Source organism: Tubulanus polymorphus, chromosome 11 (genome assembly GCF_964204645.1).
Source record: "Tubulanus polymorphus chromosome 11, tnTubPoly1.2, whole genome shotgun sequence".
NCBI lineage: Eukaryota > Metazoa > Nemertea > Palaeonemertea > Tubulaniformes > Tubulanidae > Tubulanus > Tubulanus polymorphus.
The window spans coordinates 2317859-2547485 of record NC_134035.1 but is presented as its reverse complement, the minus strand read 5'-3'; the positions used below and the strand labels follow the sequence as shown (position 1 = coordinate 2547485).

The 229627-nt window shown below is 39.4% G+C and overlaps 16 protein-coding genes and 2 long non-coding RNA genes across 34 annotated transcripts; 13 read left to right on the top strand and 5 right to left on the bottom strand.

The window, feature by feature from the left end:
- Positions 1-7348: 7348 nt before the first annotated feature.
- LOC141912893 (uncharacterized) lies at positions 7349-13434 on the bottom strand. The gene is made up of 4 exons (XM_074804315.1): positions 13420-13434; positions 12435-13326; positions 11399-11982; positions 7349-9893 (listed from the first exon to the last, which is right to left on the bottom strand). The coding sequence occupies exons 1-4, from the start codon at positions 13432-13434 to the stop codon at positions 8337-8339; spliced, it is 3048 nt and encodes a 1015-aa protein (XP_074660416.1). The 3' UTR covers positions 7349-8336.
- Positions 13435-15216: 1782 nt separating this feature from the next.
- LOC141912535 (serine/threonine-protein kinase PLK1-like) lies at positions 15217-22330 on the bottom strand. Its single transcript, XM_074803790.1, has 12 exons — positions 22159-22330; positions 21671-21778; positions 21484-21600; positions 20915-21132; positions 20531-20626; positions 19893-20092; positions 19276-19503; positions 19061-19156; positions 18485-18638; positions 17960-18089; positions 17520-17636; positions 15217-17033 (listed from the first exon to the last, which is right to left on the bottom strand). Exons 1-12 carry the CDS (start codon positions 22258-22260, stop codon positions 16770-16772), a joined length of 1830 nt encoding a protein of 609 aa, XP_074659891.1. The 5' UTR covers positions 22261-22330; the 3' UTR covers positions 15217-16769.
- A 645-nt stretch (positions 22331-22975) lies between these two features.
- LOC141912638 (uncharacterized) lies at positions 22976-26644 on the top strand. Its single transcript, XM_074803951.1, has 5 exons — positions 22976-23048; positions 23392-23514; positions 23794-23974; positions 24212-24311; positions 24395-26644. Exons 1-5 carry the CDS (start codon positions 22976-22978, stop codon positions 25610-25612), a joined length of 1695 nt encoding a protein of 564 aa, XP_074660052.1. The 3' UTR covers positions 25613-26644.
- A 430-nt stretch (positions 26645-27074) lies between these two features.
- Positions 27075-28233, top strand: LOC141913118 (DNA-directed RNA polymerases I, II, and III subunit RPABC5). Its single transcript, XM_074804574.1, has 3 exons — positions 27075-27171; positions 27445-27545; positions 28053-28233. Exons 2-3 carry the CDS (start codon positions 27451-27453, stop codon positions 28159-28161), a joined length of 204 nt encoding a protein of 67 aa, XP_074660675.1. The 5' UTR covers positions 27075-27171; positions 27445-27450; the 3' UTR covers positions 28162-28233.
- A 511-nt stretch (positions 28234-28744) lies between these two features.
- LOC141912534 (general transcription factor IIH subunit 1-like) lies at positions 28745-37412 on the top strand. The gene is made up of 14 exons (XM_074803789.1): positions 28745-28872; positions 29481-29641; positions 30238-30439; positions 30802-30898; positions 31149-31199; positions 31438-31531; positions 31891-32040; positions 32236-32318; positions 32767-32979; positions 33234-33440; positions 34044-34134; positions 34452-34567; positions 34776-34868; positions 35343-37412. Exons 2-14 carry the CDS (start codon positions 29491-29493, stop codon positions 35430-35432), a joined length of 1638 nt encoding a protein of 545 aa, XP_074659890.1. The 5' UTR covers positions 28745-28872; positions 29481-29490; the 3' UTR covers positions 35433-37412.
- A 62-nt stretch (positions 37413-37474) lies between these two features.
- LOC141913206 (uncharacterized) lies at positions 37475-39507 on the top strand. The gene is made up of 5 exons (XR_012620243.1): positions 37475-37597; positions 37956-38045; positions 38145-38333; positions 38452-38561; positions 38683-39507. It is a non-coding gene; the product is annotated as an uncharacterized LOC141913206 (long non-coding RNA).
- Positions 39508-51956: 12449 nt separating this feature from the next.
- On the top strand, positions 51957-55466 carry LOC141912857 (cornifelin-like). The gene is made up of 4 exons (XM_074804273.1): positions 51957-52055; positions 54208-54311; positions 54470-54609; positions 54844-55466. The coding sequence occupies exons 1-4, from the start codon at positions 52036-52038 to the stop codon at positions 54937-54939; spliced, it is 360 nt and encodes a 119-aa protein (XP_074660374.1). The 5' UTR covers positions 51957-52035; the 3' UTR covers positions 54940-55466.
- Positions 55467-57189: 1723 nt separating this feature from the next.
- Positions 57190-59675, top strand: LOC141913252 (cornifelin-like). The gene is made up of 4 exons (XM_074804727.1): positions 57190-57312; positions 58007-58110; positions 58297-58436; positions 58790-59675. The coding sequence occupies exons 1-4, from the start codon at positions 57290-57292 to the stop codon at positions 58883-58885; spliced, it is 363 nt and encodes a 120-aa protein (XP_074660828.1). The 5' UTR covers positions 57190-57289; the 3' UTR covers positions 58886-59675.
- A 959-nt stretch (positions 59676-60634) lies between these two features.
- Positions 60635-65566, top strand: LOC141913251 (cornifelin-like). Of its 2 annotated transcripts, none has more exons than XM_074804725.1 (4): positions 60635-60789; positions 62335-62450; positions 63592-63731; positions 64006-65566. In XM_074804725.1, the coding sequence occupies exons 1-4, from the start codon at positions 60767-60769 to the stop codon at positions 64099-64101; spliced, it is 375 nt and encodes a 124-aa protein (XP_074660826.1). In that variant the 5' UTR covers positions 60635-60766; the 3' UTR covers positions 64102-65566. The 2 variants fall into 2 exon arrangements, with proteins under 2 accessions (XP_074660826.1, XP_074660827.1); XM_074804726.1 differs by lacking the exon at positions 60635-60789 and adding an exon at positions 61353-61504 and having other exon boundaries at positions 64006-65565.
- A 4361-nt stretch (positions 65567-69927) lies between these two features.
- LOC141912891 (putative G-protein coupled receptor 19) lies at positions 69928-74498 on the top strand. The gene is made up of 2 exons (XM_074804313.1): positions 69928-70912; positions 74413-74498. Exons 1-2 carry the CDS (start codon positions 69928-69930, stop codon positions 74496-74498), a joined length of 1071 nt encoding a protein of 356 aa, XP_074660414.1.
- Positions 74499-75822: 1324 nt separating this feature from the next.
- On the bottom strand, positions 75823-81291 carry LOC141913250 (2-amino-3-ketobutyrate coenzyme A ligase, mitochondrial-like). Its single transcript, XM_074804724.1, has 11 exons — positions 81275-81291; positions 80257-80519; positions 79591-79680; positions 79048-79267; positions 78579-78672; positions 78155-78241; positions 77935-78017; positions 77471-77682; positions 77028-77106; positions 76893-76940; positions 75823-76242 (listed from the first exon to the last, which is right to left on the bottom strand). The coding sequence occupies exons 1-11, from the start codon at positions 81288-81290 to the stop codon at positions 76133-76135; spliced, it is 1302 nt and encodes a 433-aa protein (XP_074660825.1). The 5' UTR covers position 81291; the 3' UTR covers positions 75823-76132.
- Positions 81292-96594: 15303 nt separating this feature from the next.
- On the bottom strand, positions 96595-170905 carry LOC141913317 (oxysterol-binding protein-related protein 8-like). Of its 10 annotated transcripts, none has more exons than XM_074804814.1 (21): positions 170776-170804; positions 169257-169306; positions 169013-169103; positions 168827-168923; positions 151577-152023; positions 145289-145353; positions 145067-145168; positions 116287-116475; positions 112432-112554; positions 109776-109860; positions 109237-109434; positions 108099-108319; positions 107300-107412; positions 105891-105920; positions 104103-104283; positions 103341-103634; positions 102695-102820; positions 102475-102575; positions 101673-101858; positions 101043-101332; positions 96595-100927 (listed from the first exon to the last, which is right to left on the bottom strand). In XM_074804814.1, exons 3-21 carry the CDS (start codon positions 169046-169048, stop codon positions 100671-100673), a joined length of 3141 nt encoding a protein of 1046 aa, XP_074660915.1. In that variant the 5' UTR covers positions 169049-169103; positions 169257-169306; positions 170776-170804; the 3' UTR covers positions 96595-100670. The 10 variants fall into 10 exon arrangements, with proteins under 10 accessions (XP_074660915.1, XP_074660913.1, XP_074660912.1 ...); XM_074804812.1 differs by having other exon boundaries at positions 169013-169099; positions 170776-170786; XM_074804811.1 differs by lacking the exon at positions 169013-169103 and having other exon boundaries at positions 170776-170905.
- Positions 170906-171475: 570 nt separating this feature from the next.
- On the top strand, positions 171476-175251 carry LOC141912878 (bifunctional peptidase and (3S)-lysyl hydroxylase Jmjd7-like). The gene is made up of 8 exons (XM_074804298.1): positions 171476-171682; positions 172178-172331; positions 172919-173172; positions 173344-173400; positions 173688-173783; positions 174129-174208; positions 174693-174852; positions 175019-175251. Exons 1-8 carry the CDS (start codon positions 171625-171627, stop codon positions 175120-175122), a joined length of 963 nt encoding a protein of 320 aa, XP_074660399.1. The 5' UTR covers positions 171476-171624; the 3' UTR covers positions 175123-175251.
- Positions 175252-175863: 612 nt separating this feature from the next.
- LOC141913187 (inactive hydroxysteroid dehydrogenase-like protein 1) lies at positions 175864-184223 on the top strand. Of its 2 annotated transcripts, XM_074804660.1 has the most exons (10): positions 175864-176074; positions 176502-176627; positions 178029-178151; positions 179856-179966; positions 180261-180319; positions 180785-180829; positions 180949-180983; positions 181385-181466; positions 181851-182078; positions 182565-184223. In XM_074804660.1, exons 1-10 carry the CDS (start codon positions 175864-175866, stop codon positions 182814-182816), a joined length of 1272 nt encoding a protein of 423 aa, XP_074660761.1. In that variant the 3' UTR covers positions 182817-184223. The 2 variants fall into 2 exon arrangements, with proteins under 2 accessions (XP_074660761.1, XP_074660762.1); XM_074804661.1 differs by lacking the exon at positions 178029-178151.
- A 310-nt stretch (positions 184224-184533) lies between these two features.
- LOC141913186 (uncharacterized) lies at positions 184534-209559 on the top strand. Of its 3 annotated transcripts, XM_074804656.1 has the most exons (11): positions 184534-184953; positions 191232-191469; positions 193252-193480; positions 194243-194430; positions 194870-195005; positions 196511-196528; positions 197473-197511; positions 199713-199904; positions 200941-201023; positions 201692-201874; positions 202464-209559. In XM_074804656.1, exons 2-11 carry the CDS (start codon positions 191293-191295, stop codon positions 203028-203030), a joined length of 1812 nt encoding a protein of 603 aa, XP_074660757.1. In that variant the 5' UTR covers positions 184534-184953; positions 191232-191292; the 3' UTR covers positions 203031-209559. The 3 variants fall into 3 exon arrangements, with proteins under 3 accessions (XP_074660757.1, XP_074660758.1, XP_074660759.1); XM_074804657.1 differs by lacking the exon at positions 197473-197511; XM_074804658.1 differs by lacking the exons at positions 196511-196528; positions 197473-197511.
- A 534-nt stretch (positions 209560-210093) lies between these two features.
- LOC141912466 (succinate dehydrogenase assembly factor 2, mitochondrial-like) lies at positions 210094-212565 on the top strand. 3 transcript variants are annotated; one of them, XR_012620175.1, is made up of 5 exons: positions 210094-210172; positions 210540-210793; positions 211105-211214; positions 211738-212002; positions 212493-212565. XR_012620175.1 is itself a non-coding variant. In XM_074803682.1 (4 exons), the coding sequence occupies exons 1-4, from the start codon at positions 210161-210163 to the stop codon at positions 211851-211853; spliced, it is 492 nt and encodes a 163-aa protein (XP_074659783.1). In that variant the 5' UTR covers positions 210094-210160; the 3' UTR covers positions 211854-212367. The 3 variants fall into 3 exon arrangements, 2 of the variants coding, with proteins under 2 accessions (XP_074659783.1, XP_074659784.1); XM_074803682.1 differs by lacking the exon at positions 212493-212565 and having other exon boundaries at positions 211738-212367; XM_074803683.1 differs by lacking the exon at positions 212493-212565 and having other exon boundaries at positions 210116-210168; positions 210539-210793; positions 211738-212368.
- A 2510-nt stretch (positions 212566-215075) lies between these two features.
- Positions 215076-218754, top strand: LOC141913114 (E3 ubiquitin-protein ligase TRAF7-like). The gene is made up of 2 exons (XM_074804569.1): positions 215076-215145; positions 215304-218754. Exon 2 carries the CDS (start codon positions 215569-215571, stop codon positions 217348-217350), a length of 1782 nt encoding a protein of 593 aa, XP_074660670.1. The 5' UTR covers positions 215076-215145; positions 215304-215568; the 3' UTR covers positions 217351-218754.
- Positions 218755-224555: 5801 nt separating this feature from the next.
- Positions 224556-227876, bottom strand: LOC141913101 (uncharacterized). 2 transcript variants are annotated; one of them, XR_012620223.1, is made up of 3 exons: positions 226903-227876; positions 226166-226503; positions 224556-225146 (listed from the first exon to the last, which is right to left on the bottom strand). It is a non-coding gene; the product is annotated as an uncharacterized LOC141913101 (long non-coding RNA). The 2 variants fall into 2 exon arrangements; XR_012620222.1 differs by having other exon boundaries at positions 226174-226503.
- Between the last annotated feature and the right edge of the window lie 1751 nt (positions 227877-229627).

Here is a 229627-nt window from a genome sequence, read left to right as displayed (position 1 = left end):
TGTGTTGATACTAATAGCTACAGATCGTGTACTTTCATTCGAATCGGGTTTTGCTGATTTGTACGATCACGCACTTACCCGGCACTACTCATTCTCTCCCTATCGGAATCATGTCGTTAAATTTACGTCGTTCTGGCATCGTCTTTACTCATAGAATGTACTGCAGTACAGTTGTTTACTCCCGTTACAACCTTGAAGCTTTGACACCGCGAAATAGTCTTTCTTGTGCTGATATCGTCGCTGATATTTGCTCGAGTTCGTACTTGGAATGGCTTCGACTTGATCGGAATGCGTTTCCGTGTGTTTTTGCGGCGTTTCACGGCGATCGTATCTCGAAATCATCGCGAACTTTCGTTATTTGCGTAAATACGGCGGAGTTGCTCAACGCGCTCCTGGAACGGAACTCTCTCTCTCGATCGAATCGTCGTACGCCCCTGGTGTCAATGACGGTTCGAATTTCGTTATTAAATGATATGCAAAAAGATTGACGCGGTGGAAGAAGGTAGCTGACTGTGACCGCGCCCGCGCAGCCGCTATTACCGTTACCTAACGCGCTTCGACGATATCGCCGCTCTTTTATCTGGTGCTTTTATCGCTAAATGGTTTATCGTCCCGTTCTTACCCATGACATTTGTAGTAGATTATTATAATTGTTCGTCGTATGAAAATGAAACGTTGGCAGCATTCGACTTCGAGTTTCTCGAAGATGAAAATGACACTGCCGTTTTGTTTGTTTGTATTAGTTTCGTCGTAAAAACGCTTTAAACGCTCAACAGCTTTTCCTAGCCTTGCGAAATCGGTTTTTTTTTATATCACGTCGATGTATGCAATACAGAGTTCAACGTTTATCGATTTAGGAACTATTTTCACAAAATTTATATTCGACAATATTATATTCAACAATTCCGGTGTGCTAATGTCTATTTTAACTTCGCTTCAGAGGACATCAGGTGACCTCTAGCTCAGTTTTTGAGATCCTTCAATACAATTTTAGTTGAACTGCCGGTCCATTCTGGTCCTTTTAAGACCTGCATCAAAACTGACTCGGCTAGGCCACCGGATGTCCTCTCAAGTAAAGTTGAAGCAAATATTAGTATACGCAATCTGATATGCAGACCAGACCACGACCACTATTTGAGAGTAGTTTCTACTGTTTTTTGAAGGCTCCCAAAAATATCAAAACTCGCTCAATATCGGAATGATTTCTAGTTCATTATTAAACTATTAAACTGCTAATATTGATGTTAAAGTTGTCATTTTTGGTGAAAACTACTATAATTAGAGTAATCGGGTTGTCTGTATGGGATATCATATTGCGATTCCAAAAAATCTATTCGAAAATACTTTCCGGATTAAGGTAGTATTTGTGTAGTTAAATTTCTATAAAACTGTTTTATAAAACCAAATGTTATGTGGGTTTAGGTTTAGGTTTTAAGAGTTAAGTAGACCCGATTGTCAAAATGTTTTAACTTTTCAACTCCAATTTATGCAACAACGTAACCGCTACGCTTGCGACCGCCCAATAATTTGCTTTCACCCGAGAGTATATATCGGTCCCGCGAGATCCGATACGAGCGGGTCTACGGTACGTTCGACCTTACCCGCTATGCAAATAACGAAACCAAAATGACGCCAAACTTATCGCATCACTTCTTGCTCGCTTGAATTGTATTGTTTTAACGATGAAATAACCGGTAATCGAAAAAACCAGAGTGAATTTAATTATGTGCAATTTTTCTATCGTTTTTCAGTTTTTTCTTAACGAACGAATTAGTAAAAAATAGTATACTATCAATTCGTTGTACATGTACATTGTCGAATAGTATACAGTTACGGATTCTTCCTACTGGAAGAAGGCGACAACACGATATATATATATATATATATATAAATATATATATTGTACATTTTAGAATATATATACGGAAAGTCCCTATTTTTAATACCGCACGCGTGTTGTTAGTAATTGATGTAAAAATGTAATATTATTATTAATATTATTATTATTTTTTCTAAATTGAAATGTGAAAAACGCTTGTGCGCGTAGTAGTCTTTTAGTACCGGTATCGTATTGTAGTTATCACTTGTATGTATTAACCATTGTAGCTGTGCGTTATAAGGGCCTTTGATCTGGTCGCTGAAATGCTTTGTATATCGGCAGATAGTTCTCATCGTTGCGCGATGATAGTTTTAATAGCATTAATAGCAGTGCTTTGATAAGGGTCTGGTGGGATTCGAGGGAACGAGCTCGTAGTTTGCTTTCCGATCGGCTAGTCCGCGTTACTGAGTGAAAATTGTGGGGGGGGTGGGGGGTTAGGGTCACTGAAATATCTTCGAAAACTTGCACGGTCGGTTTGTGTGTTTGTTGAAAATCCTGTCTTCGTGAAATAGATTGCTTGCTTCTGTAGAAGGCAAACAGTTGTGGGTTAGTTTCTAATCAATAAAGTGAACCTCGCCTTACTCGTACACGGCCAAGTCGGACATTCGACCGTCTCAGACAAAACAAAATTTGTGATTTCCTTACTTATCTTTCCTATCTTTAAATCGGATTTCGATATCCTCTGACCAATTTTACCGGTCCCAGTTTGTCCCGAGTAAGGCAAGGTTTGCAGCGTTGAAGCGGTTATTGATAAAAAAAAGTCTCTGGCCCAACGGTAGAAGAAACTTCGTTTGGTCTGTTCTATAGTTTTGGGAGGTCGAATCTTTCTTTGTCTTCGTAAGACTAGTAAAAATGACGCGCTACGGTAAATGATTGCTAAGAAATTTTCGCGGAAAATCATTCGGCGAAAGATGGAAAAATTGAATATGGCATTTTGATAACTGTATCTCGGATATTGGTTAAAACTTCAGGAAACACTGGTGAAATTTACGATCCAGTTCCGTGGCTCTAGCTTAGAATTTGATTCCTGGCTTAAGACATCGGAAATGGACCCAAGTTTACATCAACTGTTAAACTAAATTGTACAACTTTGGAGCTGGATTACAGAATTACTGAAATTTGATATTAAAAAAATTGAAATTCGAAAAAAAATGTTTATCGTTTATAGCCATCTTGAACGCTTTTCCAACTTCCAGTTTCGCATTTGTGAGGCTAAACTTTAAAGCCCGAGTTAATCCACAACTGCTACAAGTCATTTGAATATTCAAATTTTGACTTAAGTTTTTGCTGATTTTTGAGATTCAGATTATGATTTGAGGTTTTGTCCATGTGTCATATATCTAACTTCCGTTAGCCGCTCGCGATCGACGGTCGATATGGCGCCCGTTTGCACAACCTCTAATTCATACGTAAAGATTATCGTACGCCGCCATTTTTAACAGTTTTACCGCATCGAGAACATTGTAAATGTAATAAATGATAAACGAATATGTTATATTTATCATAGTATCGAACGTGCAAACGTTGGAATAACCGTGTAAATAGTCAAAAAATTGTAAATAGTTCAGATATATTAACTACCGGTAATATAGATATATTATATGTGTGGGTATATATGTAAGTAATTTGCTGAAAATAGTTCTTAGAAGTTGTTTTACAAACAAAAAAACAGGGGCTGAAGTTGCTGAAAACTTAGTTAAAGATAACCGGCGGATAAATACCATAGTATCGATGAACTTTTAAATGTTACTATGTTAACTATCCACTGGTTAACTCTAAACAACTTTTCAGCGACTGCAGCCTCTGATCTATTACTGTGTAAAACCAGACGCGTATAATTACATGACTTGTTGATATTCAAATGCAATTCAAAGTCGGGAACATAATTTTGTCGGTAATTTTCTTGTGCGTGGAATTTTTCGATCTTTGATAATTTATGAGTACCGCCCGCGCGCGTTCCCCTACAACCTTCGATCGTCGCGTTCGATGTAAAATCGTGAATTTGTGCGCGATAGATTTTTTTTCTGTCTTCCTTCATTTCGAGTCGTGTTTTCATCGTGTCTCGCGCGACGCACGTTAGTCGCGTCGCGCGAGTCGGCAAATTTTCGGGGAGCGTATCGGACTCGGTCGGTCTACACGCGTGGGACTCGTCGAACCGGCGTCCAGTCGTGACTTGAGTCCAAAAGTAGTCTTTAGTTATGAGACTGGTCTTTTCTTGCCACGTGCAAGTTGCGTACAGTTGACTCTACTTTCTTATATACGCGTTGTGCATAAAACGTGCAGGTGCGAGGGCTTGAGACGTACAAAAATCAAGTTACTCCATTATTGTCTAAGTACTAGAAACATACGCGGACGGTCGGAATTTTTACCGACCTGAAATCAGATTTTTAATCCATTTTTCACGACTTAAAACAGCGTGACAGCGTTGAAAATGAAAGTTGAGATAATCGAATACGATTTTTGATGGATCAAATCCATTTCTATTCGTCTTGTTGTACATTCGATGAAACTATGTACTACTATATACATGTATATGTGTATACTATATACAGTAGACTGGCTTGCCTCGAGATGACATCATGCGCGCTGAGTTTTCCGCATTTGCTCTCTCTCTCTCTCTATATCCATATCTATATGATCTTCAAATTCGATGACATGTGCTAAATGAAATTGTTTGTAAATGTGAAGTTTAAAGCGATGTGTGAAATGTTTATTTTACCAAAAAGTTGTTGTTGAAATAGTGGAAAAGTCGAATCGTCGGTCGCGTTATTGCTGACATTGTGGTCTGAGTATTTTGTAATTTTAAAGACAATTTTCAATAGATATCATGAATAATCGGGTGGATGACGATTTAACTTCTCTATTTGTACGAAACATTGTTTCCGCAAGAAGAGGTTTTTTAACGAGACAAACTTATCCTACGTTTTGCTGATGATGAAAACTTTCTTTTTGCTATTTGAACAATTGAAATCGACGCAGCCTGTACCCACGCCCTTCAGACGCTTAATCGCCATTCTTCCATTTGCTTCATGTGCGTCGTAGATTTTTAATTAAAATTGAATTAAGTTTTAACGAATGAATTATCATATGGACGCCAGACATTAGACTATTTATTATCGCCGCCTTAGTGATCCCTCCAGAGGTGAATGTCTGCAGCCCAACGCACACAACACAGGGAAACATGGAAATATTGAATCAAACGTGTTCAATCTCGGGGGTACATTGTTTCCCGAAAGCATGTTTCTTGTGGACGTACACGATGTTCGATGTCGGAAACATCGTTTCCTGGAACCATGTTTCTCATTTCTGGGAAATGAATACGACACAGAAAAACGCTCGGAAACATGTTTCCCTACCTGTTTCCATGTTTCCCTGCGTCTTGCGCTTTGGGCTTAAGGGTAGTTCCCCAGGCTGCCGATTGATAACTGCATAATCTCAATCGAAGATACATTGTAATCAGTGCTTCTCTTGCCAATACACGGTAGTGCCCGTTTACTAGCCTTCTAGGATCGGGGTCAAACCTCAGGCTTTAGTTAAAATTAGTCAGACGTGTAGTTGAAGTGAATGTCACGTGTTTTAATCTGGGAATCGGGGAAGGATATTGTTTTACGAAGGAAACCGGCGCGCGAATGTGAAATGCTGTAGTAATTATAAGTTGTATTATGTGGGAAAATGATTGATTTCGTTTTTATAAATATCGATATTAAGTAGTATAAAGTATTCCTTCTTTTTTTAAGTTGTACATTTTTGTAATATATATATTATATTATATATATATATGATATGATATGATATGATTCTTGTCGGTGGGTTTTAAATGCTGGGTGATGTGTCTGCAGTAGATTTAACTTATGGAAAAAAATACAACACTTTACTACAAACGATAAATATATATATATGTATTAATGATATTAATGATGATGAAAATATGACGGATTTTCTTTTTATTTATAAATAGTCTCTCACTTTTGCCAACCAAATAAAAACGAATAAGGCCGGCTAGGACGTCGCCGCTGTCGCTGCCGTTCTAGTTCGGTTTACTATTAAAAAAAAAGAATCTAAGTGTCGTTTCTTCGTTGGTTGCTGCGCTTGTTTTTGCTCGTTGTCTGAAAGTAACGGTATTCGTACCATGAATCCTGTTCGAGTATATCGCTTGAGTCGCGTCGATCTACCCCTCCTTGCAGCCCAAATCACAGCGGTTTTAGCTATTTCCTAAGGAACTGCGGAGGATGACCACTGACCTGGTAAAAATCTGGTGGACGGAATCGGGAAAAATCTAGAACAATTCTGGGAAGCTCGCCACGTTATTTTATTGACCACGTGTTTCTTTATCGGTACGTGATTCGTAGAAAAATGAATGAATTTGAGCATTTTAAACCTCGAAATTTCTCTTGATTCACTCGGGGTGATTTTGTGTACGTAATCACACGGAAAAATCGCGGCAAAAGCTTGTATTTCATATACTATGATTTTCTCCTTTATTTGCAAAAATGAATTGTTTTTCGGGTGCCCTATTTAATTTATATGATATGCCCTAATTTTGGGTGGTGCAGCTGTCCCTGAATAAGATCCTAGATCCGCCCCAGTCCTACTTCTATATATGATAAGGAAAGCTTGTGGACATTTTGAAAGGAAATGAGGTCATTGGTTTTGCTCTGCAGAAGGAGCTATACCACTCCCGCGCCACGTCTTCATAAGTTTACCGAAGACGCACGAAGCGAATATCGCAATACGTCCACGACACCGGAGGTTTATACCATTAGACAGTATCTGATCACCGCACCGGACTCTTTGAATGTGTCCGCAACTATTCAGTTCGTTCAAGAGTTACCGCATTATCCGTTAAAAACTCAAAACTTCAGCTCTCTTCGACCACCAGCGTCCCTACTCACAAGGTGTATATCTGGCGTCATACTTGGCAAAAATGCAGGACCTATTTGACTTACGGTGACTATAGGAATCTCATTGCATTGGCAGCATCTCCACCCGGACGTCCCATGCGAGGATTGGACTTGTTAGCCATCTTCGAAAACATATCATTCAGCAGAGATGAAACTCTATGGTCATCTTCGATTTCGAAAGACGAACTATTATCATTATATCGCAGGAATCTCGACGACATCGCGAAACTCAAGGTAAGTCAATTGTTATTATGTCGTTAGTGTGTTAGTGTTGTTGCACAAATCTTGTTTGCGTTGCTCTATCCAGTGGTCATCCCATAATCTCGATACAAAAACGCCAAAGTTCGAACACGTTGCCAAGGGGTGCTGTGCTGCCGAAACAGCATAACATCCCCTAACAGATAGTTCCCCTTTCAAAAATTCATAAGGACTTTCCTCGCTTTCATTTAAGCCAACAAAAACTTCGAAATAGAGTTCGATACTGGAATGGACGACTGAGTTCCCCCGATTCCTATATATTGCATTTGACACCGGCTTTTAGTTCGATAATTCTCGACACAAGTGCGTCACAGATGGCAAAATCAAAATCAGGTTAAAAGAAATAGATCTAGAATAAAAATGAAATCAATGTTCTAAACTAAAACTAACGCATATATCATGTTGGATATGACATTTTTGGATGATTTTTATTCCCACTAAATATGATACAAACCTAATTCATTTGTACGCGACAGCTGGGTGATAATAATTCGGCTAGACGATCAGATAGATTTATTTTCACTAATCTTATATATAATATTGGAGCGAATGCGACCAACAACTTGGAGTCTGTAACATCTTTATTTGCAGTCTGTCAGTCGACGTTTTAGAAGTCGAATTTTTGTCTATTTACGTTTTTTTAAGTAAGGAAGTCGACTATTCCAACTTACGTGAAATATAGTTAGCCGCAATCGTGAGGTGCGAAATGAATATAGAATTAGTGTTGATAAAATATTTCATCTCTACTGATGACGGTCGTTAGTTTTGACCAGTCGAAACGTTGTGGCATGAACAAATATAAGAAATACTATAAGTTTATTTTAGAGAAGGATTTCGGGGAACAAAATATGGAATTGAAATTCTCTGTGATAAAAAGCTAGCTATAAGTCTAATGGAGGTGACACAAATAATAATGATAATAATAATGATTAGAAAAAATTAATTTGTACCAAACTAACGGGATCTTCTCGCGGGAACCTTTATCCCAACCAAAACCTGGTGAGGCTCGCAATATATTGGATGGTTTGATGAAAAATCTAGATGGGAAATTTGAGATATTAGGTTAATTTCGTTTTTTTTGTCTACTGTAAACTTGGGAAATTAGAGTAATGACTTGTATCGTAGAAAACTTTATCCCAGCGAGAACCTTGTTAGGTCAGGCCCACAGAATGAGTCAGAGAGAAAACATAGGGTCTAAAATATGGTTTTTGCTTAGATTAATGTACATTCAAGGACCTCAGTTTAGAGGTTAAATTCCGCTCTCGTTTGTCTAATGCAAACTTGAGTAATTATATTAATTAAGCGGCTTTAGTTTTGGGTTGTCTTATACCATAACACTTTCGGTAGCAAATTCTTAAACAGACGCATGTAACGATGACAAAAACTGCAGCGATCAAAACAAAGAACGCGATAACATCGAGAAGCAGCAATTGAAAGAGGTATAAATCTTTCGCCGGCGGTTGAATATGTTCGGAACCGTGTTTCAGAATATTGTCGACGATTTTACCGGCGCGTTCCGACGCGAACTTCTTATCGCGATAGATCGCAGACGACTTCTGCATATTGCGACGGTATACCGGGTTGTTGATCACCTCTTCGATCGCCGCGATCAAATCCCGATCGGTAGCGCTGACGAGCCGTATATCCACGCCGTAACCGCGGTGTTTCATTTTCTGGGCGTTGGTCGGCTGGTCGCCGTAGAACGGGATCGCGACTACGGGCACACCGGCGTACAGGGTTTCGTGTATGGCCGCGTTACCGCAATGCGTAACGAACAACCGCGTATTTTTATGCGCTAGAATATCTCTTTGCGGTAACCAATCGACTATCTTCACGTTCTTCGGCGCGTTGTCGATTTTCTGTTTGAATTTGAAAATGAACGTGTATCGCGGTAGAGCTCGCATGGCTTCGATTATCTTGTTCAGGTAAACGTCGGCCAAGTACGAAACGGTGCCGCCGAAAGACACCAAAACCAGCGAATCTACGGCGTTGTCGGCGATCGTTTTTATATCACCGGTCAACGATTTAGTTGGACGCACCGACAGTCCGCCGACGTTGAAAACATGCGGCATCGAAGGCGCGGGCACGTGGAACAGTTCGTCGTCGTCGATCAGCCATATTTTCGAATCGGCCTGCAAACGTTGAAAGCTCGGACACGGTTTCGTCCGGCAGTGCCGTTCGTAAAACGAGCTCGGGTCGCTGACCCACCAAAACAACCCGTACCCTATCATAGATACTAACGTATTCACGACGCGACCTTTGAAATCTAACTTTTCGACAACATCGTCCATGATTTTGAGTGAGGGAATGCTGAGAGAGGAGATGATTTGATCCGGCGCCGTCAAGGTCACCACCGTCGCGTACGGTATTTCCAAATTGTCGAACAATATATAGAAACATTGCGTGAAGAATATACCGTCGATCAAACCGAAGTCGAACTGGCGATCGCGTAATTTCTCGAACAGAACGCGATCGCTGAGAACCGTTTCGCAGACATTCCGCATAAATTCGAAAGCAAATCTGAACACTGCCACCGGATTCGACGTCTCCAACGAAAGCGTTAGGAAATATTGTTGCGCCGTTTTATTGTCGCCGAAACTGACGGGGCCCTCGTACCAAATCAGATCGACGCTGGTTTCAGCGAGGATCGGCGAATTACGGACGGTGGTCGGCGCGATGAACGACACCTCGTGTCCGTGTTGTCGGACGAGCGCGTCGCCGATGACGATCAGTTGCTGCATGTGACTGTTTTCTGGCGGTGAGATCATCAACACTTTAGCGCCGGCGGTGATTTCCACAACCGTCGCGGCGACGACGAGCAGGCCGAACATGATAACGTGCGCTGTCTTCATTATCTGAAATTTGCGACGAGGAACTTTCTGACATTTTTTCACGTCATTTTTAAGCGCCCCTTTAACTCTCACTTTCAGCGCAGCTTTCTACACCAGTGAGTGAAATTTAAGATTTGACATTCACGATTTGCATGTAGGCCTATCAAAAACTTTGGGCGAATTTTCTAAATTTTGTTTGTTGCATTTACTCCTTCGGCTGACCAAGGCAATGGAAATATGAAGAATATTTGTATACAACCAACGATTTAACAGTCGAGCCAGTAATCGACTGAATGATTTTTTTTCTTTCTATACTATGTTTTTTACGAAATTGAAGTGAATTCGCCGCGGTAATGTTGGAACTTGTAAAAAAACGGCAATTAGCCGCGGCAATCAAAAATTTCTTCGAACGTGCCTGCGAGACGATTATGGATATTTCTGTTCTCGCGACCTGTAAAGCTCAGGTATATTTAATGTTACCCATGATTAGATTACTCAAAGCGTTACAAGGTACGATGTTATCGCGCTGCTGATTGACGTGAAATGGACGAACTGTATCCATCGATAAATAAATCGCCTCAAAATTCATGATCTTACCTCACTGTGCTGATTCGAGCGGGGACTGATTTATAACTTGAATCGTTTTTGAGCCCCTCGGACGCGTTGAATATAATACAATTAGTGAATATGCACCGATATGAGACCCATGCAAAGTATTGTACAATAGACATATTCTATAAAACCTATTCATACATATTCCTGTCAATAATTAGCGAACCCTTCGTTCGTCGAGCATTGCAGAGGTGTCTTTGGTATTGAGAGAATAGATCTTGGTATTGAGAGTCGTTTGAAGGAGAATACCCACGAAGATTTTCTGAAATATTCCTTTTTGTGTTCGTCTACCAATAAAAAACCGATGCGCCAATTAGACTTATAAAAATGCGAAAAAAAACTTGTGTCTTATTGCGAACTTTCTCCATTTGTTGACTATAGCCTCCAAAGCGTAGTCATTTCACTAAATTCTGTGGGAAATTTTGGACCGAAACCCTCGGGTCCAGTTCCACAGTTCTGAGTTAAGATTTGACTCAAAACATTGAAAGTGAACTAACTTTAACTCTAACTCACAACTGTGGAACTGGGTCTCAGACTTATATCCACCAGTGCAAGGAAAGAATCGCCCCTCCCCCCCGTTATTAGAAAATCCTGCTTAAAACTTGGATAGAATAGAAAATGTGATTTGTGTAAGGCATGCACGCTATATAATATGTACGACACTTGGCCTTTTTTTTCGATGTAAAACCTGAATCAGTTCAAGTGCTGATCAGTTCAATATTGATTCGGTGTTTGATAAAAAGAAAATAGACGCACAGTATAGGGAATAACATTATCAGATAACTGTCATGCACATTGTAATGTGCGCCAAGGAAATTATCTCGACAATAAAGACTGTTTCAATAGGTCGCAGAGATATTCGTTTTATTTTCGGGCTATATTTCGGGTAAACCGACTGATTTCAAGACTCTACTCACTTTCGGGATTAGCGCGTCCTTATATTTCAACATAACCGGCGAACGCTGCAACGAACGTCTGCCCTCTTCGCACAACCCCTTCTTCTTGTAGTACGAATCGAAATGACAGTCTTTGTAATGGTGGTTCAAGCCGAGTTCCGCTTCCGGCGAGACGACGTTATTTTTACCGTCGAATTTCGCCGCGAAAAATAAACAGTAATGGCTGTGCGTTAACAAGCACGACCGTGGATCGAGGATACTTTTGACCGAGTAGCCGGGCAGGCTCGGCGGAAGACGGTTCAGTACGCGTAACGTTGCCAGTTGTTTCGGCTGGTGTTCGTCGTCCGGCGAGAAGTTGGTCCAGTAATAAGCGTTTCTGAACATGAACGACGGAGCCGGCGAATTCGGAGAACGATGTTTGGCTATTAGATATCCGATCAATTGTTCGTATGTGCGATGTTCAGGTTTTTGTGGAATTATGATTTCGTCGGTATCGACTACTGTTATATAGTCGAATGAGTACATGTTTCTCAAAAGACAGTTGTTGAAGCTGGTCTTTTCGCCGAGTAGCACTGACGATGTTTTGTTGTCGCCCAGTGGGGTTCCTTGAAAATGACACAAAAATAATATAGTCAAAACCTACAGTTGAAAAAATTAAGATAATTAAATTCGGTAATTTTTTGGTTTCTCTGATGATGGAGTTAGTAACATAAACTCCGAAATTGTCAGAAAATAAATTTTTAAATCATCAACTGTGGGTTTTAACTTGTTAAGTCTGAATATTGAGATTAATATCAGTCAGTACTGCAGTCACACCTGAAAATAATGTTTCTGATTGCTGGCATGACATTAAGCAAAGCGGTAATACTCGTGTCGCCAAAGCGGGGCGTATTTGAGAATCTCATCTCGCTTCTTTTTCAAAAGACCGATGATTTAGAGACTTTTGGCGTGAAGTTCTTCTGAATTATGGGGTCTTCGTTCCCGTCCGCCGTCAAAACGGGCCTGTAGCTTTTATATCCCAACATTGGCGTAGTAGTAAATCTATAGTAACACTCACCCATGGTGCGGTAGTCGACTAGTCCCGATTTTTGGTAGAATCTAAAAACCTTGTCGGATAAACTATCCACTCCATTAGCGTATATACCGACCAGTCTTACACCGAGTATGTATTGCAGTTCCATCCACTCGATCAGTCTGTACGCGTCCAAATGACCGTATCTGGTCGCCACGCAAGTCGCGAAGCCCTGTCGCTTACCGGGCTTCTCGGGCTTTTCGACGGCCAGTAAAGTCGTCGGTTGTTCGCCTTTTCTGGTTATGATCGACACGTGGCTGGGAATCCGCGATGAATTCGTCACCGGGCAGGCTAGCACGTAGTGGTCGTAGTTGATACCGTAACTGAAAGCGCCCCACGGCCCGACGTAATTCACTTGCATCGATACAGTGTCGTTCTCGGCGAAGAAGTCTCCGTCGAACCACAAGACGCAGTACATCTTCTGCTCGGTGATTTTCATCGAGGCGACGCTCGTTATTCGTATCAGCGGATCAGAGACCAGTTCGGGCCGATCGTCTAGAAAAGCGGTATGAAGGCGCACGTCGATTCGACCGTCGACTACTTGCCAACCGCCGATCTGCAGCGTAGGGAAAAGGCCGCCGGCGGATACTTTCCATTCGACGCCTTCGAAATTCTTTTTCCGAGGAATTGGCCGCATAGTCGTAGCAGTCATTCTCGGGGAGCTGGTCGTCGACGGCACCGGCACGGAATGGTACCACGACGAAAAACGGTTTCGAGTCTGTCTATTTCCAGCGTCTTTAGCCGAATACTTTTCTTTCCGATCGCCGCGGATTTTAAGGGCGACTGTCTTCACGACGCCGTCGATCCTGGTCGAGGAATCGTTGAAGAAAGTTACGACGAAGACGGCAGCGATAAATACGAAAAGTATGAAATATCTCTGAAAATGAAGCTCAGGAATTATTTCGAAACTCCGTTATCGTAAAATATGGCGAAATCCGTCAAATCAAAAAATACGATTTCGTTTCTTTACCGGTTTTCCTTGCATGTTGGCAATTTGAGTCCTCTAAAATTAGTTTTTCCTATCCTATAGACACTATTTGCACATGTATTCAGTCCCGTTGCATTCTGCATTCTGCACTGCCTCGTGTATAGAGCCATCTGGGAAATCTGTGGCGCATCAGCGGGCGAATATCGGACTAACCATTGAGTATTTTTTGCATATACGGGTAAAGATAACATATACATTTTTGCATATCTAAAAATCAGGTCGGAATAGTCAAGGCATTTTCTTCTTTTCTTTAAAAAGTCAATAGTCAGGTTATATATTAAAAAGCTAAAAATCAGGGAATTTTCGTAAATAGCTAAAAATCGGGGAGATTTGTTGAGATACCATAGACAGATACTTAATCACTCAGTTCCATCTACTTCTAAACGTATTTCTACCGTGATACTTGATTGTATTCGTATCAGCTTAATGTCACGAAAAAACCGTTCAAGCCGTGACCCCCTGCTCAGCTACCAAAGGCATTCGAAATCGTTTTCTTGAAGGAACGGGTGGACAGTACCACATAATCGGTACAAATCAAATATGTATGTACAGTGAAAGTGTGTACCGTTATGTAGTCATGAAGTCACGTACATGTACTTGTCTCGTATAGTATTGAGTTTTCTCGGCGCTCAGGCTGGAACGCAAGCTGAAACATTTCTGTGTCTGTCACCTGTTCGCCTGACACAGCAGGCATGAAAATTTGTCATGACGGGTATGAAATCCACCTGATGCCTTTCATATTTCTATATGAAAACGTATTAGGCTGCAATTCAAGCATTTCTTCTCAATCACACAGTTGACAAATGCACCCCAAGATGGGCCCCTCACAGACGTGTATTTTCAAAACTTTTCGCTGATAAACCATCTTTGAACTATCTTAAAACATCAGAAATATCTTTTAGAATTAATGATAGGTTCGTAGTATGACACTGTTTATCAGAATTTGGCGCTAAAGTGGTCGGTATATTGTACGTTATAAGATAATTTATAATCCGGCGCCTAAAATACGCGCTTATTTTAGTTCACAAAAATCCCGCTATCGTTATTCATTGGGGCAGCACTGAACGGTTTAGATTTATGACAGCTCGCTATTATACTGTGGCATGCGAGGAATTAAAGTATTTTTTTTAGTCGAATTTGATGTATCATTCAATGCCAGTGTATTTCAAATATACAATTTATTGTCATAAGACTTTTATTTGGGAAATATAAGCATTTGAATTAAAGTTTCAAGCCACTGTTAAAAGAGCTATTTGCTCCGCGATTGAAATAAGCTTGCGGTAAAGCGGCAGCGGAGCAATGACTCACATGCCACAGGAAGATTCATCAGCAAATTAAATTTTATTCCTAGACATCTTTAGACCATGATATGATCAATAAATATTTTCCTTTATTCCTTGAATTCAGTCCATATAATAAGATATAATTGATCTACAAGTATTTGACTTCACTATTGATACGCGAGAATTGTTCATTTTGACTGAAAGGCGCAAATTGTAGGCTTTAGCTCACTAAGATTAAGAAAGGAGGCCGGATTCTTGAGCACCAACTCTCAATTATCCAAATCAGTTCGCACCACCAGTATCTTGTTAACAAATCAGCACCCTCAGAGGTAGATCAAGGCTGGTAGGTAGCAAGACAAGATTTTCCTCAAGAATGAATGAACTGTTTTAAATCAAGAATACAATGTTCGGGTAGAAAGGTGGCTTACAATCGAGGGTTGACTTCACTGAAACAACAAAAAAAAGACAAGACTGTTTTAAAGGAATGATTGACTAATATTCTTTATTATTTCACCGATGGAAATCTACATGATTTTCTATTTTCGTTTCGTTCGTCACATAGATTCAAACGATTTAAAGTTTTTACACTATTTCTGCAACACGAGATATTAAAATATAGAAATGTTTAAATGCGAATAAGTGCTGTACAATCATGAAACATAGCCCTGCTTTCCTCGGCTATCGTCATATTTTCGCATTTATATAAATGCTAGTTTTTTACTTCATATTCGATAAAAAACTCGAGAGGTTTTCTTGGTTTTTTTTTAAATGCGAGTTAAATAAATGTACATGGAATGAACATACGAGCTCTTATATTCACAGACGGTCCTGTTCATTTTATCAGTCTGCCAGTCAGGCACGGGATACAATTCCAGAATTTAGACATCGACCCTTAATTAAAATCAGCGTTTGTTAATTAGATAAATACAAGTTGGTTATAGAGAAACAGGAATGTCAGGATGCCCTGTATTATATAAGTTAACGTAAGGGACCTTCAGACAATTACTCTAAGGGGCCATTCATGAATTCAAGCACACAGAATTAAGCTTATCCCTATGCTTCATGCATGCAGTATCAAGTCCTATTATAGGGTGCTGTCAATTTTTCGAGACTCTCCTCTTAATGTATTGGGAGCCCTAAAATAACGCACACATTAAATAAACTAAAATATCGACGACCCTAATTTTGCCTCCGCCTCGGAGATGAACGTCTATCAGATGAGTGATAACATTCATTAAGTACATACGCTCAGGTTTATCGATGTTCAACCCGGGAGTCTTACCCGAAACTCATTATAAGCATTGTGTACACATAGTGGAGTGACAAAGCCAAATTCGCCCTCTCATCGGACCAGACTACCTGCTATCTCCTCGGTAAAACCTTGTTATAACAAACTTGGATAGAACCAACTTTTCTCGAAATAAGATAATTCACATAAGTTCATACTGAATACAACAAACTTAAAATGAACAGATTTACTAGTCTAGAACCTCAGAGCCGAGCGTTGTAACACGTTTCACTTAAATTGTTGTAATTGTAGTAGTTTTATCAAGCATCATGTAATAGTTGAATTCAAAATTATTGTTATTTTTGGTACTTCAGAGCTCTAGAAAACTACTCTGAAGTAGTAGTTCCCGTCGAGCCTGTACCGTGGAGCAAGAGGCGTATATACTCTCTATGAAGAGGAATCGACAAATAACGAATACCAACCAGAAAACGACAACAACTTTCATCATACATTCCAACAATCATAGAAAACCATTCAAATAATCACATCATTCGCTAGAGTACTGAATATCCCATGTGTCCGCTCCATCTGCAGGCACCCGACCTGAAGGGAGCCAGCTATTTTCTTTACAAAGTCTAGTGAATTCACGACAATAGTAGGCTATTTACTGGCAGCAGACGACCCGCGAACGATCATAGCATCACAGTTTAAATTAGCGTCATTCGTCGAGTCGAGACTGGCCGTCGATTTCAAGTGAATTCACCGGTAATTTACCGCTTTATTTCTTCATTGTCTTTAAACGCGATTTAGCGAGCGTCGTCTTAAGTCGCTTTCACCCGTTGAGCCGCGCTGGACGCCGCGCTCGTACCCGTGCCGCCGCCGGTGCCGCTCTTCGTTAAACTCGTCACGAGTCGTTCGATCATCGCCTTCGCGTAGCGCAGCCGACTGGCGAGCTCCTTCGAACAGCCGAACTTGTCGATCAACGCCAGACGGAACGTTCGGAAGTCGCGTTTTTCGTCGATGTACGATATAGCACCCATCAACGGACAGAGAATGATCTTCGTGTGATCTTGGAAGAAGTTGATCTGCGAAATTAAACAGAGAAAAATGTATTATTCAACGCGTTCACTGCCGTACCCGCAAGTCATATACAGCCCCCAAAGGGTCCCTATAAATCAGACATTCTTGCATATAAGTTTTCCAATTCAAGGACTTTTTAAGGAAAAATTTTCATATTCGAGGAAACGTCTGCATCACTTTTATATCCCAATTACTGTAGACTCCTCCTAAATCGGTACTGTTTATATCTCAGTAAATGAATTAATGGTTTTGTAAGCAAATTTCCATCCTTAAGACAACCTAAATTCGGTTTTGAGTTTGGCAACCGCCTAATTGACCAAAATTTCTAGTTGCCTATTTCCCAAAATTGAAATCCCAATTTTGGGCATTTTGTACATATCAAAGGAGTTTCTCACACCTTTGAAATCATTTTTCATTTAGGAGTATTCGAGGAATCAAGGAGTTGTACAGACCCTACCCCTATACTAAACTATACCAGCACATGTTCTCACCTGTAAAGTTCCGTTACTGAGATGAAGAATGATAGCGCTACGAGTTCGAAACCACGTTCGCAAGAACGGCAATCGAGCTAAATCATCTCCGTCTCGCGGCTGCATGTTACCACCAGCCTACGTACACCAGAAAAATAATCATCATTTTTAGACACATTTTGAAAGTAAATCGACGTCAAAAATTGTACTTTTATTGAAAATGAACCACCGGATATCTGTCTTATTTTGATACTTCTTAGGATATTTTTCAGAGTTATCTTATATTAGAAACTGCTCTCAAATAGTAGTCAAGAGTCAAAAGTTGAGGGACAAAATTAAAATAATTCAGAAAATAACTAAATATAAGTAGACCCCCCTCTTCTTATAAACAGCAAATTATTTTTATAAACTTATCGAATATTCGAGTGAAGTAGGCTCTTATTACACAGATTACACGTTACCTTGAGTAGATGTTCGGACATGTAATTACGGAAGTATTTCAGCAGAGTTACTTTCTTCATCAGCGTTTCGGGGAACACTTTCAACGTGTGCAAATGTTCGGTGAGGTCGCGTTCGATGTATTGTATATTTCTGAAATCAAGCGTAAAAATTTAACTCAACTTATCGAAATCCTCGATTCGAGAAATCATGAACCTTGAAAACAGTAGATAAATGATAAGAAGTAGATTTTATAACCAAATATTCTGGGGCCAGTTGCTCAAAAGTTTGTTAGATATCATAACCAGTGGATAGCTGACAGTGACAATTGGTAGGTTCATTGTTAGGTAGGTATTTATCCGTCTGTTATCTTTAGCCAACAATTGAACAACTGGCCCCTGATGTTTGGAATTTAGGTGGATGACTGAACAGGAATTGAGTAATTTAGACTGAAGATAATATTTTCTTCCCTTCATTTTTTACCATATTAGTTCAAACGCTTAATTCAACTTTTAAATTGCTCGAGGTACTAGCGTTCTTCTACTTACTCTCCGTTTGTCGTCAGTAAAAGTCTCGTGGAGTCGTTGAACAGGACGCCAACGCTGTTATCGCTCAGCTGATAACCGAGTCCGTATTTATCCGAATAATCGACCCATTTATCGACCCAGTAGATCGGTACGCCGGCCGGGTCTTCAGCATCCTCTACAATATCGTTGAAATATTATTTATTAATTCAAACAGCGATGATGAATAACGATGGAGCCTAGCTCCGTGCACGACTAGAAAATACGGCGTAATTAAAAACGTCAATTGAAACGGTTGGATTTAAAAATCAGACAATGATCGTAATACTAACAGTGGACTCGTGGGACCGAAAGGTGGACGACTCCATTTCATGCCATGTCGCTCCAACAGTTGGAACGACACAGCATGAACTGCAGTCGGTAAGTTTTAAACATTTCATCCGCAAAACCTGGATAAACCGAGTCTACTGTAAGCACAATTACACTATATAATACAATTATTCGGATCATTTGGGTCCAACAAAATTCACCTGGTTTAAGGGTCAAATCAGGTAATCGTCGTAAACTGCACATGGCATGTAATAAACCGATCGATCGTACCTTCGAATATTTTGGCGCGTTCCGACGGTTTCGAGGCGACGACTTTAGAAACGAGCGTGTACAGTTCGTTCAAGTGGTAATCATCAGGTTCATCATCTACGAATTAAACGCAATACAACAATAACACCAGCGCCTTTGGACGGAAAACTTAACGTCGTATCCCTAGAAGATATTCTCAAGAATCGTATAAACCAAGCGCCCTTGTAAATACTCACTCTCTCGTTTCACGGCGGCTTCCAATTTTTCTCCATCCGTCGGTCCGGGTATTTTGGCGATGTCGCCGTTGACGAGCGGCGCGCAGCAGCCGTCCGTGCCACCGCGAGTGTTTAACTCGTGTAACGGTTTACGCGCTAACGCACCACTGGACGGATGACTCTTCATTAAACTGTCAAAACGAGGCGCGACCGTTAGACAACTCGTCGGTAATGCTGCCGGCATGTAACCTGAAAATAACATCAACGATGATTACAAAACTAAATTCAAAACATCTTCGTCCAGAAATGAGAGTACTTTAACATAAAATAGTAGTTTAATTGAAAGTGAATTAAGAAATTATTCTGATTTTTGGAGTACATGAATTTCGACATTTTTGACAGTATTTGTGCTTTTTAAACTACCATAGTTGTAGTCAGGCCTTCACAAATATCTCAAATCTCAATCTTTTACGAATCACCCCGAGTTTTTCAATGAATCATTTACTGATTGATAAAGAAACTCATGGCATTATCCGAATTCCCCGAGTTTAACAGGTATGACCACCCTGACCCTTTAAATCTAACCGTTTTAAGTTTTAAAAACGTTTTTGTTAAAAATTCAATATCTCGTTGAGTACCTGACGTGAAGAATTCGTCTTGTAGTATATCGCGAACGCTCGGGCGTTCACCCGGTTCGGAACGTAACATTTTCTGTATGAGATTCTTGGCGACTAGAGACACGCGAGACGGTACGTGATACTCGTTGCGTTTGATACGCGTGTACGTGTCCTTCAGACACGACGTCTCGAACGGCGGTTTACCCACTAACAACGTATACCTACAAATAAACAGAGTGCAACATATATTTTTTTTAAATTTCAATTTGTCGCAAATTCACCGCTATTTGACATGAAAATGATCATAGCTTTATTGGGAAAATAAACTCGAAATTGTTTCGATGTTTTTATGAGCTCATTCTTGAAAACTTGAGAATAGAATCTTTCACAGGGTAATGATACGCAAGTTCTCCATTCGGAGCCCAATATTTCCTGGAAATCTTTTGTAGGGAATGTTCTTTTTTAGAAGATGTTCTTGCAGATTCTTACAGATTTACCAGAATGTCAAGCGCATCTGTATAAAACCAAGCATTGGTCGGTCTTGAGACTGACAACGACATTATTCGCTGACAATCGCATCCAAGTCGACAAACAGATTGCATCGTGTTGTCGAAACATACACTCGCCTGTTAGGAAAATCTTAATATCTGTCTACTTACAATATACATCCAAGCGACCAAACATCGACTTCGTAACTGTGTCCCTTTTTGCCGAGAACTTCGGGCGCAATGTAATTGGGAGTTCCGCACAACGTCCTGCAAACAAACATAACAGTATTATCAATAAATAATTCTATTGTCGCGATCAAATAATAGATGAATCATTGATTCTTATCGGACAATGTTACAAAACTCAATCAACATTTTTTTAAAATTTATTCAAATAACTTAAATCACTGATGCTAGTCAGTCAGTCAGTCCCATCAATCAATATCTCAATCTTTGTGAATCTTTAAGCTAAATTTTTTTTAAACAAATTTCTGATATTGTCTTTTCCAAAAAATGTGCAATATTTAGACCCCAATTATAGTCATCGCTGCTTACTTTTTGCGTTCACCGAGAAAGTCGACGCGCGTCGCCAGACCGAAATCACCGATTTTTACTTCAAGATTCTCGTTCAAGAACAGATTGCCCAACTTCAAGTCGCGGTGGATGATTTTATTCCGGTGCAAGTAACAACACGCCAGCAGCATCTGTTTGACGAAGTATCTCGTTTCTGGTTCGGTGACCGCTTTCCGACGTTTATGCAATTCCATCATGGACTGAAAATAAATCATGACTAAATAATTTTTAAAAATCTTCTTTTTTTTTAGTTCAGGACCAAGCCAAACATTTTTCAGGGTGACCACTTTCCACCAATTAACAAATTCACTGATTGTTCCATGTTCGAACACTAGATTCTATGAGTGAATCAGAGAAATTAATTGATTGAAAATGTTACTATTTATTTATTTTTTATGAAACACGTATTGATAAAGAAACATGTGATAAACAGCAATACCCAAATTCCCTCCGAGTTCGGAGTACTTTTTGCCAAATTAATTGAGCTTTCAAGGTTGTCCAGGTCATTGGTCACCCCGATTCATTCAACGTGTGCAAATAAAAATATTTACCCGTCTCGGACAAAGTTCCAATAAAATATAAATATTCTCGGCGTCTTCGAAATGTCCGTGGAATCCGACGATATGTTTGTGACAAACCTGACGATGGATGCTTATTTCTTGCGCCATCTGAAAACAGAAATAATAACGGTACAACCCATTGTCAAATTACTAACAGCGATCGCGGAGAGTTTCGTACTTTTTCCTTCTGATGTTGTTTCGTCAGCAAACTCTTCGAGACGATTTTTCCGGCGAATATTTTTTTCGTCTCCATATCGGTCAATTCATAACATTTTGCAAATCCGCCCTGAAATAGTTATCAACGAAATTGAATTAGGGCCTTTAACGTAAAAACATAAATATTAGATAGATTAAATGACGTGAATAAAGCATAATCATACACAGGTTAGAAATCAGAGAACTGGCCCCAACAATTAATCATGTGATCAGATGGAGGGAAAGATCAATTGGAGCGGAGGGGGTCAGTCAGGTAGACGTCACTCGTCAGAGGAACTTAAAAAATTTATCAAGAAAATTGCCAATTAGAGCAAGAAATCATTGCAGGATCTTCGTAAAATATGACGTATGTTCTCAATAAATAATTATCCTGTTTACAAATAGCAGGAGAAATTAGATCCTTAAGTGTTAAACATGATTTTTTAGGGTCAACTTCACACCATCACACACCTTTCCAAGAAATTTGCCTCGTTGGTATCTTTTCTTCGCCTTTTCGTCGACGATTATCTCGGCGATTTCCTTCGCGCGTAAGTCCTCTCGACGCGTAGCCATCCCCGCAAATAGATTCAGTGATCCGATCGAATAAAAATTGTCGAAAATCCGAGAGATAAGCGATTAGATCGAGTTGGGTAAGTCAGTTTTTCCGTACTTTACGCGATTCAAATTTCCAGCCCGCTGCGATATGTTATCTCGATTTCTATTGGTCGTCGTCGTATGTGTTCCGTGCGTCGATTGGTCGAACGCCATTAACGTGTCGCCATCTACTGGCCAAAAACGTTGTTAGAAACTTTCTCGCACCTCGACTGCCAGCGTCAGCTACTCAGCGTGCATTTTCGCGTGATTGGTGGCAGCACCATACGATACCCTATGGGATATCGGCTCACGGCGGCCGGGGGTTCGGCACAGGTTTCGGGAAACCCGCTCAAATTGACGCTGCCTAAAGGCCAGTATCCTCGGGGTTGAAAAATCCGAAATTCATCCATAACACTTATTTCTGCAAAGGCAAAAAACCTCATCGTCCGACGAGTGAGAGTGGCCGGCCGACCTCCAATTTGCCCACCCGGGACCCCGGGCCAACCACAGGACGATACTTGCGGAGTGACAGCCCCCAGAATAGAATAGAAAGGCCCCCTCTAAACTCTTTGCTCAGCGATTGCATCCTATCGGTAGAGTGGCGGCGTAGTGATAACTCACATGCCGGAGACGAATTAAAATGAATTCTTTCCTTGTAAATAAAGCTTTCGATTGAATTGTATTAGTTGGCAGCATGGCGATGTTAGCTGGGATAAAGAAGCAGAAGAAGTATTCGGTCAATCCTAACGGGTTAGACTGGACAAACGGTAAGATTTACTCGTCAGATTCGTCGAATATTGGTCATTCCTTCATTTCGAACCGTTGTCATTTCTTTCCTGGACTTAACTCGGACATAAAATTATGATAACGCTGAAGTGAAAAGGATTTTAAGGAATACTCTGTCCAAATTGCGTTGAGACTGAGAGTGCGAGATCTTTAAGGCCTTTTTTTCTCTGTTTCAAACATGAGCATATTTTAAGCATAGCATTTCGACAAGTTAAATAATGTTTGTGGTAATTTCGGATTTCGAGCCTGCGCCCGAAAACTGTTGTTGCCTATGGCTTGTATTATTGGTTGCACTGTTTTAAATGAATAGTATTATCTTTTCAGATGAATCCAAACTCGGGCATCGGTTACTTGAGAAAATGGGTTGGGAAAAAGGAAAAGGTTTAGGACGTGAATTAACCGGCATATCGGAACCAGTTCTATTGAGAAAAAAAGACAACAATTTCGGTAAGATACTAAACTACCTTCCAGAGAGGCAATTCCTTAAACCTACAGGTCTGTAGAAGTCTTCTGAGATTTTTGGTTGGAGAATTCTGGTCAAAAATAACAAATGTCTAGAAAAGTCTTAATGATACAAAAAACAATTTCGCGACAAAACTCTTGTGGGTAATTTTCGAATAAACTCATTTCAGGGAAGGTGGGAAAAAATGCAAATAAAGGGTAGATATAATTAGATCAAAATATTATGAGATTAAATTCATGTTTTCAATGCACTCTCCGCTCTAGGGGTCGGATGTACGGCTAAACACGCTGATAACTGGATCGCACATCAAGATGATTTCAACTCTTTGCTGTCGTCGTTACAAGACAACCATTCTGGCAGCGGATCGAACACGCCGAATAATAACGAGGAGTCTGCGGTCGCCAGTCTCGAGGAGAAATCGAAAACATCGAAAGGCAGAGTGCAGTAAGTACCCGATACAGTTTCAAACATATTTAGATCCGACCAGAAAAGTAGTAAAGGAAACCCATGATTTTAAAATGAAATCCACGATAATTATAAAGAAGAAAAATCTGGATTTTCCAATTGATTATTCGAGGAGCCTTCGATTTTCGTGATTTTTGTTAGTATTGCAATCATTGAAGGATCTGCGCGAAAAACTGAATGAAGTGTTGTTACCGAGTCCTATATATTTTCATTCAGCTATCACAAGTTCACCAGAGGAAAAGATCTGTCGGCGTACAAGGGTCAAGATCTCAACTGCATCCTCGGAAAACGAAAGCGCGCTTCTCAACAACTCGAGGTACGGGAATTCTTGATAATTATCCCTTCCCCTCTCCCTCTCTGAATGATAGTCAACGATCGTTTCGTTTGATCCAATTCCAGGAAACCGAAAAACCAGAAGACATCGAGCCAAAAAAGCCGTCGGTTGAAAACGGTAGTAACACGACGGTCAGCGCTCACAGCGTGCAGGAATATTTCGCGATGAAGATGGCCGCTTTGAAAAAATTACGCGATAAGAAGAATGACGTCGTCGATAGTGATTGCACGTCGCAATCGAACGTGAATATCGGCGCCGACGATAACGGGATAAATGGCGAGGTCGAAACGCCGGAAATATCGAAGAAACGTAAAAGGGAATCTCGGGATGAAAGTGAAGACGCGGATTCAGTGAAATCGAAGAAAAAACGTAAAAAGGAAAAGAAGGACAAGAAAATGAAAACGCCCGATGAACCGCCGTCTAGCGAAACTGTCGCTGATGTTGATGAAGATTCTTCTAAATCGAAAAAGCATAAAAAGAAGAAAAAGTCGGCAGATAAGGAAGAAGATTTGTCTCCGGACGAGAAGAAGTCTAAGAAGAAGAAAAAGAAAAGTAAATCGAATGGTGATAATGATGATGATGATGAAAAGTTGGAAGCTGCCACAAAAATAGAAGACGGATCTCGGGATGATGACGATGTGCAGAGCGTTGATGTTACGGTAAAAGTGAAAAAGTCGAAAAAAAAGAAAAAATCTCGGGACAACGAAACTACCTCTGTTGATCTGGAGAAAACTTCGGCAAAAGTTGACGAGCCCGCTCCCGTCGCGGATGAAACTTCGAGCGAGGCAAAAAAATCGAAAAAGTCGAAACGTAAAGACGTGGAAAGCGACGCAGTGACGAGTAACGTTTCCGTTTCGAATTCCTCGGACGTTTCTAGCAAAAAGATGAAAAAATCTAAAAAGTCTAAACGCAAAACAACGGAAAATAATGCGATGACACATAATGATTCCGTTTCGAATTCGTCTTTGGAAAGCGTTTCCGCGGACGTTTCTAGCAAAAAGGCGAAAAAATCTAAAAAGTCACGAAAAAACAGAAGCGACGATGACTCGAAATCGGAAAGCGATGCGCGTACGACAACAAACAGTTCAGAAATAGCATCCGCAGTGGCGCCACCGGTGCATTTAAAGAAAGACGTGTTGTTTCAGTCGAAACGTATGCCGAAAAGCGTCAAAGTAAACGACGTGGAGAAAAATAGTTTTCGCGGAATCGACTTGTCGAACCTGGTTACCGGATACGGTGGTGACGCCTACTCTTCAACTTTGTGTAAATTGCCGTATTTATGATGATAGTGATAATAGTGTAATGGAACATCGAGTTGTTACAGTTGAACTCGTGTTAAGTTGTTGTAGTTATGGTTTCATAATGCTACTCATGAGTAAATAGCTGTATACTATATTCATCCTCGCTTGCCAGGGTTTGGTTGCCGAAGCTCATGCCCACAAGAACCCTGGCAGACCCCTTCATTGGTCTATTACACTGTCCAAGATGTCTTTGGTGTGCAGTCTATGTATTGAGCCAATCAGATGAGTTGTTTTTCACTCTATTGATACAATGCTTCTGATTGGCTAGATCTATAGACCGGTGACCACTGAGTGGCAACCTGTCTGTCCAATAAATCTTGGGCAGTGTAATAGACCAATGAAGGGTCTGTACTAGTTAGACCAATGAAGGGTCTGTACTAGTTAGACCAATGAAGGGTCTGTACTAGTTAGGAAGGAGGCAATCAAACCCTGGCAAGTGAAGATACTGTCTTATTGTACATTATACGGCTGACTAAATGTACCCGGTACAGTAAACCTCATCTAACTTATAAATGACCGTCGTAGACTTTGGGCTCACTTGGACTGAAATTAAATAATTTACTATTTAATGTATTTTCCGATCTGTGATTCACACCAAATGTTCCAGTTCCTTAGCTTGGAGAGGGGTTAACTGTGTATAACTTTGAGAAATAACACTTGAAAAAAGAAGTTCATGAAAAAAGTTAATTGATCGTAGATTTCTGTTTGTATCTAAATGTTGATATGTGTGATTTTATTTCCACAGGAATAAATGCATTTACAAAAGAATTGAAATATTGTTTTACAATGCTACTGAGTAAGGCCTATCTGTACATTATAACACTGAATGAAAGAATGTGTACAAACTACAACTAATACCTGGCCATCACGGACTTACTTCGAATGAAATGAAATAATTCTCCATTTAGTGTATTTCTGATCTGTGTTTCGGACCAAATGTCCCGTCTATTCAGGGAGGGGTCAAGTTAACTGTATAACCTATTGTTTTATAACATGCTGGTGTTATTTATTTCTTCTGAGAATAAATGCTAGTTTAAATGCTAGTAATTTTACCTCTAGCCCATTCTCTGTTTATTTCATATGGTTAGTGACTTATCAATAAATCTGTATTTTTTTCCAAGTAACACGGGCCGATTTGAAGAAGCTTGCTGAGGTAGTTATTTTAACCATTAACAAATTTTAGAAACCTTTAGTTCCAATGCCCCTGGCCTTTTCTGTTGGTGAAATGCCATTGAAGATGGTTAAGAAAATCGAAGTTGCATTAATTCCCAGCTTCGATGGAGGACAGTAAACTTATTAGGTGGAGGCTGGTTGTCTATTTTTCTCTCGCTTCTTATGTTCACTTTATTAGAATTGTCGATAATGTAATTCTTTTCACCGAAAGGACCAATATAGTTAATTTGAATTTGCTGTAATTACTCTGGCTCGCGCGACATCTGGATCTGGTGGAAACGACCGAAACTCAACATCAACCAAATTTCCAACGATATTTTACAGCGACGAAATAAAACAACGACTGCATTCAATTTCTGAACTCTAAGGTGAGGAATAAATGGGTGAATGTAGATGTTGAGGATCAGGACATTTAGTTTATTGATATAGATTTATCAATTTGACGCGACATTAAAACGATAGTTTACGACTGTTCAGCGACTGAGCTGATATGTATCGTCGCACTCACTAATTACCGCCGAGTACCCTTAAAATATAATGCACAATGCCACCACTCATTCAAAATCATAGTAAACGGAAGCTTGAGTTGTTTTAAATGGAATGATATTTAATTATGATCTTGAATTACTTGTGTTTCACAGATAAAGATGATTATTCCTATTCGCTGTTTCACCTGTGGAAAAGTAGTCGGCAACAAATGGGAAGCGTATCTCGGTTTACTGCAAGCGGAATACACTGAAGGGTAGGTAGAAAATTGTCGATATTGATGCTGGCGTGTAAACATGTGTGTCCGATGACTTTTTGAGTACATTAACCGGAAGTAGTTTTTATAATGACCAGTAGAAATGTCTAGCTACCAACCTGAGTTATTTACGAATCATCAAGATCATAGATAGTAGGTTTATGGGTACATATTGTTTAATCTGTTCATTTCAAATAATGAAGCTCATTTTCTTTATCGTAAAAGAATACTTATTTTGGGCAATCCTTCATTAAGATTGACGTCAAAGCGATTGTCTAAATATAAATAAACTGCACAATATTTTACTTGTCATTTAAATGCCTATTTTGAGGTATGTCCTCAAAATATTAAGCGAAATATCAAAAACAACAGGTTTCTTAAAATATTAGAGAATATACATTAGTAGTATAGACTTTGTAAATGTCAATAAATAGTCAAGTAATTGGACAAAACCGTTTTATTGAATTGAAAATTTCTAAGTTGTCTAATTATTGATTACAATTTCAGCGATGCTCTCGATACTCTGGGATTGAAGCGATATTGTTGTCGCCGGATGTTACTGTCTCACGTCGATCTCATCGAAAAACTGTTGAATTACGCGCCGCTCGAGAAATAGAACTCCGTCAGCGAAAAGCTGTATAAGATTGATTGTAAATATGTGAATTTTTATAGTGGACATCCACGGAAATAAATGCATTTAGAAAAATTTAGAATTGTTTTTACTTTCTAATCATGGAATTTTGTCGGAGAACTGCGTTTTTGCTCTGGTTTATTGTAATCAGTTACACGTCAAAGGTTTAGTGTCGCGACTTGAATATTCTTACAAACGTATTGGTTAAATTGGTATAGGCCCATCAAATTATGACAGCTTATCACCAAAGATTAGGTAACTAGGTTACTCGAGGAATTTGGACACATCTCAAAATTGTATGGATGCTTTAATGAATGATTCTTAATGTTTTTCTCAATATGAGCTGACATACATCTGCTTTCCATGGTCACTTAGATTTACTATGCTTTAGAGTCAATTGTCTATCTATAAAGGGCCGGTTTTTCCAGGGATCTTTTACGCATTCTGACTGGATTAAAAAATAGATCACCAACAGGATCTTTGGTCCGTCAGTTTAATTGTTCAGTCCACAGACCGTTATTTAGCGTATCCGTAGCGCGCGATGACAATTCGATGTGTGGAGTACCAGGAAGTAGGAAGTAAAATTTCCAGATTCGCCGCTTACTTTGCTTTGCAGCCGAATAATTTTGGATTTTAGCATCCTATCGTCCATAAAAACATTGAACATCAAGTAGTTTATGCTGTCAACAGTAATTAGTGAGTAGACAGAAATAATGATTCATCCTGATTAGAGAGGACCAAGAATAACATCTCTCACTCTCCTCTTCTCGACCGCATCATCACTGCTTGCTTGCTTGCTTGTCATCTGAAGAAGAAACCCAGTCTCAGCTGCTTCTACCACAGAATACAAATTCCATTTTGATTCAATTCATAGAAAGTTAAAGCTGATATAGATATAGGACTTAATTCTTTACTTAAATGTTTATGGCACTGACTGATGGAAGAAGGCAGTATGGGGGGGGGATGATTGAAGCGTATTTCACTTTAAGCAATTACAACAGAGACCAGTCTGAGTAACTGGCCCCCAGAGACCTTCGTTCAGTTCCAAGAACCCATTCGCATATTCCACACATTATTTTGGAACCAATGCACCTAACGTCTAAATATAATCATCTATCCATTTGCATGCAGCGACGTGTCGTACAATAGGCCTACAGAAACAACAGGAACCCCCTCCCCACTTTCATTCCTGGATTTGTGCCTCTGTACTGTTTACATTCGTAACTATCCACTGACCAACACCTTACAACACTGGTCATCGTGTTATATTCCGTTCATTATAAGCAACTCGGTGAACTCTTCAGATTTTCAGAAATGTCGATATCGGAAGATGTCCTCTCTATTACGAAGAATGTCAAGCAGAAGAAAGTGGAAGGATCTTTGTATTTGATGAGTGAACGATTGGCTTGGATGCCTGGACACCTGAACACATTCAGAGTTTCTCATAATTATGCCGACATCAAAGGTAATTCGAGACGAGGACCGATCTATTCGCACAAACCATTAGAATAGAGGTTTTCACCATAGAATTTTTGAAAATATAGATATTTAGATTAAAAAAATTTGTTGATGGATGGATTGGATGTTTTATGTAGATCAGACTAACTTCAGTGAATACAAAAATGCTAGTTATAACGATTAACCCTTTCACTGTCAGCTAATTGATTCCTGAAAGTGCTGGAGATAATTTGAAAATCTTAAAAGATTCCACCCCAGTGTGTTGAATTACTGCTTACCGGTTTAGGGCATTTATACTGCGGTGTGGTGTATCATAAGTTATTGATATTTCCCTATGTTTGACAGGTGCCAGAGATAAAAACTAATTACATCGATAAATTGCAATACAGTGTATTACCAAAGTCCATCACCAATTTGATACGCTGCACTGTGGTGTAGATGCACTCAAACATTTAATGAAACACTCTTCTCATTTTGGGATTCTCTATATTGGAAATGCCAACTTTATTGAAATCGAAAAAAAACCTGTTTTTTTTTCCTTAATGCAAATTTATTACCTACAGCAGCTCATTCCGTTCAATGTTTCCATTATTTTGTTCGCAGTACAAAAGATTTCGCCCGACTCGAAGGAAAAAGTTCAACTGCAAATCATTTTGCACGACAACGGCGCGAACACGTTCCAGTTTAATAATCCGGCCGGCCGAGCGGCGCAGATCAAAGATCGCGACGCCGTCAAAGAGTTACTGCAGAAATTGTTGCCGAACTTCAGGCGTAAAGTGAACAGCGAACTGGAAGAGAAAAATCGGTAATTCCAAGGGATTTTCAAGGGGTTTTACTTTTTCAAGGGTTTTGTAGGGAGTCTGGAAAAATCTGAAAAGTGCTTACTTTTAGGAAAAATAAGTATATGAATGTGCTCGATTTTCAGGCAAAGTACTTTAAAATGTCGATGTTTTCTATTGAATCTTAGGACGAATTAAACTAGGGAGATAATGATCAAAATATTATTTTGCTACCAGAAAAGCTCGAAAATTGCATTGAGAATATAAATTGAAAAAAGTTTCCAGGGGAAGTTCTTGTGCTAGGACACCGATACCGCTACTAATTGAAATAAACGAAAAGCATGTCATATAATCGGTTATTTAATGAAAATAATTTCTTTCCGCGCAGAATGTTACAAGAAGATCCGGAGTTGTTTCAGTTGTACAAAGACTTAGTCGTCAGCGGCGTTATAACGGCTGAAGAATTCTGGGCCGAAAGAACAAAAGTAAGAATCTGTCCTGATTATTATTATTCTACTGGGGCTGGTTACTCAATAGTTAGTTAGAGTTAACCAGTGGATAGTTGACATAGTGTACACCGCAGCCTGCAGGGTAAACGGAACATATACCGCACAAGTACTGAAAGGGTTTAACTCAGATGTTTCTTGACCCTATAGGCCTTTATGAATTATAAACTGTCTAACTCGAATCAAATCACGTTAACTTAATAATAATTGCTAGATCTTTTGTTTTTAGAAAAACAAGAAAGCAAACAATCAATCAGTTGGTGTATCTGCTGCATTTTTGGTGAGTATTTCAATGCATTTAGAAAATGGACAATCAGCCCCCCCCCATGATTTTACTAATTGGCCCCTAAGATAAGTCTAGTCAGCGCATTATTGATATAATGCATATCTAAGTGCCTGTTCATCAGGGGTATTTCTTCTTCATCATCGAATTATGGCATCTGTTGGCTGTTCTGTTTTATTACAATGTATTATCATTATTCGTAATGACTACCGGGTATTTTGTTTTGTTTTCGCAGTCAGAAATCAAACCGCAGGCAGACGGCTGCAACGGTCTACGATACAATCTTACTGCTGATATTATACAATCCATCTTTAGAACGTATCCAGCAGGTACGCCTTATGTTTGCCGTCCTCCCGCCGCAGGGATTCGAACCTGATGGCTTCGAGACCCTGCCACACTAGCCTGAATGCTGAACAAAGCGCACAGCTTAGATGATGTCATTATTAGCCAAAAATCTAGTTTTATTTGAGCCCGGTTATACAACAAGCGATCTGATTAGGCGAACTTGAACCTGGCGAACTTGCACATGAACCTGGCACTCGGTCTAGGTTTCGTGCCGTGGAATTATTGCGATTCTATCAGGTTTCAAATCCTTGTCGTGGGAGGATGTACATTTCAGTCTGCACGATTGAAACATCGTCGTCGTCTAAACTAAACCAGCTCAATCGGTTATAAATTTCCATTTCAGTCAAACAGCTACACGCCGAATATGTGCCCGATAAGCTCAACGAGTCGGACTTCTGGACGAAGTTCTTTCAGTCGCATTATTTCCATCGCGATCGCATCAATTTGAACAACAAAGACTTATTCGCTCAATGTGCCAAAGCAGACGAACAGGGTAATTAAATAAATGAATAAATGAGTAGGCTACTAAATTTACGGCTTTGAAATCTTGAAATTGAGGAAAGTAGTTGAATCCTACCAACTCTGATATTTGTTGAGATATTCTTGATATTTTTTTGATTGTGGATGTTTTATAAACGCTATGTAGAATGCTAATAGTCTTATGAATTTGATGAATATCTCTTTGTAGATATCCAAGAAGAAATCAGTCGAAGCGTCAACGACCCGTTTATAGATCTCACACATTTAACGGATACACATCTCAACGATGAAGTAAGTACAGGGTTCCCGACAACTCTTCTAATTGGAAAATGCTTTATTTGAGCAAAATTCAATTTTGAGGAATAAGCAATTACCGGGTAGAAATAATTTATACAGTAAACTATGCCTTAATCGGTACAGTTGTTGGGGCCAGGATTTTTTTTTACTCAATTAGGAAGTTGCTAAATTAGAAATTAGAGTTTAGGAAGTGTATAGGATAAGAATATGCTTACAAAACCACCAAATTAATGGTTTTACCAAGATGAAGGATGAGTCTACTGTAATTGACATCGAAAGTGAAGCAGACGCTTCCCTGACTTTATTTTCTCCTTTAAAACTCCTTGAAAATCCTTATATCCAAGAATGACCGATCAGTAGCGACCCTGGCTGTATGTATGAATTAAAAGTCAACAAATAGTAAAACCAAATACAGTAATGTAATCGCTTGTTCTCTTCACAGGGATACGGCGTGTTGAAAGAAGAAGCTCGTCACAAGATAACGCCGGCGAATCTGTCGCTGATTCGTCGATTCAATCACCACTCGACGATGGTATTGAAGTCGTTGGAATCGGCGGGTGAATCTACGTCGGTCGGAGGCGATTCGTCGGTGAAAAACAACGGCGAAATGAACGCAGCGAATAAGGAATCGAATAAAGAACCGCCGTGTAAAAAGGTGAGGGAAGAATAATCAATTGAAAAGCCTTACCATATACATGGTCCCTATGCATCTCGGGTCAAAAAACATTTTAAATGGAAAATGCTTTTAAAGGTGTTTGAAAACTCCTTAATTTGAGCAAAATGTCTAAATAACTCCTTCAATTTCGAGAAATGGCTCAGGGTTAAGAGACGGGAAAATATCAAGGAATTTTATAATCGACCTGTACTTTGAACTCATCGACTTTGTTTTTGTTTTTCCATTTTCAACAGAAAAAACTGAAAGAGAAAATCGAATACGACGATCTGCAGGGCAACGACGAGCAGACGATGTCCGGTTTGAAATTAGCGAAACTCGAACGATATCTACACGGCCCGACGCCGATCACCGCGACGAGTTACACAACCAACGACGACATGATACGAGCTTCCAACGGCGTCACCCAAGAAATCGAAGCTTACCGTCCTGATCTTACCCGGGTATGTAGTTTTGTTTTGTCTTTATTTCCCAAAACCTCTGTGGAGGCAACATTTGCCTGTGTAGGTATATTTTTCACGGTTCAAGAATCGAGATGTACAGGCAGGGTCCCTACTACAACTCCTTGATTCCTTAAAACTCCTTCTAAACAACAGAAATAGCTTCAATTTTGAGAAATAGGCGATTGAAAATGCTTGTAGCTAGTCTTATGGTAAACTATGCCTAAATTGAGACAGTTGGTACCAGGATTATTTGCCCAATTAGGCGGTTACCGAATAAGAAACTGAATTTAGGTAGTGTTTAGGATAAATATTTGCTCACAAAACAACTGAATTACCGGTTTACCGAGATAAACTGTACCGATGTAGGATGAGTCTACTGTAATTGATATTGAAAGTGATGCTGATGCTTCCTTGAAATTTGAATGTTTCTCCTTGAAAACTCCTTATATCCAGGAATGACTGATCTTTAGGGAACCTAACAGGATGAAACAAGATAAAGTTGTCTCGATGAGAGACATTTACACTGCCTTTAACACCAATTAGTTTGTACATAGAACTCCGTACTGTAACTGTGTGTAACTGGTTGTGTTGCTTTATTTATAGTTGTTGTCCAGTCAACAGGCGATCAGCGTATCAGGGGAATTATCACCAGGTGGCGCTCTTATGCACGGTACTACGCAGCAGCAATTAGCACGTAAGTTTTTGCATAATTCTCATATCAGATGCATGAACAATTTCAGGGTTTTTGTTATGAGTGTGATGAAGTTTTTTGCCGCGTAGGCTGTCTTTGTTAGTGCCTGCTTTCCGAAGCAAATCCTGAGAGTGCTTAAAACTTTCTGAACTAAATATTTTCTCATAGATTTAGGGTGGGCTATAATGATGAACATAGATAACACCACTTTTAGAAAAAGGTTCCTGGACCCAGTTGAACAGTTTTGAGATATGAATTTGAGTATTTGAGTTCAAATAGACAGATTTCTAGTTGATCTTGATATTTCGATTCAATTCCAGAAATGGTACCTACAAATATGCTTCAGGAAATACGGCAGGTCTATTCGGCTCTTTGCGAGTTACTGAGACATTTTTGGCTCTGTTTTCCGACCACGTCACCGGCGTTGGAAGAGAAGGTGAGTTGAGAGTGGTACTGGGCAATTTCTCGATAAGGGAACATATCGGGACAAGCAAACATCTTTCAGGTGTTCTAGTTTGCAGTAGGAATGGTAATGATATGACTACTACGACTAATTGAGTACATGTAGTTTCTAGTCTTTTTCGAGAGCTCAAGAGTATGCTGCAAATATCAATAATGCATATCAAAAATATATTAATTTTCAGGTCGTCAGAATGAAAGCAAATCTAGAACGATTTCAATTAGCTAAAATGCAACCGCTTAGGGATAAACTGGATGAATATCATTACACTATAAACGTAAGTAGGAAATTCCAGCAATCTGGGAAGCCTTTCTGAATTAGTCACCAACTTCGGACGAAGCGCATGTGGAACATATTTCCGTAACTAAACTTTTCATCCGTCCAGATGTTAGGATCTATCAGCAGCTGTTTCAAAGGTCACCAGCATCTTCTATGGGAAGGCAGTGTTCAGCATCCCCCGATACCACGCCCTTAATCTGCTCCAGCTGGAACCATTATTCAGCGGCCAGTTCATCAAAATTTGATGAGAGTCAATCGGTGGATAGTTGCCATAAAGTTCATTGTTACTATAGGATTTATCTACTGTTGTGAAGAGCTTTGAAATGGATGTTAATGTAAAGCCCTTTTAAGAAATGAATTATTATCATTATCTGCCGGTACCTTAAATCAACTTTTGATCACCTGCAGCCCCTGGTATCGAGCGCGCGGCTTTGTAGACCATGTATACATAACATGTAATTTCCACTTTCAGTTCACCGGTCATCTCAACGAACTTCTAAATGCAGCTTTCATCAAATACGACACGTGGCAATCGAAACGAGCGGGCAAGGCGAAACGGTGACGTCTTCGAAACCATCAACTGTTCGTTACCGCGATGTGCCTCTTATCGAAATACACTCTAAAAACTAGACGCATAATATCGTCGAGCGACTGGAAGAGATGATGAATAACTATGCCTCAACTACGGATGCAGATACGATGTTGTGTTGTAAAACGCTCTCAAAATCATCTCGCGTTAGAAAACTGTTCGCATAATCAGTATCTTCGGCATTGAACCATCTATCATTACTATACAGGGTCCACAGTTCTGAGTCAACATTTGTCTCTGAGTTAACTCATTGAAAATGAACTAACTTTATCTCAGAATTAAATCTAACTCACAACTGTGGAACCTGTATAGTAATAATCAGTATCATCGGCATTGAACCATCTATTGTTACTATACAGGATCCAGTTCCACAGTTGTGAGTTAAGATTTAACTCTGAGTTAACTCATTGAAAATGAACTAACTTTAACTCATAGTGAAATCTAACTCACAACTGTGACACTGGGTGCAGACTGTTATTCCCGCCTAAAGCCTAACGCGCACGAGGCAGGAAAACACAAAAACACGAAACATGAACTGAAACATGTTTGATCTCGCAAACCTTGTTTCCCGATCTGTGTTTCTCATTTCGTAAATGCTGTGCATACCAACATAGGAAAAAGTTCGGAACTGTGTTTCTATTTGCATGCGTCGTGAGTGTTAGCCTTAGGTGGCATCAGTTCATGGTTGTTCTAGATTTGATATAATCCGGACATTACGTGAATATTAGTGTTCAGCATTACGCGTAGCGTTCGTAAGATAGCGACGTTTATTAAGAACGAATGATCTGGATTAGGTTTTTCGTTCATCGCTATATTCAGTTTTGCCTCCAAAACTGTGTCGGACTTAATCGAAACGAAAGTCTTCTGACTTGGTTTAAGGTCTACGGTTTCCTAAGGAAATCCCTAATTTTTCTGATGTATCGATGAATTATGTAATCATTACTGTACAACCACTACTGCTGCTGCTGCTGCCTTTCAGAGAGAAATGTCATTGAAACAAAGAGTCCTTGAATTAACTGATATTTTCAACAGTGTATCGCAGAATTCATCGATCTGCTGCCTGTTGACTGGAGAAATTGGATTCATTGTCGCTATCCTTCCAATTTTAGATCATGCTCACTTTCCTACTGCGTTCATAAATTCGCCGGACTGTACATGAAATATTCGCAGTCCTAATGCCACTGAGTAAGGTGTAGTTAACTAGCAGACAACACCTTACTCGGCAAACTGCTCAAGAATTTAACAAGAATTTTTCGTTATAAATGTTCTATTTGCCCGGGGTCAGTTGATCGAAAGTGGATAAATGCCGTAGTAACAATTATGAAGTTCAAATTGGCATTGTGTCAACTATCCACTGGTTAACCATGTTTTCAGCAACTGCAGCCCCTGATCGTCAATTGGGTATCCGGTTCCAGTTCCACAGTTCAGAGTTAAATTTGACTCAGGAGTTGAAACATTGAAAATGAACTGGACCCAGTTCCACAGTTGTAAACTCGAACTTAGAGAACTTGTTCATTTTCAATGAGTTTTCTCAGAGTTAAATCTTAATTCATAACCGCGTAACTGTGTTCTGATTTTAACTCTTGAGTTAACTCGAACTTACAACTGCGGAACTGGACCCCGACTCAACTGGACAGTTACAGCTCGACAACAATGTTACTGTGGATGAGAAGGGCAGTAACATTCGACCCATTGTTGATGTGCTGCCAATATTTTGCATTTAAAAAACTTCAACTGAAAAAAATCAGCAAGTTTAAATCTATAGTCAATAAACCACGACATTTATATATATATATGTTATGTAATCATTGCTTTCTTTATTTCTGTTTACTTAAAAATGTCTCGTGAGGATCGGATTATCAAATGAGGACTGGAGTCCACCTTCCGTAGGTTCAAACCAGAGTGTTTAGAGTGGGTAAAACTACGTTCAGTCTACGCGAATATCACATGAAGAGTCTTTCGATTTGATACAAGAATTATAGTTGTTATTGCGGGTTCACCGATATAGTGCCAGACTTTTAAAGCTTCAAGGGGCTTCACCAAGAACGTTACTGCCCGATGCCCCATGACAGGGGGGGGGGTGCACTAGGATTGTAGAGTGACAAAGACCACTGCGGAAACGTATGCCCTGATGAAAAGTAATTAGAAAGTATAGTTTTTAGTAGAGTAAAAAATAGGCCTTATCTGACACCAAAGAAATTTATAGCCTTGGAATGAAGTCTCCAGTAACTAGATTATTGACTTTTTCGCGGGGTTAATGCAAGCTTGTCTGTAAAGTGCTATTGTAAAGTACAATTGTCTGTAAAGTATTTTGTCAATAATTCAAGGAAATGAATTTAGAATGCATGAAAAAGGAGAAAAAAACGTATTTCGAATGATTGAATTCGAGTTTATAATACAAATAGGCATACGCGGCTGTCCAATAGCAGTAACGACGTACAAATCTTACTCAACTTGTTGTTGGACACTCTTGATATTATTTCCTTATGTTTCTAGTTCATATGTTTCCTCGAATTCTCCTCATCACGATGAGGACCTGATTGTTACCAAAACCGCGAAATGATTCGACCAATCGAATCTGTTGAGGTAAAAACACACAAAGAAAAAAACTGTACACTGAAAACTGTGAATGAGCATTCAGTCGAAATGTCAAATTCTTATTAAAACTTTTCTTTCTATTGCTAGTTTTAACTTCAAATAGTATTAGCCAGTTTCTCTTGTGTATGGGAACGAAAAACATCTGCCATTCCTCACTATCTCATCACCGCCACCTGATTGATTTCAATACGGCGAGGCTATTAACTGAACCAACACCACTGATGCGCTGGAATCGGCTGTGAGTACTGGATTATGAAATGTAGAACCGGGTTACAGGTAAAAATCCGTAGTTTTGTTTTGGTAATTTCTATGAAGAAATAGCTCAGAATGATATCGTAAAATATCTATGGATCCTAAATATTATTGTTAAAAAGTATTATCTGTTTTCATTTAGGTTATACACTTATGTTCGATAGAAAATGAACATGGGGATTTTTACCGCGTGGGATTTTCACCTACATTCAAAACCGACTTGATATGATGTGGGCATCGAAATTTAAACGGGTATATCTGTAAAATTGATCGTTTTCAGCAACTGCATGAAACCAAACCCGTGTATTGTATTAGAAATACGCAGCAGAATTGTTTGATTTTATTTCAACCGATATTGTTTCATATTTTTCAGTTCAGAAGTTTACAAGTCGCATGATTAGATCAATGACAAGCGTCGCGCACTATTAACTTAACCGTGACCGTGACCGGGACGTGACCAGATATACATTCTGTACAATGGCTGTCATACTTCACACGTATCACGGTTTAGTCGTAGAGATCCTGGAATATTTCGTCTCAGGAGCTGCTACGAAGGAATATGGAATTCCTTTTACGATACGAATCGAAACTATCAACTTCGTTCATATCTGGATTTAAAACTGCAACGATCAGTGCAAACTCTTATCGTAGAATAATCGCCGAATGAAGGCTGGATTTCGCTGAAGATTGTGACGCTAAGAAATCTGTAAGGACGCAATTTCGGGATATACTGATTTGATAGTGTATCGGACAATGCGCGTGTTCATCGGATTAATAATCAAACGCGATCGCTACGAAGTGAAGCAAAGACTTATGTGACATTGCGTGCGAGATTGAGAAGATATCGTTTATTTTAAAACCGCGGTTGTAAAAGTTGTAAAGTTGGATTCCTGTTAGTAAACTGATTCCTGTATTCAGAAATATGTTTATTATGACTTGGATTACAGGGTCCGATCTAAGCACTTGTCCGATTGCCCGGGACAAGTGTATTATCATAAGGGCAAGTAAGTTATCATTAACACTTGTCCTCCGGGCTAGTGCAATTTTATGTCTCAAAGCTTTTTGCCAATCGATACAGCAGTTGGACTGTTTGTGTAGGGTAAGTAGATTTTTGAGGGGCACGTAAAATTTCAGATATGCTTGCCCCCGGGCAAGTGGTTCCTTAGATCGGACCCTGTATTAACTTGTACTCAAACTCATTGATGATGTAAACCTGTGTAATATCGGGATATAATAAGCTGATACTCAGTGATTGAAATAATTATCAAGTGTAATCGCTAATCATTAAAATCGATAATGAGATATTGTGTATTTTCATTAGTTGTTCAATTGTTTAGCGTTGATAAAGATCGATTTATTTTATGACATTGAAACTGAGAAATTCCTGTTTATTCTTCTTTAATTCATTCATTTCTGACCATTTTGAAAATAAACAATCGTAATTAATATTTTGTATTAGTATTTCGTTGTCTTTATTGTTCTATTCATTTCTTATTGTGAGAATTGATCGAAACATCGGCCCATTCCCCTTATCGCAGGAGCCGGCCACCACTTCTCCAGGGCGGGCACGGACAACAGCCTAGACGCGAGACCGGACCCATACTCACTTGCCAGGAGCCAAAGAGGCCACTTCCCCCTGCAGAGGCAGGCATTTTACGGAAGCGGACCTATAATATGCGTGACCGGACCGATACTCGCTTGCCAGGGCACAAAGGAGTCATTTTTACGGAAGCGGACCTATAATGTGCGTGACCGGACCGATACTCGCTTGCCAGGGCAAAAAGGAGCCAAAGAGGCCACTTCCCTAGGAGAGGCAGGTATTTTACGGATGCGGACCTATTTTTTGCGGGACCGGACCGATACTCACTTGCCAGGGCATAAAGGAGTCATTTTACGGAAGCGGACCTATTTTTTGCGTGACCGGACCGATACTCGCTTGCCAGGGCAAAAAGGAGCCAAAGAGGCCACTTCCCTAGGAGAGGCAGGCATTTTACGGATGCGGACCTATTTTTTGCGGGACCGGACCGATACTCACTTGCCAGGGCATAAAGGAGTCATTTTACGGAAGCGGACCTATTTTTTGCGTGACCGGACCGATACTCGCTTGCCAGGGCAAAAAGGAGCCAAAGAGGCCACTTCCCTAGGAGAGGCAGGCATTTTACGGATGCGGACCTATTTTTTGCGGGACCGGACCGATACTCACTTGCCAGGGCATAAAGGAGTCATTTTACGGAAGCGGACCTATTTTTTGCGTGACCGGACCGATACTCGCTTGCCAGGGCAAAAAGGAGCCAAAGAGGCCACTTCCCCAGGAGAGGCAGGCATTTTACGGATGCGGACCTATTTTTTGCGGGACCGGACCGATACTCACTTGCCAGGGCATAAAGGAGTCATTTTACGGAAGCGGACCTATTTTTTGCGTGACCGGACCGATACTCGCTTGCCAGGGCAAAAAGGAGTCATTTTACGGAAGCGGACCTATTTTTTGCGTGACCGGACCGATACTCGCTTGCCAGGGCAAAAAGGAGCCAAAGAGGCCACTTCCCCAGGAGAGGCAGGCATTTTACGGATGCGGACCTATATTTTGCGGGACCGGACCGATACTCACTTGCCAGGGCATAAAGGAGTCATTTTACGAAAGCGGACCTATTTTTTGCGTGACCGGACCGATACTCGCTTGCCAGGGCATAAAGGAGTCATTTTACGGAAGCGGACCTATTTTTTGCGGGACCGGACCGATACTCGCTTGCCAGGGCAAAAAGGAGCCTTTTTCCTAAGCTGCCAGGGCAATGTGTAGCCTTTTCTTCGTCGCCTGCCAGGGTCTTACAGAGCCTCTCTCCTCGAACCTACGATTGAATCCTCCTGGTCACCCAGTACCATAGACCATTAATTCTCACAATGAGAGTTGAATGAATAAACAATGACAACCAATATAAAACACTAATCATTATTCATTTGTTTATTTTTGCATAATACAGGAATGAATTAAAAAAGAACAAACAGGAATCCGACATAACTTGAAGTCAGAAAGAATTCATTAAATAAACCTCACGAAATGTCTCAGGTTTTATCAATTAGAGATCACGTCATTGTACGATACACTGATTAACAGCTTATTGTATCCTGATATTAGAAGAAGTTTATATTTCTTGCAGTTACTCCAAATCGAACATATATTATCATCAGCTTTTGAAATGCAGGTTTATCCAGATGTGAACAATGAGTTTGAATGTACGACAAACAGGAATTCAGCTTACCCCCAAGTTTGAAAATAGATTGATTCTAATTAACCTGGAATCATAAGCCTCACTTATCATAGTTGAAACGGTTTTATCGATTAGCGATCACAATTGATTGTCGATCCGATGATCATTGTCCAATGCGCTGATTATCAGTTTATTATATCCTGATATTACACAAGTTTATTCCGAACAGATTTCTTAGCGTCACAATCCTCAACGAAATCGAGAATCCATTCGACGATATCATCATCTCTAACACTGATCGCTGCAGATTATTTATCCAGATGCGAACGATGAATTCCAATTTGTTTTAGTCGAGTAGCGAATTCCAGTTCCAAAAAACCTACGTACGCATTTTCGTGCAGCTCCGGAGTCAATATATTTTATCTCCGCACATATATACTGATCGTGCAGCATACAGATACGAACGGTGGTATTTGAATTTGAGAGTCCAAAAAAGCGTATTTCCGTTCTAAAAATCCAATATCCTAAACCCACACAAAACTGTACGTGTGTCTCGTATGACAGCCGATATATCTCTAACTGACTCATGTACAAAATGTATATAGGCTAATCACGTCCCGGTCACGGTCACGGTTCCAGTTAGTCGAGCGCGACAGGACATTGTTTAAATATGCAACTTGCGCCTCCAACCTGAATGATATGATAGAATCTGTCGTCAAAATAAATGAACAAATTTTGTGCATATCTTATACAATATGGATTGATCTCAGTTAATGAGGCGATGACCGACTGTATTTTTAGCTTAAAGCTAAAGATACCTTGTTTCTCAATCGGCCGGGTCAATTTCGTAAAGTACACACGCGGACGATTTATTCTAAACAAGTTCATTTCTCTGGCTGTCGGGTCTGTTGCGTTATGGTTATAGCTTCTTTATTTTTCTAAAAGGCACAGGGTCGGGTCAAATTTTAAGCTCAACAGATGTTGGACCTGGATTGTATTTAGTCCTCGTGGACATAAAGTTCACTATAACTGAAGTCAAGTTTTCCCAATATGTGTTCGTTTGTTTGTTTATCCTCTCGGTGAGTTCTAACGCTGCCAACACATATTTATCCAGTTCATCTGATGTTGTCCTGATCATCAAACACCTCAATGGTTCCATCCTAATGATGACAATCCTAAAAAATATACATGGAACTTAATAGATTTGAGGCAACCAATCAAACATACAGAGTTAAGTCTAGTAACTGGTGTATCAGAGAAATGGCAATCTAAGGTAGGCTACTCCACAAAATGAATGTCAGGGGTCAAATATTTTTTGTCTCTGATTTCGATTAAACTTAGTGTAGAGATGTATTCCTGGGTGCTGATCACAAATCTGAAAGAATTTTTGAGATCGGAGGCCCCGAAAATGAGAAATTCGAATTTTTGGGGGACCCCCTAAATTTTCAAAAGGCCTTGGACCCCAGAGTTTTTGAGATATTAAAAATCTGATTACAGATTTGGAATCAGCACCCCTGAAAATATAGAGGACTAAAATTTAGGGCAAATCGAAGCGATTCGATTTTTTGGCCAAAAATGGCAAAAATCTAAGGTGTTAGTCCAGGAGTTTTTTTTCGGCGAAAATTTTTTTTTCTCTGATTCCTACGAAATTTGGTAGGAATATGTATTCTGAGGTGTAGATTCCGGATCCGCAATCAGATTTTGAATCGGAATTCATCTTCATGAGCAAATAAGGGTTTTAATGCCCAAAATATGCACCCCAAAAATGGGGTACAGAGTCAAAATTTTTTTTGGCCCAATTTTGATAAAATTCAGTGCACACATGTTTTTTGGGGTGCTGATTACAAATATGAGGTTAGATTTTGGATTCGAGGCTCCTAAAATGAGATATTCAGGATTTCGTGTTTTGACCCCCTCAATTTCGTCACAAATTTTGATGAAATTCGCCCGCGAAATTCGGTCCAATTTATATCAATCCATTTATAGTCCGGTTAGTTGACTAAATAGTCCAGTAAGTTCACATATAGTCTGGTTAGTTCACAAATAGTCCAGTTAGTTCACTAGTAGTCTGGAAGAAGTTGACTGAAGAAGTAAAACTGTGATAAATTTCAGTTGAAGTCCACCACGTCCAGTATTCGTGATGAAGTTTATACCACAGCCCAACAGAGGAAAACCTGAAATACTAAAATTGAAATCACATTAACAGGAAGACTGACTGAGAGGTTGAGGGAGGATGGGATGAGAGGTTGGGGACAATGGGGTGATGAGGTTGGGGGAGGATGAGGTGAGAGGTTGGGGTGAGGTTGAGGGAGGAAGGGGTGAGAGGTTGGAGTGAGGAAGGGGTGAGAGGTTGAGGGAGGATGGGGTGAGAGGTTGAGGGAGGAAGGGGTGAGAGGTTGGAGTGAGGAAGGGGTGAGAGGTTGAGGGAGGATGGGGTGAGAGGTTGAGGAGGGATGGGGTGATGAGGTTGGGGGAGGATGAGGTGAGAGGTTGGGGTGAGAGGTTGAGTAAGGATGGGGTTAGAAGTTGAGGGAGGATGGGTGAAAAGGGAGCAAAACAGTACAATTACTCTGACATAGTAAAGGCTTAAGCAAAAGTTTTCAGCAGTTTTCAGTACGGCACTGGATTAACAGATTCTCGTTTTTCACAAGAGCCCAGCCTGTGGCAGTGGGAGAAGAAAGCCATTGTAACTAACTGGTCGAGTCAGGGCCGGGCCGGTCTCACTGTGTCGTGACATGTCTGCTAAGTCAAATGGAGTGAGGTCCCCCTGTGCGTCCCTGAGGACATGAAATATCTTGAATTCTTATCTTTTTACCAAATATCAAAATTCGTACATTTAAAATCATCGTGGCTTTAAAGTCTTTATCAATTGAGGGAATAGTTCACTGTAAATAAAGAATTAGCGATTGAATTGAGCCTGCTCCACAGTAAAAATAGCGCGATCAATTCAATCTCGACCGTCTAGTGCTGCCCCTATGTATAACGATAGCGTGGAAAACGTGAACTAACATAATACTCGCTTGCCAGAGTCTTCGAACGGCCATAGTGGACGAACTAATTACCGATTTGCGGGCCGGATTCCGAGGATAATTCTCAAACTCTGAAAACTGCTCTGAAACGTTTGAACCAAACAATTTTTCTATAAAAGAATAAGCCTTGAAAGAGTAAATTTGAATCGGGGTATTTCTAGTATGGTCTGGGAGAGAGCGACAGGTGTTTGTATGTTCCCTGATTATTTGCGCGAAATTAGAATATATCGAAGAAAAAATATGGACATTTTGTCAATTCAAAAGATAAATTATCATTCACAAATGTAAATGAATAAGTTATTCTGTATATAAATACTATATTAATTGATAAGTAAGTGAATTTTAGCTAAAAAGAATTAAATATGTTTCCTAAAAATAAGGCAATATCATACAAAATTCAGAACGTGTTCATAGTATCATATTCAATCAGAATTAGGCGCCACACTGGTCCGTATTGTACGTAATAGGGAAATTTAAATTTCGGCGGTAAATGTGCGCCACTATTTTAGTTCACAAAAATTCCGCTATCGTAATTCATAGGGGCAGCACTGTACGGTAGATATCTAACTCAGCCTCGCTATCATACTGTGGCATGCGAGTAATAAAGATATTTTTCTTAGCCGAATTTCGTTCAATGTTCAATACGATTCCATTGTATATGAATAATTCTACTATCGTTTAAGGTTTTTCGAAGGGGAACATTTTTTTAAAACGAATTTCAAAACATTTTTGATAGAACTCTTTTTTCAGCGGTATGTATTAGCATCCGGTAAAGCGATAGGCTCACGTGCCAAAGGAAGTTTTCAAGCAAATTAAATTTTATTCTCTAAAATAGTGCTTTCAATTAGCAATAATAGAAACCAGAAAAAAATGCTTTGAAAATATTAAAGAAACAATTTTCTATGAAAGAATAAAGCTTAAGAGTAAATTTGAATCGGGGATATTCCTAGTTTCGTCTGGGAGAGAACGACAGGTTCTAGATGCCACGAGCAGTTTTTTTCATTTGCCCCGTTTTTAGTTCAAACACAGCCAATCGGTAGTGTCACATATTTAGTCCTCGTGGATAAAAGTTCACTATAACTGAAGTCAAGTTCTCCCAATATGTGTTCGTTTGTTTGTTTATCCTCTCGGTGAGTTCTAACACTGCCAACACATATTTATCCAGTTCATCTGATGTAATCCTGATCAACAAACAAAAACGTCAATACATGCATGTTGTTCCTAATGATGACAAACATCCTAAAAATATACATGAAACTTAATAGATTTGAGGCCACCAATCAAACATACAGAGTTAGAGTAAAGTCTAGTTACCGGTGCATCAGAGAAATGGCAATCTAAGGTAGGATACTCCATAAAATGAGTGTCAGGGATGAAATATTTTTTGTCTCAGATTTCGATGAAATTCAGTATAGACATGCATTCTTGGGTGCTGATCACAAATCTGAAAGAATTTTTGAGATCGGAGGCCCCGAAAATGAGAAATTCGAATTTTTGGGGGACCCCCTAAATTTTCAAAAGGCCTTGGACCCCAGAGTTTTTGAGATATTAAAAATCTGATTACAGATTTGGAATCAGCACCCCTGAAAATATAGAGGACTAAAATTTTGGGCAAATCGAAGCGATTCGATTTTTTGGCCAAAAATGGCAAAAATCTAAGGTGTTAGTCCAGGAGTTTTTTTTCGGCGAAAAATTTTTTTTCTCTGATTCCTTCGAAAATTAGTAGGAATATGTATTCTGAGGTGTAGATTCCGGATCCGCAATCAGATTTTGAATCGGAATTCATCTTCATGATCAAATAAGGGTTTTAATGCCCAAAATATGCACCCCAAAAATGGGGTACAAAGTCAAAATTTTTTTTTGGCCCAATTTTGATAAAATCCAGTGCAGACATGTTTTTTGGGGTGCTGATTACAAATATGAGGTTAGATTTTGGATCCGATGCTCCTAAAATGAGATATTCAGGATTTCGTGTTTTGACCCCCTCGATTTCGTCACAGATTTTTATGAAATTCGCCCGCGAAATTCGGTCCTTTAACGATTTTTATTCAATGATGTCAAATATTCAATTAATTTTTAAGGTAGAAATTGATGCTCTTACTAAAACCCTGTATTATAATTCCTGCAACACAATTACAGGCTGCTACAAATAACCCCATTGACAATTATTATGAAATGCAGTGTAAACAGTGTTTACAGATAAACTGCTTTCTCATAATTGTTTGGAAACTTATAAGAAATTCTACTCACACACTCACCAGCCCTTGTCTAGCAGTAATGGTAGTCCACCGAGTTCCACAAATCCACATACAGAGTTCCACACCTCCTGGAGTCCACCACTGACTGTTATTTAATGAGTATCAATCCACTTATGGTCCGGTTAGTTGACTAAATAGTCCAGTTAGTTCACATATAGTCTGGTTAGTTCACTAGTAGTCCGGAAGAAGTTGACTGAAGAAGTAAAACTGTGGTAAATTTCAGTTGAAGTCCACCACGTCCAGTATTCGTGATGAAGTTTACACCACAGCCCGACAGAGGAAAACCTGAAATACTAAAATGAAATCACATTAACAGGGAGACTGACTGAGAGGTTGGGGGAGGATGGGATGAGAGGTTGGGGACAATGGGGTGATGAGGTTGGGGGAGGATGAGGTGAGAGGTTGGAGTGAGGTTGAGGGAGGAAGGGGTGAGAGGTTGAGGGAGGATGGGTGAAAAGGGAGCAAAACAGTACAATTACTCTGACATAGTAAAGGCTTAAGCAAAAGTTTTCAGTCACACTGGATTAACAGATTCTCGTTTTACACAAGAGCCCAGCCTGTGGCAGTGGGAGGAGAAAGCCGTTGATTACTAACTGGTCGAGTCAGGGCCGGGGCCCCGCTCTGTCGTGACATGTCTGCAAAGTCAACTGGGGACATGAAATATCATTAATTCTTATCTTTTTACCCAATATCAAAATTCGTACATTAAAAATCATCGGGGCTTTAAAGTCTTTATCAATTGAGGGGATAGTTCACTGTAAGTAAAGAATTAGCGATTGAATACGGGATATCGACAAATTCAAGTTCTTGAATTACTCGTTTGATGGCGCTAGTCAGAACCGGAAATTTGAACCTAAATCCGCCATGTTCTAGTTAATTTGCAATAAAAATCTCTCGCTTCAAGTTTTTAGTTAGCGATATTTAACTTACTATACAACGGCACGCATAATCCTTTGAGTATGATAACCTTACAATGTGTTGAATTCGATAAAACCCCACTTCGAATGCTAAAGATTACTAGAAACGTAAAAAATAACCACCAAAAATAAATTTAGCGATGACGCTCGAAGCAGCTAACGGAAGTAATGACTGGTGCCGGGGTCATCGCTTTGTTTTTGAGTTCAAGACTCTTAAGGTAAATTTATTGCAGGCTACACTGATAGATATAAAATAATATAATGAAATAAAATTGATTTTAGAAGGACTAAACTCGTAGATTCATAATAAAAATATGAAAAGTACCAGGACTCGAACCAACAATCAAAATTGGGCCGTCAAGTGCTGCCACCATGTGACACCTGGCAACCATAGTCTTTGTATCGTCAGCAGCTGCAAAATGTTTTTTGATAATTTTAGGACATTCATAGTGATTTCTAGCCTTTTCAGTGAGGTTTTATCATATCCAACGTAGCGGTAGGATATCATATTTAAAGGATTATGTGTGACGATATATAGTAAGTAAAATATCGCTCATTGAAAACTTGAAGCGAGAGATTTTCATTGCAAATGAACTAGAGCATGGCGGATTTAGGTTCCAATTTCCGGTTCTGACTAGCGCCATCAAACGAGTCATTCAAGAACTTGAATTTGTCGATCCCGCTCCACAGTAAAAATAGCGCGATCAATTCAATCTCGACCGTCTAGTGCTGCCCCTATGTATTACGATAGCGTGGAAAACGTGAACTAACATAATACTCGCTTGCCAGAGTCTTCGAACGGCCGTAGTGGACGAACTAATTACCGATTTGCGGGCCGGATTCCGAGAAATATTCTCAAACTCTGAAAACTGCTCTGAAACGTTTGAACCAAACAGTTTTTCTATAAGAGAATGAGCCTTAAAAGAGTTAATTTGAATCGGGGTATTTCTAGTATGGTCTGGGAGAGAGCGACAGGTGTTTGTATGTTCCCTGATTATTTGCGCGCAATTAGAATATATCGAAGAAAAAATATGGACATTTTGTCAATTCAGATGATGAATTATCATTCAAAAATATAAATGAATAAGTTATTCTGTATATAAATACGATATTAATTGATAAGTAAGTGAATTTTAGCTAAAAAGAATTAAATATGTTACCTAAAAAATAAGGCAATATCATACAAAATTCAGAACGTATTCATAGTATCATATTCAATCAGAATTAGGCGCCACACTGGTCCGTATTGTACGTAATAAGGAAATTTAAATTTCGGCGGTAAATGTGCGCCACTATTTTAGTTCACAAAAATTCCGCTATCGTAATTCATAGTGGCAGCACTGTACGGTAGATATCTAACTCAGCCTTGCTATCATACTGTGGCATGCGAGTAATAAAGATATTTTTCGTTGCCGAATTTCGTTCAATGTTTAATACGATTCCCTTTTATATGAATAATTCTACTATCGTTTAAGGTTTTTCGAAGGGGATCATCTTTTTAAAACGAATTTCAAACCATTTTTGATAGAACTCTTTTGTCAGCGGAATGTATTACCATCCGGTAAAGCGATAGGCTCACATGCCAAAGGAAGAATTTCAAGCACAATAAATTTTATTCTCAAAAATAGTGCATTCAACTACCACTAATTCACTGTAACCAGAAAAAAATGCTCTGAAACTATTAAAGAAACAATTTTCTATGAAAGAATAAAGCTTAAGAGTAAATTTGAATCGGGGATATTCCTAGTTTCGTCTGGGAGCGAACGACGGGTTCAAGATGCCACGAGCAGTTTTTTTCAGTTGCCCCGTTTTTAGTTCAAACATAGCCAATCGGTAGTGTCACATATTTAGTCCTCGTAGACATAAAGTTCACTATAACTGAAGTCAAGTTCCCCAATATGTGTTCGTTTGTTTGTTTATCCTCTCGGTGAGTTCTAATGCTGCCAACACATATTTATCCAGTTCATCTGATGTAGTCCTGATCAACAAACAAACAACTTCGCTTTAATATATTCTACGTGTTTACTGATTTTATACAAGTGTGACTGAGCAAAAATCTTTGTAATGATAAAACTCTGGGCCCGGTTTTTAGATTGGTATTATCTTAAACCATTATTATTATAAACTTATTTAACTCTATTGAAAATGAATTAAGTTAGCCCCGGGTTAAAATTAATACCAGTCTATAAAACCGGCCCCTGATTTACGCTCTTGTCGCAGATTTGACACAGAACAAAATGGTTTCCACGTGAATTTTGTTCGGAATCTGTGAAAAAAATGATTTTCAGAATCGGTATCTTAGCTATTAATCCCCCCTTAGCTATTAATCTTCTTACTCACTGGATATCGGACAGAATAATTTGATTTCATTTATTCAGTTGAGAAAGTAGATTCAACCTCACTTAATTAGACAAAAACCCACTATGTACAAATCAAAAGAATTTCAAAATCGGGAAGTTATTTATTCAAAAAATCTAAGACACGATTTATATTTACCGAAATAAATATCGAGCGATCCAGACGTACTATTTCACGAAGAATCCCGATGATATCAGTCTAGGCTGCAGGCCTGTAGTCAGGGGGTGCGTCGGGTGCGCGCAATTCATTGTACCAATGAAAAATTGCGACTGCAAAGTGTTTTATAGTAAAGCGCAACAAATATGTCATTGTCATATTTCATAATCAGTATTTTGATGTTTTTTGACAGGACTACCAGATATTGAAACCAAATGAGAGCTGACTTGGCATCAAAACTTCGAGCCTTCGCTGCTTGGCTTTACCGAGACGTGGTTAGGTCCACAATTCATCTGAAATAGGCAGTTAAAAGTTGCTTATCTTTTTCGGAATCAGCACCACGCGTCGGATTTAAATTTCTCTAAATCGGAGCTTTCCAAAAAAGTCCCCCCTAGCCGGATTTGTTCATATGTAGTCAGTTATATTTATTTTTCCGACTTACGCGCGTTTTATTGTGTATGAACGTTTGAAAAAAACTGCCTTCAGATCAGGTCGGGGCCCGTTACTATTTGAAGATGAATAATTTGAATATAGTCGAAATGTTGAATGAACTACGAGCTCGAGGAAACATTTTTGGACTTGATACTATTATTTCGTTATTATTGTGGGATTCTGAGTTTCATCGTCATACAACCGAAGACCTAAGGAGTTGACCGTGCAGGATTTAATACATGGATGGACGGACGGACGCCTGGGCGGACAAGCTGATTCCAGTGTACTCCAGTATCGTTGTCAGGTATAATGATAACTTGTAAATGAATTCGTTTGGCCGCGATTGAACTTATACAGAAACGACTGTATTTTTTCTCATCGCAGAAAATTGCACCGACTTTAGAAAATATGCAGTCGTTTCTTTGAAAAGAGTTCAAACTCGTAAGACAATTCATAAGCGCTTACCTGGTGTTCAATACCACGCCGAACAGATTTCTGCCAACTAACCGCAAATAAAGAAGATGTATCATGCATATTTCTGAATGAAAGAGATGATGGATTGATTCCCATATCGAAATACTTCATTCCAAGCCTTCAATTTTTCTAAAAACTGAAAAAAAAGATTTTCTCGATAAATGCTTTACGCCCTTTTGATAGTGCGTAGTGTATTTCATCTCTATGATGACCTAAAGAAACTGAAATAGGCGAAACATTTACGCGTGAAATGAACTAAAAAATGAGCGAAACTAAATTATTCTCCATTCCTGTATGTTCAATGTATCGTGTGCGAATATCCTGAAACTCTGCATGCACGAGTCGGAGGCGATGGAACGACTATACCTTTTTCTTATTTCACCAGCTGGAAAACATATGGAAAAACAACAGCCGTTAAACAAAGTTTAAAATCGCAAGACGAGTGCTTACCTGGAGGTTACATCCAGCTCGGCGAATTGCTAATATTGAATCCTCAAAACGCTGAAATAATGGAAATCAAATTTTGTAAGTCAAACGTTTGTTATTCATTTATACGGCGCATTCCCCGTACACTAAAATACAGGGGCATATGGGTATTGAACATATGATGAAATCTATTTATCCAAAATAGTAAAATTTGCTTATTAATTTCCCAATCAGACATTATACTGCGGATTTCAATTTCTTTAAATCTGAATTTCCCAAACAAGTCCCTAGAACCGATTCATTTACAGCCGAATTCTTTTCATAGTTTATAGTTTTATTGCTTGAACGTTAAAAAGTTTCGAACGCGTCGGGTCCCGTAACCTACGCGTCATTCGAGGTATTCAATAACAACACGGCGGCTCATCACCTGATATAGAAACAGCGGGCGATTACTACTTCTACGTTACATTATGGATCCAAATGCTCAAAGGTGGGCTTTTAAATCACTAAATTTAACTAAAGTCGTATTCGTAAAACAAATATAAAAGACAACATTCGTTACAGCGGAACGATTTAAAAAAGGCAAATTTTCATTTATATTGCATCAAAATCGAAAGTAATTTTTTTTCTCAAAAGAAATGATAGAAAAATTATAAGAAAATTAAGTTAACTGAAAAAATTGATTCGTAGCTCAATAGATTTTTGTTTTTGTTTCGCAGATTTCGTTTTTACGGATTTTATCGCGCGGTAGGGGACGAAAACGAATTTTCTATTACGCCTATTTCAAAAAAAAATAACTCGAAACACTAACAGTGGATTCGTTTTTCAGATTCCATTTCTTTCGATAACATATTTGTCTAGATGTGTGTATTTGTAAACCAAACGAAAATTGTAAGATTGAGACTTTGACGACGGCGTTAGTTAATAATGTGTGTTTACAATCAATCTTATGCGGTCTTTCTTGTAAAATACTGTTTTTTTAATTTTCTAATTTTTTTCAAATTCTTGATGTTTTTTTCTTTCTTGGGTGCTAGCGCTCAGAGGCCAGTGAGTTTTGTTAGGTCCGCGTAGATTTTATTTTCTCTTTTTGTTACTTATATGAACTGAATGGAATTGAATTGATATATCTTCACGAATAATCAGTAAAATAATATACAAGCCGATCACACAACTATATCTGTACTTCGATTTCCGATTTGAAAATCAAATAAATAACAGGAACACGTATATGACAATAAAACTAATTTGAGAGTTTATTATAAAAAAAAACATAATATATACTCAGATTCAGAATTGAACGGCAACCAGTCCAGCCCAAATATTGATGACGTAATGCACATCCATCCGCGCAATGTTTTAATTCATTACAACAATGCATGAAAATTGATCTTATGATAGAAAACAAAAAGTCGTAAAATTCAATTAACTAATAAAGGCTAAAATTTCACTTCATTGTGATTGTTATTTTGTAACGTCGATATTTATGACGTAGTGCACATCGATTCGTACACAGTACCCATTGAATAACGCATAATAGTTGTCAAGACATAAAAACATCATCGGGGCCGTTTGACAGCCCAAAGAAACCGACAATATACGAGGCGAATAAGTTGAAATTGTAATGCGTAGCCTTAAAACAAGACGTTTCGTAGGGAAGTCATTTCGTCGTGTATTTATTAGGTAATAATTGAATATATAAATCATGAATAACGATTAGCGAGGCGTGAAGCGAAGTCGTCTATCACACAATAAATAGTTTAAAGAGGAAAAAGAACCTGTTTTCGTACAACTTTGATTCGATCATGAAATGATTTGTTATCAAAATCTAATGTCATGGTGACCGGTTATTCAGAACTGAATACGGTACGCTGCCTAGGACTGGTTAGGACTGGTTTCGACTGGTTTCCCCTCTATTGCATAATTTGCATAATCCGCAGAAAGAAAAGAATGGAATATCTTTCATAAAAACATTGCATTACTGACTTGAAAATATCTGTATTTTTCTAAATTCCGCTATGAATTTTTCGCAGTCCTGGGGTCGGTCAGTTACACAGTCGAGACTTCAGTCCAAAAGTGGTCTCAAATCTTAATATTTGTCTTAGGTTTATAGATTGGCTATAGAACTGAATTGGATTTAGACTGGTCTTAAGTCTAGACCATGACTATAGAATCGGCACAGGCTTCAGAATACTGCAATTAGTTCGGCTTCATGTTGTTAAGTAGATAAGCCATATTCAGAGAATAAGCGGCAAAGAAAATGTATAATCAGTTCTACCAAGGCGTATAGGGATCATTAAGTCGTTTCCCGCCTATTTCACTTCCGTGATTTTGAAGCAGATAATAAGGAATTTTAGGTGATTTACACTTTCGGAATAGGTCTTACCAAAGTGTAATATAGTGACAATGTGAAATCTGTACTTATCATTAGAACTCTATTCAACCGCATCTTACTGTCTGCATCCACATTGACCTTGCTTGTCGAAACATCTACAACACTAAGAGACATTTGGACGTTGGATTTGGCGTTGTGTAGACTTGCATAATATTTGATCAAAGACCTACTAGTCTTAAAATGATTCATTTTTTCCATAACCTTAATAATATCTTCTATATTTTTCTTTGAATATTTCTTTCATCTTTAGAACAGTCGTGGTTATGAATCAACCGACTAGCGCGCAAAAAGTGCACCAGGGACTCAATGAATGGTCGACTGGTTTATGTGACTGCTTTGCCGATTGCCAAGTCTGTAAGTGTCCATCGTAACGTAAAAAAACCCTTTTTCAATCAAACATATTAAAATAAATAGTCAATTAAGAATCATGTATGCAAATTTGGAAAAATATTTCTATACTGCGTAAGTTTTAGTGAGTTCTGGTATAATCATGATTAACTATTATTTCACAGGCCTTTGCGGTTATTTCTTCTATGCGTGCACTTTATGTCGAATCAGTTCTGCAATGCGCGAAAATGCATGTGCCCCACTATGTTGCCCGGGCGGTTTACTGGCGTTGAGGACAAAACTAAGAGTGGAACATGACATTCGGGTACGAAACATAGGACTGTTGCACACAATCTACGGCCTCTAATTGATATCGGCCCATTTGCTTGTAAAGCAAATTATGCCGTATACGACCAGTTTTGAATATAAATATTTTTTCAATCTCAAGTCACGACAGTGCAATTGGGTCATACTATTTTGTAAATAGTTTCAATAGCGAATACATTTCTTTTGTATCGTTGACTGTGTTTTCGAAATCTTACGTATACTTTCCTTTCAGGGAGGTGTCTGCAACGATGCGTGCGTTCTACAATTCTGCGGTGTTTGCGCTGTTTGTCAAATGGAAAGAGAAATGAAAATGGCCGGGCGGATGTAAAAAGATCCCGTGTTCGACTTCAGTTCACGTTTAGATATACTCCTGTACTTAATATCAAGCAGCCATTGCTTACCTAGCGAATACAACGTCTTTACAAATATAACGCGGACAATACTGATATGTTGAATACATTGGGAATAACCCAAATCATCAGCCACTTTAGAAAATATATATTTATGTATATTTATGTTTTATGCACATCGTCGTATCGAACTTCACATCTAGATACAGATATAACGATAATTTTCATTCATAGATACAGCAACAGCAGCATCCAGTTATCAAAGTTGATTCATAGCCTATCTTGCTCTAAAGTCCATCCCAAAAAGGTTAATTCAACGACACCATATTGACGAATTGATACAGTAAATAATTTGTAGGATAGGTTCTAAAGTTTCTACATGACTTTATTACGTAAACGCCAATTTCAAATCTAGAATGAACTAAAAACAAATGACATAAGCTTTGCTGTGATTTTATATACCGTAAGTGATATGCTTATTTTTACAATTTTTTCTCAGGAGGACTGTGATAATAATATATAAAGTAATAATTCCAATATATTACAGTTTCAGCTTAGTTTATATTACAGTTTTAGCTTTGATGCGTGACTTTCAAGATAATCTTCTCTCGAAAAAGCGTCGCGGACCGCGCTGATGTATATACGTGTTTCGAAGGCGACGAAATATTTTGTCTGATACTCACTGAACTTATATAGGACGATTGCATCCGTCAGTTCGAAAACATGAATATATAGAAAAAAACCGTCGTTGCTCGATAAAGTTCAAAATCGTTAGACAAAGCGCTTATCAGGTTCACAGACATCTGGAATAATTTTCAATATCACATCTCCAAAATTCGAAAGGAAATTAAATTTTCTTATTCGAACGTACACACAAATACAGAGTCGAGTATCGAACGTATTCGAAGATCAATTTATCCAAAATAGGCAGGTAAATTTGCTTATTAATTTGCTAATTTGATAAATCAGACTCCACGCTTCGAATTTTTCTGACAATTCCGACTTGAATGCGGCGAAACTCAGAGTAGAACACGACATTCGGGTAAGCAGTGTGAGCTCGGGGCTGGGGCACATAGTCAATAACATGAAATTCCTGTTTAAGCCCGTTTGGTTACGACGACTAGTTTTAAAACGTTAAAAATGCTATGCCAATTTTCTTCCAGGGAAGTGTCTGCGAAGATGTGTGCGTACTTTGGCACTTAACCATCTACGCCGTTCGTCAAATGGAAAGAGAATTGAAAAATGCCGGACGGATGTAAAAGATTTCGTGTTCGTCTTCGCCTCGACGCCGTTTAGATACACTCCTATACTTAATATCAAGCTTATGTTGCTTTACTTTGCGAATAAAAAGTATAACACGGACATTGCGAATAAACCAAATCACCAGCCACTCGAACACCATATCTAGATACAGATATAACTATTATTTTCTATAGGTTTTGAGATAAATTGACAACTTTCATTCATAGATACAGCAACGCCAGCATCCAGTTATACAAATTAATCCATAGCCTATCTTGCTCTTAATTCCATCTCCGTTCTTAAAGAGGTTAATTCAACGACACCATATTGACGATTAGATATACAGCAAATAATGTACACCACGGACGGACGCCTGGGACGGACAAGTTGATATCGGTACACGCCATATAGAAACGACTGCAATGTTTTCTAATCGCAGAAAATAAACAACGCAGTCGTTTCTTTAAAGGTTCGAACTCGTAAGACAATTCATAAGCGCTTGCCTGGTGTTCAACGCCCCTCCGAAGGGATTCTGCGAACTAACCACAAATAAACGTGACGTACAATATTTCAGAATGACAAACGCGATGGATTGATTCCCATATCGAAATACTTCATTCAAAGCCTTCAATTTTTATTTAAAAAAACTGAAGAGATTTCTTTTTTAACAATAAAGGCTTCACTTCTTATGTAAATGTGTCATGTATTCAATCTCTATGGCGACCTGAAAACTATACTTTTTCAAGTATTTGTCAACCGCGCGTCCAGGAATAGCTCGATGTATATACCCCCAACACCCCCAGCCTGCTTTGGATTGAAAATGAATTATTTACGAACATGCGTGAAATGAACATGTGTATTTAGTTAATGCGACGATCGATTTACCAAGTGAATTACAAACCGAATATCGATAAATATCTAATACAAACAAATGCGTTTAAAAAACTACCTTTAGAACGCGCGTCGGGTCCCGTATGTACGCGACACTCGAGAGATATGGAAAATAACGCGACTATTCGTCACCTGATAAAGAAATTCCCCATAAGCAGGCGTATTCCTCGCGTATAACACCGGTTCAACATCGTCATGACTACTACAACTCATCAAAGGTGGGTTTTTCTTTTTAAAAGAAGAAATACGAAATTTCTCGGCGAATTTTGGTTTTTTTCTACATAATTAGCAGTTTTTATGCGGCAAAACACGAATATTCACCACCGCATTTTAGATAACGGGACAATGGTTCTTCAATTTCCGATTTCAAAATCATTTCTAAAAGATATTTCAAAATAGTTTTTCGCATCATCAATTTTTCGATTCGTTTGTCGGGCGAAGCATCCTCGATTTCATATACAAAATAACGGATACTGACTATACGAAACACGAAACGAACAAATAAGGATATGTTTCTTGAAGAATTTTTGCAAATACCGACGCACTCTCCAACTACTTCTAAATATGAAACAGAATTCTAGGAATTTCTAATAATTTACAGTTTCGGAACTGCAGGCTCTTACAACGTGCGATATCGCGACAATATGAAATATGTACTTATCACCAGAACTCTATTTAACTGCATTACTGTCTGTTTGCAAATTTACCTTGCTTAAAGTCGAAACATCTAACAACACAACAAGATAAAATAGTAAATTGACTGTAATGTATGCGGCATATGCATTGGTGGTGCTTCAGATCATTTTCGGATTTGGCGACGTGCGGGCTTATACACACTTATTCAAATTCCTACTGAGCCCTTTTAGCCGAGTTATCATTTCTTCGATTACTTCTCGCTGCTTTTCTATCTAGAACGGTCGTAGTGACGACGCAACCGATGAACGCGCACAAAGTGCACCAGGGAACCAATAACTGGTCGACTGGTTTACTGGGTTGCTGTGACGATTGTGGCGTATGTAAGTGTCCATCGTAATGTACAGATACTTCAGTTCAAAATACGAAAAACAAAACGTTTTTTTCAATCAAACGTATTAAAATAGATATTCAATTAAGAATCATGTATGCAAATTAGGAAAAATATTACTATACTTTACAAGTTTTAGTGATTTCTGGTACAATCATGATTAACTTTTATTTCACAGGCATTTGCGGTTATTTCTGTTTTCCGTGCACTTTATGTCGAATCAGTTCTGGTATGCACGAGAATGCATGTGCCCCGATATGCTGCCCGGGCGGTCTACTGGCGCTGAGGACAAAACTAAGAGTGGAACACGATATTCAGGTAAGTACTACGAGTTCGGGGCTGTTGCACATAGTGACGTAAAATTCATATCGGCCCATTTGGTTCAACAGCAAAACATGCCTTATACAACCAGTTTTGAGATCAATTTCTCAATCTCATAAAGATAAATGTTACGTTCTAGTTTAATCTACGTATATGAAATATATGATATGATGTATGATATGTAATCTTTTCCTGTGACTCTATTGTAAATTTTATTTACGAAATAAATATATGTATATATGGTCACGAAAATGCAACTGGGTAACTGGTATATTGTAAATAGTATTTACAAATAGATATTTTGTATCGTTGAAAGCGTTTTCGAAATCTAATGCATACTTTCCTTCCAGGGAAGTATCTGCGGTGATGCGTGCGCATTGCAATGCTGCACCCTTTGCGCCGTTTGTCAAATGGAAAGAGAACTGAAAAATGCCGGACGGATGTAAAAGATTTCGTGTTCGTCTTCGCCTCGACGCCGTTTAGATATACCCATATACTTAATATCAAGCAGCCATTGCTTACCTAGCGAATACAACGTCTTTACAATATAACGAGGACAATATTATTATGTCAAGGGCCATTTGGAATTTTTTCTCAGCGTTATAAACAAGTTGAATTTATCGTATTTCAAGGCACCAAAAAATTAGATAATTTTGACAATCGTTTTCGAACCTAAATGTTGTTCGTTAGCTCGTTCGGTTGAACTTGCTCGGAAGAAAACTTATGCTCGTCAAAACACATTGCAAATGACCCTTAACATCAGCCAACAGAAAAAATATATATTCATAATGTACTACGGCTGATTTTGAACACCATATCTAGATACAAATATACCATTATTTTTCGGTAGGTCATTCGATAAATTGAACATTTTAGATCGTAACGATATCTATGCCAGCGCTTAGTTATAAAAATGAATCATATCTTAATATTCCATTCTCAAAAAGGTTACTTCGTACGGACAATCAGTAAATTATTTAATAATGGCTGATCCTGAGGTTTCTATACATCGCCTTATTATGTAAATGCTATATCCGGCCAATAACTATCAAGAATAAGTTTCAAATCTAGAATGAATAAGTTAGTGTAAGTAAGTTTTGCTGTGATTTCCCTTATACCGGTACCACGGAGCTTAACCATTAATCATATGCTTATTTTTACATTTTTGTTAGGACAGTGATAATGAAAAAATATAAAAAGTAATAATCGTGATTTAACAGTTGTATTGTTTGAAATGAGACCCTTTGGAAAAGGCGTCAAGAATTCGCCGTTTGTTGTCTTCAGAACGGGCATCGCGAAGGAAAATATATCCCGATGATTTTGGACGACAAAGGTGTAATTTTGGCACGGGCCAAATTTAGCCCGGGCCAAAAATGCTCGCGGGATCGCGGCTTTAGTCGACTAGTGTTCGGAACAGATAACCGAACGCACTATAGTTCAGTCGTTAAATGTTTCACAGTTACGGCCATCTTGGAACTTAGTCCGAACTACAGCGACCGTGGTCGATCCTCTGGTGGACCATTTCCGGACCATAGTCCCGACTAAATGACATTCGGTCTCACTTGGTCCGCAAATAGTCGACTAACACAGAAAATCAGAGAGTTCGCACTCAATGCAATTTGGATTCACATAGAATTGTGGACTAATTTGACTGATGAAAAAATGTGGCACCGGCACCAAATTATTTTTTGTCATCGGTCGCATTATTTCTGTTATTAGGTTATCATCCTGATATAATTTCTGACCCGTTTTAGATTCGCCCCAAAATCTATTACCGTCGCGATTTAGGAATTGGTTTCCACGAAAGATTGCGATTAATTTCTGAACACTTTTCTGATAAAGGAAAACGATACCGACGAAAAACCAGAATTAAAGAGAATTCTGTAACTTAAATTGCTCATTTCGCGATTTCGCCAAAAAAGTTTATAATGAAGGCTTTCAGTGATCGTCTATTCTTAGTAGGTATATATATTTTTGCATGTCTACTTTGCCGCGATGGCCCGCTTTGAAAAATTGAAAATTTTGCCAGCGCATGAATTGTCAATAAAACGTGTGTTTGTCGAAGTCAAAGTGTTTGATTTACCATCGACAATAATTACACCTTAGGTAAATTAGGTCGCTCCGATCGGAATCAAATATACATTAGTTATGCATCCAAAAATGTATCTGGGACATGCCGTGTCCCAGATACAATTATCATTAATATAATAATGATATGACTGTCTAGATAAAGAACAGCGCCTCAATATTGTCAACTGGTCTAGATCGCCGTGAATAGCGGGCGTATTCCTCCTAGGACCGGCGATCAGTACAACTCACCACGCACCATGGCCGCGCAATATTCTGAAAGGTATGTGATAAAAAAACTTTTAAACTTTTAAAAACTTCTCATAATTGAAAGAGATTATACTCATTTGTAGCAGGGAGATTCATTTATATCGGAAAAATCTTTTCTACGATAATCTATTTCAAATTTGCATTTTCGCTCGATTTATATTCTAAGTTCTTTTTCCGTATATCACCTACACCAATTCTACGAAACGAGAAAAAAGATTCTGACATTAAGAATCGGGTGCAATATAATAAAGGTGCACATGGGCAGCGAAACTCCCTAAATAGTGGTGAATACTTTGCGGATATTTCCAAATACTCTGAAGCTTTCGCGGGAGGCTTCGCCAACGCCCTAATCGGTAGATATTTGCATAACCTAGGCTATACCTTCTAACAAACACTCACCCGAGTTCTTGAACGCTACAACGAGCGCCTATTTTCATCGAGATTTTTCTCGCGAAAGTAAATACACGTAATACAACATATTAAGCGTAGGTTGAAAACAATGTCAACATGAGAGGCTGATCTGGGCCACACATTCCGCAATCGTGTTTACGTGATTATTATTACGTCTGGCCAACGCCTCCTAATGCCTCTCTCTCTCTCTCTCTCATCGCGCGCGCGCGGTACACGCCATTGCAGAAAAAGCTTCGCAGCAAAAGCAAACTTAAAACACTCGTGTTTACAAAGACTATACGGATTTAAAAATCAACTATGCCTTACACGTCGAAAAGGTGAGTGATCGCGCCAATCAGAGTAACCGATCGATTTAACACAGGGCGTGTAGTTCGCTTGAAGTTCTCGCGCCAAAAACTAAAATTCATGCGAATAATCTTCCTAATATGCCAGCTTTTATATTAGATATATCTTTCTCATTCACCGTTTTGAAAATAGATATTGAATATGAATATGAATTTATCTTCACTTCAAAATAACAATTATATACAATACAAAGATTACATCAGATTACATTTATATACATTGAATGTAGGTTTTCAATGTGTTTTTTCTGTTTGGACTGAAGAAGCGTCATCTGAAACTCTATAATGTTTTATTGGTCCGGTTAGATCAATCTATCGTTACCTCGTCGCGCATCGTTGTGAATGAAGAAATTTCACGTTCACAATAAACCTATACGCTCGGACGGATTTAGGGAGTGGTCTCAGGGGTCACCACTGAGGCGGCCCTTTTCATCGAGACAGAGATCGCTAAAACTCATTCTTTCGGATGTTGCATATTTTCAGACGTTATTTCTTCGCGAATATCTAATAACGAGGGTGGGACCCCGATAGTAGCATATGAAAGGGCTGTTTTCATCTGAAAATTGCCATCCATATTTTTCTAGCTCCGCCTCTGCATTTTCTGACTTTTTTCAATGAGTTGTAGTTGGTAGTAAAACATCAGGTGCTGGTTCTATAGACTAGCAGTAATTTCAATCTGGCAATTAACTCAATCGAAACTGAATTATCCGCGGAGTGTCCCCCAGTCTATAAAATTGCCCCCCCCCCCCGATACATTTACCATTATTCTAAATATTCGAAAAGAATTATCACTTTTTATCTAGGACCACCACGACTACCGTAGTGACGTCACAACCGACCACTACGGTCCGCGTGGTGCAGCAAGGTTCCAGGGATTGGTCGAGCGGGTTACTGGCTTGTTGCGACGACGTGAAAGTGTGTAAGTATGAAACAAAAAACCTCAATAAGAGAATTTCGCAACGTTCATTGTGTAAAACGGAACCGCAATCGAATACCGAAATGCTTACCCAACGATCAGGCATGTTTCAAGTATGTATATACATCCGCATCCATAGTTGATGGAATTAAAAAAACTGGCCACCTCTTTCCTGTTGATGAAAAAATCCACATAACAAAGAAATACCTATGCGAATCGTTTCAACTTAATGCTTTTAAGGCCGTGCTCCGGTATAAAAGGGCCATCAATCTCAAACTAGCAACTGTTGGACTCTGACAATAGTTTTTGGCCATCCTTTTTGGCATTTTCAGAACAGCTTTGTCCCTACATCTTAATTGCTATATGCACTGGTTTCAGCGAGGTACTATATGCACCAACAACCACCACCGGTACCAATTGAAGAGTCTTTTTATACCCTGGATATCTGATAACCCTGCAAAACGTTCACCAAACAAAAAGGTTGCGTCTATTCTGCAACTTCGTATACGTGCTGCATATTATTGTAATATAGGCTATAGATAGATAATAGGCGGTGGTATAGATTCAGAAACACCGAGCTCTCATAGCGCGCCTTCATTACCGTCAATAATTACGTCGTTATGTGCCGTTACGAGAGAATAATCGTCCCGTCAAATCAAGTCGACGTTTATAAATGGTACCGCAATCACGACCGCGAGGACGCGACCTGACGTAGACATTAAACGACGGTCCTTGTCGTGATAAACGACCGCAAAAAAGGTCACCGACCGACTTACAGAACTAATTAATTGCATTCATAGTCGGTCTCGGAAACGTTCTTTTCTTGCTTTGTGGTCTGGATACTATATCACCTGTGGATGACTCGACACGGGTTACCCAGTGCCCTTAATTTCAAAGACACCGGCTAAACATAACCTTCCTTTGTGTACGAAAATCTCGACCATGAAACTTATCTGTATTTACGCAGTTCAAGTGTTTGATTTCGTTCTCAAATATTCGTTCCGAAAATTTTCAAATATCTCCCGTGTTCCCGAATGACATAGAAACACGATTTTTTTTCCAAGTGGAAAATGACGTTTTCATAATCCACTATTGACTTGATCTCGATTTCTAAATTGACATGAATAATACATTATTATCATAGGTTGTTGCGGCTTGTTTTGTCTACCGTGTACGCTATGCCGAATCAGTACTGCCCAAGGTGAACACTGCTGTGCTCCGGTGTGTTGCCCAGGCGCCCCTCTGGCAATGAGGACCAAAATGCGACTAGAAAATGGCATTCAGGTATTATTACTAAGCGTGATCCTTCCGATTAAAATAATTTTGAATTTGAAATTTGAATTCGAAAAATTGAATTGACCGGCAACCCCCGATATTGATGACGTGGTGCACATCTACTTACACTATCATACCAAAGAAACGCGTAGTAGTTATCATTGTATTTATCAAGTCATTATTGTAACGGCATCAAAAATCATCTTAACTAGCTAACTTATATATTTTGATTCGTGAAATGAATGTTGCGAATTTACTGTATGCGGCGTATTCATAATTTCAGGGAACGATCTGCAAAGATGGACTGCAATTTTACTGCTGTACACCGTGCGCCGTATGTCAAATGGAAAGGGAAATGAAGCACGTAGGACGAATGTAGAAAACGTTTCCGTATAATAATCTGCATTCGTTTCGGCGACGTTTTTATATTTGCTCACATTCTTTATCCAGTTACATTTGCTTATAACGCATGTACGAAAAAAAAAATACCGTATACCACTGAATTTAGATGTATAGATGTTTATAAGCTATTTCATACGGAATCTGAATCAGGGGGGGGGGGGTGAACACGCGTAATAAGGGGAAAATTCCGATTCGAAAGAATCAACGTTAAAACAACTCTTTAGAATTCAACTAATGACTTTAGAATTCAACTAATAACTATAGAAAGCTTCCTGTCATACGAAATTGTCATCAAAAATTAACTAAACCGACTCACCAGATCATGCCTAAGTTCGTACACGCATAACAGGCTTCTAATTGAGTTCAGAGATTTTTTTTCGGTAGTACAGAGCTATCACACTGTTGATAAAATAATGCTCTACCTCATATCTATTTGATGAAATGATTTTGAGCTGTGTCCCTTCGAACAAACCGACCACACCTGCCGGATACAGGGGCACACAGGTTGAAAGGCTATAAGCATTTCCATCTTTCTTATGATCCTTATGTATATTTTTTTTCGATTATTAATTTCGATAAGAAAGATGGAGCGTGCGTAGTATTGGAACCCGTCAGTTCAGTTTCTAATTTCCGATTGATAGCATCTTCAAGCAAACGATTTTTGTTGTACTCGTTGCTGGTGCCTGGTGTATTTAGATTACAATCTATTCTTCAATATTGTCCGAACATCTTTGAATTTGAAATCCAAAAAGAAATACGTAGGAAATTTGAAAATTTGTTCGTGAGAAAATTAGATACGGACGAGTAATAAAACTACCGATATTAGTTATAGTAAAAATTGGATATCGATTTCAAATCCTCCAACTCCTGCACATTGCATTTAGATGAAACCTAGAAATGCTCAATGAAAGATTGTCGATAGAAATGTAAAACAAAACGATTAAAAATGTTCAACGTCGAATGTGACTGTGATTAGTTATTCAAAATTACGTTCGACCAATGTTAATGTGTTTTTTCAAAAGCTCGCCGATTGTATTTCGACCACGTTCAAACCCGCCGTTGATTCAGTCATTGGCGTTCGCTACGAGTCGAAACTGGTCTCTAAGGCCGTCTCAAAGTATGTCTCAGTTACCAGCCTTTGAACTACTGGCCCCCGAAACTTTTTCATGGCAGTGTTCGCGGGAACTTCGTATTGTAAAAATGAATGGGCACCGACTCGGTCGTGTTGCCAGAGAGAGGCATCTCAAACAGCTGTGTTATTTATCAAGTATATACATCAAAAAAAGCATTATTTCCATATATTCATAAAACTGTATATGTTGAATACAGAATTATCTACTATGCTTATCTTATTTCTATATCTTTCCTTTTTTATCGTATTGCGATATATACAATAAAATGATATGAAAATAATGACAACGCGACACTATATTTAAACATATTTTTCTATTCCTTTTCTATTCTTTTTCAAAAATATCGGTGATTTACAACAGATTTCCGAGATGCGAAACAACGCAGGAATGTGAAGACCATCAGACGCGAAGTGAGATACTTTGTTTCTCCACTCTGCTGAGTTTAAAAGTTCACCCGGCCGCCTTTCTATCCTGTACATTACTTTTTTCAAAATCATGATCAAGCTAACCATAACAGACCAGGTGTTATTGAAAGTTTATTTTTTACAAAATGACCCGGCCGATTATGAGAATAAAGGTATCATTTTGAACCTTATTTCAACGGTTTTTCGGGCGTTAAAAACTACATCGCCATTTCTTATCTCGCCTTGAATATAAACACGTGACGTCACGCGTGCGTAAAGTCTTCATCTTACGAGTGCATTATCACCTGAAAAACGCCCAACGGTTTCCATAGAAACGCGTTGCATCGGCGCGGTACGTGACGGAACTGCATCTGCGATAGATTTATGATCGCTTGACGGCCGCGAGCGCCGTACACACTTTTCACGCTGGATATGCTCGAATCTAACCGCGATCTACCCCGAGCTGGATTACTACGCAGGCGATATAAGTAGGTACTATCGTCCCGGTATCGAGATGCCCATGATTTAGAGACCGCGTAACAATCACGGCATCCACTAGAGAGCTTTCGCGGAATCGGTTACGCGGATTTCCGCGGTGAAGTAGATCAAATCATCTCGAAACCGTTAAACGGTGTCACTTTGCCGTTTGTGACGACGTCTGCGCGTCGAGGCTACAGAAACGAGACGCGCGTCGCCGCACACAGGAAACTCGGGAAAAATATGAAAACTACGAATGTCTACAAAGGGAATAACATCGAGAATCGTCGCGTTGATGACAGATGGTTGAAAATCATTCGATCGTTTATGATTTAGGGAACGCGTTCGAACGGCGGGCTCCGATAAGAAACAGCTGGCAGCTCGTAGTTCGGCGTCAACAACCGAGGTAAATAGAAGAACATAACAACTATACGTTTCAAAACAGATCTCTAACCTTTCTTAACAACACATCTATCACACGTATCGTATTCATAAACACGGAAACTAGTGATTAGGAGCGCCGTGTAAGCTTACTGTATGAATGAAAACTAATTAAATGGTCGTACTGCGCTATTGAGAAGCGCCGAGGATTTTTACCGATTCCGTCCTCGATCGAGACTGTCGTCGTGGCGATGACCGATGGTCGAATAAATTTCAGAAATGAAACCGCGAAAAAGGGTGAAGTTTCGTATGGATTTTTTCGGTCGACAAAGACACACAAGTGACTGAAATTCATACTTTGCGTAGACCGGATTCACAACGATATTAGAGCAATGACGACCACAGTGAATCAGAGGCGTCGATTTCTGGAATCTGCTTTCTAAGTGATGTAAGTTTTTTAAGTTCAACTCAATAGGTAAGTTGTTGTAAATACCTAATAGGAATATAGGCCTGCCCATAATGATTATGCATAATATAGATTTCAATTATTAAACTAAAAGTACCGAATTAAAAGCTCTAATTACGAAATCTCGGCTATAAAACCAAACTCCGCGTAAATATCATGTTCACCTTCTTAACGAAATAAATTCCGTGTTACAGAATTTTCACCTTCTTTCAATTAAATCCTGACTCAACTAAAATTTAACTAATCGTATTAGAATATATATACATATATAATATCATATCCTTCCACTATTCCGCGTAAAGTATCGCCTAAAAGTGTTATTTCCTTTCCAAGAATATTAGTACGCAGACGTTATATTCGCATTCGATACACCTGCCGGTTTGGAAAACGATACGGCACTTTACTTTTACTGCGACATCTCCGGACTTCGATTCATATAGTGACAGATACCATTTGTACATGCACGCGAATATTCGACATTCAGGGCTGTCACCCTATGAAAAGTGCTATCAGTAACAAATTGAATGTTTTCAGTAACATTTCATTGACACATGAAGGAAAATATTAAAATTAACCAGTAATCAACAGTAAGACCCTGAGTAAGATCTTTCATATTTCTGTACAAATTAATCCGTAATCAACAGTAAGACCCTTAGTAACATCTTTCATATTTCTGTTCAAATTAATCAGTAATCAACAGTAAGACCCTCAGTAACATCTTTCATATTTCTGTACAAATTAATCAGTAATCAACAGTAAGACCCTAAGTAAGATCTTTCATTTTTCTGTTCAAATAAATCAGTTATCAACAGTAAGACCCTCAGTAACATCTTTCATATTTCTGTTCAAATTAATCAGTTATCAACAGTAAGACCCTCAGTAACATCTTTCATATTTCTGTTCAAATTAAGTATCAGTATCAGTTGGCAATGAAAATCAGAAACAGCTGGCAGCTCTGGTCATTCGAAGAATGAGGCACTTTTTCTGTAAAGTATGCACTCATTCAAATTCGGATATCTCGCTTCTAAATCTAAATTTTGAGATAAATTTGACACGTCAGGTTTCCCAAACGACAGGGTGAATCAAGAACTATGTTCTTTGTGATGTAGGCTATAGTCTTTTCGTCGAATATCGAACTATCGGAAGATAAGACGAAATTGTAATCTATTTTTTCTGTGATCTTACCCGGTTATTAAATTCTCGTTATTTGGGCGTGTCCGCGAACGCACCCCCGAGCTCGATCGTGTAGGTACAAGAAACGCCTCAAAGAAAAACATTAATTTGTCAATGCGTTTTGATATTTCGTTTCGAAGATAGGGTTAGATATTTCTTCCAATTCCAGCCATAAGAATGGTACACAGATGCAAAATTGTATACAAAGAATATAGAAATATTTGAATACTACGATTACGATTACGATTACGATTACGATTTATTTACACTCCAACCATTTCCATGGTATAAGGAGGAAAACTATTACACATGTATATACAAATATTTACAAAACAACACTGAAGTGATTAAAATTTAGAGAATGAAACGTAACGAAATATATATATATACATCAACTATTTACAATACTATATATACTATTATATACATCAACTATTTACAATACTATATATACTATTATATACATCAACTATTTACAATACTATATATACTATTATATACATCAACTATTTACAATACTATATATACTATTATATACATCAACTATTTACAATACTATATATACTATTGGAGGGATCTATATACATCTAAGCCGGTCTTAATGAATTTAGCTAAGTTGACCGTTGGGTTTTACTGAAACAAACCCACAACGCCACCTAGCGATGAAAAAGTTGTAATTGTATCGCCATGAAATGAAAATGGCGGCGATTTTGACCCGCTGTGTATCACTGATTGACTATAGCAAGTCGAAACACCAATCGAAAAAGTGTTCGGCGGTCGCACGAAACAAGCGAGAAGGACGTTATTTCGTGCCGTAGCTTCGGAGAATTATGATTTAGGACGCCATTTTTCTCGATCTAAGGCGAGCGCGTATCGATTTACGACACATCGTCTGACGCCTGATCGACGACCCGCGCTATTTTTGGAGAGTCGCGAATTCGAAACGCGAACGATCTCGAAAGCATGCCCATAAATCAATTAACCAATTAGGCGGAGTATCAAACTGCGTTTCGCGAAATAGATCGTGGCGAGAGAACGCGTTTATTTCCAACCACGTATTCGTTCTAATTCGAACAAAGTACCACTTCCGGAATCAGTTGGTAATTGATTTGCAAAAAAAAAATGATTTCAAATTGCCAGAAATTGCGAAAGCCCAACCAATTCTAAAACACCTACCAATTCATATATAGTTATCCAGATAATCATTTTCTTTTACTAAATTGGAAAAACTATTCTAAAATCCTTCCCATGCTTATTTTGGACGAAAGAATTGTCACATAAAAATGAAACGTCGCACCCAATAACCGTGATATGTCCTCCACGAAACCTCTGACCAATTCATAGAGTTATCTAAGCGACTGCAACTTTCATTTCGTGCCATAAACTATACGCATAATTAGGCACTAACAAGGTGTGAATCCTCAATAGCCATTGACGCAAATAGACTCCAACGACTTCATCCATCTCACCGATGAGGTGGTTAGATTCGCGCATACATGCTCTCTAAAGGGAGTGTCTTGCAAAGACCTTTTTCTACCGATACTCTGTTAGGTTTCTTGAAGCAGCGTCGACGATATTTCTACATTCAAATCTAATTTATGAATCCTTTTTACAGCGAAAGTAGAGACACGCCCGTGAGTGCTGTTTAAGTTTATACCGGCGTTTGACGACGGATCCGTGGACAACGGCGGATGACGTGCGGCATGGAGACATCTATCATAATCGCGAGAAGAGATCGCCGCCTGTTATAGAAAAAGCGTATACGAATAATGGAGGTTTCGACTATATTTACAGGGAATATTACTAGCGTTATTGCGCCGATGGATGGAAATCCTGTACCGATTCTGCTAAAAGAACGGCCATTCGTACAAATCGTAGTCGAGATATGCGTTTTGTGTTTACTGTGGGCAGCGGCGCTGCTGGGAAACGGTCTCGTCTGCGTGGTGATCTATCGCAGCCGTCGTCTGCAGTCGACCACCAACTATTTCGTCGTATCGTTGGCGTGTGCCGATATCGTTCTGGTGACGGCGTGTGCGCCGTTTCTGATCGGGCAACTGGTGCGCCGCGCGTGGATATTCGGCTCGGTCGTGTGTAAAGCGATGCGATTCGCGCAGTTCGCCGGACCGGCTTCCACGATGACGATTCTCGTTTCGATTTGCGTCGATCGTTTCTATTCGATACTCTACCCACTCTGTTTCAAAGTTACTCGCGGCCGCGCCAAAAAGATGATCATTTTCAGTTGGTTTCTGACGATAGTCGTATCCTGCCCGACGCTTTATTTCTTCAAAGTGGTCCCCGTCACCGCCACCGCTGCCGGTGACGAAGCCCGATATATTTGCGTCACGTACATCGCGCCAGATTTAGCCGGAATGTTTTATACCGTCATCATTGTCCTAGTCGAATACGTCCTACCGATCGTCATATTGTTGTTCGGATACACTCGGGTTTTCAATTACATTTGGTCGATGGGCGTCGGCGGCCGGACAGTCCAACGAACGACCAACTCGATACCGCGCGCGAAAGTAAAAATGATCAAGATGATCTTGATCATGAACATCGCTATCGTCACGTTGCTCGGGCCGTTCTATATGTTACAACTGTGGCACACGTTCGCGCCGACTCGACGACGGACGAGCGTCGATCCGACCGTTTACGTAGCCGTCTGGTGGATGGTGCTCAGCGGCGGCGTCGCCAAACCGCTCGTCTACGTGTTGTACAACTCGAACTTTCGGCGAGGTTGTCGCGAAGTGTTCTGTATGAGCCCGATGAAATGCTACCGAAGCAACGCGTACGCCATCACCTCGACGTCGGCGCTCGGCAAGAAGAATCACGTCGGTATAGTCGTACCGGACATCGATAGTACGTTCTTGCCGCCGGAGACGGTGCAGACTGTGGAACGGGGCTTGCTAGCGAGCCGTACCGCCTGGCCTTTAGCCACGTCTAACCTTCCAACGACTTATCTATAATGATAATTGACTCTTCATAGAGAAGCAGCGGATCCGTGACGGGAGCACATAAAAAACCCATTTTCTCGTACCCGTTCAAAAACAATTCTAGCATACTTCTGGATTTTTTTTAAATATTCCGCTTAAATGTCGCTCAAGTGCCTTGAAATTGCTCTGTTTTGGCTGCGCGTCCGTAGCCCTCGCTTCGCCTGAACACTAGCCCTCATAAGTTGTGCTCCTATCATTGTTTCAACCTCTTGCTATTAAACAAGCCATCTTTTCACTATCGATGTAAAAAATAGCGCCTATGGAGGCGCAACTATAACACTGATTGAAACTCAATGACTTGCTCAAAGTTTATATTGAATTCGTATGAAATTATTTTTCAGACAAGATCAAAATGTCAAGCATAATAAATAGAAAACGTGTACATATTGATAACGTTGGTAATGAATGTATCCGAAAAAGGTTGAAAATATATATTTTTCCTAATCTATATCCATCGCTCCGATACTCGTACAGAATCTCGTCAATACGATTTCAAACGAAACTTCAATTTCAATTGAAATGATAATTGTCTATAAAGAAATATTCCGACGGGAGATGATGCTGATGTAAGCTGTAATCATTTTCTCATTCCATTTACGTCACGCGACTCGGGAAGCCGGTGTTTAAGTCGATCTCGGTTCCGAAGCTAGGTCTATTTGCATTGATAATGATGGTCGAACAGAGCTCTCCGAGCAGGAAAAAGATTAATGAAGATTAATGGATATATATATAGTTAATTTTCTACGAGATAATTTTCTGGTAATTTTCTACGAGATAGAGGCTCGGATTTCGCGAATTTTCTAAATCACCTTTTGAACTCACAGGTGCGCGGGAACGCAACAAAAATAAACACACTTTGTGAGAATAGATGACTAGATAGACATCAGAGGCAATGTGTTGTAATTTGAATGAACTTAAATGCCATCGAAGGAGTGAGTATGTGTGTGTTAGCTCCATGGCTGGAGGTGCTGTTCTTAGAGTCGATAATTTTAGGTGTTGTCGATATGAAAATCTATTAGTTCAATATTAGCGCATATACGTTTCAATTGATTATACGCTTTTGATTAAAAATATAGATGCGATTACGGCATATACGTTTACATCCACGATTTAGACCGTCACAAATCGAAGTAGATATAGTGAGAACGGCAACAACCTTCGGCAAAACGGAAAACACGGATCAGACGCAACAAAAACAATAGAACTTTAATGCGAGGAATACGAGTTTTCATTGGAAAAGGTTAATCAGAATTATTTAGAGACTGAACTCGTCAAAATCAATTGCGGTATGAGGAACTCCCTCGGCGTCCTCATTAACCAACCCTTGCATTGATATTTTCTTCTACTTAGAAGACAGACAGACGACTCGCACGACGGGTCTCCGGCAGTAGGGTCTTTAATGTCGAAAAACAAGACTCCAGACGTTCATCATTAAACGCTGATTCGAAACGAAGCGTCGTTGTCTGTAAACTCCGTGACCAAGTCCGGTAACTATTGATTAGTCTAGAATAGCTTCTAATTATGATAGACCATTCATGATACAAAACTGCCTCCTCCGTATGACGTCATTAACCTTCCAGTGATTGGACCTAATGGTCCTTCCGGAAGACAAGATCCGGTCACGTGTCATAGGTCTTATGGTAGCAATGTTTTATGGAAGTTAATTTTTTTTCTTCTTAAAATAGGGATTGACCCCGAATTGGGCGATTTCGTTTGATTCGTGTTGATTTAGTGTCCCTTATACAACCCTACACCTGCCGGGAAAAAACAGAGGAGTTTGATTTTGAAATCGGAAATCGAAGTACAGATATAGTTGTGTGATCGGCGGTCGAATTTACTTCACGTTTTTTGTTCGAATTGGAAGTACATCATTGGAAATTTCAGTGTCGGTTAATTCGAATAATCCTCCATTTTGTACCACCAAGCGACTGATGGAAGGGTATATCTCACCTCCAGTATCAGCGTCATCTGCTTCATCGGTTCGTGTCGATAGAAAAATCAACCCACAACAACTAGTTCAACTTTATACACCAAGTCGTTCATTAAGATCTTCTGGAGAACTCCTTTTGTCCCGACCTAGAAGCAGGCTGACCTCGTTTGGAGATCGCTCTTTTTCATGTGCTGCTCCACGTATGTGTAATAAGCTCCCTATTTCTATTAGAGCATCTGACAGCTTAGCGATTTTCAGACGACGTCTGAAAACGGATCTGTTTTCATGACTGGTACAAAAGTGTCTTTGATCACATTTTTTGTGGATACAGGCACTATAAATACATTAATGATAATAATAATAATAATAATAATAATAATAATAATAATAATATTAACCGCAGTGAGCTGCGTAATTTCTTTCTCATGGAACGGTTCGGTACATAACGTATGTACACGTATATTTTCTAGAACTGTGCCGAATGAAATCGAGGACATCTCTAATAATCCGGGGCGACATAAAACAGAACTTCTAAAAACGACAACAATTAAAGTATTTGTTTCATAAATGCGCTTTTTTATTCGAATGGAATTGTTTGTAACACTGATATTCAATAAGAGATATTTTCTGAACAGATGAAAGTAAAAAACGTGTGGACCGTCATTATAGAAGTTGACTTGAAAAATATGGAGAATTGTTTGCAGAGATATTCTAACAAAAAAAAAAGAATAGAAAATACACCGCAACATTTCATGGACGCGAGCTATTTTCTAATCTATTCACCTAAACTTACGATATTGATCAATCTTCCTGCATTTCACCGGACGACTAGGAAAACCGATTTTTGGTCCAAATTTTCATAGAACTTCCAAGTTCCCCGATTCTCAAACCGTATATCGAAGCGTTAATGCTGTCAAACATTTACGGCTCCACTAAGTTGACAGGTATATTCAATTTCTCATTTATATTTTGCCGATCGAAAAGTAATTGTCCATCCATCTATGACTGTGGACATACCTTGGTGTGTATCACTTAAGTATTTCTCACTCATTTCTCAAAAAAAAAATATCTATGTACTTTCTTCCAAATAAGATCAACATCTTCCTCGTAAATAAATAACATACGATAAAGTAAACGAAACAATATTTCTAGAAAAAAGATATCAGATCAATATTCTTGTCAATTGCGAAATCATTTCAATCGTAGTCGGTGTAAAGTGTCAGATCCATGGCTGGCATATACATACATGTATAATCTTAGTAAAACGCACGCTAAAAAACCCCAATGGCCACGCCCGAGTAACGAGTGTTAGCGGCGATCAATTCAACAAGGGAAAGGCCAGAGAAACGATATCAGATCATTATCCACAATCTTCGGAATAGAAGACGATAATGTATGGGTATTTCGCGTCAGATAAACTACACGACTACACGCGTACTGCGCAGTGAAAATTCTTTAAAAAAAATTTGATTGTAAGCAGATTTCGGTGGTACCCACAAATCGAGGGCTTGAATGGGGCTTGCATGGGAGCAGAAAATACATCATATGTTCTCGTCATAAGTAGTTACAACTCTAGGTAGATAGTAACTTCTCATTGGGATCTCATCTCAGACCGAGTTTATACAGAGGTCGGTGATATGTACGTTTAAATGGCAGCCAATTTTTAGGACGAAGCGTTTGAAGTGGCGACCACCAATGTTCAATACCGTTATCATTAATATTGTGAGCATTGCGAGCACTACACATGAACACCCGTATAACTGACATAACATCAGCAGCAGTATTTGCATCATTTCATTCGAAAAAAAAAACACCCCAAAACCGCAATCATTCTAAGCCATATACACAAAGTGTTCCCTACTGCCACTAATTAGTGTAAAATATATCTCATACGCATCGATTAACAAAACAAACCTCAAAATACACATTTTTAATTTCAAACCTAATAGTAATCTACACAAGAGCGCTTAAGTCGATTTTCATCCAAATTCAATGCATGAATTCCCGTTTCGAAGTTTTGCGGCCGCATGTTATCAAAACTAACTACAGTTAACCTCGTTATTATAATTTATTGAATGTAACAAACCTAGGATTTCATCCAAAATGCGAAAACTTAACAACTAATAATTTCACGCTGGTCATAACGCATAGATTCGTGGTTCCATTGAAGTTACTATTAATGAGGTTCCACTGTATGTTACTTGTTCAAACCGCAAAGATGGCCTCGACTATTTTATCGATTCCACCTCTTCAAGTAACATAGATATTCATGTTGTCAATAAATTCGATATGATATCATTAACGTATTTGATTAAACGTTTGACTTAAGCGCGCCATAATACTGACAAATTGCGATTGTTTACCCTCTATCCTTCACAGCAAATCAGATCTAAAATTCTTTTTAAAAAATCTTCACGAAACGTTGAAAGCAGCTTGTGTACAATTCGTAAGTAGAAACAACAATGCGTTCATCTCAAAAACGATGATCAGCATTTTGCCACCAGTTATTTTTGGACACTTCAAATCGTAATAAGATTGAACGTAAAAGCTGCTCTCAACGAATCGATGAATATTCTAAAAGCCGGACGCACACAGACGTCGAGAAACGCGAAACAAAAACTAAACGTTTTTCACTCGTTTCGAAAAATACCCGAAGCAAGAAAGACATTGAAAAATGTAAAATCCAAAAATTGCTGAAAGACTAAAAAGTTTTTTTAAATACTAGAAATATTTTGGTGGTTCTTACCACCCTTCTAAAATCTAAAATCTTTTAGACTGAAGAAGGGTGGTAGCAACTACCCGAAATATTTCTAGTGTTTCAAATAAACTTTTGAGTCTTTCAACAATTGCAGGATTTTTACTATCATTTTTTATCACCGATATCGTGATCTTACGGATTGAAAAATATAAATTACTATTGTTTTTTGCGGAATTGACTGCGGTTTTTCAGTTGGGAACAAGTTTATCCGACAGCCGCGTGCGCCCGGCGTAATACTGTCGACGACGACGGGAATGTTTCGCGAATGTCTGCTAACGTCGAACGGACTCTTCTCACGCGACGACTTTCAGTTTTTTACCGATGCGAATGAAAGCGTCGACGCAACGATCGATTTCATCGAAACTGTGCGAGGCGGAAATCTGCACGCGGATACGCGCTTTACCTGCGCAATGAGAAAATAAAACGAAAAAAAAATCAGAATAGATATTTCTATTTGGCTACTACTACTACTACTACTACTACTACTACTACTACTACTACTACTACTACTATTACTACTACTACCTCCACTACTACTACCACTACATTATACGGTCGAATCTCTCAATGAGGGGTGATAAAAAAGTCATTGTTACGAAGCGTAAGTCGGAGGTCTTTGACAACTTTAGACAACTCTGGCTTCCGAGAATGTCGAATGGGTTTTCGAGTTTTTGTACGATAACTATGGTTTAGAAAAGCGACACACAGCTCAATATTAATATATCAATTACAAACATAGGAGCAACCTGTTATTAAATCTTTCTTAAGAATGTTTATGATTTGCATTCGTTTAGTTTACGCGTTTCACTTTTGCAATTTTTCCAAAAGCAAATGCGACTCAAAGATAACATAGTCGTTGAGAGAAGTATCTTTTACAAAATTGTACATTACACCCTTTTGAGACAGGGCACTGCCCGCCCTCGTTTTTTATATCTGTGCTGAAGCCTTCTTGCAATCAGTTCATTTCTGAGTTAACACATACACGGAAAATCTAATTATTTTAGACTCAAGAACAATGGTTAAACAGTGATATATAAGTTAAAATTTGTCTACCTTTGGGAACGACTGGAAAACTGAATCCGATCACGTAAATGCCTTCACCTGCAAAAGTAACGTAATCGCAATTTTATCGTGGTCTTCGGAGGAAAAAATACTTCAGTTTGATTAAACGAATAGAATAGAACTTACTCAACATTTCGTCTGCAAATGTCGAAGCGAGTCTGGCGTCGCCTAGCATTACTGGACAGATAGGATGGTCGTAGTCTCCCTGTGAAAAAAAACAAGCAACGATAATTTAGAATTTACATTATCAAAGGTACATGTATTTTTTAAAACATCTAATAAGCATCTAAGGATTAAGTGGCATCAAATGATCTTTTGCTCCAGAGAATTACCGTAACAACAATTTGACAAATGGTATGATGCAGTAGACTCAAGTTTAGGCTGGTAAAACAGATTTTCAAATTCTGAGATGTACAATATGTTTTTCATTGAATCATGTATTGATAAACTTGTGGTCAATGAGTTTTCCAGGTTTTTGGTAAAATTTGTCAGAGTTTTCTAGGTTTGTGGCCACCCTGCAATGTGACAATTAACCTGATGATATATATTGATCGTGTGGTTATACTTACGGACAACGTGAACCCGGCGTCGGTCATTCGGTCCCTAAAACGATGAGTATTCGCGGCGACCTTCGACGAGAACTCGGTACTATCCATGAGCAGATCGAACACGCGAATCGCGCAGCCGACGACCGGCGGTGGCAGCGTATTGGAAAACAGGTACGGCCGCGAACGCTGACGCAACAGATCGATCAACTGAGCAGGACCCGTTGTATAACCTCCTGAAAACAGTCACACACATAACCATCGATGAAATACTCTGCCAGTGTTTTGATAACGATACAAAATTCCACATTCCTAAGAATGAAAACTAGAGTCCGAAATGTTTCCTTGAGCTAGTCGTTCATTGAATAAACTACTTGCTCAAAGAAACATTTGCGGATCCATTTTTCATTCAGGATGATATTTCAGTAACTTGATTACAGTTTATATAATCGTTTGGACTATATCTGTACAATACTTTATCTACAAACCTGCAGCACCGCCGAGGGCTTTACCGAGTGTTGAGTTAATCACATCGACTCGGTTGTCGATTCCGAGATGTTCTTCGGTTCCGCTGTAAATAAATCATCGAATTATCTATGATAATTGAAATTCTTATTCCACGGCAAACATGCTGAACTTCTCTTCGTCTTTTTCACGCTTTAAAGCTAAAAACTTTCACCGACTTAACGTTAGTTAGATTGAACTTACCGACCAGTTTTTCCGAGGAAACCAGTCGCGTGACACTCATCGATGTAAACGGTTGCGTCGTACTTGTCGGCCAGATCGCATATCTCTCTGTATAATATCATGAAATAAATTAAACCGACTGCTGTGATGATGATGATGATAATGATGATGATGATATACAAAAGCTTATTCTATAGATCATGGTATTTGAATATTTTTGCTGCTGTGCATACGGCGAGTTCTGGTTCGCGTTGGATCCAACTCGAAAGTTCGAATTAGCAACGGAAACTTTGATATCAGACTTTTAACTCAGAAATGCGCTGAGCTGGTGGACGTGCAGCCACCTTCATGTCAACTAACAAGTCCCTAATTACATGTATTAGAGGAAAATGCGCGGAATACTGAAGTTTAATTGACATCACAGTTTGAGATAAACTATCATTACCGAAGTGGAGCTACATTGCCATCCATACTGAACACACCATCAGTCACTATCAGTTTCATGCGAGCCTTCGATGCTTTTAATTGCGATTCCAGATCTGAAAACAATACGGAGAAACATTGACGAATTAAGAGCATATCTTACACAGGAGATGACGTTTGTCTAACATTCATAACAATTTTATTCTTTTCTTTATGCTAATACTGATCTTATACAACGTATCATTTTTCTTTGCTCTCAGTCAAACATTTCGTCTGTACAAATTAATCAGTAATCAAGGGGGCCATGTCTGTACACAACTAACAAATCAAGCGTTTCTCAGTTGAAAAATATTTAGAACCTGAAGAAGTCTGCAGCTCTTTTACTGTCAGTATCAACTTAATGAAACAAAACTAGTAATTCAATATTATCGTAGAGAGGCCTCTGAAATCCAGAGTACAAACAAGATAATCGACTTTCGTTTCGCACTTGCCTGCCATATCGCGATGTGAATATCGATTCTTCTGCGCTTTACACAAACGTATTCCGTCGATGATCGAAGCGTGATTCAATTCATCGGAGAAAACTGCGTCGTCTTTCGTCAGCAGCACCTCGAACAGTCCGGCGTTCGCGTCGAAGCAACTCGGATACAAAACAGCCGCTTCTCGGCCGTGAAACTTCGCGATCTTTTCTTCCAGCTCTTTGTGCAAATCCTGAAATTTTTATCGTATATACCAGTATATATTATAAACCACACCCAATAATCATAGTAATAATGATAACTTTCTTAAAATCTTTAAGAGATGATATAGCCCAATCGTGTTTTTAGTTCTGTTCTTGTGACTTTGATGTCCAAAAATGCAATATTAGGTCACTTCTGCACTGAGAGTCTAATCACGCCGTATACCCCCAACTGTTTTATGGCGATTTATTCAATCACTTAAAACAGGACCTCAAATCATACAACCCAAAGACAGTGAATTTACCCCATTCATTCAGAAAAACCTTCGATTTATTCGCCATCTATGAATCTTACCGTTGTTCCGCAAATGAAACGAACTGAACTTAAACCAGCTCCGTGAGTTTCTAACGCCTTTTGTCCGGCCGCGATCACTTCCGGGTGACTCTGATAAGATAAAACATTACAAAAATACAGTACTTACATCAGCCTTATTGGCAATAGGATGCTTGTGGATAGAAATGACACGGAGGATTTCTAGGGTCTCTGTCAGGGATTATGGCCTATTGCACAGTTTATCTTCATCTTAAAATTATTAAGGAGTTAATTCTGGATCCGGTGCTATAAACTCCGCATTTTCAACTCAATCAACAAATCAGCAAAACTTAAACCTTTAACACAATGCACAGAAATATGACCACGATATTCAGAGGCAGCACCCCCTACCCTCCTGTTTTTCCATTGTGCTGTTTTCAAGATCTAGTGTAATGTAATTGGCAAAACTACAGTCTAGACGCACCCTACATCAACCCCTGATTTGCGACCACTATCGCAATTTGTATGGTGGTAATAAGGATGGATCCAATTCCACAGTTGTGATTAAGAGTCAACTTTTGATTAAGACAAGTACATTTTCAAAATGATTCAAGTCGGTTTTCTGAGTTTCCTAAGTTTTCCAGGTCAGAAGAACTGAGTCCAGTAAATCAAAACATGTAGATTTGATAAATTTGTAACCTAACTTACCGACAGACCGAGATAATTATTAGCGCAAAAGTTGAGAATTTTCCCATGGCGTCCGGCGACCTGGATTTGCGCCGCCTGTCGAGTTGTAATGACGCGTTCGGCTTTCCACGTTCCCGCTTCACGAATCGAATCGAGTTCTTGGTCGAGGATCTGACGCATCGCTACGGACCCGGCGCTCGCGGCAGTACGATGACATTGTTGATTGATCAGCGAAGATCGCCGCGTCACCAATCTCAACATCGGACGACAATTTCTTGAGATTCCTGAAAAATGATTTCTTAAATCGTAATCGATAGACAATAAATGTGAAACAAAAAGAACTTAGTAAAAAATTTCCGTGCGAGTGGAGCGCCTGCAGTTTAGGTTTCCCTAATGGTTATGATATCTATCCTAACCACAACGCTATTCTTTAATAACACAAGCGCCACAGAGTGGAAAGGTGACCTAAACTGCAGTTAGATCCAAGCCTGTACAAACACACCTCAGTTGAATGAAAGGTGGCCTAGCGGCAGTCTTGCCTGCCATTAGTTAGTTACCTAATTGTTGGTGGTAAGCTTTTCATATTCCGACGGATGGGCTTATACCAATGTGGTTTGTGAAAATATCCGATCGTGAAACTAAACCACAAACAGGTAACTGACTAATTAGCCTGCCATTTGTAGGTAAGCAGGGCAATAGGTTACTGTTAGCCTGGTACCTCAGCATTTTGCAGCTGTCCATTCTAACCAACTCTAACAAATTTTTCAGGTATTCCCACAAAGTAAAGAGTACAATGGCCGATAACGTCTACTCATTTTAAGTGAAATATGGCCAGCTACGGGTCAGGCTTCGAACCCGGAAGTAAAATATTTACCGTTTAAAACCCTTATTTAAGTCCTTTTGAAATAAGTTGGCATTTAAAATTTGAATCTAAACGATGCACATAAATGAATTTTCGATGGAAGCATCATAAATTTTTACTGTCAAGCGAATTACGGGCTATTATTTCGATTATTTGATGCAAAATTTGCACACTTACGATAAACGGAAGCCATGTTGTTTAGGAGGAAGGTGGCAGCACGAGCTGAAACACAGTTGAATTGAATTGAACTTGCGCATTCTTTTCCTAGGACGAAACCAATCTACGATCTTTTTCCTAGGGAAGGAACGGCCATAGATAATTTTTGGCATTTATAACCGGTCAAACTCTACGCTAATAGCACCAGGGGTTGAGTTAGGGCGCCCTATTTTTGTTTTAAGTCAATATCATTGCATGGTGATTTTGGTTTAAGAATCACGGCTTAGAAAATAATCAAACCGTTCAAAATTTCACGTTTCGCGTCCAACCCCATAATGAACCTATCGAAGTCCCTATTCTAAATGCCTAGATCCGCCCCTGATCGCTTTATTCCATAAACCCAATTTCTCACTAAGAGAGAAGAATCATTCCAAAAATATTTGTTATATCAGAACTAGATATGATTATATTTGACCTAGAGTAAAATTTCATCTCAGATATCATAAGTGGAAAAGGCCTAAAGCTCGTGCCGGGACTAATATGGATCATGGCTCAGTTCACTAGCTCTTGGTTTAATCATTTAAGATTTGAAATTATTTCCAACGTTATAACAGTAGAGCCAAATCCTAACCAGTCTGAGTCCGATATTGAATGTTTAGATTTATGACAGATTGTTCAAAACAAAAGCTAAATTTCGTGGAAAACACTAAAAAGACACACAGAAAAAATGTTGTTGTTCATTCTTGCCAACTCCAAAACACGCCGTTACTTAAACAAACTCGAATAAGAAAAAGAAAAGCGACGCACGTAGAACGCTTTTTCTTAGCGGTAACCAAAACAAAAATTGAAAACCGAATCCACCTCGCGGTTGCTACGCGTGTCGCCGTCAATGCGGTCGTCACGATTTCGCGCTCGATATTCAAATAAAGAGCTGTTTAGCTGCAACGTTATTTATTACGATTGAATCGTAACTTACACACAGCGACGTCGTCTCGACAGCTATTGTTCTAGAGCGACGAAACAGGTTCTTTTTCAGACCCTAGTCTATTTTGAGTCGATTGGTTGGCACGCATTTTTTCGCGTGTCACGCTAGGTGAACGACTCTCGTCGCTGAGAAAAACGCGGTCAGTGGTTAACGACGAATCGGGAGAACAGGGTAATAAACAAAACAATTAATCCAAAGGTAATGATTCTATAAATCTTGTTAGTTTTAGCATTGTATATTTTCGACGATAAATGATATTAATAAATCATTATTTCATATGCGATAATATTCATATTTTTATTCTAAAAGTTAAAATGCAGGAATCATATTTTCCTATTTTGAAAATGATCTTTTTTACGTGTATCTCCATGAAAAAGATCAGTATCTATAAGATACAATTGTATCAAATCTAACCCGTACCGATCGATGGATTTTCGTATTTTAACGGGTCATAAACTTCAGAATCTGTTTCATAGAATTCTTGTTCATTAGGCAGAATTTCAGGTACTTCAAAACTTGCCTCAAATGTTTTCATAAAAAGTCGACGAAGTTTCTGCAAAGAGTGACAATCAGAACATCCAATTTTGCAAATCATATTTCATAGCTTTTTATAGTTCACTATACGTTTCAGACATTTTCGATATTGTTCTATTTGCCTCAAACATTTTGATAAAAAGTCGACGAAGTTACTTTCTGTAAGAGTGATAGAACATCCATTTTTGCGAATCATAATTCTCGATGAACGTACCGTGAAATCGTCGTTGAATGGCGGTGATTTATGGCGGCCATTAAATCAGTCGATCTATTACCGGTTCATAATTGAATGAATCGACTAGTCTCGTGTGCCTCGTTGTTATCCAATTATACGGCTATTAATTCAATAGCCGAAGACGAATTGATTTAACGGCGTCAATATTCAGATAACGGTTATAAAGCCAAACGCGAACGATGCCACGAAACACGGAAACAGGTAAACAAGAGATACAGAAACGTATTTCTGAGCGTTCCCCTGCATGTGCCGTATGCGTTTACGAGAAACGCGGTTTTGGAAGCGACAATGTTTTCGAGATCAAACACGCCATATATATTTGACATCGGAAACTCTAAAACTTTGTTCGCCGAAACCGCATGTTTCTGTCTGCTGTTTCTGGGTATTTATTTGCGCCGTGAGCTTTGGGCTTAAGGATTTCAAACGAGCACGCTTACCGCGTCTACTCGATTCATTCTCATTTTCGTATTTACACCTGTCTGACTATTTGCTTCGTATCCTAGGTGACTGTGTAGACTTTGCTGTCAGAACTCTATAAGTTGATTAATATAGACAGGGCAAGTTTCGGTCGTTTCCGTTGTTTGATGATCCGAACTGACGGATTATAATGAATACTTTAACGAGTGGTTTGCGCACGTTTTTCTACAATAGAATCGAGGGTTATGATCGGGTAATGAAACTACACAAACCGTTGAATATACCTTCAAAGTTCCAGCTAATAAAACATCGGTTGAACTTCTGTATAAAACGACTTATCTCAAGACGAATAGTACTTAACTGAAGTACAAGCTTCATCGGCTGTATGAGTCACTCATTTACTCGATGAAGCTACTATGTACTAATAGCGGTCGCTTGCCGGTTCAGACTGGTTGGAAGATTGTTTCGAATGAATCGGAACCGAATTTCCCAATTATGTACTTCGATTTAAACAAAACATTCTGTAATTGCCCAGTCACACAACTATATCCGTACATCGATTTCAGATTTCCGAATCGAACCTCCTGTTTCGCTCCCGGCAGGTGTGGTGGGTTTGTAAGGGACACCAAACCAAACGAAATCAACCGATCTGATAAATAACAGAGTCAATCCATATTTTAAGATCAAATAGCGAAAAAGCTCATTATTTCGAATAATTTTAGTCCTCGACGTACTATTTTTCTCCACGTAAATTGTTTGACACAAAGTTGGCACAGCTATTCCGAAACATTTTCATTTGGACCGAAATATCAGCCCCAATCGTGTTGTCGTTACCTATACTTAATACAATATTCTCCTCCTTCAGATCATCGACATTCAGAATATAGCCCTTTCAGTATAGAATCGCGTTAAACGGGATGTAGGTCGATCATTTCTTAAGGGCGTGTAAATCTGGGTCGAGTTCGACGACAATACTCACTCTCGAACGAAATATTAGAAATATCGATGGGGTGTAACGTGGAACCTTTTTAAGAGTCAACAGCCCTCGCCTGTTACGAGGGAAAACGTACGATATTTTACGCCAAATATAAATTATTCATAACATAGGCTTACCTAGTTCACAATATACAAAATATCGCAGGGAGTAAGATATAAAGATACGTTTTTTTGTACTGAATCAATTCCTATCCATGAATTATTGATCAACTGTAGTATGTTTTAAATAGCTCAATATACGCCGCACAACGACCGTAAAATTGGTGTAGATAATTTATAAAAAAGGATGCGTTCAACATATTTTTTTTTGATCAGGCCACAGGAGTTAGTTGCGCAGTCATGAGTTAGAATTAAAAGGGGGAGTTTGGGGAGTTTGTTTTTCGTTATATGAATGGAAATCGCTCTGAGGCCATATTTGCGCATCGAATTTCGAAACCCTCAGGCCCGTGCAGCTCCAGTCAAATTAAAAACACGCCGCCCAACGCGTATGTTACTCGCGCTACGGCGTATTTTCCATAGTCGAAACTTAAGTCCCGAAGTGGTCTTACATCCCAAGACTGAGATATCAAGACCGACCTGAAGTTTCTAGATTGGCTATTCTAGAACCATAAGATGGTCTTAGACCGGTTTCAAGTCTCAGCCACGACGGAACATGCCTGTTAAAAGAGATAAAGTCATGAGGAGAACAAAGCCCAAAGACTAGAAATACCGTAGATAATTGCAGCTTAATTATTCATGGTTGAGTAGCATTCAATTGAATGTTACCAAGGACGCCAATCGAAGTGCGTCCCTGGTAACCGCGATGCTTTTCGGTATTATCGGATGTTTTACGGGAGGTTGCGTAGTGATATTGAACGCCGGTCTTCCGGCTTCGCGGTCTCATGGTCAATCTATTAATCTTATCGTCGTCGAATTCCGCTTCTCGATACGTGCGCCGAAATGCCGTTCGTAGCTCGACGATGATATTTTCTGCGCCCTGAATATGGTATTTACAGCAGCGCGAGCAAACAGGTTTCCCAAAATGTAGTTGCTATGTGCTACTTCATAATACTTACTACCTGTAAACAAGTTTCAATTCAATTTGTCGCTCAAATATTTACATATTTCTTCTTCGCTTTATAATCGCGTAGAAGGTCTAGGTTAAGAGGTTAAAGTATGTTTTCATGCGTCTCATTCCTGTTTTTGATATCCCTCCGAAAATAACGTTCGCGCCGCCGAAAGTTCCGTGAAAATTGTGTATTTTTATTCGAAATCGAACGGCCAACGACCCGTGTATCTGGTCTGATACCATAAGAGCAAAATGGTTCAAGCGTTTCCAGCGTGACCAAGCGATAGACCACTGTCCACAGATTTAAAAAGAAAGAATTATAAACTGGTTTTTAATGTTAGTAAGACTCAATGCAGTCATGTCAGTTCATCATAGCCGGATGATCTTCTTTGTTTTAATCTTGAAATAGGGATTGACCCTGTTATTTATTTGATTGGTAGATTTCGTTTGATTTTCTGTTTTGGTGTCTCTTACAAACCCACGACACCTGCCGGGAGCGAAACAGGGGGTTTGATTTGGAAATCGGAAATCGAGTACAGGACTGTAAATGACTTATAAGGTTATATCATATGTAGGTCACGTTGAAAAAAGCAATTTTGACGAATGAATATTGCATTTTTTCTCGCGAATTCATATAAACCAGCCTCTATTATATTTCTGAATAGAGGATTAACGCGTTATTGTTCACGGTGAATAATAAAACATTCAGTCAGGAAATAAGAATTCTATTTATATCCACGTATTTACTATGTTCGATATAGCGCAGTGAAATATAGTTAAAAATATTCGTTTTAGAGTTCGGTTTTTTTTCTCAACGGTAAACATTGTACAGAATGTACAGAAACACCGCTTCATCGTACAGTGTCAGTCAATCTTTCTCGTTGCCAAGGGTTTCCCTAACTACAAAATCTAAGTCACTAGAAAAAAAGCGCGTGCGGGGCCATCGACCTTGGTGCGATGTTGATTAATCACCATGGTATCGTCAGTCACCGTTTGACAGGTATATTCAGCGACCGCGTTCTGACGTACCAGGTTGCTGCTTAATTCAATTCGATATAATATACTCGTTCACATATTGATACCGTTATTGGAATATCCACAATAAAGAGAGTCAATTATAAAAACAGAACAAACGAGAAAAAAATATAGAATATCTAAATCGGGTTAACAAGAAGAGATATTTGCAAATTAACACTTATTTCTCATTGGTTTATAAATACATCTATTCACAAATTCTTGAATTCAAATTAAAAATCCTTGAACGAATAGTGTAAAAAACAGAGAGTAAAAAACAATCTGTTTAACTAGAATCAGTTCCTCGAAGCTACACGATCCATCAATCCATTATCGCGTTTTTGGTCATTCCACCTGCTGATGGTCAACAGCACCGAAACTTTGCGGTTTCATCTTTAAATCTATCGCATAAAATTCTATCAGTGTCGGACTTTTTCATTTACGTATTATAATGTTTAAATCCCTGCGACTAAAACCACGAACCCACTGCCTTAAAATGATTCTATTTAAAGTGTCGCTAGTGATCTTGTTTATTCTCGTGAAAATCCCTTCCAAATATTTGCAAACCAGGGCGTAGGGATTTCCGCTTGAGCCCCCAAAATAATCAAAGGATATGGGTCTTTAGCTTTTAAGCCATATGAAAACTCATCCCTTTGTCTCTATTTTTCCCAAATTTTGGTCCCTCAGGTCACGAACACCCTTATATACATATGACAGAGCGAAAGTGACGGAATTATTTTTTCTTCATAAAAGTATTGTCGAATCTTACTAATACTTATCGATAACTTTCTTACTATTGAAATTCTTTCTCATTGCAGTCAAACGGTGCATTTCTGCAAAAAGTTTTATATAAAAACCGGCGGAATAAGGTCATACAAGAGGTAGGAAACATAAAGCACATGGACAGAAATATCGATATTCATATATATATTTGTTAAGTTCACAATTCATTAATGTTTTATCTTAATTTCAATTCACTCCTTGTTTGTACCGTATTCTATGGTTTTTCATCTATCATAATATTGAAAAGGTGTTTGCATTCTCTAAAGACATCGAGGTAGCCCGACCTGACCGGCGCTAAAACGCAAGTAGAGTTTTAAGGAGAGGAGTTAGGCGAATATCCTCGTGAATAGTTCATCCGCAATTTATTGCGTTATTCAAGTTAACGCTCTTTACTCCGGAAATAGTACAAAATATCAAACTCACTTCTCATATCGATGGTGAATCTTTGCGACAATACGAAACGTCTCGGAGAAATCTGAAATGGAATGGTTGAATATTGTCGGTTAACTATCTAGTCCGGGATGGAAAGCTCACCTTGGATATGACACTCTTTGACACCCGAAAATTGTTATTGGAACACAATTGCGCAAACTCTTAACGAGTTTTTGCGTTCGGGGAGGGAGCATCACCGGAACATAAAACCCTGGACATACGGAACTAAATTGGAAATAGTTCTGGCCTTAGTCATTTCATAATCATCAGGTTTGGAAAATCCTCATGAAAACAGCTTTTTTTCAAATAACCCCGGACCCGACCTAATTGGTATACGTCTACTGGTAGAATAGCCCCACTCTGACGTGGAGGATGAATAACACGTTTAAAACCCCACTATAAACAAAAGTTAAGAGATTAAAAAGGAATATTATCTATCAATATTATATATGCATATATTCAGACGATTAATCCGAACGATTTTTAGTTTTTTGTACCAACGTTTGAATTCGTTTATGTATCTGGGGTGTCAATTGCTTAAAAATTAGTTAGAGCTAACCAGTGAATAGTTGACGAAGCGACAATTAAAACTTCGTATTCATCTGCTGGTTATCTTTAACCAGATTTTGAGCAACTGCGGACCCTGTTTGTTGCATATGTTCGCACGCGTATAAATATTCTATTAATCTCGAGTTTGTTTTTCGTTGTTCGTTCTGCACACTACTGTCTCTCGCACACACGATTCAGCGCGGGTTTTTTTCGTTTTATCGGTTTCAACTCGATCGAAATATCTCGTATAGATTAGTAAGTATACATTTTTCTTAGCAATTGTGTTTTAAGCCCGGCGCAAGCGACGCGTGGAAACACTGAAACGAGAGACGGAAACATGTTTCCGAGCTTTTGCCAGCGTTGTTTGCGTTTATACGTGAAACATGGTTTCGGGAAACAAACGTGTATCTGCGTGTTTTTGTGTGTTTCGCCGCGTCGTGTGCGTTGGGCTTCAGTTCGTATTTCCATTTTTCCCTCAGTGATAATGTTATCTTTAAGAATAACATTCTTTATGCCGTCTCTCGTCGAAAAGATGGGATTTAGATTTATTCTGGAGACTGTTAGTGTTTATTGGCAAATTATAAGTCAATCTTCATTTAAATGTTTACATAAAGTAACATAGCCAGAGAATAGAAAATAGAAACCTGGCGATAATCCCCAATCGGAAACGTCCCCTTTTTAATTTTTCATTTTTACGTCCGATAATTAATAATTAACGTTTTCAATTTGTATATAGTAGGTTCTAATTCTATACGTATAGCTATACGTATACGGATGTCAAGATTTTAAAATTTCTATTCGCAAACCATTTCTCGTTCATTTCAGAATTATCTCCGAAAAAAAATCGAATCGAGATGATGGACAGGATAATGATACTGGGTATTTGCGACTGCGTTTTCGGCGGCCTGTTATTTCTGTTCGGCTGCGCGGAAGAAGGCTCGTCTGTTGGCTACTCGAAAGTGCGTTTTCATTTGGCCGGCGCGCATCACTGGTGGCCGGCGATATTCATTATCGCGTGCGGTATTATCACGATCGTAGCCGTTATGAAAGGCATGAAAGAACTGTGGATATCGGCGTTCGCCTTTTCTATCATTACGGCCGTTTTTGGGTTCATCGGCTTCATACTGGTCATCGTATCATACGCGACCAAATTGTGCCCTTATTCTCAAGGCTATAGCAGCAATCCATTATTGTCATCAAGCATAGCCTTGAAGACATTTTGTGAATCGTACGAATCGAAAGTTATCGGGCTTTGGTTCATAGATATGCTTTGCTTGATCGGGGCGACGATTGTCGGTATTTTGGAGGCGATTTGGACTGCTCCAAATGCCTTGTAATAATATTGCATATATAAATCGTTCATTCGCCGGTCTGAATTGTTTAACTTTTGATACTACTGTTTGAATTTCTGTGAAATTGCACGTATACGATAGATAAATCAATAGCGCATGATTATATATGTACGACCACTTTTACTTATTTAGGACTAACACTAATTAGATGCGGTACCAGTGGAAGATCTCGTTTTGTAATAGCGCAAATGGCAGTGGCGTTAAATGTGAATTCGAATGAAAATTCGATATTATAGGTCGCTCACAGTGCCTGCGGTACAATTGGGTAGATTAGGAATGTAATAATTATTTAATTGAAATGTACAAAAGTATGGCCGCGTGTTTCCATAGAAATCTAACACATAAACCGTAAGTTGACAGTCTCGCTCGTGGCGCTCTGAACGAAAAAGGGTGAGTGTACCATTGAAGCGCACTCCATTTTTCAATTATGTATACTTCGATTTAAACAAACATTTCTGTTATTTCGAACGTCGATCACGCAACTGTTTCGTGTCCGGCAGGTGTGGTGGGTTTGTTAATGAACATTAAATCAAAGGGTCAATCCCTTATTTGAGATTTGGAAAAAATATTGAGCGCACTCACTGGGGAACGAACCCGGGCTTTGAACTTACAAAGCAAGCGTGTTAGCCACCAGACCAAATCATTATTACGCATTTAGTAACACAAGGATCAGATTATATCTGTTTTATACAGAACCTCTATGTTTCTAGCCGATATAGTTATTGGATCTGAAATCAACCATTTATTTGCTAGTAGTATATAACTGACATTTTCAATGACGATCTGGAAAATATGCAAATTAACCCCTTTACCCGAGACTTTTCTTTGGCATCCGACGTAGGCCTAACCTTAAAACAATATAACGTTTTGTTACAATTTTTAGGGGTTCAACCTTGTACAGGCTGTTACAAAAGAACTAGATCACTTGGCTGTTGGTCGGTTATGCAGATTGTCGTATTTGCGTAACAGGTTTTTGGATCGGGGTGTTAACCTTTCTCATTTTATTACTAGTGAATAGATGAAATGTTCGTGGTTTTCTCTATACTCTATAGGCTAGATCAGCAGGAAACAGTCGGTATTTATCGTAAGAATCACGACGCAAACATTGCCATCGAGCAATCTCGAATTTTCCGAGGTTGCCATCAGCGTCGTGAAGGATCTAGGTGAATACTATAGTTGCGTGGCCATCCGACCTATCCGTACTCTATGCAGTCGATAAGTTTATCGGACGATAATGAAAAATTTCAATTGTATTTTGTATTTCGATTGGCATATGCGTTACTGATCTATTGGATATTCGTACATATTCCTTTTTACTTCCATACGATATTTTAGTTTCTATTTTGTAATACACCGTCTGAAGAGTTTTCTCATGATATTTGTCGATAAAAGTTATTTCCGTAAAAAAAGAACCTATCGTCGATTTTGCTTTGTTGGATTTTATTTGCGCAGTGTCGGAGGGATCGGATTGAATGTAGGACGTACGCGGTGTTATTTACAGGACGATGTTCCCGTCACGGGTATCGCTTGACGACCATCAGCAACACCATCGGCGCCGCTCTGCAGGAAGTTAAAACTTATCTTTTTAGATGCGCTGTTTTGAAACTATTTTCACTGATTGCGTAGTTCGTTGTTTGAAAAAAATATCTTTTATCTTGTCAATGGGATCTTAAGCGCGGAGATTATTTTATAGCTCTACGCTATGAATGAATAATAATTATTAATATTATCATTAAGATCAAGTTTTGCGGATACAGTACATTATGCAGGTTTGTACGGAATCTAACGGGAATATGGAAATGTAGCAGAATAACTCAAACAAATCAAACCTAAAAACAAACCGAAAAAATTTAATCGAAGCAAAAAAGTTTTAAAATTTTTCTAACAGTCATTGCGTAGAAGTTGAACAGTTCAAGGATAGATGAACGAATGGATTTTCAATTTCGAAGTCGTCAGCAGATTTTTCTTTAAGAACGCGCCGCATGATTGTAACGTCGGAACTCATTCATAGAGCATCATATTTTCATATTTCAAGGTTCAAAGTTTCAGAATTTAGATGCATTTATATGATATAATAGCGTGTAACGTTTCTGCTTGATATCTTCTAATGAATATTGAAAATGAGCGGAACTAATTCTTTAAAGGGGAGGTAGATAGTTCGTTCGAAACTCAACGGTCGAAACCCAGGTCTATCATAAAACCCTGAATCACCGAGTGGGGTGGTATATCAGGTTATACGTTTTTCGCCGTATGGCGTTAACTCGAGCTTTATCGAGATCAATCTAGAAAGCAAAAAACGATTGTACACGCAAACGCATGTTTCAGGTTTTTATTCTTATATTTCGTTATAGTTTCATTTCATCGAATATTTGGAAAAACTTATAAACAGCGGTAAGTGCAAGAACGAATGCAATGGCTCCTCCTAATCCTCGCTTACCACAGTAATAGCTGCTTCACTTAAGCTTTGATATCTTTAACTTCACACCTTAACTTATATACAACATGGAAATAATTTTCTAAAATCGCATTGACGTTTTAATTGAAGAATTTGAACATTTTCAATCTAAGAAAATAGCTAAGAAAACTGTAGGCTTATAGAATTCATTACCTAAAACGCTAAACAATAAAGAAATTTATGATAGAAAAATATTGAAAGAAAAAAAGAAGAGGGATTATCAGGAAGAATATTCAAATTTTGTTTTCCTTTTAAAACGAAAATCAAAAGAATGAAGACGTTTTCGCGCATTTTTGTGGAATCGATTTACACCAGAAGATTTAGATTTAGGGAAAAAATCGGCGAAATTGTTTGTCGTCGATTATACTATATTTAACGGCTGCCAAGTCGAAGATCGTCGCGTAAAAGTTGCCGAACCGGTGAGTAGTATATCTATACAGATTCAATTATTCGATGAAATTCATCCAACAATTTTCATAATACGCAGAATTTCAATGTCGCGAGCTATGAAGCAGGCGCGGATCCAGGAGGCGTTTTAGGTGATAGAGCTCCCCTCCCTCAGTAAAAGCATTTCCTTCGTATAATTTATTCTCAGCATTTCATACTCTCATTTTCATACTTTCATTTACTCTCCGAAATAAGACTAATTTTCAAAATTTTCTGGGGTCAGACCAGCAGAGCACTAACTACTGGACCCGCCCCTGTGTCGGGCACTACCGAGTAAACAATTCACATTAAAATAGAAAATACGAAATACAAAATGAATACATAAATCATTATCATACTAGCGAATCCCTTGTTAAGTTCCGGTACGTATTCGGACGTATTCAATACTGTGTATCTTATTGACCTGTCTTCCCGATTCAATTACTACTCCAATATATTATACTCTATTACATTCATGTCTTGCTATATTTTCGCGCATTTATACTTCATGATTGTAAACGATTTCGAGTATTCTTACTTTCCTCCCTGTCATCTAGGCCGATATCGTACATTATCAATGCCCTGTTCAATCTACTATTATTCCTCTATCTATGGGGTAATATTCATAGAATACAGGATCCAGTTTCACAGTTGTGAGTTAAAATTTGACTCTTGTGTTAAAACATTGAAAATGTACTTATTCTAACTCAGAGTTAACTCACAACTGTGAGACTGGGTCCCGAGTTATTCAGAGTTATCAAAATGATAATATATGAACGTATAAAACGTCCGAATTTATCCTCCTGAAAACATCGGAATCATTCTATATTCGTTTAACGTATTTTGTTTCAGGTTCAACGACATAAGACATCATCATGGGTTTAAGTCGGTTGATCATTTTAGGTATTTGCGACTGCGTATTCGGCGGTTTGCTGGCGATATTCGGTATCGTCGAGTGGTCGCTGGGTAAATCTCCCGTACACGTGCCGCTCGTTTTCGGTCTGATCGTAATCGTCTGCGGAGCGCTGGTCATTTCGGCGACGATGGTCGGACAAAAGTCGGTCTGGATTGCGGCGTTCGCGTTCGCCATCATTTCGGCCATTACGTCGTTCATCGGGCTCATATTGTGTATCTATAACTTCGCACAAGTTGCCCAAAAAAGCTGCGCTAATAAAGGACTTGATAACACCTGCACCGAGGACAGAGATACATTCCTAGGACTGTATTTCGTCGATATGTTGAATCTACTCGGGTCGATCATTGTAGGAATACTCGCCGCCATTTGGACGGCGCCTAGTGCCCTTTAAAATGCTATACAAATATAGAGCCCTATATCCACTAAAATTAATGGATGAAAGCACAGCTATAACTTTGTATATTTGGGATGTTCAAACTATTATCGCGCATTTTCTACTCATTCATTCACGATGAATGGCTTCATTTCTCAAACAAACAAATTATATTACTAAGCTATTAAGAGAAAACCGTGTCACGTCATAGAGTCGTCGACACAGGTATTACCTATAGATTAGGCTAGAAAATTGAAACCTTGTTTCTCTTTTCTGCTGAGCTTAAAAGTTTATCTGGCTGGCCGCCTATCTACCCTGTACAATTCTATTGTGGTTTACAAAATGACCCGCCGATCAGGAAAAACAAGGTACCATCTTTTAGCCTTAAGATACCGACCCATATTGAATTATCTCCATTAAACAATAAATCGAAAGATATTTTCGGGAGCCCATCTTTTCACAACTACGTCATATTCTGTCTTAAATTACTAAGCGTAACATGTCAAGGTCCTCATGATAGAACTGCATATGTCAATTCTTTCGGCAAGAAAAATTCTATAAACGCAATACATAGCTGCAGTTATACCTTGATATGATTATACTTTTACACGTAATAAACAGCTTTAAACTATTCATAAAAATAACAGATTTGATTCTGTCGTCATTGTCGTTTTGCAGTATGTAGGATTTTCAGGTGCAAATAAAACCAGTTCCAACGAGAAAGTGAAAAAATATAGACTTTTCATTTTATAAAGATGTCGTCAATCGCTGTGATTAAAACACTTCAGATCTCAGATCTATGCACTGATCGGGAACCCAGGGAATACAGAAAATGTTGAAAAATATGCTGTAGTGAAAAAGTACGGAACTGTAGGTTCACCGAGTTTAGTCACACCTTCACTGTATTTGACCACTTTTCGCATGCATTATGCCAGAATATCGAAGGTGTAACTCTATGGGCGCATGGGTTGTCCGCGAAACGAGCTTACCTCGAATAGAGGTTTAACCGTCTTAAGATATTGCTATAGTGAAAAAGTACGGAGTTGTTGGTTCGCAAAGTGAATTCACACATTTGCTGTTTGAAAATCTATCGTACAATGTACAGAATATCGAAAATGTACTTTATGGTTGTTCGTACGAGTTGTCCACGAAAGGGGTTCGATGCCTCCTTTGGAATGAGACAGCAGTTTAGATCGCTATAGCGCTATATGCGGCGCTAGCGTTGTTACTTAGGCCAGGGACATTTATGGAGCGTTTAAAGTGAAGTCGCTTCCGCAAAATTCAACGTGAATCTTATACGAGAAAAACTCACGTATAAAGAAGTTTTTTTATATTGCGCGGAGTTTACGATTCTACGCAACTTCAGCGCCTGTGATTGGCCTAGTTAATCATCCAGGGTTCGTGGGTCGAATCCTGGAACACATATCTTTAAACGCCCGATCACTCTTTCAGTGGTGACGTTAATGCTACTGAGCTATACGTGAAGCAAGATAACTTTATTATGTAAATTCACCAACTCACGCTGTATTTCAAACGATTTAAAGTGAAATCTAACTAACCCAAGAGCTCGAATCTAACACAAGTTTGAAACACTGATGGTTATAACATCAAATCGCAGTTCCACTTGCACCAAGCTTCCTCACATATCTAACCAGCTACTGTTTTCTTAACGGTAAGTTAATTCGTTTCCATATCTCGTGTTTCTCTGCTAACTTATTGAAAATTAATCACGAACCCTCGCTTTATAAACGTAATTATTTTTGCAAAAAATCGTAGGTTCCATCACGATGCCTATAACACTCAATTAGTCTTTTCTAGGCGGTTTAGAATTTAGAATATCTAGTCCATCCCTTGTTTAAAAATGATAGTCGAGCTATACGTCATTAATTGTCTCATCTATGATTGATTTTCTTTTTGCTGGGTAGTTTTTAATTGATGATGATGAAGCTTTTTTTTCTAATGTTACAGATTAAAAGATGGACACGCTTATGATTCTGGGTATATGCGACTGCGTGTGTTCGGCGTTACTGTTAATTCTCGGAATCATCGAGCGTGTTGTAACCGGCATCACGTACGACGAGGGTATTTGGTGTTTCGTTTTCGTGTTGGTTACCGGCATCCTGTGCATCTGCGCGGTTCAATTCGGCAAAAAGGAGTTGTGGATCGCCACGTTCGCTTTGGCGTTGTTCAGCATCCTGCTTACGTTCATCGGCTTCATCCTAACGATCGTAGTCTGCGTCCATGGAAATTTAGCGGCTATAGGCACAATGTTGTTCATGATCGCCGGCATCGTTATAAACTGTCTGATTGCCGCGTGGGGCTTCCCAAATACGGGTATAAAATAAGTTAAACAATATCTTTTTTGACTCAAAGCTTATCATATATCCGGCTAGCTTCTTATTTGGAATATGTTTTCATTCTAAAATTATCAGTAACTGTTAATTAAATTCAGGATTTTTTTTTACGCTAGAAATACATCTAATCCATTATGAAACTAGAACAGTGACTTCTCTACGTAGCCTCTTCAATGGGAACCTCTATAAACTTAGTTTGACGCGGACTATTTTAAAAACTACACATCTTGGTTTTATTTTCATCCAGCCGATTATCATAAAAAACCCTACGCCACCGACCCTTAATAGATCCAAGATGTTCTGGTAGTTCATGAAGGCTACGAGCGATCATCTCAACACCATCTTGGCGCTGGAAAGTCGCAGGTAACATCCCACAACCGTTGAACCCGAACTGAAATCTCCAATTATCAATATGTACTTCGATTTGAAAAACAAATTCTGTAATTTCGACCGCCGATCACACAACTATATCTGTACTTCGATATCAAATTTCAATCTATTTTAACCTAACTCCCTGTTTTCACTCCAGGCAGGTGTGGTGGGTTTGTAGCGGACACCGAATCAACACAAATCAAACGAAATTTACCAATCAAATAAATAACAGGGGGGTCAATCCCTATTTCAAGATTAAGATGATCGCTGGTAGCTACCAAAATGACCCCTCGGGTGAAATAAAAGACAAGAGAACGCAACAGCTCACGCTAGGTGTGTGTTTAAATGTTATTTAAATAATTTATTCATCATCTATTTTAAATCATTCATCGAAACAAAGTGTAGTATTACATATTCTTCTCCATTAGCATTCAAACATCAACATCATTAGTCATTTCTAGTTTTACTGGTACTGGTGGTGATCACCGATCGATATAACGTTAACAAATAGTATCATTAAACAATAACTAAAACACAAACAAACAAAAAACCGATCATCGCCGCGATAATTAGCGAGCAATCATCTGAACTCTCAACTCGAGAGATGATTGCTCGTACGTTGAATATGGAGACAGTAGTATTAGTGGGCGAGAAGGATCGTTCGCTATTTTATGTGGACTCGAAAACGAAAATTTCGTTTTAGAGTCCAGCATTGGTCGGTGTTATAGACTGGTATTAACTATAACCCGTGGGCTAACTCAATTGATAATGAATTGAGTACCAATCTTTAAAACTGGCCCCATGGTTTAAGGCCTAAGATGGCAGCTGCAACGGACAAAATATCGGTCAAATTAATGCCATCTTCTGTTCAATAGGAGATATAAACCTATGATAGGGTCGAGCGACTTTGAGTCTGTTGTATAGGAAACCTCGTTATAACGACCACGGATATAATCGGTTATTACGAACATAGAATTTGGCTTTATAACGAACAGGAACTGCAGTTGCCATAAGTTTGTTAAAGATAACCGGCCGATAAATACCATAGTAACGATGAAGTTTTAATTGTCACTATGTCAACAATCCACTGGTTTACTCTAACCAACTTTTGAGCAACAGGCCTCTAACTGTTTGCCGGTGCCCTGAATTTCGTTGTAACAAGGTTGCTCTGTATTATACAAAACCGAACTAAGTCTAGATGCATACATTCGTTTCTTATCGGTTACGAACTACAAATACTGTTAAAGGGATATACGGCACAAATTCACTACCCTAAACATTATTCATTATGGCCAAATATACAGCACCCCTTCTTCATCGCTGACTGCAGACATAGGCCGCGTATCGTGCTTTAACACGGACTCCTGTGGAATTGAGCAATACACAGTAGAACCCGCTTAATACGGATTATTTGGGATGAAAAAAATTCAACCGGTTTAAAGGAAATCCGAATGAAGTCATTTTCTTGTACATGAATATTAATGAACAAATGGACTGCAAATCAAGTCCGGATTAAGCTGGTTTGGCTGTACTTAGGCCTACTGCAGTTTTCATATCACCATCATCGTTCTACTAATTAATCATCAGATGATTCTGAACGACTAGATTATTTACCGTAATACATTTAGAGAAAAGGAACACGTAGTAAATCCCGAATTGCGGGTGAGCAAATCTAAATACTGCGCCGGTCCACAGTCGTGGGGTTAGAATATCTTTCTAGAAATCGGCTCATTTTTCTTTTTTAGTGGAAACCTTAATACGCTAAGTACAGTTCGAATATGAAATTATGAGAAATAACGAGTCTGACGACCCAGGTTACAGTTCGATACCTCCATCGAACAGCGAAATAAACGCCTGTTTTTCTAGCAACTCTGATTGTAGAACAGTTTTCATATTCGAACTGTTTTGACGCAAACGATTATCGAAACATCGAGGAATTAGATGCCGATACCGCGATATACCCATATAGATATTGAGTTATATGGAGGACACAAATAAATATTCAGTGACAGTGTTCGCGCACACACATGCACACATGCATACACTGATTCTCTATACACAAGAAAAATCCTGGGCCCGGTTCTATAGACTGCTATTACCTTTTACACGAGGGTTAACTCAATTCATTATCAATTGAGTTAGCCTCCGGGTTAAAGGTAATGTCAGTCTATAAAACCAGGCCCTGCATATCATTTTTCGAATTCATTCTTCATTCTGCGTTTAATACTTTCTTCGACCGAACAAATGAAATACGAAAGCAATTTCAAACGATTCTCATTGATTATTCGACGACAATTTTACAAAAATTCCATTCAGAAACAGAATCATCATCATCATCAGTTATGTACATAGATTTTTTTTCCATCTCAACGAGATCGTCATCTCCATTTTTGTCGAGGAATTATTGGAAACATTTCCTTCTAAAAAAAAAAACTTAGCCGCTCACATCGATTGCATGAGTGTTTGTTTCTCTTTAAAGCCTTCACATTTATTTCGAGCAGATATCGATCATCGGATATGTACGACGTAAAGAAAAACTAAATCATTTGTTCACATTAAAACCATCTCGACGAAGAGCGGAAAAAGAAAATGGTCCCGAACGTAATAAAACCATGAATTACGAATTAATGGCAGTGTCTAGTGTAAGTTATTGCATTAGGCGTCTGAGCAGTGAAATGAGTGATTCACTGGTGCCCGGCATTGCAACCATGATCAGCCTCCAAGGTTCAGACCAGACTCCTGATATCTCTAGCACTTCTTACCAAAGAGAGAGTAATTTGACATCAAAAATAGTAGTTTAATAGAAAATAAACTAGAAATAATTCTGATTTTGAGAATATTTTGATATTTCTAGGAGCAGCGAAATACTCTCAAATAGTAGTCATAGTTGCATTGCCTAGGATGTCGATAAAGCAGTTATTGTCGGTACCTGAGTCCGAACTAGAATGAAATACGAGCCTGTTCGAGCGGCCAATGATATAATGAAATCACTCCCATCAACCATATTGACAAGGGGATATCAAGCATGTAGGATAAATGTCATCCATATTTCGTGTTTTATATCTATAAATAGGATACTTCATTCAGCATAATTGGAGTTTGAAAAAATACATTCGAACTTTCTGTAGGCCTGTACATATTGAAGTTTTATGAACTGTTTTTTCTCACTAGAAAATGAGATTTATTTTGTTATTGCTATTACGGAATTTTGGTTACCTGAACTATCTACCTAAGATTCGCGTTCGAAGTAAAGCGATAGAGGCCACGATCGAGGTAATGCAATTCGAGTTAATCAGCAAAACCTACAGTTGATTATACAAACAGATCATTGTGACTGTTTCGAAGTTTTGACTTAACTTCATCTTCAGATTTCGGCAGAATTTGCGTACAATGAATCAAATCGGTATTTCACTGGCGACAGAAAAAGGTCGGGGCAGTTGTGGTAACTGGCATAGTATCTTATCAACATCGAGTAGTCGGCAATCTTAACAACGAACCGAGCTTCTCCATATTTCAGCAGTTGAGAAGTTATATATCTAGTAACATAATATTGCATCTTACGTAGCTTTGCTTTTTTTGAAGTGGTTATCGATTATTAGAACACGGAAAAGCTCGATTTCCAGCGGGTTTTAAAAACCAGCCAAAAGCATTTCCATTAAATCTATGAAATTTTGACATCACATATTGCGCTGATATACGCATATTTTTTTCGGAACTCTCGAAAAACGTTTCGAAAATGTGAAATACAATTCGGTCGCAAACCACATCCAGGTGCGCGTGAATGGCGATAAATTACGTGAATTTCCGGGTTGTTTTTTTTTTTTTTTAATGAGCTTTTTACCAATTTTCGATAAACAAATTCATACGATCCATCTTTTAAAACATAAATATTATGATTAATACAAAGAATGGCAGGTCAAAAACACACACACACGCACATGCACGCACACGTAGTGACTCCGGTATTGCCGAGATTGCCGCGACCGCTAGAAGTCATCGCCGTCCAAACCGATACGTGTTTTTTTTTACGGCGAATACAACAATCGATATAACGTTTCCGCGGCAACGATCGCAACTGTCCGCCGAATCGCTACGCGACGACCGTTATTCCGACGATCGCGCGGATATCACATCGACCTAGTTTCGCTTCGAGGAACGTTTCGAACGTCTCGTCGATCATTTCGCCGCCCAGTACAACAGCGATTGCGAGATCAACAATATGAACATGAGCAGCCACTCGCGCGGCTGTAACAATCCAATCATCGTCGAGTTTTCGTTATGTTCCATTTGTTTGTGTCGCATGGTCATCACGACGCTTTGTATCGACGCCAGACGTTCGGCGTTTCGATCTTGAATTTCGATCAACGGCGCGAGCGCTTTCTGCAACGTCGCGATCGTCACGCTCGAATTCTCCGGCCTCACACGCGTTTCCGCTGTAACAAACAGAGAAAGAAATAGATAATGATGATGATGATAATAATAATAATAATAATAATAATAATAAGAAACCAGCCCGATTTATCGAGTGATTTTAAAATCAATACGAACCGGCCGAATCCGAGCTGTCCGATTCAACTCCTCCTCGTGAGCAGATATCAGGATCGGGCGTCGAGCTGCCGCTTTCCGCCCCCAGCGTGTGCAGGTGTTTGATATTGCGTTGTTTAATACTGCGCGCGCGTTCCATCGGCAGACGTAGTTTCTTCTTGACGCTGTTCGTCTCTTCGACGCTCAGTATGCTCGACGCACGAACGATCGGCGTCTTGTGACGCGTTTTCGTTTGTATGACGTAGTCATTTTCATACTGCAGAACGTCATTCATCGGGTCCCATGGCCGCGAACTACAAAATCAAAAGACTTCGGGTTTTATTACTTTGGCAGAATAGCGCATACACTTAGACACTAGTGTCCTTTTTAAAAATATTGTTTATCATGTAGAATGAGAGTCAGAAACGAGTCTTTTTAAATTAATGATTTCGATAATTGACAAATAAACTTTATGTTTAATTTCTTTCGAATTTTTTATTTTGGAAACGGTGGGTTTTTTCTAATCTATCTTATTCTTATTACCTACTTTGAACAATGAAATGTATCAGAGTTTTGGCAATTTTCATAATGATTAAATCCTGAAATAAAATCTTTCATCAAATCTAGTAGGTGAATAAATAAATACAAACGTACTCGGCGAATTTATAAATCCAGTCGCCGGTGACAAGGTCTCGTTCGAAATACCGAGGCGTCCACTCGGTGCCTTTCGCTTTGCGTTCCTTCGCTCCTAATCTCTGCGCTTCTTCGAGTATCGATTTCTCGTTGGTCGCTTCGTCGTTGTCCGATCGACTTATTGCATCCGATACGTGTATCCATAACCTGCAAACAACGAATACACGTAGAAAACAAGAACGAAATGTTTCCGACACCGATATTATTGTATTGCATTATATTTTATTATTGTTAAACAATGTTGATAACGGCTGCGGTAACCCTGAGAGTAAGTTTGTGACCCTCATGTGTTTTGTTCTTTTTCGTTTCAACCATTCGTAAATTTTATGTCGGGCACAAGCGTTCAATACGTTTTAACTGAATAAAGTTTGAATTAAATTGAAGTGTATCAGGGGCAGATCAAGTCTAGGTTTCTGAGTACTGCTCAAAACAGTAGAAGGATGCCTTTATCATAGCCCAATACGATACGATTCTCGAGTCATTCAAATCTCTATAGTCTCAAAAGTCCCAAAATGCTGCAGCGTTCAGCAGAATTTACTGTATATTCAATTGGTCTATTTCTACATGTATAAGCGGCTTACAAAGGGAATCAGAAATTCATTAAGACTCTATGAATTTTTGATGGAATGGAGACGACTGCACCCAGTTCCACAGTTGTGAGTTTGAGTTAATTCCGAGTTAAAGTTAGTTCATTTTCAATGAGTTAACTCAGAGTTAAATCTTAATTCGGAACTGCGGAACTGGACCCTGGTCTTTTTTTTACCTTTGCGATTCGTGTTCGTGTTGTGTCTCTAACGGTACGGTGTAACGTTTCAGACGACTGGCCCTCACTTCAGCAGACGGATTCCAAAATAACTGACTCTCCTGAATATAACAATGAATACGTTACTTACTCGCGAAAACGTAGCCAAAAAAAGATGATCTTTACGATGCAAGAATGAAACAAGTTTGATGGATGTTCGATTTGAAAGGATATCACATACCCCGGTCATTTTGTCTTTGATGAACACTTCGGCATCCCAGTGTCCGTCGAGCGTGGCAAGCGTCTCCGAACCGAGTTTGATCTTACCGGATATTTTATTTGCATGTTCGCCGGCCCCTAAAAACGGCTGAAATACATAAGAGAACTAACGGTCAGACACAAACAGCAAACATATTCTTTAATCTTAGGAAATTTAGTTTGTTCAGTCGAAACTTGATAATGAAACAGCAAACTTGTCCTAATTTTCAGTTGTTTCTATGGTTTATCATTGTAATCATACTACATGTATTTAGCAGTCATCGAGGATTTGAGCCAGAAACTGGCTTTCAGCCTTTCCTTCATAGGGCCAGTTTAACAATTCCCTCTGCGGTGACATCTGAGATATTTTCAGATCATATCATAGTTTACAAATAGGTTTTCTCAATAATGAGTCTTCGGATCTTATCCTTATAGCAAATACAATTTTACTTGGAGTTCTTAATACATTAGACTCCTTGGAAATTAATAGATATTCTGTTGCAGTAGTTCCAAGACATGCGTTCAAGTCGAAACAAGTAAGAGGAAGATTATACTATTATGTGGCATTTTCATTTCAATATATTCTAGCTCATTCTTCGTTAAGTCTGTTTTCGTAAAAAGACGCGCACCTTTAATTTGAACTCCAGTTCAGCTTTGTAGCCGGTTTTCTCGCAGTCGATGAATATCTTGCCGCCGTATTCCATCGACAGCGTACCGATGAGGATTCCCTTGCAGTGCGCGTACGGCATCGTGATCAGGTAGTCCTCGCCGCGTTTCAGGAACGACAGACGCGCCGCGCCGTCCAGTATCGCCGACAACGAGTTCCCGTAGAATTTCGACTTGGCCAGTATACTGCCGTTCACGCAGTAGCCGTCCTTGCGGTTGGTAATGTGAAATGCGGAGACCGGAGGATGATGAGAGATCTACGAATAGGAACATATACTCGTACAGATCATATAACAGTGAAAAAGTAGGTCCAGACAAAGTAAAATAACCACCACAAGCAGGGCGGCCACTTTCCGCGCAATAACAAATATCCCCTGATTTTTCCATGTGATTAGACAAAATCCCTGAGCGAATCAGAGAAATCGCTAGGAAAATTCTACAATTCATTCATTTTTCATAGAATCACGTACTGATAAAGAAACACGTGGTCGATATCCAAAACCCCTGAATAATTGAAAATAAATTGGCGCCCTCAAGGGGTTAAAACTGATCAATAAAACAGAAACTACACTGCAACAATAAACAGCGGTAAATTGCTCAAAAGTTGGTTAAAGCTGACCAGCGGATAGGTACCATAGTAACGATGAAGTTTTAATTGTTACTCTGTCAACTATCAACTGGTTGACTCTAACCAACCTTTGAGCAACTGCAGCCCCAGTACGAACCTGCTCGGCGACGTAAAACGTTCTGCTACCGGTTTTTGGACTCTTCCAGTAACAGCGGAATGTTTCTCCCAATATCGGGTTGTACGGCTTCTTCAAACCTTTCGGCTTCTTGTAGAATCCGGACAGATACCAACGCACGACTTGCTTCATTCGCGTGAACGGGTTTTCTTCTTTAACGGCTCTGAAAAATGATCGAATATCTGAATAAATCGTTTTGTTTCATAAATCTAAATTCACGATCCAAATGAATCATTTGAAGTAATTGAAATTTAAGTTATCGACTATAGTTTAACTCTAAAATCGTCATCACATAGATAAGTTCCAATTTGTATTTCTAATTCAATTTACAAATTGTAAGTCGTCATTGGGATACATCGACACAATGATCACGTTAACTAGGATGACTTGAACCACTCTATACGAATTTCGATGTAGAGAAAGCAAAGTTTAGAACATATACAAACGTATAAAACTACTGCAAACTGCTTTTCAACGAATATATCTATCATCATACTTCAATTTCAAATTTCAGAACTCGTAATGGGATTCGAATGCTCAATTGATAGTTCATATGCTTGAATATTGACAAATTACAGGGTTCCATACGTTCTGTAGACTCTTCAATAGACTCTTCAACTCTTTCCACACGGAAACACGTTTCATGCTTGTTCTCATAGTACTTACATCGTACGGCATTGAGTTATAAGAGTGTTTATCAAACCGGGGAGCGATAGAATGGAATTCGAGTTACTGTTTGAGGTAGGTATGTTACGTTAGAAAAGTTTTCTTCGCAGTGAGTGGTGCCAAGTTGTTCGGGACATTAGTTGCAGCAGAATTCCTATCGACAAAACATCATCCAACAATGCGCATGCTAACCAACCAACCCGGGATAACGTATAAAAACCTATGCGGTTTGAATATCTATAATTAGCGTAGATTTAGTTTAATTCTTTTCTTGGGAGTGTTAAATTTTTTATCAATTTGCGTACGCGTGGACAGTGTGACAGACACGTAAAACCCATGCGAGCCTGAAGCGAGAACATTACACAACGAAAAACAAGAAACAAAACACAGGGGCGGATTCTGGGGCAGAGTTTGACACGGGGCGCAAAGACTCGAAAAGGGTATGATACTGAAAAAGGGCCAAGTGTCCATGTAGAGCGAGCGCGTGCAAAGCCAAAATGGGTTTGGAAAATTTTGAAATTTCAGTACATTTTAATGCTATTTCTGGGCACTTCAGTGATATTAAGCCTTTCAGTACATCAACACCACAGTGTGGTGTATAAATCAGTGATGGATTTTGCTAATACACCGCACCGCGAGGTTTTAATATTATCAATAATTAATTTCATCCCTATTGAAAGATGGTAGCACCATCATGGTCTAACATGACGAAATAGTAGTAGGTAAGTAATGATACACCGCACCACAGTGTAGACGCACTGTATGTCTGTGATATACCACACTGAGGCAGAATTTTTGAAAATTTTCAAATAATCTTCAGCATTTCAGGGTATTAATAAGTCAGCAATGAAAGGGTTAAAAGAGGTTGAAAGCTACAGTTGACTGCTGCTCAATTAGAGGCTAGGGTAGAAAAATTGCCATTGTTTTTCAAAGTGCGAGGGAAAGTTACGACGGGAGCACGTCATCTTGATCCGCCCCTGATACACCAGCCTGTCTCGAAACACACAGCGAGATTAGTTTTCAGTTTTTTTTTTTTTCGAGAGAAAAGAACTCTCCGAGTAAATACGTGACCCTCGTCGCCTCAGTCATGCAAGGGTTAATTACCTGCCCTTAGTACTACTCAGGTCTAAACAACTGTAAATGAGTAACAAGGAAAATACCGAAGACTATCACGATTGATAGAACACTAAATCCGTGTTGACGCGATGTAGAGAGAATCCCACAATAATAACGAAAAAGTCTGAAAATGAAAATTATTCCTGAAGATGACTATTAGGATATAGTCGAAACGTTGAAATAAACTACTTGAAGTTTCATTTTCGGACTTTTTCGTTATAATTGTGGGATTCTCTCTACATACCGAAGACTATTTATTCGTTAGGCGGCATCTAAACTTTTGATTCCCCGTATTACAAGAGAACGGTATCATCGTTGTTTAAGTAATTTTCTGTGTATACCCAGGAGTTTACAGATAATACACAAGACATATCAGCTTTGTTGTCGTTGTTGTTGCAGTTTTACCTTTTTATTTCAAATTGGCTTCGGATTTTTACGAAAAAAAAAATAAAATGGAAATACAGGCAAACTCGCTTAGGTCGTCATAGCTGGGGAAGATCATCGTTACATCGAAAACCTATCCAATGATGATTTACAAATAGTAAATTGAATAGGAATAAAAGTAACAAGACGAGCAGTACTATATATAGGTTAACTGGTTTATTAGACGCACGAGCTTTCGCTACTAATGTAAAGAAGCTTTATCTCTCATTCACCCGATGAGGCTACTATACATTAGTAGCGAAAGCTCGTGCGTCTATAAACAAGTTAACAAGATAGAAATAGACGAATAGTACTTTATAGGTTCGACTAGTTTATTTGAAGTATGAGCTTTCTCTGCTAGTAGTTCTCTACTAGTGTCAAACTAGTTTCGCTACTAGTAGTATTAGATAGATAGCAATGATTACAACCAGACAGAATAGTACTTTATAGTTTAACTATTTTATTAGACGCACGAGCTTTCGCTACTAATGTATAGTAGCTTCATCGGGTGAAGCTACTATACATTAGTAGCAGCTCGTGCAACCTATACATTACTTTTAGATAGAAGGGTGGTCGCAACCGCCCGAAATATCTCTAATTTCTTTTAAAAACATTTTAGATACGTTCACCGCATCGTGGGATTATTTCCCTATATAGTACTACTCGTCTCGTCAATTATTCTACACCCGGTTAACACGGCTCCTTTACGAGTCTAAATCAAATAGGAAATGCACATTAGGACTCAAAAATAGAGACGACCGAAGCAACGTGACGACTACTTTTCTGATGACGACTTGAGCGAGTTTTCATGTACAAATACAAAGGTGACGCTAAAATATAACAGTTTTAATTGATTCAAAAGAATTCGAAATGCAGACGTCGATATCTTAGATGCGATCAAGTGAAAGACCAGATATAACGACCACTTCGACGTTTTTGTCGGATTTCGAACTCGTTTCAAATTCGAAACTTACTCGGCTAAGAGATCGGCGTGGTAATAATAGTCGGATAGTTTATCCAAGAACGATCGCGGCTCCAATATAAACGTCGGCAGCACCACTTTAGACAAGTCCATTCCGGGACGAACCTGAAAAAAAAAAAGATGGACAAAATTATCATTTTATGATCTGGTCTCGTGCTTCAAAGACTGACAAAGAGAATAAGTTTCCCGTTCATCAGTATCTGATATGTTATCGATGTAAGATATTTCCCAATACCAAAAACAACACCTTCAAAATGCTCTGATACTACACTCATATATGCATGTCTCTATAGACAATCTAAAAAATTAGGACAAGTTTTAAGTCTCGGATTCCACTGACAAGTCACTGTATCAGTATTTCAAACGAAGGAAAACCCACAATATTGAAGAAAAAATGTGACAGGGTGACCACAATCCCTCATCTTCCATATCCCGGGATTTCCCTGTGTTTTCCCGGTAAAAGCAGAACTTTCCCTGTGGTCTGAAGAGTGTCAGTAGGAAGGACAAGACAGTTGTTATCTCAACCAATCCAGCTATAAGCTAGCCCAGTAAATATTTCAACTTTCAGCTCAGGAATCTAAGCTTAACCGTATGAAATGAAGATTTCAACTTTCAGCTCAGGAATCTAAGCTTAACCGTATGAAATGAAGATTGTGAGTACAGTGACGTTTCGACTATGAGCCATTTTCAAAACACCAATCCAAGCTCGTTTCAGTTCTATATTCAACATAACTTGTCAGTCCTATTATTCAGAAACCAGTTTTGTAGTTATTATAACTCGAGATGTTCACCTGTTTGACTAGCATCCAAATGAGACTTTTATTCTCCTCGGCGACCTCCTCTGTTTGACAAGCGTCGCCCGGCGTACCCAGCTCCTCGAGCGTGTTCTCCTCGTACGGCGTCTCCAACGGTTGCAGATTATCGTCGAAAATCTCGTCGTCTTCCGACGGTTCCGACTCTGAGTCCGTTTTGTCGCTTTTATTCTCGTCGCGATCCGTTTTATAGTCCTCGCCTGTGAAGAAATAGAAATTGATTGGTTAGTATTGCTTGATTTTGCCAATATCCCTTCGTTGAGATACTAAAAATTGAAATGAAATTATCCCAACAGGATATAAGAAATTACAGATTTTGCCATTATAAGATGGAGGATCTCATATCCCCCTAGAGGACGCTCTATAGAATTGTATAAATCGAGCCGATATCTGAAAGTTAACCCAAGACCAAAGCGCATTCAGGTTCTATAACAAATTTCACAACTTAAGACCAGTCTAAGCTCATTGTGGTTCTACAGCCAATCTAACAACTTAGGACCAGTCTAAGATCATAGTGGTTATGTAACCAATCTAACAACTTTAGACCACTCTAAAGATCATAGTAGTTCTATAACCAATCTAACAACTTAAGACCAGTCTAAGCTCATTGTGGTTCTACAGCCAATCTAACAACTTAGGACCAGTCTAAGATCATAGTGGTTATGTAACCAATCTAACAACTTTAGACCACTCTAAAGATCATAGTGGTTCTATAACCAATCTAACAACTTAAGACCAGTCTAAGTTCATTGTGGTTCTACAGCCAATCTAACAACTTAGGACCAGTCTAAGATCATAGTGGTTATGTAACCAATCTAACAACTTAAGACCAGTCAAAGCTCATTGTGGATCTAAAGCCAATCTACCAACTTAGGACCAGTCTTAGAACACTTTGTTTCTACAGCCAATTTGATAACTTAAGACCAGTCAAAGATCATTGTGGTTCTTAAGCCAATATAGCAACTTAAGACCAGTGTAAGCTCTAATGGTTCTATAACCAATATAATAGAAAGAACTTCATGACTGTGCAAACTGGTATAGTACTGTTAAATCCATTCATCACACTGCGAAGAGTGAAATCCTAATCCAGAAACGCGTAGATGAAATAAAACATTACCTATTACGTCTTTGAAATGACGTTCACAGTCGCTTTCATTGAGATTCTCGACCTTCCCGGCGAGGAACGACGGAGATTCGAGCAGCGACGTGTCGACTGATTGCATCATCGCCGTTTGATCTTTGTCTTTTGTCATGGAACGTATTAACAAACTCGAACATCGTAACGCCAACTCTAAAGCATCCATCCAACATTTACCTGCATTCGAAAAAGAAAAAAACGATGCGAAGATATTAGCGCGTGAGTATTCATTGCTGACTCCGAGATATTTCATAGTTCAGGTGCTCCATGATTAACTATAATCAACTTTTGAATTACTGACTCTTAAAAAAATGAATGCATTCAAAAACATGGTTTCCAGTGGTAAGACCAGGACAGAAAGAAGTACTACGAAGCAATTCTAGACCCAAAAGGAAATACATTGAAATAAAATTTGGAAGGACTTTTTCGTCAAAAGGAAGGACTAAGACAAAGATGATGTTTGTCCAATGAACTCCTGAATACCCTGATTAAGCAACTCGATAACTTGGATAATTTACCTGCAGCCTCTGAAGGAGCTCGGAATATGAGGTAGGAATAAGGCAGTGGTTGTGTCAGGGCTCCGATTGTTTCTCCTTTTGGTCCCTGAAACAAAAAGAATGAATTTATTACAAAATCATGTTGCGAAATGTGGACATAACGAAACCACGTTTGGAGATACGGAAAAAACTCAAAATCTAGTTGTCAACATGTTTGGTTTTAGTAGAAAAGCTACTGTCAACAATTCAATTGAAGAAAAAACAATTACGAAGGAAAAACTAAGAGAGTAGTGACGTTAAGACTCAATCCTTTCTCAAAACTTAGAGAGTAGTGTCGTTTAGACTCAATCCTTTCTCAAAACTAAGAGAGTAGTGACGTTTAGACTCAATTCAACGAGTCCTTTTCAAAACTAAGAGAGTCAAGAGTTTTGGAAATGTCTCATAGAATTGAGTCTAAACGTCACTACTCTCTAAGTTTTGAGAAAGGATTGAGTCTAAACGTCACTACTTTCTTCTTTTTCTCTTCACAATTGTTGATTTTCTCGTCAACTCGTTTATCGTTGATTAGGTGGCTGCAGAAGTCGATTGAACGACGTCGTTGAACGTTTAAAAACGTCTGCAATTCGCAGATTTGTAAACATCGTCGTCGTTTCAGACCAAGTCGCGTTATGATTCGAATCACGGAGGCGAATTACACGAGCAATAATAGAGAACTTCAATCAGCAGCAGTGACTTCTAAATGAACCGCTCAGCAGACGAAGTACTGCACAGTCGCCGAGAGTGGAACGCAAATCAATCCATCGAAACGAAATCAATACCGGCGTCAATAGCTTCGTAAAAGATGATTGATGGAATCTCGAAAGCGATGTATGTAGGTCGCGTAAGGTCATCTCAGTCGGGTTCGAAGAGGGAAACGGCGAAATTGATCGAACGCGATCGGATATTTGTCTCTATACGGATTGAGATTGATTGTCGAGGGGAACTGTCACTGATCCCGCGTCTCAAAGTCGTCGTAAATATATATATATATATATATATATATATATATATACTCTCTATTGTCTGAAAGCAACTTAAAACCCTTTCAGTGCTAATTGATACCCGAAAGATGATTTGAAAATCTTTATAAATAAATTGCCCATGGGCAAAGTGTGGTTTACCTTGAAAGCTAGAGGTTGTTTGGGGTAATGGCATTGCTTGAAAAATCTTTTTAATTCGTGACTTCAAAGTTCTATGTTGTATTTCATCTTTCTCAAAGAATTATTTTGTTGTCAAATAAGACCAAAAAGATACATTTCGTAGGGTACAGGTAGGCGCGGCACGGAAACTATTTTATATGTTCAAAGAAATATTTTTCAAAATATGAAAAAATATTCAAACAAAATTCACATGGTGTCACATATCAGAGGGTGGCTGAATATTTAGTCTTGGAAACCTCTTGCAATGTATGGCCGCGGAATCTAAACCGGCGCAGTAAGAAATTGGCGTATTAGATCGTTTTAAATCCTGGAATTTACTACTACAATATTCAGACCTCGACCTATACTTGTAGTTTTCTGCTTAATATTTTCAGGTCACAAGAAATTACAATTTATTATAAATTATATCAAACAGAAAACATAGCGCTCATCTTCTGTTGATGAAATGTCAGACGCGCCAGCAAGCAGCGTTTACAGTATCACTATAGTAGTGTATACTGTACGAGCGTCTGTTTGTGTATGCAACAGTCTATAGCACTCCGCGCGCACGTGGAGGCCTTGTGTAAGTGAATGTTCGCTTGTACTTCAGTGTCAATCAAATCAATCTCCGGGTATTAAAATGAAACATTACCTATGGTGGATAATAATTACATTCTCATCAGCAATGAGCATTTGAAATTTGCATGTATACGGCACCTAGTCCAATGAAACGTTCGCCATTCCGGCTTTCCCATAATTATTTTAGTAGCGCCGGAATCCCCGTATATCCCAAAAACAGCCAATCACATTCGCTCGTAGAGACAACGCCCCCCAATCGAGGTCATTGCAATTTTATACGCGAGAGCTAAGAATTTTCCCGCCAAAAACAGTTTTTCGTAGAATTTTAACAAAGTTGACCATGTCATCGACGGAGGTTCGCCATGTCTTCAATCGCATCGATTATACGTCGTTTAAACCGAGAACCAATGAAACAAATGCTCACATAAAAAAACGTACCGCGATTTTACATGAATTGGCTCAATGCCAACTTCATATCGCTGACAAAGGTAAACCAAAAATCAACCTGTGTGTGTTGAATATCAGGCATATCGCTTTAGTGCGTCTACACCACAGTGCGGTGTGTCACTAGAAACTTATATTCGGATCGGACAACCTTGGTGTCTCTATGTAGGAGTTTTAGGTTTAAAATGCTACAATTCATTCATTGTTTATTGAATCAAGTACTGACAAAGAAACACCTGATCAATAGCATTATCGGAATTCCCTGAGTTTTCCAGGTTTTGTAAAATTTGTCAAATTCCCGGAGTCTTCCCCCAATTTTCCAAGACAGTGGCGCCACCCTGCTGTATATCACTTTCTGCGAGATAGTGAATCATCTATGGAAAGCTCAGTCAGGTTGTGGGCTATGTACACACAGTAAGTAGCCTTGTCAGGTATCGGCGAGTAAGGGGAGAGTGCAGCGAGTTAATCGTACGTACCTTAGTCGCCCAGATTGATTGGTCGAGCGGATGAAACACTTTAAAACAGAATCCATCTTTCTTCGACGGCCGTTCGATCAGTTCACACGTGTTCAGTAGGATCGTACCGACCCAATGACTGCTCTGAAATAGAGAAGAAAATATACACCACATAAATTTACAAGTTGATCTTTGGGCATTATTGTCCTTATTTGGCTGTTAGTTGATACATGTAACAGGTTTGGAGTATACATATCAAACAATTCTATCCGACTTGTTTTTTCCTTGACTATTTCCTGACATTGTAAATTATTTTCCCTGACTCGATCTGCTAAGCATCCAATAAATAAGCGCAGTCAAATGTGTAAGACATAGATGGAAACTACTTGATCATGTGTGATCTAGAAATGTCAACAAATTTCCCTTATTTTTAGCTTTTTTTTTCAAAAAAATCCCTGACTATTCCCTGACTAACGAAAAGAAATCTCCATGACTTTTCCCTGATTTCCAATAAATGGCCAACCTGAATAGTTTTGGAATATACATCGGGTTGTGAGGTCTAGACCTTTGCCTTACTTTTGACATTGCCCTTCTTGTCAATGCAGCGATCGCCACTCTGCGAATTTGACACTCGTCCGGTCGGAAATTACCCTTCTTATTTATTCTTTTGTATCTCACTTCCAATTTTTCCTAGATCCACCCCTGGTATATACCAGATCCAATAAATGCACGTCGAACTGCGATGCAATAGTCTTAAGCGATACGACTGGCACATCTCAGTAGTATATTTATACATATGTGAGGTCCTCATCAGAAAAAAAGCATTCAAAAAGTCATCTCATTTACTGAGTAATGTGAGCATCAGCTAGATAAACTAAAAAGCTCAAGCAGCTACGACGATCTTTTGTCCCGCGTATAAAAAGACAGCAATAGGGCGTCAAATAGTCAAGTTCAATTTCCTTAATTCACTGTAAAATGAGTAAAGAGACTCTCCTGCGCGCATTGGTGATGTTAAGTGATGGATCGTCGCCGGGTTCTGGGAAGTCATTCTCGATTAATCGTGGGAGGAATCGAACGCAGACGCGATGAAAGAAATACCAACTGAACGATCACTAATTCATCACTCGCTAACAGTAATCTCATACACCACCGTGTCATTTATCAACCAATAACAGCACAGTTTATAAACCCTGTAATCTATCAACCAATAAAAACGTGGCTTACAACCCTGTCATCTATCATCCAATAATGGCACGGCTTACAACCCTGTCATCTATCAACCAATAACAGCACGGCTTACAACCCTGTCATCTATCTACCAATAACAGCACGGCTTACAACCCTGTCATCTATCTACCAATAACAGCACGGCTTACAACCCTGTCATCTATCATCCAATAACGGCGCGGCTTACAACCCTGTCATTTATCAACCAACCACAGTTTATAAACCCTGTAATCTATCAACCAATAAAAACGTGGCTTACAACCCTGTCATCTATCATCCAATAATGGCACGGCTTACAACCCTGTCATCTATCAACCAATAACAGCACGGCTTACAACCCTGTCATTTATCATCCAATAACAGCACGGCTTACAACCCTGTCATCTATCATTCAATAACAGTGCAGCTTACAACCCTGTCAAACTTCCATCAGTGCTGTCTCTGATATCGCTACAGCGAGGCAGCCTTATTTCTATGCGCTATCTTCTCATACAAGTCATCAAAGGTGACACTTGTAATTGAAGGCAGTGAGCACTTAACTTGTTATTGTCGCCACTGCGACCTATCCTGAACTTCCGGTTCTGCCAGTGGCACTTTCACTGATCATACTTTCCACATCTACTTCGAAATGACGCAGTTCCCCGATCGGCTGGCAGTGTAAACAATCTTCAACAGATAACTCATATTGGCAATTTTGGACGAAGAATGATTATCGCAGTGAATGTGATACTTTACATGGTGGCCACTTTTATTTATTTTCCTTTTGTCAATACTCTTGACAAACAAGTCGATTTCCCAGACAAATCCAATTATCACAGACAACTACGTAAAACAAAGACGGAAATTATCTCAACAACATTCAATGGCTTCTCCCTGATTTTTAGCTTTCTTACATAATTTCCCGGACTTTTTTCAGAGAGAAGAAAATTCCCTGACTTTTTCCTGATTCCCAAGGTAAGTAGCAAATTAGCGCCAGAGTATCAGGATCGGTTTGAAGGAAAGGTGTTTGAAACGTTAGAGGTCGATTGTAGGGGCTAATAGCGTCACTAATCACTGAGTTAATAAGTGATAGGAAACTTAGTGAATATCGACTAAAATAGATTTACTTTAAAAATGAGATTAATTCGTAAATAAAGCCGTATCCTGATTTGAGTAAATACCGATACGTTGAAAAATAGCGCGGCCGTATCCTTTAAAATCTAAGTGACATTGATTTCACCTGATGTGCACCTAATTCGCTGTATACCGTGTCAATATGGTAATGTTGTCTGTACGCCGCTATAAGCCTTAATCCGCCGGAAACTCTTAAGACTGTTTGCAGACTGTCATTCGGAGACTTTAAAAAAGAGGCCGTACCGAGGAAATCGTCACATTTCTATTCGAAACATACTCGACTGATCCATGGCGCTAGTTGACAAATTGCTCTGAAACGATTTGACGGAACTTTTTTATCGACTGGAATTTATGCAAGAAGCTTAACCACCTCAGTAAGCCGGGTAATACAATCCCATTTGAACATCCCCTTCGCATATCGTCGGATAAAAATGCAGCTAAAAGATGTTATTGATTATTTACGTTTCAAACAAAAATCATTTTGCGTCATTGAGGAGTGGTGTGGGCGAGTGGTTAATGCAAGGTTGTGGGTTCAAGCCCCGTACTGTGGCATTGTGTCCCTGGGCAAGATGCATATTCTCATTGCCTCTGAGAGAGATGACTGATACACAGTTACAGATATAGGCTAGGGGTTATAATACCAATATCACTTCTCTCCAGGGAGAGATGACTGATACACAGTTACAGATATAGGCTAGTGGTAATAATACCAATATCACTTCTCTACAGGAAGAGATGACTGATATACAGTAACAGATATAGGCTAGTGGTAATAATACCAATATCACTTCTCTACAGGAAGAGATGACTGATATACAAGGTTATGGACTAGGGGTAATTATGCCGATGTCACTACTGCTAGGGGTAATAATATTATGAATATTGATGCTTGATCATAATAATCAACCTATGCGTTGAACTGAGTACATTTTCTACGAGCAATGAAATCATATATTGTACGCACGCAAATGGCCCCCACTTAGACAGCGACGATGGCGGTATTCGATTGCCCGCATAATTGCACAGTCATCCGATTTCCGTCGATGGTCGTAGACCAATACAGCACAGTAAATTTACTCCGCTCATATCAATAATACAGACACAACATTAGCGGTTAATTCACGCGGAAGGAAGGAGCAAGACCCAGTCTAGCCGGCAGTTCTAAAGACGGCCAGCTGGGCAGATACCAGACTCCACCAGATACTGTAGATGCTAGACCTAGTTCCGGAAAACATGTTTCTCATTTCTCGTACAAATGCACACGAAACAGGGAATTTCTCTGAAACATGCTTCTGTCTTCTGTTTCCGTGTTTCCAGTGTTGTATGCTTTGGGCATGAGTCTTAATTGTGAACCTTTGACCGTAGCTAAAATACAACCTCATGTATTTTTTACCGTAGTGTAATTAATAGTAGACTCTGTCCTTTCAGTTTGTTGGAAATCAAAGTTAAGAGTTAAGGTTTGTGTCTGGCAAAATCTAAGGTACCAGTAACGTGAAATTGTTTATACTACGTGCACGAGGCTTACGGTTAACATACCTTCTGTTTATGACTCTTGTACAAGACGAGCAGACCCGGTTTCAGGACGCACCACATCTTCGTCCATCCTTTCAACGTGCCGCGCACTTTCAGCCAATCGGCGAGCACGATTACCGACGGGTCTTTCAACGTGCACAACAGCTCTTTAGCGGCGCGTTTCTTCTCGCGGCGATAATGCTTTTTCTGCACCTGTAAAACATAGGAAACAATTCGATTTTTATAATGTGAAAAAAACTTCTTAAGTGCAGTAAAACAAAGAACCAAATTTCCCGCGATTTTGCTGAAAGAAATGCTTAAGTTACACATGAAATGTCAAGAAACAGCTAGCAATATACCATCAAACTTGAATTTTGATCTCGTCCAGCAATTCATTATGGTCTGGCAAGTGAGGAGAGTCACTTCCATAACCTAAGCTTGACCCATGTTAGAATTTGGTACAGGCCTGGCCCGACGTTTTTGTTTGGTCAAATTCAGCCCATTTCAAACAGGCACAGACCCATACAGCCCCAGTGTGAACGGATGTAAGGTGCTGGTCTGCCTCGGTTGATAGTATTTGTCTAATACCATTATCCGATTTTTTCTAGATTTCTTTTCCTGACCTTCAGTTTTCCCCCTACATTTTTCCAGGTTTTTTTTTCCGGTAAAATGTGTAAAAAGTTTTCCCAGATTTTTTTTCTAGATTTCTTTTCCTAATCTTCAGTTTTCCAGGTCAGTGAACGCCATGTCGTTTGTTCAAAAGTCGTTTCTAGCTTCAACTGGTTGTCTGCAGCCCAACAAATAATAATGACATTCATTATTCCCATTCATCAGGTGTATGTGAAAACTGCAGCAGTCCCAGAGAACGATACGTACATCTATAATATCCGTCATCGTCGTCGACAACCGGTTCTGGCGTAATGAGTATGATGTACGCGACGAAAATATCAACAATATCGTCGAAACAAAAGGTAACCGAGATGATGCGAAAAGACTTGTCAAACGCATTCGGCCCCGGATCCCTCGAGTATTATCATCGGAAATGAAAATGTGGTAATGAAAGCCGCAGCCAGGGGGGCCGAGTGGAGGCGTGAATAGCAATTCCGAATAGCCGCATTTATCACCAGAAACGACGACATAATCGGGTCCCGCGATCTACGTAGCAGATGATATCTGAATACTTGAATACCAATGATTTCCAGGGCCCGGTTTTATAGACCGGTATTACCTTTAACCAGGGGGCTGACTTAACTGAAAATGAATTGAGTTAGCCCCCGGGTTAAAGGTAACACTAGTCTGTAAAACCGGCCCTAGTGTTTCGCGTTAAGTTTAACCCTTGATTAACTTCGATGATTTAGGCGTTCAACTTTATCGCTAAACTGGGACCCGATGATTTGAATACCCGGTATAAGTAGTTACAAGATTTTCCAGGTATTTACATGGCTACAGGTGGCTAACATGTTTAAGATTATATTTCATTGGACCAAGGAAATAGTTTGAACCAGCAGGAAGCGTGTTACTATCAGTTACAAATACTTGTACGTCTCACACCGATGAAACCAAGAAATCCATGACTGAACAATATCCGTAAACCTACACGGGAACATGAGAGATATTACCCAGAAGAGAGGGATGGATATGATAAGTATATCAACATGGTTAAGGCGGTAGAAATGAACCATTGACCAGACTGACTGACTGACTGACTGACTGACTGCTACCACTAGGATTCAAACACATGAATCCTGGATTGACGAGAGACCAGTTAATGAATGACCAATGCCTTATATATCATTTGGCCACTGAGTGCATTTACACAAATCTGTTAATGACAGGCCATAAATCTCACACTAGCTTTCACTCGAGGAGCTTTCACACTAACGAGGAATATCCATATCAATCCGACATAAAATGAAAATGAAATTTGATGTCAGATCGGCGCAGAGCTTATCAATAACGCTATGAGTATTGATTGGAAATCGATCTGCAAGTCGGCTGTAAACACACTAGAATTTCGAAGAGTTCTTATATCAGTAAAATAACGTGCGGTGAAAGATATACGGAACGCAGAGTCGGACGATTGATTGATTTACGTTCTTCTTCAAGACTGACATATGAGAAATAGTTGATGCACGCCGTGGCCCACGCAATTAGATTACAGTATCTCGCATATTCCGGTTGAAATTTGCCGTAAGGTCTCTCTCACAAATCGCGTCGCGCGTTCAATTTCACAAACTCTATCGAAAAATCCTTGAAGAATCGAACGTCATGATTTGTAAGCACAGCCGTACAAAAACATAATATCATCAAAATTCATCTTTGCAGGTTTTGAAAAAAAGATTGCGCAATGAATTCAGGGATGTGGCTAATTTACAAGACCAGCCCAAGCTCATTTTGGTCCTATAGCCAATCTTACGATAGATCTATGGGTCAAAGCTGGATGTTTTTTGGACCGTGTAGACCAAGAGACCACCACCATTATCAACAAACCATTAAGATACAAAATGCATGATTGCGTTCAAAATCAGTTGAAACGCCTAAAAAACTTAGATGAACGAAGTGATAGCAGAGCACGGATCTTTATCGGTTTATCGATGCTTTCAAAAATCCATACGAAGAAGCAGCATCCCGGGATCCGCGTAAATTACATCTATTCACAGAGAGTATCAGGTCTGATGATAGATCAATACGACTACGACGACATTGTGGTCTATTGACCTTACACCTCGTATTATTATATACTCAACTCCGAGGTGAATCGTTGATGAGATCGGAGATCATTATTTCTTCATTATTTCCTCGTGTGGTGCGATTAATTATATAGGATATTGTCGTTCCTCTTGAGACAATGAAAGTACTGCCGACCCCCTGAGGATCCAACATGTATCGGAATTCCTGTTTACATAATGTGTCAATTGATTATAATCACTGAGCTGGTTGGGTATCAAACACAACAGATATGAAGCCAATGCGGAGATCCGGACCAGACAATTTTGAAACTTTGAAAAGACTAGAGGCTTTTAGAGACCTACAGGCGGTCAAATATGCCATCAAAAATATAATCGCTGAAATATGGAATGGTCCTTGGAATTCCAGACCATATTGGGCAAAAAATCTCAGTGAAGTGAAGTATATCTCATCTCACTTTAGGCGCGGCTAACTGTTCACAATCCACATACCCCCCTCCCCCCACTCCACCTGTACCACTGCCACTGATATGATGAGATTTCTATTACACGCTAAACTATGTAACTTTCTAGATGCAGATTGAAATGCGATGATGCTTCACCAGCTGAGTTTCCGGTGTGGTTAACAAAACAGAGAAAGTCCTGGCAATGTTCCCAGGTGGTTGAATACTGCAGCAAGACAGAGGGAGAGGGCAGAAAAAGAAAGCAACAGTGGATAAGAGGGAGAGGGAGAGGTAGGCGACAGAATGGCAGATGTGAAAATAGGGAGAGGAGAGCGAGTGGGGAGAGGGAATGAGGGATATTAAGTATATGTGCTGCATGAATGAAGGTTGCAATAGAAATGATAACATTATTCATGTATATCACATTCAAGAATGCGATGAACATGTTTCATCTCTCTATGTTATTTTTCCAGCTCTACAGTCAGTATAATAACGTAGTCTTGACTGCAAACAAAAACGGAATCGAAAAGTAACTTTGCAATGGCGAGTAAACGTAACAAGAGACGCATCCTAAAAGTAACAACGCTGCTTGCGACATTCTTTAAGGGGAAATTTGGTTTAAGAGAGCAGAAACAGTTCTTCTCTATATTACTGCAATAGTCTCTTTTAGTTCAGATTGAACATGGGCAACAGACCGTCAAGTGATACCTCTGAAAACAGTTCAGTAGAGGGGGGTGAATTGTAGGGATCAAATTTTGTACTCCGGAGGGCTACAGTAAGACTTGGCTGGACAGAGCATATGGTACTTACAGGAGTCTCCTCATCTACTCACGAATTCTGATTTTAAAGCCTGCGTTAAAAAAAAAGCATTCAAGACTGGTAGCTTTTTAAAACGGTCCATTATTATTGGAGGACCTCTCGTCTTTTTTGCCATCCTAACGCATATGAGCGTTGTTGACATTATCCGGCTTATGGGACGCGGAACGGCATCAGACAGCGCGGCGCGCGCCAAACTGACTGTCATCAATATTCTGAAGGATTGACAAAAGAGGCGAGTAAATACATTCGCAATTATGACAGCATCACTCGGGGGGGGGGGGGGGGGGGGAAGCATCGGTACGCATTAACGAAGATGAGAGATCGGTCGTGTCACGCCTGCCTGAACAGTAGGAGGTGAACATTAATTCACTTTCCATACGCGACGCCATAAAAAATGCATAATGAAAATAACAATACGGCGCATAGATTTAACGCTGTGTAACCTACAACTTGAGACTAGCGAGGATCAAGTCTAGGCTTCAGTTAGATTGGCTATAGAACGAGAGTTTAGACATGGGCTTCAGTTATATTGGCCATAGAACCAAAGCTTAGACTGGGCTTCAGTTATATTGGCCATAGAACCAGAGCTTAGACTGGGCTTCAGTTATATTGGCCATAGAACCAGAGCTTAGACTGGGCTTCAGTTATATTGGCCATAGAACCAGAGCTTAGACTGGTCTGACGTTGTTAGATTGGTAATAGAACCAAATTTCCTAGACTTTGAATATAGAACCAAAATGAGCTTAGACTGGTCTCAAGTTGTTCGATCGGTTGTTGAACTAAGATGGTGTTGAACTGGTCTTAAGTTGTTAGATTAGCACTAGAACTGAAATGAACTTGAGACTAGATTGGCTATAGATCCAAAATGTGCTTAGACTGGTCTTAAATGTAAGTCTTAAAGACACAACTGCCCTTAAGTATAGTTCCAGTCAGCATTAAATCAGACCTATCGACAGAAATAATTTTCTACATGAAATAATGCCAAACGGGGGCCTTGTGTGTGGCTAGTTCAGTTTAATATCTTTCTGCACCGAGTCCACCACTAATTATCCCCCAAACTCTCAATCATAAATACAAGAGTGAAGTGTTTAAAAGCGCTAACGTGTGATAAAAAACCTTATTGTTTACTTGTTTCACCGGGTATCACTTGGCAACGCCAAACAAAAGTGTATCGTGTCTTTTCATCAGTGATTGCTGGTGCAAAAATGTGACTGACTAAGTAGGCGTTAAAACTATCGGCTAGATCAGCAATTTTGCCTTCTGTACATAGCTAACCATAGGTTCATACCCCTGTGAATGCATGATGGCAGAGATTTTTTAAATAATAGAATCCTATAAATTTTAGATGTCTAGTTTTTCCCAATATAATTATTTATATCATTAAATTGGACGTAGATTTCTGGTAAATCATTAGCGTTCCAGCGTTGAGTTGAAATATGGCTGGAGGGTTAGGATGCAATATTTCTAATTATGTACTGCATTTTTGAAATAACATAAACTCGACCGACCATCCGAACTATATCCGTACTTTTCAAAATCAAACCCCCCGTTCTGTTCTGCTCCTGTGGGATGGGTTTGTAAGGGGCGCCAAATCATTTCATCATAAAATCAAATGAAATCACTAAAAAAAAATATAAGGATAATGGATCAGAAAATCATCCTTATTTCAAGATTAAAAAGGAAATCGTTTGAAACTGCATTACGTTTTCATATCTAAAAAATATCAATAAAACTATCGGTAAACAAATGTAATACGTAATGAGCCGCCTCCATACAACAACTAGTTAGAGACCATTCTAAAAGGGGCCAAAATTGGACCAAATCAGAGTGAGCGCTGATGTCATTATATATGTAGGAGTATCATCTGTCATTGAGAATTAATTCAAATTCTTATCGAAACAAACCATCGACTCAAACGGCTTCGATGTCTTCTGATCCGGACGGAATTCGTCAGTTTTTCACCGCGCGTCGTCTACGGATTCCTCCGAAATCATCGCTCGGCGATAATGAAAGAATTATCTCATTCGGCGCAGGTCTTCGAGAGAGATAAATCGTAAGAAGCCGCAGTCGTAATAGTTCGAGAAGATCGGCGCGAGGTGATAGCCGCGACGGACAGACGGATGGACGAGCGATGCGGAGAGCACGTACGCAATATCCACTAACACCGTCGCTCGCAAAAATGTCTAACGCTGCAATCACCTCGTGCAAATGGCCGAATTACCCGTCATTACGGGGCATCCGCGTTCGCGACAAACAAACAAAAATTCGCTCACGTTTATCGTAAGAAGTGGAAGCTCGTCGCGATAGATTTCACACGGAACCGCAGAGAGCGTATATAACTAGTATGAAATCACTATTTGCAAATTTAGTGTCAGTTAGACGGAACCATAGTCTGAAAATAGTCACCCACCGGATTTAGTACGGTACCTACAGTTCGGACATGGTTCCAAGATGGCCGATACTGTTAAAACACGTTACGACCGAACTGTAGTGCGTTCGGTTATCAGTTCCAACCACAACGTCGATACTAACCATAAAACTGAAGTGCGCCCGGAAAATCTGATCCCGTTAACCATCGACCGAAGGTTCTATCATAACTAATAGTCTTCCATTTCCGGTATGAAATCATTGTGGATTCGAAGAAAGTAGAAAATGGTAAAAATCTTTTAGCCAAAAATGTTTGTTTACTATTACATGACTGATATGTAGTGTAAGGTGTATGTCTAATGTGATAAAACATGTTGCGACTAGTACTGCTGGCAGTTGCAAGGGCTAGGCAAAGATTACATAACAGGTTATCGCGATGCAAGACCAACCTATGCCCGGCTTTTTTACAGTAACGAATAACAAATGGATATCTTCCATAGAATGCAAGCCATCAGTCCTCAGGCTTACCACTAGTCTTCCGGCTTACCACTAGTCATCAGGCTTACCACTAGTCATCAGGCTTACCACTAGTCATCAGACATACCACTAGTCTTACCACTGTGTTATAACTGATTTAATTACTCATAATGCGCCGGAAGCCATAAATTCGCCGTAAAACGCGTTTTATTTCGACGACGCCATCCCATGCATCATCGCGACTGACTAAGAACCCCTGTAATGTCGGTTTATTTTCCCCCCCGAAGAATTACGACCACTTTTAATCCTATACATAAATCTAAATGGTAGAAGTAAAAGCTGTATTCGTCGAATATCCTGAGAATATTGAAGATTTGACGTCGTCGTCGACTTCGAAGCAGTTTCATCATCTATTATAGCTCGAGGTGTAGTATATTCATTATACATATACGGACTGCATTCTCACAGAACGACTACATTAATGTCAACATTAATTATACCCAAAACATAGCTGTAATAGCGCGTATGCTTTATATCCTCATTGTCCTAATATAGCCATATACAGAAAAAAAACCTAATAAAGATATACCACATGCAGCGCGCTGTATGTATGCACGCATATACGGTATTTGATTTCGTATCTTGCGCATCCAAGATTAACTGATCTCGTGGACTCTTTTTTAAAGTTTTGAGAGACCTTTCAGTTGAACGTAAACTCTGAAAACGTCGCGTGGGTTCGTCTTATATCAGATCGATTTCAGCTTCATGCCTTGACAGACGCCTTAATTGGATAATGAACGGTCTAGTAATATCATAGTTCAAACTTTCATATCAGTCTGTCTATGTCTCTCTCCTCTCTTTCTCTGTCTCTCTCCTCTCTTTCTCTGTCTCTTTCCTCTCTCGCTTTCTCTGTCTCTCTCTCTCCTCTTTCTCTGTCTCTCTCCTCTCTTTCTCTGTCTCTCTCTCTCCTCTCTTTCTCTCTGTCTCTTTCCTCTCTCTCTGTCTCTCTCCTCTCTTTCTTATTAAAATCCATTAAAATCCATTTTGATAATTAAAATCCATTTTGTGTTTCCCTCATTCCATAAAAGAAGGCGCCATTCATGGGGGCAGATTCAGAGGGCTTGTTACATCCCAAAAAGGCGCTGTGATGTCCAAAAAGGCAATATAAGGTGTATTCCTGTACTGAGGGGCCAATTTTGAAGAACTTGTCACTGATGAACACTTGCACTGAAATGCACTTATCAACTTTGACAAAATGGAAAAAATAAAGCCCTCAAAAAATCTGATGGACTTGTACAAGTCTCATAAGTCCTTTACATCCCTTGGATCTTGGTTTCTCACAACTAACCCTATTGGATTATACATTTAACCTCACGACGGGATCACGGCCTTTGAAGTGTTGCCCGCACACTGTAAACAGCCAGCTGGACTCGAACCCACTTTATTATATCAGAAGATTGCGTAGCCTTACCTTCATGGCGAGTTTAGGACTCGGCTTCGGTGAATTATTCAAGTTATCCATAGCGATCATGTCACAAGGGCACGGCAGGCGTAAATATCACAGGGGCACGGCAGGGTCCGCACGGCAGGCGTATATATAACAGGGGCACGGCAGACGTGTATGTACGTATGATATCCACTATAGCGCGAAGTACTAAATATTGATATCCATCATCGCAGTCAGCGAAGAGTGCTAGCAACTGAGTGAAACACGGCCGTCGTGCAGTACAGTCCGGGTATATAGTCTGTTCCACTCGTTAATAATAATACTTCAGCGTCATCGAATCTGAAGCTAACTTCCGTGTCAATCAAAGTCATTATCTGATTATGTCGATTTCTGAATTACAACAGACCTAATTCAGATTTCCTCATAATATAATAAATTGATGCTTTTTTGATGCCATAAAAATTTTACAATAAGGTTTACATACATTGTTACCTAATATGCATTATGTAAGGGGTTGTGCACGAATGTGCATGATGTCATCAATATTGTCGTTTCAAAATAACAATTACAATTGGATATTTTGAGGCATCCCGAGGCTATTCTAACAGTACACTAAGTACGGCATGGTATCAGACTAGTCTTTATGAATTTTTGATGGGATTGATTCTAACTCTGGGGGTTAAGGCCTGCGTTACCCCGAGATAACATTATTAAGTTAGATGATAGGGTTTCCATTGTACTGGAACGAGAAAAAAAAAACAACAGAAATTCCGAAACGAGTCCGGATGAAGATGATGAAAAGCCTGCTGCAAGTTCAGAGATCGAAGACAGAATGGTGAAAACCAGCGATAACCAAACAACATTCAATAGATTCAATTTCCAGTCTGAGCTAGGGGGTCCCATTCGATTACAGAACGCCATCATCAACTGATGCAGCGTAGAACAACAACGATTAATTTTTGTCGCTGCGCGGAAAATTGCTTTTCATCGGAAAATGCGCACCGAAAAAAATAACTTTCGAAGAGATAGAAAAACTTTCAAATTATCCGCAGCAAGATATTTGCGGAGCAATTAAAACATCTTCATCCACCATCAACGACGTTCAGTCAACAAACGCAATATCAGTTTAAAGAGTTCAATTTGTTCTGCAGAGCCGCATACAATAGGGTTTAGGAATGAAAGGGTTAATGCGAAATAACCATCACGATTTGTGACAACAGTGTGAGCGCAGGGAGACAGGGGGACAGGTCAAAAGGGAAGTGTGAGACCAGGGAGAGGGGGAGACGTCAGAAGGGAAGTGTGAGACCAGGGAGAGGGGGAGACGTCAGAAGGGAAAATGCTATTTATTCTTGTTGTTGTTGACAATCACGTCTTATTATCACAACAACACTTCAATTTCATACTACTCCTTCACACTATGTCATTATACCATACAGGGTTTTGAACCTGATGACGTCTGGAGACTTTGCCACACCACGCAATAACAAACCCTTCACACAGCCGCATATCATCATCAATTAATCAGAACCTAATCATATTTCAATTAGTCACAATATTTCTACTGAGAGCAACAACATGACCATCAACTGCACAGTCAGTCAATAACACGGGTTTATACCCAGCGATACTGAATCCCTACCAAGAAAGGGTGTGCCTACCTTGACAGTGCTTAAGTGTATTCAAAACATCATCTATTTGTGCCATTGGATTTGAATGGTTACCGAGGGAAGAAAACATCTTCTAGGACAGTGGCTTATGTATGTATACCCAGGCATTATGCCATTAAAGGTTCATATCCTTACCAAGGGAAGGATGTGTCTACTAGGATAGTGGCTTTTACACCAGAGCATTGCGTGTCTACTAAAACAGTGTTTTATATACCATAGCATTGTTCAAATCCCAACCAAGGGAAGGATGTGTCTATTAGGGCAGTAGCTTTGGTACCAGGGCATTGTGTATCTACTAGGACAATAGTATATACCACAGCATTGTGCAAAAGGGAAGGATGTGTCTATTAGGACAGTGGCTTTGGTACCAGGGCATTGCCTGTCTACTAGGACAATGGTTTATATACCATAGCATTGTGCTATTAAAGGTCCGAATCCTTACCAAGAGAAGAATATTTCTACTAACATAATGGCTTATGTACTAGGGCATTGTGCAATCTAAAGTTCAAATCCTTACAGTAGATCTCATATATGGGGGCATTTAAATGCCTACGAAGGCGATAACGGATCTACTAAGACAGAGGCTTGTTGTATCCTGATGCGCCGAGGAGGGTACGTCAGATACTTACATCGCGTAAACACTCTTCACATTTCATACACGGCATATTTATACATCTCATATTCATAGGTCTCGCTTATATAACTAATCACAAATACACAGATGATAACCCCGGCTGTAACATATGGCACATTCCGCGCCGCTAATTGAATACACCCATGATTTTTTTATTTATTCATTAACGTTACACCCCTCCTGACAGCCGTACTTCACACGGAGCTAGATATTCGATACATATACGAAACAAACGACCGATACTTTGGCCACGCGCCAAAACCTATCACATCGCACGCATTATATCGTCCACGTATTAGATTAGTACCGAGGCTGTCCGCGATTTCCAACCGATGGTTTTTGGCACCCGATCTTAGGGCTACAAGATACAGGAAATCAATTGATCGCTTAAAGACAATACTCAATCTTGGTGTCGCAAACCAATGATAGTGCTCATCTTTAGATCTTATCTCATGACAATACTAATTATCTGTATTCCTAATTATCTGTAGCTGTAACCTCCGTGTATCAGTCTGAGACACAATACTCTGCACTCATGTGTTCGGTTCGCAATTGTTCCTGGATGTGGAGTGGCAATGAGTATACCAGTCTAGCCCTGGGAGGCCACAGTACACTGTTCAAACGCTCGACCCTATATCCCCAGAGCACGTGCCCCTAAATCCAGGAGCTCCCCTTATGTCTACGACATTCTAAGAAAATGCCCGTGAGTGACTTCTGTAGTCGAGGTAAACAGTAGTGACGAGTGCGTGCCCCGAGCTCCCCCTAAATCCACCCCTGTCTGAGGAGCTCCACCTTACGTCTACGACATTCTAAGAAAATGCCCGGGAGTGACTTCGGTAGTCGAGGTAAACAGTAGTAAGGAATATACGATGTATGAACTGTAAGGACGCAGGTGTACATACCGTTAAATAACTACCTACGATCATTGTTTATTGGATATTACAGCCACGAGTCGACGAGACATTCGCTGCAGTCGAACGCGAGAAATAGATTCCGTTCGAGACGTCGAATAAAAACTCTATTTTCAACTTCACAAAGCATGGTTCGCTGATTGCTCAATTCAGACACATCGTGAAATTAACCCTTTAAACATCGCAGTCTCAAGTTGAGAATATTCTCTTCTGAGATGAGATGATGGAAAGATATGAGTTTACAAGCACTTCTTGTAATGGTGTAATAACCTACAGCAGATTTCGATTTTACGTATTCCAGTTTGGGAGTTCCGGATTAAAAATTCTCTACGAGCCGTTCCTCTTTTGCGTTATTCCGGAAAGAACATGTTCTGGTCAAAGCGAAATGAAGATGATTCCTGAAGACCAATAGAAACCTGTCTTAATCTTCAATCTTAATCTTTATAGGTTAACTAAAGTTCGTTGGGAGTACGAGCATTCGTTACTAGTGTATTGTAGCTTCAACAAGTGGATGAATGAATTCATGTTATATTCATTCTACAAATCGATCAGATACAAGTTATTCTTGAATTCTGAATTTGATTTTTTTCCGATGTGCCGATGGTGAAAGTGGCACCACACTACACTCATTCAGCTATGATGGTGGGAGTGGCACCACTCTACACTCAGCCAGCTATCATCTGCGGTAGGAGCTTCCAACTGTAAGCGATAATTTTAACTGATTTGATTACACACATACAGACCGGCAGTCATAAATAAATTAATTCACCATAACATGCATTTTATCACCCGACGTTACGACCGATCATCGGAAAATTTTCCCCCCCCAAAGAATTGCGAACGCTTAATGGGCTTGCGTATGGGGTATAAAAACCCAGGGGCTGGCTGTTCCACGCAGCCGTCCATTAGAGCCTTTTCAACAGCAACGTGTTATGGTTTGATCAACTTTTGAGCCCAGTAGTTGTTTATTAGGTTAGCCGTCGAACTGCACGACAAAGTTAGACACCAATCCCATTTTCACCCGGCACATAACACCACCGCAACCACAAACAAAACCACACAACGGATGTTTATAATTAAGACAAAAAAATTCACTCAATACACGGATAGGGATTAATTCTGTTTAAAACATTGTTCATGTTTCACATGTGATGATGATTAATTAATGACAATCGCAGTCGGTTAAATTCACTACGGAAATAGTAGTCCAATAGATTTATTATGTAGTGTAAAATACAATTTGAATTCAATTTGATGCAGTTTGAAAAAAAATTGGGAGGAAGATTTTATGTAGCTATTTTGTTGTTTTTCTAGATGTTTCAGATTCAGGTCATTGACTAAAGCAATGCGACGCACTGTGACAACTTGAGCAACTTCAACTGCATTTTCACATTCTCGTAAAAAATTTCGATATATCGCGGTAAACACACAAGTTTCTAAATTTGCGAAACTACTAGACTAGGTATAAGATATAGTACTCATTGGACTATATATATATATATATATATTCATAGTGCTACCAATTGTACATTCTACACTTACAGCATCAGAAGAATAGCGAAGTCAATATAGAGTAACTAGTAATTCAGGATAGCTGCAGACGCCATCTATACTAATAAGGCAGAACTACTATTCCTCCTGGACTGGATTAGTTTGCTGTGTCGATTACATCTAAGTTCGAAAACTATTTCCGTATAAGGAAGACAGCTATCTAATCTTCTATTGTTAGTTCAAGAGCTATATCTCGACACTAGATTTAAGCATACAAATTATAGCGGGACGATTGACAAATTGGGACTCCAAATAATGATAACTTACGCGAGTTTGACCGTATTTTGTCATTTCGATAAAAGATTTTCCACATTTTCCAATAAATGTCATCATTACTATAACTATTTTTTACGAGTTTTTCTCTCAAGTTTTTTCTAAAAGGAAATTACGTCCACAAATAAGTATGCTTAACTCGGACGCTGTCTCAGAGACATAGCTCGTACATAAAAAATGAGATTCATACATATTTCCTCGAGGTCGTTTTTCCCGTGGACCTCGCATCGAGTCCGACCTCCATACTCGAGTCATGCCCTAATCCGTCGTAGCATTCAACTTCCTACAAATTCCAATTTTCAATTCAAATACGTAATAAAATGCCATTTTGTAAAAAAAGGAACAATTTCAAACCTGATTTTGCTTTTAGATCAGACTGGTGTTGTTGCAAAAACCAGTAAACTGGTCTAAATCTGGGAAACTGAGCTCCAGGCTTTATATGATAACATTTTCAGGAAAGAATACATTTAGCGTAGTACATTTTTGCTTTAAAATCTACTGGAGGCGACAATGGACTTGGTCACAGTTATTAAAAGCCGCGATCACATGGAGACAATTTGCCTTGGGTCAAATTGGTTTTGACCAGACCAGAGTCAAATTTGGCCGGCGCTTAATATCAAAATAATGCTGTGGAAAGTGAGGCGAGTCACTTCCAGAACTAGTACGCATTCAAATAGAATATGACCTGTATCGAAATTTTGCACAGGCCTGGTCCAACATTTTTGGTCAGGCCAATAGTCAAATATGCATATATCCATAAGGCACCGATGCGAACGATTGGTTGGTCCGGGCTGAATCTGGTTCCAGTCAGATCTGGCCAATTTTTGTGTTGACGAGGCACAAAATTTTACACCGGAGTGAAATGTTGGCCCGGGCCGAAAGTGGCTCGGGACACAATTGGCTCATGTGATCGTGGCTCGCGTGATCGCAGCTCATGTGATCGCTGCTCGCGTGATCGCGGCTCGCGTCTGCTGCCCACGTTATAAAACTCACCTCTGAATAGGAACTCGTTCGACTCGTACGACGCCGGAAACTCGGGAACACGGCGACGCTGTTACGACGTTGATTACTCGATTGTTGCGGCGTTTCCGTCGCGCGCTGAACGGTCGGCGCGACGACCAAACTGAGGCGACGTCGGTCTAACGCGTCGGCCATTGTACCGGCTATAGCGGGCATTCTTACGCGAAAAATGACGTAGATACCGATCGAGTTCCCGCTGCGATCAGAGAATTTTCCTTTTACGTCGAGATTTAGTCTACGCGCGAATTGTTCTGGTTTTTTCCTATTGATATTTATGTCCCGATTCTAATATAGTGTTCTTTCCTTTCCAGTCACAAATGATGAATATCGTTCTGTATCACGATTATGTCAATTGAAAATGCAAAACTCAAGCACTCAATTCTTTCTTCTGCGAAACTGCGCCGATAAGATTCCAAGAGGTCCAAGTTGATGACTTATCCAAATGAAGACTTACGTTCAGCAAGTTTAAAATTGGAAATGCACAAATTGGGACTAAAAAACAGAGATGATCCGACAGTAATCCGACTCGATTACTATTTAAACGAGTTTGACTTCTCTTCACTGGTATCTATATGTCCTCTATGGATGAAGCTATGGTAAATAATCTCCGAATCCTCTCAAACGCTCCTACAATGTCAAATCATTCGCGGAATCCCAGGTTTGACGGTGAAGTTGTGAATGAATCGTCGAATTGTCACCTCGCTCCAGCAGCCAATCAACTTCTATCCAAATCTATAAATAGTCGGAATATAGAACCAACAACGCCTAAATTAGCACGACGAAACAAGTACCGATGTCAGAACTGTAACAGCAGCAAAGACGGTGATCTAATCTGTTATGTTGTACGTCAAGCAAAATGTACCTATAGAAGAAGCTATACTATAACTGATTGAAAATGAGATGTTGCTTTTACAGTTCGGCGTATTTCACGTGAAGACACATTTCGCACGAGAAATAACACCACGACTTCAAAACCGACGGTTTCAGTTTTTCATCAGTCGCGTCTCGTATAGACACATGCGTTCGCCCTCACTCTTTACCTTTTAAAGAAACAAATTCGCGACCGACGATAGACTGAATCGGTATCGTTTTATCTGACACGCACGTTCACAGTGACAGTTTGTCACTTATCGTCAGTATAAAAGCGCACAGAAATAGACAACGTTGATCGACGTTGTAACTTCAAACGCGGCCACGCTAAATGCACTTTACCATAATTACACATGACAGTTTATCAGTGTCATGTGTAATTATATATATATATATATATATCAGTGATAGTGATCACACGATGATAAAAGCCCTTCCAGACGGCGCTTAACGTCCAGGGACTCCTTCCTACTGCGGCACTTTGCTGGCTCACTGGAATATACTTAATTGCGTTGAATTTCCATCGAATCAAACTGCGGTAAGTGAGTATTTGGATTATTCATAGACGCCGGCGTTTCATATCCAAAAGCGATGCATTCATCGCTAACTTCACCCTTTCAGTGCGTCTACATCGCAGTGCGGTGTATATATTGTTGAAAGATTTACCAGACACACCACAACGCAGTGTTCAGTTATCTAATGAAAGATGGCAGCACTTGTCAAACACATTTAAGTATTAGTATCTAACAATACACTGCACTTCAGTGTAGATGTACTTTAGCAGCATCCCTGTTGTACACCGCACTGGGGTGGAATTTTTCTAAAATTTTCAAACTACGATTTTGTCCCAGGACGAGCAGAGCCATGTGAGCAACGCTTCGGAGACCTAGGGAAAGAAAGATAGAACTCTCGACCCGAATCCAATGCACCAGATTCGTGCGAGGCATGCACAGGGCCGAGTCAAAATGCACACATACATCCCATATCACAAAATTCATCGGCAAACATACATCACTCAGCTAACAGCCTTACTCTTTTAACATTTCAACATATCCAGGTATCGGAGAACGATTCATCATCCATGATCCTCGCGAAAAATAACCAAGCCTTAATCCAACAGAAGAAACTAGATTGATGAATAGCAGTATTCCTCTTTGAGATGTATCTGTGATCGTATGGACATTTTTTGCAGTGTCAAATTCAAGTTGTACTGTACCAAAAACAATAGCGAATAGCAACTGTTGTTTCGGTGAACATTGAAAAAGGACAAATACATCGGAACTAAACAACGCAATCACAGCTGAAATTAGAACGAGCACAGTGCAGCAGATTCCACGAGTTACTCATTAACGAGATTCATCCGTAATTATCCCAATTAGTCACAAACGAAGCTAAATATTGAGACTACCGCTTGTTGTTGCATACATACGATACATCGGTGACACATGCTGTAGCTCTCCTTTCTCTACGCTGCGAAAATTCAAATGCCTCGTACACGACACAATTCAACACGACAACATTTCCATTGCTTGAATAATGCAAAGCATCAATTCAAAAGCGCAAAGTCTCTTCTACTGCAATTCATAGAAGGCATAGCCTTGAACGTTGAGATAAGACAGAAACCCTCGTTCTCACCAACTTTGAATTCCCTTTCGTACGAATAATTAGAAACCTCGCCGTGTTGTAGCGTGAGAATACCGCATAACAGTAAGAAACATGCGACGATCGACGAATTGTTTCTTTCCGTCATTAGCTCTACCATAGCAACAACAACGTCGGAAAAAACTACCACACAGCGACGACGGACGAGGAGACAATGAATGTGAATTTATCTAATAAAAACACTGATCCACTGACAGACAGAGATCGTAAGAGAATTTCAAGTTTTCAAGTTCTCTCGACACAGTTGGCTGAAGTGGATAAAACCACTTTTCGAAACAAGCCCATTCACATAAAATATCGAGAAAGCTCATCAGACACATGAAATACTGAGAAGGCACATTAGACACATAGAATATTGAAAATGCTCCTCAGAACATTACGTAGAGCTGGAACAGGATTCAAATATGTGGGAAAAAAAAGCTGAAAGAGAAGTGAGAAGTTTACTCATGGGGCGGGATGGTTAAACTTAAGACTCCAGGGCCCAATTGCACATTAACGCGAAGATTTACAACTACTTCTACACTATCGCTACTTTCACTGGTTTATGATTTGTTGTGAGTGCAGCGACTGTGAAAACACTGATATATGTCCTGCCTGAATAACGTGGTCTCACTGGGATTTGGACCCACCTCCGCTGGGTTACGAGTCAGAAACCGTATCCACCGAGCCATGAAGACAGAACATTTCAAACCCGTTCGAGTCAATTTTGGTTTCATAGCTTAAAACCGGACTTAAGACTTCTACTGATATGAAGTCACAATATCGGGCGACTGAGTTAACCACAATAAGAGCAGATCTTAGAAAAGATGAAGTGGTATTCAGAGGTTAAAAGAAAGGCCCACGAGCCAGTGATAAGTGTAGGCAACAAAGTACCCCTCCGACACCCGTAGATCCATCCTAGGAGTCGATTAGAGTTAGAAATGATACCTTAAACCGGTCCCAAACTTAAATCAGGCATCTCTGTCTTATCAGCTCAAAAGGCGCTCATACTGCAGTATACTCCAACATACTTCAGTATACTCCAACATACTTCAGTATACTCCAACATACTTCAGTATACTCCAACATACTTCAGCATACTCCAACATACTTCAGTATACTCCAACATACTTCAGTATAATCCAACATACTTCAGTATACTCCAACATACTTCAGTATAATCCAACATACTTCAGTATACTCCAACATACTTCAGCATACTCCAACATACTTCAGTATACTCCAACATACTTCAGTATACTCCAACATACTTCAGCATACTCCAACATACTTCAGTATAATCCAACATACTTCAGTATACTCCAACATACTTCAGCATACTCCAACATACTTCAGTATATTCCAACATACTTCAGTATACTCCAACATACTTCAGCATACTCCAACATACTTCAGCATACTCCAACATACTTCAGTATATTCCAACATACTTCAGTATACTCCAACATACTTCAGCATACTCCAACATACTTCAGCATACTCCAACATACTTCAGCATATTCCAACATACTTCAGTATACTCCAACATACTTCAGCATATTCCAACATACTCACAGACTCCCAATGCACCTAGATAATCCTGCTTCAGTGTTAAATCCTTACTGAATTCCTAAACTCTGTCACGTGATGAGCAGCGCTGACAAATTCCTTGTAATAAGTTCATTATAGCGCGAGTCGAATCGACTCCATTCAAAATTCACATTAACTGTCTATGAAATAAACATGATTCAGCGATTCACGTATACATTACAGTGCGTCGTAATAAATTTTCAAACCGGTTTTAAAAGTATGTTTATTCGATATGTATATGTACGGTATGAAATGATTACCAGGGTTCAGACAGGACCATACGGCGCAACGGCCGGGAAGTCGAACAAATGCCTCGTTATAAGCCAGCCCGGTCGAGACCCGTAAAATAATCCCCCCCCCAAAGATATAATCCGTCGATATGAAGTCGGAACACAATTCACAGTTAAGAACTCACTTCATAAAACTATTCGCTAAAACTGTCAACAAAAATATCAACCTATCTCAGCAGATGGTTAAGTTTGGACTCGCGAATTTTTCGACCAGATTCAACTCGAATAATTTGAAAATCAATAGATTCCGACTGCATGAACTATTCACACTAAAACACACAAACAAGTGTCCGGAGTTAGTGACTGGACGCAGCAGCGAAACAGCAGTCTGTGGTGGTTTTACCACTGGTGTCATTATCAGAAACAACAGATTGATGCATTGTTATGTAAACGGGTTAATTAAATCAAGCACCGAATATAAACAAATATGAATCATAACTATCATATTGTATTCTACTTTTGAACTCGTCGTCATCGCGAATAAAATGTTAATCAAAATTGAAAGAATAGAAGCAAAAACTCTTATCCAAAATCGCCCTGGAAGCCGCTGATTACTTATATTACTGTAAACAAATTATAGAAACTATTTTTACAACTGATGAACACAATCTAGCAAAAACCGGTTTTAAAAATTGTTGCGGAACCTTGTAATACCAGTACCAAGTGTAAGTCTGGCGGCAACATCTTAGGCTCTTGGTATTACTACCCCTAATAATAACCAACATTTTACATATCATTATAAGTGTGATATAGCAATTTCAACAAATTTCCCAAACCTTTCCTTGATTTTTAACTTCTTTACAAAAGTCTCTGATTATTTCCTGATTTGCAGGTAAGCGTTTTGACCTAGGGCAGGTTTTGATTGAATGCAGGTCCGATTAAGGAATAGCGATTCTGGATTATAAACTCTCCACTTTTATAAGGTTTACAGATCAAGCTATTCCAAAATAATTCGAGCGAACCTAAGACAATACCGGAATAGGTACCTGCCTTAGTTTCAAGCGAACCTAAGACAATACCGGAATAGGTATTTGCCTTAGTTTCAGCGAACCTAAGACAACACCGGAATAGGTACCTGCCTTTGTTTCAAGCGAACCTAAGACAATACCGGAATAGGTACCTGCCTTAGTATCGGATACCAAAACGAGTCTATTTTAGAAAAAAGGCATCACTATTTCACAGAAGGGACTGATGACTTACCCGTCTTTGATGATAGCGTCGTACTATCTCACCGGGACTGCGACTGCCCTGTAACGCCGAATCGGACAGATTCCCCGACGACGACTCCAGCACCAACATCCACGACATCGCAAAGCGCTTTTTTCACAAATCGCACAGATTTTTTTTACCGGAACAACAATCAATATCTATCGCGTACTAATTTTCTGACAATTTCTAATTCGCGACAGCGCTGCGTATGAATATGATGATCACGACGACAGTTTCGGTACGCGCCATTCACTAATCTTAATTATCTCAGTAGAAATCTCTTCGACTACGGCAAAATTTGAACCAGTTATAAAAGACTATTTCAGCTGCATACTAATACAAGTACTCTTTATCATCATTTCGCATATGTCTAAATTAGGACTGGGTACTCTAAAACTTCTATCTATAATTCCTACACACTTGAAGTCCGTTATAGCGTCACTTTCAACGCCAACATTTTTCACGTAACAAATTCGCCTAATAATCGAACTCCCATTCAAAGAAAATAAAATTATTTATGTCACTGCCATTCTATCATTGGTCCAAACAGTAGTGTTCTAGTAACTGTATAATAAACGTGTCACTGTAATAAATAGATACGTAATACAATGGAGCATCGCGACACCAGTTATCCTGCCAGATGGCGTCAAAATTAGTTACTTCATTACAACTGTGAACTTTGAATTGAATTGTTTTAGCTTCCGAATCCATACATTATCGCAGGACCTTCCAAATAAACATCAAATTCATTTTTCTATTCAGTGATTGGTAGAACGTTCATCGATAATTGATTTACTTAAGAGAAAAGTTCATTCGATTTTACTCGGAATCTTGCAGAAATTGAAAGCCTAAGACCGACCCGACTACTACCGACACCTGGCGCACCCCTGATTGCCACAGTAGCAGCGGAGGTTCCCCATTACGCAAATACCCGTTAACTAGATATATCGTAATCCTTTAAGCCTATAACTGCTGTTACCTCTAACATTTCTGTACCTATCAAACTAATAAAATCAGGATTTCACGAGATAAAATTGAAACAAAATACTGAAAATCTGGAACAGATGACAGCTCTGAGTTAATACTGATCTATAAAAACAGGCCCTGGGATTTAATAACCCTATAAATTCAAAACTGTAAAAAATCTATTTGCATAGAAAAACTATTTAAAAAAAATAAAATTTACAGGTTTTCACAGCTTTAAACACCCGTAAATATGAACAGCGACAAAACTTTCAAATCAAATTTTTCAATTTTTCAGTCAAGGCGACAAATCAATGATAATTGTTACAGGAAGAAAGAGCAATGAACTAATTCCTAATAAGATCCTAATTCGGAAGCTTCGAGCAAAACATACGGAAATAATGCTGTCACAAACCTGTTTTTAGTTTTCAGAAATGAAATAGCCTTTTATAACCAGCCAATTACTTACATTAGAGTACAATTATTGAAAATCTTTCAGTTTGATCTGACTTCGAGAATAATTACCAATCACAGTCGAACTCGCTCAAAAGTCCTCGTTGTTGGGACGACTTTATGTTGACGACTTATCGAAATGATTACTTTACACTAAATGAATTGAATTAAAAACACAAAAATTTGAACTCAAAAGTCGAGAAGACTTCGGTGATGTGACGACTTATCCGATGAGTCGAAGTAACGACAACGTAATGTTTGATTCCGAATATAGTAACGTATCTCAGCTGATCTGCCCGTAAACTGGGTTATATAGTTCCCATTTGGCGCTCGCTGTATGTGCGAGTTTATCATACCTTATACGAGAGACATAAACAAGTTTGATACTCTTCAAGCTTCTACCCCGACAGAGATCTGTTTATATCAGAAGTGTTCGTAATGTTACGTGTACACATTACCGGTCTATATGCAAACAATAGAAATATAGGCAGCGCGCGTGGTGAAAGGGATATCGATTATTTTATAGAAATGGCCACTTGAGTTTTAGGACCGCTCGAAAAACATTGTTGTATTATATCTGAAAATCAGGTCGAGAACCATAGGATGATGGTATGTGAGGTATGCGCGCACTGAGGCGGAGTTTAAGTGGATCACTATCTATTTATTGGAATATCCATAAAACTGAATGAACGGTTTCGTTTAATGTAACCTCTATATTTTCCGGTTAGCGTATAGGACCCCTTCTCGAGAGACGAACCATAGCCGGGATTACGCGGAGATGATTTTGCCTGGACCAAACCGGCCCGGTTCAATTAGAGCTAATACCAAGTCAGAAACCACTCACTCAATACTAAACAATGTCGACAGACAAAGCGAAGTGATTCACTTCCGGAACTAGTTGCAATTCACATGCAATAATTTGTGCTAAAATTTGCCCCAGGTCTGATGATTTTGACCACACTATTTCCCTGTTTTTTTTCCAGAATAAGTTCATCAAATTTTCTGAGTTTTCGCCTAAGAGAAATTAATTCTTCCCCTTGCTTCCCCTAGTTCCATGTTTACCATAATCACGGTCGGCCGAATAAATCATTCTACCTTTTTTCAAAGCTAAAATCCTTGATAATTGATCATAGAGTGCCTGCGTTGAGTCGACAGTTTTATGTAATTTCACATTAAAATGGCCGTTTTACACCTGTGGCAAACGCCGGCATAATTCGATATTGAAATTAATTGATAAAACCGATATTCGCTGTAATTGCCAATTCAATGTTTCACCGATTCATTACGAGCCAATCTGGTGATTTTAATGTAAACGCTGGCTTCCTATTTAGTTCAATTAACCCTATGAAATTGTACTATGAAAATTTTTCTACTTCTACATTCTGCTGATCCGGTGATTTCTGTTTCAATGCTTTTCTGTTTCAATGCTCACTACCTATTTGTTAGGATTACTCCTTAAAAATTGTACAATTTGTGAGTGATTCTAAGGTTCACATGATCAAATGAAAAGATATTAGAAATATCAGAATATTCATTTCCACTGTTTCTGATTTCGAAAGATGTCAAAACATGATACACTTACATACTTATATTCTAAGTTTTTTTCATTTATGCAATCCTTCATTATAACAGAACTCGCTCCAAAGCCATATCTGAGCATCAAACTTTCGAAGTCATCGCGGTGGAGGATCTCACATCGCCCTATTCTATTGCCACGGAATTAAAAACGAACATATTCCTCGCGCTACCAGTCCGCGCTTTATCAGCATCCTGCAGGTGAAATACTGATGGCTTACGTTAACATGCATCGAATAAAAATAAACCTAAATTTAGTTAAGAAATACGCAATACAGTGGTAAAACACCTAAAATATGTTTCAAATATGCAGCATATAAAGAAATAAACCTAAATTAAGTTAACAAAAACATAATACAGCGCAAAAACACCTAGAATATGTTTTAAGAAAAACACTACAAAGCAGCAAATAATGAACACCTAGGATCCCTAAAAACCAAACTCTTACCATTCATACATATAGACGAATTACATACAAAGAAATGAACGAGAAAATTCTAAATGAGAAAATTACGCTATATGGAAATAATCCGAAGTCAGATCGCGCGATCGGTAAAATCTAAATCCGTATCCAAACCTTTTCTATGAACGTCTCCTTTATCTCGAGTTACGCGAGACGAAACCTAAAATCCGGTTTTCCGTAATCGGGACTTACGACGTGCGGGCTACCGAAACTGGCGCCGATGACGACGAATTGACAATTAAAACCTTCTGCCAATCAAATCGATGATTTCAACTGTCATTTATACGCGTATATATATATATATATATATACGCAGCATACTAGTAACAGGGGACAGCTGGAGGGATGTATTACAATCATAAATATGGAAAACGAGAGAAAAAAACACGCACTACGCCATATGTCCGACCCGTGTACGCTCCTACAGCATTCATACATATACATACACGTACAGAGGCACGCGCTACGTAAAAAACCAATAATATTTTTCAATTGAATCGGCGACCACTCGATGAATGCCGACGTGTTTAAAACAGTCGGAGAAAAATTGAATATCGAGTTCGACGCGCGACGGTAGACTTCATCAGGAATCGGTTTACCAGCTCGATCGATAGATTAACCCTCCACCATCCGGCCCCTATATAGACGGACAAAGAAATGATTACTTGAAACCTCCCCCTGCCCCCCATCCCCCGGGAAAAACCTCATGGCGAAATTGCCCGCAATCTGTTCCAAACTGATCCCGTTTTGTTATAAAGCTAGCTCCATCTAGGGCTTTAACCCTTTAGCATCCAGTACCTTTACGGAAGTGAGTATTTGAAAAAACTAATCGCCGATTATCTCTTCCAAAATGATGCCTTACTCCTGTTTTGTTAGTAATGGGCACAATCTGGAGCTTTAACCCTTTAAAACCCGGTCTCTATGTCAATGGATTCTCTATAATCTTATCTTATGCAAAGGCGCCGTATGGCTGTATGTTACACTACTTTGGGCGTTAATATGTGACAGATAGATATGAAATATTGGAAAATATCGTCACTGATGGTCAATGTACTAATCAGATCAGCGTGGTGCACGGATTAATCGAGCAGAGTACATCGCTTGATATGATATTACTTATCTGATATGGAAAAACGGTACAGAAAAGCAGGCGATGACTGTCTATTGGTAATGCGGTAGGACACGCTGAGAAATGCCAGGTGCCATAAATTCAAATAACCCCTAAAAACCCACACTCAATCAGGTTATAGACATTTTGGACGGATTCCATACCTATTCAGATATCGTTTAATCATTTTTTCAGCAAAATATTTCGATTTGTGTCAAAATATTTCGATACTAATGATGCCAACACATTAATATGTAAATCAGGGCTGTAAATCATGTTATTTTCACGGTAATAAAGTTCATTTGACACTAGTATAATGTATGCAAATATAAGTGCTGCCTGGATCTCGATTAAAATGCAATTTCGAAAAGCAATTTCCACCTAAAGCAAATATCGCACCTGACCTAAAATAACAACTGTATCTACGAAAGTGTTATAACATCTACTTTGTGATAGTGCAGCCTCGTTATAACAAAATCGAGTATGGCAAACCAACGATTTCATGACAAAATTATCACTTAATTATCACTTATAACGAACAGATTCACTGGTTTCTCGCAGACATCATCAACTGCTGACTACAAGGGACGATATCAACATAATACTAACAAACGAGTATAGCTGAAATCATGAAAGCTACGTGTATGAATTTGCACCTGCAGATCACTGTTTACGGCTTCTGATTGAAAATAGCCTCCGGGTTTTAAAACCGAGCAATCATTAGGGTTTGAAGCTGATCGTAGCTGCTAGTAGTGTACGTGTAACGATTAAGAAGTGGGAGACAAATTCAGCGCTTATACCAGGGATTGAAGACAGTCTTATACAGAATGGAACTAGTCCACTCGGCCAGAAGTTATACAGTTAGATGTAGTGTATGTGTAACACAAGCATCACCATGTTTAAAAACTAAGCAATCACTGTAGGGCTTGAACCTGATGATAAATGCTAGTGTACACCGCATCACCGTGTTGTGGTTTCAACGCATTCTTTGAAATCTTTTCTGAACCTCTTTTACTGCAATCGTAGCGTATAAACATATATACATACCGATCTGGGCTGTCTCTTATCCCAAGTCGTGTCCATTCGCCGGTTGCCGCGCGGACTCAAATCCATCACCGCGTCGGAACGCTGCATCTTCGAGCTTAAATCGAGCATCAACCTCGCCGCGTTGCGATTGCCGCCGGTACTACGGCGCCCTCTGTCCGGTATTTGTAAAACCTCTTGCGACTTCGACCGCCGCGGGTTGAAGCCGACGATGTCCGCCGTCGCCGAGGGGTCGAGGTCGGTGTCGCTGTAATCGCTGTACGTACTGAGTCGTTTCTGACGCGATAGAGGGCGCTGTTTGTATTCGGGTGACGTATCGACCGACGTGATGTTGTAGTCGTCCATCTCGCGATCGTTTAACACGAACTTCACCGGTTCAGACGCCATGACACGGTTACATATAACACACTAATTCTTCAATTTACCCGAAACAGATCTTTGGGATAAATTCAAATTTTCGCCGTTATTTTCTCGATTCGATTTTTAAATTTCTCAAACGATCGCTATATCGAAAAACTGTGCGAGTTTAAATCGAGAATTTCCAGGTGTCTTTCGAAAATCTCGGGTGATTCGCCGAAATCTTACTTCTTATTCCGCAATCTAATGTAAGATTGGATTCTCTCCGATCTCGATGTTCTCGATAAGCTTTCTACCGTAACGTTCCGTAGTGTTTCCGTAGTTAGTATCCGCGGCGTCGAAATCGACCGGCAAACGATTTATTTCAGTCGCGAAATAGAAAAATTTCTTCGATCTAAGATTTTCAAGAGTCACCTTCGCGACAGCGACGAGTGAGCGATCCACCGGCGAGATACTAATATATCACTATGTATAGTTCGAACTGTTATCTCTAACAGAATTTCAACCTTTCTCACCACAGCAGACGGATACTCTCGATGCTCTCAGATACTCTCGACAACCGTGTGTGACATTAACAACCATTTAACGTACCAGGCGACGCACACACGACTATAGACCAGCAGCCTCCACCGTTCTCAAACGAAGCGCACATGTGCTACGCTAGGTACGCCTATATCTATTGTAGTAATACAGTCGTAATGTACACGGTTATTGTATGTACAAGGAAATTAAAAAATCTATTTATCTTCCATCCGTCATCGTCCGTCCTCGTCGTCTTCCGCGCGTCATACGAGACCCAGCTGTTCATAAATACGAATACATGTAATATCCTCGACGACCGAACTCGCAATAATATCGATCTCGATCAGTGCGTTTAAAACCGTTTCATGGAATCGTCGCCGAGCTCTCTCTCAGTCTCTCTCTCTCTGTATCAATAGTCATTATTATTATATTATTAAACGGCCGATAATCGTGTAATCAGCTTCGTCACGTGACGTCGTATTCGATTTATCGGGAGAACCACCGACCACATCCGAGGGTAGACAGAGAGATAGAGAAGGAAGAGAGAGAGGAGAGAGAGAGAGAGAGAGAGAGAGAGAGAGAGAGAGAGAGAGAGAGAGAGAGAGAGAGAGAGAGAGAGAGAGAGAGAAGGAAGGGAGAGAGAGAGACCTCATTGCGATAATCAATAATCGGCTAATTGCAATGGATAGATATACGCTCGCTGATCAACCTGTCAAACGCTGATAATCAACTCTCCGCAAAGAGCAACGTTTACACGTATATTCATACGATATCGGATACTTTCCTTCCTGATAGAATTAACCCTTTAGCACATCCTCGTGGCGTTTAAAACCACGGCGGAATCAATCGCGACGATAACTCATCCTTCAAACAAACTATTTTTTAGAATGTAAATACAAGATTTACACAGATCAATAGCCGCGACAGTGCGGACCTACGGACAGACAGTATGAAATCCCGATAACTGATACATCAATAACGATTTCGAAATGAATCAAAATCAATACGAAATGAGTACTCTTATGGGTATCTAATCGATCGATAAATACTCATTGAGACAGTAAAAATAAACACTCGAATGAATGACTATCAGTCGAACATGACGTTAAAAATATCGCTAATGTCCACGTGACGATGTAAAAACGCGTTGAATGTAACAGTTCTAATAAAGCCCAGGCTGCGCTGAAAAATCTAAATCAAGAACAGTTTAGTTCCACATTGAATTGATAGATGGCACCACCATGTATCAATTATTTTACTTAAGGTGTATGTTGTATCTTTCACACATTGTTTCTGATGCAAGATCCCCTAACATCTTTCGGAAGGGAGAATACCGTATATATCGTCAGCGTAAGGTCGACTTACGAAGTCAGTTCAACAAATCTTTGCCATTAGAGTCAGATATTTCAGTCCAGTATGTGCGTAGCCCCAATTAGTCACTCTCCGTTATTTCTGTTCGTTAATCTAAATAATTATATCGCATTCTTTCTACAGTGTTATTAAATCTGTAAATTGTGTGTTGTCACCCTCCAATACCTGTTATCAGGAAAAATAAAAATAAACTGATATAAGCCCTGCCACGTACTGTAGTGTGTGTGTAGTTTAGTATTATCGGCTTTAGAATCAATGAAGTTCTATCTGACCACGGAGGCTTTACAAATTATGAGTTGTCCCTCTAATGTATGTAATCGGGAAAAATAAAAATAAATGATACCAGCCCTGCACTGTAGTGTGTGTGTGTAGTTTAGTATTATCGGCTTTAGAATCAATGAAGTTCTATCTGACCACGGAGGCTTTACAAATTATGAGTTGTCCCTCTAATGTATGTAATCGGGAAAAATAAAAATAAACAATACCAGCCCTGCACTGTAGTGTGTGTGTGTGTGGTTTAGTATTATCAAAGTTCTATCTCTGACCATTCCGACCATTCACACGGAGGCTTTACAAGATTGTCCGGCCGTTTAATGTGATGAGGCAAACGTCTAAACCTCGCTAATTTTTCATCGTGACAGAAAACATCACAAATCCGTGTGCGACGAAGCGCGATGATCGGAGCTGGTGACATCGATACACTACTCGGGAAAATACAGCGACACTGAAGAAGCCATATACTGAATTCTTAACTCTTCGCTACCCGTCAACATATAGTAAGGGTTGCTCCAACAATATCACATTCTCCGGTAAACTCACCGGATCTTCGCAGACAGTCAGGTGCCGCCCTCTAAAACCTAATGGCATTTTGGACGAAGAAATTTCATCGAAGTAGAAAGCTGATACTGAATCAGGGAAACGTGAAACATCTAAATATGTCCCTGGGTCAATCAGAAAACTACGATCAGTCAGGAAAGGGTTAACTGGGAGAAGTTTCATCGAAGCGGACCGTGCGCTGTAACGGATCAGATTACAATAAGAAAGACGCATACCTTCAGTGATTCGCGTTTTGATAATTTAATTTGCGATGGTATAAACGGCTCAGGCGTTTTATTAATACTGTCATTCAGTTGATTGCACAGTTTCCCTTCAGACTGAAACAAAATAATATGAAAACACAAGTGAAAAGTAATCATACGTTTATACATTCACACATATACCAGTAACTGAAATTTGTTGATTTGAAAATTGAAATGATATTCGTTGTTAGTTACCTTACTGCGATGTCCACGGAATACTGGTGATCGATTACCATTTTCGGTGATTTCATCATCAAATGCTATAAAACAAAAACCGAACAAAAATTACAACCGTTATCTCCGAACCCAGTTCCATGTGTTGTATATCATATATACAGATAGCAATGCTTATAACTAGACCCCAAAGGGCCTTGTAGCTTTGGCATTCTAATAACCTTAGTGACATGAACTATGTTTGGAAAATGGAAACATAATCACACAAAAAGCCACAATCTCACAAGCATTTTTGACCGGGCCAAATTTGACCTGGAACGACACTGTCCATACGGGTGCCAAATGGGCCCGACCAAAAACGTTGCACAAGGCCGGAGACAAATTTTCACACAGGTAAAATCATTGTGTGTCAATTACAACTAGTTCCAGAAATAACTCATTTCACTTTGAGTATTGTTCAGTATCAAGTATGTGGTTTACATAACAACACGGACCAAATTTGACTCGGGCCTGCTGATCCGTGCTAAATCATCTCCGCGGAATTGCGGCTATTGTCAAAGGGGTTATATTTATACGCGAGTAGAAAAAAGAGAACCGTTCCAATAAAGTATCTTACCAAGTTTGATATCAGCGCTGCTGAACCCGTGCCACCGTTTCAGTATAACCGGGCTATACGCCATATTGACCCGACAAAGTTAACAATTTTAGTAAATTTCAACAAACGAAATTTTTTTGTTTAAACATCCAAAATACAATAGAATAATCCAAATAGCAGCTCATACAGTATTTTGCCTCGCTATTTCGACCATTTTCGCCGACGAAGCGCCGGTGTAAACTCGCAAAAACCGGCGGAGAAAGTTTTCAACGTATCGAAAAGCTATAAACAAACGCGAACGGGGCAAATATCGACGTTTAAACACTCGAAACGATTTTTAAATTTCCAGCTAAATTAGTCGCTACAATACGCTATACGCATATTCATTAATATTAAAACCTATTAACAATGTTTGAAGCGACGACGATCGTAATGAGGGCACAAACCATTAGTATGTGATCGCTTTTTTTCTCAATTCACCGGAGAAATGCGCATAAACGAGAAAAGGCTTCCCAGATATTTTTTCCAAAAATTTTTATTTTACTACACATCACGATCAAGCTTGGCATAGCTAGTCCATAGGTAGTCACTTGGTCACAAAACAAAAATCGACGCTCTGTTTTCCTCATTTGACAATAAAATAACTGATCACATCTCAAATCTCACTGAAACCAATAAGATAAACTTCCTACTTAACGGCAACATCTCCCTTTTCGACCTTCGTACTAACACTCAAATGCTAAAACATGTTTCAAAATTTGTTCTCAGTAACTACCAACAATTCCAACAATAGACTCCTACATATGTACAGTATCTGCTCTGTTAGCCATTTCATATAAACCATCCTGTAACATTTCTAAATTTATGTCTGGTTTACGCCGAATTTGTAACTTTGTAAATGTTTAACTTAACCCTTTTGCCTATAATGTACTTGTACCTTGGCACTGGAACTTATATTATAATGTATATTCGGAATAAACATCTTTATATATAAAAAAAAAAAAAAAATAGGTAGTCCATTAGAATGGTTTTTGTTTATAAATTGGCATCGCGCACACATTTTCCCAGCGCAGAATTTGGTATTATGGTACAAGTATACGTAGGCATAGTATACAATGTACATGCACTATTGTGCAGTAAGATATTGATGATGGATTTCTGAGAAAATAGCTCGCATAATTTCTTATAATGAAATTTAAGAAGAAGCAAAAAAGAATATAATATAATCGATTCATTGCTTCCCTGACTATTCCCTGACATGCGCGTTACTTTCCTTGACTTATCTTATCAATTAAAACAGTCAAATACACAAGACATAGATATAGATGGAAGCCGTTTGATTTTACGGCCTGATCTAGCTATCCTCAACAAATTACTCCAACTTTTCCCTGATTTTTTGGCTTTTTCATAAAATTCCCCGACTATTCCTTCTTTAAAAGAAAAGAACATTTTCTTGACTTTTCCCTTATTTTCAGGTAAGTGGCGCTGCCCTGTTTGTCTACATGCTTAGCTTTAGTTATTTGAAAATGAATAAATTCCGATTAAGTTACATTCCTGCAAACGCTTAAGCCAATACGCCATCTATCGGCGAATTCAGGAATTCAAGAGAGTTTCTTAATGAAACTGTGCGCCCAATCCAACCTGAGACTTGAGATAATTACTCACAACATCTAATCAACCACATATAATCAAGCCTTGCCAGATGCTAGAACCAATACGCCATCTATCAGCGAGTTCTGGAATAAACAATCCATTCTACTCACCACGATAAATCCAATAAACGACGGAATTACTGGAAATGTGATCGCATCCTTCGGGAAATCATTCGATTACCCTCAAATATCTATCACTCAACGCATAGAGCAGGCAATTTACGATGATGGGATCACTCAAACAGCGGTTTAGATGAATTTGATAGAAGTGTTTTGTTCTATCGCCTCTGAGAAGCGGACCAAGCCTTAGCAGGTCCAATGCCTGATAGTTATTACGTTGTGTTTTAAGTAAATAGAAAGGAAGAATACCGATAATCAACTGATAATAAGAATGATAATAAATAAGAATTCTTATATATCGTGCCACGTTAACCAATAATAAGCTTTCAAATAACTAAGAGTTTATGTCCACACAAGTAAATGTGATGGTCTCACGCCTCTATTGCGACCTAAAATAGCAATTATCGGAAATAATCAATATTCGTATATGTATACTGTCAAGGCTCCATTTATACAAATCTTGGGAGTATAGTCTACAGATACCAGACCCTATATTGTCAGTGTTCAGTTTGCTATCGCAGTTTACCTTAAAGTTTCTCGTCAAGAAATCACCGGAAAGAATTAGATTAAACAAATTCTAACATAAGGTGAAATCAGAAAAGTTTCATTACAATTTTTCCTAAGAAAAATGTAGGGATTCCATGACAATGCAAAAAACGAACCCAGTATTCCCTTCTTCAAACCATGATACAGTTACTAAACATTGAGACTGTCACTAGTGAGTTATGTTGCTTGAAAGTCAGTCAACAGGAAGAAAACATGGGAAAGAATGAAAATAAATGACTTCTATTTAAACGGCGAAATCTGAACTTTCTCGAATCCTGTCGCGGAGTAGTTTCGCCGCGATTTTTATCGTATCCCAACAAAATTATCAAGGACCCTCGTGATGCTGCTAAAATTGCGCCCTGATGGTACTCGTCAACGAGTTCAGCATCCGAGTTTCCATCAAACAATTAAGCGCCTTGACGCCGAATGGAATAAGACTAATGAATAAACCTACCGGTTACTGCCATTTCACAAGTGTTACAACGTGCATTTCAACTAAACAAAGTGAACGAGTTTTAAGCCAGCAAGCAGCGCCGGGTTTATTTATAGCCTTTGACAACTTGCCTGTCATCATCGAAAAAATACTTGCAGTCAGTCGCGGCGCGGCTATTCTTATCGACAACGTGACTAGCGAGCGAAATGTTCGATTTTCATTTTCGAAAAAACAAACTCGAAGAACAAACGAAACATTGTTTTTTTGTTCGTTACGAAAACCTATCGATCAAAAACTCACGATCCAAACATGACTTTTATAACAAACAAATACAGTTGAGTGCGGAATGCTATGATTTGTAATTCTTGCACCGGTTTACATTGAAAAACGCACAGCCCCAGGCAAGCGAACAAAATACTCAATACTCCCTAAGAGTTATGGAGGTAAATACAGCTTGATTTTTGAATTTCTGGTCAAAGATTACATTTACAAATTGTGGTCCAGGCCCATATTCAACTTATGGACTATAATGGATATATTTCTGAACACAGTACTGCAAACCTTGCAACTGATATCAAAAACAAGTTGAACTGTTTCAGTAATACCTCACATATTTCTGTACAAATTAATCAGTTATTAAGGAGGTAAGACCCTCAGTAACACCTTTCATATTTTCTGTACAAATAAATTATTAATTAATGGGGGGGGTACAAATTAATCAGTAATCAACAGTAAGACCCTCAGTCAGTAACACCTTTCACATTTCTGTAATCAGTTATCAAGGGAGGTAAGACCCTCAGTATCACCTTTCATATTTTCTGTACAAATTAATCAGTTATCAAGATTATCACCTTACACATTTCTGTACAAGCCGAGGTGTTTAAGAACCTTTTCATCGAAACATTCAAGAAAATCTCCCTTGAATTAATCAGTTATCACGTCATTCATATTTCTAGATACACATTAAACCAGTATCTCTACGGCCAAAAAATTGTAACAAATACAGATAACAGGGAACTGCCATCCGACACACAGCTCCGGTTCTTATTTCAAGGATAACCAACGCACGCCGTCATTTCCTGCTAAAACTCCGAATAAAACTATATCGTCGATAATGTTACCATGGTAACGATTCAGACAATAACAAACGTTACGCGGAAAAACGGGCACCGGTAAAAACAGTACAGAGTAGTGCGGAGAGAGAGAGAGAGCGCGACTTAACGCAGAAATTCCCCATTATCGGCTATTTGAAATAATGGCCGACTAAATGAATGACTATCTGCTACATCGAGATAGATGTATCATCGTTAATCACCGGAACAGCATCTTCTTCATCGTCGTTAAACGATAAAATAGATTTAAGATAAAAAAGATATCGCTTTTTTTTCTAACAAATGAATACCTACTCATTGTCGTGCCAGAGAATGATTATCGGTCTTCCAATAGCGGGTGTAAAAATACGCGCAGTAGTCCTAATTATTTACCTAATTATTTGATCATGAAGGATTTTTTCAATATTGAATGCATTTCATTTCGTAAAAATTCGCCCAAAACTGTTTAAGGCGTTTTAAACTAACTATAACTCCGATAATAGTAATCAGAATTTTTGGTTACCCGAGTATTTCTGCTTTCTGCCCTGTGTCTTGCCCAGGGATACTACTATGCTACACGCCGCATGGCGGTATCCCAGAGTCAAAGGCTCTAACCACTCTCCCACACAGCTCCTAGAGTGCACTAGTATCTTATATCTTATCCCAGGGACATGCCTATACTACGCAGAGTTAGAACCCATGGCAGTCAAACGCTCTAACCACTCTCCCACACAGCTCCTAGAGTGCACTAGTATCTTATATCTTATCCCAGGGATATGCCTATACTATGCAGAGTTAGAACCCATGGCGGTCAAACACTCTAACCACTCACCCACACAGCTCAGAGTGCATTAGTATCTTATACCCAGGGACATGCCTATACTACGCAGAGTTAGAACCCATGGCGGTCAAACGCTCTAACCACTCACCCACACCCTACACATGTGTACTAGTATCTCAAAGCTGTGAATAGAGAAGCAATGAGGATTATTGTTTCGCCTGGGTACCATACAGGGTTTGAGCCCAGGGGCTGGTGTCCCGCAGTCGACTCAGCCACACTGTATCATGAATCAGCAATGTGCTGGCGCAGTAATTAACGAGAAAAAAAAACAACCCCAGAATCCGTAATGAGAATCTTTTGAGTGGCACTCGTACCGTTTATACGTCTATCTAAATAACGATGATAACATTTTATTGATTTATCGGCCGATTAATCAATGGTTCCTCTTTGCCGACTATATCTGATTACATACGAAACTTGTTAAGAAAATGCAAAATGACATGGAATTATTGAACACGCTCAGACAATAAACTCACAGCTCGCGTTTTATCTCTCGAGAAATATCATTCTTTTCACAGAGAAAATCTGCACCCCTAGGAACAGATCAGACCGATATAAACTCAACTTCTTTCAATGTACAAATTTGCTCAATCTAACACCATACTTTACCAACTCAGGGAAACTCTTAGAGGCATGTTTTTGTCTCCTGTTTCCATGTTTCCCATGTGCGTTGGGTTTCGATGAAGAAGGAACCACGCTGACCAATTAATACCCGAAAATGTTGGAGATAATATGAAAATTTAAAAAAAATCGACCCCAGCACGTTGAATAATACCGCTTTAGTGCATATACACGGTGGCAGCAAAGTCCATTGCCAATCTATACACCGCACGGCAGTGCATCTACACTGTGGTGCGGTGTATCATTATTTACTGCCATCTTTCGATAAAGATCAAAACTAATTACTTATAACATCATTACACCACGATGCGGTGTACTAGCAACATCCATCACTGATTTATATATCGCACTGCAGTGTAGTCGCACTGAAAGGGTAAAATACATCACTTTGCTTCACATTTCATGCGTACCTGTTTTGGTAGTAAAACTATCTTTTCTATTAAATGCACTGCTGTTACTGTCACGTTTCGCCACGCTGTCCCTCTTCCCGCCACCACCACCACCACCACCGGCGCCATCTACGATCTCTCGTCTCGTCGATCCCGAACGAAGCACCGATGACGACGAGGCCGATGACGACGACGATGAAATGCTCGTGTTTTTGCCGGCGGGCGCTGCGCTAACCGACGCCGCGATACTGACATTCCGGCTACCGGTGGCTCCCCCTGTCGACGATGACGACGCGTTCAGGCTGTCACGTTTCGACGCGCCGGCGTGATGAGGCATCGTCGTCGTTCCTGATTGGTTGTTCGGCGCCGATAGCGATTTCGAGACGGCATTTGCGGAGGATTTTCGTTTCGACGTCACCGATTGGCTGGACGAGCTTCGTTTATTCAATTCACCGGCGACATCTATATCTGAAACGAGAAAATAACGACGTAGATAGAAATTACCTAATTTCTCTTCCAAAAGGTGGATCTCGTCCAAAGTTGTGGGTGTAAGTTTACTCTCCGAGTTAAAATCAGTTCATTTTCAATGAGTTTACTTTGAGTCGAGTCTACTGGATATACTTCTGTAGTTGTGAGTTACAGTTAACTCTGCGATTAATTCATTTTCAATTAACTGAGATTTAAATTCTCATTCACAACTGTGGAAATGGATCCTAATGTTTAGTTTAATGGATTAATTAGGCAATAAACCGATTGAATTAAACCTCAGACGTTGGTTTCATCGACCGGTATCAACTTTTACCCGAGGGGAATTAACATAAACGACTATAAATTCAGTAAACCTCCGAGGCTAGATTCACCGAACTGAATTACGATTAGTGGCTAATTGACAACCTTCTCATTTTCATTTTCACATTTTGAACCCAGCGATGCAATCTGAAGTCTACCTCTTGTAATCGTTATAGTTGCGTCGGCATTTCAATTCATGTCTTAAGCCTAAAGCATAGTCAAGACTGAAGTCCCAAAGTGGTCTTAAATCGTGAGATCGATTTCAAGTTGTAAGATTGGTAGTAGAACTTGGTTCAGAAGTTGGTCTCAAATCTCGGCCATATCTATGGAAGCAGCCCCTGCTTTAGAAGTTGAAACAAGTCGATTTCCGATGTTTTACCAGTAGTCAATATCAATAGAGAACTGGGCAACTTGGGACTGCAAACCTCTGAAAAGTGCTATCAGTAACAAATTGAATTTTTTCAGTAACATTTCATTGAGATATAAAAGAAAATGTTCAAATTAATCAGTAATCAATTGTAAAGCCCTCAGTAACATCTTTCATATTTCTGTTCAAATTAATCAGTAATCGACAGTAAAACCCTCAGTAACATCTTTCATATTTCTGTACAAATTAATCAGTAATCAACAGTAAGACCCTCAGTAACATCTTTCATATTTCTGTTCAAATTAATCAGTAATCAACAGTAAGACCCTCAGTAACATCTTTCATATTTCTGTTCAAATTTATCAGTAATCAACAGTATGACCCTCAGTAACATCTTTCATATTTCTGTTCAAATTAATCAGTAATCAACAGTAAGACCCTCAGTAACATCTTTCATATTTCTGTTCTAATTAATCAGTAATCAACAGTAAGACCCTCAGTAACATCTTTCATATTTCTGTTCAAATTTATCAGTAATCAACAGTAAGACCTTCAGTAACATCTTTCATACTTTTTTGTATGCATCAAACAAATGAAATCAGTATTTCCTGTTATAGAAAAGTAACAAATACTGAAAACCAGAAACTGTTGGCAAAAAATCAGAAACTGTTGGCAAAAAATCAGGAACAGTCGGCAGCTCTGTGAACTGCACGTATACTACACAAAATATTCACCCTGAACCAATTGATGGTCAAACGATATACATTCCAAAAATTCAGCGATTAATCACACATTACGATACATGAACGTCGATGCATACACACAATGCTTACTGCGCCGTTTTACCACTGCCAGACTACGACGTCTAACGACTGACTGAGGGGTGGGTGTCGCGACCCGCGCAAAAATAAAGCGCCGCGTATAATCGTTAATACCGAATAATCATCATCACCATCATCATCATCATCATCATCGCCATCATCATCATCATCGGACTCAGTAAACGACGCGAGACGTACGTGCGCGTACGTTGCAACAAACGTTGCCATAGAAACGGGCGTCGAGTAAAGACCCGCATCCCGAAGTCGTATAATCTATTATTTTAAAATGCCCCCGATCTCTGGAGAGATCGACGATGACGAACGATTAAACGATACCGCGTTATCAACCCCCGAAATTGATTCCCGACGACGACGATGTGGTTTTGAGAGAGTGACAACGAAGTGAGGAGCAATGAGTGCAACAATTACTTAACACTCATCGTCGTCGTCGGTTACTACGCCGCGATACGCGGGGCCGCTAATAACTTAATCGATCGGGAATATTTCGTTATACACGCAACATACAAAACATCTCGGAGTCTAGGAATATAGCCCACAAAGGTAGCGCCACTTTCCACCCATTTATAAATTCACTAATTTCTCTATTGGATTTCACAAAATTCGTTGAATGAATAGAAAAAAATTGTTGGTGAAATATGATAAAACAACTTTTAGAAAAGAGAAAACAAGTGACCTGACAATGTAGCACTAACTTACCCTAACAAAATGGCGGCTAGCAAATATACTGTAAAATGGTTAAACAAGGGGCCACAAAAACACCTTCATACAGCCCCAGACAAGAAAGTGTTTACGATGAACCAGGCTTGGTCTTCAGTTAAAAAAACTCAAGGGCCATTTGCATCGTCGGAAGACTTAAGTGGTCTCTAAAATCTTGAGATCGGTCTTCGGTTGTTAGATCGGCTGTAGAATGAAAGAAGATAGTCGATCGTCGCTACTCTTCTGCAAACCGATACGACGTACAATTCCAAGAAATCCGATTCGCCATGAATCTACTGCGAGTCGCAAAATGAGAAAAAGTTGGCAGCCTGCGCAACTACGCGATTGTAAACCGGTAGATGATATGTCGCGGACTCGGTCGCCGAATGAGGATATACCTGCGGAGAATTAATCAAATCGCGAACGGACTCAACTCTCCCGATAATATCCAATCGTACCTAGCCTCTCATAGACGGAACAAATATATTACGTTCTTCGCGGAAATTTGATTATCTCATGAAGTAGTCGCACGGAAAAACATCGGACGCCGATACGAGGTGAATATTAATAATTGATGATTAACGAGAGAATGCCGAAACACCTAGATTTACGCTCGGACGCGCTACCTTCTAAGATTTAAACCAGCCGCACTAAGATCAAAAGATTATCCGATTTTCAAGAATGAAAATCAGGAAATCAAGAGACATGACCTTTTCAGATTCTCTCTAAAAAGAGGCCATCATCGGGATGGTCTTGGACTCGTTGTCTAATCTCCACGTCTGAATGCAGCTATTCCAATAAGACACTACCTACTTTAACAATCTGAGAAGCAGATTGTATTTTTATTTTTACAACGTCTTAAGGGTTTTTACTGCGACATTCATAAGTTATATATATATATATATATATATATATCACTACCTGTTTGGAATTTGAAGTCCCCAATATCGCCTTCCTGGCATACGAATAGCTGTTTGGTAGTATCTAACTTGGCGCTACAAGCCAAATCGACAGGCCGGCATGTCAAATATTCCTAACGGGCGATTTATACTAAATAAGGAATGTGATACGGGGGGGGGGGGGGGTTTAGCCCACGGCAGACACGCGATAAGAATTCTACTGCCGCCGCAGGCTGCACCGCGACTAGCGATGAAATATCACCACCGAACGATTTCTTCACACGTCCGCTCGCGGGAGAGAAGTCGAATGCCCCTCTCGACCGCATGATTGACGAGGTATACGATAATGAAAGGCCGCGCTGCAGGTGTTTCTGAAAGTGTCGATGCCGCCGCGTTGGTAAAATTTATCACATCTAAAAGGAAGAAGTGCGATGAGATACGAGAGTTGGGAATAGAACAGACGTCCCTCCCGCGATCTGATTAACGGCTATGTTTGTACTGGACTTTACGCTATACCTAAAATATATCAATGTTTATCCACTAAAACAAGGATAAGTACCCATAGTCTTTTCCCAGGCCGGGTTTTTCACCAACTCATAGAAAATTGGCAAAAACCATAGGGAAGTTAACACTATATCAATGTTTATCCAGTAAAACAAGGATAAGTACCCATACAATCTTTTCCCAGGTTGGGTTTTTCACCAACTCATAGAAAATTGGCAAAAACCATAGGGAAGGGTACAGCATTTGAAGGAAATAGCGCCTCTAACACTGAGCTCCAGTTCCATGAAGCTTATTATCATCAAACCTAGTAATTAAGTTCATCGCTACGTTAACGCCTGCTCGTGAATGAAAACTAATCATAATTTTGTTTGCTGAAACTTGACAAAAGTGTTTGAAATTCCTAGAATTCAAGGACAGTTAAAATGAAAATTCTCCGTTCAAAATACTTATCGCACCGGCAGGCATTCCTCTACTCGAGATTTTTACGAAAAGGTTCGTTTCCATCTAAAACTCGAGATCTATCCAAACATTGCATCTACCGATATCGTCTAACGCTGATAGACAACTGCGGAATAGTATACTTTTTTTGCGATAATTAAACGGGGGGAAATGAGCCGCACGACAGAGCTGCGGGACGACGCTGAAGCAGCAGCAATGACACGTTATCAACTATGTCAACACGTCGAGGGTTTCTCTTTCTCTGGCGTAGAATACCTAGTAATGAGGTAATACATGTACAGCGCGACCGCGGAAATATCATAAACGCCAGTCATCCATTCACATTACCCCCCAGGTAAACAATGAATCAGTACTATGACGTGGAAGAATTATTCTAGATCGAGAAAAGCATGAAATGAAGTAACTCAATTTCACTTCCTAAAACAGTTGAGGGAACAGGTCATGGATCTGAACACTGCTTGATTAAGTCCTTTGGCAAGAACCAACAACCATTGACACTGAACACTAAACCAGGATGATATATCTGCCCAGGGAGAGATGACTGATACACAGTTACAGATATAGGCTAGGGGTGATAATACCAATATCACTTCTCTACAGGAAGAGATGACTGATACACAGCTACAGATATTGACTAGGGGTAACAACACCAATGTCACTTCTCAGCAGGTAGAGATGACTGATACACAGTTACAGATATAGGCGAGGGGTGATAGTAATTATACCAATGTCACCTACCTCCCCAGCAGCAAAAGCTGACTGTAGCAATGATACCAATGTATGCCCAACTATAGTCAATAATTAGGTTCTATCACAAAATGCTGCAATCTTCAGCAATTCTTAGTAACCGCTAATAGGCAGTAATAATATATATAAGGGCAACACCCAAACAACAAGAAGCGGATTTCAATCAGTATCTGTCATATTTATAAATTTCATATCTGTTTATAAATTTCATATCTGTTTTATTTTATTAATAAATTCATTACTTAGCCCAAGGGGCATAGATCACAGCATAGATCATAACTTCAGTAATGTTGTTTTTATTGGCAACTAATCACGAGAAACTGCTGCGAAAGGCAAATAAATACGTTCGCGTCGATCTATTATTCATCTGATATTCTTATTATTTGTGTATCAAAATAAAACATTGTCACAGGAATAAACAGTGGTGGATCCACGGTCAAAGATGACATATTTAGGGCCCTTTTCTACAATTTTGTTGCTCACATACACCAAGTGAGTTTGAAGATCATTTAGAATCATAAAAAGGATAGTTTTAGCTACAAGATTTTACTATTGTTTGTACCATAGCCACCACTGAAAAATCATCTTGGCTTAGTGCAAACATTTGTTCATCCATATTTTACATCTCAACAGAAGCTCGCACTCGCCCAACGTAAAACGGGCACCAGTAAAGATCGGATGATCTGATCAGATCTTAGTCGACCTGAGATAGACTCGAGATATCGGGAGTGCCAGTGGCAAATTCAATCCGTTAGTTCTCTGGGCCGGGGTGGAAATCTTTCCTTAAATCTCACCCTACGCTGGATCCGCCGCCGGTAAACAAGGACTGCGTACGCGGTTAATGTCGGTCACGACGTATCATTTCCGGGAAATACACATTCGAGTTGTTTTTTTCCCATTGACGATGATAAACGTCGATGGCTATTCCATCGGGACAACAACCACCACCGCAGCAGCAGCAGGCAGCGCGGTTTCGTGAATAGTAATGTCGTCGATTAATTATCTCTCTCTCTGTGTTGATCGCGCGCAGACGACCAGATCGGCTGAACTCCAGATCGGCTGAACTCCAGATCGCCTGAACTCCAGAACGGCTGAACTCCAGAACGGCTGAACTCCAGAATGGCTGAACACCAGATCGGCTGAACTCCAGATCGCCTGAACTCCAGATCGGCTGGATTCCGGTTAGACATTCAAATCTTGAATATGAATTGAACTCGTATCGAGCCACGTTCACACTATAACGTTATTTAAAACGGTCTTAATTCTCAAACAGGAAAAATCTGTTCTGAATTGGTAGAATGGACCAAGCATTTTACGTAAACCATTTGGCTCAATTCTATGGACCATTTTCAAAATTTCAGATTTTGAAAATAGAAACATCAAATCCTAATTTTTCTTTACATCGAGGCTTTTTACTTCAAAACATGCAACGAGCATTGTTCGGTATAAACGAAATATCGGTTCTTCCGCATCGGTGAACTTTCTATTTCCCATTTAGTTTTATGTATACGATGATCAAGTCGTCGCGCAGAATGGCAAGAAAAAAACGACGAGACGCGGAATTATACTGAAATTGTAAATCGAACGCTCACGACAGACGACCTTGCCCTTTAACGACGATCGCGGCGGCGTGTGCTTAGTCATTTCAACGTCGATGATGTCGTCGTTGTTGTCGTACTAGTCGTGATGAAAATATCATTTAAGGCGTGTCAACATGTTTCCCCTCTGTGGTACGGCAAGAGATGATCGGATGATCAGACATTTTTCACTATAAATATAAAAGCACGCGCGCGATAACGGCGGATGATATTACAGCTGAGATGAATATTCTCTCTTCTTCTCTTTACCTTACCTGTCGATAGCAACACCTCTTTGAAGCTAGGCGGCGGTCAGAAGCACGATCAGAAGCACTTTTTTTGTCTCGATATTCCAACTCGCAAATAGATCGGTGACGCTATAAGGAATATACAGAAATGTTCACCCCTTACCCCCCTCCGGCAAATAAACATTATAACAAAACCATATATACAGAAACTGTAAATAAAATGATTTTTCTTCATCCCTGATTCAAAGGCAGAAATAACAAACAAACTCATACCCGCTCTTACCCCCTGCAAATATTTTCTTTCCAGCCACCCCCTCCCCCTGTTGAAATTACAAGGAATATACAGATATTTTCTTTCCAGCCACCACCCCCCATTGACATTACGAGGAATATACTGAAACTCTTAACCCAAAGCCATCACCACCCCCCCCCCACCCACAAAGTTTCCTTCTTAGCTATGATTGAAACTTGCAAATAGATCTGTGACAGTATAACGAATATATACAAACTCTTCGCTGTCCCCCTGAACAAAAAGCGCTTCCTTTTTTTTAGCCACGATTCAACATCGCAAATAGAGATAGGTGACATTTTTTCATTTAACGGATAAATATACATACATAAAGTGCGTCATTTCATCTCGTACAGAAATAAATTCTATTTCGAAATATTATACTTCCTTTGTTCGCTATTTAAATGCGTTGTCGTCGTATCACGCGTTGTGCTTACTTTTTTTCCTCCCGTTTTTGTTGCCGTCGCCAATTTTCCAAATGTTCCGTATCCGTTTCACGTCCCCGGACGACGACGTGAGCTGCGATCCGTCACTGAAGTCGTTATTATCGAAATTTCGCGGCAATTCGACGCGTAATTCAGCGCACGCACGGTTAATGGATTTAAAACCATAAAAGATTCGTGAAAACACTGTATATATATTGAATACTATACGAGGAGCGTCTGGGGGGATGGCAAACGAGATTCGTTGATCTTGTTTAATGAATTTCGTGCGCCGCTCACTGCCTTTTCATTAATCATAAAAAAAGGTCTCATACCACTAGGGTACATATTTTCTATAAAAAAAAATCTCAAAAAGGTTTCAACAAAAAAAAAGGTCTCACATCACTAAGGGACATAGGCCTATTTTCCATACTAACTCTGAGTTAAATCTGAACTCGCAACTGCGTAACCAGTCCATGGCAATTGGCGCACCATAGAAATCATACGTTTAGAAATAATAATTAATCCGAGTGTTTTCTTCTAACTTTTTCTGGATCAATACCTGATAAACCGTAGTGAATAATTAAAAAGCACGATTAGGATAATAGAATGTCAGGTTAGACTCGAGCAGTAAGGGAGGAGCTGATCCAACAAACACCGATCGGTGAAACAGAGCAAAATCAAGGTTCATTTCAGTTATGCTGTGACACACACAGCAGGGAAAACACCTGAACTATTTCGCTTTGTAAATACTGAAAGTCAAAGCTACCGTTAATGTATAACTTCTCTTTTAAAAAAGGTGATGTAGACCTCGAAATCGATATAGCGTATTTATGATATCCTGTATACGTGATGTAGTCGTGTGAATAGACATTTGAGGCAGGAATATTGAACATGATCATACGGAGAGACGATACCGCCCGGTTCAATCAGGACCTCATCACAGACCCTCAGTCAAATTGAGCTCGTACCTTATAAGAGAGCGCGTTCACTAGTAAAGCACTCACTCGATACTATAACTATAAAGATGCTATCGATATGATGCTGTGGCAAGTGAGGCGAGTCAGTGATTTTTAACCTGTGCTAGAATTCGACACTGGTTTAGTCCCACTTTTTTGGTCAGGCCAAACTTGGTGAAATATATACATGGAACAAATTGGTACCATTTTGAACGGCTAACTCGAGTCTATAGCACAGACCCAATTGCGATTGTGGCTTAGGCCTCTAACTATTTAAATAACTCTCTTCCTAAGCCGAAATAGGGGTTCGATATAAACAAAACTATGTAAATTCTATGTAATCTACAGGGGTGGGTTTGTAAAGGAAACAAAACCAAATCAAATCAACCGATCAAATAAATAGAAGGGGCAATCCCTATTTTAAGATCAGGAAATAAGGCTTTTAATCAGCGCCGTGTTCATCGGGTTCAAAGTCAAAGCTTATTCAAGAGATGCCACAGCACTGATGACAGATATGACTAATAACGCTTAGTGAAGAGTCTGCACCATCTGTATGCAGTCAATAAGAGATATATTAATGTGAAGTGAATGATCAATAAGCTGAGGCCGAGTCGTCGTGATTGATGGAGGAGGAAACGACGACGGTGTATCTTCTCGGCGATGTTCTTCTCAACGAATTCTCTCTCCTTTTAAAACGTTCATCGCACGACGACCGCCGAGTATTAGCCGGTGACAGATCCACCCGACATATCTTATGACAGACTAAAGCTCGTTGTGACAGACTTTCTTCAAATGATTTGTCGTAATGAATTTGGTAAGATCGACGTCGACATGTTTAGACGCGACGCACGAGATGCAGGAAAACGCACGGAATCCAACATTTCAGAACTTATCCCTCGAAACGTGTTTCTTGTTTCTCGTAAACGAACGCAGAAACACGTAATCAAACAAGATGTTTGACATCAGAAACGTCATCCCCATCTCCAATAACTACTGCCGAATAATTCTAAAACCATGCTTAGCACCACATGTTTCATTTAGGAAAAAAAATCTTATCGGATTGATCGGATTAGAACAACTTTGAAATGATGTCAGCTGCATTGAGCGATCAATCGACAGTAAAATACAAGGTGAAAAGTAACAAGATTACAACTGTTAGGCGTATAGGGCAAGCTGTATAACCACTTGCCAGGTGGGCTAGCTCTTGGACTATGGTTCTATATGTACGAGACCTGGGTTTGATACACCGTGAGTGTGCATAATTTCACTGTGCCACTTCTCTTAATCATTACACAACGACTGTTCCTTCAAACCTGGCTACGGAATTGAAAAGTTTCCGTGAGATTCAATTTCTTCCAAGAGACTCCTGGACGAGTCCTTCATAGTTCATTTCAATATGATTTTGTTCAATGAAAATATAATCTATCAATTTGAGAAAATAAATTTTCCATAGTATCAACACATACAACAAAGTTTAAGTGAAAATGAAAAAGACCAATTAGACAAGACAGTCGCAGCCAATTCCTGAAACCTGGATTGGCGAGACTGGCGTATATCAAACAGTAAATGTCATATCTACCACTCAACTACTGCAACTGTCTTATACAAACTGTGTGTCCCAAATTTTAAAAGAAAAGTGCCAAAAGAACGAATAAGAGTAATAATTTGTAAATGTCGCCCATTTAAAAATCTGACGGAGAAGTCTGAATTTACCTTTAAACTGAAGAATTGTGCTCGCGGCGAGTGTCGACACCGTGTGGCGGCGTTTACCTAATATCGCTTCTAACACCTCCAAATTATCCATCACCGACTGCTTGCGTTAACGCGAGTTTTTCTTTTCAAATGATATCGAAAGCTTTGACGAGATTCGTTTTAAACGATATCGAAAGCTTTGACGAGATTCTTTTTAAACGATATCGAAAGCTTTGACGAGATTCGTTTTAAACGATATCGAAAGCTTTGACGAGATTCTTTTTAAACGATATCGAAAGCTTTGACGAGCTTCGCTTTAAACGATATCGAAAGCTTTGACGAGTTTCTTATTTAACGATATCGAAAGCTTTGACGAGTTTCTTATTTAACGATATCGAAAGCTTTGGCAACGAGCACGTGATAAATGACTAAGCCAGCCCAACCGCGAGCTCGAGCAGCAGCAGCAGCAGCGTACCGGCGCTTACCAGATGAGATGTGTTTACGATACAACGTTCGACGAGCAGATTGATGATATATTCATTGTTGTGACATCACAGCCTCGTGGCATCTAATATCAACACCCGCCTGCGTTATTATACACCACCAGGGGCTGCGAAGAAGAACCAGAGACCTTCATATGGTTATTCTTAGAGTTCATGTCTTGTGTAACTCGAGATCAATTTCAACGACTCAGCTGAAATACACGCCATGCGTGCGACCAACAACGATGACAGATGACAAGACACAATTACTCCCCGACCGAGCCGCTAACGGAATTACTAATTAGCGTTTAAACGAAAGCATGAGTTTGTCATATTCTATAAATGGACGTATACAAACGCGTGCGTGAATAGTTTCTCACGGCGCGAGTAGCAACTTACGTAAGTGGGATCAGCGAGGAATTTACATCGATAAAAAACCTATATGCGTGCTGTTGATGATTACACCTAGAAAATCCCACTATAACAACGAAAAAATTATGTTAAGTCCCAAAACTTTTCGACTATATCCTAATAGTCATCTTCAGGAACTGTATTCCTTGAGCTCATAGTTTATTCGACGTTTCGACTATATCCTAATAGTCATCTTCAGGAATACTGAATTGATAAATATGCCAGTACCCGTCCAACGCATTGACAGCAAGTGAAGTGTCATCGACAACTACGGAGTTGAAGAAATCAATTCCAGTTACTAAACGGTTTCAGAGTTCAGATTTGACTAGTTGTAATTCAACTGATTCTTTAACTCGAGAGTTAACTCAAGCGGATCTTTATCCAGTAGATTTGACTCAAGAGTCTGAGTTACCTCATTGAAAGTGAAACTCAATTTAAACTCTGAATCCGCTAACTGGGGAAGTGGATCCCGATTCGAAACAGTTGAAGTCACTTGTTCTTTACCCAAACAAGGCATCGTTGTTCTTCTCTAACTTCTTAACTCTAACTCATAACAGCAGAAGCGGATCCAGTATATTAAACTATACACCACATAGAATTATATTTCGATATTGCACCAGTCAAAATTACTCCTCCTTCGCGTAAACAAGCGATTATTTTCCGCTTCAATATTTCGAAGAACGCCAAAGCCAGTGCTTTAACGAGAAAGCGCGTTCGTTATTTTTTTCTCTCGATATCAGCCGATACTCTCGAACGGAGAAATGCTTTCGCAAAATCCTCTCATCTCTCTCTCACTCGTTAAACGTTAGTTCGTTTCTACTCGGAAGCGAGCGCGTGTACTACACTGATCTATCAGTAGTTTAACTAGTTTCCGATTCGTTCGACGACGCGAGACTAAAAGGGCGGATCACGATCGCTTAATCCGTTCGATAGCTGGATGAATACAGCCCTGCCTCAATCATCATCATCAGACCAGCGATAATCAGTGAATTAATACAGAATAGACCACAAAAACACTTTGTCCACGTTGTGAAGACAATGATAGAAAATCCCTATTGCTATAAGAATGAAAGACTAAGTCGGAAATGTTTCATTGAGCTTAATATTCAAATCTTCGACCCTGATAGTCGTCTTCAGGATAATGGCAGTCGTATCCCTGAAGATGACTATTAAGATAGATACGAAACATCAAATAAAACCTTAGTCGACGGAACATTTCTGACTTCATTTTTCAGTGTGGGATTTTCTATATTATCGTTATAATTTAGATGGAGTGTTTTTGTCTCTGGTGATCAGAATTAATACAGAAAAGGTGATAGTCAGAAATGTTTCTTAGAGCTAGTAGTTTATTTGATGTTTCGACTATATCAGTCATCTTCAGGAATATGGTATTCAGTTATTTGTGAAGATGAATAGTAGATGCATAAAGTTGAAACGTCGGAAGGAAACATTTTGGTCTTCATTCGTTGAGTATGAGATGTTCTATATGATCGTTACAACACGGACTCAGAATGTTTCTTTCACCAATGATCCGAATACTATAAGTCTAAGCCTCATGCACCGCGATTTCCGCAGCCACTGCGGTAGTTGTTTTTTTTCAAAACGCACCATAGCTACAGGGATTTTCTAAGAAACGACGTGGAAAAATGATTCCTGGAAAGTCTTCGAGCTAGATAACAGGTAAAAATCCCCCGGAAAACATTTGGCCTGATCAAAAAAGTCGTACGAGGCTTGAGCCAAATTTTAGCATGGGTCCACTTATTGCCTTTGAATTACAACTGGTGCCAGAAGTGACATTGTTTAGTATGGAGTCAGTGGTTTACATATGTGAACGCGTTCTCTAATTTGGCTTCGGCCAACAAATCATCTCTGTGTGATCGCGGCTTGTAATGGCCTATTGATCGTACTGCGCAACTTTTCATTTCCAATTTCGTTCATGGCTAATCTAACAAAATGACTTTCGTCAACTTTCCCAAGTACGTTTACCACGCAATTCGAAAAGGTCGATGAAATTCACGAAAGCAGCTTTCGTGGTTAACAAGCTTCCGCTCAATTCCATTTCAATTTTATCTTCACCGATTAAAAGCTGCAGTTTGAGAGATTGATTTGGCAGTGAAATAAACGCTTCTCGCCATTGGATAAGATAAGAGTTCGTCCAGAGAGCAGTGGAGAGAGAGCAGAGAGAGGAAAGAGGAGAGAGAAAAGAGAGAGGAGAGATCGATATGCATCAATCAGCCGTGATATACGTACCACAACGACGGTGCAGAGCGGTAAATAATCAGACAAACAGCATAAAACATCCGGGATTGTAGAAAACGCCGGAAAATCAAAATTGCACAAGCAGCGATGTTCCAGGCAGAATGATTTGCTTTGTTTTTTTAACTGAGTTTGTTTTTGTTTTTGTTTTTGTTTTCGTCCGAATGCTTCTTTTAGTCTTGAGGAGATGACACAGTACGATACATGTAGAAAATGGCGAGGAATATCAATATCGGCGGCGCAAGTTACTCGATGGATGGATTTCGGAATATAAGAAGGATGAGAGGAAAAGGAATGAAAGGGAGAAAAAGGAGGTGCATCGAGGATGAGAGTTAAAGAGAATGGAGATGTCATGGATATTGATAGTAATGATAACTTCAATCATTTGATTCATACATACGCAAGATTATTATGTACAATATTTCGAATCAAATTTGGCCCAGGCCTGGAGATGGTTCACACCATCCACTCCCGATACTAAACAATGCTTCAACAAATGGAAGTGAGTCACTTTCGGAACCAGTCGCAATTCACACGGGCCCGCGCTAAAATCTGGCTCGGGCCTGGTACGACGTTTTTGGTCGGGTCGGATTTGGCCCTCGTCGAACAGCGTCGGATCCGTTTGGCACCCGTGTTAACGGTTGACACGGGCCAAAAACGAGTAAGAAAGGATCAGTAAGTGCACCGACGACATTCAAACCATCAAAACCACGGTAGACATATCAATGATACCCAGCCTCTTCTATAACAAAGGTAATTTCCGGTATTAGAAGCGTGTTATTCAATTACTCCTCTGTTAGGTATATATAACGAGTCATTAATAATAATAATAATTAATACGCGCCCGGTATTTCATGATTTAGAATATATACTTACAGTTCATTTATCAGTTCACTTATAAGATATACACGCCGCGTGGCGCGAATTCGCACGTAATAAACCTAACCCGCTGAGATAAGAAATTATCTTTCGATTCATGACAATGTATTCTTGCACGGTCGTCATATGAGTAACTGACTTTTTTGACGCCGTCAAAAGCGTTACAATAATGTTTATATATATATATATTGATACCTAGTATAATGGGTACTGTGTGAGTCGATGTGCACTATGTCATCGATATTGATGTTTCAAAATAACAATTACGTACATTAGAGTGTAAATTTTGAGCATTTTTGGTGTTGTTTTGGTAACTAAACACATTTCATAGTTTTTTCAATGTATCGATAAACTTTGAAGTTGCTTTTTCTTGTTTAAGCATTTGACGTGCCTAAAAATCTAAATATTATATAATATTCTAATTCATGGTTGATGGATCCAGTTTTCAACTTTTTGAAATTGTTTATTTTGTTTATTCAGTAATAGGCATTCAGACGAGCTAGCCGGATAGTGTTAGTATAAACTTTTCGCAACGATAACCATTCTAAATCAAATCCGTCCAATAACCAAGTCACGTTCTAAATCGCATACCCATCTCACCCCGGACCGTTTAAAAGCTTTTCCATACGTTCGATCCGTATACAAATACAGATTGTGATTGATAATGCAGTGATTTATCATTGTTCGGCTGCTGCCACCGCGGTACGGAATTTAATTCGATACATTCTCTTCAAAGTGAAATGTGCCGAATCCATGTTATAATCAATGGATGATTGCGTTGCATTGAGTAATGTATCGACTTGAATGCTAACGAGACATTTCATATGTAACATATCCAGGAAGCGGCGGGGTGTATTTGTCTGTTATCTTATAGGTGTGATTTTAGTATGGGGTCATTCATTTATTAACTTAAATAGGGAATTTCCCTGTTATTTATTTGGCTGGTAAATTTCGTTTGATTTTTTGATTGAGTGTCCCCATACAGACCCACCACACCTGCCGGGAGCGAAACAGGGGGTTCGATTTTTAAATCGGAAATCGAAGTACAAATATAGTTGTGTGATCGGCGGTCGAGTTAACAGAATTCTTCTTTTTTTTAACATTTATTAGGGGAGGGGGTAAGTGCAATTACGTACTGTGATGCCTAATGTATATGAAAAATGGCCGATTTTGCGTATAGGAGGTTGAAAATTCAAATTTCATTCGTATGCTATAAATGAATGATCCCTTTCAGGTCTGTGTAAGACCATACATTGCGAAGTAAAAGGAGAAAAGGAAGATCATTCTATTCCAGGCACGTATAGCCAGGTTCCCTTATTTCTAATTCATGAATTTCACCAGCTCACCCGCCGGATGTCTATCAACCATCTTTCCCTGTATACTATAAAGTTAAAGATCCATTTCATTTATCGCTAGGGCCCTATCTATTAAGAAAATGACCGATAAGCCGGATCGGCAGATCACATGGGAGGTAAATGAAATTCCAAAATGCATTACATCTAAAGAGTGATATATACATAGATATCAGAATCAAGTCTTATTATATTGTGTCTTCAGACGAGACTAAGACCATATTCTTGTTGTAGCATTACTAACTGACGACCACTAAAGCCCGATGAAACAACTGAAGACCCGTTATGTCATTACTACAACATCTGAGTTAGAGAACGGATCCCGTGTTATCGAGATCACTTTTGGTGTTAGTAAGTCAGACCGCGTAACTCTTCAGTCCAGAAATCCATAGATTTGTATAATAGCTTTATCCGATGATACTGAATATCAACGCAATCTTGAATAAATGATACATATGTCTGTATAGTGGTGGTGGTGGTTTTAGCTCTGGACACAAATTGAATTAACAAGCAGTCAATGTAAACAGCCACAGTCAATGTCTATGTGAAATTGAGACATTCCATCTCAGCCCCAGTATCAAATATTCAAAACGGTTGTTTCCCAAAGGGCGGGTCATCGATTTTTAGCAGCGGGTCTGTACGCAGATGAATTACTTATGTATGATGTCAGGATTTTAGCCACTACAGCAGGGGCTAATATATCCTGACCTGTCTAGGAAAAAAAAGCACCCTACTGAGACCCCTTCCCTATAGCTATCAAGATAACTGCGGTGAAGCTGGTCTTTTGAAAAACATGATCACTGATCGAGATGAAATTCCAGCAGAATTTTTACATTTTATCCATATTTTTTTCAGAACAAAGCGCTAAGATTTTACACATTTCATCACATCATTTTTCTACATGTTTAACGATAGTTTTCACGTCATGGAACAATAACTAGAGTAGTAATATTCACAACCTGGGTCCAGTTTCACGAAAAAGTTTAAGCCTAAAACGGTTAAGTTTGAATTGTTGTCCTCATTGAAAACATGAAGTAACCAATGGCAATTACACCTAAAATTTGAGTTTAACTTTTTCGTGAAACCGGGCCCAGGACTGAGTAAAACAAAACTTAATCAACTTCCTGGGTTCCACAGGATTCGGCATAAAAAAGGGATCAAAATATAATGATAGAAATCTTTCTTGAATTTTCACACAGATTTTTGTAACAGATATAGGCTTTATGTCATATTGTCATCATGATGAAAGAAACTATCGTTGACATGTTAAATCATTCTATGAAATAGGTCCTAGGTTGCCTAAACTTATCCTGTATAAGTGACATATCTACTGAAGGTAAGACGACTAAATCATACGTACGATAGCCCATTGGGGAGACTGTGGGCCGATTGCTAACTTACCACTTTCAGAATTGAACCCTAGCCCCTTTTCGGTGGCGCCGATGATGGCATGCGAACCACGGCTATCCACATTTTCATGCAACGAAACACACTTTCTCTGCAAGTAAAGAAGAAAAAAAATGATATCTTCTAGGCCTATATTTCTATATATCTATTTATATCTCTACATTACCAGTGTTTTTAAACCTCTTTACTCAGCCCCTTGTTTATAGCCCTCTCCATTTAGGTGTGGTCCACCCTATGGGTTACAGCCAACTTGGCTCTGGACCATTCCTTTCTATAGAGTATAATATCAATATTGACATCATTACGTTGGTAAATATGCATAATTTTCTACAATATAACTATTACGCTTTACGCATAACTTGTAACGTACGGATGATAAAAATCACAATTACAATTACTACAATATTGTTAGTCGATTACTTACACCGGAATTCTCATAGTTTCCCAGTTCACTAGATTCAAAAAGATCCATTCCTGTAAAAGATTATCGTGCAAAGAAAATTCATCGAAGCCTGTAATTGAAGCTGCAATAAAAGGGTAGAAGAAGATAGCCCTACGGAGAACATGGACATTGAGGTCGCTTATATATCGATTCTTATGTTGGACTTATAACAATTTCAACTGTTGACATTTGACCCAAATTCAAATACAGGTATGAGTTTTTGATTAATTCAATACAGTCCCCCAGGCCACCCTAAGCTGAATGAGATTCAAATCTTAGATAAAGATACCAGGTAACCAATAATCAATAGAAGCATATAAGCCTACCGGTAATTCAAGACCCATTCGTTATTCCCTATTCTAAGATCAAGACCCATTTTCTAATGAGCATAAACAATAAAGCAGAGATTGGTCCTGAGCTGGGTATGTTATCATATCTGAAAGTGTAGCAGTTCGGACCAAAAATGAGAGTAATTTGATATTGAAAATAGTAGTTTAATGAAAAATGAACCAGAAATTATGTTCACACGAAACCCTCCAACTCAACACAAGACCACACGAAACATTACATTTACAAAAACTAAGTCTCAGAGTTTAGTGAAACAGAAAGTAAGTAACAGTTTGTAGCAAGTACTTTTCAGCAGCATTTTGCAGGGCCGAAAAAGTAGCACTTTTTAGTAAATTGTGCCTAACACATTGTAACTGCTCATTATGACTTGTCAAACAATAACAATAACCTAATGGACAAATCACTTCATTCAGGACATGTTATTATTGCCCAGAAGTGATGTGTGCTTGGCTTTTGATTATTTGGTCAACATTTGGTATTATTATTACAAATGCCATGATAAAAAAAGTTTCAGGCACCTTGAAGACCTATGTAAAAATTCAACTTAGCTTGGTATAATAAATTTCAGCACTTTGTAACATATTTGTGAAAATATGCACAAACCAAGGTCTTACATATTTTCCAAAAAGTAGCATTAAGTTAATAGCACTTAACTAGACTATAAGGCTCAAATACTAAGACTTGCTTCGTTCAATCAAATGATGATACAAGAAAATTTGATTCATTCTTAGATATAATACCGGTATGGTCTCCCAGCCCAGGACAGGCCCCCTGAGCCAGATATTAGCAGTTTTATGAACCCCGCATAAAGCTCATAAACCCATGGCATAACACAAGCAAGGACGGCATAAAAAAGCTCAAACCCATGCCATGGTATAATATATAATAACATAAGGCAATACAACAAGGTCAATGACCAATAACAATTGAAATAGAAAGTCAACAGTACAGTATAACTAATATTAATTGCACTGACAGCTGTCAGTGACAAGTAAGTGGGCCTGGTGTGACGAAGTGTCGTCGTTCTTGCTTGCCTCTAGCTGGTGGCATCATCGACTGCATTTTGTAGATCATGAAAAATGAATTTTGAAAAGATGAGAAGAGTGTACCGGCGGTACCGAGATACAGCGGTAAATCTAATGCATCTACTGACCTTCCCGGCGAACTATTCCATCTTGTCATGTAAAGCTAGGTCATGAAAACGCTTCAAAACTGATGACAGAGGCAGAGCTGCAATAGTGGTTGACCGAGGAAAGATGCTGTCACCATCTTTGAGTAGTTACCAGCATCCCGTAAGATGGCGCCGTATTACGGAGTGTTGGATTTCGAACCGCGCGCATCGACTACTAACAGAAATCATCCGATAAAGAAAAATATTGCGAATTATTTCTAGTAGAAGGGGATAAGAACTCTTTGTTCAGGGCTGATTCTCTTGTTTGAAGATGAAATTGGAACAAAATATGTCGGGATGCCAAGTTGGAAATTGTTGACTTTATTAGAGGGCACCCGCCAACTTATTTCGAGTATTGGTTGAAGCCAGCATTTTCCTTTGGCATGCCGTATTTTTGTAAAGTAAAGCTTTTGTTAGGAGCGAGCAAAGTTCATCGGCTTTACTCACATGCCACAGTGCAAAGCGGTCTGTCTCTAAGACTTTTAGATTTTATTTTCATTACTACTCAAACCACATTACAGTGATCGAGGATGCAGATTATATAATTCGTGTAGAACATAAAATTTGTTGTAATATCGCATGGAAGTGTAACGATGGCGGTAAAAACGGGAACTAACTTTTTACTCACTTGCCACAGTCTATGGCGCGTTCGACGTAGCGATTGACGGTTGGCGAATGACGATTGACGGTTGGCGAATGACGATTGGCGAATGACGATTGACGACGACGTCGGTACCGGTATCCCCAGAACGCTCCATCGGAAAATCCCCGACCATTCATTCTTGAATTTTTTAAGCCCATTATTTGTTTTTAACGACTTGCGGATCTTACATGGAATATTCAGCGGCTCTTGATGAGAAGTTCAAGTTCCTCGCCGTTGAAAGTAGAGGTAAAAAAACGAATTCTTCAAGGCCTATATTGACATTGTCAATTGAATGAATTGCAAATCAAATCGTTTTATTGAATGAATAGAGAATAGATGCGTTAACAGGTTGATAGAGGTTTTCTTGGCGCTGAGTGTCAAACCCTCTAGGCTCTAGGACAGGGACGGCAGCCGCTTAAACTTTTAAATCAGGGAAAAGTCAAGGAAATGTATTTTTTTTAAGAAGACACTGACAGGGAATTTTGTTAATATATTTATAAGCTAAATGTCTGGCGCCCGATGTCTGGGACCCTTCTTGGACTTGAGATGATACATAAAATCGAACAGTTTCCATCTGTGTTTTACATGTTTGACTGTGTTAATTGATAGTCGATTCTTAGAAGGAAAAGTGAGTGTTGAGGCCAAAATTCAAAAAAGAGTGGCCACCCTCTGTCCCTGTAGGAGACTTCGTACTTGCCTAAAAACTGCACTATTTGTGATATGTCTTTTTTACAATTTCAGAATTGTACATCCCAGAAAGCGTTCGGACTTTACGCGATGTACCTTCACCTCTCGAGTTCTATCGTGATTACGTCGCCGTCAATAAACCGGTGATCATCGATCATGTTATAGATCATTGGCCAGCATTATCGAAATGGGACGTACCGTACCTTAGGTAAATCCACAGGGCTCCGCTCCTATTGCAGTTGTAGGTACTGTAGAAACAATAATCTGTTAATCCAGTGTCTACACACAGGATTAACTGATTATCTTTTTTACAGTACCTATAACTCAGGGGCCAGTTGCTCAAAAGTTGGTTAGAGTTAACCAGTGGATAGTTGACATGGTGACAACTGAAAGTCCATTGTTGCTATGGTATTTATCCGTCGGCTATTTTAAACCAACATTTGAACAACTGGCACCTGATGTACGAGCCCCTGTCAGTATGTCAAAATATCTTTATCTGCACCCCTCTGAAAATCAGCCTCCCCTCTGAAAATATCTGCTGCCCCTACTGTAGTGGATGTCAATATTCTATCAATGCTGATAAATGCTTTGAAATAGATTGAGTGTGAAAAATGGATTAAACCAAAATTAAGCTTGTATTTTCTGTATTTTTAGGGGGGTTTGAAAGGCTTGCTATTCCAGCAGCCACGATACTCTTAACAATGAATGCAGGCTCTTTAAAATTCTAGCATATGGAGAACACACGTTTAACTGTACAACTGAAAATTGATTTTCTTATTTTCCTATTGTTTGCAGAGATAAGATCGGCGATGTTGAAGTGACGGTGTCAGTAACTCCGAACGGCCTCGCCGATGCCGTTTACGACGGCCGATTCGTAACGCCCGAAGAACGCTCGATGAAATTCGACGATTTTTTGAACGTCGTCGAGAAGAAAGTCGCGTCGTACGGCGTTTACTACGTGCAGAAACAAAATTCGAATTTCACCGACGAGTTTCGCAGTTTGTTGTCGGACGCCGACGAGCATTTAACCTGGGCCTCAGAAGCGTTCGGTAAGAATAGCGATCAGCGCAAAAACCGCAATGAAAATATGTAACTGTGATATATTTTAGTAACCGGCTGATTGCTAAATGCAGACCTGAACATCACTACTATTTGAAAGTAGTTTCTACTCTTTTACAGAACTCATTTTTACTGATTTTTGTATTCGCTGTATTTTTTAGGAAGTCAACCGGATGCTGTTAATTTCTGGATGGGCGAAGAATCGGCAGTTACTTCAAGTAAGTTTCGCATCTGAAGAACTTGCGGCCGCAGTTCAGTTAGCATCTAAAACCTTTTTCCATTAATTTAAGGGGCCAGGTTCTGGTCTGGAACAGGCCCTAGAGTGTCAGAACTTGAATCAATTCTACTTGACTCTAACCCTTTGTATAAAGGACTGCTAGTCATCTTGAGATTAACTGTTGAATCGAGAGTTGTTTTTGCTAGCCTGAAATTAACGCCTCAACTGATTATAACGCGATAACTAGCTTAACCATTAATATTATGTATGAATTATGTATGATTTCAGTGCACAAAGATCACTATGAGAATTTGTATTGTGTTGTTAGAGGTGAAAAGACTTTTACGTTGCTGCCACCGACCGACCAGCCGTTTATACCATACGGTAAGACTTTATGACTACTTACCCTTTTTACCTGGCTATATGGTTTAATTAGTTAAGTGTTAAATTCTATGTAATACCATCCCCTCCCTTGGCAGGTATTTGAACCTGATGGCATGACCGGTTATTCCTACCGAGGGCGGATAAAAACATAATAATGATTAGTTTTTCATTCAACTTACATTTTAATTACGATGACCTTCCATTCAACTACCTCATAATATTTAGAACTAGTTAAATGCACTTGAAAACCAAAAAAACGGTAGAGATAGACTTTAGAAATGTGCATCATAGAACGCATTTGAATTCAATGATTAACTCTAGACAATGAATGCTATGTGTTTATAGGTCATTATTCGGCGGCTCGTTATAAGTTGAATGATGATGCAAGAAGTTTCGAAATCATCGATGACCCAGATGTCGGTACGGTAAGTTTCATTTCCTCTAATGCATCATACCATTTTAATCCATATCCCGGTGAACTCATAAATGCTGCCTACATTTTCTTAGAATCAATACACACGGCCTGGTTTTGTAGACTTTCATTTTTTAGCAAGTTGAGATAACCCTCGGGTTTGAATAGGGATCATTCATTTATTACATACGCATAAAATTTGAATTTTTCAACCCCCCTCCCCCTCTGTACGCAAAATCGGCCATTTTTTTCATATACATTAAGCATTACAGTACGCAATTGCACTGACCCCCCCCCCTCCCCTAATGCGTACATAATAAATGAATGACCCCATAATACCGATCTATAAAATTGGTCCCTGTATATCAAATGTAACTCAAATCAACGAAAAATACTGTTTATTTTTCAAAATTCATTAAAAGATCTTGCTGTTAAAATTACTGAACCAACAAGCGTGTAGATTATATGCATTATACTTAGGTCGCTTTACATTACAGGTCCCTTGGATACCTTTGGATCCAGAAAACCCTGACTTCACGAAATATCCGAGGTACAAGAACGCGAAGCCTTTAGTCGTGACGGTGAAAGCCGGACAGACTCTGTTTCTTCCATCTCTGTGGTTTCATCACGTACGACAATCGCATGGTTGTATAGCAGGTTCGTTTTTTCAAACATTGTCAACATGTCTCATGGTTACAGAACAGCACCTATTAACAACCATAGTTCTGAAGTTAGACTTGAAAATTCATTGAGATCTTTTACGATTAATTCTTACTGTGGGTTCCATGATCCGTGAAATCAGATGGTGGTTTTTCTTTTTCAGTAAATTATTGGTACGACATGCAATTCGACATCAAATATTGTTATTACAAGTTCATAGAATCGCTAATAGGTGGTAGCGCTATACGAAATGGAGAACCCTCCTAGAGAGATTGTTATATTTTATAAACGCCACTGAGCGCAGTACCCTCAAGTCTTTCATGTGGAATTTTAATGATACAAATAGTTGTATTTAATGTCAATCATTTTTTGAATGTACGCATTTTTGTTATATTATACTGGTTTACAAAAAATTGTATTTGTTGTTTTTACTGGTGATTAGAGTTATTAGTCAGTATGATTACAGTAGAGACAATGGGATATCCAAATATTGAAGCACAACACCAATGGACCACTAACTAATGGACATGCAGGATACCTTTCAAAAAGATACTAAAACTCATGAATTGGGTTAGTCAGTAACCTGTCTGTGGTTTAGTTTCACGATCGGATATTTTCACAAACCACAATAAGCTGGTATAAGCCCATCCGATTATAAAAACCTTACCACCAACGATTAGGTTACTAACTAGAATTGGGTAAAAACTGAAAAATGTTAAGCAGTTGTGTGATTCTTCAGTAGAAATGTGGGTGATTTGACCATAAAAACATTTGGAAAAACTAATTTTTTCAAACAGGATCTGGCTGTGGTAATTGAGAAGTTTTTCGAATCCTGGCTTCGATATTTATTCGCGTAGAATAATCAAAGCGATTGATGCCGAAATGGTTCCAATATACTAGTCAATGATTAACACTGTGACGGTGGAGTCACTAAACAGTTGATCCTGGTCCGGCCGTCCGGCCAGTTTTCCACATCCCCATCCGGTTGGTCGGCCGGGCAGTTCAAACATGGCCGCCGCCGTTGACAACTTCGAGCATCTGTCAAAAGAAATAGCCAATGTTTTCACGTCGGTTAACGACACGTTCGCCGCAATCGGGGCATATTACGTCGGCACGAAGACTATAGGAGCTGTAGCTGCGATATTGAACGCTGTCGGCGCGCATTTTATCAGCAGAATAGCTCCGATAAACCTCAAGAACAAATTTGGAAAATGGGCAGGTACGTGCATGTGGTGTGTCTACTACTCTGTGTGTGGGACTCTTCTCCTTGAATGAAGGAGACTCCTGTTAAATTTTAACCATTAGTTTTAAGACCTTGCAGTGATATGCATTTTGTTAAGTTTAGTATGCAAGCTGTTGTTCTCGTTGAAGCTGTAGTTCTTGTTGAAGAAGAAACAATCTTTTTCTTTCGGAAGTCTCAAGATTTGTTGGCGCTCTAAATTCAAATAAAAAAGTTAAATCTGATAACTACTAAAGAGAGGCCTAACTGTACATTATATTACTAAAGGCCTAATTAGAAATGTTTGTTAACCTTGCTTAAGTCATCATATCCATCTCGATAGAAGAAATCAACGAGGTTAACTGTATTCAAGCTTGATAAAGTTTATTATGTATCTGATTGTTGTCGTTGCTGCTGCTGTTGTCAGTGGTTACCGGATGCAGCGAGGGTATCGGAAAGGCGTACGCGCAGGAACTAGCGAGTCACGGCATTAATCTCGTCATGATAAGTAAACCCGACCAGCCTTTCCTAGAGAAAGTTGCCAAGGAGATCGGTAAGGTCGATGCGTAAAAGTTTGATAGCCTAATAAATGTTTTTTCGTTTTTTTTTCTCGCGAGGTGTGAACTGCCTTCTCGCGTAAAGGGGACATATTTTGAGATATCTCGGCGGATGGTGTTCATGTTCATATTTAAAAAATCGAAAACGTCGAAGGGAAACAAATTGTTTTCAAAACCAAAATGAAAGAAAGAATGATTTGATGTTAGTTCAAGTTGAGTAATTTGTGAACGATATCTCAAAATACGTCATCGCGATGCAGAGGTAGGCTATGCGTAAACAAGAAGGCAAATGACATAAGGCCTTTTTATGAACACTCGATTAGTATATTCGAGTATGCAAAACGTTTTTATGAGCATGGATTATGTCATAATCCGTCATTTTTATGAACATTGGTTATCATAATCGATTAGCATACTCAGCATACTCGCTCGGCGAGCAAGTATGCCGATTATCTAATCCAACCGATATGGTGTTCTCGGTAGAAGTCGCTACTGAGTAGGCCATAATTGAATAATTTCTACCTGGCGTTTTTATCAAACAACATACCCGGTTATGCTAATTGACACTAATCGGCTATATAATCTAAATAGCTAATCTATTTCGATTTTGCTGGTTCATAAAAAGGCCTATAGTTTAATGGGGCACCGGCACTCACCAGATGGCGCAACAATGCACCGAGTTATTCGCTGTGGAAATTTGTTCATTTTCAATAAAATTTGAGCTTAACTTTTGGAGCTCCAAATCGAATATTATCAAACAAGTCATCGAATATGTAGATATAAGATTGACTTTCTCACTCAGTTTATGGTACGCCGAAAATTGATTTACTGATGAGAAAATTAGATTCGAATTTAATTGAAATGTAGGAGTGCGGTAACCGAGTGCCACTTGCGACACCTGGTGGATTATCGCTAAATCCTTGCTTGCCACAGTAGCAGTGCCGCAGACCCTATTCATGCGCTATATGCTATAACGGTAAACTATGTCAAATTGTCGTTAGCCTTTTTAACTCGTTAATCCAACCAGAGTTAAAGACATAGAGCTTATAACAGTGATATAGAAGAACTGTGCTTTATAGATTGAAATCGAAATGTGGCATACAAATCCACTAGCCATAGAATCCTAAGTGTGATGCTGCATGAAAGAGCAAATTTTCCAAATACCAATAATTTAAAATGTAAATATTGGCCTAAATTGCAAAAAAAGTTATAGAAATTTATTTCATTTGTTAATATTAAATGAGTATTTTTGCTGAGAAAAATATTATGTTTTATGTCTTCAGCTCTGTGTTTGTTTAACGCCCAGTTAAAAAGATTCATATATATATTTATATATATATATAGATACTCATGTTGTGTCACCCTAAATATGTGATTATTTCATTGTGTCGTTTAAGTTGTCACTGGTTGTACCGAGGGTATTGGGAGGGCGTTCTGCCACGAATTAGCCAGTCAAGGGCTTAACTTACTGCTATTAAGTCGCAACCAAGGCAAACTTGATAAATTGGCCAACGAATTTGGTAAGCGAAGCGACGATACGAATATGAATAATCTTATAAACTCACTGTTCAAGATATGATATTCGGGTTTTAGGGGAGAATCTACGTTAACCCTTTCAGTGCTCACTTGTTGATACCCAAAAGTACTGGAGATGATTTAAAAGTTTAAAAAGATTGCGCCCCGATGTGTTGAATAATGGGTATACAATATACTTTTGCAAAGAAAATTTCAAATTGCAAATTACTGAATCGGTGAAAAAGGCTAGAATTTCAAAAAATCTCCGATGAGGACCACTGAATTTTTCAACATACGCAACCTATATATTTAAGTTATATAGGCGGACTGTAAATTGATCCAGATTAGACAGGTTAATTGTATCAGGGAGGTTAACAGGGAGTCTATTGAAAAATATTGTAATGTTTAGTCCAAAAATCTCTTCCTAATCATATGTATCGTATCTTGAACAGTGTAGGTTTAGTTTGTACGTGGACACCGCTCCATATATTTCGGCTGCACACACACTCTTTCATAAAACACTATAAAACGCCTAATCAATGATTGCTTTATGAAATGTTTCCTTTCGTGTATTTTCACTAATACGGTAATTATTATTGCACTGTGGCAAAAATTATCTGATGAAATGGAAAAAAATGTTTCGCTTTTCTGAATAACGTCGATCGATATGTAGAATCACGATTGAATGAATCGACGAATCACTTAATTTGCGTTACTACGGTAATAACACAATAGAGCTCACTTAATTCGGACGACTTAGATTTCTTCTCTGAATGAAGTAAAATCCAAATAATGAGTAGGCCCTAATAGTTTACACAGTTCCAGGTAATTCGGACCAAAATGTTTCATCCGAATTAAATGAAATCTCGATAGAAAAATCCAAATTAAGCGAGTTGTACAGATCGATGATTTACAATGTATCAAAGTTTCGTTGATAATGAAGTTCTTGTCTCTCAAACCTGAATCTGTAGGGTTATAATAAGGAATATACGACTCTGCATGATTCTACCTTTCATGTACTGTACCTCCTATAAACCTGCACCCTGCTTGTAATTACCCACTTCATACAGATGATGCCTGGACATCACATTCTGAAATTTTCCTCATCAAATGGCTGATGCCTGGTGTTTGTAGTTCCTTTTCAATTTCAAAATGTTTCGAGTGAATTCTGAAGTTGCGGTAGAGCCGGAACTATTTGAAAGTCGAAGGAGGTTCGGGCTATAGTTGATGCATGTACGTAAGACTTCCATTATTCCACGTGGCCACACGCAGTGATGCTACAATCTACTCTGCTTCCCTTCGGAGCTTTGGCTGATAGATTATGAAACTTTAAAAAAGCGCCATTTCAGTATAACATGCTTATAAGTTTAAGCTTCTCTAATATCTTGGTCTGTCAGGGGCGGATCCAAGGGGGATGCGCACCCCCCTCCCTAAAAATGTAAAAAATGTTAACATGCCTTGAAATTTTACAGGAAGATTAAAAATATTAAACTGGTGCTTAAAAAGGTTAGATTGCACCCTGTACTTCCAAAAATGAGGTAATGTTCTCTGATGAGTTTTCTTTCAGGGTGCCTTTCTAATTAAATGATATGCTGTATTTGAGAGGGTCACCCTCCCTAAATCAGACCCCTAGATCCGCCCCTGTCTGTTTATTTCATATGTGATAAAAAGTGACAAATTCTCTAATAGTTTTACGGTTTATATTTCAGAGGAACAGTTTCATATAGAGGTCGCTACGTGTCCTGTTGATTTTACTCATGGCCACAGCGTGTACAATACAATACGGGAGGCAATAGGTGACAAAAATATAGGTATCTTAGGTAAGCATCGATGAAGCTTGGTTCACCCTAGATTACTTACGTTAAATACTTCTGTAAAATTCTGGGTGAAACAAACACGCCAAAACTGAGAGAGAATTCCAGAATGGGTGGAGACCGGAAACGGTATAAAGACCAATTGAAACCTGCCTTAGGGATTAGTATTAGTAAATTTCCAGTCAAATTTTCTAACATCTGTCGAAATGTTATATACTAACAATAATTACTGAGAAGAAAGTCGTTGTTATCACTCTACTAAGTAATACAACATGATTCTTAGTTGTGTTTGTTTTTTAGTTAATAATGTAGGAGTAATGTATTCATATCCACAGTACTTCCTTGATGTACCCGAAGAGGTGAGTACCGATGACCTGTAGCTAGTTATATGCAGGGGCGGATCCAGTGGGACTTATGACACTTGAACAAGTCCATCAATTTGAGTGGCCTTTTCATTTTGTCTGCAATGATAAACAGTGGGAGAACGTCATAATTGGTCCCTATGTGTGGGAGTTCACCTTTTTGGACATCGGACTTGCTCTTCAGGATCAGCCTCTGGATCCGCCCCTAAATATGATTGGCCACTTTCAGCAGGTTGATTATGACAATAAAATTCATCATAACTAATCATCTTCAGGGGCCACTTCCAAAGGCACGGCTTAGACTTAAGACAGTCTAAGACCAAGTTAGTTCCATAGCCAATCTAACAACTTAAGACCAGTCTTAAGATTTGAGATCACTTTTGGACCTAGGTCACGACTTTGTAACTGGCCCCTAGTCCTCTGAATTGCGCTTAACAATTATTCAAATTATATTTTTTGCAGAAATTATGGCAGCTAGTTTACGTGAATGTGATAGCAGCGACAATCGTAAGTATTCGGTGTTTCTCTTATCGGGGACTGCTGTGAATTATTCGTTAGAAAATACTAATGAAAATTCTCATTCCGATGAACTTGTATATATTTTCTATTTGGCACTTGATTTTTAGATGACTCACATGGTGATGCCACAGATGGTTAAAAGGTATCGTTTATGTACATATTTGATCTATTATACAATCAGCACAGAAACGGGAAATGAAATACAGTCCAACTTGGTTTACTTCTCACTATCTTTTAGTCCTGAATTGCATATCTCCAACTCAATTTACTAAGTGTACCTTAGTCTTCATTTGGATGAGTTGTCCAACTATTTTCATTCCCACTTATTATATCAGTACATGTATGTATTTCTAATTCAATATCCTCAGTGTTAGTACCCAGTAGACATTGGACATAAGTTGCCGCATTGCTGAATTCGTCTCTATTTTGAATCCCTATTTGTAGCCTATTTCTGATTCAATTTACAAACGTTAAGTTCTAATGTTGAAATAATTCTTTAAAATATGATTTTGACGATCATGTTTCATTGGTATTTCTTTTTAGAGGTCGCGGAGCTGTGATAAATATTTCATCGGGATCTTGTTTAAAACCGACCCCTCAAATGACCGCATACTCGGCCACTAAGGTTTGTACATTATACGAGTATATTCATCTGTTGCAATGATGCATCTCAGTTAGACTGTCTATTGGCCCTACATACTTTTCCCTGTCATAATGTGCCTACTAATTCCTAATTTTTTGTGTAAAAGTGTCTTTAACCTGCTTCCTCCAAAAAAAACTCTGCTCCAAGTATAACAGAATTTTGTGAATCTTCTGAAACCCAGAATGTCAGTGTGTTTCAGTTCTCCATATCCCCCAGTTACATAGTAATTTATTCTTAATCTGGAAAATTGAATTACTGACCTGAATTTGGCACCGTATTTTCAATTTTCCAGAATTGTCTAGAATTTCAGATTTTCTGAGTCTCGAGGACTTATTTTCGTTGTTGTTTTCTACTATTTTTTTGCAGTCATACCTCGATTATTTGTCGTATTGTTTGGAATACGAGTATCGAAGCAGCGGAGTAATCGTGCAGTGTTTAACGCCGTATTACGTCGCGACGCGGATGACCGCCTACAGCGAAACGCTGTCGACGACGAACTTCTTCATACCGTCTGCCAGCGTTTACGCTCGTCATGCGTTGAAAACTCTCGGCTGGGCGAGAAAAACCACCGGTTACTGGCCTCATACGTTACAGGTATATAGACTTCGTTGAGGGTTCTTCTCTGGCCTCACCACTCTCATCTGTTTTTGAGAACATGGTTCCCACAGAACAGGGAAATCGGGAAAAACTTGGGAATTTTGAAATAAGAATTCCCAGTTTGGAAATATTTGGGAATTTGAAAAATTTCCTCATCAGGGAAATACTTGGGAAATTCATTTACATTTCATGTATTTCATTTGCCAAGGGCGACTTTCTTCAGTAGTTTCCCTTGAGAATCACCTTTATCAACCAGGCACCACTAAAATAGAATGTTGACTGTAGTATGATGATACCTGTTCATTTCCATTTGGGAAAATTGAAAAATCACCCACGAAAATACTTGGGAAAAACCTGGGAATTTCTAATTCATTTAACTGTGGGAACCATGTGAGAAGCGGTTTCAGTTGCCTCTTGAGACGACCAAATATCGTTTTGGTCGCTCACTAAAAAAAGACTTATTTGTCTTCGTTGTATTTTCAGCATTGGTTGTTGCAGTGGATTCCCGATTGTATATATATGTGGGGAGCGACCCGGTTGAACATCGCGCTACGTCGTCAGGCCGAACACCGCAAACGCCACCGCTCCGGACGCGGTTCACTATACAGCGGAGGCAGTCCGTCTTCCAGTTCGTTGTCGGATTTCGCGTCGATATCGTCGCACCGTCGTCCGTCGTTACCAATAGATGGCAGCAGCGCGTTCGTATCGCCTACCGATCCAGCAACTACCGTATAACTGATATAAGTGTGAGACTCGCGTGTGTATTGTTATCGTCGTTCTAGTATCTGGTCGGAACGTCGGCCGAAAAATAGTCTTCAATCCTGCGACGTGTGTAAATTTGTTCGAAAGGTCTTTAGGAAGAAAATAAGGCTAACACGTTAGCCGCCAGCCGTGTAGATATATAAGAAGGAAGGGTGCTGAATTTTGCCAGCATGTGCGTATGTATGCATATACTATTAGAAAATGGTTATAAGCTCTTGGCACACTGGTTATGGAGTCATTCATTTATTACGAACGCATCAAGGGGAAGGGGGAGGGGACAGTGCAATTGCGTACTGTAATGCTTAATGTATATGAAAAAATGGCCGATTTTGCGTACAAAGGGAGGGGGGTTGAAAAACTCAAATTTTATGCATACGTAATAAATGAATGATCCCTATGTGATAAATGCCATACCTGCTGTTTTTGCTGACGTTGTGGCAATTAACTGAACTTTTCAGTTCATCAAAAATGCCGAACGAAAAATTAATATCTATGTGAGGTGTGTATATCTATGTGAATATCTATGTGAGGTGTGTATATTTTGGCGAAGGCGGTGCGGTACACGACTACAGGTATGGCAGCGAACGTGTTAACCGCGTCTGATCTTGAGTCTTGACAGTGCAACCATTGTCTCAGATTTTTAGCGTAACTCTCGGAAATTACTGCGTAATTGATAACGAAATACCGGTGAAATCTGAAATGTGAATGTGCCTAGAAAATCAAGCGAATGATGATAATCAGATAGATATTCTTTAGTAGCGAAAATTATTTGGAATCATGGGTCTTAACTATGAAACTACGCGATGATTATCGTGATAAGAATGGTGGCAAGCCACGGAAATATATGACGTACAAAATCTTTTATAAAGCCATCGTTGGGACCAAGAAAGATGCTGAGACATTAAAACGAATTTGGCGTTGTTTGAAGTGTTGAGAGAGATTTGGCATATTTGTTCTCGAAAGAAGAATGTTGGCGTTTAATAAGTTTGAATGTTTATGATCAATATTAAATCAGTCTCTTCATGAAATAATGATTGAAAATAGATTTGTCTAGATTAATGAATAGATGATTGTTGACCAGGACCTAGTTCTATATGAAATTTGTAGTCAAAATTGAAAATATGGTCGATAGAGTTAAACGTTTAACTGTGTTGGTCCTAGATATGAACCTGTGTCCAGTTAGAGAAATGTATTGTTGATGGGATAGATAAAATTGAACCTAAACTGAAATAATGAGTAAATAAATGTTATGCAAAAAAATTATATGTGATTTATGAAGAATGTGCTTAGTTTACTGTAAATAACGAAAGCCAAAATTGAGTTTTATATCATGACTTGGATGAATTTATCGAAAGACTTTTATTGATTAAGTAAATAAAAATGAGTTGAAGTAATATTATTCCATGATTTGTATTTTTTCCTTTTTCATCTTTTATTGCGAGAACTATACCGTTGGTGATGAACTGGATCTGCATTGTAATTTTGAAATAGATCAAATTTGGCACCGGGAATGAGGAGGTTTGAATCCTTGCATCGAAGATATGGCACTCTTTATTGCTTTGTACTACTGAGGATGTGGTGAGTCAGTACAATAAAAGTACACTTCAACTATGAGTCATTTCTAATTTACCCGGATGGCGGCGCCACCGGACGGTGTAAGCCGGTCTCCGGTGTTAAGAGGCGAGAATCAGTCGGTACACTGTGTGTTTACGCTCGGCGCCGTTTTACAGCAAACAAACGCGTCTTATCGCGTTATAACGGCTCGGAAAACGAAACATCTCTATTCGGATCGGTACAGCTTCATTTACTGGATACCACGAGTGCGTTAACGGTAAAATTCGCATCAGGATTTACGTCGAATCGGCTCCGGAACGAGTGATCTCCGTGCACTCTCTCAGCCCTACCCCGCCGGGTGCAAGCAATGAGCTGTGGATTTATTGGGTTGAGTGCAAAATTCTTCATCTCTTATAAACTACTATTTAACAATTCGTCATTGGACGTCCCGAGCTGGAGCACGACTACGAGTTAGAGGAGAATTTAAATTCGGCTCATGAAGGAATAAACGGGTCGGATTGCTTTGTGTATAGTAAAGAAGAGAAAATAACTGCTGGTGAGTATTTTGGAGGTTTGTGGTTGACAGTGGTTCGGTTCGGGTGGGCCTATGACATCAGATGTTCCGTCGAGTTTTCAAATTGTTCCAAATGTTATCTTTTTGATAATTGTTCTCGGTATGACTATGATTTGAGAGAGGGAGAGAGAACAACAAGGACCTCAACTACGACATAGGCTCCTTGAGAATCAGAATAGTCTAGTTCATTTTCAATTTATTCAAACTACTGTTTTTAATGTCACATTACTCTCAATTCTGCTGGTGCAAACTACTACAATTAAAGATATCACAATGTCTGGTCTACTACATTGTGCTAAAGTCTATTTTCTCATTGTAGGCCTAATAACCATTCTCTTAAGGTCTAATTCCGAGATGATCTGATTAAACCGATTCATAGAATTGGCCACGTCTCGCTTTCTGTCAATAATGCTTAAAAAAGTGTAGATTTATATAAGGGGGGTTTGAAAATGGGTTGAATTTCGCGTCAGGCCCCTTCACATTTTATATCGCACATTGTATTTCCGCGATTTGCGATACTATCGTCGTCAGTTTTGGACTTGGTATTCTGTTCCGGTGGTACGTGAACGAGATAAGAGTCGTCCTCGTGCTTGTCACAGTTGTGCAGCTGTCGCGAAGATAAGTTTTTGTGACATCTTTGTGGTGAGAGAAAGACGACACTTTCATGTAAAAAAGAAATATTTTTCCGTAGGTTTAGACATCGCCTGGCACGAAGCTTTCAGTTTTTAAACAGGGCTTAGTTTCTTGTTTGACATAGGCCTATTTGACTTCACGAATGCTCTTCCGAGGATAGGAGCAGATAAGGGTAAGGGTCAGGGTAAGGTCTGTCAGATATGGTAAGAAGGGGTCTTACCCTATCCCCTATCAAAACGGACTTGTCTAAAATTGGAACTGGTTTATATTTCCCTGATTGGGACATTATTCTGTCTCTATGAAATGAATAGGCCCTATGAGCTTTCAGGAGATTGACATTGTTCGGCATTGTGGGGCCAGTGAATATGATCCCTAATGACGGCGCTGTAGGTTAAGAACATTCTCTTGGAATGTTCGATCCTATAAGGATTGTAGTTGGTTAAATCAGGTCAGTGTTAGCCTATCCATTCGGCCTATAGTCCTACCTTATCGGGCTATTTCAATTACCCTCTATGAATCTAATCAGTGTTTGCGTGGATATTTTCTAAATGATATTAGTTTATAGTCGAAACGTTGATTCGAAATACACTTTCAATCGAGAACTTTGGTCGAATTATTTTGGGTTTTATTTTGGGTTTTCCTTCATGTTCATCTTACACAAATATCACGTTTGATCTGGACTTATTTTTTAGTTATTGACGGTATCAGCGATTTTTAGCGATTTGAACCTTTTGTCATAGTTTTAGTTCCTGGACTGTAGTTATACATTAACTCGGTGTGTGTTACCCCATTAGTCGTTATTTAGAGTACTATGTCGAAACGAGCATTCATTCCCTGTAGAATTAGCTTCCAGGTATTCGGCTACGCGGGAATCATAGCGAGAATCCGAAGCGCTTAGAAGTGAAATAATTGCCGTAAGAAGTGCTTACTTTTCACCGAATGAAAAAAAAAACTTCATAAAGTGATGACAAAAATCCCACTAGATACAGAATTAAGAAGTTTAAAGATCAAGATTTGTCAGGTACCAGTGTCTTGGGCTTCTGTGGATTAGGACGAGGGCTGTGGTCTTGGATAATAAAGAAAAGTGTCACTTTTTCCTTGCAAAAATGCTTTTAAAAAAAAGCTTCTACAATCAGAAATGTGCTTGCCTCATTTTTACTGAACCTGTTATTGAAGTCCACTGTTTTTAGCCTGTATATTATTGACTCTGAGCTAGTAGTAATCAATAGACCTGTGAATGAATTGTACATTTAAGGGTGTATGTGGCATCTGTTTATTTTCCTAAGTACGTGTCATAAGCAATGATGATATCATATTTTCATGTTGTCGTACTAGTCAGTTCAGAATTTAAACGCAGATTTCATCCCAAAAGTCTGCGACAAAATCTCGTCCAAAAATATCGAAGTTCTTCGGATGAAAGTTACTAAATTTGAAAGGAAATCTGAAGTAGGCCTACCTGGGCCCATCGGTGATGTCATTCAAATACTGGTCTTACCTGTTGAATGATAAGAGTATTGTTCGGTTAGCACTGAAATGGGCTTAGTATTGATGGTAAAACTTGACTGCTCAACGGGCCGGTGAATGACTTAAACTCGGAACACCCTGGACAAAAATTGAAAGATTTGATACTCGGACTCTGAGTGATTTCTGACAATGTAACAGTCGTAACAGGCCTAAAGGGACAAGTATAACTTTTTATTAATTTCTCAATTGAAAATGAGTGGATTTAAATTTTTTCGAGGTTGGTTCATTCCATGAGGCTAGAGAAATGTATTTGAATTCGGCGATAGATTGAGAGATGATGAGTATAATATGTTTGATTTCGGTAATTGAGAGATGAGTGAGACGGCCGACCGACCGACGTCGCCAGATTGGTGAGGGGTGTATCGATACACTAGAACTAGTGAGTGAGTGTGTGCAACTCGTGGTCTTCGTGCATCAGTGGCAGCGAGTGACTCGACTGGGTGCAAATACACAGCAACAACCTGTTCAACAGTGAACGCTGTACGCTGCTGCTGTCTACAACGCACTCTCCTCTCTTCTCTCCTCTTTTCTCTCTCTCTCGGTCCGAATAGACTTTTAATACCAATTAATCTGTTTCGAGCGTAATAACATAAAGAGAGACCGCGTGCAAACAAGTCTAACATCTAACAAAGCCCTTTATCATCCGCCAGCTTTTGGTCGGTGGTGGCCGGCATTCAGGAGTAGTAATCATCCACAAAATAGTTAGTAATTTATTCAGACGTGTGATTAATTCTTACACCGAATGCTCATGTAAGTATATTAATTTGTGATACTGACTGTAATTTGTGGTTTGTATGCGATGTCGATGTGCCTATACTCTACCTATTGTTAATCATTACGAAATATATATATATATCAATGGTTATGGCGGGGAAAATCCAGGAAAATTAAAATCCTGATAGGATGAATATTCATCGATTTGAATGCTTCGCGAAGAAATTGTTCGAAGCCTCGAGTCATGAGACATGAAACCTAATTCCATGAAATCGTCGTATCTACTAAATACAGTGTCGAGCTAGGGGTGTATTTAGTCGAAAATAAAGTGTTTATACTAATTTTGGCGTACAACGTAAACTTTGAATACCGCTCGCTCGCTAGAGGTCTAATGATTTATATTGTCTGCTCGATACGTACAGACATAGAAAATATTTGCTCGCGATTTTTCAATTTCGACGACGTTTCGTTTTTGTATATACACGCGAATTACGAAGTACAATTGTCGCGAATGTCTTCATTCGATATCTCTCAATACAATGTAGTACAACGCGAGACGCATAGAACAAACCTGCGAACCGGACATAATTTGTACGAATGAACAGAATGGTGTGCTGCTGGTTTTCTTTTTTCAGCCGGTGAAAAAATGGAAAATCTATAATCGGCGTGTATGTCAGACATGTGGGCACACTTCATGTTCATATTATACACATACATATATATACTAACAATATGATTGTAGGAATATTTGAGGATGGAATTTTTTAGGGACCTCAAAATATGAGGGGGTCCCGGACCCCCATGGATGCCCCCTGGATCCGGCACCAGTTACCAAACTTTGAATCGGCGAAATACTGTTCGTGCCAGATCTTGTGTATGTAACATTTTGGTTGAATTTAGGCCTTGGTGGATTTTCAGAGATCAAGGTCTATCTAGATCTAACTACTAGGTGTATGTCAGACATGTGGGCACACTTCATGTTCATATTATACTCATACATATATATATACTAACAATATGGATGTAGGAATATTTGTGGATGGAATTTTTTCAGGGGCCTCAAAATATTAGGGGTCCAGACCCCTACGCACACCCCCTGGATTCACCACTCATTACCAAACTTTGAATCAGCGCCGTTAATGCCGGATTTCGTTGATGTAGCATTGGTTGAGTTAAGGCCTTGGTGGATTTTCAGAGATCGAGGTCTATCTAGACTAAACCACTAGGTCTAATAAGGCCCAATGAAAAAGACGAAGTGCATTCTAATGAATGTTGAAATGTATGTTGTTTGTATAATTCATTGCCCCAAACAAAACCTTTGTATGAATTAAGTCTAAAATTGTATGTCTGTAAATTTGAAAGGCGTATTAGTACATATGTAGACAGCTTTATTATAGTTTAGTCTCAGTTCCAGTTTGATTATTGCACTCGCTCCACTATGTTTTTCATTGCTATTGTTCATTCTAAGCCTGGCGCTAGTAGCTCGGTGCTAGTAGCTCGGCGCTAGTAGCTAGGCGCTAGTAGCTCAGTGCCGCCGTCTCATTTTCAGCGAGGTAGGGGGCGGCTCGTTATACACAGCCTCGCCGATGATTAGATAGTAATATTGTTTAGGCCCGGTAAGACGTATATCAGGCCAGTTTCGATGCTGAAAACTCGGAACCAGTTTGGTTCGTATATCGGCTCGTAATTAATTATTCAGCTCAGGAAATGCGTACGACCGGTTTCCAACTCACAGCCAGTATATAATGTATTTATGCTCCTTGTCTATGAGAAAGTAAATTAGTTCTATATTTGTGACATCGGTTAACTGAACTCGTTAGGACGCAGTACATCCTTTCGGCTAGTTTGACCTGGGCCAAATTGTTTGCGTGTGTGATCGCTTGGCTCAGGTTAGCCCGTATGTCGATCATGTTCTGATTTTATCGAGGCCTTTGGACATCGACCTTTTATCTGAATTTGTAGCCTATTAACATAGTATGGACACAAATTATGATGATTGAGTAATCAGGCTCACAGATTCCCCAACCATCACGACTTGTTAAGTATTTCATTTTTGTCCTATTAGGATAATAATAATGATAATCGTAATAATGCGATTTATGTAGTGCTAAATACAACCAGGTTGCTCAGAGCGCTTTACGTGTTGTCAAATGCCTCCTTAAAAATCCAGCATTCTTCAGGATTCATTCTAATAATGACATGTTGGCATTGATTGAATTGTTTTGCACGGCCCTAAAAACTATTACGCATAACTTACTTAATAACTAATTATACGACCATTCAGTTGAATCGACCTTCATTCATTCATTCATTGTAAATAATCTGTTTGAGAACCTTGATGATTAGAAAGTGAGTATTAGGCCTTAAGCTGTACTAGTAGTTGAAAGTATAACGCAAAGCATAGCTTTTGGTAGATTTTGTTAAGAACTTCTCAGACTCGAGAGGTTTAGCGGATTAATTTTCAGCCATTAGCCGTGTCAACCCAGGGTTCACAAGGCAGACCTGACTATGACTACTATTTGAGAGAGGTTTCTATTAACTCCTTAGAATATCAAAATACTCTCATCAAAATCAGAATAATTTCGAGTTCAATCAATATCATACTATTTATGATCGTAAATTTTTGGTGAAAACCAAATTGGCCTATGTATTAAAATGGCAGGTTCGTCTCGGACCTCTTTGCTGAAATCAAGAAACGGTGTTTTTCGAACCGGCCAGTATCGCCCCGTTCCCTCACCAGAGGAATGGAAAGAAACTAATCTCGATCTTCATTAATAGATAATTAAATGGTTACGTGCGTGTGTCGCGTCCGATAGTGAACATCTGTCTGATGTTGAAGGACGTGCAGGTGTCGCAGCAGCGATGATTACTAGTATAAATCATTAGGGATTATTGATTTTAGTGAATTAGGAGTGTTAACTGTGAACAGCTGTGTGATCGTGTCGTCGACCTCGACCGATGACACGGCAAAAATTCTTTATTTCATCATTTTCGACGTAATTTTTATCGGTTCTGAATGTTTTTGAAGCGATAAGTTGCAAGTTGCGTAGAAGGCCTATCGTTGGTTTGATCATCGCGCGTGCTAGATTACCCATCATCACAGCGATGATAACTCCCCGAATCTATCCTGAGCGAGGCAGGGAATTTGCAAATTGTACTTTACAATGGCCCTTGTAATTCAAAAATAGTGACGCATTACGCGATGATGTTTTACACTTAGTAAATTGCATTAGAAATACAAATTTAGACTTCAGGAAAATGAACACGATTTCAGTAACGACTTATCAAATGACTTACTCTTCAATTAAATTGAATTAGAAAACAAATTTAGACTCATAAATATTGATGACTCAATCTGTTTAATTGTATTTAACTTTGACTCGTTTCAGATACTCCATATTTCCATATTTTGATCGTCGGTTCATCGCAGCGCCGCCTGGTGGTCACATAATGGGTCGTTATACGGGTAAAACGTGTCGTCTGCTGACGATGCTCGGCTTGACGGCGTCGTTCTTCGTCGTCGAGATCACCGTCGGTTACATCGCCAACTCGATCGCGCTCGTTGCCGATTCGTTTCACATGCTGTCCGATGTGGTGGCGCTAGTCGTCGGATTCGCGTCGGTTCGGGTAAGTATTCGGACTCAGTTCAACGGTCTCGAGTCAACTGTATTAGTTAACTGTATTCAGTTCTTCTGTTATGAGTTAGAGTTAACTTTGAGATATAATTAGTTAACTTTGAGATATAATTAGTTAACTTTGAGATATAATTAGTTCATTTTTAATGAGTCAAAGCTACTGGATCCAGTTCCACTGTTTTGAGTGAGAGTTTGACTGAGAAGTGTCACTTTGCCTTATGAAAGTGCTTACTTATGCCCCAGTCTTACTATGTTATGAATCCTGTGTCATTTGTTTGTATCGGGGGAGTATCCCATGATAGTCACGTTACCAAATTGTTTTAAGAATGTACAAGAAACTCCAAATCTATCAATCTATAAAAAATAATGCGATGACTGAGGCCTAGTGGGTTGACGGATCTTAAAAATTCGATTCTTGGAATTGGAAATTATGTGGATGGCCGGAAAACCACAATAGTGTCTATCTATAAGAAAGCGTGGGTTTATGTATGTATATACGTATGACATTGTATGAAAGAGACATTCGTGCGTGCTTACATATGAACAGTGGCCAGTGTATGAACTTAATAACAGATATCACAGTCTGATAGTCTGAGCCTGGGGGAGGAATTTTTGCGGAGTGACTTAACCCTTTCAATGCTGACTAATTCTCGCCCTAAAGTGTTCGAAACAATTTGAAAACATTAAAAAAATTCTACCCCAGTGTAGTCGTATAACAGGCATACAGCTATAATGCGTCTACACTACAGCACAGTGTATCGTCGGTTACTAATATTTCACTATGTTTCACGGTTGCTGCCATGTTTTAGTAGAGATGCTATGTACTAGACGCACTGAAAGGGTTTTAAACATACGAGTTTATGCAAAATTGCGTTGACATATTGTAAATTTCGACCATTCGATAGAAAATAGGTCCCTGGTTTGCGCGATTAGATATCTCTAGGTTCATTGGTGAAAATATTCATTGGTAAAACCTTTCTGTTGTCATTACGTAATTGATATATTAGTTTATCGCGATTGATTGAGTTAGAGCAATTCTTTGACCTGGAACGCTTCGAAACAATGTAATCGAACCTGAATACGCCAATTGATATATTTGTTTTTCGACTGATAAGATTTCAATTATTTAGAGTGTCACTCGGTCCTTACAAAAACTAGCGTCAAAAAGGCCCCTTCGTGTATAGTGTGATTCCAGTCCAGACCAACTCGACGCAGACTGTTTGACGTGGGTTTAAGCATGAACTCTATCTAAAATGATCTAAAGTCCTTGGTTTGAACGTGTATGAAATTTCGAAACCGCTAAAGCAAGGTTCTAGGTTCTAGGTCCCCTAGAACTCTCTACTGCTGAACAGAAAATGCTTTAAAGGGGCTTTAATTTGAGCAAAAAATGCCTGAAACTCCTTTAATTTTGAGAAATAGGCAATTAGAAATGTTTGTCTAGTTTAAAGTTGTACAGTAAACTACGCCTAAATCGGTACAGTTGGGATCTGGATTCGTTTTTACCCAATTGGGTGGTTATCAAATTCAAAACTGAGTTCAGGTAGTGTATAGGATGAAAAAGTTTCTTATGAGACCATAAAATTACCGGTTTAACGAGATAGATAAACAGCACTCATTTAGGATGAGTCTACTGTAATTGGGATAAAATAGTGATGCAGATGCTTCCTCCAAATAAAAACTCCCTTATATCCAGGAATGGCTGATCTGTAGGGATCCTGTATGAATTGATCAAATTTCTGATAACAATTTCACTTCTTGTCTTCTTTTTATACAGATATCGAAATGGCATACGCAAAAGAACACGTTCGGCTGGCAACGCGCCGAAGTATTAGGTGCTTTAGTGAACACGGTTTTTCTCATCGCGTTGTGCTTCACGATCATCGTCGAATCTCTGCAGCGGTTCATCGAAATGGAACCGGTCCGCGAACCGAAACTGCTTCTCATCGTCGGCGCCGTCGGACTCTTAGTCAATCTGATCGGTTTGGCGCTGTTTCATCGGCACGGTAAGATCGCTAGCTTAAAAAGTGCTTACTTTTTAACTCGGGGTGTCACTGATTATTTTTATGGACAAATAGGGGAATATTATTGCCGGTATTAAACATATTGGCTTTGATGATGATTTATGTTGAGTCGCCGATTAGGATACAATAGAAGAGTCTCTCTTTTGCCTTTATAAAGTACCTGCTTTTATGCAAAAAGCTCTTACAAAGTGTTCACTTAAGCCCAAGCATTGATGCTATGAACCCCGTGAGAGGGAAACGTTTTCAGATATTCATTAAAGTATGGAGGCAAACTCGGTAGATGAAGTGTAAGGGGGCATGCCTTTTTCCTTCCAAAATTCTTTCTCCCTCTCATTTCATCAGAATCGTGATTCTGATTACACAATGTATATCTATAAGGTTTATGCTAGGTATTCATAGCAGTGATGAGTATGACGTGTATTTATATTTATATAAGATAAGAGTTAGTAATGCACACACTCTCTCTCTCTATCTATCTCTCTATCTCCAACACGTGACTTCATCTCGTGACTTCATCTCGTGTATCTGTGACACATACACTTTTCAATAAGTAAATTGACTTATTTCCGGCCACTCTTAATAAACAATATCCTAACTAACAACAGTTAATCTTAACACCTTCGCTGTGATACATTTATTAAGATTCCAATTTTGAAATAAATTTGAATTCAAATATTTTGCATATAGCCGGACTTTTACGATATATTTTTACAATTCATATGTATATCTGTTTCCATTTCGCAGGTCATTCTCACGGCGGGGGTGGCGGACACGGCCATTCTCATGGCGGGGGTGGTGGCGGCGGCGGCGGAGGGCACGGCCATTCGCACGGAGGACACAAGGATAAATTATTACCGAAAGTAGATTCTCCCGATTCGGTGAAATCACCGCCACAACTATGCAACGGAGAAACCGGCAGTATTGTTATACAGGTAATTTGAATTTCAACCGAAAATCAGAACCCGGTTCCACCATTCGGAGTAGAGACTTGACTCAAGAGTTTACTCATTGAAAATTAATGAATTTTATGACTCTAACTCTGACTCGTATCTGTCAAACTGGATCTCGCATTTCGCGAATAGATAATGATAATATACTAGATAATTTTCACTCTATTTCAATTACCAAATGTGCCGCGCTTAAAGCTCAGATAATAGCGTAGACCCTACCACCTGCTACTGGGTTTTAGTCGGCAAATTCAGAAGGGTTTGAAAAGCTTAGTCCTCTTGAACGTGACTGCAAGATAATCATCATATATAGACCTTTACATTACCTTGAAAAGAAACTTCAACATAGGTTTTTAGTTAACTTATTAAGTTAAATTATTATTATTATTATTATTATTACTATTATTATTATTTTCACCGGCAGGTACCAGACAACACGGCGACTTCGAAGCCCGGCAGTCCCGACGACGAACTGCCCGACGTAGAAACGCGCGGCAAACCTTTCGGATTTTTGAAGAAATTCTCGAAAAGTAAAAAGGAAGAACCGAAACACGAAGAAGGTGAGTTCGCCGCGTAACGTACGATCGAGGAATCCACGCCTGATCCTTCCTCTTCCTCACATACCAGAGCTGCTTTCTGTACTCGCCGTATAACGCTTCACCTAATCACTGAATCACCTCGTACTGTAAAACTTTCCTATTCTGAACCGATCAAAACTCTATTAAATCAATTACATATCTTCAATTTGGCCCCTGTTTTCTGAAGCAATTTTCTACCTTTGTTTCTACGACCTTCGGCTATGATTCCTTCTACCCTCTAATCCGCTGTCTGAAACCTTTTCTTTGTCCGATCCTTTTCGATTCTGACGCTCTTTCCCGGTCGACTGCTCATTACCTCCCTGGACCAACTGTACTGCAGTTCGCTATATCAATTCAGCTCCATATACAGCAGTGTTAAGGGAGCGTTTGTTGTAGATGCCGATTTAAGCGTTTTGTATGACCCAATGAATCTACTATACTACCAGATGGATGCATGCATATTTGATGAATAGTGCCCCCCTCCCAAACGGCCCTAGTACTGTAAAGGTTAACTTACCTCGAGGGATGCATGCATATTCGATGATAAGTGGCCCCCCCCCCCCAAACGGCCCCAGTACTGTTAAGGTTGATTTCAAAACGCTGATTCAATGACAATTTTTCTCTGGCCGTAAACTCTTCTCTTCATTTCTTTATCTGACGATGAAACTCAGCGCATGTTCGCATGCTTCACGGTGTTTCGAATGTATAAATAACGTAGCTTAGTCGAGTTGATAGCGGGTGACCACAAATCTACGCACGCTATAGATTTACCGAACTGTACTTTCATCGTCGTGAGATTCGTGGTCGCTCTTCTACTATCGGTCGTGTACTTCGATATTTATCAAAATTTTGATAGACAGAATTAACGGTCGGAATTAGTCGCCGGTCGATTTAACGAACATCTCTGACTCGATCGGCAAATTATTTCCGACGGTGTCCTTAGTTTTATTGTGTATATTCAGACCTGACTACGGCTACTATTTGAGAGTTGGGTCTCCTCTTTTTGACACGTTCACTGTCGACTAAAAGTATAACTCGTCGTGGCAATCTGGGGGCGGCACCAGAGAACGGTCGCAGAGAACGTGTTAAGAGCTCAACTACCATAAAATATCACAATACTCCTGAAGTCAGAATAATTTCTAGTCCAATTTCAATAAATTTTGAAGTCAAATTACTCTCATTTTGGTAAAAACTTCTAGAATTAGAGATATATCAATCTAGTGTGGTCAGATATCAGGTAGTCTCGGGCCGGTTGTTCAAAAGTTGGTTAAAGATGATAACCGGCGGATAAATACCATAGCAACAATGAACTTTTAATTGTCACCATGTCAACTATCCACTGGTTAACTTTGACAAATCTTTGAGCAACCGGCCCCGGGTCTGCTGCTGTATTGCATTACATTGTCTTATTATCGTCTGCCGTTTTTCTTGATTTATCGTTATTACGTGTTGTCTTACATTTTGCATTTTCTCGATGATTTTTTCAGTGAAGTTTTTAGAGAAAGGTAACGTTCGTTTAAAACCCTTCATTACCCGCGATTCTTTCCGCGTGTTTTTCTCCATACGTTCTCCCATTTTTTTCTTCATCCCTTATTTCTCCACTTTCATTTCGTCACGTCCTATTTTCACAATAACGTTTTTCAGTTCATTTTTTTCTCTTCTTTGTTTTTTCTCAATTTATCTCCTTTCACTTTAACGTGTGTGTAGCAATGACATTTGTCAAAAATTGGTCCGATTCGGGTTATTTTTCATATTCTTTTTTTTCTTATTTAAAAAAAAATCTTATTTCTATCGAACAATTTAAAAGATTATGAAGTTATTTATAGTCAAATGCCTGTTTGAAACTGTTGTTGCTATATAATATTTTCTTGCTTTGTCTTACTATTTTTTCTTTTTGTTTTGGTTTGAAAAAAACCACTTCATGTACGTAGTAGCCGAGATATGTACATAGTCATTAGATGCCATTGCTTTGGACCCGGCTCCAGATTAGTCTATATTTTGCCTTCGTAGTCAAAGTTTCTTCAACCCGTAACTATATGGAGCTAGGTCCTCGGTTAAAATCTAAAAACATGACATTCGCGTTCCGAAAACTGATTTCGATTTCGTCATATTTTAAGCACTTATTAATACTCAAGTACATTCAGGTTTTATCGGTTCAAGTTCGCACTTATTTTCCAAAAAAATCAATTTTTAGAATTCTAATGGATCTTAACGACGTAAATGTCATGTTACTCGTCACGTAATTTGCATGTATTTTAACAAACGTAAAAGCACTAGGCGTTAACTCGAGAAATTAACAATTATACGTGAAATGTCTTTCGTCTTTCCGTGCGCGCCGATCAATGTGCAGAGTGAAAAACAAGCTCAGGATTTCGATATCTTTAAGAATATATAGAATGTTGTTTAAAAGTTCATCGAGCGATTATGTAATTGTATGTGTATCCCGTAGGCCCTGAACAACCCAGTTCATTGGAAGCTCGTTTCGAAGGTTGGTACCGACTCCAGACGATGATATATCCATCGTTATCGAGATACGCTTGCTCAAATGGTTTTCCCTGCATAGTTATTTTCACCGGAAATTTCCGCGCTCATTTGAATTCAAAAATCTTACGTAACTGTTGGTCGAACTCACTTAAGCCGTTTCTCTATGTTTTTAGTCCCAATTTGTAGCCTACCAAGTGTAAGGCACCGTTTGGATAAGTCGACGATATAAGCTGCGATCACGCAAGCGTTTTTGCATATGAATGCTAAATTGTTGTGGAAGTGACTCACTTCACTTGCAAACGACATCATTTTAACGGCGTTTTACCAACGAGGGAGTGATTTACGTTTGATTTACGCGCTCTCCAATTAAACGCGGGCGAAATTTGACTCCGGTCTGATCCGGGCCAACTTCGCCTGTGCCAAAACATCCCAGTTCTCGTAGTCTTATAGATAAACAATCTTACGAACTGTGATTTAAGTAAGTTCGACCGACACAGCCACGAGGAGCAAGCGTTCTTCGATATCGTTTGTGGAACTTTCCAAATTTGTTCGCATTTCCAATTATTCGATTCCATGAATTGCGCAATAAACCTCGCCGACTTCTGCCGAATTAGGATGGCTTCGCTTCGCGTAGTTAAATACCCCGCAAGTGCGGTGTTAGCAGTGCTCATGCTCGGTGATAGGTGTCGCTATCCTACGCACTATCTCTACCCTATTCACTCGCTGCAATGTGTACACGGTCACTTCAACGAATGAAATTTTCTAAAAATTAAGACAAAACTAAAAAAAACTAAATGATTTGAACTTGTCGTTAGTTTTGGTGGTAGCTTTACAATTTGTCGCAGTTGTCTCTCGAGTGGGGAATGCCTTCTTTTTCAAAATTATTGTTATGCTGCAAGAAATTCTTATTCGCACATGTTTTTTAGTTTGTCTTGTCTGTATTTGTTGATTTGTTTGTTTGTCCAATAGTTTTCTGGCAATTTATGAGTTGGCATGTATTATAGATCAAGTGTTCTTGGCATCGTACATGTATAGCTATGTGCATGTAACATGTACAGATACGTATGTACATCTAGCATGTTTATTGACATGTATATAATGTGCATGAAGCATGTTCATGTACATGTATATACATGTCCAGACACATGCATGTAAATGTCTAGACATGTACAAGTAGTATGTTAAGACTTGGAGTAATTCATCTGATTACTCCATGATATGTCCATGTAGCGTGTCCATTCACGTAACATGTAAATGTATATACATGTATATGCAATTAGTACAGCTATTTACATGTTAAGATATGTGCATGTAGCATGTACAGATATGTGCATACATATGTATAGACATGCTTCTGTGTTGACATTCTTGTTCTTACAATACTGTATTTTATCTTCTGCTAGAGAAGTTCAATGCCTCCATTAAGCATGTATCAATCTGTAGCTTCAACCCTTCAGACATTCAATTTCAATTCTAATCATTCAGACTCTGTTCGTTTTGTTCACCCGCCTGGGACATTTTTATTTTCCTAATTAACCACAAATCCCGGGAGGTATATAGACGTAGTAATTTTATTGGCCACTGTTCTGAAGAGACACGGTCCATACTAAAATGTTGAATGAATATCTGAAGCAGGTGGTTATGCCAGGTTACAGATCGATGCTCGTATAAATTATCCTAAAGCACTTGTTCACTTGGTCTCTTTATTTTCGGGCGAAAGCCTATTTACTTAATTACAAATCTAACAAATTTTGAAACTGGAATATCCAAAAAAATGATAACAGTTTAGAGCATTCTCTTGTTTATTCACTATTTGAACGTGTCATGAATTCTTATAAAATGACGCAATAAGGTCAAAAAGATGTTTACCTTGTTTCTGCTAATTGGCCAGGTCACTTATGTAACCTGCAATGAAATTTGTGATCGGTATATTTCTATAGCTGCCAGTTGTGTTATAGTTAACTTGATCATGATTTTAAAAAAAAGAAGTTATGTACAGGGTAGATAGGCGACTGGCCGGGTTAACTTTAAAGCTCGGCAGAAATGAGACAGAAACAAGGTATCAATCTTTTTTAGCCTAATAATTCGTTACGATAGCATCAAACTTCTTCAGTCAGGATATGTACATTTTGAACGACGCATTGCATTTTTGATTTGTCACAAGTATGAATAATATATATTTCGTGTTTTATCGCGTATTTGCAGAAGAAAGCGCCAGTTCTCAGTTGAACATGCGAGGGGTATTCCTGCACGTACTCGGCGACGCTCTCGGCTCCGTGATCGTGATCATATCGGCGTTGGTGATCTGGCTCGTCGACGGCGACTGGAAGTACTACATCGATCCGGGACTCAGTATGGTGATGGTGTTCATCATGCTCGCGTCTGCCATACCTCTACGTAAGTCACATGTGTTCGTCCGTCTTTGCAGTTTTCACCGAATGGTGAATATGCTAATCCGAAAATCCGGACGATATTTGCAGCATATTTGTTCATTAGTATACAAGAAAATGACTTTAAAGAGAATCGGACAATAATAACGAAAAAACAGAATCATTATTCCTGAAGATGACTAATAGGATATAGTGGAAACTACTAGCTTCAGTTACATTTTCGGACTGTTTTTTCCGTTATTATTGTCGGATTCTCTCTACATCGCTTCAACACGGATATAGTGTTTTAGCAATCGTGACTTTGATCTGGATTTCCCGTAAACCGAATCAAGCAAACGACACAAGCAAATGTTCAGAAACATGGTTCTGTGTCTTCTGTATTGCCTTTGATCATGTATGTTGGGCTTGAGTTCAACGAAAAGGAACTTCTCTAGGGCTGATCTAGAGGGCTCTCTTAGGGCATTTGGACAGCCCGTCTTATATTTCAAAGGGCTGTAAATATCAGCCTAAAAGCTTCTGAGTCAAATAGCCTAAATGATTTGACCGCAAATGCATTCCCCAAATCTTGGTATATGTCTCTGCTTATGCCTTATTTGGGCCTTTGTCTTCATCTTTTCCTAGTTCAACCTTTGTATCATGATTGTGTTATCTGTGAGTGTTGTGCACATTGCTAAAGACCAAAGTATTAATTAAGAGTTTATATGGACTCGTGGTTCTTAGCCATATCTGATAAAGTTTTGTAAATATCGTACATAGTTTTGATAATAGTCAACAGGTACTCGTACTATGAATGTACCCCATAGACTGCTGTTAATGAGATAAAAAAATGTGAAATTACCGAGATAAAAGTTGTACGAATTTTCAGATATATTTCGGCTTGATTTCAAAGAATATCCATTTTTCCAGCAGCTTCAGTCCATGAAAATAAGATCAAAGACACCTTTCTATGAAATGACATGCAGTTCTTACGCGCGTCTGTCTGACTCGAAGCCTCGTCTCCATTGATTTTTCGATTTCGCTACAGCTTTGTTTTTATATTTCAGTAAAAGAGACAAGTTTAATTCTACTACAAACCGTACCTACTCATATACAAGTGAAAGAAATCCAGGATAGACTCGTACAGAATGTAAGTTACGATCGACTGAAGGAAATTCGGGCAGTAGACGGGATAAAGAACAGGGCTAGTTCTCTGGTGGGCCAATGATTTCACCAAGAACCTTAGGGCTAGTACTCAGGGTGGCCAATGACTTCACCAAGAACCGTAGGGCTAGTACTCAGGGTGGCCAATGTATTCACCAAGAACCTTAGGGCTAGTACTCAGGGTGGCAAATGTATTCACCAAGAACCTTAGGGCTAGTACTCAGGGTGGCAAATGACTTCACCAAGAACCTTAGGGCTAGTACTCAGGGTGGCCAATGTATTCACCAAGAACCTTAGGGCTAGTACTCAGAGTGGGCAATGACTTCACCAAGAAACTTAGTGTACTGATGTTGGTTACACTAGGATCGTAGATCGACGGAGATCTCTGTGGAGACAACCACTGGACTGGGTGATCCTGGAAAACCAGGGATTTGAGAAATTTTTACAAGAAAACTCAGGAAATTTTGATAATGTTATAGATATGACCAGGTGTTTCATTTCACTGTGTGATTCAATGAAAACTGAAGGATATGTAACATTTTGGATCTAGAAATTTCTCTGATTCACTTGGGGAATAATGTATAATCACATGGTAAACTCAGGGAATTTGTAAACGCTGGTACTGTCATGTGTTGTTATTTTGTATATTTACAGGTAGATGGCGTGTTGGCTGTACACGAGTTCCACGTGTGGCGTCTGGCCGGTGATCGGATTATCGCGTCTGCCCACATTCGATGTCGCAATCTCGGCGAATACATGCGCATCGCCGAACAGGTGAAAGAGTTCTTTCACGACGAAGGCATCCATTCCACGACTATACAACCAGAGTTTGAAGACGTGAGTACAGAGTTAGTTGTCTTAATCGAGTCATTGCAAACATGAGTACATGATGTGAAAACGAATATAGGCCAGTTACCCTTTCACGGCTTAGTTCGTCTTATAGCCAATCTCACAACCTAAGACCAGTTCAACTTCATTTTGGTTTTTAACAACTTAAGACCAGTCTGAAGTCATTTTAGTTCTATATCCATTCTAACGACTAAAGACCATTACAAACTCATTGTGGTTCTATAGTAGCTAATCTAACAACTTAAGACCTGCCAAAGCTCATTTTAGTTCCATAACAAATCTTACTGGCATCTTAAGACCTGTCTAAGCTCATTTTGGTTCTATAGCCAATCTAACAATTTAAGACCAGTGTTATGATTTAAGAATAAATCACTGTTGGGCAACTGGGTCATGTGTATGGTTCAAGGTGTGTTAGCATAGTCTCCACTTTTGAATAGTTCTAGCGGATAGAAATCATGCATGAACACAATTCTCAGCACAGACACCTCACTGTCTGTCCATCACCTCCACACTCCATCAGAATTAGATGTGAACTTGTTCTTTCAGTTTCGATGAATTTACTAATCGTTTATTTCAGTTGACCGAGCCGAAGGAAGGTCGTCACTGCGCCCTCGAGTGCGGACCCGACAAGAATTGTTATCCAAACACGTGTTGCGCTTCGAATAAGAAAAAGGTCGACGACGGCAACAGCAGCAACAAAGAAGGTACATCGTCGTCTCCATCGCACGTTTATACGAACCGTTTCAGCACGCTGTCCGACCCGGAGGAACACGCCGGTCAACAGCGCGCAGACGCCGACGGTAAAACGTCGTCGCATCGTAACAGCGCTCCCGAATTAGAACCTCACGGACCGCCCGGTTACACGGAATCACCGGCGGCGGCTCCGCGACCGAGAACCGAACTCGTATACCAGGCGACGCCGAAATTAACGGCGCCTCCACTAGCGACCGTGAAGTCGATTGCGCACGCGCCCGAGAATCGCGCGCACATGTCGCCCGGCGTGACGATGCGCGCGCCGACGCCGTCTCGCACATCGGCGGCGGCGAGCAGACGGACCAAATCCTCGTCGTCGACGGCGGCTGACGACGAAACGAACCCGGAGAAGGTTCTGTTATCGACGCCGAGCGTAGAAACGTCGATTTGATATTAGGTGGCGTTCATAGTTAAACACATGCGTGTGTGAGTGAGTGAGGCGCGAGTGATCGAGAATGAGTGTTCTACAACTTTAAAACATGTCTTATTTCATTTTATACTATAAACAGTATCTAGCTGGACGCAACACATTTATTTCTTATATATATACGAATGAATGATTCGTAATACACGGAATAGGGCGAAGAGGTTCAGTTGCAATTTTATATCGATCATCGACGTTAATCAAACAGAACCTATTCGCGATGGAAGTCGACCGCATTCGATTGTTAGAAATATTCAAAATGGCGGTTACTCTATTGCTGTACGCTATAACTGCGTGGTGTACGCCACTCTTAACGGGCGCTGCGTGCGGCAGGTTTCCATTGGTTTCCGGAATTTTCTGTCGCGTTCGTTTCGACCAGAAGCTAAGCTCTACATATTCCGCGAAAGCGTAAAATCTGTAAACTGGATAGAAGCGGCCGGCGGAGCGTTTTCAATCGGGAATCGCTGCTGCGGGGTTTCGTCGGAAACCCGTTTCGTCGCGCAGATTGCATCGCGTAATCAGATCTCTCGACAATCACCGCACATCATCATCGTCATCATCGTCGTCGTTATCATCAACGGGTCGCGTCGTTCGGGATATTCAATGATGTCCTCGTGTTCACACATTCTGTTACTATTGATATTATTATTTGTACGCGCCCGCGCGTCGTCGTCGTTGAAGTTTTGTTAAGAGAATGAACGGCACTTTTGAATTTTTGTCATCATTATCTGCAGGTGCATCTCTCGTGCGTCTGTGTGCGTGGTGTAAATAGTATATATATATAATATATATATAAATATGACTGATTATTCGATCGCGAGAGGACATCATTAGGACATATGGAAAACGTTGTAGAAACGTCAATACGCGTAGATATTGACTGTTTGTATGTTTAGAAAATGGTTCCTTTTCCACTTGATCGTCTTATACCCGGATTTTACTCCGGGCTAACCCATGGGAAAGATTTTCAGTTCGTTTTGAAAAAATTTTGCCCAATTTCGACCGTCACCACCTGACTACCGCTAGTCCAGAGCTGCCAACTATTCCTGATTTTCAGTATTTGTTACTTTCTGCAATGAGAAATACTGATATGATTCGTTTGATGCATACAGAAATATGAAAGATGTTACTGAGGGTCTTACCGTTGATTACTGATTAATTTGAACAGAAATATGAAAGATGTTACTGAGGGTCTTACTGTTGATTACTGATTAATTTGAACGGAAATATGAAAGATGTTACTGAGAGTCTTACTGTTGATTACTGAAGAGAACACTAATTGTTACTGATATCACTTTTCAGTTGGCAGCCCTGCTGAATTACTCCTAAAAATGTAAAGAAAATGCTCAAATGCTAAAGGGTTTCTGATTCATTTTCAATTGAATTACTATTTTTGAGATGAGAAATTGTAGTTGAAATATGCCAAAGGTTGATGATACCAACGCAGTCAGATGTTGACGGTCGAACGCAGCGAATCAAATCGACTCTAACTCGATATCACGATTTGACAATCGTATTCGCTGTCCATGAATTTACTGTAGTAACTGTTATTTCTAAGAAACGGTTCCCCGAATGACTTGTACTTCCTCGCGCGTGGATAGATTCGTGCAAATGAATGAACGAATGAATGATTGAAAAGGCGCAACTTTTCGAACGAACGAAACAACTTTACGAATTGCCTGAAATTTCAGGGAATCTCTTGCGAAGAACTATTACGATATTTGTGGTGCTAAATGTAACATGTATTCTCTCTCTCTTTCGTAGCTAAGCGCGAACGTTCTTGTCTATGGTGGGCATAAAGCGCTGGTTGCATCGTTCGTGCATAGATGGCGCTACAGGTCGGTATTGCCCGTCGACCCGGTGGCCATTTTGTTTTCCAAGCGAAATCGATAGAATAGTAGAATTTATCAATTGGGGTCTCTCTGCATGAGTACGGATTCATAGTTTGATTGATACAAGCCGCGTTCATGCAATGTTTATAGAACGTTCTGAATTTAGTGTGTTCCAATTTTGAATCGACCAATTTAGAACAGACTTCTTTTTGCTAGTGTAAATACTTGGTCCATTCTGAAATTTAGAATGGACTATTTCTTCGTGTGTGAATTGTAGAAACTCAATTTTCCGCCAATCGCAGAGTTGTATCTCGCTGGACCAATGTAAATATCTTGATTTTAAAATTGATTTGGTCCGTTCTAAATTGGTCCGTTATGGCTATGGGCCAAATAGGAACTGACTGACCGGCATTGGTGTGAACGCGGCTTTAATTCGGGTACAAGTTCCGCGGTTACGGGTTCGATTAAGTTTGCGTTGCAAGATAATGCGCAACCGTGGAACTAACTCGTCCATCCCTCCTTACCTATCACGGTTATAAACAAGATCGAATTTATGTATGTTCGTGTATAAAATTGTAAATGAAAATGTTTCTCTACATTTGAATGAATGATATATAAGTTCGTATTGAACGAAGCCCGACGCGCGACGTTATCCGAAATATAAATACGATTAAAACTGAGTAAGCAACGTTTCGCCTTTCAACGAAATGTACCTCACTTGCACTCAATCGACGAGTTATGAATGCTGCTTTTCGAGTTTTAGAAGAAAAAAAAAAAACGATTCGACATGTGATTTTTATATTCTCAGGGTTTACTTGGTATTTCATTTGTTTCTTCATTCGTTCTTTTCTCTTTTCGTTTCTTAGAGTTAGAGTTTTATTGTTTTATTCGGTGTTCTCATTTAGACCTATTTTTCTGAATAGAGGTCGTGCGTATTTCCGCGCTGTGGCCGTCGCGCTGGACGGTTTGGGTGTGTGTACATTTCTGATTTGTTTTTCGTTATCCTGATTCGAATTCAATCCATTAACGGATTGAAAGAGTCTGAGCTTGGACGAGATGCAGCTTTCAAATGTTCTTTTGAAAAATTGGCTTCAAATGTATGATTTCCGAAAATGTGGCTAGGTACGAGCACTGCACAGTACACCAGAAACTCTATTGCGAGAGAGAAAGGATGGTATTATTGCAGGCCCACGCTCATTTTCACCCAAATTTTTCTTTGTTTATTAACAAAATTCATCATTAATGATTTATTCTCAGTTAATAAATTATGCTATGATTTCCAGGGTTTCATTTGCGATTTATAGGCACGAAATTTCGTGTATACTTTTTGTACGCCCATTGAACGTATTCAATTCAAAACGTTTGAAAGGAAATTTCGTATTAATTTTTTTTGTTTTTTTCGATATCAATTTTTGATCAGGTATAAAATTTCAAGGTACAAATGAAGATGATTCAGGGAATGATGATATATAGCCGTAACATTTTTATAGGTAGTAAAATTTGGGACCGAATTCATGTAGTATGATAATAAATATTATTTGTATGATAATCATCTCCTGTAAAAAAAAAGGTTCATTTCTAATCGATGTATCGTACGCAAGTTCACACTTTCCGAGAAAATTGTTCGCTTCATCGTAAACTATAGGCACATTGATGAAATCAACTTAAGCTGAAATGACTATGATCTTCGGGATAAAGCAGCTCGAATGGTATTTCTCTGAAGTTTGTTATTCATCGAGTAAGTCTGAGAATAGCCGCAATCGCATGTTTAGCCCATGCCAACTTAGGCTTGGAACAGATTTTCACACATATTCTAAAAGGGGCATTGCCTGTTTGGCCCGACCAATTTTTTTTTGGGCCAGGACATTCTAGCGTGCTATGCTTAGTATCGTATAAGTGGTTTACGTGTGAACGCGTTCTCTTAGAAGGCACGAGCTGAGTCTGATTTTAGCCCGAGTCATCTGCGCTTGATCTAGACACTCTGGTCTGTTGAATATAGAAAATCTATAATTCTTTAGCCATTCGTTGATTGAAGTAATGCGTATTCGAGCTGCGTTCCGGCGAGATTTTAGAGCTGTAACAATCAGTCAGTTGTCGAGTTCGATATTCTATATTGTGATTGTATGATAAGATATACTATTATTATTATTATCTGTGATGGTCGTGTTTGTTGTGTAAATTACGTAAATTAAGTTTTTTGTTGTCTCATGGTCGCGAGATGAGAGAACTGACAGTCTATAGATACCCTCCCCTTACTGTAGTTTCAGTTTCATTATACGTCCCCGCTAGAACGGTTTTACAAATCTCCTCGACATTACTCAGAGTTATAACGAAAAAGGACTCGGTTCTGCAGTTCTGGGTTCAATCAGACTTTACGGCCTGGTTCCACAGTTGTCAGTTAGAATTAACTCTGAGTTGAAATCAGTCCATTATCAATGGTTCAACTCACAACTGTGGAACTGTAGGATCCAGTTAAGATTTGACTCAAGAGTGAACTCCATGAAATTGAACTGACTTCAACTCGGAGTTAACTCTAACTCACAACTCTAGAATGCGACCCAGGAATTTGAAAATGTTGAAAATGAACTAAGTAACCTTAACCGTGTCTCGAGCGTTACAGTTGGTTTTTGCGTTATCGCCATCTCATGTTTCTAAGTTGTAGCCTAAACCAGTTATTCGGAAGTTGTTCGGGATCAGTTTATTATACTCGACTTGTTTCTCCGATTATTTTGTTGCCGTGACACTTAACTATATGTTTGAGACTTGAGAAATTGTTGCCGCGTCTGCCTACTACCGCGTGATTAAATCGGTACGCGAAGTAGAAGTTGATTTTCAAGTGGAAAGTTTTTGCTGATAGATTTCAGATTTTATGTGTGGTTTTCGCATCATCGGGCATTGACTTGGAATTTTAATTGTACATTTTCCATCCATTATTTTATTGAGCTGATTGACGTTACATGTGTTTACCAAACAATATCTGTCGAAATGCGATACACTATATGTATATGTATATATTAGTAAAATGCTTATTGTTTGAGTTTTTCGAGTAAGAAAAGCAAAAATGCAATGGTCGTTGCATAAAACTGGATTTCGCGTTTTTTCCATTCCCCCAGAAATATGCGACGATAGTTGTTCATTCCATTCATTGAACATCTTGTTAATATACTGTTTATTCTGTATACGTGAAACCTAGGGAATGTGCGTAACGTATGCGCGCGAAAATTTTGCCGAATTTCAACCTATCATTTACATAAAGTTATCTAAGGACAAGCAATGGCAATTTTTTGATGGCATTGTTCATACTTTTCTGTATATGTGAAACCTAGGGGGATATTCATAACGTATGCGCGCGAAAATTTTACCAAATTTCAACCTATCATTTACATAAAGTTATCTAAGGACAAGCAATCGGAATTTTTTTGATGGCATCGTTCATACTTTTGACAATCCTCTAAAGTCTATCCTTTTTAATGCCGCTGTTACTTGACGCCAACATTATTCAGTGAACAAATCTGCCCAATCTCACTCAAATTCATTAAAATACAATTCTTCGTAACGCCAAATTTGACATGTTTTTCATTGGTTCCAAAGTGGCATTAAAAGGATTTTTACTGTACTCGCAATTGGCACATTTATCATGGCAATATAAGATAGGATGTATGGTAGACTCCTTACCCAAACAAATTGGGACCAGCAGTTTTTGTTTCGAGTTCAACCATGAAAATTAATCAATATTCTATAGCAATGGTTCTTAGATTTGTGTTCGAGTTTGATCGGTGATTCTTATCTTTGATTTCGAAGCGTTTAGATATCAAAATCATCTTAATTGATCCGTAATGGTCAATGAAAAGATAATGGTATAATAGGAAGGAGTTTACTGCTGTGTTAATATCGTGTAAAAACAGTTGAGAATCTCTGTAAAAAAAGTACCAGCTAGTAGTATGATGTGAAAGAGCAACATAATTCTTGTTGTCTCATGAAAAATAAATGAGTTATGCCGAGTTTCATGTGCAATATGTATTTAAACTCTGGTTAAAACTCTTTCCGGGTTTTAAATACTCTCTAGGACGAATCAGGCGGTCGAAATTTATCGCTCAGAATTTGGTTCAAAGTAAAGCAAGGTTTACTGTTCAACGCGTTCATTCGTGCTGTTTTTAGGGGCGGATCAAGAGGTGCAAATCTATCAAATTTTTTGAGTGACAAATTTTGTCGACAAAGATATAAATTGGTGCATTTTAGTGCAGGAGTACGATTGATACTGCCTTTTTGGACGTCGAAGTGCCCTTTAAGGAACCGATAAGTCCCTAAATCCGCCCCTGATTTCACGGTGCGTCTGCTGGGTTTTTCCCTCGTCGGATGAATGCGGCTTTCGAGCGATTCATCCGGATTACGAGCGAAGATTATTTTCAAGATCGCGTACGAAACGTGTTGTATTCAATCTATTTATATAATTATATTATATTATAAATAAACAAAAGAAGAATCTACTGTGTATAATATTGTATGTCTGTATGTATGTATGTACCGGTATGTGAGTGTGTGAACGTACCGGTACGTGTGCGAGAACGTTCAAGTGATGATGATGATGAATAACTTGTTGATTTGTATGCGTATGTTTTTATGGATGACTTAAAAAAACAAACAAGATGTATATTAAAAGTAGATTTCATGATAATTATTTCTTGACTTCAATATTTTGCGCTTAAAATCGTTTTGGTCTTTTATCTAGCTGCTGTTTCCAGAGGATCAATACTATAGTGAGCTATAGCAATCCAGGGGGGTCAGGTCCATAGACAGGGCGCAAAGACTTAAGATGAAGACCAGTTCCAATAACTCGAGATTTGCGACATGAGACCACTTTTGGACTAAAACCTGTGAATGAGAATTCTTCGGTGAATGCACGAGCACTAATGAGGACAGTGACCCAATAGTAGGATAACATGGTTGTAGAGTTGTTTGTAAAAAGTTGTGAGTGACCAGTCCAGTAGATGCCAGGATTTTTGCATGTTTCTTAGTAATTAAGGCTTCAATTTGGAATTCTCTTTTAGTCATTATTATAAACAGACCAAAATCAATTCGGGTGATTGGAACAAGAAATCTACATGACAACAAAGCTACAAATGTAAATGTACATTTCAAGCAGGGTACATAATTATGTACAATTAGGAAGTGACCGTGCGGTGGCGCCATCTGGATGCTCCACATTGACATTGCGTAATCGCCCAAAAACTGTCTATCTATTTCTAAAGTGTTGATAATTTCAGGATGTTTACTACGGTTAGTAATTTATTTGAAATAGCTCTCACTTCGTTAGATCAAACGCCTCTTTTATTCCAGTCGAACCGAAACAGGATACCCCTGAAAAATGGACTGAAATTCGAATATTTACGTAACAGGCCTAAGTCAAGTCAAATTAAGTTTTATTGAGAGGTTTAAATGAGAAATGAACAATCATATAGGGTTAGTCTTGGCAAATCAAGATCTGAATTAAACAAAGCAAACAGACAAATCTTGCTGATTTTCATTAACTTGAACCCTTAATTAAAAAAAGAGTGACAAGGTACAAACAAAAAAGGCTGTTCAAAACCAGACCCCTTTTTGGGAACGGTCCAAGATTCTGAGCGATGACTCTGTTTGATTTCAGCGTGCAGTATGGTGCGGCATGAGACCGGTGACAGTAATCAGTCGACTAACCGCCTCGTCTAAATCGACCGGTCCACCCTCGTCGTCTACGACCGAGGCGAACTCCGAACCGCCGAAAGTCATCCACGTGGAATACGAGGAACCGATTTATCCGGAATATATTCCTCGCACGGGCGAAAGTTTCAAAGTGAAGAAAGCGAGAGTGCTGTATCAGAGCCGCAAACGCGGAATGACGGAAAACGGTTTAATTCTCAGGTAGGTTTTATCTCCGCTCAAACATATCGAGTTTCGACTCTCGATCCATACTATTCATCTTCAGCAATTCATGTAGAAATATTCCATCTGAAACATCGGGGTCTGATTCTGTAGACTAGTATTAACTTAAATCCTGGGGCTATCTCGCTTGAAATTGAATGAAGAGTTCAAGCCGCCAGTAAAGTTAATACCAGTCTATAAAACCGGGCCAAATTTTTGTTAAATTTTCATTAATTGTGTCTTTTATATAATACATTACTGTGCTATGAATTCAGTAAGTCTTATTTAATGGGTGCATTTGGTGTTTTCAGTACATTTGCGCATAAATATTTAGACACCTTCAACGAGGGACAACTGGATATTTACGACGACTTGATCAACAAACCGAGCAACGACTGGGAAATTTACTATTGGGCGACAGGTATTTATTTGTTATAGTAAAACTGTTCAATCCATTTCATGATAACCAGTGAAATTGATCGTATTCAGTAAACTGCACATTAGGCTGAAAAAAATTGATACCTTGTTTCTCCGCTTTGCTGAGCTTTAAAGTTGACTCCGCCGGCCGCCTATCTACCCTATACATTACATTCTTTTAAATCGCGATCAATTTCACCATAACAGACCCGGCCGCCATAGAAATGAACTGTTTACAGATTTTATCATATTTTACAAAAATGACCCGGCCGCTGTGGAGAAACAAGGTATCATTTTTGTTTAGCCTTACTCGTAAATTTTGGAACCAAATATTTAAATCAACGGTAAAAGTCCCAATATATGCATGGTTTTGTTCATGAAAAAAAATGAAGAGGTTCAACAGAAAATCGTTTTTGATTCAATTCGAATATCAATTGATTCCTCAAACGTCAAGTACTGTACCATGAGAAGGGGATATATTGCGATAAGTTGAACCCGATTCAATTTGCGCCGTCTCTACATTTCAGGGGTGAAACCGACACCGGAGAAATATCAGAGCGAAATTATGGACTTATTAAAAGAGCACGTTTCAAACTCAACCGGAGAAGAAAGACTCGTACAGCCGAACCTGCCTTCGCTCTAGAATATCATCGCTATCGTTATGAAGAATTCTGTAGTGTCGCTGGATTGTGGTTTATAGGACTTGCATTATAAATGACCACGCGAAATCTATTAGTTTACGTCTGCAGGATTTCGTCGGCTGCTTGGATACAATAACCTTCCTTTTAACCAGTACGTAATATCAGCATGTGGATTATTTATCGACTATTTATTAATCAGAGTTGATACAGTTAACTTACCCAGATATGGCCAACTTATGACTAACTTGGACGAAAGCAAAATTATTTTTGTGACTTCTTCTGAACGTACTTTACTTTCTTTAATTAACTCGGACTTCTCTTACCTCTGACTGATTTTGGCGGTAATTTTGTCCCGAGTTAGATGGGGTTTACTCCATACTTTGTTTTTCAGTAAATAACATTTTCTAAATACCGTACGGTTTGTCACGAGATAAGGCAAGGTTTACTGTTTTATGCGTACGATATTTGTAGCCTATTTGTTGTTGCTTATATTTTGAGAATAATAATAGTTGTTTTTAATTAGAATGATACGAATCTCATGAATTTTTTTACTGGATGATCGATCATTTGCTTGTTTTTTTAAAGATCTTTGAATTTATCGCGGTTATTTCTGACATTTTAACCTTCTTATCTCCCACCAGTGACGTCATGCTGTCCCCCTGTTACCTGATGATCTACGGAAGCTCTGAGCACAAAGATGCCATTTTAGCGGTAGGCAGTTGAAATATTTTACTAAAAAACTAAAATCCAAATGCGTTGTCAGTTCGTCGGAACAAATGCGATTGAAAGTAAAAAACAACTAACTAACTCAACCAAGCGAAAAGATAAAGTTTGTAACAACTTTATTACTAGTTTGAAATATAAGCCTAGTCAATAAGCTTCAACAGTTTAAATATTATCTTTAAAAAGAACAATCGACATTAAAAACATGCATTAATACATAAATCAATAAAAAATAAACTACAAATCTGCATAACATTTTATTGGTCATCTGGGCTTTTGAGCGTGGATTTTTATCAACATATTACCCTATGCCCATAAGACCTACTTTGTGAATTGTCCCGTAGACATCATAGAGGTTATTAAATATTCAACAGCGATCACAATGTTAATACAGAGTCAACCCGAGTCATGGAATGAATAATAAATTGTCAAGGACGGAAAGAAAATACAGTAGACTCCTCCACCTTACAACTTGTCAGCGTTAAGACTGTAAATATTTCAAGTATCACAGTTGAGAATCGGGGAAATTGAAGGAATATATTTGGGGCGAAATTCTAGGTTTCTTTATACCTGATGAATTGTTTGTTAATATCGGATGACGCAGTTCGAGGTTCTGTTGCGAAGCGTCTGAGACTCGATGCAGTACTCAATTCTAGATATCGCTGCTGTTGTCGTATGTCTTAGATCGGCCCTTGTGTAGCTGCGAAGTAGGACGGAGGTGGAGGTGATCCGTACGGATCCTGCTGCTGCTGCTGCGTGTAAAAAACCGGTTGTATTCCGTAATTCTGAGGTGGACCAAACATTCCTCCGTACCCTGACAAGTCCGGACCGGCTTGTACTGGATACCCAGCTTGCACCGGATACCCGAATGGCTGTATCTGTTGTTGCTGCACCGATGTCTCATTGTTGTGGACGATTCTCGTTTCGACGAATCCGGTTTGGGGATTTGTCCAGTACTGGATGACCGGTTTCGGCGCTTGCGGATCTCCGCAGCAACTACAAACGGCTTTACACGCGAGACAAGACTGAATCAACGGCACGAACATCAACAATATCCCGATTACGATATTAATAGCGTGTAACGCGATGATGGCGTTCAGCTGCTCGCGCGTCTCCGGCAGACTGTCCATTTCGTCGTTTTCTTTTATTTCTTTCATCTTTTCGTAGCACGCCTCGAGATCGTCTTTTTCGGCGTCGTCGTCGACGCCGAATAGACAATGCGATATCGTGGCTTCGCGGCCGACGCCGAGCGCGCCGAAAAACAACAAGATAAAACCGAGCAAACACGTGAATATCGATATGACCAACGACGCGACGATCGGACATTTGTTACGCGTTTTCGCCGACTGCACGCCGAAACCGCCGGATATGAAACAGAAAATAGCGATCCATAATCCGTGTCCGATCTCGTGTAGATAGCCTCTCTCGACGATCAAACCGATCGCTGTGCCGATTATAACGAATCCGCACAGAATCTGGATGATTCCGCAGCGTCGCGTGGAATCGTGTGCGAAATTCGCTCGTTTCGTCGATGATGACGGATTCTGTGCGGTCGTCGTAGCGCCGGCGTATGATACGTTTCCTTGATTCATGCCGACCGCACCGACCTGGTTATTCGTGATACCATAATTGTAATTCATTTACTTTGCAAGTCAGTGACTATGATGAAGAAAGCTTTTCATTTTCTTGATTGGATGAACTTTCCAGTCCAGCTGTCACTTGTCACTTGGTAATTAAGTTTTTTGGGTTAACCAGTAAACCACGGAAATCGCTCCCCTGCTCTTCGTTTTAGATCATATTTCCTCTCCTTTCACGATCTTATTCACATCCTTTTCTTCATCTAATAATCTAGCTTCAGTTCAATCGTAGTTCTATGGTTCAATAAGTGGGCTCACTCCATAGTTTCGCGAGGTTATTTTACTCGCGTGCCATCAGTGGAATGGCAAATCTCAACCGTCCAGTGCTGCCGCTGTGTATAACGAAGGCGGCAAAAACGAGAACTAATTGATTACTCGATTGCCAGAGTCTTTGAACCGGCAAACCGGACAAACTATTTACCGAGTGGGAATTCTAATGACGGTCAGTACTCTTCTGACCGCGGGCCCATATGATCTTCACCCGTCAAGGGATTCGAGAACGCACTACGCTAAAGCTGTTCCCTGGAGTTGGAGGCGAGCTCGGGGCAGACCGATACTTGACCCCTGGCAAGCGAGGATAACCCACCGGATGTCGTTGTTTTGGAAACTTATTTTCGGTAAATAGTCTGTCTCTGATGTCAGTTTAAGACTCTGGCACGCGAGTATAAAGTTATTCCGCGTCCAAAAGAAATAGTACCTTAAATCAACAGGGCGTCCCCCATAGAAGTTATCATAGTTATACAAATAGGAAATGTAATGGTTAACTGTTATGTTTATGAAATGTTAGGGTCTCAGTGACAGATTAATAATTAACTCGAGGATTTCTTAGAACTATTTTGTCTGGAGTGAGAGCACCAAACATGGTGGGGGATTCCCTGCAAAAATAGGCTGAAACGTACCTCTTATAGCATTGGAATACCTCTCATTTATAAAGGTCTGATTATTTCACAATATTGTTTGGGTATGTTGGGCGAAAACCACTTCGATGCGTAGCTAAGATGCTGGCCTAACAGTCATAAGCTGGATTTTTCCCGGATTTACACGCTTACGTATGAACTTTAACGCTCAAATTTCCAAATTTCTTATTTTTAGTGTCATAGTCATAGATTTTCTTAGAATTCATTCAACTGGATTCAGTCCATACCTGGTCTAGCATGTCTTGAAGTGATAAACGATGTCCATCCGATCAAAGTACAGGATTTTTGAATGACATAATACATCATGCTTAAACTGATAAAGTGCTGAATGCTCTGTGGAAGAAAACAAATGAATACTACTTCCGATGATGACAGAGTGCCTACGTAATCCGATGATATAGAGCTGCAATCTAATCTGATGTTTACAGAAAACTGATAATATGGCTGAGAAAATGAACCAAGGAATCGTGGCTACGTTGGGACCGCCGGTATTGTCGGTAACGCGCGACCTCTCGGAATCCGATATCTCCGCCGGCTCGTCGTTCGTCTCATCTCCGGAAGCCGAACGCGAAATAATCGTTTTCCTGGAAGAACCGAACGACAAACTGAACTGTCGTTTATGCAATCAAGTATTCACCGATCCGGTGATCACGTCGTGCGGACACACGTTCTGCCGTCGATGTGTCGATTCGCGTCCGGACGGTTCGTGTCCGGTCGATCATAACAAGCTCCAGGTCGTCGTAACGAACCTGGCGGTTTCCGAACAGATCGGCGAACTGTTGATTCGTTGTAAATACGGCTGCGCGACTAAAACCGACGAGACCGGTTTCGAGGTCGATCCGGGAGGTTGTCCGAAAGCGATTAAACTCGCGTCGAGGAGGGAACACGAGGAGGTGTGCGGTTACGCGCCGACGCGGTGTCCGAACAATCCGAACTGCTCGGTCGTCCTAAAAAAGGATTTAGATCGGCATTTGAGCGTGTGCAATCATATCAAGTGTCCGCATCATAAATACGGATGCGAGTTTTCCGGTACGGTCGACACTCTACACGAACATTTGTCCGATTGTAAATTCGAAGCGATGAAAGAGTTTCTGCAGCGTACCGACGATAAACTCGCCGATCTACAATTCACGTTAGCTCAACGCGAGCAGGAAATCGCGTTTTTGCGCTCGATGCTCGGTAAAGTGTCCGAACGCGTCGAAGAACTCGAGAAAGGCGTCGCCGAAAAAATGGACCTGTTCGAAAATAATCAGAATCAGTTGCTCAACGAGGTGGTCGAACGTCGACGAGAATACGCCGTATTTACCGACGAGTTAGCGCATATTAATACGCGGTTGAATTTAGGCGTTCCGATGGGCGCCTACGATCCGCAGCAAATATTCAAGTGCAAAGGAACGTTCGTCGGTCACCAAGGCCCGGTGTGGTGTTTGTCGGTGCACGGCGACTTCTTGTTTAGCGGCTCGTCGGATAAGACGATCAAGGCGTGGGACTTGAGTACGACGTATAAATGTTTGAAAACGATGGAAGGACACAACGGTATTGTGCTCGCTCTGGCCGTGTACGGGAATAAACTATACAGCGGTTCGCAGGACACGACGATAGCCGTGTGGAATATCGAAACGTTCGAGAAAATAAAAACGATCGAAGCGCATGAGAACCCGGTTTGTACGCTGTGCTGCGCGAGGAACATGCTGTTCAGCGGGTCTCTGAAAATAATCAAGGTTTGGGACGTGCATACGCATCAGCTGATGCGCGAAATATCCGGTTTGAATCACTGGGTTCGCGTTCTGACGACGTCGCAGAGTTACCTCTACACGGGCTCGTATCAAACGATCAAAATATGGAATCTCGATTCGTTCGAATGCGTGAAGATGTTGGACACGTCGGGCGGCAGCGTTTATTCGTTGTGCATCACGAATCACCACATTCTCTGCGGTACGTACGAGAATCTTATACACGTGTGGGAGAAGGATTCGTATCAGCAGGTGACGACGTTGATGGGACATTCGGGAACGGTGTACGCGCTGTCCGCCGTGCAGACGACGTCCGGAACCAAAGTCGTCAGCGCGTCGTACGATCGGTCGTTACGCGTATGGAGCATGGATAATTTGATCTGTACGCAGACGTTGGTTAGACATCAGGGTAGCGTAGCGTGTCTCGCCGTGTCCCGTGGTCGACTATTTTCCGGCGCCGTCGATAGTACCGTTAAGGTCTGGCAGTGAAGGAACCGGACAATTCCCGGTCGGTCATCGTTACGTGTAACTCTGTTTAGTGGTTAGGGCGAACATCGGTTTTTGTAGCTAGTCGACGAGTGTTCGGAACTGATAACCGAATGCGCTATAGTTCAGTCGTATTGCGTTTCGTAGCGTCGGCCATCTTAGAACAAGCTGCATCCGGTGGTCGACCATTTCTGGACTTTAGTTCAGACTAACCGAAATTCGGTTAGTTCGCACGAGTAGTCGACTAACTCCGATAACCAAAAAGTGGTTTCGAGATAATTATTCGAAAAGTTGTTGCAATGTCATCATTTGGCGGTTGAAATTTAAATTTTGAGTCGCAATTCATTCTTGAGGAGCTCTACCATAGTCAGAGTGAACTGATGAATACGCAAAATACTGATATTAGAGTTTATTTGATAACATTTTAATTATACCGTACCATCTCTGAAATTTGCTGTAAATAGCTAGGTGTTCGGTATTGAAATACAATGACAATACAATGAAATTTTTTGAAAATTCTTTTATATACCAAACTATGAATGTAACATTACATGTATACGCACAGTCTAACTTCACCGAGAACCCATCTATGAATGTACTTCAAATACCGTAGTAGTGTCTGATGCAGCACAGCGGTCGTAGAGCAACACGTAGATCACTCTGTCGATACAGCCACTACCAGCACTGGGAACGAAAGTCTTAACTCGCTGAAATTGTCCTAGCTTTGATGATGTCATTTCATTAACGACATATCCAATTAAATGACTTACGCTTTAGTTAACTGAATTGATAATACACTAATTTGGACTCAAAAATAGCGACGACTTCACCGCATTCGACTGTATTGACTTAACCACACTTCACCCTGGTCAGTAATTCTCACTCAGTCGTGTTAACTCCCTCTATCCCAGCTCATTTTAAATTGTCAGAAATGTCTATCAGTTAATCGCAGGGTTTTCAATATGTTCAGGGATGGCAAGTTACCTAAACGACTTGTTTTACAACGGAAAGGTTAGGATCATACTTAGGTTAGGCTTAATAGTGAGGTAACGGTTCGTTCCTGTACCATCAACCTAAATCAACCTAAAACCAGTTGGTTAGTTACCCTGCTCGTACTCAGCCTGCGCAGGTCCACTTGAAATTAGGCTACTTTATTCTGAAGTTAAGAATTAGTTAGGAATTCGTATTGACTTAAGGTAATTAGATTAACTAATTTTATCATTACGTAATTTTTTACCAGTCATTTATTTATATGACGAGTTAGTAAGTTTATTCTCTGTACATGACCGGTTGCTTTTTGCAACCTCTCCGAAGAGAATGGTTTGGTAGAAATTCTATGCTTAAATACTAATGCGATCTTGTTATGATGTTGACATATTTTAGGAAATAAAAAAAGCATTATTATATAACTTACAATTTCTTTTTGATTTCAATTTTTGAATTGAGGAGGGCGACAGAGGAGAAATGCTGATTGTTTCGTGTTAGGGATATGGGTTTAACAAGGAAACTACAGTGGAACCTCGTTATAACTAACTCGGATACAACGGTTTATCGGATATAACAAATATAGGACTTTGTCCCAAGTAAAGCAATTTGATTAATTTCATACTGGATATAATGAACTATCGGTTATAACGAACATATTTTGATGCCAGAAGGGGTCAATCATCTGGTCTGAGGATTTTCTCGAACTTTGATTTGCTTCATCCTGGACCCGAGGTAAATTCTTTTCCAAAACAGTTCTCAAGGATTTCTATGAATTTTTTCACTGGGTTATAGTTCGCCGTAAATCCACTAGATGGAGGTTTAGAGGAACATGATTAACCCAAAAAAGATGATTTCTTTAATTGCATTCATGGATTACTTGTTCAAACTACCAGCAGATTAGTTAATTGGGCGACGTAATTAATTCGTCTCAAACGTGTTGAACTTGGATAGAAACGACTGTATGATTTCAGTTTGACAGGTATCAGGCGGGATCTGTGCTGTACATCAACCAGTCGTTTCTAAATAAGTTGATAATTATATGTGATGAAACCTGACGGGGGGCCATATCTGAACATCAGATTTTCAACATCTTTCTGGAGGGTCGAACTAAACGTAGGTTCATAGGAAAATAAACTCATTGCCCAGACCCGTCCCCATTCAGTTTCAATAATATCGAAAACGACCCAATATTCCTGCCATACAACGCGTACACTAGATTTACATTTGCCTTTATTTCTACTTTCATATACATTTTAATGTTTTGATTTGATGGGTCAAAGATTTTTTAATCTATGCTCTGTCGCAATCTAGCAGGTTTCACTTATTTGACATGTATTAACAAATTATAAATCATATTTTTCAGTTCAGAAGTTTACAAGTCGCATGATTAGATCAATGCGCAGCGTCGCGCACGATTAACTTAACCACGACCGTGACCGGGACGTGACATTGTGTACCCGGTACATGAATCAGTTGGAAATATATGTCATACGACACACGGACAGGGCCAGATTTCGTATCTATTCGACTAGTGGTCGCAACTATAACCGAATACGCTAACCGGAATATTCCGACTAACTGACGGTATTCGGTTTCACTTAGTTCGACTATATAGTTGCCCAGATAACCGAAGTTGGGCCGAGCTTACAGTAGTAGTTAAGTAGGGTTACAGTTCAGTTGTAGCGATTCCGGAATATTAGCTCAAAGCACAGGGCGGGGGACTGGATCGCTACAGTTCACCGTCAAACTTTAAATACGAGCCCCGAGACTCAAAGCAGCTGCAACTAAAGAATATGGGATTCATTTTTTGGATTACGCGTTCATCTGAACCATCAACTTATCGATCGTTCACATCTGGATTTACAAAACTGAAACGATCAGTCAAAACTGTTATCGCAGAATACTCGCCGAATAAATGCTCGATTTCGTTGAAGATTGTGACGCTTAAGAAATCTGTAAGGAATAAACTAGTGCAATATCGGGATATAATAATCTGATAGTGTATCGGACATGCGCGTGTTCATCGGAATAATAATAAAACGCGATCGCTTTGAACTGAAACAGAGACTTATGTTACATTACGTGCGAGATTGATAAGATATGATTTATTTTCAAACCGCGGTTGTAAAGTTGGATAACTGTTTGTTGTTTGTAAACTGATTCCTGTATTTAACTCGCACATTCAAACTCATCGTTCACATCTGGATGAAAACTGCAGCAATCAATGTAAGAACTGATCATAGAATATAAACGTGTGTATTCTCGTGGGATTATAAGTTCGAACAATGTTGATCGGAATGATTTTCAAATGTGATCGCTAATTGATAAAAGCCTTTTAATGAGAACATGTGTATTTCAGCGGAACCTCGTTACAACGAACTCGTATACAATTAAGATTCATCGGATAATAACAAATATAGAATTTTGTCCCTAATTAAACTGGACATAACGAACTATCGGTCATAACGAACATATTTTCCGGTCCCGTAGAGTTCGCTGTAACGAGGTTCCACTAAGTGATAGTGTTATAAGCGTTGATTAGGGTTCATTTATCCTATGATATTAAAACTGTGAGGTGAGTCGGATTCCTGTTCTGTTCGTAACCATTTTCAAAAATAAACATAAATAAATCATAATTGATATTTTATATTGGTTGTTATCATTGTTTTATTCATTCCGCTCTTATTGTGAGACTCTAAAGATATTTGATGACTGGTAGGATTCGCTCATAGGTTTGAGGACAGAGGCTCTAAAATACCCTGGAAGGCGATAAAAAAGAGCCCGAGCTCTAGTGAGGAAATGAGCTCTATTTTGCCCTGGCAAGTGAGCAAACTGGCTCCTTTATGCCCTGGCAAGCGAGGAAACTGGCCCCATGATGCCCTGGCAAGCGAGAAAATTGGCTCCTTTTTGCCCTGGCAAGCGAGGAAACTGGCTCTTTTTTGCCCTGGCAAGTGAGGAAGCTGGCTCTTTTTTGCCCTGGCAAGCGAGGAAACTGGCTCTTTTTTGCCCTGGCAAGTGAGGAAGCTGGCTCTTTTTTGCCCTGGCAAGCGAGGAAACTGGCTGCTTTTTGCCCTGGCAAGCGAGGAAACTGGCTGCTTTTTGCCCTGGCAAGCGAGTATTGGTCCGGTCTCGCATTTTATAGGTCCGCTTCCGCATTGTGGCTGCCTCTCCTAGGCGAAGTGGCCTTTTTGGCTCCTTTTTGCCCTGGCAAGCGAGTATTGGTCCGTTCCCGCATTTTATAGGTCCGCTTCCGCAATGTGGCTGCCTCTCCTAGGCGAAGTGGCCACTTCCCCCAGGAGAGGCAGGCATTTTACGGAAGCGGACCTATAATATGCGGGACCGGACCGATACTCGCTTGCCAGGGCAAAAAGGAGCCAAAGAGGCCACTTCCCCCAGGAGAGGCAGGCATTTTACGGAAGCGGACCTATAATATGCGGGACCGGACTGATACTCGCTTGCCAGGGCAAAAAGGAGCCAAAGAGGCCTCTTCCCCCAGGAGAGGCAGGCATTTTACGGATGCGGACCTATAATATGCGGGACCGGACCGATACTCGCTTGCCAGGGCAAAAAGGAGCCAGTTTCCTCGCTTGCCAGGGCAAAAAGGAGCCAGTTTCCTCGCTTGCCAGGGCAAAAAGGAGCCAGTTTCCTCGCTTGCCAGGGCAAAAAAGAGCCAGTTTCCTCGCTTGCCAGGGCAAAAAAGAGCCAGTTTCCTCGCTTGCCAGGGCAAAAAGGAACCAGTTTCCTCGCTTGCCAGGGCAAAAAAGAGCCAGTTTCCTGACCTCCCAGTTTCCTCGCTTGCCAGGGAAAAAACATGCCAATTTCCTCACTTGCCAGCGCTGTTATTCACCGCCTGCCAGGGTATTTTAGAGCTTCTGTCCTATGATCGAATCCTCCCAGTCATTAAATATCTTTAGAGTATCACAATAAGAGTGGAATGAATAAAACAACATCCAATATAGAATACTAATTATGATATATTTATGTTTATTTTTGAACATGGTTAATCATACATGAATGAATTAACGAAGAACAAACAGGAATCTGACTTAACCTCAAGTTTGAAAATAAATGAATTCAAATAAACATCACTAAAATGTCTCACCAAAGGTTTTCTCAATTAGCGATCACGTTTGATAATTAATCCGATGATCATTGTCCGATACACTGATCGATTATCAGCTTATTATATCCCGATATTACACTAGTTTATCCCTTACAGATTTCTTATAGCGTCGTCGTCTACAACGAGAATCCATTCTACGATATCCTCAGCTCTAACACTGATTGCTGCAGTTTATCCAGATGTGAACGATGAATTCGAGAATTCGGATTCGTGTTAGTCGGATAGCGAATTCCCGTTTCAAAAACTATTAGCTTGCAGCTACGGAGTCAATATCATCCTGATACGAACGAGGGTTTTTGAAATTTCGAATTTGAGAATTCCAAATAATGTATTTCCGTTCCAAAAATCTCACGTATTTTCTCTCAGAGTCGATATCCTAAATCCCTACAAAACTGTACGTGTGTCTCGTATGACAGCCGATATATCTCTGACTAATGTACAGAATGTATATAGGCTAATCACGTCCCGGTCACGGTTCCAGTTAGTCGTGCGCGACAGGTCATTGTTCAAATATGCAACTTGAGCCTGCAACCAGAAAAATGATATGATATAATTTGTCGACGAAATGAATGAACAAATTTTGTGCATGAATTCTAGTGGGTATATTGATTCCATGCTGTCTAGGGCAGTTATCCAGCTGGACCCACCAGGCGTCCTGGGTTCAGTGAAACCACCTGGTGCGGGCGGGCGATGTCGTATCTTTCGGTTAATCCAGCTCCTTTCAAATTCAGGAGGATTCTTATGCAACTCAAATAAATGAGTATGAACTCATTTCAACTGTTAAAAACAAATTCGTCTCAGTCATCATTAGTACATCCAGTAATGACAAAATCGTTGGATGGCAATAAATGAAAACCTGAAAATGAATTAGAAACCGTTTTCGACAACACAAAGAAATTATCAGACCTCGAATTTGTTAGTAAAAATAGTAGTAGAACCCGGAATTCAACATTCATTCGCATTGTCCATAGTTTTAGTAAATTGGGGCAACGTAGTTAATTTGTCTAACGTACTTGAACTTATTTTAGAAACGACTGTTTCTATAGTGTATCACAGATACGGTCGGTAGAGTCGGTATCTGAAAACAATGCAGTCGTTTCTAAATCAGTTCCTTGACTATTCCCTGGCATGCATGTTGTTTTCCCTGACTTGATCTGCTTAGAATCGAATGAGTTATCTCTGATTTCCAGGCAAGTGACTGATAAGTCAATATGAATACCGAACGATAACATTGACACGAAACAAGGAATCTAACTGTAACCGTTCTAATGTTTTATTTCACTTCAATCTCACTTTAAACGTAGACCTCAATTAGTAAATAAAGAATTAGCGATTGAATTGAGCACGCTCCACAGTTAAAATAGCGCGATCAATTCAATCTCGACCGTCTAGTGCTGCCCCTATGTATAACGATAGCGTGGAAAACGTGAACTAACATGATACTCGCTAGCCAGAGTCTTCGAACGGCAGGAGTGGACGAACTAATTACCGATTTGCGGGCCGGATTCCGAGGAAAATTCTTAAACTCTGAAAACTGCTCTGAAACGTTTGAACCAAACAATTATTCCATAAAAGAATAAGCCTTGAAAGAGTAAATTTGAATCGGGGTATTTCTAGTATGGTCTGGGAGAGAGCGACAGGTGTTTGTATGTTCCCTGATTATTTGCGCGCAATTAGAATATATCGAAGAAAAAATATGGACATTTTGTCAATTCAGATGATAAATTATCATTCAAAAATGTAAATGAATAAGTTATTCTGTATATAAATACTATGTTAATTGATAAGTAAGTGAATTTTAGCTAAAAAGAATTAAATATGTTACCTAAAAAATAAGGCAATGTCATACAAAATTCAGAACGTATTCATAGTATCATATATAATCAGAATTAGGCGCCACACTGGTCCGTATTGTACGTAATAAGGGCATTTTACCGGCGGTAAATATGCGCTACTATTTTAGTTCACAGAAATTCCGCTATCGTTATTCATAGGGGCAGCACTGTACGGTAGATATCTAACTCAGCCTTGCTATCTTACTGTGGCATGCGAGTAATACTGATATTTTTCTTAGCTGAATTTCATTCATTATCTAATTCGATTCCATTGTATATGAATAATTCTACTATCGTTTAAGGTTTTTCGAAGGGGAACATCTTTTTAAAAGGAATTTCAAAACATTTTTGATAGAACTCTTTTGTCAGCGGAATGTATTAGCATCCGGTAAAGCGATAGGCTCACATGCCAAAGGAAGAATTTCAAGCAAATTAAATTTTATTCTCTAAAATAGTGCATTCAACTACCACTAATTTACTGTAACCAGAAAAAAAATGCTCTGAAACTATTAAAGAAACAATTTTCTATGAAAGAATTAGGCTTCAGAATAAATTTGAATTGGGGATATTCCTAGTTTCGTCTGGGAGCGAACGACGGGTTCAAGATGCCACGAGCAGTTTTTTTTTCAGTTGCCCCGTTTTTAGTTCAAACATTGCCAATCGGTAGTGTCACATATTTAGTCCTCGTGGACATAAAGTTCACTATGACTGAAGTCAAGTTCTCCCAATATGTGTTCGTTTGTTTGTTTATCCTCTCGGTGAGTTCTAACGCTTATCCAGTTCATCTGATGTAGTCCTGATCAACAAACAAAAACGTCAATACATGCATGTAGTCCCTAATGATGACAAACATCCTAAAAAATATACATGAAACTTAATAGATTTGAGGCCACCAATCAAACATACAGAGTTAGAGTAAAGTCTAGTTACCGTTGTATCAGAGAAATGGCAATCTAAGGTAGGCTACTCCACAAAATGAGTGTCAGGGGTCAAAACATTTTTGTCTCAGATTTCGATGAAATTCAGTACAGACATGTATTCTTGGGTGCTGATTACAAATCTGAAAGAATATTTCGGATCCGAGGCCCAGAAAATGAGAAATTCGAATTTTTGGGGGGACCCCCTAAATTTTCAAAAGGCCTTGGACCCCAGAGATTTTGAGATATTCGAAATCTGATTGCAGATTTGGAATCAGCACCCCTAAAAATATAGAGGACTAAAATCTTAAGTAAATCGAAGAGATTCAATTTTTTGGCAAAAAATGGCTAAAATCTAAGGTGTTAGTCCAGGAGTTTTTTTTCGGCGAAAAATTTTTTTTCTCTGATTTCTTCGAAAATTAGTAGGAATGTGTATTGTGAGGTGTAGATGCCGGATCCGCAATCAGATTTTGAATCGGAATTCATCTTCATGAGCAAATAAGGGTTTTAATGCCCAAAATATGCACCCCAAAAATGGGGTACAAAGTCAAAATTTTTTTTTGGCCCAATTTTAATGAAATTTTGTGCAGACGTGTTTTTTGGGGTGCTGATTACAAATATGAGGTTAGATTTCGGATCCGATGCTCCTAAAATGAGATATTCAGGATTTTGTGTTTCGACCCCCTTAATTTTCGTCACAAATTTTTATGAAATTCGCCCGCAAAATTCGGTCCAAAAACGATTTTTATTCAACGATGTCAAATATTCAATTAATTTTTAAGGTAGAAATTGATGCTCTTACTAAAAGCCTGAATTATAATTCCTGCAACACAATTACAGGCTCTATACTACAAATAACCCCATTGACAATTGTTATGAAATGCAGTGTAAACAGTGTTTACAGATAAACTGCTTTCTCATAATTGTTTTGGAAACTTATAAGAAATTCTACTCACACACTCACCAGCCATTGTCTAGCAGTAATGGTAGTCCACCGAGTTCCACAAATCCACGTACAGAGTTCCACACCTCCTGGAGTCCACCACTGACTGTTTTTTATGAGTATCATCCACTTCAGTCCGGTTAGTTGACTATATAGTCTGGTTAGTTCACATATAGTCCAGTTAGTTCACATATCGTCTGGTTAGTTCACTAGTAGTCCAGTTAGTTCACTAGTAGTCCGGAAGAAGTTGACTGAAGAAGTAAAACTGTGATAAATTTCAGTTGAAGTCCACCACATCCAGTATTCGTGATGAAGTTTACACGACAGCCCGACAGAGGAAAACCTGAAATACTAAAATAGAAATCACATTAACAGCGAGACTGACTGAGAGGTTGGGGGAGGATGGGATGAGAGGTTGAGGACAATGGGATGAGAGGTTGGGGTGAGGTTGAGGCAGGATGGGGTGAGAGGTTGAGGGAGGATGGGTGAAAAGGGAAGCAAAACAGTACAATTACTCTGACATAGTAAAGGCTGAAGCAAAAGTTTTCAGCAGTTTTCAGTCACACTGGATTAACAGATTCTCGTTTTACACAAGAGCCCAGCCTGTGGCAGTGTGGGAGAAAGCCGTTGTAACTAACTGGTCGAGTCAGGGCCGGGGCCCCGCTCACTGTCGTGACATGTCCGCGAAGTCAACTGGGGACATGAAATATCATGAATTCTTATCTTTTTACCCAATATCAAAATTCGTACATTTAAAGTCATCGTGGCTTTGAAGTCTTTATCAATTGAGGGAATAGTTCACTGTAAATAAAGAATTAGCGATTGAATTGAGCCCGCTCCACAGTAAAAATAGGGCGATCGATTTAATCTCGACCGTCTAGTGCTGCCCCTATATATAACGATAGCGTGGAAAATGTGAACTAACATAATACTCGCTTGCCAAAGTCTTCGAACGGCCGTAGTGGACGAACTAATTACCGATTTGCGGGCCGGATTCCGAGGAAAATTCTTAAACTCTGAAAACTGCTCTGAACGTTTGAACCAAACAATTTTTCTATAAAAGAATAAGCCTTGAAAGAGTAAATTTGAATCGGGGTATTTCTAGTATGGTCTGGGAGAGAGCGACAGGTGTTTGTATGTTCCCTGATTATTTGCGCGCAATTAGAATATATCGAAGAAAAAATATGGACATTTTGTCACTTCAGATGATAAATCATCATTCAAAAATGTAAATGAATAAGTTATTCTGTATATAAATACTATGTTAATTGATAAGTAAGTGAATTTTAGCTAAAAAGAATTAAATATGTTACCTAAAAAATAAGGCAATGTCATACAAAATTCAGAACGTATTCATAGTATCATATTTAATCAGAATTAGGCGCCACACTGGTCCGTATTGTACGCAATAAGGGCATTTTACCGGCGGTAAATATGCGCTACTATTTTAGTTCACAGAAATTCCGCTATCGTTATTCATAGGGGCAGCACTGTACGGTAGATATCTAACTCAGCCTCGCTATCTTACTGTGGCATGCGAGTGAACAAGATATTTTTTTTAGCCGAATTTCATTCATTATCTAATTCGATTCCATTGTATATGAATAATTCTACTATCGTTTAAGGTTTTTCGAAGGGGAACATCTTTTTAAAAGGAATTTCAAAACATTTTTGATAGAACTCTTTTGTCAGCGGAATGTATTAGCATCCGGTAAAGCGATAGGCTCACATGCCAAAGGAAGAATTTCAAGCAAATTAAATTTTATTCTCTAAAATAGTGCATTCAACTACCACTAATTCACTGTAACCAGAAAAAAAATGCTCTGAAACTATTAAAGAAACAATTTTCTATGAAAGAATTAGGCTTCAGAGTAAATTTGAATCGGGGATATTCCTAGTTTCGTCTGGGAGCGTTCAAGATGCCATGAGCAGTTTTTTTCAGTTGCCCTGTTTTTAGTTCAAACATTGCCAATCGGTAGTGTCACATATTTAGTCCTCGTGGACATAAAGTTCACTATAACTGAAGTCAAGTTCTCCCAATATGTGTTCGTTTGTTTCTTTATCCTCTCGGTGAGTTCTAACGCTTATCCAGTTCATCTGATGTAGTCCTGATCAACAAACAAAAACGTCAATACATGCATGTAGTTCCTAATGATGACAAACATCCTAAAAAATATACATGAAACTTAATAGATTTGAGGCCACCAATCAAACATACAGAGTTAGAGTTAAGTCTAGTTACCGGTGTATCAGAGAAATGGCAATCTAAGGTAGGCTACTCCACAAAATGAGTGTCAGGGGTCAAAACATTTTTGTCTCAGATTTCGATGAAATTCAGTACAGACATGTATTCTCGGGTGCTGATTACAAATCTGAAAGAATTTTTCGGATCCTAGGCCCAGAAAATGAGAAATTCGAATTTTTGGGGGGACCCCCTAAATTTTCAAAAGGCCTTGGACCCCAGAGTTTTTGAGATATTATTATGATTATATTCCTGCAACACAATTACAGGCTACTACAAATAACCCCATTGACAATTGTTATGAAATGCAGTGTAAACAGTGTTTAAAGATAAACTGCTTTCTCATAATTGTTTTGGAAACTTATAAGAAATTCTACTCACACACTCACCAGCCATTGTCTAGCAGTAATGGTAGTCCACCGAGTTCCACAAATCCACATACAGAGTTCCACACCTCCTGGAGTCCACCACTGACTGTTTTTTATGAGTATCATCCACTTCAGTCCGGTTAGTTGACTAAATAGTCCAGTTAGTTCACATATAGTCTGGTTAGTTCACATATAGTCCAGTTAGTTTACTAATAGTCTGGTTAGTTCACTAGTAGTCCAGTTAGTTCACTAGTAGTCCGGAAGAAGTTGACTGAAGAAGTAAAACTGTGATAAATTTCAGTTGAAGTCCACCACATCCAGTATTCGTGATGAAGTTTACACGACAGCCCGACAGAGGAAAACCTGAAATACTAAAATAGAAATCACATTAACAGCGAGACTGACTGAGAGGTTGGGGGAGGATGGGATGAGAGGACAATGCCAATGGGATGAGAGGTTGGGGTGAGGTTGAGGCAGGATGAGGTGAGGTTGAGGGAGGATGGGTGAAAAGGGAAGCAAAACAGTACAATTACTCTGACATAGTAAAGGCTGAAGCAAAAGTTTTCAGCAGTTTTCAGTCACACTGGATTAACAGATTCTCGTTTTACACAAGAGCCCAGCCTGTGGCAGTGTACTGTGGGAGAAAGCCGTTGACGTTGTAACTAACTGGTCGAGTCAGGGCCGGGGCCCCGCTCACTGTCGTGACATGTCCGCGAAGTCAACTGGGGACATGAAATATCATGAATTCTTATCTTTTTACCCAATATCAAAATTCGTACATTTAAAATCATCGTGGCTTTGAAGTCTTTATCAATTGAGGGAATAGTTCACTGTAAATAAAGAATTAGCGATTGAATTGAGCCCG

Bases quoted from the DNA above. Each gene is read 5' to 3' on its own strand.
- LOC141912893 (XM_074804315.1), bottom strand. The intron at 11,983-12,434 runs GTGAGTGTTACT...GTCATTTTCAAG, and splicing joins AGTCGACTACCGCACCATGG to GAACCCCACTGGGCGACAAC. The intron at 9,894-11,398 runs GTGAGTAGAGTC...CGCAAATTTCAG, and splicing joins AGGACGCGCTAATCCCGAAA to ATAATGAAGACAGCGCACGT.
- LOC141912535 (XM_074803790.1), bottom strand. From the start codon at position 22,260: ATGGCTACGCGTCGAGAGGACTTACGCGCGAAGGAAATCGCCGAGATA. The intron at 19,504-19,892 runs GTACTCAACGAG...TGTTATTTTCAG, and splicing joins AGACGAATTCTTCACGTCAG to GTTACATGCCGGCAGCATTA. The intron at 17,034-17,519 runs GTGAGAACATGT...TTAATTTCGCAG, and splicing joins TCAGTAACGGAACTTTACAG to ATCAACTTCTTCCAAGATCA.
- LOC141912638 (XM_074803951.1), top strand. From the start codon at position 22,976: ATGGCGATGTTAGCTGGGATAAAGAAGCAGAAGAAGTATTCGGTCAAT. The intron at 23,975-24,211 runs GTAAGTACCCGA...ATTTTCATTCAG, and splicing joins ACATCGAAAGGCAGAGTGCA to CTATCACAAGTTCACCAGAG. The intron at 24,312-24,394 runs GTACGGGAATTC...ATCCAATTCCAG, and splicing joins GCGCTTCTCAACAACTCGAG to GAAACCGAAAAACCAGAAGA.
- LOC141913118 (XM_074804574.1), top strand. From the start codon at position 27,451: ATGATTATTCCTATTCGCTGTTTCACCTGTGGAAAAGTAGTCGGCAAC. The intron at 27,546-28,052 runs GTAGGTAGAAAA...TTACAATTTCAG, and splicing joins CAAGCGGAATACACTGAAGG to CGATGCTCTCGATACTCTGG.
- LOC141912534 (XM_074803789.1), top strand. From the start codon at position 29,491: ATGTCGATATCGGAAGATGTCCTCTCTATTACGAAGAATGTCAAGCAG. The intron at 32,041-32,235 runs GTAATTAAATAA...ATCTCTTTGTAG, and splicing joins TGCCAAAGCAGACGAACAGG to ATATCCAAGAAGAAATCAGT. The intron at 34,135-34,451 runs GTAAGTTTTTGC...ATTCAATTCCAG, and splicing joins TACGCAGCAGCAATTAGCAC to AAATGGTACCTACAAATATG.
- LOC141912857 (XM_074804273.1), top strand. From the start codon at position 52,036: ATGGATCCAAATGCTCAAAG. The intron at 52,056-54,207 runs GTGGGCTTTTAA...TTTCATCTTTAG, and splicing joins ATGGATCCAAATGCTCAAAG to AACAGTCGTGGTTATGAATC. The intron at 54,312-54,469 runs GTAAGTGTCCAT...ATTATTTCACAG, and splicing joins CTTTGCCGATTGCCAAGTCT to GCCTTTGCGGTTATTTCTTC.
- LOC141913252 (XM_074804727.1), top strand. From the start codon at position 57,290: ATGACTACTACAACTCATCAAAG. The intron at 57,313-58,006 runs GTGGGTTTTTCT...TTTTCTATCTAG, and splicing joins ACTACTACAACTCATCAAAG to AACGGTCGTAGTGACGACGC. The intron at 58,111-58,296 runs GTAAGTGTCCAT...TTTATTTCACAG, and splicing joins CTGTGACGATTGTGGCGTAT to GCATTTGCGGTTATTTCTGT.
- LOC141913251 (XM_074804725.1), top strand. From the start codon at position 60,767: ATGGCCGCGCAATATTCTGAAAG. The intron at 60,790-62,334 runs GTATGTGATAAA...CTTTTTATCTAG, and splicing joins GCCGCGCAATATTCTGAAAG to GACCACCACGACTACCGTAG. The intron at 62,451-63,591 runs GTAAGTATGAAA...TTATTATCATAG, and splicing joins TTGCGACGACGTGAAAGTGT to GTTGTTGCGGCTTGTTTTGT.
- LOC141912891 (XM_074804313.1), top strand. From the start codon at position 69,928: ATGGAGGTTTCGACTATATTTACAGGGAATATTACTAGCGTTATTGCG. The intron at 70,913-74,412 runs GTATGAGCCCGA...CAATTCAACAAG, and splicing joins AGGTTGTCGCGAAGTGTTCT to GGAAAGGCCAGAGAAACGAT.
- LOC141913250 (XM_074804724.1), bottom strand. The intron at 79,268-79,590 runs GTAAGATTCATA...TAAAAATTTCAG, and splicing joins GTTTCATTTGCGGAACAACG to GATTTGCACAAAGAGCTGGA. The intron at 76,243-76,892 runs GTAGACAAATTT...CTCATTGCGCAG, and splicing joins TTTTCCAGTCGTTCCCAAAG to GTAAAGCGCGTATCCGCGTG.
- LOC141913317 (XM_074804811.1), bottom strand. From the start codon at position 169,304: ATGGATCTTTTTGAATCTAGTGAACTGGGAAACTATGAGAATTCCGGT. The intron at 108,320-109,236 runs GTAATGTTTTAT...ATTTCTTCACAG, and splicing joins TCATTTCAAAGACGTAATAG to GCGAGGACTATAAAACGGAT. The intron at 102,576-102,694 runs GTATGTGATATC...TGTTATATTCAG, and splicing joins TCAAAGACAAAATGACCGGG to GAGAGTCAGTTATTTTGGAA.
- LOC141912878 (XM_074804298.1), top strand. From the start codon at position 171,625: ATGGAATATTCAGCGGCTCTTGATGAGAAGTTCAAGTTCCTCGCCGTT. The intron at 173,173-173,343 runs GTAAGAATAGCG...TGTATTTTTTAG, and splicing joins CTGGGCCTCAGAAGCGTTCG to GAAGTCAACCGGATGCTGTT. The intron at 174,853-175,018 runs GTTCGTTTTTTC...TTTCTTTTTCAG, and splicing joins ATCGCATGGTTGTATAGCAG to TAAATTATTGGTACGACATG.
- LOC141913187 (XM_074804660.1), top strand. From the start codon at position 175,864: ATGGCCGCCGCCGTTGACAACTTCGAGCATCTGTCAAAAGAAATAGCC. The intron at 176,075-176,501 runs GTACGTGCATGT...TGCTGTTGTCAG, and splicing joins CAAATTTGGAAAATGGGCAG to TGGTTACCGGATGCAGCGAG. The intron at 176,628-178,028 runs GTAAGGTCGATG...GTGTCGTTTAAG, and splicing joins GAAAGTTGCCAAGGAGATCG to TTGTCACTGGTTGTACCGAG.
- LOC141913186 (XM_074804656.1), top strand. From the start codon at position 191,293: ATGGGTCGTTATACGGGTAAAACGTGTCGTCTGCTGACGATGCTCGGC. The intron at 191,470-193,251 runs GTAAGTATTCGG...CTTTTTATACAG, and splicing joins TCGGATTCGCGTCGGTTCGG to ATATCGAAATGGCATACGCA. The intron at 194,431-194,869 runs GTAATTTGAATT...TTTCACCGGCAG, and splicing joins CCGGCAGTATTGTTATACAG to GTACCAGACAACACGGCGAC.
- LOC141912466 (XM_074803682.1), top strand. The intron at 210,794-211,104 runs GTAGGTTTTATC...TGGTGTTTTCAG, and splicing joins GAAAACGGTTTAATTCTCAG to TACATTTGCGCATAAATATT. The intron at 211,215-211,737 runs GTATTTATTTGT...TCTACATTTCAG, and splicing joins AATTTACTATTGGGCGACAG to GGGTGAAACCGACACCGGAG.
- LOC141913114 (XM_074804569.1), top strand. From the start codon at position 215,569: ATGGCTGAGAAAATGAACCAAGGAATCGTGGCTACGTTGGGACCGCCG.